The sequence below is a fragment of the Neomonachus schauinslandi genome, chromosome 5, assembly GCF_002201575.2.
Source record: "Neomonachus schauinslandi chromosome 5, ASM220157v2, whole genome shotgun sequence".
NCBI classification, from domain to species: Eukaryota; Metazoa; Chordata; class Mammalia; order Carnivora; family Phocidae; genus Neomonachus; species Neomonachus schauinslandi.
Window position 1 is genome coordinate 131,639,668 of NC_058407.1, and position 288,358 is coordinate 131,928,025.

The 288,358-nt window shown below is 40.0% G+C and overlaps 1 protein-coding gene and 2 pseudogenes across 2 annotated transcripts; 2 read left to right on the top strand and 1 right to left on the bottom strand.

The window, feature by feature from the left end:
• Positions 1–11,998: 11,998 nt before the first annotated feature.
• Positions 11,999–134,405, top strand: PRKCQ (protein kinase C theta). Of its 2 annotated transcripts, XM_021696707.1 has the most exons (17): positions 11,999–12,121; positions 16,121–16,320; positions 19,889–19,949; positions 27,162–27,324; positions 28,478–28,509; positions 28,605–28,690; positions 33,211–33,340; positions 36,770–36,879; positions 37,621–37,738; positions 46,339–46,499; positions 50,487–50,660; positions 103,706–103,797; positions 105,536–105,598; positions 117,085–117,223; positions 123,891–124,079; positions 132,071–132,199; positions 134,250–134,405. In XM_021696707.1, the coding sequence occupies exons 1-17, from the start codon at positions 12,004–12,006 to the stop codon at positions 134,403–134,405; spliced, it is 2,121 nt and encodes a 706-aa protein (XP_021552382.1). In that variant the 5' UTR covers positions 11,999–12,003. The 2 variants fall into 2 exon arrangements, with proteins under 2 accessions (XP_021552382.1, XP_021552383.1); XM_021696708.2 differs by lacking the exon at positions 123,891–124,079.
• A 6,084-nt stretch (positions 134,406–140,489) lies between these two features.
• On the bottom strand, positions 140,490–140,914 carry LOC110586562 (annotated as a pseudogene).
• A 77,211-nt stretch (positions 140,915–218,125) lies between these two features.
• LOC110586504 lies at positions 218,126–218,674 on the top strand (annotated as a pseudogene).
• Positions 218,675–288,358: the final 69,684 nt, after the last annotated feature.

Genomic DNA, 288,358 nt, shown 5'->3' on the forward strand with positions numbered 1-288,358 from the left:
TGAGAAGGTGGAACCAAAATGGGCTAGTAAACCTATAATAAATTTGACACATCTCAGGAAGAAAAACCAAGTGGAGGATGTCATAACCTAGAACAATGACAAATGCAATTTTATAAATGAATTTTGACTTCATTCTGAATGAACAGATCAGTAGGTCAATTAATGGGCTAGTGTAGGAACCTAAATAGTATCTAATTTCAACTTCCATGGATTCTCAGCTCTAATTGCAAACATGCTTTTACACCCCACTCATTTCTAAGTTGGGGACATTTCTCTGTGCAACAAGATGTGGGTGACTCACCTAGCCCCACATGCACACAGATCCACCCAAGATCATCTGACCCCACTCTGCCTCTTTCTTGTCCTTCTCCTGGTCCCCATCCCTGGTCCATTCCATCCCCTTCTCAGCAACACGCTTCATGTGATGGGCAGTAGCTCAGAGCATCATTGCCTGTCGCGGCTAACATGTGGAGGATTCCTTGTATGTTATTCTGTACAAAACTCTTAGTTCATCTGTGGACTGAACATTGCTATTTCCGTTTGCTGTGGTGATACTACCAAATACTATATTTTCTTTGAAGAGCTTCACCCACCCTCAGGAGGAAGTGGGGTGTGGTGTCCGAGTAGCACTGGGAGGGTCGGGGTGCTTTGTAAATAGCAAGTAGGCTTAGCAGATGCTTAATGAGCAATGGCAAAAAATTGATGTACATGTTGCTTCTTTCCTTAGCTAGTAGTTTTGGTGTCTAATATAGTCCATTGAGCAAGTTACCATCATTGGCAACTAATTTTCATCAGGGAGAATTTTTTTTTTTTTTTTTTTTTTTAAAGTTATATTTATTTATTTATTTATTTATTTATTTATTTATTTATTTTTGTCTTTTTTTTATTCTTATGTTAATCCCCATACATTACATCATTAGTTTTAGATGAAGTGTTCCATGATTCATTGTTTGTGCATAACACCCAGTGCTCCATGCAGAATGTGCCCTCCTCAATACCCACCACCAGGCTAACCCCTGCTCCCACCCCCCTCCCCTCTAGAACCCTCAGTTTGTTTTTCAGAGTTCGGGGAGAATTTCTAAGGATACTCTGGGAAAGTCCTAAGGGATTCCACCAAAGACTGTTATAAGCATTTCCCATAAATTAATTCATTTAATCCCCATGACAACTCTAGGAAGTAGATCTATTATTTTCCCCATGTTACAGATACGGAAACATAGACACAAAGAAATGAGGTCATTTGTCTCAGACTATGTATGCAGTTGTAAAAGTTGGATTTTATTCCTTAGCAGTGTCATTTACACACCCGTGAGCTCATCCGTGTGTCTCCATCCTCTGTGTCTCCTGCCAAGTAAAGGCCAGAGGAAAGTGGACTGTGTGTCCGGGGACTTCAGCTTCACCTTCTCAGTCAAGGTGCTCATTGACCAGAGTGCCCAGGGCCCTGGCTCTGATTGGACACCTCTGGTTGAGGTGGTGTGCTTTTCGTCACTGAATACCTAACTTCCAGGAAGAAGACTCTTACTCTTGTGCATTAGAAAGATTACAAAGTATCCTGTTTACCGGGTTGACAAAAAGGTAGAATCACAGAGAAAATTGTCTCTTTCTCCCCCAATTTGACTGCAATATAACCGACAATTTAAACTTGGATATACTTAAGGTATACAGCTTGGTGATTTGATGTGCTTACACATTGTGAAATATCAGCGCTGTCAAGCTAATTAACATTTCCACGTCATAGTTACTTTGTGCTTGCATGTGTGTGTATGTGTGTGTGTGGTGAAGGTTATCTTTTAAGAGTAAATTTTAACATAAGGACAGAGCATAAATTAAATTTGCTTCTTTTACAAGGCAGCATCTTTGGGCTCTGTAAGTGATTACCCTAACTGTGGTTAGAGAAGTGTGCCAAGGAGACCAAGTCCCTCCCAACTTTATGTGAAGCGGTCAGCTTTGTTCTAGGCCCTGGCCGTGTAAATCCTCACTCGTCCCAACCCACCACCTCTAACAGCATGAATGGCAGAAGCAGGGAGGTGAGATAGTACACACTGGTGACATCCTGGGAATGTTTTGTTATCCAGTTCAGAAGCGTTGACCTCACTTCCAGATGAGAGCTTATGTTATTCCAGGAGACTTCAACTCCAATTATATTACCCACTTTTTCAAGACTATGGGGTAGAAAGATCATTAAACCACAGGGACTGACAAAGAGAAACATCAGATTAGTACCTAAGGTAATTAAGCAAGTAGGCAGCATGGAGGCTGCTGAGGAAGCCCATGGGGATTGTTGTGATAGTCCTTTCTAATTAGAGGCTGGTAGAGCAGATGGAAACCACTCTGTGGGGAAATCTCCATGCTTTCACTTCCTTCCCGAGCTAACCTTAAAAGGCATTTTCTAACAAGAAATAATGAACTAGTTTGGGTAGAGATGCTTAGCAACCAAGGCTGGAATCCAGGCTCTGCTCTTTAGTAGCTCTGTGACCCTCAGCAAGCTACTTACCCACTCAAGCCTCAGGCTTCTTATCTGTGGACTGGAGCTAATTATGCCCACTTCATGGATTTGCTGAGAAGACTGAATAATATAAACTATGTAGAGCTCTTTGCATACATGTGAGTTTACATGTGAATTGTAGGGGATCCATAAATAACCCCTCTAGCCTATGCTTGTGTTTGGAGCAAATAGAGAGATAGATCAGAAGTCAGAGAGATGGGAAAAAGAAGTCAACTTGAGGCTGGACTGGTGGATATGGCTAAAGTGTTCAAGCAAATAAGTTGGTCTTTATTCAGGGTGTGACAGGCAATGCTGGACAATGGCCGGCCTCCCAGGACTTAGGTGGGTGGGCCCTACCCTGCTTATGGCAGAGAAGAATGGAGAAACATGCTGAGAGTCAGCAAATTGCCTCCAAAAGAAAGGAGGGTCTGGGCTTGGCAGGTGCAGTTTGTTCTTCTAAAACTTACCCATCCGATAAATCACTCCTCTTTCTGTGGGGAGCAGAGAAGGATTTCTAAATGAGGCAGTATGTGAGTGAGGTCCCCCCAAAATGAGAAGGATTGGGGGATGACTGTTGTGCATGGGTGGAGAGAACAGAGCATTCCAAACAGAGAGATAGGTGTACACGGTCACCGAGATGGATGGTCGGTATATAGCCAGCAAAGAGAGAAGTTGAGATAACATTAGGAGGCGTGCTGTGTGGGGAGGGCAAGTGGCAACCAACATGTGGAGGCTCTGAAATAACAGGTTAAGAAGTCATGATTCAATTCAGCAAGGACTGGGACAGTTTTCTCGAGTATTGGTGTAATTTGATCAGAGCTATGCTTCAGTGGACTATCTGTTCATGTCACACATTAAAATCAGTGTCAGAATAGGAACAATGTCATCTGTTTTCTATGTTTCAATATTAGTTTTGTTTCTACATTGGTTTTGGTGATATTAGTTTTGTTCTGCTGGGGCTGGCATAACAATACCACAGCCTGGGAGGCTCTCATAGTACGAGAGGCTGGATGTCCAATATCAAGGTACCCTCAAAGTTGGTTTCTGGTGAGAGCTCTCTTCCCGCATGTTGATGGCACCTTCCCACTGTGTCCTCGCATCATGAAGAGAGAGGAATCTTTGGTGTCTCTTCCTCTTCTTATAAGGACACTCTCCTATCAGATTAGGGTCCCACCCTTATGACCTCATTGAACCTTAGTTACCTCCTTGAAGACCCTAACTCCAAATACAGTCACCTGGGGGCTTAGGGTCTCAGTGTGTGAATTTGTGGGGGACACAGTTCAGTCCCTAACAGTTGGTGGGGGGATGTTTGTTAGTGTTTTCAGTTAGGAGAGCAGTACTAACTTTGTCAACAAATCCACTTTTTACTATATCCAACAGCTGGTTGAATGTTAGGCTTACGTTCTTTGGTCGTTGCAACACATACCATAGGGGTTATTTTAAAATATTATCTTCAGGTCATGCTTATTATTTTAATTCTCTTTTGAGCCCATATTTGTGGGCAAGAGGCTAATATTTAGTCTGATTCTTTTTATTATACTACTTGGTAGAAGTCTTAGCAACAGGGTAAAACACTTTTTGTTCTATCGTTCACTATTTACCATCTTTCTTCTCTGCCCATTGCAAGGCAAGTTATTCTTAATTTATAGGTTATTTTCTACAACAGTCACCTTTACCCAAGAAACCGTTCTATCTGGGGGCACCTGGGTGGCTCAGTTGGTTAAGCAACTGCCTTCGGCTCAGGTCATGATCCTGGAGTCCCTGGATCGAGTCCCACATCGGGCTCCCTGCTCAGCAGGGAGTCTGCTTCTCCCTCTGACCCTCCCGACCCTCCCCCCTCTCATGCTCTCTCTCTCAGTCTCTCTCTCAAATAAATAAAATCTTTAAAAAAAAAAGAAAGAAAGAAACCGTTCTATCTGTAAAGAAATGTAAAAGCTACAGATGTTGCTTAATTTGCCTACATTTGCCTGATGTTTAATTTCTGAAACTTTGGCTGAGCTGACCCACTTGGATGCCATTGAATGCTTTTTGTCTCTCATTCCCAGGTTGACTGTTGATTCTTTTGTGTTCTCTCTTCTACCTGTTTGAGGTTTTGATATTTCTGTGAGACTCTCTCTGTGTCACTGAGACACCTCTTGCTAAATTATAGCAATACAAATGCTGTCCACACTTCTGTTTTAAATAAAGAAGTATGCTCATTCTCATTTCACTTGCTGCAGAGAAAGAGAAGTCTTCATATTTTTTTAGCTGATGAGAGCATATAGAAATTCTGTTGATTTCTGTTTCTATGGAACTTGTCTTCCTCAGCTTTTGTTATGTGGTGGCCATCCTTAACATTACTGTGAAAGCATTTGGCTGATTTAAATGGTGGTAGGTGAGTCAGTCTGGGTAAGTAGGTGGGTTAGCACCCAGGGAGTCAAGACCAGAATTCTCAGTTCAGCACTTAATGGTGTATGACCACAAGCATGCTGCTGAGCAGTTATACTTGGCCATCTCCCCGTGTCATAGCTACTTGCTAAAGACAAATGAGATCACGCTAAAAGGTGAAAACACTGAGTCATAAAAGTAAAGATTCTCTGCAAATTTAAAGTATGTATGAGGATGATATTTCACAGCTGAGATCGCAAAAGCACAGAAGATTGGATGGGCATACTGACAGTCCATCATGATAAGTGCCGGCATCAAGATGACTCTATCAGAGGGTAATAAGTGCTCTAGGAGAAATACATGTGGGGTTTTATGGGAGCTCAGTGGCAGAGCACAGAGGGAGGCCACATAATTCAGCCCAGATATGCTCCTAAAAGACTATTTCTACTCTCTTCCTGCCCTTTTTTGGTACAAACTAATAAAGTCAGTAAAGTCCAATGGAAAATATATCAGGGTTGCAGTAATACTAATAACAACTAACACTTTTGAGTTTATTCTGTGCCAGTCCCATTCTAAGCACCTCCATGTATTTGCCCATTCCATCCCCAGAGCCCTTTGAGACAAGTAATGGCACTATTATCACTTTCCAGATGAAAGAACAGGCTTAGGGAGGCTAAATAGGTCCTGCATTTGAGTTCACAATAGCATCAGTTGTTTGTCTGTAATAATGCCTGGGACATTTCCCTTGCAGTGACTTCCTCTACTACTGCCTGCTGCCTAATTGGACCAGAGTATACCCTTGCAGGTAAAAGAAATGCATGAAGATTAAGAGATTATTTCAAAAGCCTTGCTTTTGAAAATTAAGTTCCTTAGAAAAATGCACTGAGCATCTACTACATATCAGACAGAGGGATCAACCCTGGAGATGCGTGGATTATTAAGGCTTGGTGCCTTGGAGCTCACAGCCTTGTTTGGGAAGACCAATAAGAACCAATACAACTAATAAAGTATTATAGGGAAATCTGGCTGTGTGAGTACCAGCACTGGTTCTCCTCCACAACCCCACGAAGCTGACTGAAATGTCCAAAGGAATGTGTTAATAGAGAAAACCCTTTATCACAGCTCGGGTCTAGTAAGTAAGGCACCCACATGCACATACTCTGGAGGGGTTTTGCTAGATACATTGCAGATGAAACCAGAGGGACTTCTGTGGTTTGAGTCAGATCCCTCTTCTTTTTTTTTTTTTTTAATTTATTTTGACAGAGAGAGACACAGAGAGAGGGAACACAAGCAGGGGGAGTGGGAGAGGGAGAAGCAGGCTTCCCGCCGAGCAGGGAGCCCGATGCGGGACTCGATCCCAGGACCCTGGGATCATGACCTGAGCCGAAGGCAGACGCTTAACGACTGAGCCACCCAGGCGCCCCCAGATCCCTCTTCTGAGTATCTGTGGTACCTCAAGAATTAGGAGAAATCCTGGTGGGGCTCTGCTATGTCCCCCAAATTTAGTGGCTGAGAATAGGAGACAAAGAGAATGTGAGTGACAGGATCTACCCCACTCAGAAATGGGAAATGGCGAGCCATGGCAAATAAATATGGCAGGTGCTGTCTCACAGCCATGCCCTGAAACCTGTGGGGGACCTGGAGGGCTGAGTGGATTCCACCAAGATGTGCTGGAGAGAGGATGATGGAGGCGGAGGGAAGAAAGGCTTCGAAGAGGAGGTAGGGACAGAGCAGGAACTCGAAAGATGAGGAAGTGAGGGTGGGGTGCAGATAGAGGATGGAGTGAAATAGGACGGCGTTCCAGGGAGCAGGAAGAGCATTACTAAAAGCCCAGAGCTGTGAAACAGCTTGACACCTTGGAGAAACTGCAGTAGTTCTGCACGGTCCTAAGTAAGATCCTTTGGGCTGTAGCATGCGGATCTGACTAGGAGTGAGAGGTGCCAAGGCTGGGTAGAGTGACAGGTAAGGTGCTGCAGCGCAGAGTCCGGGGAAGGCGAGTGGACCAGGGAGGGGTGCAGGAAGGAACAGAGCAAACGGGCTCAGGCACGAGAGGGGAAAGGCAGCCTCGGAGTGCTGAGCTGAGAGCCATGGGACCAATCGCGGAGCTGGCAAAATAGGAGGTGCAGATTCGAAAGGCGGGACAATGAGTTCTGCTTGGACCTGGCAGGTTGACGGTCCTCAGGAGCTGTCCAGGAGAGAATGGAATGTGTGATTTGTGTGATTGTGTAGTTCAGAAGAGAGGTGGATAGAGGGACTGCTGCAGTGTCCAGAACAGCCTGGCCAGACAGGCCTATGCACACATTGTCTGTTGTAAAGGGTGAGACCTCCACGAATGGCCAGCAAAGAGGATGTTTATGAAATTTGCATTCCACAGAGACTGGGGGAAGGCATCTCTGATGGATGCTATTCCAGTACATGTGTTATTGTACACAGCAATTCCCCTTTCGAATTCAGCACCCAGGAAAATCCCCTTTCTCCCTTACCATCAAACTCTGAGCACAAGAGGCCAGCCCACAGAAGTCTTTCATGTTAATTTCACCCTTATATGCTTATTACAGATCTTCTAGGCTCTCAATATATGTATACATACATAGCCTGTACATACATACGTGTGTGTGTGTGTGTGTGTGTGTTCAACAGGATTGTGGAAATTTCCACTCACAACAGCATTATATCAAAGTGTATGATTCGAGTTGTCCTTGCCAGTGTGGGTAAGAGCATTTCAAAAATATTTGCTAATTGCATGGGTAAAAAATATTATTGTTTTGTATTTTTTATGTTCAGTATTTTAACTCATTATTATAGTTTAAGTCGAGTTGAGTATTAATGGATTCCCAAAGAAAATGCATTATCAAATTCTAATATTATTTTTTCTCAGCTATTTGCTCCAAAATGCAAAAGTTTTCAGAAGAGCTTAAATAGCAGAGTAAAAGCTATTTATTTTTCTTAAGGTTCTGACATCTTCCCTTTGGTAAATTGAAGCTACTCTTGATTACTTTAGATTTTAATTTAATATTTTATTATATGAATTTCCAGTTTCCTAATGTGTATTCTTTCATCTGTACCTAATGTGTATTTTTTTTTAAGATTTTTATTTATTTTTTGACAGAGAGTGAGGGAACACAAGCAGGGGGAGTGGGAGAGGGAGAAGTAAACTTCCCACTGAGCAGGGAGCCCGATGAGGGACTCGATCCCAGGACCCTGGGATCATGGCCTGAGCCGAAGGCAGACGCTTTACTGACTGAGCCACCCAGGTGCCCCCTAATGTGCGCTTTATCTATATAACCTCTGAATTTATTCCATGCCTTGAAATGCCAATGACATATCTTAAAATTTTGGTCTTTAAATGATCATATGACAAAATTGATGGTTATTCTTGCTGTATAATTCTGTGAATTTAAATCTAGATTTCTGTGATCACTACCACAGTCAGGCTATTGTATAGCTTCATCTTCTCTTCAAAATTTGTTCATGCTATATCTTTATAATACCCTGTCCCTCATCCAAACCACTGCTAACCACTGTTTTCTCCAAAGAGTTTTGTCTTCCAAGAATGTTATAAAATGCAATTATATAGTATCTTGTTTTATTTTATTATTTTTTAAGATTTTATTTATTTATTTGACAGAGAGAGAGAGTACAGGTAGGCAGAGAGGCAGGCAGAGGGAGAGGGAGAAGCAGGCTCTCCTCTGAGCAGGAAGCCTGACGTGGGGCTTGATCCCAGGACCCTGGGATCATGACCTGAGCCAAAGGCAGGCGCTTAACCAACTGAGCCACCCAGACGCCCCTTGTTTTATTTTTTTTTTTAAAGAATTATTTATGAGAGAGAAAAAGAGTGCAGGAAGGGGAGGGGTAGAGGGAGCAGGAGAGAGTCTCAAGCAGACTCCCCAATGAGCGCAAAGCCCCATGTAGGGCTCAACTCCATGACCCTGAGATCGTGACCTGAGTCAAAATTAAGAGTCAGACACTTAACTGACTGAGCCACTCAGATGCCCCATATCTTGTTTTATTTTATATTTCTTAAATTGCTCATAAGGCTGAACATTTTCCCATATACCTGGTTACAATCATGTTTTTTTTTTTTTTAATATTTGGTGTAGTTCATGTCATTGCCACTTAAGTACTTGGGTCATAGGCAGTTTTTGTTTTGTTTGCTTTTACAAATTTGTATACACTTATTATGTAAGAATGATGCTTAGTTATTGTCCATTGTACTTACCATAGATATTTTCCCTGTGAAGTCTTTGTCTTTAGGTTTTATTATTTTCTTTAAATGTGTAAGACTTACAAATAGTAATAGTACCTGATCTAGTAATATTGAATACTCTAGTGATCTAGTCTGACCTAAATTTAAAAAAAAAAAATTGTAAAAAGGTGCTTATCACAGCATTATTTCTATTGTGGAAAATCTGGAAACAGTCTAAACATGTAACTATAAGATTTTACTAAAGCAGATCATGGAGCTGCCCCTCATTAGGATATCGTGCAAGAATTAAAAGGATGCTTACAAAGATGACATACTAACTTGGACAATTTTTGTGGTAAAATGTTAAATTAAAAAGCCAAATATGGGGCACCTGGGTGGCTCAGTTGGTTAAGCGACTGCCTTCGGCTCAGGTCATGATCCTGGAGTCCCAGGATCGAGTCCCACATCGGGCTCCCTGCTCGGCAGGGAGTCTGCTTCTCCCTCTGACCCTGCCCCTCTCATGCTCTCTCTCTCTCTATCTCATTCTCTCTCAAATAAATAAAATCTTAAAAAAATAAATAAATAAAATAAAAAGCCAAATATAATCCCATAAGCACAGTATGAGCATAGCATGTAGAACAAAACCACAAAACCTGTTAATTAAAAAAGACTAAAGAAAATACATCAAAATAGTAATAATGATTTGCTTTTGCTGGTGGAACTATAAGGAGACTTTTTACCAATTTGCGTATTTTCTTTATTTTGCATAATGATCACATTGCTATTAATTTTAGGAGGGGGAAAAGTTTTGAGTAGCTCAGGATTAAAATGCTTCCTTTTGCATTAAAAACACACCCCTGAGTGAACAACATGTTAGGTTCAGCACACAGATGCCAGTTCTGTCTTCTAGATATCAGAATGTCAGATCACATCACAGTGACTAGACCTTTAAAAAGAGAGGCAATGGCTTGGCCATTGAACAGGTGCATGCATTGGGTAAACTGCCAAAATGCTCATGCGTGAGGGGCTATGGCAAGCGAATCTAGACTGCTAGGGGGGGTAGGAAGTCAGCTGATGTCTAAGCAAGGCATGCTGGAGGAGAGAGGCTTCCACTACGACTCTACCATACTGTACCAGAAACCCTGGTCACCCTAGAGGTTTCGCTCCGCTCCCCAGATAGGCTTTCCCAGGTGCATGTTGTGCTGCTGCTAATTCTGGACCCAGCCTGGAAATAGCAGAGTGACACAGCCATCACTAAAGGTCACCGTGGTTGTAACTCGGGCTTTATGAGTCAATGATCCCTCCAGATTCAAATCTGAATTAATTACTCACCTTTACTCGTGCTGAGGAAATCTTCAGAGTGTCCACACATAGTAAACACTCTCATAAATGAGGATAGTTCTTGGCGTTATTTCCTGATTAGTGCAGAAATAGAGACTTGTCCAGAAGACCTAGGTGACCCAGGGAAGGGGGGTTCTCAAGGAAGTTTTTTCCAGAGAGCTCTTAGTCATTAGCTTGGCTCTTGTCCAAGAATCCTAAATTTGGAGGGCCAAGGGGGCCCCTAAAGACACATCTAGAAGTCATCTAGCAACTGTTTCAACACTGTGATTTATACAGAATGTGTTTCAGAGGCTAAGAACACCTGACAAATATGATGATTCTACAACCATCTCCTTTAATTAAACCTGCTAAACTGTGGGAAATTGAGACTTCATTAGAATTCTTGAAGTTAATAACAGTTGTCAAGAGCCCCTAAGCTGTCTCTGTAGGTTCAAAAAATACCCAAAGACCACCAGCATTTCAGAGAACTAGCGGTCTTTAATGGCTCTGCCAGATTCAGGATTATGGGCCCCAGATTTCCAGTTATGCCGTTGATGCTCACATGTGGGCTCCTATTCTTCTGAGGAGTTGTCTTTCTTTATACAAAGGTTGAAAGACAGCTCATACTTTATTCTTCTTATCTTTGGCTTACTTAAGAGAGTGAGGGGAAATTAAGGAGGAGAAAACAGTTCAAGAAGAGAGAAGAAGCAAAGCAGTAACTTTTTCACTGAATACCAGAGGATAGTTTCAGATTAATGGGACCTCATAGAAAAGTAGGTTGAAAAAAAAAAAGCAGGGATTGGGGGGGTGGGGTGGTTAGTTGAGGTTAGTGGCCAAGCAAGGACAAGGAAGGACTGGCAGATGCAAAATCAGACTAGAATCCTAGAATTTGTTAGCCAACATTATGATGGTTTTCACCTATCTCTCTAGGTACGTGTAATTATTGGTAATTTGGCTTTTGTGAAGTACTTTGTTTATCCTTAGATGATAAAGCATGATTTTATGGTGGGCAATGATTTAGGGTTTTTTTAAGTGGTTTATAATGTTCGAAGGCTTATTACATATAAAGGTATATGTATGTGCATATATACATACATATATGCACGTGTACATGACTCTGAAGAAAGTAGACCCTTCTGAAATGTCTGAAGTAAACAGAGTTCAGCTGCTAAATGCCCAGAGCCAACTGCGTCACACACATAAATAGCCTGTATAAGAATTTTGTGGTGTCATATTTAACTGTTGTGACTAAAATAGACTCACCCTTTCTAAACTCATTTTCTTGTTATTGTGTATTGTTTCTTGGGTACCTACTTGAATAATAGAAGAAATAAAATGTTGGAAATTTTTTGCCTCTCTCTGCAATTATTAAACGTAACTCCATTAAATTAAGAGTGGAATTATAGTTCTAACTGATGAGGTCAAACAATGCAGACGTCCAGAAAGCCTCTTTCCTTGGCAAGTCAGTCTGTGGTTTGGGGTGATGTCCTTTGCAGAGGGGAAGTAAAAGCATTTGTTCAAATGGATAGTTGAACCATTTGAGCTTCTGGGCTGCTGGTGATAAAGCACTGGATAAGTGGGAATGGGACACCAGAAATAATTTATTTTATAGCATTTGTCTTTTGTCATTTTGCAGGGAGCAACCATGTCACCATTTCTTCGAATTGGTTTGTCCAACTTCGACTGTGGGTCCTGCCAGTCATGTCAGGGAGAGACTGTTAACCCTTACTGTGCTGTGCTTGTCAAAGAATACGTTGAATCGGGTAAGCTTGAGTGGGTATTCGAGGTGGGGGTGGGGGCGGGGAAGAAGGTCCTGCTGTGAACTATGAGGCAAGTCCTTCCAGGAACTTCAGGCATCTGATTCAACCTAATTTTACACTAGAGGCAATTGATGCCCAGCCAAGCCAAGTACTTCCTCAAGGGTGTAGGAGCTAGTGACAGACTCTGAAGGAGACCCAGATCTCCTACCTCATGTTCCATTTCCCTGTGCCATTTTTCCACATAAGCAAAAGGAACAAAGGAAAGGAGAAATGGGTTGAGGACATGATGTGAGGAGTTAATGGGGCCAATAAAATCTACTGGTAAGCTCAAGGAGAACATGGGACCCATATTGTTAACACTGGTTGTTTCGCTAGATTAAGTCTTCATAATCTTACAATTAACCCTAAAGATGGCTTATTTCTTCTTTGGGCTAAACTCAGATGAATGTTAAAAGAATATGTAATTAGCCATTAGAATCCAAATTTCAGAAAACTTAAGTATTTACAAAACCCTGGATGAGTGAAAAAATTGTCGCGTTTTGTCAAATGTAAATATTTCTAGGCAGTTCATGGTGAGGGGGAAAGTGTGACAGATCCCAAGATTCCTTTTGTGGGTTTAGATCATTCAATTAAAATAATCCTCTTCTGCCTGGAATCTCTCCATGGAAGTTTACATCCCATTTTCCCAGTTTTACTACTTTTCTCTAGTTCCCTCCATACCTTTCTTGTTTCAGTAGACACATTGTAGAGATGAGATTAACGCCGATGCAGGTTGTAGTAACTATAGGAGCCATTCCACTTGACTTACACAGAAAGTATTGATGGAGTGGGAGAGAAAAAGTGCCTTTTCCTTAGAGCTTCTATTCTAGCGGAGGAAGAGAGGCATGGGACAAACTGGAATATATGGAATAATGATAAGTGCTGGGCAGGAAATCCAAGCAGGGCAAAGCGGGGAGCAAAGGCTTGGGGACAGAGAGGCGTGTTTTATTTCATATAGGGTAGTCCTTAAAAGGCCTCTTACGGAGTGGCATTTACAGATGCAGGAAGAACCCGATTCAGCAGTTGAGAACCTCCAACGAGGTGTTTCCAGCTCAGAATCTTGGGTTTCCAAATCCTACCATGCTGCCTTTTTCCTCCCTTAGAAGACTTGTGCTTTGTGATTGACTCCATCCTTGTAGCCACTGTGAGTGCATCAAAGCTGAGGAGAATGTCTGAATCATCCTGATTTCCCTTCTGCCTGGATTTCTCTCCTGTTTAGTTAAAAGTGAGACTAGCACTTGCTCCCAATCTAAAACCTTTCAAATGTCACAGAAACCTTTGAAGTGTAGAATGTCTGAGTTTTTCAAAGCCGCTTTTGACTTAATGGGTCTCCTGGATCCCATTCTCTATAAGCACAGGGTCTCACTGACATTTGCCTCCTGAGAGCCTTTTTTAAATTTCTTCTTCTTTTGGCCTTGCCTTTGAACTTGGTCTGATCAGCCATGTGGATCAAGAGACCTTGTCAGAGAAGAAGACTTTGTTTTTCCAAAAGGTTAGCCTGCAGAGTTCGGAGATTTTGGTTTTTGATTTTGTTTTGGTTTTTGTTCTGAAAAGGAATCACTCTGCACATCACAATTCAAGTATTACTTCTATAGAATTTATGGGGTTTTTTATTTCTTAATTTGATTATAGTTGACACACAGTGTTATATTCATTTCAGGTGTGATTTGATAAGTCTGTACGCTATGCTCACCACAAGTGTACCTACCATCTATCACCATGCAGCACTATTACAATACCGATGGCTAGATTCCCTATGCCCCACCTTTCATCCCCATGACTTATTCACTCCAGAACTGGAAGCCTGGACCTCCCTCTCCCCTTCCCCCATTTTTCCCATTCCCCACCCCACCCCTCTAGAAACCATCAGTTTGTTCTCCATATTTATAGGTCTGATTCTGCTTTTTGTATATTTATTAATTTGGTTTTCTTAGATCCTACATATGAGTAAAAAATCATAGGGTATTTGTCTTTTTTATTTTGACTTATTTCACTTAGCATAATACCCTCTAGACCATCTATGTTGTTGCAGATGGCATGATCTCATCCTTTTTATGGCCATATAATAGTCCAGTGTGTGTGTGTGTGTGTGTGTGTGTGTGTACACACACCTTCCTTATACATTTGTGTATTGTTGGACACTTAGGTTGTTTCCATATCTTGGCTATTGTAAATAATGCTGCAATGAACATAGAGGCGCATGTTTCTTTTCAAATTGGTGGTTTTGTTCTCTCTGGGTAAATACCCAGCAGTGGAAGTACTGGATCGTATGGTAGTTCTATTTTTAAGTTTTGAGAATCCTCCATACTATTTTCCACAGTGGCTGCCCCAATTTTTAAAAATGTATCCATCTTGGAGATCTTAGATTGCATTTTCCATGATGAGTCAACAGAACAGGGACAAACAAGGCAGAGTGTTGTCAGTCTGAGAGCCTTTAGAAATGGTAAAACTCACTGTAAGTAGATAGGATCCTGAGTTCCGGTCCTCTTTTTGGGAGATTACAAACCAGTGAATGGAAAGGTGAGAAGAGCCTTATCGCAGGCATCTCTGTCCCTTGCAGGGGCGTGGAGAAAGGTTGCAGCTGAGGAGTTATGAGAAAGAGGGGCTTCCCATCTGTGGAAGTAAAATGTTACTGTGGTCATCAGAATTGCCACTGGTATTTTTAAAAAGTGCAATCTCCAGTTAATTTTTTTTTTTAAGCAAGCCATAAAAACCCTCCCCTTCCTCTTCCACCTTTGACAGTGTCAGAGTTTATCCCTTTAATAGCCAGGTTTATCTAAAATTAGAAGTTTCTGCTTATTCAAGTGCCTGTATACCTCCCAAATGACAATTTAGCAAATGCTAGGTGCATGTTCTGCTTTGGCATTGTGCATCAGAGAGAAGGGGCCATCAGGAGTCCAAACTGCTTTGTTTCCATGCTTAAATGGATCTTACTTTACCAACATCTCTGAATTGCTAAATCTGCCACTTAACGTGCTTATTATCACAAGAAACCAATACTCAAATATAGCTGCAGTTTGCTGTTCCTGAAATGATTATACTACAGAAAATCCAGTGGGGATGAAAGATACGCCAGTATCACTTAATTCCACTAGCAGACTCTTTCCCAATCACTTGGTGGTTCCAGAGAGGTTTTCCTTACACTTTATCACCCTGACCATAGTTCTCGTCATCAGCCACTTCCAGGTCTCCTGCCTGCCTGCCTATTCTCACGTGTAGGTCTGTAGTCTGCTTCCCTGATCCGAGGGATTGAGAACACTGCCTCTCTGAGTTACTTGTTAGTTTTTGCGTAGGGTGGATGGTGCATGTAAAATGTATCCTCACTTGAGAATTAGAGAAAGAAATGATGGCTCATTATGTTTTAGAGGTTTTTTTTACCTCACGGTGCATTTATGTCAAATGGAAAATTTTTAAATGTCTTTTTAAGAAGCATTCACTATAAGCCTTAAATTATGCCACAGAGTCTTTCAGATGAACACACAGTAGTTTTCTATCAACTCTTCTTAACCAGATGACAGTGAAATTAATTAGTTGTGTGTCCACCCTTTGTAGATCATCAAAGGAAGATACCAAAAGGCATGAAAGTGTATGACATGTAGAGAATGGGACCTAGGTCACTCTACCCTCCCAAATATAGCAGGCTTGGCCCCTGATGTCTATTTGCTCGAAGTAAAGCAACTAACTGTTGAATAGGAAAAGAACATTGCCAATCCAAGACTTTATCATATTTTTGTTGCTTAAATTACCAGATTGATTTTTAAGTTTCAATGTCTCACCTTGCAAATAGACCTTAGGACTGTCTCATCCTGTCCTATATTGTCTGTAATTGTTTTACGTGTTACTTTTGACTTCCCAATGGAATTATGTATCCTAGAGAACAGAGGGAGCAGGTGCCACTGCCAAGTTGAATTATTTCCCAGAGTTGGCTAAAGGAGTAATGAGAACGTATCTTTCTGTTCCTAGAGAATGGACAAATGTATATCCAGAAAAAGCCAACTATGTATCCGCCCTGGGACAGCACTTTTGATGCCCACATCAACAAGGGAAGAGTAATGCAGATCATTGTGAAGGGCAAGAACATGGACCTAATATCCGAAACTACCGTCGAGCTCTCCTCTCTGGCTGAGCGATGCAGGAAGAACAATGGGAAGGCAGAGATATGGGTAAATATCCAGGCTGTGAGCTTCTTTTAAAGTGTTCACACCACTAAGTGATAAGCACCACACTCGCTGAAGACTAGAGCAGAGTTTCAGTGTCATCCTGAAATTATGACACACTAGTCTTGGGTAAACAGATTCCCTACCACTTACTCACTGATGGCTTGATAATGAGAATGTTCGTTGTAGACTGCAAAACATACTGACATATTCAAATACCTTGACTCCTGTGTAAGATGAAGAAGGTCTCTTAGGCTATGAAGAATTGTTATTGATCTATAACATAAGCTCAGAAATATCACCAATTCCCCTTAATTTGGGAACCTAGCTGTGGACTATTTGTTGAGATATCATATCTATGTGATCTCTTGATAAGATATCTTAGATAAGGTGATAGATAAGGGAAAGGACCAGCAAAGATCCATGTGAAGTTTGGTCTTCCCTCTCCATACTTTGCCACTCCCTATCAATTTTTTTAGCCATAACTATTCACTTAGCTCACTTTGTACAAAACAGTACATCACACACAATCCATGTTGCTGTACTAAGTTTTTGAAAACTTAATAACTGTTTGGGTAGCGAATGTTTAGAAATGTTAAAGGAAAGAGTGAAATATAAAAGCATAAAAAATTCTCATGAAAATTTCTGAGGTCCACAAAATGAAAAAACAAAACAACCACAAACACCAGTTAAAAACTGTTTTTAAATGATCTGCAACCCAGAAAATGTTTTCAAATGCTTTATCATTTATTCAAAAGGAGAGAATCTTACCTTTTTCTTCTTATTTCCTATAACTCAGATTTTTAAGAACTCCACCCAGAACATTTTTTGAAGTTGCTGGTTTCAAAATGGGAATGATGGAAACCTAACAACTAGATTTTGGTGTCATTTTTAAATTTTTGACCTAAAAAAAAATCAGTACTCTTAAGGAGAGTATGTATTTATATACATCTTTGCTGGTGACACTAAAGTAATCTTTGAAGATAAACATATACCAAGATTTTTTTTTTTAAGTTCCCACACTTAAACATGTTTAGTAAATGTAGCCCAGTAGTATCTGTGGTGCACTTCTGTGTCTGGTTGGAGAAATGATCATGGAAACAGATCTTGGTTTTTTTTTGGGGGGGGGGGGTGCACTGCCTAGGCAGGTAGAAGAAGCTAAATAACTGATAACATCACAGATGCGACTTAAATGTGGAAAGGTTTACACAAACCGGGGAGTGGGAGACGCCAGCACTTAGCTCAGCTAGAAGAGATTAATTAGACCAAATGTTAACCTGGTTTTCCACTCGGCCCTACTTATTTTCGGCTTTCTGCCTCATTTTTTTAAAAAGAGTCACCAAATGCCTAATTTTTCAAAAGTAGCATGCTATTTGGGGCGCCTGGCTGGCTCAGTCTGTGGAGCGTGTGACTCTGGATCTCGGGGTTGTGAGTTCAAGCCCACATTGGGTGTAGAGATTACTTAAAAATAAAATCTTTAAAACAAACAAAAAAATAGCATGCTATTTGATTTCCTTCTCAGTTAAATGGATAACGAAATTTTAAATTATTTGTTTAGGCTTCACTGATGAGCAGATTGGTTTTCTATTTATATCTCTTTAAGTTGTATTTGATTTCTTGCTTAGGTGTTTTCTGATTTTATTTTTGTCAAAGTTTTTACTTTTTTTTTTTTTTTTTGTAATCTAGGGTTATTTAGCCATAAGCACTTGGTGGCCTTCAGATCCTCATTTTACTTAAGCAATCTTTTTACATTTTACAACTTTTTTTTCCCAAGAATATTCCTTAGTTTACTTTCATTTATAGTATTTTTAAGGGCCAACAGGATGCTCTGGACTTAGATTTCCCCTTGCTCTATTGAAATCCACTTTCTTAAAAATAATTTCTCTATCTGAAAAAATATCCACAGGGGAAGGGAGGGAAAACAGAATGGGAAGAAATCAGAGAGGGAGACAAACCATGAGAGACTCTGGACTCCAGGAAACAAACTGAGGGTTACAGAAGGGAGGTAGGTGAGGGGATGGGGTAACCTGGTGATGGTTATTAAGGAGGTCACGTGTTGTGATGAGCACTGGGTGTTATATGCAACTAATGAATCATTGAACACTACATCAAAAACTTAGGCTGGCTAACTGAACATAAAAAGAAAAAAAAGACGTACCCACAAAAAAATATATCTATTTTCTGAAATTTGCCCTTCATCTCCACAGACTCCATCCAGTTTCTACATACCACACTGAGACTTGCCTTCTGCTTTCCCAAGGATTTGATTGTTCATATGATTACCTCTTGTTCGCTCTCAAAAGCATGATGCAGTGTGATTTCCTATGGATACTGTTTTTCCAGCAGCTAACTGGTTCAATTTCGTCCATCACCACTAAGTCCCGAATACTGATAACTTTGTGGTCATCTAGTACCAATTTTCCCCACTTCACTTGGGAATGAGCCCCTTATTTCTTGCTCTTCTAGTTCCCTTTTTGTCCCTATCTTTATTACTTATTTCATAAACCAGAGAACAAGGTGTATATACTTGATGTTAAAAGCACTTCTCTTCTCATTGATCTGTTTAAGCTAGCATGAGGATTTATAGTTGACCAAACAGTAAATGCTTATGTTATCATAAAATTCTAATAGTTGTGATGCTTTGACGCTATTATGTCAGCTTTGCAGAGATCCTGAAAGGCTTAGTGACATGCACAATGTCATACAATCAGTAAATTATTTAACCACAATTCAAATTTGGTCCTGGGTTCAACCAGACATTTCTTACTATTTCTCAGTTATTCTCATTAACCCATGGGTGTAATGATCAATAATGACCTTCAGTTCACCTTCTGATTCTTTTGAGTATACTAGTGCTCTAGTGCTATGGTTTAATATGTTAGCAATAGTAGTCAAGTTATCTTGGATTTGTCATTTTACCCCATGTCACGTCACATGATATCCTTCATCATCCCTTCAGTGATACTGTTCTGGTCTCTTCTATGTAATGATACTGAAATATGTATTTTTATCCATTCTTGGACTAATCTAATCAAAATTTCCCTTGGTGGATTATCCAGCACTTTCCCAAGGAAACAGTCTCTCCTTATGAAAGGAAAACACTGCTCCCACTTCATACCCTGGTTAACCTAGAGGCATGTGGGTAGGCACCCTCAAAGCAGGATCCATCTTTCCTTTCAGAAGGCCTACTGTTCCCCACAGTTAGCTGGTCCCAGTGTCCGTGATTCTTTTGTCGTGGTGAAGATCAGAATCTGCCCTACTAACAACCATGTAGATGAGAAGCAGCAAGGATATCAAACAGAAACTATTTTAGGATTTTGTTTCTTCCTCACAGAAATTTTGATGTCCAAGTAAAATTAATGAGTTGCTGAGGTGTTTTAATAAAAGGAAGGTTGTATTCATGGATGTTCTGATGATAACCGTTATGAGTGAAATGTAAGGAGGCGGCAGTCTTGGGCTCTACGTTGGAAATCTGCTGTCACCATACTTGTCAGTTACTATGTCATTAAACTTAGCACTTGTTTCACGTTCTGCTGATATTTCTTTCTTTTTTTTTTTTTCTTCTCTCCATCAGTTAGAGCTGAAACCTCAAGGCCGAATGCTAATGAATGCAAGATACTTTCTGGAAATGAGTGGTAAGTAACATTTTGTCTTGTTTGGGAGTGAGGAGGGCATGTCCTTTCTCCTCGTGTACAATCTATTTGACTCTTGCAATAGCAGAGAAAATAATTAGGAGAAAAGGAAACACAGGAAGTTTTCTCAAAAGTTTTCAGTGGTGCTCAAATATTAGTTGAAAATGTACTATCTGGGCCAGATAAACGTAGAAATATACAACGTTTCCAGCATTAGTTTCTAAATAGTGTGAACTCACGTACCCAGGGCTTTCAGAGTCTGTCTGTATTTTAGTTTGGAAATGTAACGTAAATACAAAAGGCTCTGTTTATATGTCACTGTGAGTGATAAAACAAGCGACCACAGTATCAGTAAAATACAAAATGAATAGGAAACCAGTAAGTATTTTTCATAATGCTCGTAGCAAAATAATAATGCTGCAGGTTAGTCACCTCAAATCCTTTTAGGAACAGGCAGGAGAACATGCATCGCGAAAGAGTGTCATTTGCATGTCATGCACAGACATGGATCACAGAGGTGACACTTATGAGCAGGGCGCTTGGTGCCTGTGACAGCCTGTCCGTTCCTCCTATTGCATTTGTACTGTATCATCAGAGTGCTATGCAAACAAATCAAATGTTGCTGCTCCTAAAATCCTAAGCCTCGGGATGGATATGTGTACTTACTGATCACAAACTGATTTCATTTTTTCCTAAATTAGTTTTACTACCAAGAAACAAGTTTTAGTTTAGAGATTTATGGTGCTTTCTGGGTTTGGGATCAACATATCCAATGTCCTTGAGTCCAGATTCAAACAAGTACATTGAAAAAAAAAAACATTATGAGATTATCAGGGAAACTTGAACCCTCACCAGGTATTTGGTGATGTGGAGGCATTGTTACTAATTTTCTAGGTGTGATGATGGTACTGTGGTTCTATTTCCTAAAATGGGTCCTCATCTTTAAGACACATACTAAAATGTTTATAGATAACATAACACCAGGCATTTGCTTCAAAATAACCCATTGGTATGTGGGTGTGGGTAACAGATAACATGTATTGGAAAATAGTAGCCATGGACTGGTCATTATTGAAGCTGGATGATCGGTACTGGGAAATTGATTACAGTATTTGCTCAGCTTTTGTATGGATTTAAAAATTCCCATAATATTTTTTTAAGAAGAAGAGAAGGATCCCTAAAGAGGCAGCAGTACAATCTGAACTTTTCTTTTATCTCGTGGAGGCTCTAGATACATAGAACATGGCATTGTACCATTTTTTTAAGATTTTATTTATTTGTTTGAGAGAGAAAGTGCACAAGCAGGGGGAGCAGCAGAGGGAGAGGGAGAAGCAGGCTCCCCACTGAGCAGGGAGCCCAACAAGGGGTTCGATCCCCAGACCCTGGGATCATGACCTGAGCTGAAGGCAGACGCATAATCGACTGAGCCACCCAGGCACCCCAGCACTGTACTACTTCTGAGTTGGCCAAATGGTAGCATATGGTTGTAGGAGCTGGATAACCAGGCTTGCATAGTAAGTGAAAGTACTGTCCTAAATGATCATGTCAGTAGTGTTTAATTCCCTCAGGAAGAGGAATTATGTTCTTTTAGTTCAAAACATGATCTAATGTAAATTGAAGGAAATTGTCCATGAGAATGCCAAGTGTTTTGGGTAAATGGTTTAAAGACCACTGCTTTGAGAAACAATTTCATGGTTATTTATCCTATTGCTTCAAAACTTAAATTTTCTCTTAGAATGAGAGAGAACATTTAGGTGGCGCAAAAACAATGATATTTCACAGACAGAAATTACACAAATCCAGGAAAGTTTTTTTGTTTAAGGATAGAATTTTGTCATGTTTAAAATCTTTTGTATCTAGACGCAAATTGAGACTCCATTTCTAAGTTTTTATGTATCTAAAAGTTCTAATTTTTAACAAACAATATTGTGGACTAACCCAACTAGAAAATTCTTTATTGATGACAAGAAGTATAGGATATCATTCTATTTTAAGAATATTATTATATATAAGAAATAGTTTTCAGAAGGATTCAGAAAACCAAGACATGAGTTCTCATACTCAAGGAACTTAAGCCTAGATTGGAGAAGTAGTACAGACTAAACAATTGGAGAAGAATTTAGTTCCCAAGCACATAAATACTGATTAACCAAGAGAACAGTATGAGTTGCCTTCATTCCAGAAAATTCCATAGAGTGGACATTGAAGGATAGGCAGAGTTGAATTTGCAGACAAGAGGGATAGCTTTCTAGGAGGAAAACATGAAGATTTGAGCAAAAATATAAATGGATACAAAACTGTGAGAAGACCAGTCTAGGCAGATCAGAGGGCCCCTGCTAAAACCAGAATGAAGAATCTAAGACAGATCTTGGAGGACCTGGAAACCAGGCAAGAGGAGGGTGTAGACCTAGGAACAAGGAGTCACATTATGATGGATGGAAGTAGTCTTTGGGGGAAATTGCTTCTGAAGGAATGTGGGACAGATCTGGAAAGGGAAATAGACTGGATATAGAGAGAGCCTATAAAATTTCATATTTGCAATGGAGAAGTGATGAGAACCTGGTCTTGGGGCATGGTTATAGGAATGAAATAAAAGAAAGAGGCCAAAAGAAAATCAGATTTCATGGCAGTGTAGATGAAAGGGTATGCCCATTATGAGTACATAGTTGAAGTACTTTATATTTCTTTAAAAATGAAAGCTGAATGAAGGGAAAAAATGTTGATGATGTTCCTTAAAATAGTTGGACTAGGAAAATGATAATAGGAGTGGTAGGGTTGGGAGATATGGGAAGAGAAAGCAATTGGGGAAGATACAGGATTCAGTCTTGGATAACGTTTACAATAATGTCATGTCTCCTGTACCCTTCTTTTATGGAAACATCAATATTTTTCTACTCTACAGGGAAGCAAATGGCTATTGCTCTCCACACACAAATCACTCCATTCTCTCTCTTTCAAAATCCTCATTCTGTGATTTCTGTAGTAGATTAGTTTATCTTCTTCCCCTGCTCTCCTACCATCATTCTTGGTAGCTTTAGTGTTCACTCCCACCTCATATTTTGACACCTTCCTACACGTTTCCTTATCCATTCAAAAACCTGCAGTGACACCACAGGTTGTCACCTGGAATTCTCTACTGTTGAGGACTCAGAGTCAGACCTTTCTCTCTCAGAGCTCATCCTCCTCCCCGTCAATTCTGTCCTCTCCCTCACCCACTAGCTACAGGAATCTACCCTAATCTGGTTTCTCTCTTTATACCTTTTGTTAGCCCACATCTGGCCTTGACTCCCTACTTTGCCTGAAGTCCATAGCCCTTTCCAGCACTCTGCTATCATGAGTGCCCTCTTCTGCCAAAAAATGTTCTGATCTCCAAACCTTGCATTCTTCCCTCTCCTTCTCCAAGGCTTTCCTAGAAAAAGCCATGCAGCTGAGTCCATTACAAACTGTTGCTGGTAGATAATAATGTTCTGATGTTTTAGACTCATATACTTAACCCCTTAGTGGATTTCTCCAAGTAGATTTCCTGCATTACTTTAAATTCAATATGTCCAAGGTTACACTCACCATTTTCACCAGTAATCTATTCCTTTTGTACTCACTATCTCAGTTAATTATTACTCCATCCACCCAGAAACCTGGAATTAACTTTCATAGCCTCCCTTTTCTTGACCTCCCACATTAATCCAACAGTTTCTGCCCATGTTGTCTCCTTAGGATTTTTCAGTTTTCCCCCTGCTTTTCATCATCATTGCCTCTTGCCAAATCCCAATGATTCTCCTACATGACTGCCAGAATAAACTATATAAACTCCGCTCTGAATATGCCATGCTTCTGTTCCTCCCTTTGCCCCTGCCTACAGCCTTTCAGTGTTTGCGAATTTTCTACAGGAAATATTCAGGCTGAACTGATACCTACACATCTTCTGTGTGTGACCACTGATGTTTTCTGCTTCATATTCCACACTCCGGCAGTACGTACATTCTCAGAGACCTTGTCTGAATGTACCCTTGTACATTCTCTTCATCTAGAGAGAACATCATTTGTTTTCCCCACCGTACCTTCTCCCATACATTGGTAGAAGTTATTTATTCTTCAGAACCCAGCCCAGAAATCACCTTTTAGTACCTTTCTTGTCCAACTTTTCTCTTTTTCTTGCCTCCACCTATCTATACCTGCCTTAACTGGTGTAGTTTCCTTACCTCTGTCACATAGCATCCTGTGAATATTTCTGTTCTGACTTTTACTACAATAATTTCTTGCTGGAAAGCAATGGCTGAACCACATCTTATTTGTCTCTTTAACTCCAGCACCAGGTTGCATGCTAGGTACACAGGAGGTACTTAATAAATGTTCATTGAACTATTTAGTTAGACTCACCCTGGTATTTAGAAATTCCTTTTATTTTCTTTTGATGCCCATACAATGGCTATTCCAGAAATTCCCATACTACTCAGTCTCTAAGGGTATCTCATTCTTCTCTCACTTCTGGAGTTTGGCCTTGCCCCCGGTTTAACTGGGAACAACTCTGTCTTCTGTCTGTCTCTGTACTTTAGAGATAACTGCTGCTCCCTACACTTGCTTCCTGCTCTTTTGCCTCGAGACAGTCCCTCCCTTTCTTGGTCTCCTGCCTCAGATTCCTAGCAGCTACGTACCGTAAGCTCTGTAGCATCTTCAATGTTTCCTTCTCTCTTTGGTTTCATTGCCAAGACATACTGAATTAAGCCATCTTGTCCAGTCTGGAAACTTTTTTTTTTTTACCCTAAGAGTCTGGCTTATATTTTGACCAATCCGCTAAGTTGCTTTCTTCAAGAGTATTATTCCTCAAAACAGATTTCTCTTTCTTAGCCTCCAGTTCCCTTGACATCTCTATACCAATGCTGAAAAACCCATTCTTTCTTGGCTTACCCGATGTGATACTATTTAAGTTTTTCTCTTAATTTTTTAGCTGCTTCTTCATGGTCTCTTTTGTAATTCCTTTTACTACCTCCTAAAAAATATGGGTGTACATATCACCATGTCTATTCCAAACCATCACATACTGTTCTTTGTGTGAGTGCCATGTCTCCCTGACTTGACTGTTAGCCACTCAGAAGTTAGGGATAACATCTCATATTTCTTTAGAACATTCAGCATAGCAGTTTGCTCAGAGCTGCCCAGGAAACATCTGTGGTTGACTGATTACAAACAAGTGATAGGTTAGGCTAAATAAATAGATTAGGAGCCATTACTATAAAAGAAATAACCAAACATACAAAAACCAATAAACCTATTCAAGCCAATAAACATAGGAGCAAATTACTTCAGAAAAAAAAAAAACATAATAAATACCAGAAGAATTCAAGAAATTCTGAGTTTTTATATAGTTGCTCTCCTGTAATGATCAAAGTAGTTAGAGGATAAAGAAAAATCAAAGGAAGACCCAAGGGGATAAATGTATTTCTAGCACTTTCTAACATTTTTAAAAATTTACAGTATTATAATTTAATGCTCAGACGATATATATATATTTTTTACAGTAATATGATTAGGGTTCCCAGAATAATTCACTTCTATTGCCTGAATTTAGAAGTAATTTTATATATCATTTCATATGGACCAAAATAGAAATGAGTCAAATCTTACTGACAAACCACCTACTACACCAGTCACAAGTTGTAAATAGATCTGCTTATACCAGAACTTGCAGAAAACAGCAATTGCCTCAGTGACCCTGAATTTAACCCCTCATTCACTAACCCTAATTTATTTCTAGCTTAGTTCTATATAAAAAGACCTACATTACCTAGCCTTAAAGTATTAGGCAAAGTATTATGTCTCATCTGTGGAACTTTTTAGAGTTATTCGGAAGGCTCTCTATCTAAGAGTTTGGAGTTGCCATAGAACAGACCTGTGGACCACTGTAGAGAAAACATTAGTCATAAAATGAGGCCTGGGACTTGGATGAGTTCCTGGGGGAACAATGTGTTTCTAGTCTGGCCACTACTAAGGGTATGGAAAATAAAGTACCTTGGCAGGGACATTTGTCTCAAGTGTGTTGTCATACCACTGCCACTGCTTATCCAAAATGGAAGTAATTTAGTTTAAATATTGCTAGCTCTTTATATTTGTGAAATATGAGCCTCTTATTCTTGCTGAATCTCCATTTTTTTATGCTTGTAAAAATATAAGAAATATAAATAATCTAAGATACTTTCAAGCTATTTAAAAAATTATATTAGAAGTTACAATCACTAAATTATCCTTATTTTAGTAATGATAATTATTTTTTATGTTTATTTCTTGTTTACCATTTTATTCTCTCTTGCATGCTGGAGTTGTCATCACGCTTTTGAACCATGACTGCCTTGCTTTTGTGTGTTTTCTTTGGGTCTGGTCTTCAGCCAGGGAATCATTAGTATTCTCAGAATTCTACCAGCCTTTTAGAAAGATGTTATCTGGGCATGGGGTACCATGGACAGTGACTATCACAGTACCTTCACCAATATCCTGAGCCCAGAGTGAACTGAAGAAATGTGAATGTGATGATTTAATGTAGATGACTAGATAACATCCAGGATTACCTAGACATTAAAAAACAATTGCAGTCATCTATTAATTTCTGGCTTTTTCCACACTGACTGGTGTAGTCTATAAGTCTATAGCTGGTGCACCTGATTACTATGGACATCAGGAACCAGAGCATAAACAACTTTCCAAAGTTCTTTCACCCTCACACAGTCTGGTCAGCTCCCCTCAGTCTACTGGACGCTGCCCATAAACAACTAGACATAAAGCATCCTGGGAAATTTTTAAAAATGCTGTTTCTAAATTGCTGTCAGTAACCACATTATTCTCTAGAATTACAGGCAGAAAAGTATTTACCACTTCCTGCTTTTTCTGGCTGACTCATCATTGACAGTGAATAGGAGAGGTTGATAAATACTTTGAAAGTTCTGACCTCTGGTTTTAAAAACTGAAAGAGAATAGTTCAGCATAGTCAAAGAGGAGTGAGGGATTGAGCCAGTAATCCAATCTCATTGTTTCAACCGTATAGTAATACACCCTATGATAATTCTGTATTACAGAATTAAAGAAAGAAACTTAGTGCTATACCAACCTTAATAAGTACTTGGGGTTTTACTGGTTTCAATGCTTGCCTAATTACTTGTCTGTCTCCATCCTTTCCCCATTTCCCCACCCCGTCCACCCACTTTGTCCCTTGTCCTGTTCCTGCAGACACAAAGGACATGAGTGAATTTGAGACTGAAGGCTTCTTTGCTTTGCATCACCGCCGAGGAGCCATCAAACAGGCCAAAGTCCACCATGTCAAGTGCCATGAGTTCACCGCCACCTTTTTCCCACAACCCACATTTTGCTCTGTCTGCCATGAGTTTGTCTGGTACGGTAACTTGGCATTTCACTCCAAGCTTCAGCTTATGCATTTTGTCAGATCCTCTCAACCTGTCAGGCCTGGCATGCTCCACCTCAGGAGAGTGTGCTGGAATAAGCACTGCATGGAAGGATGAGGCTTAAAGAGTGTGATTCCATACAATATTTTCCTAATGTGACTCCTATAGAGCAAGGAAGCCAGTTCTAGCAAAAAAAGTTTTCAAGAACTTTAGCTTCTGATTAAATGGGGGCCACTGGGGGTAAGAGGGAAGGACAGAAGAGGGAAACATCTTTACTACTGGCACAGTTTTGCAGTTGAAACTTCTACCACCTTGATAGCCCAACTGTGCTGGTACTAATGTGTGCAAAAGGCAACACTTTTGCATTGGAGTTAATGGGTTTAGATGTTTACAGGGCTCTTGGGCATCTTAGCAGCCCTTAGCAGCCCGACAGAAATCGGTTCAAGCCTCAGTAAGCACATAGCAAAGGAGATGGGACCGCAGAGACTTGAAATGACTCCTGTCCCCATTCTCAGCCTCCTTGCCTCTTGATGGGGGTGTTCTTTTCTTTGGGCTACTTCAGAATCCATCAACTCACAACCCCAGTCTAACTAGGGTATCTAAAGGTCAAATAGACTTTTGATGGATTTCCACCAACTGTTTTCATTGACTGATTAGAATTGCCTTCCTTACTAATAGTGAGTGTTACTCAGGAATGGGTCTTAAGCTTCAGAATTTAGTAGTTGCAAATATTCTCAGATACTCAGAAAAAGGAAACAACGCATTGTACAGATGTCTTTGCTCATCTATATTGAGCTTAGAGAGACAATGAATTTTTAAGTGTAGGACATGGAAATTTGCTGCTAGGAGCCTGTGACGCATTTTCAGTCAGGTATTTTCATCTCTACATGCTTGTTTGGAAAAGACACAAATGAGAGGAGAAACAACAGTTCCTCATTTATTTATCAGACTTTTAACAAAACAGTTTAAAATAAAAAAACAAAGAACAACAATACGTGTTAACACTTTTGTTCAGTGACAGACCAGAGCCGCTGATCAGTGAATGCCCTGTGATAGTAGGAAGCTATGAGATTGTGTTTTAATGTTTATGGTGCTGCTGTTGACTCAAACATCCAAGTAAGTCAGACATGTGCTTTATTGCAGGGGTCTGAACAAACAAGGCTACCAGTGTCGACGTAAGTAAGAAGGATTTCTGTTGTATTATTGTCATTCTTCTTATTTCATTGTTCCTTAACTTCTGAAAATCTTAACTGCAATAATTTCTTTTCAGAGTGTAATGCGGCAATTCACAAGAAGTGTATCGATAAAGTTATAGCTAAGTGCACAGGATCAGCTATCAATAGCCGAGAAACCATGGTATGTGTTCAGGTTCCTCTTTCTGTCTGGAGTATGATAATTTTATCCTAACATTAAATTTGGAAGCCCACTAATTCTTTTTAGTATTGCTTGAGCTTGAATCCTTAAGCTGATCAATGAACATCAATCTCCCTGAAAACCCTTTTCTCTTCAATAATGATTATTACTGAGATCCAAAACTAGGGGATAAATATGAAAAGCAAAATAAGACTATCGATGACTCTACCTTTTCCAGAAAGGCATGATAGGAAGTGCCCAGAAATCATAGTTTTGGTCAATTATATGAAAACAACTCTTGTGGCATCTATAGCTAGAAGAGACAGTTAAGGAATAGAGGCAAATGGTGACAAAATGCAGATGTAAGCATTTACAAGGTTAGTATGAGATGTAACAGAAGTATAATTCTTATGCTGGGAGGCAAGTGTTTCTTTCATAATGAACTTTAAGGTACATGGCATGGGGACAGGTTAGATGTTACCCCATATTTAGTGTGTATCTAATACATGGAAGATACTATACTATGTACAATGCACAGCGGAGCACAATATAGACCTGGTTTTGCCTTTATAGACCTTACTGTAAAATTAGGGAAACACATAATTAACAAACAACAATGTATTGTTTCCATTTATATTAAATAACCAACAAGGTGTGATGATGGAGAAAAACTGAGTGACCTACTTAAACCGAAGATCAGGCCATCTCCCAGGAGAGCATTTAAGCTGAGAGCTAAGGGTGAAAGGAGCCAGCTGTATGAACAGCAAGAGGAAGCAGCCTCCAGACAGAAAAGGCCCCAAGGGGGAAAGACCATGTTCTAGGAACTGAAATGAGACCAGGCAGCTGGAACAGCAAGGGCAAGAGAGTGAACAGAATACGAAGTCGGGGGACTTGATAGGACCTAGATTAGATGGGTTTTTTTTTTTTTTTTTTAGACCCTGGAGAAGTGGTTGGGTTTTATTTGACCTATAGTGGGAAGCCCACTTGGTGACTGCTGTAGGGGAAATTGTGGGTTGAGGTATGAACATAAAAACCAGAGGTGACTGCAGAAGTCCCCCCAAGGGGGAAGGTTGATGGCTTGTACCAATATGGTAACAATGGAGATGGAACAAAGTGAGCAGATTTTCAGGTGATTTTCTTGTTAGAAATGACTGGATTTGTCAATGGATTGGAAGTGGAAAAGAAAAGAGAGGGAAATAAAGATGATGCCTAAGTTTCTGTCTTGAGCAGTGGGGAAGTGGCAGAAACATAACAATGAAAGACTGGAGGAGAAATTAATATTTCAGTTTTTGATAAGTCCAGCCAGAGATGCCTGTAGACATCCAAGTGGGAGGTATCAAGTGGACAATTTTACATGCAGTTGGAATTCACAGAAGCCAATAGACCAAATATATAAATTCCCCAAAGGAATCTAAAGTTACATGTTAGGTAGAAGAGAAGGAGTTTGTGATAAAGACTGACAATAAGAGTTCAGAGAGGGCTTTTCATATATTAAGAGTACATGAAGTTACAGAAACCAGAAAACAAAGGGGTCAATTGCGTTCAGTGTAGCTAAGATGTTGAGAAAAATGAGAACCACATGGAGATCTCCAGAGCCCTTGATCCAAGAAATTTCAGAGAATTGTAGAAGTGTTTGCTTCATTGACCAACACTGAGGGTTACTGAGAGTTGATAACATGAAAACAATTTATGTGCTAGTATTATCAAGCTCACTGAAGTAGAACAGTTGCTGAAAGGAGGTGAAACCCAAGGGATGGAAATACTCCCATAGCTAGAGAGAGAGGAGGGATGGATGAAGCTGGAGAGAAAGCGACAACCAAAACAGTCAAGGGGGAATAAGTTCACCCTTGGCAAGAGGGAAAGATGTCTAAAGCAGATGTGAAGATGGGTCTCTAATGGAAAGATGGATGGATCATCAATTGTAACAGAAAGGGAGGAGAAGATGGTTGCAGATGATCGCAGATTGTAGATTTGGGGGCAGGCAGTTGAGAGAGCTTCCCTTAGACAGCTTACCTTTGGTGTCATCTGAAGATTTGTGGGAAGGAAGAAGAGAAGGCAGCAAGTGGCTTTGAGGAGAAAGGATCTGTGAGAGAATTATCTCGGGATGGAAAAGCAAGGTGGTTAGAAAAGAGCAGTAGGATTGCTGAGGACAGTGGAAAGTCCACCTGAGTTTGAGGGGCCAGCCTGCCCAGGTGTGTGATTTTCTCCAGCCGAGGGGTAGGCACAGAGAAGGCAAATTGGTTGGGTTTTGTAGAGCAGAATTCTTTTAAAATTTAGAGTCGGAATGGGACAATCTCCTATTAAAAGTGACTCTGCTAAGGCTCAAAGAATTTATAGTTTGTCTGCAGTCAATCACCTATGATATAAGTAGCTGGGCTGGGACAAAATTTCAGATCTCAATCTCCCAGAGCAGTGTGATAGACTTTCCCCCCACCCCCAGTTTTATTAAGCAATAATTAGCATATATCACTGTATAAGTTTAAGGCATACAGCATGATGATTTGACTTACATATACTATGCAATGATCACCACGATCCATCATCTTATATAGATGCAATAAAAAGAGAAAACAAGATTTCTCCTTGTGATGAGAACTCTTAAGATCTACTCTCTTAACACCTTCCTTGTATATCACACAGCAGTGTTAGCTGTGGTCACTGTGTTGTACATTCTATCCCTAGGACTTATTTATCTTACAGCCAGAAGTACCTTTTGACCACCTTCCTCTACTTTCTCCTTCCTCCTAACCCCCCACCTCTGCAAACCACAAGTCTGATCCTTTTCTATGAGTGTGATTTGTTTTGTTTTGTTTTTTGGATTCCACATATAAGTGAGATCGTATAATATGTCTTTCTCTGACAAGTGTTGTGTTTGTTTAAATCCAATTGCCACCTCCCAGCCTGCCTCCCTGCTCTCTCTACTTGATGCCTTCAGTTTTCCTGGGAAAATCACTAATTACAAGAATGACAGTTAACCTCAATGGCTAATGTTCCCTGGAAATAGAATGAGAGCCACAAGTGCAATTTTAAATTTTCAGATATCCTCATATAAAAATTAAGGAGATAGTTTACATTATTTTTCTCATAAAAAGTCTTCAGAATCCAGTATGTACTTTATACTGATAGCATATTGTTTTACCACCTTGCAGGTACTCATTTGGCCCATGTGGCTAAGTGAATATCATATTGGAAAGTACAAATCCATAGTCTTTTCCAGACATATCTTGAACTATTTTGAGCTAGGTGTCAAGATTTGAGGTAGACGTCTTCCAGCCTGGACCTTGAACATAAATTGTTCATATTTGTATGGAAATGTTTACACAAAATGAGATCTGAAAATTATTTTTTCTTGGTTGAAAATGGCTAAAGTAAGTTCTGAGTAACGTTTAAACAATTCTAAACAGCTATTCTAATGACCCAATGCTGGCCAACGTGCTCGGTGGAAATATTAGATATATCACTGTTAATGAAAAAGGCTTCTTTGCTGTGCGCATTCCCAAAGAAACTGTTTAATAAAAAACTTCTGTGGAGATTATAAGTCTTAAGGAAAACTTTCTATGTTACACAAGAATATTGGTATCCTTACCAGGAATCAAACTTCATGATTTTGTTACTGTTGTTGCTCATGTGATATGTTTGGCTAAAGGAGAGAATTTCAACTCTGGAAAACAAAACAAAACAAAAAATCCTGTAATATATCAACCACCAGCATCCCTCTCTCATCTCCCTTCTCCCCATCCCCTAACTCATCACATTGACTTTGAGAGAAGAAAGGGGAATGACGGAAAGAGGATAGGCTGATTCTGACTTCAGGCTTATAGATGTCCCAGCTCACTTGCTAGCTGTGTGACCTAAACAAGTGTCTTGCCCTCTCTGTGCTTAACTTCCTCATTTAGCAAATGGGGATTCTAATAAATGCTCCTTTAAGGAGGTATTTGCAATATCACATGTGTAAAAAAGATAGTACATGTGACATACTTATCCATAGCACCTGGCAGGACCTGTTACCTGCTGCTCATCCCCTCCAGTCCATGTGTAATAGCTATGAAATGCTTCATACTTAGGCTTTTATACTAATAAACCCACAGTAGTGTTTCCTCTAGAGGAGGAATTATATAACATCTTCCAAAGGTTAGAGTCCTAGTTCTAGGTTGAAAAAGAAAAGGCAATATGTATACTAAATTAGGAAGGGCAGTGCAATGTTCACCCAGATCCCATTTAGATAATCCCAGTCCCATCTTCCTGAAGACGTTAGCCTCCCTGTGGGAATGCCTCAATACCTCAGCGTAGTCCTGGTTACTTGATATGTGTATAGCTCAAACATGCCCCTTGCCTGGAAGAGCTAATGGCTGCCTGCCTTCTTTAGCCATGGCTGTAAGGCTTGACAAGTAAAGCTTATGGCTTAAAGCACACATCATTCCAGTGTTTGTAGTGCTCTGTTAGTTATACTGGAGTAGCTGCTAAGATACCAGAGGTTGAGAACCAGGGACATGCGTATGGTCACACGTTCTCCCTTCTTTCAGTTCCACAAGGAGAGGTTCAAAATTGACATGCCGCATAGATTTAAAGTCTACAATTACAAAAGCCCGACCTTCTGTGAGCACTGTGGGACCCTGCTGTGGGGCCTGGCCAGGCAAGGACTCAAGTGTGATGGTGAGTCCAGTGGGAAATGAGCATGGGCCCTGGTACGGAACCCCTACAGGGTGGCTTTGCAGTTTTAATGGAGAGCACGAGGGGAAGAGGGAGCACAGAGGGTTGACTTCTCCAGCTAGCCCGGATGACCCTGAGATCATGAATGTGAAGTTCTCAGGACAACAGACCACTTTCTGCTCTTTTCCTCCCATTCCCAACACCATCATCCCGGGATCCCAGAGAAGTGCAAACCTGTTCAGTCTCAATGTCAAGTCTCCCAGCCTGTCATTGTACCTCACGCTGGGGAGAAAGGAAGATGGCACTTTTCCCGACTGGCCTCCCTCCCTGGGGCCTCCCTTTGTCTCCTGGTGTTCTGGGACTGCCCCTTCTGACCCTAGCAGTTCAAGCTATGCCCCCACTGTCGCTCTCCCTTACACCTTAAGATTCCCCCTGTAGCCCATCGAGGAGTAAGCCCGGCACATCTACTTGGCTGATGGATGGTCCTGCACATAGGCATTTGTGACTTAGACTGGAAGGTCAATGCCCAAAGTGTGCCAAGGAAGAAGCCCAGCCCTGCACTGACCATCATGTTCCCTCCTCTGATCTCTCCTTAAAGGCTGGCATTACAACAGAGCCTCATCGAGGTTTTCAGCTCTGGAAAGAGCAAAAAGCACTTTCTTACTCTAAAAGTTCAAACTGCTAAGGCAATAACCTTTAGAAACTGAGATGCTGTTATGCCAGGATTAGGCAGTAGGGAGGGAAGATTCCAGCAAGGCATTTCTGCCTTCTGAGTGGGGGTGAGGGTGGGGCAGGGCCAGACAGACATGCAAAAAGGAAGGCATCCTGCTGCAGCAGAGGCCTTTCTATTTCGAATTATTAAATATGGAAGCCACTTTGTTTTTTTCTTGGCCGCTCCATTTTGTTTTATGCCACTGGCTTAATCTTTGGCAGTTCTTATCTTTTAAGTGATAAAGGTGAAGGTCACCTTCAACAGCCTTCTCTTCCTCATCGCCATTGTGCTCATGTGTCTCGTGAAGTCTGGAGTGGCATCTTAGTGGAGACGGGGAGGGTTAGGTTTTCAAACCATTGCTGAAGGCAAAACCCACATGCAGTGAAAATTCACCTTAATAATCCCTCTAGGAAGACCACTGTGCACCTTGCTCTCTACACCTGTTCAAGAGCTCACAGGTGGGCCTGGTACTCTATGGAGTATCTTTATCTTTAGGAGTTCATAGGTAAGAAGTTATTTCAGAATTGAACGAGCAGGCATGAATAATCAGAGCCCCTCTAATGGTTCCCCGAATCCTCTGATGGTCTTCCTCAGAGTGCAAATTCCTTTTCCCCAGAGCCTGAGCGCCCCACCTGCCCAGTGGTGCCAACAGCCCAACGATGCCTCTGAGCTTAGAACCTCCACAAGGGTTCCTTGCCATTGTTTCACGGCCCACACACCTGCTCTGTTCCATCCCCCCTAACATTCTTTCTCCCCGGTCCCTTCTCTTTCCCTCTCTCCCCTTGCCTCCTGCACGCCAGGCAGCCCTTCTCCTCTCACCCCTCCTCTCCTCTCCCCTTTCCTCCCCTCCCTTTCCTCCCCAACACCCTCTGCTCTTGAGGCTGACACCTGCAGACATCACTGTGTCCTTGCCCCACCCCATGCCCTTGACTTTACCTCCCCTTCCAATCTACTCTTTGGGTTCTGTTCCTCTGCCTTGGCCCTGCTCTTTCTGTCTTGTTCTCTTCTAAGCCACCTTCCTAAATAGGGCCTCCCTTCATTTTAACTCTGTCCTTTTCTCTCTCCACTTGAATTCCCATGAAAATCATCATCCAAAGGGACTGTTTGCACTCACAGAGATCAAGTTATCACCTAATAGGTTAGTAACAGAGACATATGACATTATCATAGTGGGAATGGGGCCTGCCTTCACGCGAGTGTGTCCGAGACAAGCTTATCCAGCTACCATGTTAAAAAAACAAAGTGAAACTCTCCAACGCCTCACACTCAGTCCTTGCTCATTGCTTCCCTTTGGCTTGTGGTAGTGAGTAAAGAAATGCAACTGAGGGCTTCCCAATGTGCAACTTGCATCAACAAGTCCAGTATGACTTGCATCAACAAGTCATGCTAAATTCAGATGAGCAGAGAGCCCTCATCAGCAGCATCGTTACTATATTAAAGACTTTAGATATACGTAGAAGATTTCACTTAGAATGGATTTGGGTTATATCATTGCATTTATGCTGGGACAAGTACTGGTCTCTACTTACACAGAAAATGCTGTTTTATTTTGTTTTATTATGAATTCTCTGAGAAGAGTAAGCTAGTTAAAACTAAAGGCTGAAGCCTGATAAAATTTCACTTAAATATTTTAAAACATATCTCATTCGAATAAATGATGAAGATGAAATAGAAGCTGTATTTGTTGAGTACCTATTTGATGCCTATCACTGTGCTAAGTTCTTTGCACACAAATGGGCTAATAAACAGGTTGAGGGTAAAAGTGCATTATTTTATAGCCTTTCCTGCCTAATGCCTTATAATAATCCCTATGAATAGACCTTGATATAATGAAATAGGACTTGAGAATACAATTCTATCAGCCAGAGTTTGGAAATCTTAAGTTAGATTTTTTTTTTATTGTAATGGCAATGTTTCATAAGCAGAATTTTAATATTCTAAACTAACAACATGAAGTAGTAGTTGTCTTTATACAGATGAACATGTGCACACACATCCCAATCCAAGAAAGCTCACGGGATCACAGTAAGTGGAGGGTGGACCTTTACTGTGCTATTTTCAGAACTAATGAATCAGAATATTCCCCCAGAATCACAGGTCTGTGTAGATCATTTGGTTGAACTAGCCCTGCCATAGGGTGAGGATGAGGTCTCCAGGATACTTTCTGTCCTCCCACTCCTGCCCCTAAGCACAGACCACCCCCACCATTTCCATTTCAGTTCTGCAGGCTGAGGTTGCTCCCTGGGCTTCAACTCAGAGGGGAGAGAAGCTCCTTGCAGTCCATGTGAGGAAGGGGATGCTTGGACTCCAGTCCAGAGTGAGAGTAAATCACCTCGCATCCAGGCATTGCACCTTCCCTCCAGAGAGGGCCTGAATCATGTTTTTCTCTCAGCAGGGGCACAGTGTAAATGCATACTGACAGCAGCCTTCCTCCCCTATCAGCAAGGCTCTGGTTCTTACTCAAGTGGGCGTCATTCCCCAGCATCACATCGAGGAATGTCTGGCCTGTGTATGTAGTCTTGGGAAGAGGAGGTAGATGCATAGTGGCATCATAAAAGTGCTGCCCTCATTTATTTGAATGCAGTGTCTCCTCCTGCTGGGAAGATGGCTCCAGGGATTTGCCAGTTGTCCCTCAACATATGCGTACCTAAAACAGTCCTGTGCAAAGTCCACTCAGTGAGTTCTGTTGCTCTTGCTCAGCATGTCTTTCTCCTTTTCAGCATGTGGCATGAACGTACATCACAGATGCCAGACAAAGGTGGCCAACCTTTGTGGCATAAACCAGAAGCTAATGGCTGAAGCGCTGGCAATGATTGAGAGCACTCAACAGGTAGGAAAGGGGTTTAGGTTGAGTTCCTGCAATTTCAGCTCAGCAAGGACTACTCCAGTCCTTTTGCCCTTTGAGCTGTGGGACAATGTGGAGCCTGTTCCTGAGCACTTGTCTTGACTCTGACTTTCATCCTCATACGCATATCCCCACTTTGAGATATTTATTTATTTAATGCATTTGAACTGCATAGATCTTTATAAGATCTTAAATTCTTTGTGGAAGGAGCAGGGGCAGAAACAAATTCATTAAAATTATTGAGGATTCATTACCAGCTTTATACCTATATACTTGCTAGAATCATCCCTAAAATGTGCACAGAACACGGAGTCCAGGGCAACTTTTGCCTTGCCATTTACTCACGTGCACAGCACTAGCATGTTGAACTTACATATCCAAGAACAAACCCTCTTCAAGTCCTGGTGTTGGTTATGTAAGTCTTTTTCCATCCATTGACCCTCCATTCTTATTTGTGACTGAATGATGTAGAGACCATAGGAGAAACCAGTTAGCCCCCTGGAAAAATATGAAGGAAGTGAATATGTTCTGCTGGTGCATAAAATACAGTAGATAGACTCCTACAGCGTATGGGATCCTAAAAGAGTGCTAAAGGAAAGAAGAATGTTTGTTATCTAATGCATTTAGGAATCTTAAATGGATCTCATCCCCAAGGGCAGTAGGCTGAGCTGTCCTAGCAGGAGTGGGTGGGTGGGTGAGTGGTCTGACTCTTTGTTTATAATCTAGGCTCGCTGCTTAAGAGACACTGAACACATCTTCAGGGAAGGTCCAGTTGAAATTGGTCTCCCATGCTCCATAAAAGGTGAAGCAGGGCTGCCATGTGTACCAGCACCTGGGAAAAAAGGTAGCTATCCTGATCCTCAGTAGAATCATGGTCCATAATTAATCTTGGTCAACCTTAACCTGAGTCCTCTGCCTTTAAATTCTCCATTTACCTGGTCTGATAGGTAAGAGGCTCCTACTTCTTGGAAGTGACACCAAAATGTGCCCCGTTGGGAAACCTTTGTAAGAGGGTGGGAAGTGGGGGCAGGGAGAAAATGGGATAGGTCTGTAGTAAAGAACTGCAAATGTTTCCTTAGAATTTTAGAATGTTACTTCCTGTCACTGTAAAAGGTTTTGCAAAAATAAATCTACCATAAATCTCAATGCCACAGGAGAAAAGGAAATTTAAGAGTAGAAAGGGGAAGAATAGTGGGGCCTCAACATTTATCATTATGGAAATTTATCCAGCCTACTTTCTGAAAGTAGTTCATGAGAGGATATGCCTACATGAATCTGGGAACTGAATAATTTCAGCATACATTATAAAATACAGGTTTTCCCCACTATCCTAAAGTATAGTATTTCTGTGAAAACTTTCTTTTAATTGAAGTATAATTAATATACAGTATTGCTTAGTTTCAGGTGTACAACATATTGATTCAACAGTTCTGTATATTACTCAATGCTCATCTGTCACCATACAATGTTACTACAGTATTATTGACTATATTCCCTATGCCGTACTTTTTATCTCTGTGACTTATTTATTTTGTAACTGGAAGTTTATACCTCTTAATCCCCTTTATTTCACCTGCTTCCCCACCCACTCTTTTGGCAAGCACCAGTTCTCTATATTTAAGAATGTTTGGTTTGGTTTTGTTTTTTAGATTCCACATATAAGTGAAATTGTATGATATTTGTCTTTCTCTGTCTGACTTATTTCATTTACCATAATATCCTCCACATCCATTGTTGTCATAATGACAAGATCTCATTCCTTTTTATGGCTGAGTAATATTCCATTGTATATATACCACATCTTCTTTATGCATTCATCTGTTGATGGGCACTTGGACTGCTTCCATACTTTGGCTATTGTAAATAATACTGCAGTAAACATAGGAATGCATATATCTTTTTGAGTTAGTGTGTTCATTTTCTTTAGGTATATACCCAGTAGTGGAATTACCAGATCATATGGTAGTTCTATTTTTAATTTTTTGAGGAACCTCCATACTGTTTTCCACAGTGGCTATACCTGTTTGCATTCCCACCACCAATGCATGTGGGTTCCTTTTTCTCTGCCTCCTTGCCAACACTTGCTATTTCTTGTCTTTTTGATACTAGCCATTCTGATACCTCATTGTGGTTTTGATTTGCATTTCCCTGACGATTGATGATGTTCAGCATCTTTTCATGTGTCTGTTGGTCATCAATATGTCTTCTTTGGAAAAATGTCTGTTCAGGTCCTCTGCCCATTTTTTAATAGATTTTTTTTTTTGGTGCTGAGTTATGTAAGTTCTTTATATATTTTGGATATTAACCCCTTATCAGATATATCTTTTGCAAACACCTTCTTCCATTTACTAGGTTGTCTTTTTGTTTTGTTTATGGTTTCCTTTGCTGTGCAGAAGTTTTTTTATTTTGATGTAGTCCCGATACATTATTTTTGCTTTTGTTTTCCTTGCCCAGGAGACATATCCATAAACATGTTGCTAAGACTGATGTCCAAGAGATTACTGTCTGTGTCTTCTTTTAGGAGTTTTATGGTTTCAGGTCTCACACTTAGGTCTTAATCCATTGTGAGTTTTTTTTGTGTCTGGTGTAAGAAAGGGGTGCAGTTTTGTTCTTTTGCATGTAGCTGTCCAGTTTTCCCAGCAGCATTTGTTGAAAGGACTGTTTAAAAAAAAAGAAAGAAAAGACTGTTTTTTCCCCATTGATTATTCTTGCCTCTTTTGTCATAAATTAATTGACCATATAGGTATAGGTTTATTTCTGGACCCTCTATTCTGTTTTATTGATCTACATGTCTGTTTTGGTGTGAGTACCAAACTTTTGATTATTCTAGCTTTGTAGTGTATCTTGAAGTCTGGGATTGTGATCTCCAGCTTTGTTCTTCCTCAAGATTGCCTTGGCTATTCTAGGTCTTTTGTGATTCCATACAGATTTTAATATTATTTGTCCTAGGTCTGTGAAAAATGCTGTTCGTGTATTGATTGGGATTACACTGAATCTGTAGATTGCTTTGGGTAGTATGGATATTTTAACGATGTTAATTGTTCCAATCCATCAGCACAGAACATCTTTCCATTTGTTTTTGTCATCTTCAATTTCTTCAATCAGTGTTTTATAGTTTTCAGAGTAAATGTTTCACCTCCGTGGTTAAGTTTATTCGTAAGTATTTTATTCTTTTTGATGCAATTGTAAATGGGATTGTTTTCTTAATTTCTCTTTCCACTACTTTGTTATTAGTGTATAGAAATGCAACAGATTTCTGTATATTAATTTTGCATTTTTTGACTTTCCTTTCATTAGTTCTAATAATATTTGGGGGCCGTCTTTAGGGTTTTCTAAATATAATATGTCATTTGCAAATAGTGACAGTTTTACTTCTTCCTTATCAATTTGGGTGGTGTTTATTCCTTTTTCTTTTCTGATGGCTGCAGCTAGGACTTTCACTACTGTATGGAATTAAAGTGGCTTGAGTGGACATCCTTATCTTGTCCTGACCTCGAGAAAAAGTTTTTAGTTCTTCACCATTGAGTATGATGTTAGCTGTGGGTTTGTCATGTGTGGTCTTTATTACGTTGAGGTGTTCCCTCTAAGCCCACTTTGTTGAGAGTTTTTATCATGAATGAATGTTGTATTTTGTCAAATGCTTTTTCTGCATCTGTTGAGATGACCATGTGGTTTTTATCCTTCCTCTTGTTAATGCGGTATGTCCCATTGATTGGTTTGTAAATATTGAACTACTCTTGCATCCTTGGAATAAAAGCCACTTGATTGTGGTAAATGATTTTTTTAATGTATTGCTGAATTCAGTTTGCTAATATTTTTTGAAGATTTTTACATCTAAGTTAATCAGAGATATTGGCCTACAGTTTTCTTTTTTGGTAGCATCTTTGCCTGGTTTTGGTATCAGGGTAATCCTGGCCTCAATGAATGAATTGGGAAGTTTTCCTTCTTGTATTTTTGGAATAGTTTGAGATGAATAGGTATTAACTCTTATTTAAGTGTTTGGTAGAATTCCCCTGAAAGCCATCTGGTCCTGGTGTTTTGTTGAGAGTTTTTGATTACTGATTCAATATGATTGATTACTAGTAATCAATCAGTCTGTTCAGATTTTGTATATCCTCAAGATTCAATCTTAGAATAAATTTCTAGGAATTTATCCATTTCTTCTAGGTTGTCCAATTTGGTGGCACTCCATTTTTCATAATTTTTTTTTTATAATCCTTTGTATATCTGTGGTTAAGGTTGTTATTCTCCCCCTTCATTTGATTTTGAGTCTTCTTTTTTCCTGATGATTGTGACTAAAGGTTTTTCAATTTTGTTTACCTTTTCAAAGAACCATCTCTTGGTTTCATTGAATTTTTTATTGCTTTTTAGTTTCTATTTCATCTCTAATCTTTATTATTTCCTTCCTTCTACTATCTTTGGGCCATAGCAAAAGCACTTCTAAGAGGGAACTTTATAGCAATACAGGGCTACCTCAAGAAATAAGAAAAATCCCAAATAAACAACCCAACCTTACACCTAAAGGAGCTAGAAAAACAAAAACAAACAAAGCCCAAAGATTTTAGATCATTGTCTTTTTGTTTTTATTTGTCTCCATGTATTTTCTGATTTCCTCTTTGAGTTGTTGACCCATTTGTTGTTTATGAGCATGTCCTTTAGCTCTATGTGTATGTTTTTTCCAGATTATTTTCTTGTAATTGATTTCCAGTTTCATACCATTGTGGTTGGAATGGAGGCTTGATATGACTTCAGTATCCTTAAATTTATTGACATTTTTTTGTGGCCTAACATGTGACATATTCTAGAGAATGTCCCATGTGTGCTTGAAAAGAATGTGTATTCTGCTGTTTGGGGATGGAGTGTTCTGTATATATCTGTTAGGTCCATCTGCTCTAATATGTTGTTCAAAGCCACCATTTCCTTATTGACCTTCTGTGTGGATATTTATCCATTGATGTAAGTGGTGTATTAAAATCCCCTACTATTATTGTATTACTGTCCATTTCTCCCTTTACATATGTTAATATTTGCTTTATATAATTTGGTACTCCAATGTTGGGTGCATAAATATTCACAATTTTATGTCCTCTTGGATCGATTCCATTATCATTCTGTAGTACCATTCTTTGTCTCCTGATACAGTCTTTGTCTTAAAGGCTATTTTGTCTGATATAAGTATTGCTACCCCAGCCTTTTTTTTTTTTTCTTCTGTTTGCATGGCATATGTTTTCCCAGTCTTTCATTTTCAGTCTGTATGTGTCTTTAGGTCTGAAGTGAGTCTCTTGTAGGCAGCATATAGATGGGTCTTGTTTTTTTGTTTTTTTGGGTTTTTTTAAAGATTTTATTTATTTATTTGACAGAGAGAGAGACACAGCGAGAGAGGGAACACAAGCAGGGGGAGTGGGAGAGGGAGAAGCAGGCTTCCCGCCGAGCAGGGAGCCCGATGCGGGGCTCGATCCCAGGACCCTGGGATCATGACCTGAGCCGAAGGCAGACGCTTAACGACTGAGCCACCCAGGCGCCCCGGGTCTTGTTTTTTTATCCATTCAGGCATGCTATGACTTTTGATTGGAGCGTTTAATACATTTATCTTTAAGGTAATTATTGATAGGTTTGTACTTATAGCCATTTTGTTAATTGTTTTCTAGCTGTTTTTGTAGTTTTTCTCTATTTTCTTTTTTCTTTCCTCCATTACTCTCTTTCATTGTGATTTGATGCCTTTCTTTAGTGTTATGCGTGGATTCCTTTCTCTTTCTTTTTTGTGTATCTATTATAGGCTTTTGATTTGTGTTTACCATTGGGTTCCTATATAACCTCTTATGTGAACAGCAGTCTATATTATGTTGATGGTCACTTAAGTTCAAACACATTCTAAAAGTACTAAATTCTTACTCCTCCCCCACCTGTTATGTATATGATATCATATTTTACATCTTTTCATTTTGTGAATACCTTGACTCATTTTTGTAGATATAACTGATTTTACTACTTTTGTGTTCTAACCACCATACTGGCTTTATAGTAATTAATCTACTACCTTTAATATATGTTTGCTCTTACCAGTGAAATTTTTTCCTTTCATAGTTTTCTTCTAATTATGGCCTTTTCTTTTCACTTGAAGAATTCCCCTTAGCATTTGTTATAAAGCTGGTGTAGTGGTGATGAACTCCTTTAACTTTAGTTTGTCTGGGAAACTCTCTATCTCTCCTTCTATTCTGAATGATAGCCTTGCTGGATAGACTACTCTTGGTTGCAGGTTTTCTTCTTTCAACACTTTGAATATATCATGCCACTCTCTCTGGCCTGCAACATTTCTGCTGAAAAATCAGCTATAGCCTTATGGGATTTCCCTTGTTTGTAACTGTTTTCTTTTCTCTTGCTGCTTTTAAGATTTCTCTCTTTATCATTATTTTTTGCCATTTTAATCATTATGTGTCTTGTTGTGGACCTCCTTGGGTTCATCTTATTTGGGGCTCTCTGTGCCTCCTGGGCTTGAATGCCTATTTTTCCCCCAGATTAGGGAAGTTTTCAGCTATTATTTCTTCAAATAAATTTTCTGTCCCCCTTTCTCTCTCCTCTTTCTGGGATCCCTACAATGCGAATGTTATTATTCTTGATGGTGTTGCCGAGTTCCCTAACTTATTCTTATATTTTGTTATTCTTTTTTCTTTTTGCTGTTCAGCTTGGTTCCTTTCTATTACTCTCTTTTTTTCAGATTGCTGATCTGTTTTTCTGCATTCTCTAATCTGCTGTTGATTCCCTCTAGTGTATTTTTATTTTAGTTATTGTATTCTAAAGCTCTGACTGGTTCTTTATTTATATTTTTTATCTCTTTGATCAAGTTCTCACTGAGATCATGCACTGTTTTCTCAAGTCTGGGTGTATCTTTATGACTACTACTTTGAATTCTTTATCAAGAAAATTGGTTATCTCCATTTCATTTAACTCTTTCACTGTGATTTTGTCTTGTTCTTTCATTTGAGATAGCTCTCTGTCTCATTTTGTCTATCTGTGTTTGTTTCTGTGTATTAGGTAATTCAGCTACGTCTCCTGGTCTTGAAAGTAGTGACCTTGATGAGAAGAGGTCCTATGGTGTCATGAAGTGCAGTCCCCCTGGTCATCATAATTAGGAGCTCTAGAGGTGTCCCTGGCTGGACTGCATGTACCTTACTGGGGAGGCTGAGCCATAATTGCCTTCAGCCCAGCAGGCTGCACTGACCCACTTTGCCTGCTATGGGTGCACAGGGCAGGGTTTCTTCCCCAAGCTATTGAGGGGCCTGTCTAAAGCCACTGTGGGGCTGTTGGTGGGTGGGACCAGCAGCGAGCCTATCTAGAGTTAGCCTTTCTGCCACAGCTGCAGGTACACTGAGTGGCAGGGATTGCTCCCTGCACAGCCAGCTGAGACTGAGTTGTTGGAACAAGGGGTGCACTGGTGTGTGAAGTTATCTCCCCTGTGCCCCAGATGGGGAGAAACTTCGGAGTGGTACTGGTCCCTACTGGGGTTTCTTGTGGGGTGTGGTGGGGCAAGAACTGCTTTGGAGAGATGCCTGCTGAGGTGGGCAGATTGAATGGGGCAGGTCCACAGGTGATTGCTGGGGCAGAGCATGTGGTGCTAGCAAGGTAGATGGCTCTCACAACCATCTGGCTATCTTGGCTTGGGAAGGGAAAGAGAAACGGTGTCCGCCAACAGTTTTGTTCCCAGAGAAATCTCCTCAAGATCCCTGACCCTCCAGCACACATTCTGAGATTAATTCATAGATCTCCTTCATGTATACTGCAGACATTTTTTAAACTGCTGCTTCTGTGCTGTCTTGGGCCAAGTTATTATGATGGTTCTTTAAGTTCTATATGGTAGGGACTCAGCTTCCTGTCACCTTCCTACTCTCCTCAAAGTTAAGGTTGCTGATTTTTAAAGCTCCCAATTTTAAGCCCCACTGGTTTTCAGAGCCAAATGTCACTGAGATTTGTCTTCCCAGGGCAGGTCCCCATGCCACAGGTGCCTTCCGTGGCACCTGATCCTCCGGCTTCTCTGTGCTTGTGGTGTCCCTCCCATTTGTGGCTGGTCTCATGTGGGTTTGGTTCCCAACTGTATCTCTAGTCCTTCTATCTTTCTAAATGTTTCCTCTTGTCTATAATTAACTGTGGAAGGTCTGTTCTGCCAGTCTTCAGGTCGTTTTCAGTGATAGTTGTATAGATGTAGCTGTTATCTTGTGCTCATGGGATGACGTAAGCTCAGGATCCTCCTTCTCTGCCATCTTCCCCATGACTCCCCCATGAAATTTTTTATAAGCCAGAATAGCATAAAGCAAAGAAGCAATTACTGTTAATTTATATAGAACAATTTTTTAGTATTCCCAGACCCAAAAAATCACCTTAGGCTTTTCTAAAAGCTTAGAACACATGTTGCTAACTGAGGCACAGAATACTCGACATCAAGCACAGATGCTCACACAGTTCAAAACTCTGGATGCTGGATGCTGAGCTGCTGAGTGCAGTTACTGGGGAAGGGCCTGGGTGGCGCCACTCTTGATGCTCAGGTTCACTGCCTCTTGCTGGCTTGCTGCAAAACCAATGCTGAATCTCATCTGCACTTTTCTTTTTTCTGTAAAAGAGAAAATCCTCTCCAGATTTTTTTTTTTGGTTAGTGAAAACAGGTAATAATATAGATCTTTCATGAAAGCACAGTGACAAACGTGAACTTTCAAAACACGGGGCATGCCTGTATTTATTTTCCTTGGGTTTAGGGAGAAGATGAAAAGTAAATCTGGAGATTGAAAATAAAAGAAATGTCATTACTCCATCCACAAAAAAAGAAACAAAATCATGTGATGTGATAGAGGTTCTGTTGTAAAATGGCGGTCATATCACAATATATAAATGTATCAAGTCAACATGTTGTACACCTTAAATTAACATAATATGTGTCAAATATATTTCAATAAAAAGAAAATAAATGTTAAAAAGTATTCTGCACTTCCTCTGGCATTGGGTGAGGAAAAAATTGGCTGATTTTTTAATACAGCAAGGGATGAGGCAATTCAGATCTCCATCAGTCTGCTTTCCATTTCCTCATCCCTCACATGCAACATCACATGTTGCCACTGTACCTGTGAGCCATGCAAGTAGCTGAGAACCATTTTTCCTCAAGTTTGGTTAAAATCTCTATTTGTGCATGATTTGACATGATTTAAAGTGCTCCTTTGTTTTGCATCTATGGTCTTTTGCTAATTAGAATATGTTTCTTAACATGAAATTTCTCCCAGTTTGTCGGGTAGATAAGAGATACAGTCCATGCCCCAAATGCCGGGCTCACAGGGGGCCTTCTTCCCATTTTTGTGGATGGAGCCTCAGAGTGGGAAGTGGAAGAGAATGTGTTCTCAAAATAACCAGAATGATCCTCCATTGTTTCTTGTTTACTTTTAACCACTAGCTTGCTATTTTCAGAGCCTCAGGGAATCTCTTGGGAGTCTCCTTTGGATGGGATGGAGAAAATATGCCATCGTCCAGAGCCTGAACCGAACATAGAAAGACCATCTGTACATATGAAACTAAAAATCGAGGATTTTATCTTGCACAAAATGTTGGGGAAAGGAAGTTTTGGCAAGGTATGATAGTATACTATAGAATTCTGCAGACCAAATTATAGAAATTAAAAAGCAAAACTCCTAAACTCATGGGACGAGAACCAGTCATGGGTGTGGAAAGAACATTCTTGTGCATTTTTTGACAGGATAGAGAGGGGTCTGAATAAGTGTTTTAGAGGGGGCGGGGGATGGGTGAGCCTGGTGGTGAGTATTAAGAAGTGCACATATTGCATGGAGCACTGGGTGTTATATGCAAACAATGAATCATGGAACACTACATCAAAAACTAATGATGTGTACTGTATGGTGACTAACATAATAAATTATAATAAGAAATAATATGAATGAGTAAATAAATAAATAAATAAATAAGGAAACCCAGGCACTCTAGGAAGTAGTGGCCTCTGCTTCCCTGGGAATCATTGTTCCCAATCCATTTTGATTCAAATTGTGTGTACATCCACACAATTATGAGTTTGGTATATTTGGACATCAAAGAAATGAAAAGCTGCCTCAGCCAATTTCTATTTCTTATAGTTTTTTTTTTTTTTGGTTGTTGTTTTTCTTTTGCTCTCTTCTCAAACTTGGAGTGTTGTTTTACTTTGAATGCAATTTTTTTTTCTCTATCAAATGTCCTCAGTCTTGTATTAGTTTGCTAGGACAAATGTAGCAAAATATCACAGGCTGAGTGATTCGAACAACAGAAATTTATTTTCTTATCCTTCTGGAGGCTGGAAGTCTAAGACTTAAGTGTCAGTAGGGTTGTTTCTTCTTTTTTTTTTTTAATTTTTTATTATTATGTTAATCACCATACATTACATCATTAGTTTTTGATGCAGTGTTCCATGATTCATTGTTTGTGCATAACACCCAGTGCTCCATGCAGAACGTGCCCTCCACAATACCCATCACCAGGCTAACCCATCCCCCCACCCCCTCCCCTCTAGAACCCTCAGTTTGTTTTTCAGAGTCCATCGTCTCTCATGGTTCATCTCCCCCTCCGATTTCCCCCCCTTCCTTCTTCCCCTCCTGCTATCTTCTTCTTTTTTTTTTTTTCTTAACATATATTGCATTATTTGTTTCAGAGGTACAGATCTGTGATTCAGCAGTCTTGCACAATTCACAGTGCTCACCATAGCACATACCCTCCCCAGGGTCTATCACCCAGCCACTCCATCCCTCCCACCCCCCACCACTCCAGCAACCCTCAGTTTGTTTCCTGAGATTAAGAATTCCTTATATCAGTGAGGTCATATAATACATGTCTTTCTCTGATTGACTTATTTCGCTCAGTATAACAATAGGGTTGTTTCTTCTGAAGTCTCTCTTTGGCTTGTAAATAGTCACCTTCTCCCTGTGTCTTCACATCGTCCCTCTGTGTATCTCTGTGTCCTAATCTCTTCTTATAAGGATGCTAGTCATGCTGGATTAGAGCCCACCCTAATGAACTTACTTTAAATATTACCTCTGTAAAGACCCTGCCTCCAAATACAGTCACATTGTGAGGTCCTGGGGTTTAGGACTTCAGGAGGTAAATTTTTCAGAGGGGACACAATTCACTTCATAACAAAGCTGTAGCTTGAGAGTCATGAGAAAAGTTTCATGGGGAAAGTCCCTCCTCTAAATCCTTCCTGCCACACACTCAAGTTATGGGCTGCCTCTGTCAGTCACAAAGGACAAGAGGAAAAGGAGGAAGATGACACAATTTAACGATCAACTGTCAGTGATGGAAAAACATTTTCAAGCTAGCGAATGTAAAGAAAGATGCCTTGGAACATGAGCCTTGAGATTATTCTAGATATTAAGGTTATCTACTATATTAATGACACTCTCTGCTGTTTTATTCTTGGATGAAACTCCTAGGAAAATTTTAGCCAGAGACTACCATTCTATGAATTTGTACATCCAAAGCCAGCATTATGCTCCACACCTGCTCACCAGACTTTGGCTGGGAAACTCACCCAGTTTATTTAATAATAAACTAGAATGCAACTGAGCATCACCACAGCTGAATCACATTATGCTACAATTGGGTTTGGATTTAAACACCAGTGCATTGCTTTTGGCAAAATCTGTTCTGCCCTGCAAACTAGCTGATATCCATTAATTCTTTTAGTTCATTTCCACAATAATATGAAACACAGCAGGCTCATTTGGTGGTGTTAATCTGTGTAATAGGCAATTTTATAGCTAGTCCTCATTATAATTTAGCATCAATTAATGTGCAATTATAACCTGTTACCAAAAATTGAAAGCCCATTATAGAGATGGAAATTGCCTTTTCAGCTTCTTAGTTTATGGCTGGTTTGGGGATGTTTATTGAAAGAAACAATTATCAAAAGAGCACTTTTAATTGTTAATGAAATGTTTATCTTTCTTTGTTCCCATGTGGGTTTCTGTATTTGAACAAGGTTAATAAGAAAGACATTAAGTTAAACCTACAAGCCTTAGTAAAATATCCCAAGGGACAGCTGAGAGCCTCAGATATGCTCTGCCTATGTCCAAAGCAGTATGTCCCTCAGTCCCTACAGACCAAGAAGACTGAAGCAGGGACCCAAAGACAGGAGGACAAAGCACCAAAGCAAAATGGGACAGCCGTATTTCCCTTTCTTACAACACTGAGGATACTCCAAAACTTGTTTTTCTTATTTCTTTTGGCTCTGGATAGGAAGTATGGTTTCTCGCCAAAATGGTAGCCTCTATATATTCTTATTCTCAATTTACTTTGAAGGCCAGCAAAAAAAAAGCATTGTTTTCCAGGGATATGCATATCATCCATTTGCCTGCAATCTCATCTAAGTTCTATGCCCTCTATCAAGCCAGCTACCCCAAAGCTATATATCTGCACCATGTTATTTTAAATATAGACACATGCATTTTCAGTACTGGTTTGGTGTCATTGACTTTGACATTCCCTAAAAGTCAAGAAACAAACGACAAGTATTCTTAATAACTATCATTTAGAGAGTATTTTATAGTTTCCAAATCATTTTCCCATGTGGTAGTCATTTGATTTTCACAACGGTCCTGCAAGTTGGAGAATGTCATGACAATTATCTCTTTTACACATTAGGAAACCAGAGCCCAGAGAGGTTAATTGGTTTGCCCACATTCCCACAGCTAGTAAAAGAGACCCAAGCTGGAGTTTTCTGCTTCCAAATGCCATGTCCTCACAACTGTCAATCGTCTGTTGCTGCATCATTTGCAAAACCAAAGTTGTAGAAACTCTCCATTATAGGCCATCTGGTGTCCTTTCATATAAGATTCATGAAATCAAGTAGAAAAAGTAAATTTGGAATTATATTTTTTCCACTGAGTAGCTCCATGAATTTGAGCAAGTGAAGTTACTCTTTAAACCCAGTTTGTTTGTTTTTTTTATTACTGTCTGTCTTGTGGAGAGTCCTGAGCTAAGAATTAGATAGCACATATAAAGTATACCAGAGTGTGTGACACATAGTAGGTCCTAAACATGGCATTACTGCCTATGCTATTGGATGAAATGGTGTACACTCTTTAAGCATATAAAGACAGCTTTATTCCCTTGTATTCTTTTTTCACCTTGAAAAACTGGGTAAAACTCAGAACTAAGTTTTATGCTTATTTGCACTGATGTTTCAAGTGTAATCAAATCCTCCTCTCTGCTACTTATCTTGCTTCCTTCAGTATGCACTTAGTCTCTGGGAATTTATATTATAAATTTACTCAGGTCCCTGGGCAGACAGTTCATACTTTTTTAAACAGAATTTTTCAAGGACTGACAATAACCCATCCAATTGTACAGTAGTTTTGTGGAACCCTTTGAAAGGCACAAAGCAAGTATGAAACTACTAGGTAATATCCTAATATCAGTGAAGTACTCTATTTTGTCTCTATAAAGGGGATAGAAGGGGATTAGAGAAGAAATCCTCTTTTCTCATGCAAAACAGATCTCTCTCAGGATTTTGTCTCTTCTTTAATGAGTGTGAGATCAAATTCTAAAATAAAGTTACTTCTTACCCTTCCTTCTAGGTCTTCCTAGCAGAGTTCAAGAAAACCAATCAATTTTTCGCAATAAAAGCCTTAAAGAAAGACGTGGTTTTGATGGACGATGATGTTGAGTGCACGATGGTAGAGAAGAGAGTTCTCTCTTTGGCCTGGGAGCATCCGTTCTTAACGCACATGTTCTGTACATTCCAGACCAAGGTAAGGCTTCTACTTGGACAACTCTTCATCTACCTTTCACCCAGCAAACATGCAGGTCTAAGCAGGGTGCTCCTGTGGAGCCCTCATTGGGAGACATGGGGAATTGTTGCCATAATTTTCTTCTTTACCTTTCAGCTCACTTTCCATTTGTCCAAACGAGTTTCTTCTCCAAACACCACTGAGATATTATTTCGAATTTTTTAACATAGTCAGTTGGGAAAGGGCTTTACTTCTGGGTTTGTCTATTTGCTTGTGTTTTAGAATTTGGTTTAATTTATATAACAAGGATTCTAAGCAGCCTGTGACTTGCTTGATCAATCAGTGCTTTGTGAGGGAGAAAGAATATATCTACCAGACATATATTTGAAGAGACAAAAGTTGGACAGTAGATCAAAATGCATGTGCACTATTATTTTCCTACATATGGCCGGCAGAGAAGCAGCCTTTACAGTGGGCTTTATCAGTGAGTGAGGCCTGAACAGTGAGGTAAAAGGGTGAATTCTCTCTGAAGGTTCTATTATTCTGGGACGATTCTCTTCCTGATCTCCTTATTCCTTAAAAATTTCTTTTTAACTGCCTATCTTTTTGTGACTCAAAAGTTATTTAAGATCATTATAGATAATTTGGAAATGCTTTACACTCAAAGAAGAAAATCATTTATAATCTTACCATCTGGGTATACTCACCATTAATACTTTGAAGTTTAACCTTCTAGACTTTTCCCCCTACTGCATGTGTAAAATAAAAATAGAAACCCACTGTAAATACCTACTATTCTGTAACTGATGTTTTCAACACTCTCTTACGTGCATTTCCTCCCATCTGTGAATATTCTACATGATTTATCTAATTAGGACATTTCTAACTTTCTGTTCTGATTTAAATAACACTGAAATGAACATCCTTGTAGATTAGTCTTCATGCACAAGCATTATGATTTTCTCTTTTCATTTTTCTACTCTCCTTCACCCTCTCCACATTGTATGTGGCCTAAAATAATAAGCAGACCCATGTGGGACTGTGTGATTAAGATCCAAAGAGCACGAAGACTTTATTCTGTTGTTCTGTTTCAAGACTGTATTATAATGTTCTACCTTAATGTAAATATGAGTGACAGAGGGCTTCTAAGCTGCCCCAATCACAGAATGTAGTAGTGTTCAGGAAAATGTGGGAATCACTTAGAAAAGGTAGATGGCAACTAGGCCTTTCATCACTATTTCCCCAGCTCCCAATAGATTCTCAACATATGTTTAATGAAGGAATAAATGCATACATATACTTCGATAAAAGAAAGAGAAACCAGATGATTTTTTTTTAAAAAGCACTTAATAATCATATATAGTATCCAAAGCAACATGGAGGATATGGAAATATATAATAATAGTTACTTACCTCAAGAATTTCATGCTATAATACTAAAGGGGCAGGAGTGATTCTTCTAACAGTGGTGAGTGATACCAAGTTGCAGAATGCAGACTGTACATCCCAGAGCTGAGAGAAACTAGAAATTAGAGTATAAGTAGGTGGGAAGGGTCTTGGGCAGGAGAGGTGTGGGTGGCTAGAAGAGAAAGCAGGAAGGAATGAAGGGATAATAAGCTCTTTAAGAGAAGGTAGGCTCATTTTCTGCAGCAAGAAAGAGTTTGAAATTTCTTGTATGAGTTAGAGAGATTTCCTCCCGGAGATCATAAATGTCTGTCACTATGTTACTAAAAGGCAAAGTGAGGAGTTCTGTCACATGCTTATAGTCTGTGTCCGAATTGTCTGTGTATCCTGGGGTGCGCAATGTCACTTCTTCTCTTGAAGTATTGTGAGGCTTGTATCGAACTGCTAAATACACTTAAGACCAGGCCTCCAGGAGCATGATGTAATCAAACTTCATCTGGTACTTTCTCCCTGCTGTTTATGTATACATACAAATATATGTACACACACACACACACACACATATGTATATGTATAATATATGTGTTATATATGTAATATATAATACATATTGCATACACATACATATTGTATATGTATAATATATGTATTGTATATGTATAATATATAAATTTGTGTAATTCTATACATATATATTTGTATGTCTATTTTGTATATATTGTATATATACACATATATATCTGTATGTATGATTGTTTTTATATCTTATGGGAAAAGCTCTTATGAATTCCGCTTTGTAGAAAATATATTCCCTCTTATAGAGCTTCAGGCCAGTGTTTGCTACTTTTCTTCTCACAGGAGATGCTCTTAAGGTTCCATGCAGCTGTAATGTTTTAGCAAAACCAGAGAAGGAAACGCATGAGGCAAAGTGGCAGAGAATATGTACATCAGTGTAAAAATAACTGGCTCACTACTTAGATTTCAAGGAATTTAGTCCTTTTAGAAATAAGGGGTGGGGGGAAAATCTTGCATTATACTTTCCCAAGGACACTGAGTTGTTTTTGAGATGTCCTGACTTATTCAGATCTTGCATGTCATACTGAATAACCAATTAAATACCACAGGTGAGTGTAAAAAGCAACAAGTGAAATGAATGGTGATTTGCTGTGGGAACATTTTGCAAGTTGCCTTTCTTGAGGGAATGAGTTACCTTTGCACACTAATGAAGATATTAGATAACATAAATGACTATTTACTTTTCTGGGGAGTTGTTATTTTTATGAAAAGTTATTCCTTGGCTTTCTACCTCCAAAGAGCCCAGCTGTTGAATGCCAGGTTACTCAGGAGATTCTGAAGAACAGTTATTCGCCTGTTATTTATTATTATTTTTGTTGAAGTATAATAGACATACAATATTCTATTAGTTTCAAGTGTACATCATAGTGATTCAGTATTTTTATACATTACAAAATGATCCTCTTGATAAGTGTAGTTACCATCCATCACCATAAAGAGTTATTATAATATCATTAACTATATTTTCTGTGCTAAATATTATATCCTGTGACTTACTTATCTTATAACTGAAAGTTTGTATCTCTTAATACCCATCATCTATTTCAATCACCCTCCCCCAAACCCTCCCCATTCAGGTGACTCACAGTTTGTTTCCTGTATCTATAAGTCAGTTTCTGTTTTGTTTTGTTTGTTTTATTAGATTCTACATATAAGTGAGATCATACAGTATTTGTCTTTCTCCATCTGACTTATTTCACTTAGCATAATACCCTCTGGTTTCATTCATGTTGTCACAGATGGCAACATTTCATATGTTTTTACAGCTGAGCAATGTTCTATTGTATGTATGTGTATGTGATATATATATGCATATACACATATCTCACATATTCTCTATCCATTCATCTGTTGATGGACATTTAGGTGGCTTCCATATATTGGTTACTGTAAATAATGAATATAAGGGTGCATATGTTTCTTCAAATTGGTGTTTTTTTTTTCCTTTGGTTAAATACCCAGAAGTGGAGTTGCTGGATCATACGGTAGTTGTATTTTTAACTTTTTGAGGAACTCCACACTGTTTTCCACAGTGGCTGCACCTGTTTATATTCCCACCAACAGTGTATGAGTGTTCCCTTTTCTCCACATCCTCACTAATACTTGTGATTTTTTGTCTTTCTGTTAGCCAATCTGAGAAGTGTGAGGTGATTTTGATTTGTGATTTTGATTTGCATTTCCCTGATAATTAGTGATGTTGAGAATCTTTTCACATACCTATTGGCCATCTGTATGTCTTCTTCAGGAAAATGTTTATTCAAGTCATATGCCCATTTTTTAATCCAGTAGTTTGGGGTTTTTTTTATAATAAACTGTGTAAGTTCTTTATCTATTTTGGGTATAACACCTTATCAGATGTATAATTTGCAAATATCTTCTCCCATTCAGTAGGTTGCTATTTCATTTTGTTGATGGTGTCTTTCACTGTGCAAAATCTTTGTAGTTTGATGTAAACCCACTTGTTTACTTTAGCTTTTGTTGCCCTTGCTTAAGGATACTGGTCCAAAAAAATATTGCTAAGATAGATGTCAAAGAGCTTACTGCCTATGTTCTCTTCTAAGAGTTTTATGGTTGCAGGTCTTACGTTCAAGTCTTTAATCCATTTTGAATTTATTTTTCTATAGAATGTAAGATAGTGGCCCAGTTTTCCCAACACCATTTATTGAAGGCATAATCTAATGTCATAGATTAATTGACCATAAGTGTGTGAATTTATACCTGGGATCTCTGTTCTATTCTATTGATCTGTGTATCTGTTTTTTGGCCAGTACCATACAGTTTTGATTACTATAGCTTTGTAATATAGTTTGAAATCTGGGCTTGTGATACCTCCAGCTTTGTTCTTCTTTCTCAAGATTGCTTTGGATACTCAGGGTCTTTTGTGGTTCCATACAAATTTTAGAATCCTTTGTTCTAGTTCTGTGAAAATATACCATTGGTAGTTTGATTGGGATTGTATTGATTCTGTAGATACCTTTAGGTAGTACAGACATTTTAACAATATTAAATCTTCCAATCCATGAGCATGGTATATCTTCAATTTGTGTTGTCTTCAGTTTCTTTCACCAGTGCCTTAGAGTCTTCGGAGTACAGGTTTTTCACCTCCTTGATAAAATTTATTCCTAGGTACTTAGTTCTTTTTGATGCCTTGTAAATGGGATTGCTTTCTTAATTTCTCTCTCTGATAGTTCATTTTTAGTGTATAGTAACCAATGCAACCAATTTCTATATGTTAATTTTGTATCTTGCGACTTTACTGAATTCATTAATTAGATCTAGTAGTTTTTTGGTGGAGTCTTTAGAGTTTTGTGTATATAGTATCTCATCTGCAAATAATGACAGTTTTACTCTTTTCCGATTTGGATGCCTTTTATTTTTTTTCTTGACTAATTGCTCTGGCTAAGCGTTCCAATACTATGATGAATAAAAGAAGTGAAAATAGGCATCCTTGTCTTGTTCCTGATCTTAGAGGAAAAGCTTAGAGCTTTTTACTATTGAGTATGATGTTAGCTATGGGGTTTGTCATATATGGTCTTTATTATGTTGAGGTACATTACTGTTATACCCACTTTGTTGATAATTTTTATCCTAAATGGATGTTGAGTTTTGTCAAATACTTTTTCTGTGTTGAGATAATCATGTGATTTTTATCCTTTGTTTTGTTTGTGGTGTATCACATTGATTTCTGGATGCTGAACTATTCTTGCATCCCTGTAATAAATCCCAGTTGAGAGTGGTGAGTTACATTTTTAATGTGTTATTGAATTCAGTTTGCTAAAATCTTGTTGAGGATTTTTTAATCTATATTCATCAGGGATATTGGTCTGTAATTTTCTTTTTTTGTGTGTGGTGACTTTGGTTTGGTTTCAGTAATGCTGGCCTTGTAAAATGAAGTATTCCTTCCCCTTCAATTTGTTTGAATGATTTGAGAAGGATAGGTACTAACTGTTCTTTAATGTTTGGTAGAATTCACCAGTGAAGCCATCTGGTCCTGTACCGGTATTTGGGGGGAGTTTTTAATTACTGATTCATCATTAAAATCAGTCTATTTAGATTTTCTATATCTTATCTTATTATATTATTTTCTATATCTTCATGAATCAGTCTCAGAATGTTGTATGTTTGTAGGAATTTATCCACTTCTAGGTTTTTCATTTTTTTGGTGTATAATTCTTCATAGTATGCACTTATGATCCTTTGTATTTTTGTGGTCAGTTTGTAACTTCTCTCATTTCTGATTTTATTTTGGCCCCTCTCTTTTTTCTTGATGAGTTTATCTTTTCAAAGAACCAGATTTTAGTTTCTTTAATCTTTTTTTTTAAAAAGATTGATTGATTGATTGATTGAGAGACAGCACATGGGAGGAGAGAGAAGCAGAGGGAGAGGGAGAAGCAGAGGGAGAGGGAAAAGCAGGCTCCCTGGGAGCCTGATACAGGGCTTGATCACAGGGCCCCGAGATCATGACCTGAGCCGAAGGCAGATGCTTAACCAACTGAGCCACCCAGGTACCCCAGTTTCTTTAATCTTTTCTATAGTTTTCTTTTTTTTTTTTAGACTCTATTCCATTTATTTCCATTATGATCTTTATTATTTCCTTCCTTCTAACTTTCGATTTTGCTTTTTTCTAGTTCCTTTATTTATGAAGTTAAATTGTTTATTTCAGAATTTTTCTTGTTTCTTAAGGTAGATCTGTATTGCTATAAACTTTTCTCTTAGAACTTCTTTGGGGGAGAGTCTCATAGATTTTGGAAAGATGTGTCTCCATTTTCATTTGTTTCCAGGTATTTTTAAATTTCATCTTTAATTTCTTTGTTGACCCACTGGTTGTTTAATAGCATGTTGTTTAGCCTCCATGTTTTATGTGTCTTCACTTTTCTTCTGTAAATGCTTTCTAGTTTCATACTGTTGTGGTGGAAAAGATACTTGATATAATTTCATTGTTCTTGAATTTGTTGAGACTTCTTTTGTGGCCTAACATATGATTTACCCTGTAGAATTTTCCAAGTGCACGTGAAGAGAATGTATATTCTGTTGTTTTGGATTAAATTTTCTGTACTATCCAGTCCATCTGGTCTAATGTGTCATTTAATGTCAGTATTTTCTTACAGCTTTTCTGTCTGGATGATGTCTCCATTGATATAGGTGGTGTATTAAAGTGCCCTACTTTTATTGTATTATCAATTGTATTGCTATCAATTTCTCCCTTAGGTTTGTTAATATTTGCTTATTACATATAGGTGCTTCTATGTTGGGTGCATAAATACTTATGAACGTTATATCTTCTTCTTGGACTGATCCCTTGATTATTATTTAATCCCTTTTGTGTGTGTGTGCTTTCTAACAATCTTTGTTTAATGTCTATTTTGTCTGATAGAAGTATTGCTCCATCCCTTCACTTTCAATCTGTATGTCTTTAGATCTGAAGTGAGTTTCTTGTAGGCAGCACATAGGTGGGTCTTATTTTTTTATCCATTCGGCTATCCTATGTCCATTGATTGGAGCATTTAGTCCATTTACATTTAAATTAATTATTAATAGGTATGTACTTCTATCCTGTTGATTGGTTTCTGGTTGCCTTTGTAGTTCTTTTTTTTCTCTCTTCTTTTGATATCTTCTCTTGTGGTTTGATGGCTTTCTTTAGTGTTATATATGGGTTCCTTTCTCTTTACTTTGTGCATATCTATTGTAGGTTTTTGGTTTCTCAGTACCATGATATGTGTGTGTGTATACACTGTCAGCCTATATATATATATATGTGTGTGTGTGTTTATGTACTTGAAGCTGATAGTTGCTTAAGTTTGTACACATTCTGAAAATATAATATCCCCCATCTTGTTTTTGATGTCATATTTTATACCTTTATTTTGTGTATCCCTGAACTTCTTATTGTAGTTATAATTGATTTTACTATTTTGCCTGATCAACTTTCATACTAGCTTTTTAAATGGCTGATCCACTGCCTTTACTATATAATTGCCTTTGCCAGTGAGATTTATTCTTTAATATATTTTTTTTAATTTTTAAAAGTGTTTAATTGAAGTATATTTGACATACAATATTATATTAGATTCAAGTGTACAACATATTGATTTGGCAATTATATACATTATGAAATGCTTAAATGATAAGTGTAGTTAGCATTTGTCACCATACAAAGGTATTACAGTATTATTAACTGTATTCCGTACACTGAAATTTTCATCCCTGTGACTTATTTTATAACTGGAAATTTGTACTTCTTAATCTTCTTCACTTATTTTGCCCATCTATACAAGTCCTCACCTGAGACAACTACCAGTTTGTTCTCTGTATTTATGAGTCCTTTTCTGTTTTTGTTAGTTTATACATTTGTTTTCTCTTTAGTATTCCACATATAAGTGAAATCATACAGTATTTGTCTTTGTGTGACTCCTTTCACTTAGCCTAATACCCTATAGGTCTGTCCATGTTGTTGCAGATGGCAAGATCTAATTCTTTATTTGGCTAATATTCCATTTTAACACACACACACACACACCGCTTCTTTAGCATTTATCTATTGATAGACACTTAGGTGGCTTCCACATCTTTGCTATTATAAATAATACTACATTGAACATGGGGGTGCATATATCGTTTTGAATTAATGTTTTCTTTTTCTTTAGGTAAATACCCAGAAATAGAATTCCTAGATCATATGGTACTTCTAATTTTAATTTTTATATCCTTTATTTTTAATGGCTATCTCAATTTATATTCCCACCAACAGTGCATGATGGTTCCCTTTTCTCTACATCCTCTCCAACACTTGTTCTTTCTTTCTTTAAATTTGAGAATTGCTGACACACAAGGTTACATTAGTTTCAGTTGTTATTTCTTGTCTTTTTAATACTAGCAATTGTAACAGATGTGAGGTGATATCTCATTGTGGTTTTGATTTTCATTTCCCTGATAGCAACGTTGAGCATATTTTCATGTGTTTGTTGGCCAACTATATGTCTTCTTTGGAAAAATGTTTGTTCAAGTGCTCTGTCCATTTTTTAACCAGATTGTTCATTGCTGTTGTTGTTGTTGTTTTGGTGTTGAGTTTTTTCTGTATTTTGGATAATAACTCCTCAGTGAATAATCATTTGCAAATAACTTCTTTCATTCAGTAGGTTGCCTTTTTGTCTTGTTCATGGTTTCTTTCACTGTGCAAAAATTTTGTAATTTGATGTGGTCCAAATATTTACTTTTGCTTGTGTTTCCTTTGCCTTAGAAGACAGATCCAGAAAAATACTGCTAAGGCTGTTCTCCAAGATTTTACTGCCTATGTTTTTTCTGTAGGACTTCTTTGGCTTTGGGTTTTACAGTTAGATTTTAATCCATTTAAAATTTTTGTGTGTATGGTATAAAAAAGTGGTCTAGTTTCTTTTTTCTTTTTTGGCATATAATCATCCAGTTTTCCAAATACCATTTACTGAAGACAGTGTATTTTCCCCTTTGTATATTCATGCCACCTTTGTCACAGATAATTGACAATATAAGCATGAGTTTATTTCTGGTCTCTCTGTTCCATTGATGTATGTGTCCGGTTTTGTGCTGGTACCATACTGTTTTGATTACTTAGCTTTGTAGTATATTTTGAAATCTAGGATTGTGTTACCCTTAGCTTTATTCCTTTCTCAAGGTTGCATTGGCTGTTTGAAGTCTGTTGTGGTGCCATACAAATTTAGAACTATTTGTTGTAGTTCTGTGAAAACTGCCATTGATATTTTGATAGGGATTACATTGGAGTGTAGATTGATTTGGGTAGTACAGACATTGAGTCAATATTAATTCTTCCAACCCATGAACATGGAATATCTGTCCCTTCATTTATGTCATCTTCAATTTCTTTCATCAGTGTCTTACAAGTTTTCAGAATACAGGATATTCTCCTCTTTGGTTAAATTTAATCCTAAATATTTTAAGCTTTTTGATGCAATTTTATAAGTGCGATTGTTTTCTTAATTTTTTTTCTGTTCATTGTTAGTGTATAAAAATGCAACTGATTTCTGTATATTAATTTTGTATTTGGTAACTTCACTGAATTCATTTATCCTATAGTTTTTTAGTGGAGTAATCACAGTTTTGTATATATAGTATCATATATCTTCAAATACAGTTTTACTTCTTCCTTACAAATTTGGATGCCTTTTATTTTTCTTATCTGTTCCTGTGGCTAGGATTTCAAGTACTGTGTTGAATAAAAATGGCAAAAATGGATATCCTTGTCTTGTTTCTGGTCTTGCTTTAATCCTGATCACCACCGAGTGTGATGTTAGCTGTGTATCTGTCATAAACGGTTTTTATTATGTTGAGGTATGTTCCCATTTTGTTGTGTTTTTACCATGAACAGATGTTAAATTTTGTCAAATGCTTTTTCTGTGTCTATTGAGATGATCATATGACTTTTTTTTTAATTTTATTATGTTATGTTAGTCACCATACAATACATCATTGGTTTTTGATGTGGTGATCCACGATCCACTGTTTTCGTATAACACCCGGTGCTCCATGCAGTACGTGCCCTCCTTAATACCCATCACCGGGCTAACCAATCCCTCCTCCCCTCGCCCTCTAAAACCCTGTTTGTTTCTCAGGTCCATAGTCTCTCATGGTTCATCTCTCCCTCTGATTCCCCCCCTTCATTTTTCCCTTCCTTCTCCTAATGTCCTCCATGTTATTCCTTATGTTCCACAAATAAGTGAAACCATATGATAATTACTTTCTCTGCTTGACTTATTTCACTTAGCCTAATCTCCTCCAGTCCCATCCATGTTGATGTAAAAGTTGGGTATTCATCTTTTCTGATGGCTGAGTAATATTCCATTGTATATATGGACCACATCTTCTTTATCCATTCATCTGTTGAAGGGCATCTCGGCTCTTTCCACAGTTTGGCTATTGCGGACATTGCTGCTATGAACATTGGGGTGCATATGGCCCTTCTTTTCACTACATCTGTGTCTTTGGGGTAAATACCCAGTAGTGCAATTGCTGGGTCATAGGGTAGCTCTATTTTTAAATTTTTGAGGCACCTCCACACTGTTTACCAAAGTGGCTGTACCAACTTGCATTCCCACCAACAGTGTAAGAGGGTTCCCCTTTCTCCACAACCTCTCCAACATTTGTTGTTTCTTTCCCTGTCCATTTTGGCCATTCTAACTGGTGTAAGGTGGTATCTCAATGTGGTTTTGATTTGGATTTCCCTGATGGCTAATGATGATGAACATTTTTTCATGTGTCTGTTAGCCATTTGTATGTCTTCTTCAGAGAAGTGTCTTTTCATATTTCTGCCCACCTTTTGGCTTGATTATTTGTTTTTTGGGTGTTGAGTTTGAGAAGTTCTTTATAGATCTTGGATACCAGCCCTTTATCTGTAGTGTCATTTGCCAATATCTTCTCCCATTCTGTGGGCTGCCTCTTTGTTTTGTTGACTGTTTCCTTTGCTGTGCAGAAGCTTTTGATCTTGATGAAGTCCCAAAAGTTCATTTTTGCTTTTGTTTCACTAGCTTTTGGAGATGTATCTTGAAAGAAGTTGCTGTGGCCGATGTCAAAGAGGTTACTGCCTATGTTCTCCTCTAGGATTTTGATGGATTCCTGTCTCACATTGAGGTCTTTCATCCACTTTGAGATTATCTTTGTGAATGGTGTTAGAGAATGGTCGAGTTTCATTCTTCTGCATGTGGCTGTCCAATTTTCCCAGCACCATTTATTGAAGAGACTATCTTTTTTCCATTGCATGTTTTTTCCTGCTTTGTCAAATATTATTATTGCACATAGAGTTGAGGGTCCATATCTGGGTTCTCTACTCTGTTCCATTGGTCTATATGTCTGTTTCTGTGCCAGTACCATGCTGTCTTGGTGATCATAGCTTTGTAATAGAGCTTGAAATCGGGCAACGTGATGCCCCCAGCTTTGTTTTTCTTTTTCAACATTTCCTTGGTGATTTGGGGTCTTTTCTGATTCCATACAAATTTTAGGATTGTTTGTTCCAGCACTTTGAAAAATGTCATTGGAATTTTGATCGGGATGGCATTGAAGGTATAGATTGCTCTGGGTAGCATAGACATTTTAACAATGTTTATTCTTCCGATCCATGAGCATGGAATATTTTTCCATCTTTTTGTGTCTTCTTCAATTTCTTTCATGAGTGTTCTGTAGTTCCTAGAGTATAGATCCTTTACCTCTTTGGTTAGGTTTATTCTGAGGTATCTTATGGTTTTTGGTGCTATTGTAAATGGAATCATTTCTCTAATTTCTCTTTCTGCAGTTGCGTTGTTAGTGTATAAGAAAGCAACTGATTTCTGTGCATTGATTTTGTATCCTGCCACATTACTGAATTGCTGTATGAGTCTTGGTAATTTGGAGGTGGAGTCTTTTGGGTTTTCCACATAAAGTATCATGTCGTCTGCGAAAAGAGAGAGTTTGACTTCTTCTTTGCCAATTTGAATACCTTTTACTTCTTTTTGTTGTCTGATTGCTGTTGCTAGGACTTCTAGTACTATGTTGAACAATAGTGGTGAGAGGGCATCCTTGATGTGTTCCTGATCTTAAGGGAAAGGCTCTCAGCTTTTCCCCATTGAGGATGATATTCGCTGTGGGTTTTTCATAGATGGATTTTACGAACTTGAGGAATGTTCCCTCTATCCCTATACTCTGAAGAGTTTTAATCAGGAAAGGATGTTGTATTTTGTCAAATGCTTTTTCTGCATCAATTGAGAGGACCATGTGGTTCTTTTCCCTCCTCTTATTAATGTGTTCTGTCACATTGATTGATTTGCGAATGTTGAACCACCCTTGCATCCCGGGGATAAATCCCACTTGGTCGTGGTGGATGATCCTTTTAATGTATTGTTGGATCCTATTAGCTAGGATTATGTTGAGGATTTTGGAATCCATATTCATCAGGGATATCAGTCTGAAATTCTCCTTTTTGATGGGGTCTTTGCCTGGTTTGGGGATTAAGGTAATGCTGGCCTCATAGAATGAGTTTGGAAGTTTTCCTTCTGTTTCTATTTTCTGAAACAGCTTCAGTAGAATAGGTATTATTTCTTCTTTGAATGTTTGGTAGAATTCCCCAGGGAATCCATCAGGCCCTGGACTCTTGTTTTGGGGGAGGTTTTTGATCACTGCTTCAATCTCATTACTGGTTATTGGCCTATTCAGGTTGTCAATTTCTTCCTGTTTCAGTCTTGGCAGCTTATAGATTTCCAGGAAGGCCTCCATTTCATCCAGATTGCTCAGTTTATTGGCATATAGTTGTTGATAATAATTTCTAATAATTGTTTCTATTTTCTTGGTGTTAATCGTGATCTCTCCCCTTTCATTCATAATTTTATTAATTTGGGTCCTTTCTCTTTTCTTTTGGATAAGTCTGGCCAGTGGTTTATCGATCTTATTAATTCTTTCAAAGAACCAACTTCTAGTTTTGCTGATCTGATCTACTGTGTTTCTGGTTTCTAATTCATTGATTTCTGCTCTAATTTTAATTATTTCTCTTCTAATGCATGGCTCAGGCATCGTTTGTTGCTTTTTCTCTAGTCTTTAAGGTGTAGAGTTGGTGAATTCGGGATTTTTCTATTTTTTTTGAGTGAGGCTTGGATGGCTATGTATTTCCCCCTTAGGACCGCCTTTGCAGTATCCCAGAGGTTTTGGACCGATGTGTTTTCGTTCTCATTGATTTCCATGAATTGTTTTAAGTTCTTCTTTGATTTTCTGGTTGACCCAAACATTCTTGAGCAGAGTGGTCTTTGGCTTCCAAGTGTTTGAATTTCTGCCAAATTTTTTCTTGTGATTGAGTTCCAGTTTTAGAGCATTGTGGTCTGAGAATATGCAGGGAATAATCTCAATCTTTTGGTATCGGTTGAGACCTGATTTGTGACCCAGTATGTGGTCTGTTCTGGAGAAAGTTCCATGCGTGCTCGAGAAGAATGAGTATTCTGTTGTTTTAGGGTAGAATGTTCTGTAAATATCTATGAGGTCCATCTGGTCCAATGTATCATTCAAAGCTCTTGTTTCCTTGTTGATTTTCTGCTTAGATGATCTGTCCATTGCTGAGAGTGGAGTATTGAGGTCTCCTACAATTAATGTATTGTTATCAATATGACTCTTTATTTTGGTTAACAGTTGGCTTATGTAGATGGCTGCTCCCATGTTGGGGGCATAGATATTTACAATTGTTAGATATTCTTGTTGGATAGACCCTTTAAGAATGATATAGTGTCCTTCTGTGTCTCTAATTATAGACTTTAGTTTAAAATCTAATTTGTCTGATATAAGAATTGCTACCCTAGCTTTCTTTTGAGGTCCGCTGGCATGGAAGATGGATCTCCATCCCTTCACTTTCAGTCCGGATGTATCTTTAGGTTCAGAATGAGTCTCTTATAGGCAGAATATGGATGGGTCCTGTCTTTTTATCCAATCTGCAACCCTGTGCCATTTTATGGGAGCATTTAGGCCATTCACGTGGAGAGTGATTATTGAAAGATATGAATTAATTGTCATCATGTTGCCCGTGAAGACGTTGTTTTTATAGATTGTCCCTGTAAATTTCTGTTGTAGATCACTCTTGGGGTCTTTCTCCTTTTATAGAACCCCCCTGAATATTTCTTGCAGGGCCGGCTTAATGGTCACATATTCTTTCAGTTTCTGCCGGTTGTGGAAGCTCTGCATCTCTCCATCCATTCTAAATGACAGCCTTGCCGGATAAAGTTTTCTCGGCTGCATGTTCTTCTCATTTAGTACCCTGAATATGTCTTGCCAGGACTTTCTGGCTGGCCAGGTCTCTGTGGATAGGTCTGACGTTATTCTGGTGTTCCTCCCTCTGTACGTAAGGAATCTCTTCCCCCTAACTGCCTTTACGATGGTTCCTTGGTTCTAAGATTTGCAAGTTTTACTATTACATGCCGGGGTGTTGGCCTGTTTTCCTTGATCTTGGGAGGGGTCCTCTCTGCCTCTAGGACGCGAATGTTTGTTTCATTCCCCAGATTAGGGAAGTTCTCAGCTACTGTTTGCTCAAATACATCTTCTAGTCCTCTCTCTCTCTCTCCACTCCCTCCAGGATTCCAATTATTCTGACATAGGAACGCTTCATGGTGTCACTTATTTCTCTGATTCTGTTTTCATGGATTCTGAGTTGTTTTTCCCTGGCCTCCTCTTTTCCCTTTTTATCTATTATATTGTCTTCCAGGTGACTTATTCATTCTTCTGCCTCACTTACCCTAGCTGTTAGATTATCTAGATTGGATTGGATCTCATTGATAGCATTTTTAAGTTCTGCCAATTCAGCTTTCATTTCTGCCCTTAGAGACTCTATGTTGCCATTAATTGATTTCTCCATTCTAGCCATTGTCTTCACAATTGCTAGCCTGAATTCCATCTCCGACATCTTGGTTATATCTGCATCCATTTGTAAATCTGCAGCATAAGTCATAATCTCTGAGTGTTTTCTATTTTGGGGGCTCCTCCTCCTAGTCATTCTGTTGATGGGTGTTTGAGGGAATGTATAGAGTCCAAATTATTGACCAGAACCCAAGCAAGATGGACCTGTTTTCTTGGGACCTTAGGGTTGCTGGCCTCTTGTTTTCCCAGCCTGTCTTCTGGGGGAGGGGCCTGCCGCTCCGTTACTCAGGCAACCCTATTTGGGCAGAGTTGCCCTGCCCCCCTGTGGCGGGGGATGGGCTCAGTGGGAATCAGTCTTTGGGGCTTTTGTTCTCTGGTGGCTTTCCCTGGCGGCTTTCCACATCTCTTCCGCGAGTCAGAGCAGAACTTCCGCGAGTCAGAGCAGAAGAGACCGTTTCCAACCCTCTGCCTCAGAGTAGAGAGACCGCAGTCTGTTCTTCAGTGAGCTCTCCAGGCCACACTGTCTCCGTTTCTGTCCCTGCTGCTATAAACTGCAGCGTCCTGCGTTGTGCGCCCCTCCGCAGTGCTCCCAGTCCTGCCTCCAGGTCGGGGCACATCTCTGCCCTTCGTGCTTCTAAAGCCGCCAGCTGCTCCCAGTTCACCCGCCCGACCTCGCAGCTCCGGGTTCCCGCCCTGGGGGGCTGCCCTAAAGTCCTTTCCCTGCCCCTACCGGTCTGCAAGTCTGTGCCCGTCCCCAGCGAGCGAGGCTGTCGCTCACTGGTGGTGTAGGGTCCCCACGGCCAGACTCCCTCCCACTGCCGTTTATCCTCCGATATCTGCCCGCAGGATCACGGCTCTCCACTTCGTACCTCAAAACCAACCGCCTGCGATATTCTGTTTGTAGACATCCAGATCTTCTTACATCTCAGGCTGGTTTCGTGGGTGCTCAGGGTGGTCTGGTAGATATCCAGCTCAATTCTGGGGACCAGTTGAAATAGGGTCCCCTACTCCTCCGCCATCTTTCCTCCTGCCGATCATATGACTTTTATCTTTGATTTTATCATTGTGATGTCCCATTAATTGATTTGCCAGTGTCAAACTGTCTTGTACCTCTGGAATAGATCCACTTGATCTTGCTGAATAACTCTTTTATATATTGTTGAATTTCGTTTGCTAATATTTTGTTGAAGATTTTTGTATCTGTGTTCATCAGGGATATTGGCCTATATTGGTCTATAATTTCTTTTTTGTGGTTACTTTGTCTGGTTTTTGTGTAAGAGTAGTGCTGGCCTTGAAGAATAAATTTGGAAGCATTCCTCCCTCTTCTGTATTTTGGAATATTTTTAGAAAAATAGGTATTAACTCTTTAAATATTTGGCAGAACTCACAAGTGAAGCCATCTGTCTGATCCTGTACTTTTGTTTGTTGCAAGTTTTTTTTTGTTTTTTTTGTTTTGTTTTGTTTTTACTGATTCGATTTCATTACTAGTAACTTGTCTGTTCAGATGTTGTATATCTTCATGATTCAGTTTTATAGAATTGTATGTTTCTAGGAATTTTATCCATTTCTTCTAGGTCGTCCAATTTGTTGGCATATAATTTTGTGTAGTAATCTCATAATACTATCGATTTCTGTGGTGTTGGTTATACTTTTCTTTCATTTCTGATTTTATTTGAGTCCTTTCTCTTTTTTCTTGATGTGAGGGGCTAAAGGTTCATCAGTTTTGTTTATTTTTTCAAAGAACCATCACTTAGTTTCATTAATCTTTTCTATTGTGTTTTTAGTCTCTATTTCATTATTTCATTTATTGACAATCTGATCTTTATTATTTCCACCCTTCTAGTAACTTTTGGCTTTGTTGGTTCACCTTTTTCTTATTTCTTTAGGTGTAAAATTATAGTTTATTTGATTGTTTTTGTAGTTTCTTGAGGTATGTCTTTGTCACTATAAACTTCCCTCTTAGAACAGCTTTTGCTGTGTTCCAGAGATTTTGAACCATTGTGTTTCCATTTTCATTTGTCTCCATGTATTTTTTAATTTCCTCTAATTTATTCACTTACCCATTAGTTGTTTAGCAGCATGATGTCTAGTTTCCATGTGTTTGTGTTTTTTACAGTTTTTTGCTTTTAATTGATTTTTAGTTTCATACTGTTGTGGTCAGAAGAGATGTTTAATATAATTTCAGTATTCACAATTTATTGAGACTTGTTTAATGGCCTTTCATGTCATTTATCCTGGACAGTGTTCCATGTGCACTTGAAAAGACGGTCTATTCTGCTCTTTTGGATGAACTATTCTGTTTATATCTATTAAGTCAGTTTCATCAAATGTGTTGTTCAAAGCCATTGTTTCTTTATTGATATTGTCTGGATGATTTATCCATTTATGTAAGTGGGCATTAAAGTCCCTTATTATTATTGAATTACTTTTAATTTGTTCCTTTATGCCTGTTAATATTTACTTTTTGTATTTAGGTACTCCTATGTTGGGTGTATAAATAGTTAAAATTGTTATATCCTCTTGTGGATTGAAACCTGTTATCATTATGTAATGTCTTTCTTTGTCTCTTACTAGTATTTGATTTAAAATCTATTTTATCTGATATAAATATTGCTATTCCAGCTTTCTCTTCATTTACATATGCATAGAATATCTTTTTCCATCCCTTCACTTTCAGTCTCTATGTCTTTCTTTAGGTGGAAATAATGCTCTTGTAGGCAGCTAACAGATGGGTCTTGTTTTGTTTTGTTTTTTTAATTCATTCAGTCACCATGTCTTTTGATTGCTGCATTTAGTCCATTTAAAGTGTTTGTTGATATGTATACTTATTGCCATTTTCCTTATTGTTTTCTTGTTTTTTTGTAGTTCTCTTTCTTCTCTTGCTCTCAGTTTTTTATTTGTTGACTTTCTCTAGTATACTTGGATTTCTTTCTGTTTACTTTTTGTGTATCTATTATAGGTTTATCATTTGGGTATATCATGAGGTTTCTATACAGTATTCTGCATTATAACATAATATAGCAGTATATATGTTAAATTGATGATCACTTAACTTCAAACATATTTAAAAGCACTACCGTTTTGCTTCCCCCATCATGTTTTATGTATATGATGTCATGTTTTACATCTTTTCATTTTGTGAATTTCTTATCTAATTTCTGCAGATGTAGTTAATTTTACCTTTTAACGTTCACACTACATTTTGCTTTTATCATTGAAATTTTCCTTTCATAAATTTCTTACTTCTATTTGTGGCCTTTAGCTTTTTGCTTAATGAACAGCCTTTAACATTTCCTGTAAGGCTGGTTTAGTGGTGGGGAACTCCTTTAAATTTTGTTTGTCTGGAAAACTATCTCTCCTTCAATTCTGAATTTGCAAAGTATTCTTTTTTTTTTTTTTTACTTTTTAAATTATTTATTTATTTATTTATTTATTTTAAAGATTTTATTTATTTGACAGAGAGAAACCCAGCAAGAGAGGGAACACAAGCAAGGGGAGTGAGAGAGGGAGAACCTTTGGATCATGACCCGAGCTGAAGGCAGACGCCCAACGACTGAGCCACCCAGGCGCCCCATTTACTTTTTTTTAATACTTTAATAGTAATCTCTATGCCCAGTATGGGGCCTGAACTCATGAGCCTGAAATCAAGTTGCATGCTCTACTGATGGAGCCAGCCAAATGCCCCTCCATACAGAATTTTAAAAATCTAGTCACATAATTCATTCCTTCTAAGTACTCTTCATTTTGTTTTTTTTAACTCAGAAGGCAAAGGGATACTACACGATTAAAGGAAAAACCATGCTTTCTTATTGTACTTTCTAAATTTAATTCAGAGTCTATTTCTGGATTTCCTTTTATCTGTTCTATTCATTGAGTAAGCTAGTCAGGTGCCAGTATCAACATTTTACTCTTTTTGTAACATTTTAATATCTGGTAGGTCTAGTTATCCTGTATGATTCTAGTTTTTCACGTTATGGTTATTCTTATTTTTCCATATGAATGTTACAATCAACTTGTGTAGTTACAAAAACAATCCTGTTACTTTTATTGAAATTTTTATAAACTTACATTTTTCTTTAGGATTTATCTTTGGGGCACCTGGGCGGCTCAGTCGTCAAGCGTCTGCCTCTGGCTCGGGTCATGATCCCGGGGTCCCAGGATCAAGCCCCGCATTGGGCCCCCTGCTCGCAGGAAGCCCGCCTCCCCCCTCCCACTCCCCCTGCCTGTGTGTCCTCCCCTGCCGTCTCTCTGCCAAACAAATAAATAAATAAATAAATATGATCCAGCAATTGCACTACTGGGTATTTACCCCAAAGATACAAAAGTAGGGATCCGAAGGGGTACGTGCACCCCGATGTTTATAGCAGCAATGTCCACAATAGCCAAACTGTGGAAAGAGCCAAGATGTCCATCGACAGATGAATGGATAAAGAAGAGGTGGTATATATATACAATGGAATATTATGCAGCCATCAAAAGGAATGAGATCTTGCCATTTGCAACGACGTGGATGGAACTGGAGGGTGTGATGCTGAGCGAAATAAGTCAATCAGAGAAAGACATGTATCATATGACCTCACTGATATGAGGAATTCTTAATCGCAGGAAACAAACTGAGGGTTGCTGGAGTGGGGGGTGGGGTGGGAAGGATGGGGTGACTGGGTGATAGACACTGGGGAGGGTATGTGCTCTGGTAAGCGCTGTGAATTGTGCAAGACCGTTGAATCTCAGATCTGTACCTCTGAAACAAATAATGCAATATATGTTAAGAAAAAAAAAAAAGAAGAAGAAGGTAGCGGGAGGGGAAGAATGAAGCGGGGGAAATCGGAGGGGTAGACGAACCATGAGAGACGATGGACTCTGAAAAACAAACTGAGGGTTCTAGAGGGGAGGGGGGTGGGAGGATGGGTTAGCCTGGTGGTGGGTATTGAGGAGGGCACATTCTGCGTGGAGCACTGGGTGTTATGCACAAACAATGAATCATGGAACACTTCATCTAAAACTAATGATGTAATGTATGGGGATTAACATAAGAATAAAAAAAAATCTCAAAAAAGATTTATATTTATGTTGAAATTTCTTAGACATGGTATGATTTACCATTTAAGGTCTCATTTGTGTCTGTCAGTATTTTAATGTTTTCCTCATTTGTAACTTCTGTACATCTATCTAATTATTCCTGTATTTATTTTCCTTCCAATTTATCTTCAAACCTATTACTTGTTACTTCAATGAACCACTTTCGATGGACACCCATAGACATATTTCCAAGTAAACTTACCATCTATGAGTGATTTTTACTTCTTTCCCCATTTTTTTTCTAATTATGTTTTATAGTAACCTTGAAAAAAGCTCTTTTTTAAAAAAATAGGATCATTTCTAGGGTTTCCTCATTAAGCATCACACAGTGTTTTAGAGTAAGACACTTTTAACAGGTTAGGAATGTTGACCCTCAGCAGTTTTAGCAAATGCTGTTTTAGCATATAGGGAGATTATTCTCTTTTCTTTTTTTTAAAGATTTTATTCATTCACTTGACAGGGAGAGAGACAGCGAGAGAGGGAACACAAGCTGGGCGGTGGGGAGTGGGAGAGGGAGAAGCAAGCCCCCAGCCGAGCAGGAGCCCAATGCAGGGCTAGATCCCAGGACCCCGGGGTCATGACCTGAGCTGAAGGCAGAGGCTCAACAACTGAGCCACCCAGGCGCCCCTAGGGAGATTATTCTTGACATATTGTTGAAATAATCTCAGAATGACTTTTCTGTGTTGTATTATTATGTAACTGTTTATTACATGTATCTATAACATCTTTATATCCCTAATTTAGCAGTTGTACTACTATATATGTAAAACTAAAATGGGAACCCTACTCTACTCCATCCTTTAATAAAGTAAATCTTTGAGGCACCTGGTTGGATCAGTCAGTTGAGCGTCCGACTCTTGATTTTCACTGAAGTCATGATCTCAGGGTTGTGAGATGGGACCCAGCATCGGGCTCTGTAGGGGCCTAGAGCCTGCTTAAGATTCTCTCCCTCTCCGCCCTGCATTCTCTTTCTCTTGTAGGCCTGTTGAGAGGATTAAGATATGTAGAAGGAGTTTACCAATTCTGGCACATCAACATGCATAAATGTTGTCAGTGTTGTAGAGGGCCACACGTCCTGCAGTATATTTACAGGAATATCCTATCCTGATGTCACATAGGGCTGTCAGACATCTGAGGTCCTGATGGAGGCAGATTTCTCACTCAGGTAAAGGCATCTGAGAATGCCATACAGACTGTTCACCAGCCACTAATTTTCTCTCTTTAGGAGGACCCAGGATGCCCCACGTTCAAGTCATCCTGGGACTGCCTCTGTCCAAAGCCCTTGGCTGTCCCCTCCGCACGTGTCTGGAGCTCCGCCGGGGCGCTCCCACCGGAGCAGAGGCCACAGGGAAAAGCAAAGTAGAATATTCTTGATTGTAGGTTTTTTACCTTCAGAACTTTCAATACATCATGCCACTTTCTTCTGGTCTGCAAAGTTTCTATTGAAAAAATCAGCTGACAGTCTTATGGGGTTTCTCTTATATGTAACTATTTGCATTTCTCTAGCTGCTTTTAAAATCCTTTCTTTATCTTTAATCTTTGAAATTTTAATTATTAGGTGTCTTGGTGTGATCCTTCTTAAGTTCATCTTTTTGGGGCTTGCTGTGCTTCCTGGACATCTGTTTCCTTTCCCAGGTTATGGCACTTTTTAGCTATTATTTCTTCAAATACATTTTCTGCCTCTTTCTCTCATCTCCCTCTGGGACTCTTATAATATTATGATTGTTAGTACACTTTATGTTTTCCCATATGTCCCTTCACCTAAACTCATTTTTTAGAATTCTTTTTTCTTTTTGCTCTTCTGCTTGGGTGCTTTCCACTACCCTGTATTCCAGATCCTTGATTTGTTCTTCTATATTATCTAATTAGTGTTGATTCCCTCTAGTGTATTTTTTCATTCCAGTTATTCTTAATCTCTGATTGATTCTTTTTTTCATATTTTCTAATTCTGTTGAAGCTCTGAGTTCATCCACTCTTCTCTAGTCCAGTGAGCATCTTTGTGATATTTCGTTGAACCCTTTATCAGAAATATTTCTTATCTGTTCCATTTAGTTCTTTTTTTGAGCTTTTGCTTTGTTCTTTCACTTGCAATATATTCCTCTGTCTTCTCATTTTTTCTGACTCTGTGGGTTTGTTTCTATGTATTAGGTAAGTCAACTATGTCTCCTGATCTTAAAGGTGGTGGTCTTACATAGGTGTCCTGTGAAGCCCAGTAGCACAATTCTTCATTGTTCTCTAGAACCAGGGAGTCCGGGGTGTCCCCTTTGTGGACTGCATGCACCTTCCTTTTGTGACTGGTCCGAAATTGCTGCTGGCACCCTGTTTGATGGGGTTGGCCCTCAGCCCAGCTATCAGCAGTCACAGGCTATGACTAACGCAGGAGCACTGGTAGGTAAAGCTGACTCCTGGCATGGCAGGCTGGGAAACGCAGCTGGAGCTACTGCAGGTGTGTTTGTGAGTGTGGCTAGCCCTACCACATCTGGTTGCGAGGTCTACTGCAACTGCTAAGGGTGTACTGGTGGGCAGGGCTGCCCCCTGTCCCGGAGCAGTCACCTTGCATAGTCACCAGTCTCTGCTGGGGCTGTCTGCTAAGTGTGGTAGATGTAGTCATCTTGGGGGGTATGCCAGTGATGATCAGGGCTGCCCACCAAGTGTGGTTGGGGGGGTAGCTGCTTTGGAGGGATGTCTGCTAGAGCAGTTGTATGGGATGGGACAGATCTGCAGGGTGAGCAGGACTAGCAGGGTAGATGGGAAGTGTCAGAACTGGCTCCTACAAGTGTCTGGCTACCTAGGCTGAAGAAGAGCAAGAATAATGGTGCCTGCCAGGACTTCTCCTTCTGGAGAAAGCTCCCACAGATCCCTCACCCTCCGGCACATGTCCTAAAATTAGTCAATAAATCTCCTTCACATATGAGGAGGTTTTTAAATGCTCCCTCGCTGGTGCATCTCAAATCAAGCGCTATAGCACACTGGCCCTTTAAGAGTGGGGACTCAGTTTCCTATAGCCCTCTACCTCTCCCAGAATTAAGCCCCACTGATTTTCAAAGCTCCTGGAGTTAAGCCCTGCAGATTTTCAAAGCCAGACATTATGTGGGTTTGTCTTCCAGGTACAGGTACCCTGGGCTGGTGTGTGCCCAATGTGCGGCTTAATCCCTTCATTCCTCAGAGAGAACCTCAGCACTTGTGATATCCCTCCCACTTGTGGTTTGCCACGCTGAGGGTTTAGTTCCTGACCTCATCTCTGCCTCTTCTACCCTTCTCAATGTAGCTTCCTCTTTATGTCTTTAGCTGTAGAAGATCTGTACTATTAGACTTCAGGTCTTTCCAAGTGAGTTGCTTCACTTAAGTTGTTGGGCTCTGTGTGTCCATGTTGGGGGGATGGAGGTGAGCTCAGGATTTCTAGTTATGACCTCTTCTCTTCCACAAAATACAACCCTTTAACATTTCTTGTAAGGCCAGTGTAGTGATGAACTCCTTTAGTTTTTCTTGTCTGGGAACTTCTTTATCTCCCCTTCAGTCTGAATGATAATCTTGCTGGGTAGAGTATTCTTAGTTGAAAGTTTTTCCTTTTTAGCCCTTTAAATATATCCTGACATTCCCTTCTAGCCTGCAAAGCTTCTGCTGAAAAAAATCAGCATCCTTGTATACTGAATGTAACTGGCAATTTGGCAGGCCAGCTAAAGCTGGATCAGGTGCAGTCTTAAGGTCCCAGGGCATGCTGCATGGCGGTCACCTTGAGGGATGGCTGGATCTGGAGCTGGCATGGCCAGGAAGGTCCCAAGGCATGCTTCCCTTGGGCTGCCTTGGAAGGATGGCTGGAGCTGAAGTAGTGGGCTAGGTACACTGGGGTGAGCTTCACCATAGCCATCTTGATTAAACAGGTGGATTGGACACAGGCTGGGCAGTGGTCTTGAGATATACCATGCCCAGGCCACCTTTGCACAATAGCAGAGTTGTAGCACATACAGGCTGGGGGAATCCCAGTGTGAATTGCAGTCAGTCTGGAGGGATAGCTAGAGCTGGAGTAGGCAAAGGCTGAGGGCCCTGGAGCACACTTTGCTGGGGCTGCCTTGGTGAGATGGCTTGATCTGAGGCAGGTGAGGGCAGGGGTATTGGGGCATACTGTGTTAGTCCACCTTGGGGGGTACTGCTGGAGCCGGTGTGGGCAAGGGACCTACAGCTCATTGGGGTGGCCCTAGCAGGCTGGCTGGAGCACCTGGATCCTGCTCCTATCTGTGCTATCAAGACAGAGAGTGAACATAAAGAATGGCACTTGCTGGCATCTACAATCCTGGATAGAGATCCAATAGATCCCCGCCCATTGGCAGACACTCTAGGGTTTGTAAATGGATTTCTTTCACTTACAATCTAGTTGCCTTTAAAGGCAGATTTTTTTGCTGTGCCCCAGAGCAAGTGAATACGCACCAGCCTCTTAGTGATATCCTTAGGTACTGTAGGTCACTGTATCAGGAGTAGAGTTCCCATCATTATTGCATCTCCATCTCTCCTGCCCTTTTCTATGTGATCCCTCTTTTGTTTATTGAGCAAAAGCTGTTCAATTAGCATTCAGTTCCTTTTCTGGAGAGATTACTTTATATGTAGGTATAGATTCATTATGTCAAGGAAAGGTGAGTTCAGGGTCTTCCTGTGCCACCATCTTGGACTGACCTTATTCATTTATTATTTATCAGGGCAACTGGTTTAAATCATTAAAGGCCTTTAAAGTTCAGTATGAGGCATCTATGACATGTGAAGTGTACAAATATGGCAAAGCCATTTAGGAAGCTATAGAGAATGAAAATAGCTGTGGGCTTGGATTCTCAAGCAGTTTAGTCCCAGCTCAACCGTTTATCCTCAGGGCTCTCAGGCTTCCTTCCTCCCCTGCATGGGATAGAGAGTAAGAATGACCATGTACAAGGGTTTTGGGGTATAAACCAGGTACCATATGTGAAATCACAGTGCTTGGGACCTAGATGTGCAAAACAGTATTGGTTGAATCTAAACCTGAATCTGAGTGAGGCTCAAAAAGGTTTTTTTGAAAATTTTCTCTATGATACATCAAGATAATTTTGTACATCATTCAGGTTATGACATAAATTTTTGGTATCAGAGTCTAGTATAAATCAGTATTATGAGAAGTTGTCTTAGCAGGAGGGAATGGCTTTTTATTCTTTATTTTTACTAACATTTCTCCATTGTTAAAATATTTATATTTTCCATGTCTCACATGAAAGTCCACAGGGCTTAAAATTACCTGGTCCCTCTTAGTCTCAATTGCGGGATGTAGTGTGAAGCCAGCTTCACACTAGTGGATTTGAAGCCCATACATTCTGTACATATTTTCCATTACTTATATTCCCTCCCCCCCAAAAAAGCAAAAATAGTAAAATCCACAATAAAGTCTTATCTACAAGAATGATTGTCATAAATCTTTTCACTGTGCTAACAAGTAAATTAAAAATTATTAGAATCAAATTAATCATAAAACCTTGAAAAACATCCATTTCACAACCTACTTTCAAAGATTACTGTGTAATTCAGATTTTTTATTGTGGACCTACTATTTGTAAGTTCTCTAGGTTTCCCCAAAATAGGCAAGACTCTAAAACTGTATGGGGATTAAATCACAAAGCTATTTCCCTTTCCTACCTAATTCTAATTAGGAAATAGAAAACAAAGTCCTAACTTGGAAAAATATTCCACTTTATCTTAAGATATCATTAACAATTAGATGCACTATTAATTTTCTTGATAAAATGATTATTTTGAAATTGTATATATTAAAAACTATTTCCAAATTTTAAGATCGTCTAAATTTGAAATAATATGTCAATTAGAAATTGCCATGGGGGGGCATCTGGGTGGTACAGTCAGTTAAGGATCTGATTCTTGGTTTCAGCTCAGTTCTTGATCTCAGGGTCGTGAGATCGAGCCCTGTGTTGGGCTCCAGGCTCCACAGAGTCAACTTGAGACTCTCTCTCCCTCTGCCCACCCCCTACTCTAAAATAAATAAACCTTAAAAAAAAGGAAATTGCCACTGGCTGCTGGTAATAGGGACATGGCTTCAATGAGCTGCAAATGTTTCTCTCTTCATCTAAAAGGAGTGAGACGTGCAGTTCAGAGCATCTGTGACAGTTCCATCGTGTCATCAGAGATCCAGGCACCATCTGCTTCCTGTTCCATCATCCACAGCATTTTGCTTCCATCCTCAAGGGTACTCCTCAGTCCAACATGGTTGCTAGAGCCCAGCTCTCACAACCATAGTCTAGTTAGGAGGCTGGAGGAAGAGGGAAAGGATAGAACAACCTCATGCTAGCTCTTTCTTCTTTATTAATTTTTTCCATAAGACCATAAAAAATTGCTTACATTTTTCTGACTCTTCTATAGCTGCAAGGAAAGCTAGAAACCCTGTCTTTCAGTTGGACATACTGCCACCCAGAATAAATTTTTTTTAGTAGAGTAGGCAACAAGCCATCTCTGCTCCAACAAATATTTTAAAATAGAAAAATTGGATAGGAAAAAACTACCTTTACTGAGGGTCTGTTTGTTCTAGGTACCTTCCTAAGAACTTTAAATATATTATCTCATTGAATTCCATTAACTCTGATGAAGTGGATATTATTATAAACCTCACTTTACTTATCAGAACACTGAGGCTAAAAAAGATGAACTTTGCCAAAGACCGTTCAGCTGGGAACTGGGAACAATGTTCAATCTTACTTTTGTCCCTGTGCCCAGGTATTGGCCTCCTGTATATTCGTACAATGTCTTGGCAACATGTCCTCTCTGTAATAACTAAATGTGTACTTACAGGGTAGAAAAAACACTGAGAAAAATAATATTCTTCTCTAATTATGTTAGAGCAAAAAAAAAAAAAAAGGTCAGTAATTCAAGTATCCAAAATTTCTCTGATCTATCTCTGATAACACCATGGAAGAATAAAGGGGGTTAGTTACAAAATTAGTTTGGTAAGGAAAGACGCATCTAACAGTGTAAGAATGGTTTTGTTTTGCTTTTTTTTTTAATTGAAATATAGTTGATACACAATGTTACATTAGTTTGCAATGTACAACATACTGATTCAACAAGTCTATACATTGTGCTATGCTCACCACAAGTGTAGATTTTATCTGTCACCATATAACATTAACAAAACACAGACTATATTTTCCAATGCTGATCTTTCATCCCTGTGACTTATTCTTTCCATAACTGGAAGCCTGTACCTCCCACTCCTCTTCACCCATTTTGCCCATCCTTCCCCTCCCTTCTGGTAACCATCAGTTTATTCTCTGTATTTATGAGTCTGTTTCTGCTTTTGTTTGTTTTTTAGATTCCACATAAAGTGAAATCATACAGTATTTGTCTTATTTATTTCACTTAGCATTATATTTTTTGGATCCATCTGTGTGAATCCAAAAGATCCATCTCATTCTTTTTTACACCTGAATAATATTCCTGTGTGTGTGTGTGTGTGTGTACATCTTTTTTTAAGTTTTTATTTTAATTCCAATTAGTTAACATTACAATATTATATTAGTTACAGATGTACAATATAGTGATTCAACAATTCCATACATCACCCAGGGTTCATCATGACAGGGGCATTCCTTAATCCCCATCACCCATTTAACCAACCCCCCCTCCCCACCACCTCTCCTCTGGTAGCCATCAGTTTGTTCTCTATAGTTAAGAGTCTGTTTCTTGGTTTGTCTCTATCTCTCTTGTTTTTTCCCTTTGCTCATTTGTTTTGTTCCTTAAATTCCATATATGAGTGAAATCATATGGTATTTGTCTTTTTCCGACTGACTTAGTTCACTTAGCATTATATCCCCTAGCTCTATCCATGTCATTGAAAATGGCAAGATCTCATTATTTATCCACTCATCAGTCAATGGACACTTGGGCTGCTTCCATATCTTGACTATTGAAATAATGTTGCTATAAACACAGGGGTGCATGTATCCCTTTGGATGAGTGTTCTTGTTTTCTTTGGGTAAATACCTAGTAGTGTGAGTGCTGGATCATAAGGTCATTCTATTTTCAACTTTTTGAGGAACCTCCATACTGTTTTCCACAGTGACCACTCCAATTTACATTTCTACTGACAGTGCATGACAGTTCCTTTTATTCCGCATCCTTGCCAAAACTCAATATTGCCCATCTTTTTGATAATAGCCATTCTGATGAGCATAAGTTGATATCTTGCTGTGGTTTTGATTCTCATTTCCCTGATGATTAGTAATGTTGAGCATTTTTTCATGTGTATGTTGGCCACCTTTATGTCTTTTTGGGAAAATGTCTATTCAGGTTCTCTGCCCATTTTTAAATCAGATATGAAGTTTTGGTGTTGAGTTGTATAAATTCTTTATCTTGGATGTTAACCCCTTATATACGATATCATTTGCCCTCTAAACCCACTTTGTTGAGAGTTTTTATCAAGAATAGATGTTGAATTTTGTCACATGTTTTTTTTCTATATCTATTGAGATGATCATAGGATTTCTATCCTCTTTAGAGGATCATTTGCAAATATCTTCTCCCATTCAGGGTTGCCTTCTCATTTTGTTGATGGTTTCCTTCACTGTGCATAACCTTTTTTATTTTGGAGTAGGCCCAATTGTTTAATTTTGCTTTTGTTTCCCTTTCCTGTGGAGCCCTATCAATAAACATGTTGCTAAGGCCAATGTCAAAGAGAATATTGCCTAAGTTTTAGAGATTGTGAGTACAGGTCTCACACTAAAGTCTGTAGTCCATTGTGAGTTTACCTTTGTGTATGGTATAAGTGGTCTAGTTTCATTCTTTTGCATGTAGCCGTCCAGTTTTCCAAGAACCATTTATTGCAGAGACTAACTTTTCCCCATGGTATATTCTTGCCTCCTTTGTCATAGTTTGCTGGGAGTTTTTTGATTACTGATTCAATTCCCTTGCTGGTAATTGGTCTGTGTTCAAATTTCCTATTTCTTCCTGATTCAATTTTTTTTAAGATTTTATTTATTTATTTGACAGAGAAAGAGAGAGAGAGCACAAGCAGGGGATTGGCAGGCAAAGGGAGAGGGAGAAGCAGGCTCCCCACCCAGCAGAGAGCCAGATGCAGGGCTGGATCTCAGGACCCTGGGATCATGACCTGAGCTGAAGTTAGATGCTTAACCGACTGAGCCACCCAGGCATCCCTTGATACAGTTTTTGAAGGTTATATGTTTCTAGGAATTTATTCTTTTCTTCTAGGTTGTCCAATTGTTGGCATATAATTTTTCATAATATTCTCTTACAATTTAGGTGGTCCAGTTTTGTGTACATATATATTTACAATTCTTATATCCTCTTGTTGAATTGGTCCCTTTATCATTATCTAATACCCTTCTTTGTCTCTTATTACAGTCTTTGTTTTAAAGTCAATTTTGTCTGATATAAGTTTTGCTTCCCTGACTTTTAGTTTGCTTCATTTGCATGGAATATATTTTTCCATCCTTTCACTTTCATCTGTATCTGTCTTTATGTCTAAAGTGAGTATGATGTAGGCAGCATATATATATGGGTTTGGGGTTTTTATCCAATTTGCCATCCTGTATTTTTTGGTTCAAGCGTTTAGACCATTTAAAATAATTTTTCATAGGTATGTATTTCCCATTTTGTTAATTGTTTTCTGTTTTTTTTTTTCTCCTTATCTCTCCCTCAATTCTGAATGATAACCTTGACTGGTAGAGTATTCTTAGTAGTATGTTTTTATTTTTAGCAGTCTGAATGTATTATGCCACTCCTTTCTGGTCTGCAATGTTTCTGCTGAAAAATCAGTTGGTAGCTTTATGGGATTTTTCTTGTATGTAACTAATTGCTTCTCTTGCTGCTTTTAAAATTGTCTCCTTATGTTTAACATTTGGCATTTTAATTATTATGTCTCATGGGGTGGACCTCCTTGGCTTCATCTTGATTGGAACTCTCTGTGCTTCCTGAGCCTGCCCATTTATTTCTCTCTGTCTTCTCCTTCTAGGACCCTCATAATGTGAATGTTTGTTCATTTGAGGTTCAAGAGATTCCTTAACCTAGCCTTTTTTTTTTTGCTGGTCAACCTGAGTGCTTTCCATTCTTCTGGCTTCCAGATTGCTGATCCCTTCTTCGGCATCTGTTAATCTGTTCTTCATTCCCTCCAGTGTATTTTTTATTTCAGCTATTGCATTCTTTAGTCTGATTGGTTCCTTTTTTATATTTTCTAACTCTTTGTTGAAGATCTAAGTTGATCCACCCTTCTCTCTAGTCCAGTGAGGATCTTTATGATTATTACTTTAAACCCTTTATCATGCATATCATTTTCATTCCAATATCTTGTTTTGTTTGGAGCCTATTCCTTGGTCTTATAATTTTTTACTTTCTGTGTTTCTATGAATTATGCAGAAGAGCTACTTTTACTAAACTTAAAGGAATGGTCATATGTATGGTTCTCCCCTGTGTGGATTGTGCACCTGGTGACTTTGGCTGGCTGGAGCTGTAACTGGTGTGGGATGGATGGCCCTGGTGGGATGGCCACAGCTAAAGTGGGCATGGGCTGGAGTGGTCTCTGGGCTCTCTGTACAGAGAGCACCTTAGCAGGACAGCAGCAGTTGAAATAGGTGCAATCCAGGGGGTCATCAGAGTGCTCAGGGCTGGGGTAGTAGGCGATCTAGGACACCCAGACACTCCCTGCTCCTATCTGTGCTGTCAAGGTAGAGGGGGACTATATTTATCTGGAGAGAGTTCTAGTGCTAGATCTTTTATATTCTAGTTGTTCTTCTAAGCCATAGCTCCTTCCTGTGTCCTAGGGCATCCAGAGCTGGTATGGGCTAGGGACCTGGGGCTTACTGAGATGGCAGGCTGGTTAGGGCACCCAAACCCTGCTTTCATCTGTGCTATGGGTGAGGGGGACATAATCCATAGTGCTTGCCTGCTCCTCCAACCCAGAGAGTTCCAGCAGTTCTTTCTAGGGCTTGTTCCTTTATATTCTAGTTGCCCTGTTAGATCTCAGCTTTTTTCTGTGCTCCAGGACCCTCAGTACTATCTCTCCCCACTGTAGTTCCTAGCCTCAAGGGTGGGGGTTCCTTTCATTACTGTGTTTCCGTCTCTTGCTGTTTTCTATATGGTCTTTGTTTTGTTGTACAGAAGCTGTTTAGCCATCCCTCAGTTCTTTTTCAGGATGAACTGCTGTATAAATAGAAGTAGATTAGGCGTGTCCCTGGAGAAGGTGAGTTCAGGGTCTTCCTATGTCACCATCTTGAACTGGAAGCTCAGTTTTGTTTAAGGAAATAATTTTTCCTTAGAAATTAAAACTATGGGCTGCCTTCATTTTTGTCTCCTTTGAATTTGGAAAGGTCTGTCTTCAAGTAATTTGAGAAGTGTTTTAATTTCACACTATAAAAGAAGCTTTAGACTGTATATTTCTGGGCCCCTCAGGTTGAATGTAGTGAAAGCACTATGGTTTTACAGGTCTCTGTATACACTCTCTCCAACATGATGTCAGGAATGAAGATGCTAGTGTTACTTCATATATTTACACCACTTGACTTCCACACTCCCAGTCTGAACCAGTTGAGACTTTTGTGTCAGTATTACTTTGCACATTAGCTTTTAAAAAGAAAATGGAGTTTCACTTTCCATATATAGAATGCACAAAGCTTAACTTCCGGACCAACCTCACCATGGTCATCCCTCTGCTTATGATTTCAGGGTATGAGTTTATGCCTGACGCTTTGTGTGACTTTCAACAAGTCACCACTTGTTTATATCTTTGGCTTTCTCTTTTTTTCCTCCAAAAGGATTATGTTTTTAAAAATAGCATGTACGGAGAAGTTTGAATCCTTTGTGGATAAAGCACCATACTGACAAGATATTATTACTATTTGAAATAGAAGAAAAACCCCTTCAACATGCTAGGTCTTTAAAAGCATGTCATTCTGGTATTTCCATGGTTTGAAGGCAAAATCCATCCAAGACTGCCAGAAGGTTTTTAATTTCAAGCATTTTATTCAGGAACTGCCTCATTTGAAACTCTAACACTTTAATCCACAAGCCCTGCAGTTAAGGGTGCAAGTAATTATCACAATTTTAACAAGAAAAAAAACCACATAAAGCCACATAAACCACATCCTCAAAAACACTTATCCATGAAGTAAGACTTAACTTTGTGTTGTCCCATTTATAGTGACTGAGAAGTCTCTCTCCTTTAAAGTACTTTTGCAGTTTTCTGATACTAAGAATACTTGAAAATTGTTATTTCAGAAATTGCACATCACTTTGATATGCTTCAGATGCCCTTTTTGTGCAACCAAACTATGATTTGGCAGATGACAGAGTTATGGTAGATTGGTGTTGCACTTACAACATTTGTTTTAGATTCTGCCTTCCACAAAACACTGGATATAATCAGCAATTAATATAATAAATATTCAGGAAGTCTTTGACTATGAGCATTACCTGGTGAGTCTGAAATGTCATGTCCTTTCTGCACATCTGCTTTTTAAGCTCACAGATATTTTCTCACCTTTGTGCATGACTTTTTAATGTTTCTTCAGGGCTTATGTGCACACACTGTACTCCATTCCTCTGTCAGCTGTTCTCGCAAAGCCCCAAAAGTATTGTTACCAGCTTCCCTCAAGACATGAGCATTTTGCATCTCCTTCAAGAGTAGGAAAATGCCCCTCCTCTGTGGATCTACCTACCCTCCTTTGAAAGCTTGCTTGAAGACCATATCCTCCATGATGGCTTTCAGATTCACTAAATTCTACTTAAACACCACTATCTTTCACTCCCTCAGGTTGCTCAGCTTACAAGACCCAGAAAGGTGGTTTTGTTCCTGTATCACGTGGCCTTTTCTGTGACGGTTTTCATATGTACTTATTCTGTTTTGCCACTTAATACATTCCTTGTATCAAGAAAAATGGTTTGCTCTTTTCCTTTTTTAAATTTTCCCCGCAGACTGCTAATGTTCTGAGTGGGAGTAGTAAAAGAATAAGAAAAAGAAATGTCCTATAGTAAATTATATTGCCTGACTAGAACAGGTCTGCCGGAGTCCTCAGGTGCCAGATAGGCTGGTCCTGGACAAACCTACAGAGGAGAGGAGCATACTTTCTCCTTAGCATACTTTCTTCTACTTCTCTATGACCTTGACCCAGGTTCCCACGACCTTGTGCCCACTACAGCTCTCTAGACTCCCTGCCTTCATCTCCAAAGCATTCCTAGTCTCTCCACATTAAAACTTCTGTTGCTTCACTGTTCTTTTCTCAGCTAACAATCTTAAAGGAAATACATGATAAATAGCATATGGCTATTTATAAGATTCAAATGTATTGTTCTCAGCAATAATTTCTTAAAACAGAGTACTTGGAGATGCAGTGCTTTATTAATCTGTTTTTAAAAATTCAACAAAGTACAGGTAAAGATCAAATGGGCTTTATTCAATGATTCATGGATTGGGCAGCATCCCATCTAGCAAAGAGGAAGGAGCTCTAAAGAGCTGTATAAAATGGAAGGCTTTTTAGAGACAGAAAGTGGGCGAGACATAGAGTTTATTGCTTTAGGCATGGTCACTTTGGAGGAAGGTCAGGAGCCTGTCACACAGCTTACCATGCTAGTGCTCACCAGGTAATTCCAGGTTTACTGCTTAAAGGTCACATTCCTGGGAGAGGCTGAAATTGCAGTTAGGTTAGACATTAAGTCTTGATTTGCTGATGTGAGCTTCACACAAGTGACTCTTTTTAAACAACACCCCCTTTTGTGAACAGACTCTCAGTTTAACAGGGAAATGGACCCAGGGGGTCTCTGACATACAGATCAGAGTTTTTGACGCCAAGTCCTGTGGTCTGAAGGGTTACTCCCCTTAGCAAGGGCCTGGGAGATATGGATGATGCATTTTTCTTTCCAGGCCAGTGCTAGCATGAAGGAAAGAAAAAGAAGAAAGGATTTTACTTCAAGTATGAAGTCTTGGCCAGGCATCTTGGGGGGAAGTAGTCTACATCCATGCAAGCTACTCTTCCTCATCAATTTGATTTACATAGCACCAGATGTCCGGCAAAGCCTTCTTTAGCTGTGAAATAGGGGGAGGGAGGAGGACATTGTACAGTCCCTTCCATGGAGATTCAAGACCAGTCTTTGTTCTTAGTGATTCCAAATTCCTAAGAAGGGTGGGAGAAAACTGGAAATGTTAGTGTGGGAGAGTTGTAGCCAGATATTTAAGGAAGCTAGAATAATTTACATCCAGTCCAGTTTACAGGCACCTAACAAAATCTCAAATACAATTAACAAGACTAGAATCTAATATTTGCAAAGGTATAGACATAATTTCTCTAATTACCCCCATTTTTAAATCAAAGATAATCACGTAAAACAAATTTGTTTGCATTAAATTTGGCATGATTATTTATATAAGTGCAGCAAGAATGGTGATTCTTTTTTAAAGACTTTTTGCTGGAGCTTTTCACATGGAATGTGGAATTGATTGTTCAGAAGCCTCTGAGGCCAGGAAGCGAAACCAAGGGTTCACCATCAGATTTTACCTGCAGGACCATTCCAGTCAAAGCCATCATGACATAGCCAATGTTTTCAGTTGTGTCCTGTTATATAAATAACTATACTACCATGAAATGGATATTCAAGAGTTTCCCAACACTGGAAGGATCAGGTAGGAAGAAAAAAAATGTTACATCTCTATTTACAAAGATAACTTTACCAAATTGTAAGTCATAAATAGCTTAACAGAAAAAGTTCCTCAAATCTGGAAAAATAAGACATTAGTGAACCAGCAATTGTTCAAATAAGAAGTCGTAAAAACTCTAATCCTCCTCCTCAGTTAATTCAATCCCCTGTTATTAATTCTTGTTCTGTATGAATCTAGCTGTTTTCATTAATTCTGGAAATCCTTACCCAATTCAGTTTTATGATCTTAAAGTCCTTTCCATGAAGCTCCTCAAAGATGAAGAATTTTTGCAAGAACACATTTGCAAAAGCATCAGAGTAAAACAGTAACTCTGTGAATGACAAAAGACTTAATGTCCATGGTTAAAGATCTGATGAGGGTTCATTATAACAGAATTGACAAGGATATGTGGTTATTTTGTGCTCTATGAAATTATGACTAATCACATTATACCAGGACAGATCTGATTTTTAGGAATTTCATACAGTTTTTAGAACACTTATAACACTACAAATATAACAAAGCTGATTGCTATTTGACAATTCTTCCCATGTAATTTAACATATCAAATAAGCCTAATCCTTTTACTATCTCACTTTTTATAAAGAGAAAGTGAACCGATCTTTTGTGATTTTCTATGGACCTCCTTCAAAATTCCCCTTCAAAAGTTAGTTCGAGGTCAAAACTCATACAGTTTTTAAATTTGAATTCCAGTAAATGTATTCATAAGTTTGTTAATCGAAAGAATACTGAAGGGCGCCTGGGTGGCTCAGTCAGTTAAGCATTTGCCTTCGGCTCAGGTCACGATCACGGGGTCCTGGGATGGAGCCCTTCATCGGGCTCCCTGCTCTTGGGTAAACTGCTTCTCCCTCCCCTTCTGCCCCTGCGTGCTCTCGCTCTCTCAAATAAATAAAATCTTGAAAAAAAGAACACTGTTATAACAAAAGTTCACAATTGCTACTACTTAGTTTTCAGTAGAAACTAAAGATTCTAAGAGTCAAGAATTCTAATTAAGACTACTAGAAATAAGAAAAATAACTCTATATCCAAGAAAAGTAAGATCTGTGTTTTTGAAAAAACAATATGAGGAATGGGAATACATTTTTTGTTGAGGGAAAAGAAAGTAATTTTGTCCTAAAGTGAGACTGGTTATTTAAATAAGAAACACTTAGGACAAAATCTGAACGTACAGAGTGAAGTTGTAGAAGGTTTGCAGTGTGGTCAGTGCTGGCTAAGTTTGGAATCAATTTAAGTAAGTAAATGAGTTTTAGTATCAAAAATATACTGATACAAAGTTAAAATGTTTGTTTTCTCTGTGAAAAGTTTCTTAAACTTTTGATCTGCTCTTAATAAATTGATACTGTAAACTAAAAAAAGAAAATTTGTCAAAAATATCAAAAGTTTTTGGGGCACCTGGGTGGCTCAGTCATTAAGTGTCTGCCTTCGGCTCAGGTCATGATCCCAGGGTCCTGGGATCGAGCCCCACATGGGGCTCCCTGCTCTGCGGGAAGCCTGCCTCTCCCTCTCCCACTCCCCCTGCTTGTGTTCCCTTCTTGCTGTGTCTCTCTCTGGCAAATAAATAAAAATCTTTAAAATATATATATATATATATATATCAAAAGTTTTTAAAACATTTGGTCACAAAGGATCATAGATAACAAAAGAAATGGGATGCCTGGGTGGCTCAGTCGGTTAAGTATCTGCCTTCCGCTCAGGTCATGATCTCAGGGTGCTGGGACTAAGTCCTGCATGGGCTCCTTGCTCAACAGGGAGTCTGCTTCTCCCTCTGCCTGCCTGTGTGCTCTCTCTCTGACAAATAAATAAAATCTTAAAAAAAAAGATAACAAAAGAAATGGAGTCTACCCTATTAATAAAGCTAAGGTTATTGTTTAACTTTTATTTGCCTTCAAAGTTCTTTACTTGTCACTCTGGTTAGATGGATACCTAAGTATTGTTTTAAAGTAATCAAAGACCTGATAAAACAACATGAAACATAGGAATTTATTTTAAGATACAAAATCTTTGTTTTCTAGGCCTATTACTTAAAAAGGTAAAGAAAAATGTTTACAATCTCTTATCCAGAAAACTTTGTCCTTTAAAACAAAAAAACAAATTCTAATTTTGTACCAGCTTACTTCTGTTATTAAAATTCATTCACTTAAATTCATTTCAGTCTTGGGCGCCTGGGTGGCTCAGTTGGTTAAGCGACTGCCTTCGGCTCAGGTCACGATCCTGGAGTCCCGGGATCGAGTCCCGCGTCGGGCTCCCTGCTCGGCAGGGAGTCTGCTTCTCCCTCTGACCCTCCTCCCTCTCATGCTCTCTGTCTCTCATTGTCTCTCTCGCAAATAAATAAAATCTTAAAAAAAAAAAAATTTTTTTTTAATAAAAATAAAAAAAATTAAAAAATTCATTTCAGTCTTAGCCAGTCCTGACCACACCTATAATTCCTTTCCACAAACCCTGGAGGCTTTAATTACATATATTAGAATTTTTAACCCTAAACACCTTAATTTTTTAGTGAAAATAAGCAATTATGAATTGTCTCTTACACTAGCATTTAGTGGACTGCCAGATTTATACTCTTTATAATTTCTAGAAATGCATGCTTTCTCAAGCAAATATCTCAGCATGGCACAAAATGCATTGACTAATAAATCCAAGTATCTTTAGTTCCTCTGTAAAAGGACGACAAAAGTGGATAAGCCTATGTTCAATAATTAATGTTCTAGTATTTTATCTTATTTGGAAATGACCTATTGACTATTCATCATTTAATTTAACTTACTTAACTTTAAGGTTTCAGGTTACCAAAAAGATTAGGAAAACTATTTTTAAAATTCATCTAAAAACATTTCTTTTGCTTACATCTATTTAATTCACTTGTTCTCAACAATTAATTTAGGGATGAATTTCAAGAAAGAGAGGACCGTGTATTCAGAGGGGAGAAGGGGCTGACTGGACTGTTTAGGAGGAACAGAAAGAAGCATCTAGTGGGAGGATGAGGGACTAGGTCAGTCTTGAGTGACAGGTGGGTAGACTCAGTGGTTATACAGAAGTCTTTCAGAAAGCATGTGATCACAGGGCTCAAGGGTTAATGGAGAACTCTTGAAACAGAGGAAGAAGCCAGACAAAAGGCAGGAATTCATGGGGAAAGATTTTGGAAAATGAAGAGGTTAGGATAAAGCCTACAGCAAACTTTTGGTGAGGAGGGGGGCACTTCTAGCACATGAAGCAAAAGCTGGAGGCAGGAGAGAAAATTGGAGTGTGTGCGTCACGGTTGCAACCACTACGGGAAAGAAGGAAGCTTTCCCTGGCTGGAAATGACAGGGACAGGAATGGGAATGAGCACAAGGAGACATAGAAAAGGCTTGAAATGTCAGCAGCAGGGCACCAATAACAATTGCGTACAAGACAGAGCACAAACTGCAAGGTACCATGTAAGGGCCAGAGTTTGAAGAGAAACTGTGGGATGGGAATTTGCCAGGATAGAAACTGGCAAGTTTTTAGGCAAATAAACTGCAACAAAACTGATGGTGTACCTCCTCTACCCACTTTATAACGATTTGTATTTAGCTAGAATGTGAATGAGCTCTTAAATCCTGAATGTTTAATAGGTTAAAAGATAATAAAATATAAGCAATAATTCTCCAGGAAGCTCTATTTAAATTTTTTTTCCTAGAAGAGCAGTTACAAATATTTTGATTAAGTAGATGCTATCAATCAAGTAAATAAAAATGTTTCTGGAAGTCATATTTTCGAGCAGGATTTTACCTAGAACCTGCAATGCTACCTTCTTTATATAAATTCTACCTTTATAGGACATGTAAACATTATAAGAATTTAGGAGAGTTTTATTAGTCTCCATATTCTTCAGTCATTTTATTGATATTTGTATGAATTCCACATGAGCAAGAATCTTAAGCATGTTTTTCCTCTAGTCTTATATATTAGCATCACTTTGAATGTCCTGGCTAGCCTAGAGCTACTAGTTTTTTTTAAATTAATAGACTATATTTTTAGAGAAGATTTAGGTTTACAGAAAAACTGAGTGGAAAGTAGACAGTCCCTTTCCTCCCTGCCAGCCCCTGGAGTTTCTGTGTTTAATTCTTGCTTTAGTGTCGTACATTTGTTACAACCAAAGAGTCAATATTAATACATTATTATTAACTAAAGTCCATAGTTTACATCGGGGTTACTTTTTGTATTTAACATTATATAGGTTTTGATAAATGTATGACATGTATCCACTGTTACAGTATCATACAGAATCATTTCACTGCTCTAAAAATCCTCCCTCCCCTGGCAACAACTGATCTCTTTACTGTCTCTGTAGTTTTGCCTTTTCCAAAATGTCATATAGTTGGAATCATTCAGTATTGTAGCCTTTTCAGATTGGCTTCTGTCACTTAGTTATATGCATGTAAATTTCCTCCATGTTTTTTCATGGCTTACCAGCTCGTTTCATTGCTGAATTGTATTCCATTGTCTGGATGGACCACAGTGTTTATATATTCACCTATTGCGGAACATCTTGGTTGCTTATAGCTAATTTGATCTGCTATACTCATTTGTTTTTCTTATAATGACAGACTCAATAGATAAAGCATTATTAAAGTGGCTTTCAATTAACAAGGCATTGAAGAAGGGGTCTAAGATGGTATCATATGAAGATCTTGAATTCATGTCCTCCCACGGACAGACCAAATCTACAGCTGCATAGGGATCATTTCCCCCTAAAGAATATATGAAAACTAGATGAAGTGCTCTCCACAACAAAGGATAAAAGGACCATGTTGAGACCAATAGGAGACATAGAGACACAGTCTTACAAAAACCCACCCTTGGTGCCCAACATATAGTAGGGATCTCACCAGACAGCTACTTTTCACGAAAGAGCAAGGGGTGGGTGTCCCACATCACACACCTTGGTTCCTGGGATCTATACCAGAGAGAAGAGCCAACACTCAACAAAGTGGTAACAGAGGGAACATAACATAATAAAGGCTGTGTATGACAAACACACAGCTGTCATATTCAATAGCAAAATGTTAAATGTTTTTACTCTAAGACTGGGAAAAAGACAACAGTGTCGACTCTTACCATTTGTATTCAACCTAATATTGGAAGTCCTAGTCACAACAATCAGATAAGGAAAAGATGTAAAAGGCATTCAAATTGGAAAAGAAAATTATTTTCAGATAACATGATAATATGTATATATAAAACCCTAAAGACTCCACCAGAAAACTATTAGAATTTAGTGAAGTTGTAGACACAAACTTAGTATACAGAAATCTGTTGCATTTCTATACACCAATAATGAAGTAGCAGAAAGAGATTAAGACAATGATGCAATTATAAATGGAATTGTTAAGAATAAAATATCTAGGAATAAATTTAACCAAGAAAGTGAAAAACCTGTACTATGAAAAATCTAAGACTTTGATGAAAGAAATTGAAGAAGACACAAATAAATAGAAAGGTATTCAGTACTAATGGATTAGAAGAATTAATACTTTTAAAACGTACATACTACCCAAAGCAATCTACAGATTTGGTGCAATCCCTACTAAACTACCAATGGCATTTTTCACAGAACTAGAACAAAAAAAAATTAATTTGAATGGAATCACAGAAGAACTCAAATGGCCAAAACATTCTGGAGAAAGAACAACAAACCTGGTGGTATCATGCTTCTTAAATTCAAAGTAAACTACAAAGTCATAGCAATGAAACAGAATGATATTGACACAAAAACACATACATACACCCAATAGAACAGAATAAAAATAGAGAGTCCAAGAATAAACTCATGCTTTTACAGCCAATCTTTGACAAAGGGGGCTAGAACATACAATGGGGAAAAGAATCTCTTCATTAATTGGTGTTGGGAAAACTGGACAGCTACATGCAAAAGAATGAAACTGAACTACTTTCTTACACCATACATAAAAATAAAGTCAAAATGGATTAAAGACTTAAATATAAGCTCAGAAACTACAAAACTCCTAGAAGAAAACATAGGCAGTAAGCTCTTGGATATTAGTCCTAGTGACATTTTTTTGTCTCCTCAGACAAGGCAACAAGCACAAAAATAAATGAGACTTCATCAAACTAAAGAGCTTTTGTACGGAAAGGAAACCATGAACAGGAAGAAAAGGCAACCTACTGAAGGGGTTCTACTGATAGGAGAAGATGTTACAAATGTAATGGACAAAGAGTTAGTATCCAAAATATAAGAAGATACAATTCAATATCAAAAAAAAAAAAAACACCTAATTTAAAAATGGGCAGAGGACCTGAATAGACATTTTTTCAATTAAGACATACAGATGGCCAACAGACCCATGAAAAGATGTTCAACACTACTCATCAGGGAAATGCAAAACAAAACCACAATGAGATATCACCTGACACCTGCCAGAATGGCTATTATCAAAAAAATCAAGAAATAACAACAGTTGGTAAGGATGTGGAGAAAGGGAACCCTTGTGCACTGTTGGTGGGAATGTAAATGGTGCAGCCATTATGCAAAACAGTATAGTGGTTCCTCAAATCTAAAAATAGAACTGCCATATGATCCAGTAATTTCACTTCTGGCTGTTGATCCAAAGAAAATAAAAACACTAATTTGAAAAGTTATCGCTGCATTATTTATAATAGCCAAGACATGGAAATAACCTAAGTGACCCTCAATGGCTAAATGGATAAAGAAAATGTGTGTATGTATGTGTGTGTGTGTATGTGTGTGTATATATATACACACATACATATATATAATGGAATACTATTCAGCCACAAAAAAAAGAATAAAATCTTGACATTTACAACAACATGTATGGACCTTGAGTGTATTACGCTAAGTAAAATAAGTCAGAGAAAGACAAATACCACATGATTGCACTTTTACGTGGAATCTAAAAAACAAAACAAACAAAACAAAACCCAGACTCATGGATACAGAGAATGCGTTGGTGGTTGCCAGAGGAGTGGGGGATTTGTGGGGGTGAAATAGGTGAAGGGGATTAAGAACTACAATCTTCTAGCTATAAAATAATGGGGATGTAATGTACAGCATGAGGACTATGGTCTATAATAGTGTATTAACTTTGTAAAGTGACAAATGGTAATTATACTTAATGTGGTGACCATTTCACAACATACACAAATGTGGAATCACTATATTGTACACCTGAAACTAATATAATATTGTATGTTAATTATATCTTGATATATTTTTAGAAATTTTTTAAGCATAGGAGTTGTTGAGATTTGGGGGTCAGCAGCTTCCCTCATTTTGCAGCTAAAGAAATTGAGATCCAAGAATCAGCCTAGCTGATCACATGTCAGTGCTCTTTTCTAGATATCAATCCAAAATTAGAAAAATTGAGATTTCAAGGGGCCTAAACACCAAATCCAACTCACAACTCATTTTATTAGAGAATTATCCTTTTCATGATCTAAGCCTTAGACCCAAGCAACAGAAGGGAGCTCTCTAGCTTACTCTCTCTAGCACTCTCTGTATATATGTATAGAAATATAGAATATATTGAATGCAATAGTTGGTAAACTTGATTTGTAACACTTAAATTTTTATACATATGGTATTGGCATCCACTTGTACCCTCACTCCAGACCTTGCAAATGTTGGGGCCATCCTTGCTCTGACTATAATACAGATTAGTGTTTTCTTTCCCTGTGTCATAAATAATGACAATATACATAATATGTGATGAGTTCTTATACTATTCCAGGCACAGAGCTAAATACTTTAGGTGTATTATTTCATTTTAGTTTGGACAAGCTCTTCTTTGTTCTCCAGGATGCATCTCTCACTCCTTCCACTGGCTCTATCAGGGTATATCCCAAAGAGTTTAATTCTACACTTCAATTTCCATACTGTTACACTATAATCTTGAATATTACAGCATTTACTAAGTATACTTAACATATGATACTCTGGAAGAGGTACTGGTATACTCTGTAATAAATATTCCAGTTGTATTTCTTCAGACATTGCAAGTCTTCTCTTGTATACAATTTATGACATTAACTTACTGGCCTTTGAAGGAAAGAAAGCTAGGAAAAAGGACTGTGATAGTTCTTTTCCTCCTTTTCTTGGAGATGGAGTCTATATTCCTGACCTCATTTGCATGATATTTGCAAAGTTCTCCATTTATTTTCAGAATCGTTACTGGTGTGATAAGATTATTAATGTCTTTAATGCCATAAAGTCTGCATTCATCCAATAACATGTGCACATTTGGCAACTGTTCTCTTATTTATTCAGTACTTGGCTATATTGAATAATGGTCATCGCTAAATAATTTCCCATGCTTTTTATTTTCATTCTCTTCATAAAAAGAATTGCGGTCATTCTTAAGAGTAGGCAGTATAGAAGGCACATTATATTAACATAACTCTTGGAATTCCTCCTTCACTAATTCTAGAATATTCATTCACAAAATATCAATATTTAGAACACAAGATAATATTTTTAAAGGACATGTTTTGAAAGCCCTGGGACTCTTAACTTTGCTAAATGACATCTGTGTCTGCCAACAGTCCTGTGGGAATTACACAACTGGTTTTATGAAATCTGTCACTTTAATCTTGCATGTAATCAACTTTCTTTCATATTGTGAATATAGATTTCTGTTTTAATGATGCGTCCATTTTTAGATCTTTTCAGTTTTGAGTCCTTTTTGAGAGAATTATTCTATTTATATTATTCTGATTAGAAGCGATTTTAAAAATATTTAATCAGAAGACACTACTACCCTGTGCCTGGCCATACTTCCATCAGAATGTTTAAGCCTGCGAGTTTCGATTTAGGTGAGCTACAAAAAAAGATAGCATCTTGCTTTACATCAAACACTTAATCTAGATGTCCATGCCAGCATTTACAAGTAATACTCATTTTGATCTATCAGTGAATCAGACTTATTCCAGACCTCTTTGAAATTGATACACTGGCTAGAGTGCAAGGCCCCAGCTATTCCTTGTACTTTTGGGGATTCATTCTTCAGTAGCTTAAATCTGAACAAGATTAACAAGCTCCCTGGACAAATATTGAATATATACCATATAAATATAAGGTGATAGAAAAATCACTCACTTATAATTTTCAGTCACATTAATATTTCCCTAATTATAAAATTACACCTAAACATACATTAAAAATTGGAAAATACATAAAAGTACTAAAAAAGAAGAGTCATTCCAAGTTATATCACTCGAAGTCACTCAGAGATAGGATTTTTGAGTATTTCCTTTTATCTTCTTTTTACATCTTTTTTAGTAACTAATAATTTAGTGAGTAGTTTAATTAACTAAATCTAGTATTAATAACTTAGTGACTAAAATCTTCAGCAAAGGTCATTTTCATATCAAAACCATATATTCCTTAAAACTTTCCTTTTATGTTAACACTCTGTTCCTGAGGTCATTTTTTGCTTGTGAATATATGTCTCAACATGCCTATTCACATATATCACACATATACAGTAGCTATCTTAGTAAATGTACTAACAGCTGACATTTATAGAGCACTCACTATGTGCTAGTCCATGTTGTAGGCACCTTACATATTTTAACTCATTTACTCTTCATAACAACCCTATGAAGTAGATACTGTTATTATCCCCATTTTACAGATAAAGAAATTGAGGTGATCCTAAGGGGATAAACAACACATCAAAGATCAAACACCTGTTGAACAGGGTAGCCAGGATTCAAACTCAGGCAGTTCAAGGGGTAAAGTCCATAGGCCTAACTGCTATAGTACTTCTCAGTAGAGACCTAATCCTATCAGGGAAAACAGTTTTAAAATTCATGAAATGGAGTTCTGTTTGTACTTTGTTATGAAAGGAAATAATTTGTTAGTTAATGCAAAAAGACCCTGTGGGGCAATTAAGCCAGTAAATACCAACTGAGCTTGAGGTCCCATTGCAAGGTACAGACCTCTAGAAATTCAGGCACATTATTTCTGAAATGTACTAATAGGTCTATTAAAGGCAGTGAATTTTACTAATTAGAGTTTACAGTAGAAATAGAAACAAGCCCTAATGAATGAGTTTGCTGGTCTGCAGAGAGCAATTTCTTTCCCCTCACCCCCCCCCCCACACACACTCCCTATTTAGATATAAAGTGCACACATAAATGATTATCTGTTGGGTTTGAGGATGTGTCCTTAATGAAAAAGGAAATAAGCCTGTTGTTGTAGGATGTCTGAATATATAGCTCAGTATAGAAGAAAGCAATAGATACAATACTCCAGATTCATAATTCCTCCAGCCTGCTAAACTACATACATAACTAGGAAATTGAGTGTTGGTGTGACCAAATTGATAGTGTGTAAGTATACAGGTGAGCCCACCATCCAGTGTGCCCCATACCTGTGCCCCCGGATGCAAGCTCCACCCCCCACCTGGGGTGCTCCTTCTGAGCACACAGCTTAGGCAGCCCTGCCCCCAGCTCTGTGTTCTTCCAGACAGGAAACCCCTCCACTTCCGCATGATCGCAGAGCTGGGGATGTCAAAAAGGCAACTCTCACAGGTTGTAATTCTCAACTAAAAACCTTGCTTTTGTGGGAGGACAATAAGTAGAAGTAAAAACATGAGGTCACTCCCATTCTAAAGGGGACCCTATATCCACTTGTAATACTAGTTAAGACTCAGCACATCGAGGGTGTAACTAAAAATGATGGGAGGCACAAAGGAAGAGGTTCAAAGGCAAGGTCTTAAATTCAGACCAGAATGATTTAAAGGTTTTGGCCTTGAATACCATTGAAATTAGTACATGTTATCTGAAAAATGATTTTTTTCTAGATCCTGGATTAGCAAAGTACTTAAATATTTTTATTCTTATATAGAATGTTTACTTCCTTTCCTTCTTTTTACCAGTATAAATCACTTTTTACAGCTGAATTTTATATAGCTATTTCATAAAGAATATGAATACAAAGGTATTTAGATACTAGAGTCTCCCTACAGCAGTCTCATATTTTTGTAAGAACGTAAGAGAACCAACTATACTGTTCCATCAGCCAAGTAATAAAAGGTATTTGTGGGAACTGGAAAACCCAGTATGTTGTACATAAACATACAGAATTCTTTGCAAAAATGCTAGGCTATTTTGAATTTTTGAAAGTACTTGATATATGTTATTTAAGTGATCTTATAAGAATATACTAAATACCATTTTTTAAAGCACCAAAAAAAAAAAAAGCTACAGAACTTTGAATATCCATCCATCTAAGAGTATCAGCATCAATTACTGTGTTTCGTTGTCAGAAAATCACAGCAAAGCAATTCATAACTGTCACTCCCTTGTTTTTGTGGTCTGGCCTACAGAACAGCATGTATGCCATAGGTATATTTTACAAACGGAAATGTTGATAGATAAATGTTATTGAATGGTATATCAAATACTTTCTTGTTAGCCAGAGGTTCTTCAGGACTATTCAGTGAGGCTTTTCTTCCAGTGACTGTAATGTCGTTGTCCTGTCAAACCCCAGCTAAACTTACTTTACTGACAGGATGGAAAGATGCTCAGTGTTTTATTGTTTCGTTAATAAAATCAGTGGATGATGGAAGGACACTCGGAGAACTCACTCTAAAGACCACGAAGCCTTACTGAACGTTCATTTTACAAATCAGTCCGTTTGAGTTGATACCAACAGAGCTTGCAAGAACCTCAGCGTATTTCCTCCTGCAGGGAATGCAAGGCAACCTTTCTTTTATAAATTTCACTCTTCCAAGGAGAACTTGACAGAATGCTATGTTTTTGCCACCTACGTACGCAAAGTGAAAAAATCCACTGATTGAACTGGGGACAATAACCCTATAGGTAGCTCTACTCCTTTGTTTCTATTCTTTTCCAAAGGCAGAGATGTTCTTCTTTAAGCAGGCCTGCTTGAGTTCTAAGGGACTAAGATGTATGATTCAGAAACAAAACAGACCAATCAAAAGTTACTCTCTTGCCACTCAATGTCTGTTAAAACAGTGCTAAGGCACATTCTATTCTAACCCATTCTGATCTTCAGCCCTTGGTGGGATTAATCTGTTAAAGCAGTCACAGTCAGGACCCTTGGGACACAGAGGTATCCCCCCAACCAATAGCCATGTTCTATGAGCATAACCAGGAGACTACTTAAATGGGAAAAAGCCATCTGACCACTATTGTAGGGCCTTCTTTGGGGTGTCACGGTGGGCCATAATGCTTACTTCCTTTGAGGAGAGTTCCAAGGGAAACCTCGTCTCTGTTCTTTAATTTTACTTCAAATATGCATTGTTTCTAGACAAAGACTTCTCATAAGAATTTTGCAAGCCTCGTATCCTCTTATATGTATTTTATCATCTGGAAGGCAGTGCATGGATTTTATGTGCTCAACAGTTTGTTAATGTCATCTTTATCCCCAAAAGAAAAACAATAAAATGTATGGTGAAAATCAGGGGGTGCTGAGGCCACTAAAGGGGAGTTTAGTCAAAACCCCTCATTTCTCAGAGGTAGAGACTGTGGCCCAGGGATGGCATGATTTACTGATCACACAGTCAGTCAGTGATGGCAGAGACAAGAATTTGTACTCCCATGGATGCTGTGCTGGGAGCTGCTGACAAAGTCTAAGACCAGGCAGATTGGAGTACCCCATCCCCCAACACCCTCACAGCTTCAGTTCTCACTCTGCAAAAGAAACATGTGCATCAGTTAATGTATTACCCTGTATTAAGAGAGTTCCACACTAGTGTGTGTGATTCACAAGCCCACGTCCCTCCTCACTAGCTTGCTTTGCGTTTTTCTCTCAGCTCGTGACCAGAACACATAGGACACCATTGGATGAGACCTAGCCCTCTGCTTTCCTCTTTGTTTCAAGAGCCACAGGACTGTTCGGGTCCTTTTTCTGAGAAGTATCTGCTGTTGTTTGGTTATTGACATCATGTGAATTCTTCCTATAAGACATAATGGAAATTAATAATGTGGAATTTCTTATATAGATGTCCAACACTGTTTCTTGAAGAGACTGTCTTTGCTCCATTGTATTGCTTTTGCTTATTTTTCAAAGATCAGTTGACTATATTTGTGTGGGTCTATTTCTGGACTCTGTTCTGTTTCACTGACCTATTTGTCTATTCTTTTGCCAATACCACACTGTCTTGATTACTGTAGCTTTATGGTAAGTCTTGGAGATGAGTAGTGTCAGTTCTCCAACCTTGTTCTTCTCTTTCGAAAAGTTTTTGGCAATTTGGGGTCTTTTGCCTCTCTGTGTAAACTTTAGAATCAGTTTGTAGATATCCACAGAATAACGCACTGGGATTTTGATTGGGATTTCACTAAAACTATAGGTAAAGTTGGAAAGAACTGACATCTTGATAATCTTGTATTCCTATTTATGAACATGGAATCTCTCTCCATTTATTCAGTTCTTCTGATCTGCTGGGGTTTTTTGACTGGCTTTTACATTGTTTCCTATGACAACAGCTACCAATTATCAAGTCCTTGCTGAGTGCTAACCGTGAACCAGCTCTCTGCATGTATCATCTCATGTAATACTCATGACAACCCTATGAGGTGGGAATATTATTCCTCCATTTTGCAAATAAATAAAGAAGATGAGGCTTAGGAGAGGTTAACTTCTCCAAGGTCACAATAGAGGAAGTATGAACTCAGCTCTCAGTAAGGGCAAAGCCCCTGGTCTTGACCATTACACTGAGTCTTGTCCTTCTGGGTTTAGTTCTACCTGAGCCAATGTGGAGTCCTTTCAGTGGGCAGACTTTTCTTTTTGAGAGTGGTCCTGCAGGGTTCCAGGTCAGTGGCAGGTCACCTTCAGCTCTGAGCACTCCTATTTCAGCCAAGTCTGAGTCTATTATAGTTGCATTTACTTTTTATGACTGGGACTTGGGATTCAACTTTTAAAAGATTTATCCATCCTTCAAAATGTGATCCTTGGAACCCAAACCCTAGGACTGCATGGTGTGTATGTGTATATATTTATTCTTATTTCATCACAGAGCCATCTCATTGGGCCCAGAGTAGACCCAACAGTTCCCTGGATGAATAGATTCCTGAGACTTCCAGTTTCTAGAACCCTCTAGAAAAGAACAGCACCTTCTAACAGGATAACAGGTTTCTCCCATCCTGCCCACCCAAGCTGGACCTCCAGGCATGGACTTCCCTTATCCCCTATAAGCAGCCCACATTTTAGCTGGTAGTTACCCAAACCAAGCACTTCAACTGAAGCAAAATGCCATCATAAATAACCAAAGATGATCAATTGGCTTTTTTCAGTGCCCCTGGCTTAACATAAAGATGAGAATTAGAAGAGATTGTTTTTAACTTTTTGAGTTAAAACAGCCATACTGTTTTCCAGAGTGGCTGCACCAGCTTGCATTCCCACCAACAGTGTAGGAGGGTTCCCCTTTCTCCGCATCCTCGCCAACATCTGTCATTTCCTGACTTGTTAATTTTAGCCATTCTGACTGGTGTGAGATGGTATCTCATTGAGGTTTTGATTTGGATTTCCCTGATGCTGAGCAATATTGAGCACTTTTTCATGTGTCTGTTGGCCATTTGGAGGTCTTCTTTGCAGAAGTGTCTGTTCATGTCTTCTGCTCATTTCTTGAATGGATTCTTTGTTCTTTGGGTGTTGAGTTTGCTAAGTTTTTTATAGATTTTGGATACTAGCCCTTTATCTGATACGTCATTTGCAAGTATCTTCTCCCATTCTGTCAGTTGTCTTTTGGTTTTGTTGACTGTTTCCTTTGCTGTTCAAAAGCTTTTTATCTTGATGAAGTCCCAATAGTTCATTTTTGCCCTTGCTTCCCTTGCCTTTGGCGATGTTTCTAGGAAGAAGTTGCTGCGGCTGAGGTCGAAGAGGTTGCTGCCTGTGTTCTCCTTTAGGATTTTGATGGACTCCTGTCTCACATTTAGGTCTGTCAACCATTTGGAGTCTATTTTTGTGTGTGGTGTAAGGAAATGGTCCAGTTTCATTCTTCTGCATGTGGCTGTCCAATCTTCCCAACACCGTTTGTTGAAGAGACTGTCTTTTTTCCACTGGACATTCTTTCCTGCTTTGTCGAAGATTAGTTGACCATAGAGTTGAGGGTCCATTTCTGGGCTCTCTATTCTGTTCCATTGATCTGTGTGTCTGTTTTTGTGCCAGTACCATACTGTCTTGATGATGACAGCTTTGTAATAGAGCTGGAAGTCCGGAATTGTGATGCTGCCAGCTTTGCTTTTCTTTTTCAACATTCCTCTTGCTATTCGGGGTCTTTTCTGGTTCCATACAAATTTTAGGATTATTTGTTCCATTTCTTTGAAAAAAGTTGATGGTATTTTGATAGGGATTGCATTAAATGTGTAGATTGCTCTAGGTAGCATAAATATTTTCACAATATTTATTCTTCCAATCCACGAGCATGGAACATTTTTCCATTTCTTTATGTCTTCCTCAATTTCTTTCATGAGTATTCTATAGTTTTCTGAGTACAGATCCTTTACCTCTTTGGTTAGATTTATTCCTAGGTATCTTATTGTTTTGGATGCAATTGTAAATGGGATCGACTCCTTAATTTCTCTTTCTTCTGCCTTGTTGTTGGTGTATAGAGATGCAACAGATTTCTGTGCATTGATTTTATATCCTGCTACTTTACTGAATTCCTGTATGAGTTCTAGCAGTTTTGGGGTGGAGTCTTTTGGGTTTTCCACATAAAGTATCATATCATCTGCAGAAAGAGAGTTTCACTTCTTTTTTGCCAATTCGGATGCCTTTTATTTCTTTTTGTTGTCTGATTGCTGTGGCTAGGACTTCTAGTACTATGTTGAATAGCAGTGGTGATAGTGGACATCCCTGCCATGTTCCTGACCTTAGGAGAAAAGCTCAGTTTTTCCCCATTGAATATGATATTTACTGTGGGTTATTCATAGATAGCTTTTATGATATTGAGGTATGTACCCTCTATCCCTACACTGTGAAGAGTTTTAATCAAGAAAGGTTGCTGTACTTTGTCAAATGCTTTTTCTGCATCTATTGAGAGGATCATATGGTTCCTGTGCTTTCTTTTATTAATGTATGGTATCACATTGATTGATTTGAGGATGTTGAACCAACCTTGCAGCCCAGGAATAAACCCCACTTCTTATATATATACAATGGAATATTATGCACCATCAAAAAAATGAAATCTTGACATTTGCAATGACGTGGATGGAACTAGAGGGTATTATGCTAAGCGAAATAAGTCAGAGAAAGATAAGTATCAAATGATGTCACTGATATGAGGAATTTGAGATACAAGACAGAGGATCATAGGGGAAGGGAGGGGAAAATGAAACAAGATGAAACCAGAGAGGGAGACAAACCATAAGAGACTCTTAATCTCAGGAAACAAACTGAGGGTTGCTGGAGTGGAGGGGGTTGGGAGGGATGGGGTGGCTGGGTGATGGACACTGGGGAGGGTATGTACTGTGGTGAGTGCTGTGAATTATGTAAGACTGATGAATCAGACCTGTACCCCTGAAACAAATAATACATATGTTAATAAAAAAAATTTTTTAAATCCTGATTCTGAAATTCATAGGATTTAAATCTAAGCAACTTACAGAAATTGCTTAAAAGGAATACATGCTTACTTTATTAACTATATGTATAAATTTGGGATTTTTGCTAACTGGCCTCCCTCAAGGTTTTCACCTAAATAAATAAAGATTTACTGTTTATTAAAAAAAAGAATAGATGGTTTTAAAAGATTTATTGTAGAGATAAAATCTTTTAGTAGGATTAAGCGTGGCATCCAAGGTGCTATAAATCTCCATTACTATTTAATTAATAATCTCTATGGTAGTGTGGTCTTCTTGGAATGCCCAAGGGAGTAAACACAGATTTAAGCCCCAGTCCTTCACAGCTAGGTGCAGAACTGATTCAAGCCTAAGAACTGATGGGACCACTATGCCCACAGTTGTGTAGAAGTTAGGGTTGGCCTCTTGCCTCTAGTCCTAGCTGCCAATATACAAATTCCAAATTTTCAACTTTTATAAGAATTTGTAAGCTTCCTAACTCTTAAGAGGATCCTTTTGTCTGAGCACTGTTATAAATGGCCTTACTTTAAGTTTTTATATCTTTCATTCTTCTGAGCATTTAGGCGATTCCACCACCGTGTGCATACAGGCCATCATAGTTTTATGTTAAAAGGTAGTTAGAAGCTGTCCATACAGTACTTACAAGAATAAGAGGTAAAGGAAAGATGTGCTATTGACAAAGCAGATGTTTGCAGATTGGACAAATGATTAATCTCAAGTTACGTGTGAAATAGCAATGTTAAGGTAGGACTTCTATCAGCAGAGAATTTTGGCCTGTCCATAAGGGAAAGGGCTCCAGTTAAAGATATACGGAACCAGTAAATTAGATCAGGGGTCAACTTTAGAAAAAAACAGGACAACACTTACCTTTACCTGAACTATTGAGATAATAGCCACAATATTCGGTTTCCCAGTAGAAATGGCAGGCCGTGTATGTTACTGTCAGACCAGAACACCATCACCTTGTATGCCCCAGGGCCTTGGTTAGTCTCACATCAAAACTCAAAGGTTAATTCTGTTAAAAAATCACCCAAGTGAGGCTTTCAGGTGCAAATTCATGCACAGACATGTTAAATGTCTTCACACTTTAAGGATGACTAATTCTGTGGTTCATGAGGACTCTCAGAATCGAGATGCTCAAAATGCCATAAATGTACTTATTGAAGAAGTATGGTCTCACATAGGAGGAGGAATTCAGGCTCAATTGTAGCCACTTCTGATACTCTCACCACAACCTGAAGACCACTCAGCCTTGCGTTTGATGGCTGCCATTCAAGGGGGCCCGCTCTAGTAACATGCATGGGTCTTCTGTTATGAACAATGTGCTGGTTCATCACTTGTGGCTCAAAACGAGTGAAATCAGGACTGGAAAGAAATAAGACTATAAGGTTCCTGAAGGCAGGACTGTGTTTCATCATCTCTGATGGATGAGGCAGGAACGCACATCCCCACTGTCACTCCTGCCACAGTGCCATACCCATAGAGTATGTTCAGAACTGCTTACAAGTGTTGAATGCATGCTTCCAAGCCCTGCACCTGGAATTGGAGCCCCAAACTGTATTCTCTTTACCATCCTACACACTATCAATTTCAGTAGGTATACAATCAGCATCCACTAAGTGCCCAACACCATCCCACTGTTGGGTGGGCAAGTCCAGTTGGACACTTCCTCAGGCTGTGCCCCATCTGCTGAATCATACCCTGCAACTATCCCAGCAAACGTTACCCATACACCTCCCATATGCCCTAAGCTTCTTGGTGTTCAGAAATGCTATACATCAGCTAAATTATTGTGACAGTCTTTTTATAAGGGATCAAGACAGAATTGGTCCCCCTGAAATAAACTAAATCCATTTAAAAAGGAGTCCTTGTTTTCTTATTTTTTAAAAAAGCTGAAATTTGGAATTCTTTTGTTTTTCTCTAGGAAAACCTCTTTTTTGTGATGGAGTATCTCAACGGAGGAGACTTAATGTACCACATCCAAAGCTGCCACAAGTTTGACCTTTCCAGAGCAACGTAAGAGCTCTCTAATGGGTTTGGGGATTTTCCCCCCGTTTTTGTCAGGTACCGAGTACCTACGATACCGGCAGAATATTTCTCCCATGTGGCATTTTTCCCATTTCCTCAGCATGCCACAATCCCAGGTCAGGGTAACCCCTGAGGGACATATCAAACAAGGTAACTATGTTCCCAGTTTGTGAAGCTTAAACCAGAGTCCGTTTTATTTCATTTCTTTGTGTTTTGATATCAACAACTTAGTTTCTTAAGAAACTGCCCCGATTCATCACGCTTCTAAAGAATCTAAACACAGGAGCAAGTATTTGCACTTTGAAAAGAAGTAGTCAGATGAAACACAGATCTTAAAAGTGGTCATGGGGATGAAACTTTAACTTTTAACTAAGGCTTTAACCTAATGGGGAGCTCAATGTTGAAGGTATAAAGCATCTGGCTCCAGGGACATGAGTATTAGGAAACCAGAAGAGCATTTACTCCTTGAGAATAAATCTTCACCTTCTTTGGCATCAAGTGGAATCGGGCAGGCTGCATTTACCAGGTGGGAATGCTGCTGAGTCCCACAGAACCCCCTGGTACTCTTCCTCCCGTGGGCCCTGTCTCCTCAATAATAAAACAACTCTGACATTCAGAAAAAAAAGAAAACTGTGCCATAAGGCTCACTTAAAAATATGGGTACAGGGCACCTAGGTGGCTCAGTTGGTTAAGCGACTGCCTTCGGCTCAGGTCATCAGTCCCGGGATCGAGTCCCGCATCGGGCTCCCTGCTCGGCAGGGAGTCTGCTTCTCCCTCTGACCCTCCTCCCTCTCATGCTCTCTGTCTCTCATTCTCACTGTCTCAAATAAATAAATAAAATCTTTAAAATATATATATATGGGTACACACTAGCTTTCTTTGCCTGGTGCTCAGTAATCTTTCACTCACCCCTAATGAACAATTTGAGTGGTTTAGGCTGAGCTGGGCTGCAAGATGAACTGGTCCCACCAGCCTCTACAGAAACCTCTGGCTGAAATGGCTTTTTGTCAAAGCCAGTGGCTAGCATACCACTAAGCTCATCACCTCCAGGAACCATCAGCAAAGTGCCCAGAGATAATTTTATGGGATTTCTGCAGCAGAGAAATCATCAGGCAGTTTTCATGCTAAAGGATTCTAAGTCTGCCTTCCTCACTACCTCTGGAAGGCTTGAAAGCCATCACAGACACTGTCTGCCGTGCTCTCAAGGCCTCCCAGGTGCTTGTCGTCACTGGAGATGGAGAGCAGCATCTCACTCCCATCTTCCAGTAGCCTTTCCTCTGCCTCTCGGGCTGCATTTCTTGCCCATAAACAACTCAGGTCTATGTGGAATGACCCTGCATGCAGGTCTAAGGGCACCAAGCAGAGTTTAAAATAAAAGGGAAAATCATTTTCCTGTACTACTTACACTATTACATTTAATGTCCATGGGTGTTTTATTAGCAAAAAGAAATGACAGTTTGAACCTTATAGCTTAAGGTATAATAATTAGCGCTAGCGCAGCTAAGACTAACTTAAGGTACCTGCTTTGTTTCATCCTCTCAGGGCTGGGGCTGCACATATGGAATGGGTGATTTCTCCCTTTTGTTAGGACTAAACAAAATTATGTACAAAAGTAGTGTGTATACACTGAGGACAGTACTTGCACAGAATACTCACTATATAAAATGGGGCTTTTCTTTTGTTCCGTTAATGCATCCATATTCAACTTTGATTTTCCTTCCCTCAGGTTCTATGCTGCTGAAATCATTCTTGGTCTGCAGTTTCTTCATTCCAAAGGAATTGTGTACAGGTAAAGTTTACTCTTTGGAAACACCTACTGAGATATCTGGATTTCCCTGTCCAACTAATTGAATCACTGTAGTGATGTGAAATGGCCAGGGTACTTTTGTGGCAGGAAGTTCCATGCCCATGGTGATGATAATCAAGTCAGGAACTCCAGTCTCAAAAGCACTAAGGTTCTGACCTCATTTTGTTCTTTATTCTGGTCTTTACAGTTATTCTCCTTCTCACTTCCACTTTTCTCATCTCCTTCCATTACCCTGCTTTCTCTTTGGCATCTTATCATGGCTTTCACTCTCTGCCTCCTTCATATCTCTTGTTTTTGCATGGGCCAACTTGAAATGCTCATTGAATGTTCTCTTGGGTAGGGAAGGAGGGGGGCACTCTTCCTTGAACGCTCAAACGCAACTGTGGAAATCTATCTGCCTATACCTGATAGAAGTGCATAGAAAGCCACGTGTACCCTCCTTCATGAGTGCATGTCCATCCAAAATGTCTCTATCATACACCATCTTTTCACATCCTTCTTAGAGGAAAGCTATTACACTTTAATCTCCTTACCTCTTTTCTCAAAATATAGTTTGACACTTATTTAACATAGAAATCATCAAAAGCTTAGTTTTCTGGTTTCTGACTCACTGCAGATTAAGGGAGAAAATAAAACTTAAAAAACAAAGAGCTAGACAGGAGGCTGGCTGAGCCGCTGGAGGCTGGCCCAGCAAGCACAGTGAGAGGGGCGTGTTGAATCTGACATAAAGGGAAGATGTGAGACAACTAAAAGGCTCTGGGAGAGTGGGATTATGTGCTCTTCTGTGGCAAGTGTTCATAACACTGACCCGGAGTCATCAGTAAGGTTCAGTGGTAAGAGGGGGTCCAAGATGGCAGCATAGGAAAACCCTAAACTCACCTCCTCCCATGGACATACAAATCTACTCCAACATATAGAGGAGCAATTCCTCCTGAAGAACCAACAGCCAACTAGACAGCTTCTCAGCAAAGTATAGAGGCACAGTAATGATGGGAGCCCTGCCCCCAACACTACCAACTGCAGGGGGAGGGATGGCTCTGAGGAGACTTGCCCACCTGGAGGCACAGTGGCTTAAAGGGCAACTAGACTCTAAGTGAAGGAAACCCATTTGCTAATCCTAGAATGTCCACCAAACAGTGGGGGGAACTGCTGGAACTCTCCCTGAGATCAGAGGTGCTGGCTTTGATAGTGCAGGTAGGAGCAGAGTCTAGGCACTCTAGTCAAGTTGCTGCTTCCATGAGCCCCAGGGTGTCAGCCTACACCAGCTCCATCCATCCCCCTAAGGCAGCCCCCCACCCATGCCTGCCCCACCTCCAGCCATCTCACTAGGGCTGCTCTAGTACGGCACATATTAGGACACTTCGAAACAGCACCCACAATGGCTCCAGCCATTTAGCCAAGACAGCACAAATGTAAAGCACCCTAGGACACCCCTAGCCCATGCCCACCCCAGCTCCAGCCCTCCCACCAGAGCAAACTGATGTAAGTTGCCCTCGGACATACCAGCCTATGTTCACTTCAGCTCCAGCCATCCTCCCAGGACACTCCCTATGTGTAGCATGCTGTCCCCTCCCCAGCCAGCTCCAGCTACCCTACCAGGACAGCCTCAGTGTGGAGTGTCCCAGGAACCCCCAGGCTGCACCCACTTTAGCTCCAGCCATCCTGTTGGGGCAGCCCTAGTGCAGAATGCCCCAAGACCCCTTAGTCTGCACTTGCTTCAGCTCCAGCCATCCCTCCAAGAAGCCCCCTGCACAGAGCACCCCAGGCATACACAGTCTATAAAGAGGACATTCCTACACAAAGTCATTCCTTTAAGACTTGGGGAGATACCTTTTTCACCTAATTCATAGAAATAAACAGAAAAAGTCAAAGTGAGGAGACAGAAGAATATGCTCCAAGCTCAAAAACAAGACAAAACTTCAGAAAAAGAACTAAATAAAATAGAGATAGCAATTTACCTGACAAAGAGTTCAAAGAAATGGTCATAAAGATGCCCACCAGACTTGAGAGAAAAGTGGATGAACTCAGTGAGAATTCAACAAACAGAAAATACAAAAAAAGAATGAATCAAATAAAGAATGCAATAGCAGAAATGAAAATTACACTAGAGGGCATCAATACTAGATTAGAGGATGCAGAAGAACAGATCAGCATCTGGAAAACAGGGTATAGAAAGCACCGAAGCTGAACAGCAAAAAGAAAAGAGAATTTTAAAAATTAGCATGGGGGTCCCTGGGTGGCTCAGTCAGTTAAACATCCAACTCTGGTTTCAGCTCAGGTCATGATCTTATGGGTTGTGAGACCGAGCCCCACACTGGGCTCTGTGCTCAGCAGGTAGTCTGCTTGAAGATTCTCTCCCTCTGCCCCTTCCCCCACTTGCTCTCTCTCTAAAATAAATAAATAAATAAATCTTTTTTAAAAATTAGCATAGGTTAAGGGACCTCTGTGACAACATCAGGTATACTAACATTTGTATTAGAAGAGAAAGAAAAAGAGAAAAAGGGGCAGAAAACTATATTTGAAGAAATAATAGCTGAAAATTTCCCTAACCTAGGGAAGGAAATAGACATCCAGGTTCAGGAAGCACAGAGTCCAAAATAAAATGAACTCAAGAGGTCCACACCAAGACACAAAATAATTAAAGTGTAAGAAATTAAAGATAAAGAAAATCTTTAAAGAGGCAAGAGAAAAACAACTAGTTATGTTTAAGTGAAACCCCATAAGGCAGATACTCTGAAGGCAAGGAGGCATGATATATTCAAAGTACTGAAAGGAAGAAAATTATAATCAAGAATACTCTACCCAGCTAGGTTATCATTCAGAATTGAAGAAGACATAAAGAATTTCCCAGACAAAAGTTAAAAGAGTTCATCACCACCAAACCAGCCTTACAAGAAATGTTAAAGGGACTTCTTTAAGCAGAAAAGAAGGGCCTTGAAGAAAATTATGAAAGGAAAAAAAAAATCACTGGTAAAAGCAAACAGTGCAAATCACTTGTAAACCTAGTATGAAGGTTAAAATGTAAAATCAATCACATGTACAAAAATTAATGGATTCACTATATAAAAATGTATGTAAAATAGAACATGATAAATATAGAATGTGGAGGGGAGGACTAAGAATGTAGTATGTTTGAACTTAAGTGACCATCAACTTAATATACACTGCTCTGTACTTAGGATGGTATTATATAAACCTCATGGTAACCACATTTATAACAAAAAATAAAGAGAAAGGAACCCAAACATAACACTAAAGGAAGTCATCAATCATAAGGAAGGAGAGCAAGAAGAACAGAGAACTACAAAACAACCAGAAAACAATTAACAAAATAGCAATAAGTACATACCTATCAATAATTACATTAAATGTAGACAGACTAAATGCTCCGGTCAAAAGACATAGATGACTGAATAAAGAACAAGACCCAATTATATGCTGCCTACCAGAGACTCACTTCAGATATAAAGACACATAGAAAGTAAAGGTATGGAAAAAGATAATCCATGCGAATAGAAGAAAAAAAACCTGTAGTGATATTATATCAGACAAAATCAAGTTTAAAACAAAGCCTGTAACAAGAGAGAAAGGCAAGCATTACATAATCATAAAAGGATTGATCCAATAAAAGGACATAACAATTGTAAATATGTATCCAACACAGGAGCACCTAACATAGGAAGCAAATATTGACAGACATAAAGGGAGAAATTAACAATAATGCAATAATAGTAGGGGACTTTAATACCCTGCTTATATCAATGGACAGAACATCCAGGCAGAAAATCAATAAGGAAACAGTGGCTTTAAGTACATTAGACCACATGAACTGAGCAGATATATACAGAGTATTCTATCTGAAAACAGTATAAATGTTCTTTTCAAGTGCACATGGAACATTTTCCAGGATAGATCATGGGTTAGGCCACAAAACAAGTCTCAATAAATTTAAGAATAGTGAAATCATATCAAAGCATCTTTTCCAACCACAGCAATATGAAACTAGAACTCAGAAGAAAAGAAAATAACTGGAAAAACCACAGACAGGTAGAGGCTAAACAACATGCTACTAAACAGCCAATGGGTATATGAAGAAATCAAATATACCTAGAGACAAATGAACCTGGAAACACAGTGGTTCAAAATCTTTGGGACACAGGAAAAGCTGTTAGAGAAATTTATAAGGATACAGGCCTACCTCAAGAAATAAGAAAAGTCTCTCAAATAAACAATCTAAACTTAAACCAAACAGAACAAGAAAAAGAAGAATAAACAAAGCCCAAATTTATAGAAAAAAGGAAATAATAAAGTTCAGAGCAAAAATGAATGAAATAGAGACTAAAAAAAAAAAGATCAGTGAATCTGAGAGGTAGATCTTTGAAAAGATAAAATTGGCAAACCTTTTGTCATAGTAATCACAAAGAGAGCGAGGACCCCAAATAAATAATATCAGAAATGAAAGAGAAGTTACAATTGACACCACAGAAATATATAGGGTTATAAGGGACTACAAAAAAAAAATTATATGTCAACAAATTGGGACAACCTAGAATAAATGGATAAATTCCTACAAATATACAATCTTCTAAGACTGAATCAAGAAAGAGAAAATCTGAACTGATTACTAGTAACAAAATTGAATCAGTAATCAAAAAAAAAAAATCAAATTCAATACATTAAAAGGGTCATTCACCATGATCGAATAGGATTTATTCTAGGGATGCAAGGATGGTTAAATACCTGCTAATCAATGTGAATACACCATGTTAACAAAATGAAAAATAAAAATATGATCATCTCAACAGATGTAGTAAAAGCATTTGACTAAATTCAACATCCTTTCATGATAAAAACTCTCAAGATGGGTTTAGAGGGATCACCACACATCAACATAATGGAGGCCATATATGACAAACCCACAGGTAACCTTATATGCAGTGGTGAAAAACTGAGAGCCTTTCTTCTAAGATCAGGAACAAGACAAGAATGTCCATTCATGCCACTTTTATTCAACATAGTATTGGAATCAGACAGGAAAAAGAAACAGAAAGACATCCATATTGGTAAAAAAGGAAGTAAAACTCATTTGCAGAGGACATGATATTAAATATAGAAAACCCTGAAGATTCCAGAAAAAAAAACTATTAAAAAAAACTATTAGAATAAATGAATTCAGTAAAGTTGCAGGATACAATATATAGAACCTGCTGCATTTCTATATACTAGTAATGAAGTATCAGAAATGGATCCAGAGGGTATTATGCTAAGTGAAATGAGTCAGACATAAAAAGACAAATACCATATGAATTCACTTATATGTTGAATCTAAAAAAACAAACAGATTCATAAACACTAACAGATTCTTAAATACAGAGAACAAACTGCTGGTTGCCAGAGGATAGGGCAGTTGGGGGGGGTGGGGAGAGGCGAAATAAATGGAGATTGAGAGGTACAAAAGTAAATAAATCACCAGGGTTAAAAAAAATTACAGCATGGGGAATATAGTCAACAATCTTGTGAAAGTGGTGTATGGTGACATCATGACTACACTTGTGGTGAGCACAGCATAAGGTATATAATTGTTAAATCACTATGTTGTACACCTGGAAAATATAATATTGTATGTCAACTATACCTCAAGAAAAGAAAGGTTAAATGATGCTCCACACTGAGTGTTGAAGGCAGCAAACTGTGTATAATACAACGCAAAAGCATTCCATCAGAGATGGTCAATATTGAGATGCTGACAGGGTAGGCTTAAAATTCACTTTGAGAAACCCCTCCTTTCCCAGAGGGCACAGTCACAGGAGAGTTGCCCTATTTAGAGTCACAGAACAGAGTCTTAGAGGAAGTTTGCAAGTCATTCTTCTTAAGCAATCTCTCTGGCAGCCTTTGGATATATGGTGGATTTTTTTGGTCTATCTACAAAATAATATATTAAAAAGCTGTTTTATATAATTTCTTTATCTCCAGGAAATTGAAAAAAATACCCATCAGAACATTGAAAACCCTTACCAGAATCTATGGGTTGGTTTTTTTTTTTTCCTCTTTAAATCTGTAATGCCCGCAATATACATAAAATATACCTGCGCTGGGGCCCTCAGTAGCTTGTGTAGGATGGATGGATGGGAAGGAGGGAGAAAAAAAATAAGATTGGAAAGAGAGAGAGGTCCTAGAGCTCAAAGGAACCTCTTGAGAGAAAATCCCACATGCCCCAGTGCAGTCTGTTTCTCCACAGCACAATGCTTTTCTCTAGCATTTCATCATATATATTGACACTCAGAACAAAAAGACCCATAGTCCTTAATTGTCTTTAACATCACAAATTGTACCCAGTTGAGGGCCCTTCCTATGTCCATGTATGAGAAATGATGTTTTCTATGGCTTTTTATGCACCAATAAGAGAGAATACTGGGTTTATTTAGTATCATATTCACTGAAGTTATAGAGAATGTTTGAAAGACACCATCAAATAATTAAAGCTAAGGAAAGGTCATTTAGCAAGTACACAAGAATGAGACTGGCTTGCATTAAAAACCATTCAACTCCCCATGTGTAACTTTACTGACCTAAACTGTCCATTTGGCAACTGAATTATGGGGATTCTATTAATTTCCTTCTTCTGACCACCTGGGTTTATGATTTCTGGGTTTGTTCACAAAAGAGGTATATTAGTTTTGAAGTGTTGCTATAGAATTACCACAAACTTGATGGCTTAAACCAACAGAAGTTTATTCCTTCACAGTTCTGGAGTCCAGAGGTCCAAAATCAAGCTGATGGCAGGGCCATCCTATTTCCCAAGGCTCTCGAGGAGAATGCTTCCTTGCCCCTTCTGGGATCTGGTGGCTCAGGAGCTTCTTGGCTTTTAGGTGGCATCCTTCCTGTCCGCCTCTGTCTCCCCATAGCGTTCTTGTCTCCCTGCACCTCTTCTGTCTTCCCTGTATATCTCTTAGGAGGATACTTGGCCACCTGGATAATCCAAGATGATCTCATTCCAAGATCCTTAACTTAATTACATCTGCAAAGACCCTTTTCCCAAAGAAGGTCTCATTCACAAGGTTCTAGGGGTTAGGATATGAACTTATCTTTTGGGGGCCACCATTCAACCCACTACAGCTGGTGATGTAGACGGACCAACCCCAGAGTGTGCAGCCCTTCATTAAACATTGCAATGCATAAAAAACTACTCAAGTATCAATCCCTGGATACCTAATGAAGTTCACTTCCTGGGTTTTTATTTTATATTTTTTGGAGATAAAGTGTAAGTACACGAAAAGACAATCTAAAAAAAAAAAAAGTCCAAGTGAATAAGATTCTAATTAAAAGTATCAACAGGAAGAAAAATGGTGTCCTCAGAACTAGGGGAGGGTTTGCCAAAAAAAATTCCTATCAGAAAGGGGAGATATATACATATATATATATTTTTTTTTTTAGAGGAGGAGAGCCTTTGCAAATGGAAGAAGTGATTCCAGAAAAGGCACAGAAACAGAAGCAGGTCAAGCAAGGAACATGACACAAATGGGTCCCAGTTTTATTGGAAAGGCTGAGGCTAAGCAGTCCCAAGTATTGAGGCTGAGAGAAGTAGAGAAGCAGGTGCCAACATCATCCTTTACCATTTGCTGGTGTTACAAAAGTAGTGACATCTTAAAAGATGTCTCAGCCATGGTTTGGGTTAAATGTAAAAATGAGAAGCTGGAAAATATGCAGACACAGAAAGATAAGAATCTAGAATCTCCAAACTACTAGAACTGAAAGGCACCTTAAAATAATATCTTATCAGTGATAGCACTGGCCCAACCCCTGTATTTGAAGCCATTTACAAATGCTTTTTTTGTGTTTGGATGGATCACCTCCTTCAATGCTCACAAAGATCCTGTGGGATAAGCAAGGCAGGTATCATTGTACCCATTTTCCAGATAAGTCACTGGAGGCTTAGAAGGGATGTAGCTTGGCTGAGCTGGTGTTCTGTAAGGGATATGTGAGGAGTAAATAGCTGATGGACCTGTGAACACGCTGATCTTTGGGTACTGTGGCATTTCCAGTTAGCCCTCCTCTGCCCTCATTCCTTACCCTCATGGAGGTCTGACTCTGCATGGTAGACTTCTAGATCTTTCCCATTCTAACTTAATCTCTCAAAACATCAGTGACCTTTTCTCTCCCAACCCCTAACACCTGGTTCACCTTAGAGGGTGGAATGAAAATCAAACATGATGCTCGTTTTCCTAGCCTGAGGTCCAGAGAATATTTATTTTTAGGATTGATTAAAATGCACCCTTGTAATCACAGAAGACTGGATCTTAGCAAGTTCAGTTCAATGAGAAAGACTACATAAGTTTGGTTTAGAGGATATAGAAGAGAAGGCCTGGGTTTGCATCCTAGCCCACTGACTGTATGGTCTGGGATAAACTCTACAACGCTTAAGAGTCTTTCTTTCAATCAGAAAAATGTGAATAAAAATAGTAATTCCAGATCAAAGGGCTCTTGGGAGAATCAAATGATGAAATGCATCTGAGAGCAAGAAAATCCAAGAGGAATATTAGATACAATGTTCATTATCCTCAGGATCTATGGATAGCACTGCAGCTTGATATCTGGCTCTCTAGTGATGACCCCCAAACCATCCTTCAGCCAAATTTCTAGGAACATGTGTACACGGCTTTAAGTGATGCAAATATGTTCTGTATAGCAGAAACCCAAAATGATAGTAATATTGTGTAGAGTGCAGATTAGAAAATGAACCTCCAATTTTAGCATGAGGAGTAAAATATGAGCTGTACTTGGATTTATTGGAATTCATAAATCACAATGAAAGTGTACTTAATTAAAATTAAGGAATAGGAAGGCAGAAGACCTAAGGAAAGACAGCCATGTTGGACAGCCATATTAGTGAAAGTGTGACAGCATTTGAGTTAGGATGAGAGAGAAACAGAACCAATACAGGTATGAACGTGAGATACATATTTACATGTCCTGGAGATTCCCCAGGCACCCAGCCAGACAGGAACAGTCTGTGATGCCCTGGTTTATGGAGATTGTGGACCAAGCTGGCTCAGATGGAAGAGGTCAACTCTAGGGACATCTGCTAATAGGGTCACTCCACCAAAACACAGTTGCATTCCATGCTCACTCTCTCTGATATACTCTAGCAGAAGGTAGAGAAGGCAGTGGAAGGGAACAGTTACTCAGGACTTCATTGCAACTCATAATTGCTGGTGGTGAGCCAATCCCTGGTGGGTGACAGTTCATTCAGCAAAAATTTATTGAATGCTCCGTACAGTCTACCCTCCTGTCAGAGCTGTCACAGTAGAGCAAACAGCAAACAATACACATTTCCACCCTCATGAAGCTCACCGTTTAATGAGAAGCAAAGCAAGAGTGATGGGAACTTTAGGCTAATATGAATATTGAAGACCACTCAAACTTTTGCTTAAGTGAAGTATCAGCCTCCTTGAGAAACTGGAATTGAAAACACAGAACCGTCAGAAACCAAAGTAGCTTCTCTCTCATCACTGTCTCTCTTTGGGTTTACACAGGCTCTGTCTCTCTTCTTGACCTAGCCACTTCATTTTTCTCCTCTCACGAACTGGTCTTCTGTTCCTCTAAGGCCATGCTAGAGGACATCCATCAGCAGTCCTAAGTACCAGACACCTAACCGATACAGATTAGTGCTGCCTTCTCACAGCCCCAATATCCCCAAAGAGAAAACCTGAATGATCCAAGGGAGTCCAGTCACCTAAGGTGGAGGAAACAGGGCTACTTGCAGGGCCCTTTGGGAGCAGAATCTTTGAGAAGGGAATGCTGAGCGAATTGTCTATGAGGAGGTACAGAGAAGAGTAAACCGACAGTTGTTCCTATTTTCTCCCTAGTCACCTTTGCTAATAAGGAAGACCATGGTAGCCACCACCAGCCACACATTCTAAACTTAGGTTTCAGGAAGTTCAGAAATCCAAGGGCAGAAGATGTAAAGGAAAAGAAACCTAGATGTTCTATAACAAACTAGAATTCATAAGCTGCTAACAATTTAAAAAAAGTTTAAAGCAAGTGATGTCAAGTGTAGCACTTGGGTGATCTTTAAAACATCAATTTCACGGGTACAGAGTGAGAAGAAGCTGCCATAATGGAAAGACACCTGGAGGTTTTAGTTTACGGTAGGCTCACTGTTAACTGCTACTGTGACCGAGTGTCAGGACCTAGCGGGGCAACCGCTAGGCTGCAGCAGGGAAGGTGAAGGGGGTCAGGACAGAAGCTAGCAATGCCACCATCATTGACACAATGCGATTATACATTTGGAGGATACTGGTTCCAGTCTCAGCCCAAATTTTAAGAAGGAAATTGATAAATTCAAGCTATTTGGAGGACAGGGGCCAGAATGCTGAAGCATCTGAAAATCAGGCCATATGAGGAACAAAATTCTTGACCTCGGTGAAGGAAAGAAGACAAAACTTGAGGTCACTTTCCAAATATTCAGAGTATCATGCATAATAATAGCAATCTAATACAATCACAGGGAGGCATAATTTGATTTATATTTTTTTAATCTTATCAGTCACATTACCTAAAAAATTGGAATGGGTGCTCTACAAGGATACTGGTTCTCTAAGGAAAGAGGAAGTTATTGACATGGTTTTTGGCATCAGATGGATTCTGGTTCTAGAATTATTCTTAGTTAGGAGCAGCCTTCCTCAATCAGTCATGGAATTAGGTGCAGTATAATTCATCCACAAAGAAACAATACTTGGAAAATCACATAAAGCGAGTATGTTTTTCAGGCTTTTCTTCCCTTGCCATGGAAGAAAGATACTGGGATAAAGAACCTCAGGTCCATGTCTTTCCTATATTATTATATTGAGCTGCACTCCTTGGTCAATCAGAAAAAGGAATCAGAAACCAGTCATTCCCTTAAAAAGTCAGTGCTATCTACACCACTATCTTGTACACAAGTAGACATGTAGTATTAAATACCACCCTATGTCAGACACATCCCCAAGCACAAACCCCTGGTGGCATTTCATCGCTAGCTCACTCCTTACATCCCAGTATTGTTTCTTGAAGGCACCTTAAAACTGAAGGATGCTAACCTGGAGAGAGAACACATTACCCATCTCACCCCCCACGCAGCCATCCATACATAGCTCTGGAGACGCACCAAGTTCTTCCCTGGGCATGGGGGATACAAAAGTCTGTCAGAGTCAGGCCTGAGAAAGCTGACCTGGGCCAAGAAGGGCCAGGTGAAGTCCCAAACACGAGATGCTAGTCAAGGAGGAAACACCAAGGAGAAGGCAGTGAGCCCAAGAGCAGAGCCATAGATTGAAGAACGGGGTTGGAAGGGAAGAGGAGGACCAGCAAAGCATGCATGCACTCATGATGCTCTCAGGCTGTGATGGGACAAGTGACTCCCCCTCATGCGGCAATTCTATTTTAGCAAAAAATGTATTAAGGTGAGATTTTGCTTTGCTTTTGTGTTTCAGAGACCTGAAGCTAGATAATATCCTGTTAGACAAAGATGGACATATCAAAATAGCGGACTTTGGAATGTGCAAGGAGAACATGTTAGGAGATGCCAAGACAAACACTTTCTGCGGCACCCCCGACTATATCGCCCCGGAGGTAAGGGTGTGCCGCCCAAAGGGTGTGCATGGGCGCTTGCCCAACTCCACATGTCCCGGGCACCACTGTTCCTTCCTCCCCTGAAAAAAAAAAAAATCAAAAGATTTTAATAGTTTGTTTCAGGGTCTGTATTTGTGTTTCTGAGTAGTTCATAAATGCGGCTACACACGGGGGTTGTGTTGTTATTTAATGGGGGGTGGTGCTCATGCTGACTCGGTAGTCTCTCTAAGTCTTGAATGGCTCAGCATGTCCTCCTCAGTCATGGCTCCTCCCCACCACAGCCTTAAACTGCAGTCACTCCACTCAGATCAACCAGAGGAAACAACGGTGAAGAACCAGGTGGTCACTGAACAGGCTCATAAGTATCCACCTGAGTAAGTCCAGTGGTTTCATCTTGGGACCAAGATCCTCAAAATGAATCCCTTTGATTTGACCTGCTGCTGCCCTAATCCAGACCCTGAGCATCTCTTGTCTGGACCTTGGGGACACCCTCTGGCTTTTCTCTCCATCACCATCCAACTGCCAGGGCACCCTCTTTACATATTTTCAAACTTCTCTAAAAGATGCTCCCTTAACATTAAAAAGCATCCCCAGTATATTTTATAGGAATCTCATATTATTGCCAACTAATATGGTCTGTGTGTTATAAAACATGCACATAGAATATAATCAGGTTGAACTAAAAATGAAATATACAATTATTTTTTAAAAATTTTTTAAGCTTTCACTTTTGTTTTTAAATTTTATTTTATTATGTTATGTTAACCACCATACATTACATCATCAGTTTTTCACTTTTTAAGTAATCTCTATACCCAGTGTGGGGCTCAAACTCACAACTCTGACATTAAAAGTCACATGCTCTAACAACTGAGCCAGCCAGGCAACCCAATATACAATTATTTTAAGTAACTAAATTTTATTCTGTTTATAATGGTACATTTATGCTTCATTAAAATAATGGCATTAAATAACTTCTTAAAATTTTGGTTTAACATTTTAGGACTCTGAGATTCAAAGGTCTGATGAGTTTAATTCTTGGTTTCGTTGGCTAGCATACCTGGAAAAGATAGATAGCTCATACTAGGGTTCTAGAGGGGAGGGGGGATGGGGGGATGGGTTAGACTGGTGATGGGTATTAAAGAGGGCACGTATTGAATGGAGCACTGGGTGTTGTACACAAACAGTGAATCATGGAACACTACATCAAAAACTAATGATGTAATGTATGGTGATTAACATAATAAAATTAAATTTAAAAAAGCTCATGAAGGCACAGTATCACTTAGACTTTACAGTATGTATGGTAGGCAGGGTTCCTCATTGACAGTAGTGGTTGTAATTCAAATAATTCCATAATTCAAAACAATGTCTTTGATATATCTGGCTTTTTTAGCTAACTTCTTGTCATAATGAATGGCACTGTTTTTCGCCTCCTTATAATGTGGGTGACCAAAAGCTTATACTGAGAGTACGAGAGACCTCTCTGCTGCCATTTTCTTACATTCGGCATGTTTGTAATCTTTAGCATTATCTTCAAGCCTCTTTGCAGACAACTTGGTAAGGATTTGCCATTTTGTGAAAATGAGTTCTGTTAAGAGAGAACCCAGCAATCCACATAATTGGGCACACAACATAAATGGCCTACCTTGGGATAATAAGTAATAACAATGATGGTAACACACCTTACAACATGCTGAAAGCAAATGCACAAATGTAGCCGCCACACTCCCTCTAATAGGGGTATTCCTGTTCTTCCCTCAGGAGGCCTCGGTTACTATGTAAAGTTCCAAACAAGGGCACCAGGGTCATTCTTAATTTTTTAAAAATTAACATAAATACAAGTTCTAATATTTTCTTCCCCCATCTCACTGTTCCATCTGTTGACCCCTGGACCCATTCAGAAGGCCACTGTTCCACCAAGACACCAGATATGCACTTCTAATGCACAAGCCTGTCACTCCACTGTTTTAAAATCTTCAAGACATCCCCATTATCAACTGGGCACAAGCCAAAATCCTGGAAATAGGTCCTTAATAATATGTCCCTGGACTTGCATCTTGCATTCATCTCTCCTATTCCTTAACCATATACTCTGAGGCCTTGGTCTGTGGTTATCCCCAGGATGACCCCCAAAGTCATCTTCTCCCTAAAGATGCTTCTGGTTTCCTGAAATAATTGTTTCTCCCTGTGTTCTACCACAGCACATGTGTAATCCAAGTTACCAGTAAACCATTTCTCACAGTTAGAGCCCATGATTTATCTATCTTAATGTCTCCACCCCTCAGCTTGGAGTACCCATCAACCTTCTTCTAAATAAATGACCACACAGCACACACCCTCAACATCGGTCTGTGAACGTGTGCTAGATTTCCCCTCCACTGGCCCTTTTTTATACGATAAATCTCACTAGCCTCTTCCCTCTCTACCCATGAAGATACTACCCATTTTTCAACACTCCACTCACATGTATCTACTTTGTAAAGTTTGTTCTTTATCTGACTCACTGACCAATTGTCCCTCCTCAAAAAAAAAAAAAAAAAAAAAAAGCCATGCTCTTCTGCCTCTGAACCTTAATAAAAATTTAACTTTCTCTTCTTGTGGTTCTAAGTATATGCTGCCTAGTACTGTTTTTGTGTGTATTCAGTTATCTCCGGGGAAGGGCCCCTGTGGCAAACGAAAAGTTGGCTAGGCCAGGCACAGCATTAAAAACACACAGAATCACAGAGCAGGTGGGACAAGAGCCATGAAGCCCACCTGGCAGACACTGGTATCTCCTGACAGGAAAACCCAAATTACAGAAATAAATGCATTTCAGAGCAACATCAGGAATGATGCACAAAAAAAAAAAAAAAAAAAAAAACAACCCCACCAGACTGCCCTCCCTAAAGCTGGGGAGTATCCCCAGTCCATGTCTCCTGAGAGGTAAAACTCTATGGCTCTCTGCATCTTCCCGTTACAGGACTGAGGGTCGAACATAGAATTGGGGGTCCAAGCTCGTTTTGACAAAGACTAGGGAAAGAACACGGAAACACCCTCTCTTTAATCTATACTAGCCACTTACTAAATCCATGTGGGATTCCAATGCGCAGAAGCAGCCCCCTGGAGAGAGCAGGGGTCACCTGGAGACCAAAACTAGAGAGGCTCTGGGCGGTCACTTTGTAAACTCTGATAGCACATCAATGCAGACAGATACAGATGTAACTTATATAGATGTTGTAACTCACTAGCTCCACCAGGCACATGGAATTTGCAGATTGCTCTCTCTGTTGGAAAGGGAGACTCTGACCTCAAGTGGCAACGTCGTTACTATCTGAATTATTTGAGTAAAGTTGGGGGAGGAAACTGGACAAAAGATGATGAGGCCATAAGAAGGCAGCAGCGGCTGAGACAGAAACAGAAAAAAGGGCCACTCTCAAGCCACTGTTTCTCCACCAGTTTCTTTAAAAATATAGACAGTGTGAACATGGCCTTGTTAGGTTGAGGTTTAATCCAGGAGACATTAAATATGAAAAGAACATTATGTGGTAACCGCCCCCCAACAAGGACCAGCGTTCAGAATATCGCTTCAACTCACTAACTAGGACATCTTAAATAAATCAGGTAACCCCCTGAAGTTCAGTCACCATTTGTTAAATAGGGATCACAGGACCTACCTCAGGAGTTCTTATTTAAAAAAAAAACAAAAAAAAAAAACTTGTGGCAAACACCTAACTCAGGTCAGCATACTTCTGTTCTGGCAGGGTGATCTGCATTGTGCTTCTTCCTCCTGACTTAAGACAAATTCTTTAACATCACCGAGCTTAATTTCCACCACAGCTGTCTCCTGTCCTCCAAATTCCTTTTCATCTGTCCTTCCCGATGAAGTTGTTTACAAAGACGGGATGATGCTCAGAGCAGTTTCTGGTTGCTTTGGGCTCCCCCTCGTGACATGACCTGGGAATTGCATGTGAAGCAGCCCTCCCCCACCCCTCCCAATTTAAGGCAAATGCACCTGAACAAAGATTGTGTGCCTGTGCTCACACATGCACCCTTGTTTTCTTTATCGTTCTCCCTGGATCTACTTTTAAACTTTGCCTTAAGGAATACTCTATCTTCTCTAAACTTGAAAGTTAACTTTAGTATTTAAAAATCGAGTTAAGGATAGTGGCTAGCATTTCTATGCTGGAAGTCAGTGGCAGATTGCAAAAATCCATCAGCAACTTGATCTTTATTTTCACAAATGGGTACCAGTTGATCAAGATAGGTATTTATCCTAGAGCATAGAGTCATTTCCATAGGACACAGCACTCTGCCTTCCCTACTTTTCACTGGGTCCTCACAACAACCCAGTAATAAGTCAGCCAGATGTTATCACCACTTCTCACAAATGAGGCACAGAGGGGGTGAAGGAGTTGGCCCCAAACTACACAAGAAGGGACTGAGCCAGAGGTAGAACCCACAACATTTTGCATGGCCATCTCAGTTTCGTTGAGTTTATCAACTCTTGCATTGGAGACACTTCCACCATATCCCGGAGCCTCACTCCAGACGGATCTCATTCCCCAGGGACAGGCCGGGGGGGGGGGGGGGGGGGGGGGATAGCAGTCAGTGCACCTGGTTCTGCTGCATCAAAAGGTTCACCAGCATCAAGACACGGAATGTCTAGAATACAGCATCATTTTTCTTTCCTAAAGCCACCAGTGCTATAATTCTACCATTCATTCCCAGGGCCCACTTAAGAAGAAATTCCATTTCCAATGAGGAACTCTAAGATGACCTCCGTGTGTTTACGTGAATGTGCTCAGATGGGTGGGCACTGAGCTGGGCTTTAAATTGCAGGGTGGAAAGGACAGCCATCCCAAGAGGGTCCCGGTCTCGCTTTTTAATTTTGTGCTTCAATACTATTATCGCTTCTCCATTTTGGGTAATAAAGCAGCTTGTCCCCAACCCATCCTGGGAGCGGCAGTCACGAAAGACAAGGATTTTCTCCTCTTCTTCATTTAACAAACTATTACTGTGTTCCTACTATGTACTGGTTTTAATCGTAGTAAAACATACAAACTGTAAAATACACCATCTTACCATTCTTAAGAGTATTATTCAGTGAGTGTTAAGTATAGTCCCATTATTATACAACCAATCTCCAGAATTTTTTTAATCTGGCACAACTGAAACACTATTTCCCTTAAACAGCTCCCCATTTCCCCAAACCCCCAGCCACCATCATTTTACTTTCTGTCCCTATAAATCATCCTCTTCTAGGGACCTCATATAAGTGGAATCATACGATATTTGTCTTCTTGAGTCTGGCTTATTTCACTTAGCACAATGTTCTCGAGGTTTATCCAGGGGGTATCATGTGTCAGGATTTCCTTCTGTTTTAAGGCTGAATAAATATTCTATTGTATGTATGGATCGCATTGTTTGTCCATTCATCTGCTGACGGACACTACGCACAGTTTTTAGAGAAGGTCGGCGCTTGGTTTGTTAGGATGACAAGCACTGAGCAGAGTCACAGGTATGCTACCTCCCAACATTAAATAAGGAAGCGGCTGAATACAGAATACAAAAGCTTTTCTGCCAGGAGAGTGGATTGGTGAAAGGGTAGCAATCTTTTTAAAAGTTAGGTGGGATCCCAGACTTGAAACCCACTTCCCTAAAGGACAGACAAGACCTGGGGCGCCTGGGTGGCTCAGTCGTTAAGCGTCTGCCTTCAGCTCAGGTCATAATCCCAGGGTTCTGGGATCAAGCCCCGCATCGGGCTCCCTGCTCAGTGGGGAGCCTGCTTCTCCCTCTCCCACTCCCCCTGCTTGTGTTCCCTCTCTGTCTCTCTCTCTATCAAATAAATAAAATCTTAAAAAAAAAAAAAGACAAGACCAGTTCTACTCAAAGCACCGTTGTCAAGCTGCACACCACTCTCAGCAGATTTCTGGATCTGAAATCTGTTATCCTAGTCTCTTTTGGCATACTCCCTAAATCAGACTTTTTTTTGTGGGGGGGGGGGAGAGTGTTCAAGTGGGGTGGTGGGGGAGGGGCAGAGGAAGAGAGAGAATCCCAAGCAGTCTCCTTGCCCAGCGCAACATGGGCTCAATCTCATAACCCTGAGATCATGACCTGAGCCAAAAATCACGAGTCAGACGCTTAACCAACTGAGCCACCCAGGTGCCCCACTAAATCTGACTCTAATGGTGACCACAGATGGGACTCGTTAGTTATACAACTGTGGCTTTAAGGAATGTATTTGATCAGATGACTTCTTTAGACCTACTGAAAGTTTATGCGAAGTCTCAGGACAGTAGAAGTCAGTAAAACATGTGGGTTTGGTTTAGCTATTCACAGGAGAGAATAGATACATACCAGCTTCCTGAGGTCCGAGTCTACCACCCAAGTCTTCACATCACAGGTGGGAAAATGAAAGCTAAAGGCACAGGTCAGTTGTTATACATAAGGCCAGAGGAGAAGTAAAAATTAAAACCAAAAAATATTTGCTCAATTTGGCACTGCCCACTCATTTCTATTCAATCATCAGCTTCTCAAAAGATATAGTTTTTAGTGTGATCTGTGTTAAAACCACATACTGTCATCACCATCAACTACTTACTGAGTGGTATTGAAAAGTTCAAGCAGGGTTTTCACTCATCCACCTCATGTTTATTAATTACATCTCTGCGTCTTGGTCACACAGATCTTGCTGGGTCAGAAATACAACCATTCTGTTGACTGGTGGTCCTTTGGCGTTCTCCTCTATGAGATGCTAATTGGTCAGTCACCTTTCCACGGGCAAGATGAAGAAGAGCTTTTCCACTCCATCCGTATGGACAATCCCTTTTACCCTCGATGGCTTGAGAAGGAGGCAAAGGACCTTCTAGTGAAGGTAAGAAATGAAGTCAAGGAGACTCCATAGATTTAGTATTAGGTATTCTGACTGGTACTCCCATTCATTTCTAGGTTCCGATTTATATATGGTAAAAAATAGTCATCTCGAACTGGATTTAAATGGATGCTCACCATCTGTTTCAACTGAGGCACCAATAGGATGGACATTAGATACCAATTCCATGATGTTCCATCTTACTGAGACCCCCCCACTGTTCACTGCCTGCTGAATGAGCCTTTCAGGCAGTATTTAAAATGATGCAGACCAGCTCTCCTGCCACATTCCCTTCCTGCGTCCACTGGAAATATTGATGCATTTTCCCCCTATAGCTCAGAGTTCAGACTGTCACTACCTCTGCAGCAATCTCTAGAATTCACCATCAAAGCAGGAGTCAGACCCCTGATCATGATAGCCCAGAATCAATGCAGAACTGGTAATGCCATGGAGGCAAACTGGGCTCTGAGAATCGCTTGCCGTGAACCGGGAGCTTCCAGGCCAAACCAATGAAGAGCTATAAGAAACACCTGAGAGCCATCATTAAAGATTTGGATTTTAGAGTCCCAGTTTACCTTTGTAGAGGATACAGAATACAGTGTTTGAGTACAAAAAAAAATAAAATAAAATAAATCACGGTACTACAACATGCTATCACATATAACAACCACCTGCCCTCAGTGAGCTGTCCAGAAACTATTTGGACAAGGAGATGTACCGGTGTGATCAAGAAGCTAACAAATCTAAAAGAAGTGGACCAAGAATACAGGTGTTTTAAATTCTAGCATCTCTTATCTCAGCTGGCTTTTAAAGGCATCATTTAGGGAATTAATTTCCAGCCTTGGTGTCTTTATATTGAAAAGGGAGAATAGGGTAAGACCTTTCAACATTAGAACCTATCAGTGGATTTAAAATCTGAACTAAAAAAAGATGACCAGGCCCATCTTTTTTCACTAGTCTGCTTTTTTCTCATGAACTACTTGGACTTAAATGTAAAGGGCATCAGCTTTCTCCTGCTCTCATATACAACTGAAAACTTGTCCAGAGTCTTTGAGATGTTGAGGCAACTCTAGAGCTCTCCCCCAGGAATCAAGATATTGAATCTAAAGTGCTGACAAAGCCTTCCCAGGACACCTAGCCCAAGGCTAATGGCATTTGAAATCTGAGCCAGTTCAATGCATCTTTCCATTTCTGTTATCCAAACAAGCCATAAACCCAGGAAACTCTCGGAACGACCAATAGACTTTCAATAACTGAACAACACACATATAAAATGAAAGCTGATTTCCAAAATTAACCAATTAAAAAGACTATAGTAAAAATGAAGTTAGGATTGGAATGGAAGCAATTTTGCTTTACATAAAGGCAAGTTCAAACATTCTTAGAGTCGCTGCTTTTCTTTTACACATGACTTCAGGTGAGGCATGGTTGGCGCCAGCTGCTGTAACAAAATATCACCGACTGAGGGACTCACACATTTACTTAGAGTTCTGGAGGCTGGAAGTCCAAGAGCAGGGTCAGCAGGGTTGGTTTCTGGTGGAGGCTCTCTTCCCGGTTTGCAGGCAGGCATCGTCTTGCCTTGTCCTCACATAGCGAGTGAAGAGCTCTCTGCTGTTTCCTCTTAACTAATTCTATTGGACCAGGTTCCTGCCCATATGACCTCATTTAGCCTTAATTGCTCCAATCCTCCAGGTACACTCACATCGGGGGTTAGGGTTTCAACGTACAAATGTTGACAGGACACTGAGAAAGCCTGATCCAACAAAACCCACCAGAAGGAGGAAATAAGGAAACAGTTTGGGGTGCTGCCTGGAGGCGATCCACATTCACCTGTTGATGTTCCATAAAACTCAACAGCTGTGCTTCCCAAACCTAGCTCCGCCTCGGGATCTGGGAGAGCTCCTGCCTAGGAGTGAGGGTGAAGGAGTAACGGGGCCAGGTGGAGTTAATCAGAAATAAATGTTGGGAGGGATGGTTTCAAAGGACAGAAAGATTGAGTAGGAAGAAAGGATCGCTTCCAGTTGGAGGGGGAAAGATGAGGAGTTATGTGTATGAAATATTACTCAGCAGTAAAAAGAAATGAACTATTACTGATATACAAAACAACTTGGATGGACCGCAAGGGCATTAGGCTGAGTGACCAAAAAAAAAAAAGCCAGCCTCACAAGGTCACATTCTGTGAGTCCACTTGTGTAACATTCTGGAAAGGACATTGTGGAGACAGAAATCAGATTAGTGGCAGTGGGGGTTAGGGAGTATGACTGTAAAGGGGTATCCCAAGGGACAGCTTTGTGCTGACAGGACAGTACTGGGTCTTAATGTGTCATGGTAGTTACCCAGATCTACACGTGGGATAAAATGACAGAGAACTAGACATACACATTGTATTAATGCCCGTCTCCTGGTTTGGGTATCACACTGTAATTACATATGATATAAGCATTAGGGGAAGCTGCGTGAAGGGTAGACAGGACACCTTTAGTAGCTTTTTTTTAATATTTATTTATTGACAGAGAGGGAGAGGGAGAGCACAAGCAGGGGGAGCGGAAGGCAGAGGGAGAGGGAGAAACAGACTCCCCACTGAGCAGGGAGCCCAATGCGGGACTCGATCCCAGGACCCTAGGATGATGACCTGAGCCAAAGGCAGATGCTTAACCGACTGAGCCACCCAGGCGTCCCCACCTGTACTAGCTTTTAACATCCTGTGAATCTATATGTATGGACTGAATGTGCCCACCCCAAATTCTATATTGAAGCCCCAACCCCCAAAGTGATGATTATAGGAGGTGAAGCCTTTGGGACATAATTAGGCATAGATGACATAATGAGGGTGGGGCCACCATGATGACTAGTGCCCTTATACAAAGAAGAAGAGAGAGATTTCTCCCCCTCCAAGTGCACTCACCAAGGAAAGGCCATGTGAGGACACAGCAGGAAGGTGGCCATCTACAAGCCAAGAAGAGGGTCCTCACCAGGAACTGCCCAGGCTGGCACCTTGATCTTGGACTTCCAGCCTCCAGAACTGTAATAAGTAAGTGTTTATTGTTTAAGCCACCATGTAGTCTATGGCACTGTTACAGCAGGCCAAGCAGACTAAGACACTATATTACTTCAAAATAAAAAGTTTATAAACAAAATAAAATCTAAGGCAAAATGTTAGCAAATACCAAGACCAAACCATGCACAGTTTCAATAGCAGGAAAAAGATTTGCTGTGAGGGTGGAAAATAAATCAGGTTGAACAGAGCAGAAACCAAGACAAGTGAGGATAAAGAATGAGGGAGGGAGGGACTAGTTAGTGAAAATGGTTTTACAACCATGTGGAGGAGATGGGGCTTATTCTTTCCCCTGTGAGTTAGTAAAAATTCCCTGTCCTTGTTCCATGAGGAAGAAAGTCCTCTCCCGTGTTCCAGCCATTGGGCTGATAAAAATTAGTTTCCCTTGTGCAATTTGCTGACAATAAGACTGGCCTCTAGTTTCATCTCTGCTCCCCATTTGCTCTGTAACTTTGATCCAACAGTCCCCCACATCCTTGAGCTCCCTTTTCTGCAAAGATCAAAGGTAGTATCATTTCTGAGAAACTTCCTCTAGGGAATTATATGTATAATGTTGTAAAACCCAGAAGTAATTGGTCCTCTGAAAAAGCAGCATCTGTTACAGCAGCGGCATCCACATCAGACTCTATCCCCTTTAGCTGTCGTCGGGCAAGGATGCACGTCGTGTATGAACCAACTACATGGTGGAAGAGGTGGTACTCCATCACGAATCACAACTGGGACACTGCTGTTCAGTTGACTCTTGCCAAAGAAACACCCCTTTCTCCCTCACGTGTCCATCCAGGATGTCCTGCCCATTTATTTGGAAACTGCTGGGAGATGAGTGATCTCAAACAGAAACACCTCTCCCGTCTATAGAAAGATCTGAGGAGGGAATGAGGAGGGGAAATGACTCCAGGATGCTGTGCGCTGGGGGCCGTCCTCAGCAATCCAGCACTGCGTTCTAGCCCAGACAGTCAAATGAGTTTTAACAAACTCCAGCTGCATCCTGGCCATTCGTGCACAAGGTGTGCTGTTTCCTAGAAATGTAAACCACCCTCTGACAGCTTTTGTGAACAAAAGCAAGTCTTCATTTGTGAACATTGAGTCCCTCGGTGCAGCTTCCGTGGCACAGAGCCGATGGCCTCCCATGAGGTCACTGGTCATCTTCAGGACCTGGAAGGAGGAGGGGTGATTTGTGGCAGGACAGAGAAGACAATAACTTACTCTTGTGTAAGACTAGCAAGAAATTTGCGTCTCAAAGCTGGAGATCACATTATATTCTCATTACACATTTTATCTTTTAAAAGATATATTTTTTAATTTCACAGGTACATAGAACAGGCTCAGAAAGCTTTGTCATGATGCCCTAGGATCAAATGCCACATGGTCCTGGGAACATCTAATGGAAAACAGCATGGTGCACATGCAGCCTAGGGCAGTTGCTTCTAATTTAATTCACTGCAGTCTTTAATTATAACAACATGAGCTAGTTTTTGGCCCATTCTTGAGGCACTCACATCTTCCCTCTCGTCTTGTTTCATCAAAATGTGCTTAAGAAGTAGAGGTCTCCCATCCAAGTACTAACCAGGCCCGACCCTACTTAGCTTCCAAGAAGTAGAGGTCAATAGGGTATTATGATCATTTCAAGGGAAGAGATATGGGGTCAGTCACTCATTCCCTCTGCTTCTAAAAAATCCATCTGCTTTTCCATCTGTTGACTTACACTGGTGTCTGAGTCTACAGAAAAAAAAGGTTTCACTGTGAAGTTGGTGCCTTTTCTATATGCTGTTCTATATGCTAAAAACAAGAAGCTAACAAAGTGAGGACTGAAGACATGATCTGCAAGTAATAAAGTGGGACCACTCGCTCACTTATTCAACAAACATTTATTGAGCATCTACTTTGTGCGTGGCACTGTGTGAGGTTGGAAGAAGGAGAAATATAAATGGTGTCTGCCCTCCGAGCTTACACTCTAGTAAAAAAAATACTCTTAAAAAATATTTATATATAGTGATACTTCAGCTAATGAAGGGAAGATGTTCAGATTCACCACCAGAATCAAGAAGGGGCTGCTTATACTACTGGGTATTTACCCCAAAGATACAAATGTAGGGTTCTGAAGGGGTGCGTGCACCCCGATGTTTATAGCAGCAATGTCCACAATAGCCAAACTGTGGAAAGAGCCAAGATGTCCATCGACAGATGAATGGATAAAGAAGATGTGGTATATATATACAATGGAATATTATGCAGCCATCAAAAGGAATGAGATCTTGCCATTGGCAACGACGTGGATGGAACTGGAGGGTGTTATGCTGAGTGAAATAAGTCAATCAGAGAAGACATGTATCATATGACCTCACTGATATGAGGAATTCTTAATCTCAGGAAACAAACTGAGGGTTGCTGGAGTGGGGGTTGGGGTGGGAGGGATGGGATGGCTGGGTAATTGACACTGGGGAGGGTATGTGCTATGGTGAGCGCTGTGAATTTTGCAAGACTGTTGAATCACAGATCTGTACCTCTGAAACAATACATTATATGTTAAGAAAAAAAAAAAAGCTAGCAGGAGGGGAAGAATGAAGGGGGGGAAATCGGAGGGGGAGATGAACCATGAGAGACGATGGACTCTGAGAAACAAACTGAGGGTTCTAGAGGGGAGGGGGGTGGGAGGATGGGTTAGCCTGGTGATGGGTATTAAAGAGGGCACGTTCTGCATGGAGCACTAGGTGTTATGCACAAACAATGAATCATGGAACACTATATCAAAAACTAATGATGTAATGTATGGTGATTAACATAACAATAAAAAAATTTTTTTAAAAAAAGGGGCTGCTTACAATTCAGGCTCTACCCCTGACTATGGCTGTATCTGTGATCTTGAGCAAGTAACATGGCTACTCTCTGAACCTTATTTTCCCCAACTGACAATGGGACAGTGATATCTGCTTTTAGAATCTGTTTTTAAAATCAGGATGATACAGCTGAGACATCTAGCACCATGCCTGACTCCCCAAGAACATTGGTTGGAATGAGTCCCAGAATCAACCATATGACCATGAGCTTGACTTGAAGGGCAGGGAGAGTTCACCAGGTGTTAAGGGAATCAAAGAAAGCCTCACAAAGAGGGGGTATTTAAAGACTGGTGGGCTGGGATTTAAAGATGGGGAGAAGGAAATGGGAGCAGAATGTGGGGAGAGGTATCTCCTTGAAAGAAAGAAAGGTCACTAGCAAAGGACAGAGGTAGGAAAGACAGGTGGCACATTCCGTGAGTAGACATGTCTGGACAGAAGAGAGGGTTACAGTGGGAATGGAAGGATGTGTGTCAGCAGAGGCCACAGAGAGCCTGGGATGGCCACCTAGGCGCAGAGGACATTAGGACTCACCAGGGCATAGAGATGACCTTGCTCACCCTGCATTTTACAGGTGAGGAGATTGAGACAGAAAACTTGCCCGAGGCCACGTGGATAATAAGTCTCTTGGGTGACAGCCTCATGTTAGTGGTTTTCTAACAGAGCTTTAGAACCTTAAGTTCCATTAAGAGGCCTCAGCGGCCAGCATAGGGTAAGGGGGAGAGGGAGTTAGGACGACTAACCATGTGAATATACTAGGTGGTTGTATGAGCATTATAATTGGACTTTTTTTAAAAAAAAGATTATCATAATTACAAAAAAAGAAGGAAAAAAATCTACTTTGCTATAGCATGTTGTTTTTTGTTCTTTTAGTTTTGGGATTTTGTGGGGCAGGGGGTTTGGTAGAGCCTTTGAAGATTTTCAAGTAGGAAGGCAAGACAAGTAAAGGAGTGTTTAAAAACACAAAGACTGGATATTCTTAAAATAGGTAAAAGCAAGAGATCCCTGTAAATAAGTTGTTAATGGAAGTCAGGTCCTGCCACAGCCTCCTGGAAAATCACTGCATTTCACTGTGGTTCTTGTTTCAGAGACCCACGGTGTCCTTACGACATCCTATAGCTAGCACTTTCCAAAGAGACATCTAGCTGGGGTAAGAAAAAGTAGTAACCACTGCAGGCATTTGGGACCCGTTGCTTCCCCAGGTCTTGTGTTTAGACTCTATTCCGTACTGCTCTTGACTTGCTGTGTTTGAGTTTGAAGAGTTTCCAAGTTTCTTTCCTGTCTTGGCCAATGTTCAGTTTGACTTCATGGGGGAAAGTAACGGGAGAGGGGACAGCGCGCGCACACACACACACACACACACACACACACACATATATGTAACAAGTCAGAAAATATTAAAGATTATTTGAATTAAATATTATTTTACAAGCAGATTTGCAGATGCCTTGTCCAAAGCGGACTCTCGGTGACTGGTTTATATTATCCCTAAAGTGAGATTTTCTTCATAGCAGAACTGTTCTACTTAGAAGGTAGCTTTATCAGAAATCAAACTCGATTAATGGGCAGTCAACTAAGCAACAAATGATCCACTTATTCTATGTTGTTGGGTTTTACAGACCAGGAATCAGTGCATACGTGTGTCTGTGTGTGTGTGTGTGTGTGTGTGTAGTTATATTATCCCCCCCACAAAACAGCCCTGCACGAAGGACACTTCACTCACTTTACATGTGAGGACACTGTGAGTCACAGAGTCCTGTAACCTGACAGAAGTCCTACATAACACAGGGCAAGGCTGATTTCAAACCGGGTCTATACCCCTTGAAAGACAGCATTTCTAGGGCAAAGAGCAAGGAAGCAAAAGCCCAGATTCTGGAATATTCAGAAGGCTCATTTGAGGGAGAATGTTGTCACCAGTGTGACTTGAGGCAACAGTTGATACTGGTAAGTACAAAAATAAGGTTAGAGAAGCAAGTGTCAAATCACTGGGCCTTTAACTTTGTGGAGTCAAATTCCTTTGGCTCTAGGTTAAGAAATGCAACCTCGTCTGAGGCTGACCGGCTAGTCCCTTGAGAAGTAACTGCTCCCTTTCTGCTCTTGCTCAGCTCTTCGTGAGGGAACCTGAAAAGAGGCTGGGAGTGAGGGGAGACATCCGCCAGCACCCTTTGTTTCGGGAGATCAACTGGGAAGAGCTTGAACGAAAGGAGATTGACCCACCATTCCGGCCTAAAGTGGTAAGGACCCACCAGGACCATTTGCTCCCCACCATTCCCGCTTTGCTTCTCCCCCCACCCAGGGTTGCCTGCCTGCCCCTCACCCCTGCCTGAGCCCCAGCTTCCCTCCTGGGTTCAGTTCTTGGAGGAAAGTGCTTCCTTAATTATAATTCAGATTATCTGGCCGGTGGGGGGGTGGGGTGCAAGGGGATGTTACTCTGGTTTGCAATATCTAACCTCTGTGATGAAATCATGTGCCTGCATGAAAATGAATTGCTGGGCGTCCATGCATCAGACTTAACACGCATGTGCCAGGTGACTCTCAGATAAGATATGGAGCCTTTGCCCGGGGTACCTACCTGCTCCATGGTCACTCTCCATGTCAGGGGTTTTGGAGCCATCTTTTCCATGATATTAATTCGAGTTTGCCTGACATTTGTAATTCATTCACATAACTATATTCCCTAATGGTGATTGTTACATGTTCTTCTCTTTAAGGAAGAAGTCAGTTGGGGCCTTAGGAAAAGACAGGTCTCTAAATTCCCATGTGTATGCTCCCTAGCAAAAGTCACTAACCTCCATAAGGAAAGGCAGAACGACCTGGCCACATGCAGAACGGGCCACCATAAAGTGAAGACAAAAGTAAAGCATGGTTAGGATGAAAAAGCTCTGCAGGCAGATGTTGAGAATGGTGCATGCATGTAATGCCACTGAACCATACTCCTAAAAATGGTTCAAATGGTCACTTTTATGTTAGGTACATTTTTACTACAATTTTTATAAGAAATAATTTTTTTTGAAGTGGTAGGTTTGCCAGCTTTACCCATTCCTGGTGATTACTGGGAAAAAAAGTAGTAATGACCTAGGTAGATATAAACCATCTCTACTGTCTCTTTGCATGGAGATGGCACAGGCTCATGGATTCCAAGGCAGAGTGCTTCACTCTAGAAAAGAGCTACTCCTATTAGTCAGGATAGTAGATGGCCAGAAGCAGCAAGTATTTTCCCAGGGTTAGCAGAGTTAGTCCCAACATTTGTCCCAAGCTCTGGGGACGCTCTAAGGGTTCTACAGGCCGGCCTCTAGCACTATTATTTGTGACCGTGCCATGCCTAATTGATGAGTTAATAATTTGTGACAACATGCATTTTTACCTTGTTTTAGGCTCATCAGAACAATGTGACTTATGTCTCAACTTCCATGGTACATTACAATCAACTTGATACTGTCCACCTAAAAATCAGACTTTTGATCTACACGTTCCCTACAGGACAATTCTCGATTCTGCCAGTAGGAAGGAATTTTCCTCACGTGTTGTCTAAAGAGCTATTTGTAGGCAGAGGCCACAGGCCATTGGCCTCACCGGCCTAGGAGTCCCCTTGAGGATAGGAAGAGTCTGACTCTTAGTTATGCTCATATATACAAGGGTGACATTTGATAATCTTAAAAAAATCGAATTGTACACCATACAAAGCAGTATTTATAAATAGGTGTTTGTTTTTACATTGTTTTTTTCCTCATGGGCACCAATGGACCAGGTGGCTTGAGGGGAGCTAGTCCCAACCTGTCTGTGGAAGACAGTCCAAGGTGGCTAATAATAAAATTAACATGGGTAGAGGAACCAACAGTAGTGAAGGATATTGATATAAGAACAGGAACATATTATCTGCAGAACTCCTGACCTTGCCTCCTACCCTTCCTCCCTTCCCTCTCCCCTTCCCCACACTGTCCCCTGAAGACCGAAAGGCTACAGGTCAAATTTAGGCTCACCACTGTTTCAAAGGTTGCCAATCCTGTTTCATGTAAACTATTAACCAGAAGCAGGAGATCCTATCTGAATGTATATAGTGAAGTTCCTTTACATGAATTTAATTGTACTATTGCTAAGTGAATGCCTCAGGATCTTGGGAATGTTCCATAAATCCACATATGACCATCTCTAAGTATTACTTGTTTACCGGCAATGCCCACTTTGTCATACAACGACTGTAGCCTAGATAACAGAAATGAAGATATTAATTCAGTGGCTGATTTTCTTCCCTTTTTCCCTCTCCTCCCTTAAACTCTGATCAAGAAATCACCGTATGACTGTAGCAATTTCGACAAAGAATTCTTAAATGAGAAACCCCGGCTGTCGTTTGCAGACAGAGCCCTGATCAACAGTATGGACCAGAACATGTTCAGAAACTTTTCCTTCATTAACCCAGGGATGGAGAGGTTGATATCCTGAAGGAACCTCTCCTGACACACGAGGGAATTTGCCTTGTGTCTGTGAACTGGTCCAAGTGATGCTTCTTGGATTCCTTTTCACCTTGGGAAAGAAAAGAAACACTCAATAATACAGGCTGAGACCTTTTAGCTCCTCACTGACTTTGTATCTGCAGCAGAAGCCAACTCCACTTCACTAATAACCACGCCCTTCGGTGCCTCCTGTCCTCTCCTGGGGTCACTCTTGAAGCTGGGTCATTACTAACCATAGTTACTTACTGGCACGACGGTTCTCCTCTGCACTGTGAAAAGACCTGAAAAGTTAATACTGCCCTAAATCGTGGCTCTTCCCGTGGGCACCAACGGCTGATCAATGACCTGAGGGGCACAGAGAGCACAGACTTCTCAAGACTGAAACAGCACGACACCGGGTGCAGGAACGGACTTCATTCAGCCGCATATAAGTAACCACTAACCCGTTTTGTTCTGTTCACATCTGTGGAAGTGTAAATGGTGGCAGGGGCAGGCCTGGATAGGTTTTTGTGGGAATTCTTCACAATAAACATAGCTTGTAACTTGAGATTTACAAATCCATTCATTCTGATCAGCCATGAAATTCTCGGGAAAGAGAAAAACGGAAAGTAAGAGGAGCTCATGTCCTTGAGATGGAGGGTTTAATAAAACACCTACTGTGGCTATCATGTCAACATAGAATCATTTAGTCCTGCCAATAGAACCACCCCATCCACCCATTCTCAGTTAATTTCAGGATCAGTGGAAGTCACTCATTACCATCCTCTTCATACTGTAACAAGAAGTGCATAATTCTTCCAAGAGAAAAGAAAACCAATCTCTTAGTATGCCCTTAAATTTGATTTGATGACTCATTTGTCTCCCTTTAGGCATTATTCAAGATAAAAGACCCACGCATGCTACTTGTAGCAGTCAATCTTGTTTAACTAGGATTCTAGCTATACATTTTTAAGTATCTGTGCTGTTTGTATATTTTGATAAAATATTGTGACTTAATGACAAAGAGGTGGATATGTAAAAATGGAATAAAAGAAACAAAGAAAGATGTCTCCTATTAGTTTAATTCCCTACTTGTCCCCCCAAGATCTTGGGTTTTTGTCGTGGTTATCATCAAAATGTAGCTAGCATTGAGTTGGTTGTAAATTTTGGGAATCACTAAAAATCCCCAAATCAGTGAGAAACTCAGATAACATCTAAGTTACTGTTATGTTGCTCTTTCCCTTCACCATGAGATCTCTTGGGAGTGGTCCACGAGTGTTGCCTCTACTCCTCCAACACCCGAATTCAGCTCTGTCCTCTCACCTGTCCCCAGGTACTGCTTCCTCCCAGGACTACCTTCCAGCTAGTGCTTGTGGCATGCACGAGGTCCGCATCTACCTTTCTGCAGTTTTTTAGACGAGGAAAGACCCTCCCTTCGACCTCAGCCCCATTAGACACTGTGACACAGCACTTTCCCCTTTTGCTCCCTCTACCTTTGACTGCCCCCTTGGCCAGCCCCTTTCCTCCTATCCCAAATTACTTCCAAGGCCCCTCTCCCCATCTTGTTTTCACTTTCTCTTGGTTCCTTCCTGTCACCTCATGCCTTCAAAGATCACTCAGTGTACATCCTCTCCAATCCATATCTCCAGTTCTAATCTTGCCTCCAGGCTTCAGTCCCCATTGACTTGCTCTATTGTCTTACAACCTCAGTCTCTCTTGTGTTTCCTAACTCCGTTACTGTCACCATCGTAGGTCCAGTCATCCAGGCTCAGAAACTCAGAGTCATTGTCGACTATCCCCTCTCCCTATTCTTTTTTTAACCAAATCCCCATGACTCTGCCTTTGTAGTCTCTCCAAAAGACATACTCATCTCTACTTTGTCTCCTGCTAATCATGTCTGGATTAGTCTCCCCATCTTAAGTCTTTCTCCCCATTTTAATTCATGCATACAGCATACATTATAAACCATAGGGTGGAAATAACTTTTCCTCTGCCCTCTTATGTTAAGAACCTGGGGCCTGCTGATTAAATTGACAAAAGACATTAGCAAGAGAAGCATGCTTTTACTTACACATGCTATACACATATATGTAGGAGTGCCCAGTGATGAGTAATTCAAAGGAGTGGTTAGAATTTGGGATTTAAATACCTAGCTTAGCAGGATAAAGTAGGGCGGGGGAGAGAAAAGGCTCCTATGGGAAGAACAAATAGGTTTCTTTAGGGAATGTAAATGGGGTTTCAGGAGAATAAATAGAAGATAAGAAAGTTTGTAATAATGTTTGCCTATGGAGGTATGAGTGGTCTTCCATCTTCCTCAGGGCCATAACATTCCCCCAGAGAGAGGGATTTATGGTAAGTAGGTTTACTCTTGGTCTCACTCCTACAAATAGACCCACCCTGAAGAAGAAATTTTTGGCAGTTCTCATTTCTCTGAAATTTCTGTTTTCAGTCAAATAAGGAAAGCTCCAAGAAGGCCTCTTTCTGCATCTGTTGAATCTCAAGTGTCTTTAACTTAAAATATTTATTATTTATGAAACATAAAAATATTATCTTCACAAATCTGTTTTTAATCCCATTACACTCATGTTCAAAACTCTGTGTAATCTTCACTGGCTAAAAAGCATTCAGAGCCACCCATTCTGTCCCCAACCTCTCTACCTGACTTCCCATTTCCACCCTTCACTCACCTGTGCTCTAGTCAATCTGAATTTCTTAGCACTGCCTATAAATTCCCACCATTTCCCACCTCTGGGACTCCCTGATACTAGTTTCTCTGCCTAGAATGCCCATTTCCACACATTCAACATTTTTCTGTATCTCAAGATCCAGTTCAGTTGACGCGTCTGCCATAAAGTATCCCAATCCGGGGGTATCCCATGAGCTGGTGTATCTCCTGCCTCTCTAAGCTCCCATCAGATTGTATTCCTCTGTCCTCTCATGGCACTCTATCAAGCTATGAAAGTGCGTAGTTTGCCTCCCTTTCTAGGCTGTAAATCCCTAAAGGTAGGATCTCAGTCCAGTTTGTCTTTATGCTTCCCACAGTTCCTTTGTACAGTTGGCCCTTAAACAATATGGGAGTTAGGGGCACTGACCCTTGCATAGTCAAAAATCCACATATAACTTTTGACTCCCTCAAAAATTAACTACTAATGAAATCTTGCCATTTGCAACGACATGGATGGAACTGGAGGGTGTTATGCTGAGCAAAATAAGTCAATCAGAGAAAGACATGTATCATATGACCTCACTGATATGAGGAATTCTTAATCTCAGGAAACAAACTGAGGGTTGCTGGAGTGGGGGGTGGGGTGGGAGGGATGGGGTGCCTGGGTGATAGACACTGGGGAGGGTATGTGCTACGGTGAGTGCTGTGAATTGTGTAAGACTGTTGAATCACAGACCTGTACCTCTGAAACAAATAATACATTATATGTTAAAAAAAAGAAGATAGTAGGAAGGGAAAAATGAAGGGGGGGAATCGGAGGGGGAGACGAACCATGAGAGACTATGGACTCTGAGAAACAAACTGAGGGTTCTAGAGGGGAGGGGAGTGGGAGGATGGGTTAGCCTGGTGATGGGTATTAAAGAGGGCACGTACTGAATGGAGCACTGGGTGTTATATGCAAACAATGAATCATGGAACACTACATCAAAAACTAATGATGTAATGTATGGTGATTAACATAATAAAAAAAATTAACTACTAATAGCCTACTAGTAACCAGAAGGCTCACCCGTAACATGAGCAGTCGATTAACACATATTTGTATGGTGTGTGTATTATATACTATATTCTTACAAAGAGTAAGCTAGAGTACAGAATATGTTAAGAAAGTTATAAGGAAGGGAAAATACATTTACAGTACCATACTGTGAAAATCCATATATAAGTGGACACACACAGTTCAAACCTGTATTGTTCAGGAGTTAGCAGTGTATAAGTGCTTAAACAGAGTCATTGGACAAATGAGTAAATAAATGAATGCATGGAGAAGTGTTTGAATGGTGGCCCCTCAAAACATATATCCACCTGGAACCCTGGATTGTACAGATGGGCACTAAATCCCAATGTCAAGTGTCCTTACGAGAGACATACAGAGAAGAGAAGGCTGTGTGAAGAGGGAGACAGAGACTGGAGTGTTGTGGCTGCAAGCCAAGGAACACTGGGACCATCAGAAGCTGGAAGGGACCAAGAAGGACTGTCCCATAGAGCCTTCAGAGGGAGCATGGTCCCGCCAACACCTTGAGTTTGAACTCTTGGCCTCTAAAACTCTGAGGGAATGGATTTCTGTTGTTTTTAGGTCATCAGCTTGTGGTAACTTATTCTAGCAACCACAGGAAATACACACCATCAAAAGAAAGCAGCAGTTCACTAGGAGAAGATTAGAGGGAGCTCTGTGCATCCCTGCCCACCCCGGCCACCACATATGCAAACAGGGGCATCTCATTCTACTTCTCCTATGACATAATGTCCCACACCACTCAACTTTTGTCCATATGAATTCCCTGAAATGGTTCTCACTCTTCCTTGCATTTTTCTCCTCTTACCTCATTTCTCTTGCCTGCTTTTCCCCTCACCTGCCTTCCTTATTAAGGAAGACTTTATTCAAGAGGGGGGGCATCACAATGGGTGTAGGGACTCCTGCAATGGGGTCTTGCAGGGAGGAGAGAGAGATTGGACTCGACTCCAAATACAGCATGGCAAAATGGGAGTTTATAGACAGTAGGTCAGTGAATGAAGGGAGTAAGAGGGTGTAAGAAAGATTCTGATGAAACCAACCTAACAGGATTCTTGTTGAAGGCAGGCCAGATGATCAGACATTACCTGGAGATAGTGAAAAATCAGGAACTCAATCAGATTAAACTGGTTAAACTGACTTGCTAGGATTTGTGCTAAAATTGGACAATGCAGACAAACACAGAAGCCCAAAAGTTACACCTTGTTGAAAAAGAATTCAGGGAGCCTGAACAGAGTCTGGTCAAGGAGTGACCAGCAAAGATCACAGTCTTAGCATTTTGAGGGCTTTGGGATTACAATTAGTTTAGCTTTCCTCTTGGTGCCAGAACTGCCTCCATATAGTCCTGAAAGGCTGTTGTCCTCCCTGCTGTGAACACACTTGTTGAAAAGAAATGCATTCCTTTGATCTCATTTGTACCCTGAGATGTGCTGGGTCTGTGAGGCCATGAGGTGTTGTAGAAAGACGGGAGGTGTGGGAGCCAGACAGACCTCAGTCCAAGTCCTAGCTCAGTCATGATAATACAGCATTGCAGAAGTCACTGACTTTCCTGGATGGGATTTTCTCACCTATAAAATGGAGCTCATTATCCACAGTGTATTAGGTTGTTATGAGAATAAGGGATGTTCTGTCACAGTGTGGGGGACCTTAGTAGATGCTTCCTAAATGAGAGTTACTGTGATATTTTCAAGTTGATCATGAGCCTGCCAGAAGAATATCTATCTGTATGTATCTACCTACCTACCTATCTCTAGAGATAGACAGATATCTATAGGCCGCCACAGAGATACTGTGGGTTCCTATGAATCATGAATGTTCTTAATAGCATCTAGAATGGTGACTCCTTTCCAGTAGGTTTTCAATGTACTTTGCTCAGGTCCATCAGAGGAATCACTATCTATGGCAGCCATATCCTTATGAAATGTATTCCTTAAATAAGACTTGAAAGTCAAAAAGACTCTTTGATCCATGGGCTGCAGAATGGATATTGTGATAGCAGGCATGAACACAATATTAATTTCATTGCCTATCTCCATCAGTGCTCTTGGGTAACCAGGTGCATTATCAATAAGCAGTCATATTTTGAAAGGCATATTTTTTTCTGACCATGAGGTCTCAACAGTAGGCTTAAAATAGTCAGTAAACCATGTTGTAAACAGATGTGCTGTCATCCAGGTTTGGTTATTACATTTATAGAGCACAGTCAGAGTAGATGCAGCATAATTCTTTTTTTTTAATATAGGAAGACATTTTGTTATTTTGCTATATAACATATTAGTGAATACACTCAATTGCATTTTCTCAAATGGCAAATGAGACATAAGATAACATCCTGTTGATTCCTGAAAACCTCGGTATCATCTGTCTTTTGGAGGATCCAGTTTCCTACAACATCTATGATACTGTCCACGAGGATACCAACGGTGCTTAGTAGTAAAGAACATTTTGCTAAGTCATTCTATCATGGGTCCTTGCTCAAATTGCTCATTTTTTTCTTCTAATCTGGTTTTCAGAACTTGGTCATGTGTTTCTTCATTATTATGCACAGGATCTGGCCGAGGGATAGGTTTTGTATGTTCATATGGAATGTCCACAGAAGAGTGGTAGCATACTATTGTCCTGCCATCCGATGTCAAAGCAAGCTCTACTTTGCAATTATAGTCATCTGGTAGAGAAGAATACGTAGATTTATGACAAACACAATATAAAGCTCCGTTTTGAATTGGAAATGTTTCCAGATAGTTCTGTTTGATATCACCCATTTTACCCCTGCTAACGCCATGGTGAATCAAGATGCTTATTAGGTGGTGTGAAAGAAGATGATTTGAAGAGAAACTGATTTTAAAATCTTCTTCCAGGTATACCTATTTTCATCCCTGACAGCCGCTCACTGCGAGCCCACCATCTTACCTCAATCTAGATGTAGCATCATTCTTAAGGTTCCTGGGATTTTCAGAATGGTCAGTGAGCACTGGCTGCAACTTAAAGTCACCAGCTACATTAACCCCAAATAAGAGAATCAGCTTGTCCTTTGAAGCTTTGAAGCCAGGCATTGACTTCTCTAGCTATGAAAGTCCTAGACGGCATCCTCTTCCAATAGAAGGCTGTTTCATCTGTATTGCTAATCTGTTGTTTAGTATAGCTACCTTCATTATCTTAGCCAGATCTCTGGCATAACTTGCTGCTTCACCTTGCACCTTTATGTTATGGAGACGGCTTCTTTCCTTGAAGCACATGAACCAACCTCTGCTAGCTTCAAGCATTTCTTCTGCAGCTTCTTCACCTTTCTCAGCCTTCATGGAATTGAAGAGAGCCAGGGTCTTGCTCTGGATGAGGCTTTGGCTTACAGGAATGTTGTGGCTGGTTTGATCTTCTACCCAGGCCCCTAAAATTTTCTCATATCAGCAGTAAGTCTGTTTTGCTTTCTTATCACTAATGTATTCATTGAAGTAGCACTTTTAGTTTCCTTCAAGAATTTTCCTTTGCATTCACAATTTGGCTATCTGTTTGGTGCAACAGGCCTAGCTTTCAGCCTGTCTTGGCTTTCAACATGGCTTCCACACTAAGTTTACTCATATCTAGCTTTTGATTTAAATGAGAGACATGTGACTTCATTTCACTTGAAAAGTTAGAGGCCATTGTAGAGTTATTAACTGAACTAAATTCAACATTATTGTGTCTCATGGAATAGGAAGACCAGAGGGGAGGGAGAGAGAGATGGGAGAGTGGCCAGTCAGTGGAGCAATCAAAAACCAATACAACATTTATTAAGTTTGCCATCTTATACGGGTGCAGTTCATAGCTATAGTTATATCACAGATCACCATAACAAATAAAATGATAGTGAAAATTTTGTAATATTGCAAGAATTACCAAAATGTGACACAGAGACACAAAGTGAGCAAAGGCTGTTAGAAAATAGCACTGTGGATGCAAGGCTGCCACAAATCTTCAATTTGTTAAAAAAAAATGCATATCTGTGATACGCAATAAAGCAAAGCTCAATCAAACAAGATATGCTTGTATGAAGATGGATAGACAGGCAGACAGACAGATAGATATATCTATATCTTTAGATAGATGTCTAGGTAGATTTGAGATATAGCTAGTGTGTCTTATAAATCAAAGTGGCAACAAGAGAAATAATTATTGATTGTCTCCACTAAGTAGTGCAAAACAGCCTCTGTGACATTAACCGAGAGGCTGTTGCCAGCCACCTTTGCCTTGATAGTGTGAAGGGACCGGAAAAAAGAGAATCTAGCAACTTTAGTTAAAGTGAGGGAATTCTTTTTTTAATTGCCTGTCTCCTGGTTATTGGGTGGTCTTCAAGCTCAGAATGGCTTGCAAGTGGAGCCCCCTCAGTTAGTCTCCCATCCCACCACTTGCAGAGAGATTTCTGATAATTTGGACCACATCTGGTCCGCAATAATTCCAGCCCTAGCCAGGGTGAGGACAAATACAAATTAACAAGAAGAGGCTTAATTCTCCCTGTTGAAATGAAGGGGAGAGACATCGCCCCCTCCTCTCCCTTTTCTTTCAGAACCTTTGTCTGTCCTTCTCAAATGTATGTAAAACTTTATCATGGCTAAGTAACCTTTTGCAGGTCTCACTCGCGACCTGAGAGCCATCCTTTTGAAATGCAAACATCAAGGGAGATAGCTCCCCTGTATCCCAGTTCCCTTGGGAGGGTAAGAGCCTAACTTTATTGGGCACCTGGCTTCCATTTGCAAAACTACCTCCTGTCCTAAATATTTGAGGAGTCCGTTCCTCCCCTGGATAAAAGCACAGATGGTCTCCCCCAGTTACTATGAACTATTTGTGGCAAAAAGATGCTGTAACTTCCTGTTACTTGTTTATCTTGAGAACATGTATTTATGAGAGGTTGTATCTGTTTCAATGCATAAGGCGACCTCTGTCTCTACCATCTCTTAGATTACCTGTGATGCATTTTACAATCTGGTTTAATACCTACTCAGCAACAAAACTGTTTTCTTTCTCTACCAATCTTGTGGAGAGGTTTTCGGAATTGAGAGAAGATTTGGGGTTTTAAAATTATACTTCCCCAACACCAGCTTCTCCTAGCTCTCAAAATAAGGAGGGGATTTGGGAAGACACAAGGAGCATTTTTTTCACTCCTGCCTTGGTCAGTCCAGTTTACCCTAAAGATAGCCTGGCATGGAAACAATTCTAGTATTCTATTTAAAGGCACACTCTTGTGCTTCCTCTTAAAACACTAATAACAGATTAGAAAACCATTTGGTCAGTCTGTTATTTCTCAGACATTTTTTTTTTTGCTCCCCAATCAAAAAAATCATTCAACAAATATTTATTGTGCACCTACTATGTACCTAGAAGTACCTCATTTGTCTCCAAGACCCTCCCAAAGAACTCTGTGAATTTTCCTTTCTACTTCCTATTCCATCCACATGTGTGCTACTCAAAAATTTTTAGCTGAAATTTGGTAACTGCAGCTATCAGAGACATGATTCTTTTTATCTACGTATTTTCCTCCTGCAGACTAAAAACTTTTTTCCTTAAATGCTGATACAATTCCTTAAGCAATTCTCTGAAGCTGTCTTCAGGGCTAGTCTTGCTGCTTCCTTGCAGAGAGCACCCTTCGCTCTGAGTTGTGAGGAAGGTGGATGAACTTCTGCTACCTTCAAGGCAAGGTAGTGGATTAGTTTGTCGTCAGACTCAGCCGTTCTTGTACCGGTGCCAACTTCCACACTACCGCAAAGACAGCCCACATGGGGCTTGGCCTTCAGGGGACAGTCGGCACACCAACAGACTAGCGGAAGCATGTGGAGTAACAGAAGATTAAAGACAGAAAAGCACATTACAGCCAGATTTCCAGTGCTGCAAATATTCGGATAAAGAGTGTGGATGTCATTCCGTGAGCAAGGTGGAGTCCCTGAAATTATGCCAACAAAGCACAATGAAATCCTCAAGGCTTAAGCACCAGAAGCACAAGTGAAAAAAATTTTTAATTAAAAGAAAAGAGTTTTCTGCCAACCTGGAAGCAAATTTTCTGAAGTGAAGACCCACTCAGTTTCCTACACATAAGATCATATCATCTGAGTAGGAGGTCCTAGCCCTCATACCTCCACAAAAACAATGAGTGAACAACCACTCACAGAGGCAAATAGCTGGAGGTGGGGGAAGCTCCTGAGTAAATTGAGAAGAAGCAGCAACCCAGTGGAGGACAAAAAACCAAAGATGGTCACATAGAAAAGTAGAGTTGACCCACTTCAACAGTGTGGGGGATATTAGGGGCACCAACTTCTGAGCAGTCAAAAATCCATGAGAAACTATTAACTCTCCCAAAACTTAACTATTAATAGCCTACTGTTGACCAGAAGCCTTACTGATAACATGAATGGTTGATTAACCCTTGTTTTGTATATGTCTTATATGCTGTATTCTTACAATAAAGTAAGCTAGAAAAAAAGAAAGTGTTAAGAAAATCATGAAGAAGAGAAAATACATTTACAGTACTGTATTTATAAAAAAAAAAAAAAACAAAAAAAACACATTGCTGTGGGCCCATGCAGTTTAAACCCATGTTGTTCAAGGGTCAGTTGTAGTGGTGTGTTTTACCTGCATCACGGTTCCTCATCCTGGCACCACTCAGCAGCAAGGAATCCCCTGTGCACAGCTTCTCCCTGAGGAGGAAAAGGAGAGCAGGAGACTCCAAAAGCCTGCACACCAATGACCCCAGCAGCCCTTCACTGATGCAGACACCCCTGCTAAGGGGCTAATACCCAAACTATATAAGGAACTCATACTACTCAATAGAAAAAAATTTTTTAATCGTCAAAGGACATATATAGACATTTATCAAAAGAAGACATACAGATGGCCGAAAGGTAGATGAAAAGGTGCTCAACATCATTCATCATCAGGGAAATGCAAATCAAAACTACAACGAGATCCCACTGCATGCCTGTCTCAGAATGGCTAGTATTAAAAAGTCAAGAAATAAGTGTTAGCAAGGATGTGGAGAAAAGGGAATAATATATCATATGTGCACTGTTGATGGGAATGTAAATTGGGTGTAACCACTGTGGAAAACAGTATGGAGGTTCCTCAGAAAGTTGAAAACAGAGCTACCATACGACCCAGCAATTGCACTACTGGGTATTTACCCCAAAGATACAAATGTAGGGATCCGAAGGGGTACGTGCACCCCGATGTTTATAGCAGCAATGTCCACAATAGCCAAACTGTGGAAAGAGCCAAGATGTCCATCGACAGATGAATGGATAAAGAAGATGTATATATATACAATGGAATATTATGCAGCCATCAAAAGGAATGAGATCTTGCCATTTGCAACGACGTGGATGGAACTGGAGGGTGTGATGCTGAGCGAAATAAGTCAATCAGAGAAAGACATGTATCATATGACCTCACTGATATGAGGAATTCTTAATCTCAGGAAACAAACTGAAGGTTGCTGGAGTGGTAGGGGGTGGGAGGGATGGGGTGGCTGGGTGATAGACATTGGGAGGGTATGTGCTACAGTGAGCGCTGTGAATTGTGTAAGACTGTTGAATCACAGACCTGTACCTCTGAAACAAATAATACATTATATGTTAAAAAAAAAAAAAGAAGATAGTAGGAAAGGAAAAATGAAGGGGAGGAAATCGGAGGGGGAGACGAACCATGAGAGACTATGCACTGTGAGAAACAAACTGAGGGTTCTAGAGGGGAGGGGGGTGGGGGGATGGGTTAGCCTGGTGATGGGTATTAGGGAGGGTGCGGATTGAATGGAGCACTGGGTGTTATACGCAAACAACGAATCATGGAACACTACAACAACAACAACAAAAGAAAATGAAATCAGTACCTCAGAGAGATCAGCACTCCTATGTTCACTGCAGCATTATTCATATTGGCCTAGATATAGAAACAACCTAAATGCCTATTAATGGATGAATGGATGAAGAAAGTATGGTGCATATATATAACGAATGTTATTCAGCCTTAGAAAAGAACATTCTGCTATTTGCAACCACATGGGTGAATCTGGAGGATATTATACTAAGTGAAATAACCCAGAAAATACTATATGACCTCACTTACATATGGAATTTAAAATAATTACACTCAGAGAAGCAGAGAGTAGAATGATGGCCATGAGGGGCTGGGACAAGGAGAAAACAGGGAGATTCTGGTCAAGGGATACAAAGTTGCAGTTCTGCAAAATGAGTAAGTTCTGGAGTTCTAACCTAGAACAATGTGACTATAGTTACAGTGCTGTGTTGTGTACTTGAAATTTGCTAAGAGAGTAGATCTTAAGCGTTCTCACTACACACACACACACACACACACAAAGGTAAGTATGTGAGGAAATACATATGTTAATTAGTTTGTGGTGAAAATTTCACAATGTATACGCGTCTCAAAACATCAAGTTGTACACCTTACATATATACAAGTTTTGTCAATTACACCTCAGTATCACTGGGGAAAATTTCTTTTTAATTTTAAAAAAGAACCTCAAACATAAATATGATGAGATAAATAATCTCTCTATATTAAACTGGCCTTATATATGTTTTATCAGCTGCTTATTTTGTGTGAGTGAGGTTCTACTTAATGAATGAAGAAGCACATGCAAGTAGGTCCCTGAGGCATCAATGCCAGAAAAACTGATTCGGATTTTACAGAAGGAAGATGCTAAGAGGAGAAAAGCATTGACCAGGAAGATGGAGTGACAGAGTAGCTGAGCCAGAATTAGAGTTCAAGCACTTGGCACCCCCATACCTTGGCCTCCCCATCCCCATGTCTGGTGGCAGATTGTTCACAAAGAGCTTTCTCCTGTTCCTTGGTGAGAAGCCTGGACACCTGCATGCAGAGAATGCGGATACCTATCCCTGCCCCAGAAGAGGCCCCCACTTAGGCTGCTAGGGGAAGAGGAAGGGCAAGTACCCATTTCTCCCATCAGAACAAAAATATGTTGTGGCTGCATCCAGGTAATTCTGCCCGGGCTGACGAATCAGCCCAACGGGGCCCTCCAACAAGTTCTCGGTATTTTAATGTACTTGTTACACTGATTTTTAGAATGAATGAGACTAGTTTTATTTTTGGCCAATACGGTATTCTTGGCCTTTTCAGAAGAAGTGAGGTTCCTTCTGATGCAGGAAAGTGATTAAGACCTCTAATTTCATGCTCACAAACTCATAGTCTCTGGGTCACAAGCCTACCATTTCTTTTAAAGTAAGCTCTGTTTTTTTCCAGACATCCTCGCCTTATGTTACTGTAAATCTTACACACATTCCCTCCAGATGTGTGTGGGAACTCTGAGAATAAATCTGTGTCCATTTTGGTTTCTTTGTTCCTATCATGTCACAGCTTCTGTGACAAAAGCATATTTAAAACATTCATATATACTTATGTAGTCTATTTATAGCCATGTGTGATGGTCTGACTTTTTTAAATGGGATGAAAGAGTTTTGTAAATTTAATACAGATTCTGATTTCCAGAGAACAAACTTCTAGCCTTGATCGCTGAGCTTTACCTCTTCTCTCGATCGTCATCATCTTCCTTCCCAGGAAGGGGGCATGGAGGCAGAGGGCCACGGCCTCCTAAGATTATAAAGGACTTCATTACATTTCAGAACTGCAGATACTCACCTATCCAAACCCCTCTGTTTGCATTTAAGGAAACAAAAGCTTCTGGAAGACAAGTGCCCCAAAGTGACAGCTGGAGAGTAATGGAGGGAGAATGCCATTTCTGAGCTCCTTCTGGGTCTTTATGACCCAGTCCATTGCCCCTCAACCATGCAGAGCAAGATGAAGATTCCAAACTTTCCATACCAGAGCTTTGGCTTAGAAAAGGGAAGTTGGGTAAAGAAACAATATGTATTAAGCATCTTATGTATCAGGGAGAAAGAAGATACACACAGAAGCCCATGAGTCAATACCCATTTCACTGCCCCATTTTACAGCTAATTAGCCAAGGCAAAAGTGGGACCCCGGTCTCTCTAATTTCAAAGGTCCAACTTTTATTGGGACAGCATGTTTTTCCTAATTCTCTCCCTCTTCAGACTAAACTGTACATACCCTTTCCATGTGGGGCCATTCCCTCCCTGTTAATGCGACCAACCATTCCCTTATTGAACCTACATCCCACCTTGTCAGGACAGAAGAGCCATTGTCTCTGGCCTCAGGGGACAGTCTAGCAAGTTCTCTCTCTCCGGCACCTTCTTTCATTTTTCATCATGGCCCAGTAACAAAAACAGGGGTGGGCAGGTGCATGAGTATAGCTGCCATGTTACTCTCACTCCTCCCTCAGAGATGCTCTACCCGTCATTTAGGCAAGCCAGTCTATTCACAGAGGATGCGGCAGTGAGAAAATATCCAGACCACTACACCTCTCCCTCCCTTCCAGGCCAGCAGAGAGAAGCGCAAGCAATTCCGTCAAAGGCAGAGCAAGTTGCAAAATGGAGATGATGTAGCATCATGTTAGAGACGTGGCTTCCCCACGCTGTGTCACAGAATTACAGCACCTGTGCCCCTGATGCTGGTGATCAGTATAAAATCATACTGATCATGAGAATTCTCTTCCCTATAATTGTCTTCCTGAGCCATGTTGCCAAATCCCATAAAGGGGGTGTTCAAATTCTGTCCACCCCTCTGCTACAGACTTTGTCCCCCCAAAATTCATATGTTGAAACCTAACTCCTAATGTGATGGTTTTAGGACAGTGTTAGGACGTTACCTTTGGCAGGTAATTAGGCCATGAAGGTGGAGCCCTAATGAATGGGATTAGTGTAGTTGTATAAGAGACTCCAAAGAGTTCTTTTGCTCTTTGTACCATGTGAGTACACAGCAAGAAGATGGCCATCTGCAACCCAAAAGAGAGCCTTCAGCAGAACTCGACCCTACTAGCACCCTAATCTCAGACTTTCGATCTCCAGAACTGTGAAAAACACATTTCTGTTGTGTATGAGCTACCCAGTCTGGTATTTTGCTATAGCAGTCCACACAGACCAAGACACTCTCCAAAGCTGATTGTCTCTGGTACTTTACATAGCCTGGCAAAATATGTCTCTCCCTCAGGCTTCAGGGAGAGATGTTAAGTGACCAAAGGATAAGATGGGAGCCCTCTGATCACACAAGCGACTGGTACTAGGGCTGGAAATGGTGCCTAGGCAAGGATGCCCCAACTGTATGTCATTACCCATGGAGCGTGACCCTGGGGCTGCCTGAAAACACTTACAGTTCAAAACACTCCTACCAAAAATAAGATCCCACAGACTGATGCCTGGTTAGAGTTGCTAAGAACTTGGAATGAGCCAGCCCATCTTCTTCTGTGACCAGAAACATCTGATCACCCAAGATCACTGAAAGGGAGGAAAAGGCACAAAAGAGGAGGCAGGGAGGAGGAAAACTACCTTTTTAGATGTTGCAATTTTGCTGATCTTCAGAAGTACTAGATATGCAAGCTTTTGTGAAGTATTTTCACCCATAGCAGTGTGAGGAAGGAAGAGAGAGACAGCCACTCTTTCCAGAAACTAGAGGCACAAGAGAATAGAAAGGAGTAGCTATCCTTTGTCTTCATATTCTCCTAGCTTGGAATGTGTGGAGAAAACCCTTGCCCACACCAGCTAACGACAGAGCCCTAGGACAGGAGGGGGTGGGGGCAGGAAATGGAAATGCAGTCTTAGCAAACTGGTACGTCCAAACACCTGACCTTGTGATTAGACTTCCATGGGAAGATCATCATGAGGCTCCAGACACCATGATGATATCCACACGTTATGACAATTCCTGCCATAGTACTCATAGGCTTCCCTTCCAACGGTGCCACAGGGACTAAGAACAAATTATTATCTGTTGATTAATGAAGCATAACATCCTATACCTCATCACCCTAAATGAGTGCTTGGCACCATTTCACTTACCCATTCATTCATTAATTCATTCATTCATTCAGAAAACCTGGAGCACATTCTCTGTCTTGAAGTTTAATTCCACAGCATTCAATGAATACAGAACGTAGGTCAAACATGGTGCTAGATATGAGGGAATGAATTACTGAGGAAGACACAATTTGTACCTTTGTGGCGTGTGCAGTAGTCAAAAACACAATTTTCATCATGATAAATATAAAGTATGAAACACAGGGTATGCTGGGAGTGCATGGGGGGTGGGGAGGGAGGGAGTTAAATAGTGAGTCAAGGAGGGCCTTCCTGGTGAAGAGGCATTTAAAGTGACATGAATGATGAGGTAGTTGGGGAACTAAGCAACTTCCGGAAAATCTGAAGTGAAGAGGAGGGGGCAATAGGCAGGCCTACCAGCATGTCATAGCCCAGGAGGCTAGACTTGATCCTACAGAAAACAGGAGGTGAGCAGTAGGGAAGCAACATGATCACATTTCAAGTTGGGGAAGACTGAGCTAGAAGAGGTCCTGAGAAGAAGGTGGCTGGGGGGAGTGGTGGGAAGGAGGCACTTTCCAGGTGCCTGGTATTGTGCCTACCCAAATTCTCATGTACAATTATTTTGTTTTGCTATTATCTGTGGCTTAAAATTATGTAAATGAAGTTCGTGATCCAAAGTCAAGCTATTACTAAAAACTTATTCAGAAAAGCATTTGCCTACTCTAATAAAGAAAGACCTCTAAGAATTGATAGGGAGTGCTTTCTAGGAGATAGTGGTAGGTGAAAAAAGAAAAGTGCAAGAATATACAGTTGACCCTTGAATAGCACCATGGTTGGGGCACCAACCACCCTCCCCTGCAGCTGAAGATCTGCATATAACTTTTGACTCCCCAAAAGCATTACAATAGCCTACTGTTGCCTGGAAGCCTTACCAATGACATTAACCAGTTGATTAGCACATATTTTGCATGTTACATGTATTATATACTGTATTCTTAGAGTAAAGTAAGCTAGAGAATAAAATGTCATTAAGAGAATGATAAGGAAGGGGTGCCTCTGGGTGGCTCAGTTGGTTAAGCATCTGCCTTCAGCTCAGGTCTTGATCCCAGGGTCCTGGGATCAAGTACCACGTTGGGCTCCCTGCTCAGTGGGGAGTCTGATTCTCCCTCTCCCTCTGCCTGCCGCTCCCCCTACTTGTGCTCCCCTCTTTCTCTGTCAAATAAATAAATAAAATCTTAAAAAAAAAAAAGGAATGATAAGGAAGAGAAAATACATTTACAGCACGTACTGTAAAAAAATCTGCATATAAGTGGACCCATGCAGTTCAAACCAATGTTGTTCAAGGATCAACTGTACATAGTTTGCTATATTTTTTTTTTTAAAGGGAAAAGCTCTACACATTCTCTTATCATTGCAGAAAGAATCACAGGAAGGATAAGCCAAAAAACACCAAAGGTAGTTACCTGCAAGGGTAAAAGTGACAGAAGAGATTTGGGAGACAGTAGCATTCTCTGAGAATACCTCTGATACAGTTTTGACTTTAGAAAGTATACTGAAGATAATTTTTTAAATGTAAAAAAAAAAAGAAGTGCAAAACAAAGTAACTATATATGTTTATATATATATAGTTATATAACCTATATTAATAACTGTTTTTAAACAATTAGCAAATATTTAAAAAAAATAAAACCCATGAGAGTTAAAAAAAAAAAAGTATGCTGATATTCTATATATTCAAAAACAAAAATTAAATCAGAGTAGAATAGGAAGGGGGATAAAGATCTATAACTGAAAGCGAACTAAAACAAATCAATCCAATTGTATTTCAAACCTCATGGAAGGAGAAGGAAAGAAAGGTAGTAAGGAGGGGAAAAAAGGGAAGAGAAAGAAAATTTAATCCAAGGAACTCATGAACACAGTATTTAAACAAATATCCTGAGTCCAGGAAGAATGGATTGAAGAATTGCAAATGAGTCCGGAACTCCTTTTCAGTATTTTAACTACAGTAGTATCAGCAAAGCAATTCTAACAGTGCTTTAGATGTAATACAGGGTTGAACAAAATGGTTGAATGTGTTGACACTGGAAGCCAAGGTTCTCACTGTGCAAGAAGGGACATGCAGAGATGGAAGGGGGAAAGATGAGAAAGAACCTGGCTGGTAAACTGGAATTGAAGGAATCAGTATGGGCTCATGATTTCTAACATATATACGTGTTTGGGTATAAGCTCGTTTCTGTGCTGATACATATGTGTGCATATGTGTGTATATAACTGCATATACATGAGTATTTATGTCTCTTATATGCAAATACTCTCAGCTCTTTCTGATGAAAAGGCCAAGGATTAAGGACATCCAGTGGCAGTGAGCACCCGGGTCTTAGTCTCCAATACCATTCCTCATTAAAGGAACCACAGTTCCTTAGAGAAATGGTTGATTAAACGGCTGGTGTGATGTGAGCCAGGACATCTTGTCATGCCACAAAGTAATGAAGTGCTCAAAAGAAATGATGGGAGTGTGTCACAGGGCACCAGATGGAAGGGGCTGCCACTGATCACATCAGGGACAGTTTGGGCATCAAAATAATTCAGTATAGCAATGAATTATAAATCCCCGAAAATGAGGAATGTGTTAGTTCATAAAACCAATAATAGATAAATAAGTGAAAAAGTAGAAGACTGAGGGCTGACTGGTAAATATGGAGACAGTACCAGAATTGGAAAGCAGTCATTTGGAGCAGGCAAGAACCATCTATGGATGCTAAATCTAGGGGTAAATTTTGATGAGGAGCAGAATATTTGCACCATCATAAAGTGTCTTTCCACAAATGGCTTCTTAGTTGCAAGGAAAGTTAAAAAAAAAAACTCCAGTTATTAGGTGGTATACAAATTGGACAGTACCTTGACCACATAACCAAAGGCAACATCACCAATGAGGGATAGGAGAATATCATGACCCTCCAGACCATCTATGCTAATACGAAGGACACATCACCTATGTGGTATTCCAGCCATGAATGCCTAATCTCAATATAATCCTTATGAGAAAACATCAGATGAGTATAAGATGTAAAATGTTTTACTTAAAAAAAAATTTGAGAAAGAGGAAAATATTGTTCAAAATTATCAATGTCATAAAAGACAAAGACTGGAAATGTTCAGATTAAAGGAAGCTAAAGAATCATGACAACTAAATGCAAAGCCTGCCCCTAGACTGGATCCTGTACTACAGAGAAAATATACCATTATTGTGTCAATTGGCAAAATTGAAATATGGAAGGTATATTAGCTAAAATATTGTCTCACTGTAAATTTATGAAGCTTATCACTGAACTATAATTTTGTAAGAGATTATCTTCATTCTTAGGAAAAAGACACTGAGGTGTTTGGGGATAAAGAGTCATAATGTATGTCACTTACTTTCAAATCATTTGTAAAAAATACTGGGAGAACAAATGATAAAGCCAATTGGGCAAAACATTAAAAATAGGTGAATCCAGTAATGGGTGTTTGGGTATTCTTTGTACTATTTTTGTTTTTGCAATTTTTGCAAATTTGAAATTATGTCCATAAAAAAACCATAGAATCATAGATCATTAGTAATAGTTGCAATTAGTCCTTTTTACTTTGCCCCAAATGCTGCCTTGACCTGGTGTGGCCATGGTGTGGTGGAAGGAACACTGAACTTAATGTCAGAAAACATGGTTTTGAGTGACTTTGGGAAGGCCATTTAAGGTCTTTATCACATGGTTTGCACATCTGCAATATGCAGAGAATAAGACACACTTCAGAAGCAAGGACTTTAAAATTAAAGATATTACAAAAAGATACTGCATAAACTCTACAATGTCATACTAATCTCAGGGAAGATCACCACGACCCATCTACACTAAAGTTCAAGGTAGAAACCGTGGGGTCCTCCTGCATGTTGCCTTCTCTTCCCCATATATATCAGACCCCAGATCTTGTCTTGTCTGCCTCTCCCCTCTGTCCTCTTCCCTCCACTTCCACTGACTAATCTTAGTTCCAGTTCTTATTTCCTCCTGCCTCAACCAGTCAAGAGTGCCCTAAGGGTCTCCCAGCCCCAGTGATAACCCCTCTAATGCATCCTCAGAGTGCCCAAGATCATTCTAAGAAGTTAATATGATTGTGTCATTCTTACTGCTCCTTCTTAGGTAGCTTTAAAGCAATGTTTTTGACCTTTTGTGAATGCAATTTGTCAAAAAAATTCAAAGGGGGTGTGGACCCCCTGAAGTCTCGCCGTTGAGCCTAAATTAACAACCCTGGGTGCTATAGTTCCTCATTTTGTTTCACACCTGGGTCCTGCCTCCCTCTCCATCCTCATTTTCCACACATTCGCCCACACCTACTTCCTAATTTCAGCACTTGCTGGCCATGGATAGGATAATAATTTGCTGGCTTAAGACCCACTGACTATATTAAAAATACCAACATAGGTCTGCCCAAGTCAGAATCTTCACTCTGAAATTCCAAATAAGATACTTAAAATGTCAATAGACTATAAATCCAAAGACATGTTCACTCATGGGAGGAATTAGCTTTTGTGAAGGAAATGCGGCAGTCTGTTCATTATTCATCCCTAGTAAAGATGATCTTAATGGAAATACTAAAGTGACCAAAGAGTAGGAAACATAAGGAAACTTGAAAGAAGAAGAGACAATAATTATTTACCTAAATCTATTAAAAATTAAAGGTGGAAAGTACACTAGGTTTAAATGTTTTCTTTTAATGTAAGGGAAAACACTAGAAGATTAGAAATAGGCTGTTTTCCTCACAAACAATTAGAAGGGCAATATAAGAACAAATAAAGTTTAAGAAAACAATTACAAAGAGGAATAGTAAAGGGGAAAAATAAATTCAAACATGACACTAATCATAATATATGCCAATGAGTTACATCTCAGGTTGATAAAGAAAAAAAGTCTGTCTTAAGAGGGGTAGACCTATAACAGATAACAAGAAATTTTGAAGGGAAAAAAAAAAAGATAAGAAAAGACAGATTCGTCAAATGTAAAAGAAAAGAAAGGTAAAGGAAGTAAGGAAAAAAGGAACAGTGGGAACAAAAGGAGGGAGGGAAGAAAAAAAAAAAACCTCAGGTATATGCTGATGCCACACAAAACAGAACTGAAACAAATACATTCTAGATGGAGGAAAAACATGAAAATACATGTAAAAAATAAGGATTTAAAAACAGAATAAAACACAAAACTGATAGAAATAAAGATAAATTCATTGTCACTATGGGAAGTATTAAAATACCCATGTCTTATAGTAAACAAGGACAGAGAATATTTCAACAACAGAATTAATAAGTTTGACCTAATATATAAAAAGAGAACTTTAAAGTCAATAAACATTGAATATACACTCTTTCCAAGGAAAAATGTACCCTACTTCAGAGTTAGTATGAGAATTAAATGAGTTAACATATGGAAAATACTTAGTGTGGGGCACATAGTAAATACTCAATAGGTATATGCTATTGTTATTCTTAAAATCTGCCAGTGAAAATGTCAACAAATTCTACAAAACAAAAGTGATAGGGCTGTGGCCACTGACCACAACTAGAAAGTAGCAGTAGGAAGATAGCAACAATATTCTATCTACATGAGGAGTTTAAAACAAACTTGCTAAAGACCTCTAGATTAAAGAGAAAATCAAAATAAAATTTAAAAATTATTTAGAAATGAATGACAATAAGACTATATAGGTTAGTATCTGTGGGATATGCCATAAAAGTACTCAAAGAAAGATGTGTAACTTAAGTTCATATATTATAAAACAGGGACAATAAATAAATGAAACTTGTGGTTTTATTAAACAAACCAGCAAAAGAAAAAAGTCCTTATCTGCCAGAAATACAAACTAAAGTATTCAAGTGAAAAATATGACATCCGGGATTTGCTTTAAAATATTCCCAAAAGAAAAATTTTAAATGTAGAAGAAAGAAGATGAAACACATCCAGCAGAAACTTGATGTCTATTGAAACTAGGTGACTGATGTCCAGGGATTTTTTTTGTAGCATTGTCTCTACTTCTATGTACGTGAAAATTTCCACATTAAAAGTATTTTTAGTTTCAGGTGTTAAAAAAAAAAAAGTACTTAAAAATGAACTACCCTAAGAAGAAGTCATATAAATAATAGCAAAGAAACCTTAAAAGTTGAAAAAGAGAAAATTATACTGATAAAAAAGCAGAAATTAAGAAAAATTATGTAGTATACTTCATGAATAAATCCAATTTTTGATTTTTTAAGTAAACAATTACTTGACTACTTGTTAATAATTGAGATGCCATTGATTATAATTATAAAAACAAAAGGAAATTATAGATATTAAAATTATAAAAATATGTATAATTACAATTTGGAAATCTAAACAAAATGGATCATTTCTTAGAAAAAAAAACATAAATCATTAAAATTGGGTTCAAGAAATGGTTTTTTTTTTTTAAATCTAATAATCCTGGCCAGATGGGATTTATTTATTTTATTATGCGAGGATGGTTCAACATATAAAACTCACTTAATGTGATACACCGTATTAACAGAATGAAAGGGGAAAAACACACAACAATATAGGACAATCATTTGATAAAATTCAACACCCTTTTGGGCGCCTGGGTGGCTCAGATGGTTAAGCATCTGCCTTCAGCTCAGGTCATGATCCCAGGGTCCTGGGATCGAGTCCCGCATTGGGCTCCCTGCTCAGCGGGAGCCTGCTTCTCCCCCTCTCTCTCTCTGTCTCTTATGAATAAATAAATAAAATCTTTAAAAAAAAAATTCAACACCCTTTTAAGATTAAAAAAAATACTAGACAAATAAGAAATAGAACAACAAACTAGAAATAGAAGAAAATTGTCTCAAGGTATAAAAGCCATATATGAAAAGCCCAAGGCCAATATCATATTCAATAGGGAAAGACTGAAAGCTTTTCCTCTAAGATCAGGAATAAGAGAGGGATGCCTGCTTTCACCACTTCTATTCAACACAATACTGGAAATCCTAGCCAGAGCAATCAGGCAAGAAAAGAAATAAAAGGCATCAAAATTGGAAATGAAGAAGTAAAATTATCTCTGCAGATAACATGATCTTATATGTAGAAACCCCCACACACACACACACAAACTATTATAATAATAAATAAATTAAGCAAAATTTCAGGATACAACATCAACACACAAAAAAGCCATTGTATTTCCATATATTGACTATAAACAATCTAAAAAAGAAATTAAGAAAACAATTCTACGTACAGTAGCATCAAAGAGAATATAATACTTAAGTATAAACTTCATTAATAAGATAAAAGGTATGTGCACAAAAAACTACAAAATATTGCTGAAAAAAATAAAGACATTAATAAATTAAACATCTCATGTTTATGAATTGGAAGGCTTAATATTGTTAAGATGTCAACATTCCTAAAATTATCTACAGATTTACTGCAACCCCTACTAGAGTCCCAAGAACAGTTTTTGCAGGGGCACCTAGGTGGTTCAGTTGGTTAAGCGTGTGCCTTCGGCTCAGGTCATGATCCCAGTGTCCTGGGATTGAGTTCCACATCGGGCTCCCTGCTCAGCCGGGAGTCTGCTTCTCCCTCTGCCTGCCACTCCCCCTGCTTGTGCTCTCTCTCTCTCTCTGTCATATAAATAAACAAAATCTTAAAAAAAGAAAAAAAAGAACAGTTTTTGAAGATATAGAAAAAAAAATCCTCTAAAACTGATATGGAATATCAAGGGACCCTGAATAGCCAAAAGAAAATCATGAACAAGAACAAAATTAAACATTTTACACACTTCATGGTTGAAAACTTATTTAAAAGCAACAGTAATCAAAACAGTGTGGTACTAGCTGAAACAGATATATACACCAATGGAATAGAACAGAGAGCCCCGAAAGAAACCCTCATATCTATGGCTAAATAGTTTTTTCAACAAAGATGCTAAGAGTATTCAAAGGAGGCGCACCTGCGTGGCTCAGTCAGTTAAGCGTCTGCCTTTGGCTCAAGTCATGATCCCAGGGTCCTGAGACTGAGCCCCACGTGGGGCTCTCTGCTCAGGGAGTCTGCTTCTCCCTCTCACTCTCACTCTGTTCTCTCTCTCAAATAAATCATAAAAATAAAACAAAACAAAATAAAAACACCATTCAATAGAGAAAGGACAGTCAATTCAAAAAAATGGCATTGGGAAACCTGGATACTCACATGCAAAAGGATAAAGTTAGACCCTTATCTTACACCATATACAAAAATTAAAATGGATCAAAGACCTAAACATAAGACCTAAAACAATAAAATTCTTAGAAGAAAACAGGGAGAAATCTTCGTCACATTAAATTTGACAGTGATACCTTGGATATGACACCAACGGAATAGGTAACAAAAGTAAAAATAGATAAATTGGATTAAATCAAGATTAATAACTTCTGTGCATCAAAATACACAATCAACAGAGTGAAAAGGCAACTTACATAATGGGAGAAAATATCTATAAATCACATATCCCATAAGGGATTAATATCCAGAATAATAAAGAACTCCTAACTCAATAGCAACAACAAAAAATAAGTAACCTGATTTAAAATAGGCAAAGAACTTAAATAGACTTTTTCCAAAGCATATACACAAATGGCTGGCAAGTACATGAAAAGATAGTTAGCATAATTGATCATTAGGGAAATACAAATCCAAACTACAATGAAGAGGAAGGTTCAAGGTGGCAGAAAGAAAAGAGAATTAAAAGAAATGAGAGTGTTTTTTTTTAAAAGATTTTATTTACTTGTCAGAGAAAGAGAGAGCACAAGCAGGGGGGCTGGCAGGCAGAGGGAGAGTCAGGCTCCCCACCCACCAAGCAGGGAGCCCAACACGGGATTTGATCCCAGGACTATGGGATCATGACCTAAGCTGAAGGTAGATGCTTAACCGACTGAGCCACCCAGGCGTCCAAAAATGAGGGTGGTTTAAGGGACCTCTGAGACATGAAGTATCCCAATATCCATATTATAAGTACCCGAGAAAGAAAAAAAAAAAGAGGCAGAAAAGTTATTTGAAGACAATAGCTGAAAACTTTTCTAATCTTTTAACAGACATCCAGGTCCAGGGAGCAAGAGTCCCAAACAAGATGAACCCAAAGAGATATACACCAAGATGCATCAGAATAAAAATGTCAAAAATTAAAGATAATGAGAGAATCATAAAAACAGCATGGGAAAAGCAATTAATTATGCAGAGGGAAACCCCCATGAAATTATCAGCTGATTTTTCAGCAAAAAATTAGCAGACCAGACGGGAATGGTAAGACATATTCAAAGTACTGAAAAGAAAAAACCTACAACCAGAAACACTCTACACAGCAAGATTACTGTTCAGAATTGAAGGAGAGATATATTCCAAACAAGCAAAGCTAAAGGAATTTATTATCAATAAACAGGCTTTACAAGAAATAGTAACAGACTTCTTTAAGCAGGAAAGGCCATAACTAGAAATACAAAAACAAACAAATGAAAAAAAAATCTTACTGGTAAAGGCAAACATATAAAAAGGGCAGTGAATCAACCACTTATAAAGCTAGTATGAGAATTAAAAGACAAAAGTAGTAAAGTCAATTAAATCTACAATAATTACTTAAGAAGTAAACTAATTAAAAAGATATAAAATATGACATCAAAAATATAAAACACGGTCAGGGAGGTAAAAATGTAGTGCTCTCAGAAATGCATTTGAACTTAAATGATCACTAACTTACAATAGACTATATATATATATATTTACCTCCTAGGGTACTGGGATCAAGCCCCATGTTGGGGGGTGGTCCCTGCTCAGCAGGAAGTCTGCTTCTCCCTCTACCCCTCCCCCTGCTTGTGCTCTCTCTGTTTCTCCCTTTCTCTCTCTCTCTCTCTCTACTAAATAAAATCTTTAAAAAAAAAAAAACCTATGATAGATGCACAAAAAATAAAGAGAAAGGAATGCCAAACATAACATTAAAGAAAGTCAATCACAAAGGAAGAGCAAGAGAAAAACAAAGAAGAACTATGAAAGCAACCAGAAAACAATTAGCAAAGTGGCAATAAATAAAAACCTATTAGTAATTACTTAAAATGTTAATGGAATAAGACTCCAACCAAAATGGATGGCCAAATGAATAAAAAAAAACAAACCTATCTGTATGCTGCCTACAGTGAAGAGACTCACTTCATACCTAAAGACACACACAGCCTGAAAGTAAAGGGATGGAACAAGATATTCCATTTAGGTGGAAATGAAAAGAGTGGGAGGTAACAATACTTACATCAGAAAAAAACAGGCTTTCATTTTTTAAAAAGATTTATTTATTTATTTGGCAGAGAAAGAGAGAACACAAGCAGGGGGAGCAGCAGAGGGAGAGGGAGAAGCAGGCTCCCCACTGAGCAGGGAGCCCCATGCTGGACTCAATCCCAGGACCCTGGGATCATGACCTGAGCTGAAGGCAGACGCTTAACCGACTGAGCAACCCAGGCGTCCCAGAAAAAAAACAGACTTAAAAAAAAAAGTTGTAACAAGAGACAAAGAAGGGCTTTGCATAAAGACAAAGGGATCGATCCAACAAGAAGATACAACACTTGTAAATACCTATGCACCCATTATAAAAGCACCTAAATTATAGGGCAAATATTAACAAATGCAAAGAAAGAAATTTACAGTAATAAAATAACAGTAGAGGAATTTGACATCCCACCTACATCTATGGATAGATCATCCAGACAAAAAATTAATCAGGAAAACAGTGGACTTGAATGACACATTAGACCAGATGAACTTAATAGATATATATGGGAACATTTCATCCAAAAACAGCAGAATCTCTCTCAACTGTACCTGGGACATTCTGCAGGACAAATCACATGTTAGGCCACAAAACAAATCTCAATAAATTTGAGAAGAGTGAAACCATATCAAGTTTCTTTTCAGACCATAACTGGAAAAAAAAAAAAAAAACACACCAAAATGTGGAGACTAAAGAACATGCTATTAAACAACTAATGAGTCAATGAAGAAATCAAGAGAGAATGAAAAAATACATGGAGACAAATGAAAATCAAAACACAATGCTACCAAATCATTGGGATGCTGTCAGAGCAATCTAAGAGGGAAGTTTCCAGTGATACAGGTCTACATCAAGAAATAGGAAAAGCCTCAAATAATCTAATCTTACACCTAAAGAAAAAAATCCCAACATTAGTAGAAGAAAGGAAATAAAAACCAGAGTGGAAATAAATGAAATAGAGACTTAAAAACAAACAAACAAAAACACAATAGAAAAGATTACTGAAACTAAGAACTAGTCCTTTGGAAAGATAAGCAAATGGAATCATCAAGAAAAAAAGAATGTACCCCAAGGTTTATAGCAGCATTATCTACAATAGCAAAAGTATGGAAGCAGCCCAAGTGTCCCTTGACTGATGAATGGATAATGAAGATGTGGTATATGTGTGTGTGTGTGTGTGTGTGTGATGGAATATTATTCAGCCATAAAAAATAATGAAATCCTGCCATTTGCAATGACATGGATGGAGCTAGAGAGTGTTATGTTAAGTGAAATAAGTCAGTCAGAGAAAGACAAATACCATATGATTTCACTTATATGTGGAATTTAAAGAACCTGAAGCTTACCTCATTAAAATTCCACTTTGTATAAATAAACCTTCTTTCAAGTGACATCTTCAATAAAATAAAATAAAATCATATGAGCCAGAATTTCCACTCTAGGTATATATTCAAAAAAATTGAAACAAGTTCTTCAAGAGATGTTTATACCCATGTTTGTAGCAGCATTTTTCACATTAGCCAAAAAAAAATGGAAGAAATCCAAATGTCCACTGATAGATTAATAAACAAAATGTATTATATACATGTAATGGAATATTATTCAGCCTTAAAAGGGAAGGAAAATCTAATACATGCTACAACATAGATAACTTAGAGGATTATGCTAAGTGAAATAAGCTCATTACAAAAATGACAATATGATATGAATAACATACATGAGTTACTTATAATAATCAAATCCATAGAAACAGAAAGTGGAATAGTGGTTGCCATGGGCTGAGGGGAGGGGAGAATAGGAAGTTCTTGTTTAACGGGTACAGATTTTCAATACTGCAAGATGAAAAGAGTTCCAGAGATGAATGGTGATAATAGTTACACAATGATGTGAATATACTTAATGCCACTGAACCATACACTTTAAAATGGTTAAGATGGTAAACTTTGTTACGTGTTTTTTTTACCACAATTAAAAACTAAAAAATCCTAATCTTAAAAAAAAAAAACTGAAAGAAAAATAGGGAAGGAAATCAAAGTTACCTGCCAATTACAAGAAATAATCTAGCCCTAATGTTTTTATGAATAAGTTTTACTAAATGTCTAACAAACATATAATATACACATTATAAAAATGATTTGAGTGGAGAAATATAGAAAGTTTTCAAGCTTAATTCTATGAAGTGATCAAAATCCTAATACCAAAAATCTACAGGTAGAGCACACCCATAAAAAAGAAAGAAAAGCTTATATCAATCTTCCTTATTTAGTTCACTTAAAGAATTTAAAATGAACAATCCTATTGGTAGATTTAAGAACTAAAATGGAAGATTTAAAAATTCAGGATAAGCTTCCTGCTGAGGATGCCTAGCATATTTTTTACCTATAAAAATAATCTGCTTGAAGACTGATGAACTAAAAAAGCAGTGAGGAGTTACAAGGCTACATTTAGGAAGATAGGAGAACAAGTATACTGTGCCACTTTTTTTTTCCTGGAGATAAATCCTGATTCTGGAAGAGATGGTTCAGAGGCTGAGCAATGTTTTTGACAGTTTCATGGTTCTAGAGGGACCAAAAAAAAGGGCGGGGGGAATCTAGTACTTGTTAAGATTGGAAATTCATAAATACTTGGAGTTGGGACCCCAAGATGAAAGCACCTCAGAATATGAGTGAATGAAGACTCTTTTTAGCAAAAAACCAAAGCCCAGCTTTAAATAATCTAAGTCACTGAAACTGAATGAAAATAATCCCAGATTACTAGCACTGCTACATGACTGCCAGAAGCAAACTTAAATCCTCTCTAGAGAAAGTCAGCATCATGGCAGGGTTCAAATTATTTCTGTAGTTCTCATGTACAATGTCCAGTGTTCAGCCAAAGAAAATAATAGGCATGTGGGGATATAAGATAACAAAAATAGAAACCACAATAAATAAGGGAAAATCAAAACAGACCAACGAGACATCCAGATAACAGGTGTTATCAGATACACCTTACAATAATTATACTAAATATTTTCAAAGATGTAAAAGATACAAATAAGAATTTTTAAAACTGTTAACTATAAAAGTATGAAAACTGTGTGAAAAATTAATCAAAATAAGACCACAATGGGTGATTTTAACAGTATATTAGATTCATATAAGAAGAGAATTAGTGAAGTAGAAGTCAGAAGAAACTATTGAAGTATGAAAAGACAAAAGTATAGAAAACAGAGAAGAGATAAAAAGAGACATAAGGTCTAGAAAATAAGGCATGTAATTAGAGTCAAAAAAAGAAAAAGAATATGCAAAAGCAATATTTGAAAAGATAATGGATGATAAATTTTGTAAATAATGAAAGACTTCAAGCTATAAATTCCTGACCTTTGAAATTCAAAGACTAGAAAGAAAATAACTAGGCATATTTTACAAAGATGACAAAAAAAACCTTAATCAGTCAAAGAAAAGAGAAAAAAAAAAGATAATCTACAAAGGAGCAAAAATTAGCTGATTTTTCAGAAGCAAAGCAAGAAGACAGTCGGATGATATCCTCAAGATGCTAAAAGAAAAATTCTTCCAATCTAGAATTCCATATCCAGCAAAAATATCCTTCAAGAGGACGCCTGGGTGGCTCAGTTGGTTAAGCATCTGCCTTCGGCTCAGGTCGTAATCCCAGGCTCCTGGGATTGAGTCCCACATTGGGCTCCTTGCTCAGCGAGGAGCCTGCTTCTCCCTCTGCCTGCCACTCCCCCTGTTGTGCTCTCGCTCTCTGACAAATAAATAAATAAAATCATAAAAAAATATATATCCTTCAACAATAAAAGCAAAATACAGACATTTCAAACAAAAATGAAGATAGCTTATCACCAGGGTACTCACACTAAAGGAAATATTAAATATAATTTATAAATATTATTAATACTAAATATTAAAGGAAATTTTAAGGAAATATTATTAGGCAAATGGAAAATGATCCAGCATTGGAGCTCACAGATACAAGAGGAAAAGAACAATGAAAAAGGTAAAATATTGTTCCACTTATACATGGATTTCTTTTTCAATAATATATTGGAAAACTTTATGGAGATTGGCAATACTTTTTTAAAAAACTTGCAGATGAACTGCATAGCCTAGAAATACCAAAAAAAAACTTTTTAAAGGTTAGGTATTATTGAAAGAATAAAGTATATAATACATATAACATACAAAATGTGTGTTAATCAACTATGTTATCAATAAGACTTCTAGTCAACAGTAGACTATAAGTAGTTAAATTTTGGGGCAGTCAAAACTTATGCATGGATTTTCAAATGTATAGAGGCTAGTGCTCCTAACCTCCATATTGTTCGAGTCAATTGTATATGTGTGTATGTATGTATATGACCATATAACATATATATGTATATATTTATTAAATACAAAAAAGTAGCATGTTGAGAAGTGGGAAACAAAATGCACAAAGGTCTTTGCATTGTCTAGAAAGCTGCAGAAAGTAAAAAATAATGTTAGATTTTGATAAGGCAAAAATACATGGCATAATTTGATACAGAGATCACTTAAAAATAGTATAAAATACATAACTACCAGATAGCAGAGGGCAATAATGGAATATTTTAAAGATATTTTTTAAAGACCCCAGTTAACTCAAAAGAAGTCATGAAAGGAGAAAAAAGGGTAAGTAGAAATTAAAAAAGACAAATAAATAGTAAACAGTACAATATATATTTAAACCCAAATGTATCAGATATTATATTAAATATGAATGTCCAAAATGCTTCAATTAAAAGAGAAAAACTTTAAGATAGAACTAATATATGTTAATTGTAAAAGAAAAATCTAAAATACATGCATGCAGAAATGTTGAAATTTAAAGAGTATAAAATAATTTTACTATGCACACATTGAAAACAATTTTTTAAAAGGTGGTATTGCTGTATTCATATCAGAAAAAGTACATTTTAAGGTAAAAAGCATTATTAGAAATGAAGAGAAATAATTCGCAATGACTAAAGTTTCAATTCAATACAATTCAATTCAATACAACAATAAAAAAATCTCTAGATCTGTATGCCTTTAATAACATTGCTTCAAGATATACAAAGCAAAAAATTGACAAATTGACCCTGGAGCACCTTAGGAACTCCCATCCTACACCCACTTCTGCTCCAGCACCCCTTGCATGGAAAACCCTAGAATGCCCCAACCCATGCCAGCTTCAGCTCCAGCCATCCTGCCAGGGTGTACACTGTACAGAGCATGCCAGGAATCCCCAGCCTATGCCTGATTCAGCTCCATCCATTCCAGCAGGGCAGCTCTGGTGCAGAGTGCCCCAGAACCACCACCCCATACCTGCTCAGATCCAGCTAGCTCACCAAAGCCACCAGGCACCAGGCATACGCAGTCTACACAGAGCACCTTCTCATACAAAGCCATACCTTCAAGACAAGGAAAGGTAGCTGTTCCACCTAATTAGTAAAAACATCACAGAAAGTCAAACAAAATAAGGACATAAAGGAAAATGTTCAAAGTGAAAGAACAAATCTCCAGGAAAAAAAGAACTAAATGAAACAGAGATAAGCAATATACCTAATAAAAAATTCAAAGTAATGGTCATAAAGATGCTTACCACTCATGAAATAAGAGTGAATAAACTCAGGGGGCCGAGCAAGATGGCGGAGGAGTAGGAGACCTGGATTTCATCTCCTCTCAGGAATTCAGCTGGATAGGGATCAAACCATTCTGAACACCTACAAACTCAACAGGAGATCGAAGAAAAGAATAGCAACAACTCTCTGAACAGAAAAGCGACCACTTTCTGCAAGGTAGGACATGCAGAGAAGTGAATCCGAGGCGATATTCGGGAGGATAGACGGCGGGGGAGGGGCCTCCGACAGCCACTTCTGGCAAGTGATAGAGCCCCGGAGAACAAAATCGGAACTTTTAGAAGTCAGCTCCGCTGAGGGACGTCACGCCAGTGGCTAAGCGGGGGGTGGAACCCTCATGAGACAGTGTGGTCTCAGGACGGGGTCACAGAAAGAACAGGAGTGCCTGAGTGCGGCAGAGCTCCCAGGTATCGGAGCGGGGAAGCCGGCTGCAGAGACGGAGCCCAGGCGTGGGCTCTCAGGTCGTGGTTGCCATAAACCGTGATCCGCAGCACAGTTGGGCCACTGCTCCTCCAGCAGGGACCCAACAAGCAGCAGATCTGGGGAGACTCACCTTCTTCCCCGGGGAGGAGAGGTGTGGGAGCACACCACAGGAATCTGCTGGGTTTGGAGACTCCATACTGAGTCGGGTGCCAGAGATAGAAACGCTCGGTCACAGGCCGGGTGAGCACGGAGTGCAGCCGGAGACCAGGGAGACGGGAGTGACTGACGGCTTTTCTCTGGGGACGCACTGAGGAGCAGAGCCCCGAGTTCTCGGTTCCTCGGGGGTGGAGATTGGGGGACTGTCATTTTCACTCTCCGCCTCCAAAGCTGTACAGAAAGCTTGCAGGGAACAAAAGCTCTGGAGAGCAAACCCCAGCAGATTACTTAGCCCGGACTGGGCAAGGGCGGGGCAATTCCGCCTCTGGCAAAGACATTTGGAAACCACAGCAACAGGCCCCTCCCCCAGAAGATCAGCGAGAACAGCCAGCCAAGACCAAGTTTACCGATCAATGAGAATGGCAGAACTCCAGCGCTAGGGGAATAACGCACATAGAATTCATGGCTTTTTTGCCATGATTCTTTAGTCTTTCAAAGTTATTATTTTTTTTAACTTTTTTTTTTTAATTTTTCTTTTTCCCTTTTTCAACCAACATCTTATCAATCCCTTTTTTAAAAAACATTTTTATTTTTCATTTTTAGAGTCATATTCTATCCCTTCAGAGTAGTTACCTGTATTTTTGGCATATATCTATAAGTTGTTCCCTCTTTAAAATTTTGAGATAGTTTCTTCTAACAGATCAAAATATACCCCAAATCTCTAGTGTATGGTATTTTTCCTACTCCCCTGCCTGATCACATTCTCTCCCTTTTTTTTTCTTTTTTTTTTTAAATCCTCTTCTTTCTTTTTTCAAACAACTTATCAATTCCTTTTATAAAATTTTTTATAATGCCATCTTTACAGTCATATTCCATCCCTTCATCATATTAACCCTTATTTTTGTACATATATAAGTTTTTCTTTCTTTAAAATTTTGGGAGGCACTTTCTTCTAACAGACCAAAATACACCCAAAATCTAGTGTGTGGCACTGATCAATATACCAGCCTGATCATATTTGATCACATTCTGTTTTGTTTTGTTTTGTTCTGTTTTTACCTTTTTCTTTTTTTCTTTCTTTTTCTTTTTTCTCTCTTTCCCTTTCTTTTCCCACTGCTTCAGGTCTTTTCTGATTTGTTTAGAGTATATTTTCTGGGAACGTTGTTACCCATTTTGTTCTCTCATTAATCTATTCTCCTCTGGACAAAGTGACAAGACGGAAAAAATCACCTCAACAAAAAGAACAAGAAGTAGTACCGACTGCCAGGGACCTACTCAATACGGACATTAGTACGATGTCAGATCTAGAGTTCAGAATCATCGCTTTAAAGATACTAGCTGGGCTTGAAAAAAGCATGGAAGTTATTAGAGAAACCCTTTCTGGAGAAGTAAAAGAACTAAAATTAATAACAAAAGCAAAGAAACACATCGACAACAATACAATAATAGTGGGGGACTTTAACACCCCCCTCACTGAAATGGACAGATCGTCTAAGCTAAAGATCAACAAGGAAATAAAGACTTTAAATGACACACTGGACCAAATGGACTTTACAGACATATTCAGAACATTCCATCCCAAAGCAATGGAATACACATTCTTCTCTAGTGCCCATGGAACATTCTCCAGAATCGATCACATCCTAGGTCATAAATCAGGTCTCAACTGGTACCAAAAGATTGGGATCATTCCCTGCCTATTTTCAGACCACAATGCTTTGAAACTAGAACTCAATCACAAGAGGAAAGTCGGAAAGAACTCAAATACATGGAGGCTAAAGAGCATCCTACTGAAGAATGAATGGGTCAACCAGGAAATTAAAGAAGAATTAAAAAAATTCATGGAAACCAATGAAAATGAAAACACAACTATTCAAAATCTTTGGGATGCAGCAAAGGCAGTCCTAAGAGGAAAGTATAGAGCAATACTAGCCTTTCTCAAGAAACAAGAAAGGTCTCAAGTACACAACCTAACCCTACACCTAAAGGAGCTGGAGAAAGAACAGCAAATAAAGCCTAAACCCAGCAGGAGAAGAGAAATAATAAAGATCAGAGCAGAAATCAATGAACTAGAAACTAAAAGAACAGTAGAACAGATCAACGAAACTAGGAGCTGGTTCTTTGAAAGAATTAACAAGATTGATAAACCCCTGGCCAGACTTATCAAAAAGAGAAGAGAAATGACCCAAGTCAACAAAATCATGAATGAAAGACGAGAGATCACAACCAACACCAAAGAAATACAAACAATTCTAAGAACATATTATGAGCAACTCTATGCCAGCAAATTAGATAACCTGGAAGAAATGGATGCATTCCTAGAGATGTATCAACTACCAAAACTGAACCAGGAAGAAATCGAAAACCTGAACAGACCTATAACCACTAAGGAAATTGAAGCAGTCATCAAAAATCTCCCAACAAACAAAAGCCCAGGGCCAGATGGCTTCCCAGGGGAATTCTACCAAACATTTCAAGAAGAATTAATACCTATTCTTCTGAAACTGTTCCAAAAAATAGAAATGGAAGGAAAACTTCCAAACTCATTTTATGAGGCCACCATTACCTTGATCCCAAAACCAGACAAAGACCCCATCAAAAAGGAGAATTACAGACCAATATCCCTGATGAACATGGATGCAAAAATTCTCACCAAAATACTAGCCAGTAGGATCCAACAGTACATTAAAAGGACTATTCACCACAACCAAGTGGGATTTATCCCTGGGCTGCAAGGTTGGTTCAACATCCACAAATCAATCAACCTGATATAATACATTAACAAAAGAAAGAACAAGAATCATATGATCCTCTCAATAGATGCAGAAAAAGCTTTTGACAAAGTACAGCATCCTTTCTTGATCAAAACTCTTCAGAGTATAGGGATAGAGGGTACATACCTCAATATCATAAAAGCCATCTATGAAAAACCTACAGCGAATATCATTCTAAATGGGGAAAAACTGAGAGCGTTCCCCCTAAGGTCAGGAACGTGGCAGGGATATCCACTATCACCACTGCTATTCAACATAGTATTAGAAGTCCTAGCCACAGCAATCAGACAACAAAAAGAAATAAAAGGCATCCAAATCCGCAAAGAAGAAGTCAGACTCTCACTCTTTGCAGATGATATGATACTTTATGTGGAAAACCCCAAAGACTCCACCCCAAAACTGCTAGAACTCATATAGGAATTCAGTAAAGTGGCAGGATATAAAATCAGTGCACAGAAGTCAGTGGCATTCCTATACACCAACAACTAGACAGAAGAAAGAGAAATTAAGGAGTCGATCCCATTTACAATTGCACCCAAAACCATAAGATACCTAGGAATAAATCTAACCAAAGAGGCAAAGGATCTGTGTTCAGAAAACTATAAAATACTCATGAAAGAAATTGAGGAAGACACAAAGAAATGGAAAAACGTTCCATGCTCATGGATTGGAAGAACAAATATTGTGAAGATGTCAATGCTACCTAGAGCAATCTACACATTCAATGCAATCCCCATCAAAATACCATCCACTTTTTTCAAAGAAATGGAACAAATAATCCTAAAATTTGTATGGAACCAGGAAAGACCCCGCATAGCCAGAGGAATGTTGAAAAAGAAAAGCAAAGCTGGTGGCATCACAATTCCGGACTTCCAGCTCTATTACAAAGCTGTCATCATCAAGACAGTATGGTACTGGCACAAAAACAGACACATAGATCAATGGAACAGAATAGAGAGCCCAGAAATGGACCCTCAACTCTATGGCCAACTAATCTTTGACAAAGCAGGAAAGAATGTCCAGTGGAAAAAAGACAGTCTCTTCAACAAATGGTGTTGGGAAAATTGGATAGCCACATGCAGAAGAATGAAACTGGACCATTTCCTTACACCACACACAAAAATAGACTCCAAATGGTTGAAAGACCTCAATGTGAGACAAGAGTCCATCCAAATCCTAAAGGAGAACACAGGCAGCAACCTCTTTGACCTCAGCCGAAGCAACTTCTTCCTAGAAACATCACCAAAGGCAAGGGAAGCAAGGGCAAAAATGAACTATTGGGACTTCATCAAGATAAAAAGCTTTTGCAAAGCAAAGGAAAGAGTCAACAAAACCAAAAGACAACCGACAGAATGGGAGAAGATATTTGCAAATGACATATCAGATAAAGGGCTAGTATCCAAAATCTATAAAGAACTCATCAAACTCAACACCCAAAGAACAAAGAATCCAATCAAGAAATGGGCAGAAGACATGAACAGACATTTTTCCAAAGAAGACATCCAAATGGCCAACAGACACATGAAAAAGTGCTCAATATTGCTCGGCATCAGGGAAATCCAAATCAAAACCTCAATGAGATACCACCTCACACCAGTCAGAATGGCTAAAATTAACAAGTCAGGAAACGACAGATGTTGGCGGGGATGCGGAGAAAGGGGAACCCTCCTACACTGTTGGTGGGAATGCAAGCTGGTGCAGCCACTCTGGAAAACTGTATGGAGGTTCCACAAAAAGTTGAAAATAGAGCTACCCTATGATCCAGCAATTGCACTACTGGGTATTTACCCCAAAGATACAAAAGTAGGGATCCGAAGGGGTACATGCACCCCGATGTTTATAGCAGCAATGTCCACAATAGCCAAACTGTGGAAAGAGCCAAGATGTCCATCAACAGATGAATGGATAAAGAAGATGTGGTATATATATACAATGGAATATTATGCAGCCATCAAAAGGAATGAGATCTTGCCATTTGCAACGACGTGGATGGAACTGGAGGGTATTATGTTGAGTGAAATAAGTCAGAGAAAGACATGTATCATATGATCTCACTGATATGAGGAATTCTTAATTGCAGGAAACAAACTGAGGATTGCTGGAGTGGGGGGTGGGGTGGGAGGGATGGGGTGACTGGGTGATAGACACTGGGGAGGGTATGTGCTCTGGTGAGCGCTGTGAATTGTGCAAGACTGTTGAATCTCAGATCTGTACCTCTGAAACAAATAATGCAATATATGTTAAGAAAAAGAAGAAGGTAGCGGGAGGGGAAGAATGAAGCGGGGGAAGTCAGAGGGGTAGACGAACCATGAGAGATGATGGACTCTGAAAAACAAACAGGGTTCTAGAGGGGAGGGGGTTGGGAGGATGGGTTAGCCTGGTGGTGGGTATTGAGGAGGGCATATTCTGCATGGAGCACTGGGTGTTACGCACAAACAATGAATCATGGAACACTTCATCTAAAACTAATGATGTAATGTATGGGGATTAACATAAGAATAAAAAAAAATAGAAGCAGAGGGAATACTTCCTGATTCAATTTATGAACCCAGTATTACCCTAATACCAAAACCAGACAAAAGCATTTCAAGAAAACTCCAGACCAAGGTCTCTCTCATGGACACAGATGCAAAAACCTCAGCCGAAGCAACTTCAACAGTAGCAAATCAAATCCAACAATGTGTTAAAAAAAAAAAAAAAGTATACACCATGACCAAATGGGGTTTATTCCAGGTATACAAAGCAAATTCAACATTCAATTACTATAATCCATCATATCAACAGGCTAAAAAAGAAACATCACATGATCATATCAATACATGCAGAAGAAGCAGTTGAGAAAATTCAACATCCATTCATGATAAAAATGCTCAGTAAACTAGGAATAGAGGGGGGACTTCCCCAACTTGATAGAGGATGTCTACCAAAAACCTACAGCTAACATACTTATTAGTAAGAAACTAGAAGCTTTCCTAAGATCAGGAAAAAAGCAAGGACATCCCCTCTCACCACTTTCAACATCAAATTGGGAATCCTAGCTAATGCAATAAAACAAGAAAAGGAAGATTGAGAAGGAAGAAATACCATTGTGTTTGTTTGCAGATGGCATGATTATCTATGTAGAAAATGCAAAAAATTCAAAAACAAAAAAACTCCTGGAAGCAATAAGCAATTATAGCAAGGTTGCAGGATATGAGGTTATTGCACAGAAGTCAACTGTTTTCCTAAAAACCAACAATTAACAAATGGGATTTGAAATTTAAAACACAATACCATTTACATTAGCACCCCCGCAAAATGAAATGCTTAGGTATAAATCTAACAAAATATGTACAAGATCTGTATGAGGAAAACTACTAAACTCTAATGAAAGAAATCAAAGAACTAAATAAGTGGAGGGATATTCCATGTTCATCAACAGAAAGACTCAATATTGTCAAAATGTCAGTTCTTACTAACTTGATCTGTAGATACGAATCAAAATCCCAGCAAGTTATTCTGTGGCTACCGACAAACTGATTCTAGAGTTTATATGGAGAACAAAACACCAGACAAGCCAAATAATATTGTTAAGAGGAAAACAAAGTTATGGGACTGATACTACCCAAGACTTCAAGACTTTCTATAAAGCAACAGTAATCAAGACAGTTTGGTACTGAAGAATAGAAAAATAGATCAGTAGAAGAGAACAGAGAGAGAGCCTAAAAATAAACCAGATAAACATAAGTTATCTGATCTTTGAGAGCAGAGGAAAGGCAATGCAATGAAGAAGATAGTCTTTTCAACACATGGTACTGGAACAACTAGACATCCATTCCAAAGAAATCAGCCTAGACTCAGACCTTACACTCCTCAAAATAATAAACTTGAAAAGGGTCACAGACCTAAATGTGAAATGCAAAAGTATAAAACTCCTAGCAGAAAATGTAGGAGAAAATCTAGATGATGTTGGGTATGGTGATGACTTTTTAGGTAAAACACCAAAGGCATAATGCATGAAAGAAAGAATTGATAAGCTGGACTTCATTAAATTAAAACTTCAGCTTTGAAAACTACAATTTCAAGATAATGAAAAGATAAGCCATAGACTGTGAGAAAATATTTGCAAAAGACACCTCTGAGAAAGGACTGTTACCCAAAATATACAAAGAACTCTTAAAATTTAACAACAAAAACAACAACAAAAACCCAGTTAAAAACTGGCCCAAAGGCCTTAACAGAGACTCATCAAAGAATATATATAATATATATGCAAATAAGCATATGAAAAGCTTCTCTACTTCATTTCATCAGGGAAGTGCAAATTAAAACAACAATGAAATGTCACTACATGCCTATTAGATTGGCCAAAATCTGGAACACTGACAACACCAAAGGCTGACAAGGATGTGGAGCAACAGAAACTCTCACTTGTTGCTGGTGGGATTACAAAATGGTACAGCCGCTTTGGAAGACAGTCTGGCATTTCCTACAAAATTAAATATACTCTTACCATACAATCCAGCAATTGCACTCCCTGATATTTACCCAAAGGAGTACAGAACTTATACCCACATAAAAACCTTCACAGGGATGTTTATTTCTAATAGTTCTATTCATAATGGCCAACACCTGGGAGCAACCAAGATGTCTTCAGTAGGTGAATGGATAAACTGTGGAGCATCCAGACACAGAATATTATCCAGTACTATAAATAAATGAGCTCTCAAGCCATGAAAAAGCATGAGGAAGCTTAACTGCATATTACTAAGTGAAAGAAGCTCATCTGAAAAGGATACTTGACTCCAACTCTATGACATTCTTGGAAAAGGCAAAACTATGGAGACAATATAGAGATCAGTGTTGCCAGACATTTGGGGTGTGGGTGGGGGGGCTGGATAAATCACTTGAAAAGGTGATTACAATGAAAGAACAATCAGGTAAAGTTAGCATCTCAAGCTTTGACTTAAAAACAAGTATAAAGCTAAGACCATTTTGGAGCTGCTCTGTTTGCTTGCCTTTTTTTCTCCCCATTTTTGGCACCATGATGACCCTTATGAAGAGTAATCTACAAATGCTTGTGAAACTGAATTGTTCCAGACATAAAAAGCCTGTTGAGGAAAATAAACCATCATAGCAGGCCAAAGGGCTAGGGAATTCATGTTACCTTAAGGCGATAATAAAAGTGAATTGACAGTCTGACAGGTGTGCTGTGAAATTATCATGACTATCTTGAAGCTATTATGGCATTTTGGAGAATTTTAAGACATTCTGCTGACATGAACCTTGAGAACCTCATCTAATGAGATGAAAATAGGTGGCTATCTTCAGAAGTACCGATTCAGTGTTTCGGTCCTTTATTTCAAAAATACTATTAATACCACAGCTCTCTAGTTATATAGAAAATCAATACTTCTCTTCCCTTTGCTCCAGATGAAAATGCTCACAGATGTTTACCAAATGCTCCTACTTGAAGGAGGAAGAGAATGGACAAGGGAAGCAAGGAGTGATGGGAAAGGCCATGGGCAGAGGTTCAGAAATGTCCGGGTATTTGTTCTGAAACATCTGTGCTTCTCACTCACTCTGAAACCCTGAACAAGTCATTTAATCTCCTGAGGCCTCAAAATAAGGGGTCAGCGGAGATGATATCTACGATCCCTTCTAGCTTGAACATTTTCTGGTTTTAATCTGAATCAAAATCCTGAGGTCTACAAAGGTCGATGAGCAATACTTTCCACACATACAGAAACTCACTGATTCTGCACTTTGCAGACCTGAGGGAAGCCTCAGGCCCCTCTTTCCCTCAGCACGCCTCTCCCTCAGTCTGGGTCCCTACACACCCCCTTTCCAGGCATCCAGGGTTCTCACACTGCCCAGAGAACCCCCACCCAGACCCCCAGCAGGAGACATTTTAAGAGTTGGCTCTTAGAAATAATCACATTCAGATTTTTATCCACTCCACGGTACCCAAAACAATGTTTAACCCATAATTGGCTTTTGATAAATGTTGCTGGTATGAATTTGTTGGATGACTGACAATATTAATATTTGCTTCATATTTTAGAGTATACAGAGTGTTTACACATCTCATTCTACTCTTTTGGGAGCCCTCTGAAATTGCTGAGACTCAGGGACATAGAAAGTTGTCAAGTGGGAACGTGAACCCAGATCTTCTAACATCAGATCCTGCTTTATTCCTGCATCTATCCATAAGTGTGATATCCCTGTAATTTACTGGACAGAGTTTTAAATTGACTTGCCTGAGTCAGGTTCACACCTGGCCTTACCTGTTCTATTTCTAGGGAAATCAGCATGGGGAGACCGCTTCATGGAAGCCTGGCCCTCACCACCTGCCCCAGTGCTCTCACATCATACTTCTGCCTAGACTCGGTCTTGCCAGTAAAAATGGGAACTCTTCTTTGGAGCCCAATCAAAGGTACTGAAAAAAAGAGAGATCAGTGTTTCTTTTGGGGAAGATACAGACTGAGAATTTGGCTATTCTAATGGAACCTTTACTGCACATGCAAACAAATAAAGAGGCATGAGTACTGCCTGTGTAGAAGACACAGGCCATAGAGAGTACCTCCCCAGGTGTTTCTCAGAGCCCGTTAGCAAGACCACCTGGAGCAGCCACTTTGCTGGGGTGTTTCCCACCAATGCGTAAGTGTGCAGGAAGAAGTAATACACCACTAGCCAGACGAGAGCTACCTTTGTACATGTCCAAATGTGCAGGTGGACTTCTCAGTATTCAGAGTATCTGTCTTGGACAGACTCACCAAGGACCCCCGTGAGAGGAACCATCAGCTTTAATCACCTACCAGGCCCAGAAGAGGCAGGAATCCACTCACAACTGTCCAAATCAACAAAGATGTCTCCTTCCGCCCTTCTTTTTTTTTATTATGTTATGTTAATCACCATACATCATTAGGTTTTTTTAGTCATTAGCCAATTATTTAATTGAACCTATAAAAAAAAGAGGGAATATAATTGATAAAATAATTAGGAAAGAATATTTAGCATGTTTCCAAAGATTTAAAACAGGAGCAGGACACTTTACAAAAAGTTGTGTGGGAAATAAAATTCTTAAACTGTAAGTAGAAATGTAATGTAACATTACATCATTAGTTTTTGATGTAGTGTTCCATGATTCATTGTTTGCATATAACACCCAGTGCTCCATGCAGAACATGCCCTCTTTAATACCCATCACCAGGCTAACCTATCCTCCCACTCCCTCCCCTCTAGAACCCTCAGTTTGTTTCTCAGAGTCCATAGTCTCTCGTGATTCGTCTCCCCCTCCAATTTCCCCCCTTCATTTTTCCCTTCCTACTATCTTCTTTTTTTAACATATAATGTATTATTTGCTTCAGAGGTACAGATATGTGATTCAACAGTCTTGCACACTTTACAGCGCTCACCATAGCACATACCCTCCCCAATGTCTATCTCCCAGCCACCCCATCCCTCCCACCCCCCCCCACTCCAGCAACCTTCAGTTTGTTTCCTGAGATTAAGAATTCCTCATACCAGTGAGGTCATATGATACATGTCTTGCTCTGATTGACTTATTTCACTCAGCATAATACCCTCCAGTTCCATCCACGTCATTGCAAATGGCAAGATTTCATTCCTTTTGATGGCTTCATAATATTCCATTGTATATATATACCACATCTTCTTTATCCACTCATCTGTCGATGGACATCTTGGCTCTTTCCACAGTTTGGCTATTGTGGACATTGCTGCCATAAACATCGGGGTGCACATACCCCTTCGGATCCCTACATTTGTATCTTTGGGGTAAATACCCAGTAGTGCAATTGCTGGGTCATATGGTAGCTCTATTTTCAACTTTTTGAGGAACCTCCATACTGTTTTCCAGAGTCCGCCCCTCCTTCTTAATGTACCCTCTCCCCACCTGGAAGAAGGCAGGGGGGCAGAAATCATAGTTGTAGAGCCAGAAAAGGACAAGACTGATGCATGGGGAGATGAGAAGTCTTAATGAAGCTGTATGCCTCTTTCTGCCCACCCCAAGTGGCCAGCATGCAGCCCATTTGAACTAGAGGAGGGGAGAAGACCTACATTAAATAAATTGCAGATTTTGTCATGGCATTGCACATTTAAATCACTGAAGTGAGACTTGAGCTTAAGAGGACCAGAAGGGGGTGGGCGACATTTTCAATCACCTAAAAAACAGCGAACCTTTAAGATTCCAAAGGCTGAAGAATTAGCCTCACAGAGCAGGCTTGGATGGACAGTAGGCAAAAATAATAAAGATTTTTTTTATTTTATTTTGTTATCTTTTACCCTAAGAGTTCCGTTTGTTTATACACAAACATGTATTACAGCCAACACTATGTTGCTCTTGGCACCACAGCATTCATGAGAGATTTTGGATGCAGAGGTCACCTGCCCTTTTGTCACCAATCCTACAACCCTGGCAGGTGCTCAATATGTTGAATGAATGAATGAATGAATGAATGAATGAATGAATGAATGAATGAAGTGAGTGAATGGGACTGTGGGTGAGTACCTAACTATGATCATCTATCTGTGTAGGGGGCTAGTTGATGGAAGGCCTGGTGGTAAGTGCTTTGTAAGAATTTTGGTATCAGATTCTCTCGGGGTATTTTAGGAAAGGCAGAAACCAGCTGACTAAGAGAGAAGGCGTCAAAACAGAAGCTGCCAGGCAGCAAAAAGGATGAACAGCAGAAGTCAGGAGGTAGAGAGCAATCACTGAAGGTGATAGGGAGAGTAGTCTGTCACTGTAATGGGGAACCACCAAGTAGTGACCAAGAACTAACCAATTCTGGGGGCACCTGGAGTTGTTCTGACATCCTGGAGTTACTGGGGGGTCCACAAGGTCACTGGGGCATTTCATAGGTAACCCTCAAGTCAATCCTGTGTTGGTTCTCTGACTCACTGAATTGACTCTAATTCACTCAGGGAACCATCCTGACAAATGTGGGAGCACCCTCCAATCCGAAGGCAAGCTAGAAAACCGAAGGGATGCATGCATTCCCTCAATGATACCCATCCCATGTCTGTGCAGGTTAGCAACAAGATGGAGTCCTGCCTGTCTTTTTTCTCTGTGTACCCTCAGAAGCCCTGAGCCCAGAGAGTCCTGAGTGTATCTCTGATTCACTATTACAAAATACACCATACAGATAATAGTATCAGACTGGTTGACTCATTGTTCCCTACATACCTGATGTATATTCCTGTCCCAGAACTTTGACTCATTTTCTCCTACCAGCCTGAAAGTTCCTTCCATATCTTGTAAACAACCTCAAAGCCAACTCACTCCCCAAGGCCAAGCTGAGGCTCCAAGCTCCTGTATGAGGCCTGTGCTGAGCATGTCAATAGACACTGGTCAGGGATTCTTCCCCTCATTTTGTCTTTTAAAAGTACATGAAAGCAGGCCCAAACAACCAGAGCCCAAAGATCCTGGGGGACAGAGGAGGTGGTTTTTGTATAGCTCGCAACTCACAGTCAGGGAAGCACCTTGAAGTATGGGAGTAACTCACACCCAGAGGGGCTCCCTCTGGGAGACAGAGTGATATCCTACCAGGGAGACAGGAAAGGAACCTATTTTCTGTCTCTTGGTCCTCTACCTTCTGTATTACTTTGGTTGCTGATTAATAGAATGCATTCACTGCATTAATAAAATGCTTATTGTTATTGGGCCAGCTCCTAGATGGCAAGAGGGGAGTAAGAGATTTCCTTATGGACAAATCTTGCCAAGTACCAGGCACTGGGCTAGAGACTTTATGTATATTATTTCACTTCTACCTCAAAAAAAATCCTATAAGGACAGCATAATTGCCCCCACTTTATAAAGAAGGACACTGAGATTTGGAAAGGTTAGGTATCTTGCCCGGAGTCTTAAAAAAAAAGAAGTCTGATGACAATCCCTGTGCTTTCCATCACTATAAGGGGATGCACACTGGCATCATGGCTGAGTGAGTGGTTCTGGAGTCAGGCTGCCTGATTCATACCCCAGTTTCACTACTATATGATGTGTAACCTTGGACAAACCACTTAAACACTACATGCCTCAGTCCCTTCCTTTCCAGAAAGAGGACAATAACAATGCCAACCTCATAGAGGCATTATGAGAAGTGAATGAGATAATATGTACAAAGTACCTAGAAGACCTCCTACTGTGTAATGAGCACCCACTAACACATCAGCATTATTATTATACTAACATGACTCAACAAATAATTTAGAGATCTCTTTTACAGGAAAAATAATTCTATCTGATCACCAAAGGAGGATCAAGCTTTAATATGAACCAGGAAAAAAATAAATACACACACACACACACACACACACACACACTACCTTAATTGCTCTTATAAAGTTATAGAACTAAAGTGAGATAATAGTTTGTAAAAGTTGAAGACAAAACTGTGAAAGTAACAATGGTGAAATTAACAATATTAATTTTTTGTGTTGATGCCATTGAGGCTGAAATGAAACCACCACTCCCAGTATAAATGTGTCCCGACTACACAGTATAAACTCTTTTGACTTTGGTACAGTTAGATGACCATGTATGGTGTGATGACTCAGTCCATCCACTGCTTTTCTCTATAGAAATATCAAAGAGGAATCAACTACATATCTGGATGTATTTAACCTTCATTTGTTGCAAATGTTGAAGTACACCTCAGCTCTTTCCTTATAGCACATGACAAAGTAATTCCATTGTTGCCAACAGTTCTGAATGAAATGTACCATGAGCTCTGGATTTCAACACTATCTGATAAAACTTCATGCAGTGATAGAAATGTACTATATCTTTGCTGCACAGAATGGTAACCAATAGCAACACATGGCTATTGCTTGAAATGTGGCTTAGACCAAGAAACTGAATTTTTTTTATTTTAATAACTTAATTTTAAACAGTCACATGTGTCTAGTAGCACCATACAAGAGCACATTTCAGAGCATCTGAAATCTCATGATGGAACTTGGTATGATCCATAATTTACATAAATAAAAAACCTATGTGTGTGTGTATATATATAAACAAAATAATATACATGTGTGTAGGTACACACAAATTTCAAATGTGTAGTGAAATCCTTCAGACAACTGATAATGTCCCAATTTGAGGAATGCTCTACTATAGAATACTGTGTTCTATTTGGGAAGATTTACTCAGTTCCAACCTTGAACGCCAAGGTTTCTACTCCCCCAGAACAGAGCTGGTAGTGGCTTAAATGTAGAGAATCTTGGAACAACAGTAGCATATTCTGAAATTATCAGGCCATGTCAAGAACTTGGGTGTGACGTTCTAAGAGGGACCTCGAAGAACTGAAGTTCATCGAGAGGGGGGTTATCAGAAAGACAAAGGGAAACCAAGTTATGTCACCCCAGAAGAGTCAAAAGAACTGGAGGTAGCTGGCTTGGAGAAGAGAAGGTAGAAGGAAGAGAGAAGCTATGGTTCTAGGACAAATGCTTGAAGGCCACAGTTATGTGAGAGACTACACTTGTTTCAGTTAGAAGCTAGAGAAAATACAACACTGGCACAAGTGAAAATGGGATCAACTATAACTAATAGCTTTGCTACTGTGTAGCCCTAGAGGGCAACCAGGTCAGACTACAGCGGCTACAAGAAGTTTCACCCTGAGGGGAAATGAACCAAACACAGAGAAGAGAGTATGGTGGGTTTAAGTGCACTAAAAAGAGCCTTCATTTCTATCAGAGATTTGAGGGTAAGTTAGTGATAGATACACAGAAAACCAAACTCATTAATAAACGAGGTAGTTATTCATTCTAGATGAAATAAAAATGTATAATCACGGGCGCCTGGGTGGCTCAGTTGGTTAAGCGACTGCCTTCAGCTCAGGTCATGATCCTGGAGTCCCTGGACCGAGTCCCGCATCGGGCTCCCTGCTCGGCAGTGAGTCTGTTTCTCCCTCTGACCCTCCTCCCTCTCATGTGCGCTTTCTCATTCTCTCTCTCTCAAATAAATAAATAAAATCTTTTAAAAAAAATGTATAATCACAATATATTAAATCCACTGTGAATAAGAGTCACATGCCAATAATTATGTAAATTCAAAATCAATCAAGCTGAGAGTTATAACCTAACTGGGAGACTAGTGGAAGAGTGGAGGACAAGCGCAGAAGGGAACAGGTGAAATAAATGCTCATCTTTATTGTCAGGATGACAAAAGATAATCTCAACATTTACATATCATGGAAAAGCAATACGCAAATCTACTTGACATATATTAAGGAAAATATATGTGCATTTACTACTTTGAACAGACACATCTACCTAGGTGGAGGGAAAGAGAGGTGATGATAGATAATAGACAGATAGATGGAAAGATGATAGACAGATAGATAGATAGACGATAGAAGACAGAGAGCTGATGGAGAATAGCTGTTGGATGAATAGATGTTAGATAAATGCTAGGTGATAAGCTAAGCTAAGCTAAACTAAGCTAAACTAAGCTAAGCTAAGCTAAGCTAAGCTAACTCCTTGGTCAAGAAGGAACCAGGCTTAGCTTTGCTTCCTGTCTCTTTGGGGAAGTCAGAGGAGGCCCAGACTGGCCTCTCACAGGAAGGAGTACATGGGGATTTACAACAGACCATACTCTAACATTCCTACTGGGTCTTAGTTCATCAGTGTCCTCTGGGAAGAGTCAGATACCAAGAAATGTTATCAATCTAAAAACTGTTCATACTCAAAGACTGATTCTGCCTCACATATTTTAGAGAGAATCTTTTCCTTTTCTTTTTAACAAATGCAAGAGTTCTCCGAATTCACATGTGGTACTTTAAAATGCAAACAGCAGCATGTAATTAATTTTAAAACAGAGATGTTGTTATTTAGAAAAAGTCAGCTTAAATCTAAAGGGAAAGAAGATATCTCTGCAAGTGCTTGTAGTAATGACCACGCGGTATTTGTTTTTTTCCAGTGCTTCAGGCTTTAAGAGCTCTGGGTGTCCAATTAAAGATATAAATCTGAAAAACAAGTGGAAAATCTAAGTCCAACAAAGCCTACTCACATTTCAGTCAGTATTTCAAAACACCACCCAAGAGAAACTAGAAACTACCCATTTTGAACTGTCCTCCTGGTAACACAGATTTCTCTGTCTTCAACCCCCTCCCCTCCTACCATCCTCCACGGGACACCCACTCATTGTTGCCATGGAAATTGTGCTTTTAAGGTTTCCCTCTGAGATGTTACTTGTTGTATGGTAAGGTGGAGACCTCTAGTGTCCTAAAATTGTATGTCCTCCAAGTATAAGTTATGATATTGGTATTTATGATGAAGAATTTATCAAGAGGAAAGTTGATCCTACTAGCCAAGCTTGGTCCTAAAATAGCTGAACCCCAGAGCGAAATAAAAATAAGAATCTTTTGTATTTTGCGCTCTTTATATGTCTGCTCAACCATAACAATTATCCAAATTATTTTATTGCGGTGAATATTTGACTCCCTGAGGAGGTATGTTTCACAAGCAGCCTATAAACTGGCCCAATCCTTTTTCAAAAGGAAAAAAATAGAAGCAATTGCCCTACTCTGGAAAACAGTATGGAGGTTTCTCAAAAAGTTAAAAATAGAACTACCCTACAATCCAGCATTTGCACTACTAGGTATTTATCCAAAGGATACAAAAATACTGATTCAAAAGGACACATGCACCCTGATGTTTATAGCAGTGTTATCAACAATAGCCAAATTATGGAAAGAGCCCAAATGTCCGTCAACTGATGAATGGATAAAGAAAATATGGCATATATATACAATGGAATGTTACTCAGCCATCAAAAAGAATGAAATCTTGCCATTTGCAATAACATGGGTGGAGCTAGGAAGTATTAGGCTAAGTGAAATAAGTCAGAGAAAGACAAATATCATATGTTTTCACTCGTGGCATTTAAGAAGCAAAACAGATGAACATAGGGGAAGGAAGAAAAAAAGGAGAGGGAAGCAAACCATAAGAGACTATTAACTACAGAAAACAAACTGAGGGTTACTAGAGGACAGGTGGGTGGGGGATAGACTATATGGGGAATGGGTATTAAGGAGGGCACTTGTGATAAACACTGGGTGTTACATGTAAGTGATGAATCACTAAGTTCTACTCCTGAAACTAATATTACACTCTATATTAACTGGAATTTAAATAAAAACTTGAAACAAACAAAAAAGAAACAATTGCCAACAATAGAGTTCCATATGTACCTTGACCTCACCAATCCCAGAACAACCCATAGAAATATACACTCTCTGGATTCTAACATAAATGGAATTTTATGGATGGTGGTAACCAAACTTTACCATTGGTTTTCAGTATGATTTATTACCTCTCCCCAACCATGAGCTTGTCTTCACGCCTTCACCCTCTTGATCTAAACTAGGGAGTTCTTAACCTGGGGTTTGTGAATGAGCCAAAATTTCCTGATTTTGCGTATGTGTATAAATATGTATTTTCTTGGGTTTAAGTTAATTTTCTCTTTATTGCTGGTTTTAAGAAATTTGATTATGATATGCTTGATGTAGTTTTCTTCATGTTTTTTGTTTCATATGATTGGATCTACTGGTTTAACATTTTCATATTTGGAAAAAGGGGTATTTCTTTAAATATTTTTCCTGTTTCTTCCTTCTTTTGGGAACTGCAACTGCATATATATTTGACCATCTGAGGTTTATCCCACAGCTCATCAGCGTTGTTGTTTTTGGGGGAGGAGGGTCATTTTTCTCCCTGGGTTTTATCTTGGATGTTTCCTACTTCTACATCTTCAAGTTTACAAATTTCTTTTTCTACAGTATCTAATCAGTACATTGTTCATCTCAGACACTGTAGTCTTTACCTCTAGAAGATTGCTTTTTAAAATGCCTTTCATGTCTAAACTAACATGCTCAATATTTCTGCTTTTTGAACTTATAAATACAGTTAGAATAACATATTTAATGCCCTTGACTATTAACTTTATTATCTGGGTCACTTCTGGGTCAGTTTTAATTGCTTTTTTCCCTCCTTATTATGGGATTTATTTCCCAATTCCTTTGTATGCCTGGTAGTCTTTTTTTTTAAGTTTTTATTTAAATTCCAGTTAAATAATATACAGTGTTATATTAGTTTTGGGTGTACAATATAGTGATTCAAAAATCCTATACATCACCCGGTGCTCATCACAACAAAGGCACTCCTTAATCTCCATCACCTATTTAACCCATCCCCCCACTTACCTCCCCTCTGGTAACCATCAGTTTATTCTCATAATTAAGGGTCTGTTTCTTGATTTCTCTCTCTCTCTCCCTTTTTCCCTTTGCTCGTTTATTTCTTAAATTCCTCATATGAGTGAAACCATATGGTATTTTTCTTTCTCTGACTTATTTTGCTTAACATCTAGTTCCATCCACATCATTGTAAATGGCAACATTTCATTCTTTTTGATGGTTGAGTAACATTCCATTGTATGTCCTATACCACATCATCTTTATCCATTCATCAGTTGATGGACACTTGGGGCTGTTTCCATAGTTTGGATATTGTAGATAATGCTGCTATAAACATTGGGGTGCATGTATCCCTTTGAATTAGTATTTCTGTATTCTTTGGGTAAATACCTAGTACTGCAATTGCTGGATCATAAGTTAGTTCTATTTTTAACTTTCCAAGGAACTGTTCCATACTGTTTTCCATAGTGGTTGCACCAGTTTGTATTCCCATCAACAGTGCAAGAGGGTTCCCCTTTCTCCACATCCTCGCCAACACCTATTGTTTCCTGTATTGTTAATTTTAGCAATTCTGACAGGTGTGAAGTGATAATCTCATTGTAGTTTTGATTTGCATTTCCCTGATCATCAGTGATATTGAGCATCTTTTCATGTGTCTGTTGGCCATCTGCATGTCTTCTTTGGAAAAATACCAATTCATGTCTTCTGCCCATTTTTAAATTGGATTATTTTTGGGGTGTTGAGTTTTATAAGTTCTTTATATTTTTTGGATATTAACCCTTTATCAGATATGTCATTTGCAAATATCTTCTCCCATTCCATTGGTAGGTTCCTTTTTAGTTTTGATGATTGTTTCCTTCACTGTGCAGAAGCTTTTTAGTTTGGTGTAGTCCCAATAGTTTATTTTTGCTTTTGTTTCCCTTGCTTCAGAGACATATCTAGAAAGAAGTTGCTATGGCCTATGTCAGAGAGGTTACTGCCTGTGTTCTCTTCTAGGATTTTTATGGTTTCAGGTTTCACATTCAGGTCTTTAATCCATTTTGAGTTTATTTTTGTGTATGGTGTAAGAAAGTGGTCCAGTTTCATTCTTCCACATGTAGCTGTTCAGTTTTCCCAACACCATTTGTGGAAGAAATTGTCTTTTTCCCATTGGATATTCTTTCCTGCTTTGTCATAGATTAATTGATCATATAGGTGTGGGTTCATTTCTGGGTTTTCTATTCCATTCTATTGATCCATGTGTCTATTATTTTGTGGCAGTACCACATTGTTTTGATCACCTCAGCTTTGTAATAGAACTTGAAGTCCAGAATTGTGATGACTCTAGCTTTGCTTTGTTTTTTCAAAGTTGCTTTGGCTATTCGGCGTCTTTTGTGGTTCCATACAAATTATAAGATTATTTGTTACTAGCTCTGTGAAAAATGCTATTGGTGTTTTGATAGGAATTGCGTTAAATGTGTAGATTGTTTTGGGTAGTATGGACATTTTAACAATATTTTTTATTCCAGTCCATGAGCACAGAATGTCTTTCCATTTCTTTGTGTCCTCTTCTGACTGGTAGTCTTTTGAATGGATGTCAGACATGGCAAATTTTCTTTTTGGTTACTGGATATGTTTGTACCCCTAAAAATATTTTTGAGCTTTGTTCTGTGATGTGATAAAGTTACTTGGAAACTCTTTGCTCCTTTCAGATCTTGTTTTGAGTTCTCATAGGAAGGGCCAGAAAAAAACATTTCATTTTTCTGCCCTACTGAGGCAAGATCCTTCTCTGTATTTCAGCCACTGCTCTCACTGCCCTGTAGTGTAAGAGGAGTTGCACTCTGGCTGTTGGAAACAGGCAATATCTTGGGCTCTTTGTGAGCTCTGGGCACTCTTCTCTCTAGTCCTTTCTGATAGTTTTGTCTCCAGCCATGGGCAGTTTCCTCGTGCACATGCGGAACACTGCAGTGGTACCCTCTACGGATCTTAGGATTCTCGTTGCCCCCATCTCTCTGATGCACTGTCCTGTGAACTCTGGCTGCCTTAGATTCTCTGGACTACCTGCTTCTATCAGCTCAACTCAAGGAAATTGCCAGAGTCTCCCTGGATTCCCCCTCCATGACCCTGAACCAGCTGGTACAGACTAAGGCTCACCTCATTTGTTTCCCATCTCTTAGAGATCACTGTCCTTTCTTACCTGATATCCAATGACTTAAGTGTTGTTATTTCTTTTTTTTTTTTTAAGATTTTGTTTATTTATTTGACAGAGAAAGACAGATACAGAGAGAGCACAAGCAGGGGGAGCAGCAGAGGGAGAAGCTGGCTCTCCACTGAGCAGGGAGCCCGATGTGGGGCTCGATCCCAGGACCCTGAGATCATGACCTGAGCTGAAGGCAGACGCTTAACAACTGAGCCACCCAGGTGCCCCTTAAGTGTTGTTATTTCATTTATTTTGTTGCTTTTTAGTTATTTCAGGCAGGAGGGTAAATCCAGTCCCTGCTACTCCATTTTGGCCAGAAGTAGAATGCTCAAACATTTTTCCTAACCGTGTGTCTATGCGTGCGTGCACGCATGCGTGTGCACATGCACATGGGTGTGCAAGAGAGAGAGCATGAAAGAGCATCTTTGATCTTCTCATGTCCATATCTACACTAGAATTAAAAATATTTAGGCTGACATCAAAAAAAAAAATGAAATCTTGCCATTTGCAATGACGGGGATGGAACTTGAGAGTATTATGCTAAGCAAAATAAGTCAATCAGAGAAAGACAAGTATCATACGATCTCACTGATATGAGGAATTTGAGAAACAAGACAGAGGATCATAGGGGAAGGGAGGGAAAAATGAAACAAGATGAAACCAGAGAGGGAGACAAACCATAAGAGACTGTTAATCTCAGGAAACAAACTGAGGCTTGCTGGAGTGGTGGGGGGTGGGAGGGATGGGGTGGCTGGGTGATGGATGTTGGGGAGGGTATGTGCTATGCTGAGCGCTGTGAATTGTGTAAGACTGATGAATCACAGACCTGTACCCCTGAAACAAATACTACATTACATGTTAATAAAAAAATAATAATAAAAATATATATATTTAGGCTGATTATAGAGGGCTTAAGGAATGCAAGGGAGGTCATTTTCTTATTGGTGACACTGATGGCAAGTTTTAATATTTAGAGTTTATTTGTTTTTAAGTAAGCCTAACCTTTATAGAGTTGTGGAAACACACAGAAAATTATAATCTTTGTACATAAAACGATAGCACATGAGCAATTGTACTCATGAATGGGACAGCAACAAACCTAGGAATTCTGACAGTATCAGTTGTGCCTAGCAGCCCTAAGTGTTGCAGGAATTATTAACTCAAGCCACTTGTTATCCACTTATACTCTACCAGTGTGCAGAGGCACAGTGGTCAGGATGTTCTTATCTGATCAATCAGGAATTTATTTAATATATAGTGTGAGGCAGGGATGTAACGTTATTGATTTTTCCAATGGATAACCAACTGACTCAATACTATTTACTGATTGGATAATGTGTTCTTTCCCCACTGATTTAAAATTCTATCCTTGTCATGTATTATTTTACCACACACACCTTTGAGTATTCCCTATTATGATCTACTAAGCTATTTATTCTTCCACCAACAACCAACTATTCCAATTACTATCACTTTATGATATGCTTTGGTATCTTGTAAGGCAATTGTTCTTTTTCAAAAACTTTTTCTTGTCTAGTCTTAGATATTTACCATTACAAATTAACTTTAAAATCAGCTTAAATTTTACTTTTGAAACTCCCACTTAAAATTTTTATTGGGATTGCATTGAATTTATAAACTAATTTTAGGATAGTGGATTTCTTTCACATCTTTAAGCAAATTCTAAGATAACTAAATCCTCTGCCTAAATATGGCTTCCTAGATTTTTCTTACTGTAAATTTATCACATTTAAAAGCCCCTCCTCAAGGGTAGACGAACCATGAGAGACGATGGACTCTGAAAAACAAACTGAGGGTTCTAGAGGGGAGGGGGGTGGGACGATGGGTTAGCCTGGTGATGGGTATTGAGGAGGGCACGTTCTGCATGGAGCACTGGGTGTTATGCACAAACAATGAATCATGGAACACTACATCTAAAACTAATGATGTAATGTATGGGGATTAACATAAGAATAAAAAAAAAGTTTTTAAAAAAAGCCCCTCCTCAACATCCAGCTATTGCCTGGGTTCATAAGCAGATTTTGCCACTTACTAATTAAACTTGAGGAACATACTAAGGTGCCAGGCATTGTCATAAGTGCTCATTTAAAAGGGTTAATACCTCTAACATACTTAGAAGCATGTCTGGCCATAGTAGGCAAACACATGCTAGCTATTATCACCAGTATTATTATCGATATAGAAACCCTTTGTTTTTCTCTTCTTGAGCTATGTTAATAAATGGCCCCTGGGTAACAGTGATAAGTAGCCATATCATAAGGTAAATTATGTGCTAAACCAGAGGTCAGCAAACTTTATCTGTAAAGGACTAGACAGTAAACATTTTAGGCTTTGCAGGCCAGTCTCTGTTGCAGCTACTCAACCCTCTGTACAAAAGCAATGACAGCAAATATGGAAACAAACGGGTGTACTGATACAACCTTACTCACAAAACAGAGTTTTGTCTAAGGACTCAGAATTTGCTAATCCCTAGAAAAAGTCAAGAAGTCATTTATATCTGATCATGATGCCCCACATCTTAGAATGATCTCTCTGTCTTTCTGAAGTGATTTGGCATCATAGGAAACAGGAAATAATAATGTTAGATCCTTGGAGATTTTCCAAATCAGAGTGAAGTTTCTGAAAATGTGTTAACTGTGTATTTTCCTACACAGTTAATGAGCATACTGCCAGACTTCTTCTGATGGAGGGCAGTCCAAAGTTAAAAACGTCTCTTAAATGTGCTTGTCATGGCATTAACCAACCTTTTAACACATTTCACCAAAGGCATAATGAACTAACCTTTCTACCTTACAAGACTTGTAATTTTGCCATTGGGAGTAAATGCATGAACAAAGAAACTTCCTCTTGGTTTGCTACCTTAATCCTAGCTAATTTTTCCTTTCCATGAAAAATAGCTTTTCATTAGGTTGACATTCCTGCTATAATATCTCCTCCAAGCTACAAAGTGAAAGATATCCTACTGTAGGTTTACTCACTTGAACCTAAGTGGAGGAGATTATCTTACTGTTATCAGACTGAGGTGTTTGGAAATCCTTTCAGGAATAACTGAAATGGAATTCCAATTGGAAACTCTAGAAAGCATATGTAAAATGAAACAGAAAGAAACACTCCAACTGGGGACCAGGGGAGGAACACTGGTATTAAGTCTTGTATAATGAGGTTACAAGGAATAGCAAACATCTGGATTCAGTTCTTTCTTCCATAAATCCTCTGAGGCAGCTCAGATTGGATGGTGAAAAGTGTCCTTGGTCACATAAAACCTTTACACTAAACACCCTTTTAGTCCTCTCTATGACTGTGAAAATGAAAATCACAGTGAAATACCATCACACATCTACCAGATGACAAAACTTAAGTTGGACAAAGAAGTAAAGCTGCAAGAACCCTCACCCACTGCTGGTAGAGACATAAATTAGGATAATTGCTTTGGAAAACAGTTTGGCATTGACTAGTGAATTTAAACCTAAATATGTCCTAAACTCAGCCATTTCATTTATGGAGAAATTACTGTTAAAGCTACTAACTAGAAGACAGTAGGAGAATATGTATAGCAACATTGTTTATAATAGCAAAAACCTGGAGCTGTTCCAAATGCCCAGCAACATATGAATGGATCACTAGTAACACCTAAAGAATTAATAGATCTAGGTGCTAAACATCCACAGCTTCTAATATCTCCAAAAAAAAAGGCAACCCGATTTTGTCTCATGAAAGAACAGAACACTATTATCCTTGCCAAAAAATAAAAAATAAATCAAGCCTGAGTCTAGCCAAAATTTTATATCCATCCAAGTATTAATTTATAGGAAATAGAGAAAGAACACAGAATAATATGTCAAAGTACACCTAGGGAATGGAATCAACCTGGGCAATTCCATAAGACAAAGGTTTTCCAATAAATAAATTTCAAGGAAAAAGGGGGAAGAAGTAAAACTATAGGTTTAAGAGGACTTAAAAGACATCAGTTCATCACAGTGTGTGAGCCTTACCTGAATCCTGATTCAAAAAAGCTGCAAAAAAAAAAACATGACATGAAGCCTTTGGAAATTTGAACACTGAAGAAATAGTGATATTAAAATTATTGCTAATCTTCTTGGTATAATAATGGTATTGTGGTTATGTCTTAAAAACTTCTTTAAAGAAGTTTAGAAATACATGTACAATATTTTATGTATTTAGAGATACAGTGAAATGATTTGATATATGTAATTTGCTTCAAGAATGGCAAGAATGAATTCAATGGGAACATGGATGAAACAAGAATTGGTAATTGCCAAATCTAGGTAATGGGTACATGAAGATTTATTATACTATTCTGTGTTTGTATCTGGTTGGAATTCTTCATGTAATAAAAAGTTCTTTAAAAGAAGATAGTTATGTACAGTATATTCATTCAATGACATGTAACAATTAACAATGTACAGTTTATGCATTAGCAAGTTTGAATCACAAAGACACAAAGTTGAGTAAAAGAATCAGGTCAAAGGTGAATACATATACTTTGATTCCATATATGTAAAGTTCATAAACAGAAGTAAAAAGAAGCAAAAAAATTTATTTAAAAAACATAAAGTGGGGTGCTCAGTCAGTTAAGCATCTGCCTTTGGCTCAGGTCATGATCCTGGGGTCCTGGGATGGAGCCCACATCTGGCTCCCTGCTCAGTGGGGAGCCTGTTTCTCCCTCTCCCTCTGCCACTCCCCCTGTTTGAGCTCGTGTGTGCACTCTCTCTCCTTGTCAAATAAATAAAATCTTTAAAAATGAAATAAAAAATAAAAATTAAAAAACAAAAAACATAAAGCAAAGGAAAGAAATTAAAGCAAAAAACATATAGTGGTCATCTCTGAGACATTAGGGAGGGACACAGAAAACTCCTGACATTTGGTTATATTCTATTTATTGGCCTTTTTGGTTAATATATGGATATTTATTGTTTTTTAAACTGTACTTTTGCCTTTTCCTATACTCTGTTATATATACTCTATTTAAAAAAATTTAAAAATCAAAATAAGTCACCACCAACACAATATCGATCTTAGGAACTTTATAACACCCTGTGTCAACTGGAAATTAGATGTATAGCTTACTAAATTTAAGTAAAGCCTCCCAAAGATTAGCATGCCTATATATATATATTTTAAAGTTGTACAACTCATATGTTATTCAGAACCTTCAGGGAATGATTCCGTTCAGAAAACAGTCCTACTGATAATTGAGAGTTAATTATTCAAGAACCAGGAGGTTTTATAATTATTTTTAATAGAAATATCTATAAGCTGTACTGTGCAGTTCACTGAACTACAGTTCAGTTTGTCCTACTGACTTAGGGCAAGCATTAAAGATAGTTCCAAGGGAATCATAAGTTGTGTCTACACTGAGGATCACTGGCTGAAAGGTTACTGCCTCTAACAATAGGTTCTCAGATTCATTTAAAACCCAAAAGAAGGGGCGCCTGGGTGGCTCAGTTGGTTGGGCGACTGCCTTCGGCTCAGGTCATGATCCTGGAGTCCCTGGATCGAGTCCCGCGTCGGGCTCCCTGCTTGGCAGGGAGTCTGCTCCGTCCTCTGACCCTATCCCCTCTCATGTGTTCTCTCTCTCTCAAATAAATAAATAAAATCTTTAAAAAAAAAAAAAAAAAAAACCCAAAAGAAGTAGAGAAAAGAAATCCCTTGTTTGTGTGTTTTGATTACTAATTTACTCAATAAAAGCATAGTGAGTACAATGGCAGAGACTGCCCTCTGTTCTCCAACATCCTTTTCCTTCTTATTCCTGAACACACAGCTCAACTAGATTTCACAGTCAACCTTGCAGTTAGTCAAAGCCCCGAGTCTAAGTTCTAGCCAATAAAATGTGGGAGGACATAATGTAAGCTACTTCCAGGCTTAGCCCACAGAAACCCTCCATGATGCTCTGTATTCTCTCTTTACTATCTGCCAAGAGCACATTTACATCTAGGGATACTGTAGAAGCCACATGTTGAATAAGGCAGTGCCTTTATCAGCCTGGTTCCTCGAAGACTGCAAGGAACAGAATCCTCCATCCACCCACCTATCCATCACGAACATCCATCTGGAACTTAACATGAGCCAAAAAGGAAGTTTTACTGCGCGGGCACTAATAGTCCAGAGTTATCTTACAACAGCCAGCATTGATCTAACCAACACACAGTCCTATGCTCCGAACAGACCTTAACACAGACACTGGTCTCTGTCCTCATGGAGCTTACAGTCTGATTAAGTAAACAGATGAAGGTATGGTTAGTAATGATGTGAAGTGCTTTATAAAGAAGGGAAGAGGAAAAGAAGAAAGAGGGATTTGTAAGAAAGAATAAAAAAGAAGCAAAAAACCCAGATTTTTAGATAGAAGATCAGGGAAAGTTGCTCCAAGGAAATGACATTTAAACAGAGACTTGATGAATAAGCAGGCATTCATCAGATTAAAAAAAGAAAGAAAGAAAAAAGGAAAGTCGTTTTTCCTGCAGAAGAAATCAGATTTTTAAGGTACCACAGTAGAAAGAGGTTGGTACATCCAAGACTCTGGAAGAAGGGTGGGTGTGGCTAGAGCCTGAGTTAGAGACATGGACAAGGCATATCAGGTAGATACGTGTAGGCAGTATTCAGCTAATAATACTGTTTCTCACCACAATAGCAAACTACTGAAATTTTTAAACATGGGAGTACCATGATCAGATTTAATATACAGAAGATCACTCCATGGGATTATATGAACAGTTTGGAGTGGAGAGGGCTAAAACTCACGGTATTGGACAGGAAGCTGCCACAAGTGTCCACACAAGAGGGGAGGCAACTATATAGGTAGAGGAAAAGAAACAATTTTGGGTTATATTTTAGATCTAGAATCTGTGGAGTTTGGTTATAGATTACATATGAAGGCAACAAGGGGAAGTCTCAAGGATGATTCCCAAGTTTCTGGCATAAGCCATGGTTTGGGTGGTCTTTACTTAAATAAGGAGAAAAGCAAGATGACCAAGTGGTGATGTTAAGAGATAGTTAGCATATGATCCTGAAGATCAAAGTTTTGGGTGGAAATCTAAAAATTGGGAGTCTTAGCATATGGAAACTGTTTAAAGTCATCAGGAAGGATTATATTACCCAAGGAGAAAGTGTTGGCGAGAGGAGAACTCAAGACTAAGTGCGAGTACCTAAAAACCAAAACATGACAATTAGACTTGGCATCTTTCAGATCACTGTAGACTGGCCAAGAGCAGTTTTTATGGAGTGCTGGAGCTACACACCACACTGGATGAGGTAGAAGATAAACAGGGACACAGGAGAATAAAACTTATACAGACAGAAGCTTCAAAGTGCTTGGGGTTTTCCTTTGTTTTATAAAAATGAAATGATCATATATGTTTTAATGCATGTATTTCTCACTCAATAGTTCCTCATGGAAACCCTCCACATCATCCAGTAAATTTCTAATTCATTCATTTTAATGGCTGCATCATAGTCTATAGTAAATATTTGCAATTTTGTCAACCATTTCCCCATTAATAAACATTCAGCTTGTTTCCAGTTAGTGGATGCTACTAGCAAAATAGTAATAAATAGTTGTATATTTGTATATTTGCTTTTATTTGCTTTTATTTCCATGAGACAGATATTCAGGGGAGTAAGTGCCACCAGGCTGAATGTCTATTGCCACTTGGTTTTCCAAAAAGGCACTTTACAATTCCAACAATGATGACTGAGAACATGTTCCCTCACGTTCCCACAAGCAACATAGTTCTTTTTAACTTTGCCAGTCTGATGGGTATAAAGTGATATCTCACTGTTGCTAGTATAGTTTGTATTCCCCTAATTACATGTAAACTGCAACATCTTCCTATATTTCCTGCCCATTTAGGTTTGATCTTGTATAACATTTTCTATTCATATCATTGATTCATTTTTCCATTTATTCATTTATTTTTTAATAAGTTCTAGTTCCCAGTTTGGATTAGAAAAACTACAATACACTTAGATTCATTTATAGGTTCGTTTAGGATGCTGTATGAGGAAAGTAGGAAAGGATACATATTAAATTGATAACACAGGTTATTAGGGGTGCTGATATGAGGAGGAAAAGGATAGCCAAGAAAATAAAGTTCTACAATGAGAAAAAATGTATATGACCACTTTGATGTATCCATATCTACTTCGTGTGTGTGTGTGTGTGTGTGTGTGTGTGTGTGTGTGTAAAGAGAGAAAGAGGGGAATCAAAAGTGATTACAAGAAAGAGGGAAGATGGCAGCGTAATAGGATCCTGAGCTCACCGCTTCCCATGGACACACCAAGACAACAACTATATGTACTTCAACTCCCTCTGAAAACAACCTAAACACTGGCAGAACAGACGTGCCAGAGCAAAAATCATAAACAGAAGGCCACATCAAAAACAGTAGGAGGGGCAGAGCTGTGGTCAAGAACTAAACCACCTGTGTGGCTCCCCACAAACAGGAGGGACATCACAAGCATGGGGGAGCAAGGGGATCAAGACCCACACCAGACACCCCTGTCCCTGGGGACCTGCGCTGAGAGGGTGAGACCACATAATGTCTGGCTTTGATAATCAGCAGGACTTAACTCCAAGAGAGCTCGGGAGCTGTAGGAAACCAGTCTCTACTCTTTAAGAGTCAGAGTGCTGCATCACTTGGCAGGGGACCCAGCACAGAAATAGCAGTTTGAAAAGTGCCTGGGTTATAAGTGAAGAAGATTTACTGACTAATTTAGGACATGTGCCAGAGGAGCAAAGATCTGCAGGAGCTTTCTTGGGAAACAGAACTGCTAGTGGCACCATGTTTCTTTCCCTCCTTCAGCCTAGATAGCCAGAGGCTTGAGGCAGTGGATTCTGACACTCTACCTTGCTAGCACAGCTTGCCTGCCCTGGCATTCCCCAACAGAGCCACTCCACCCAATCGGCAACCCCAGCAGGCATCCCCTCCAAAGTGGCTCCCATGTCATCCCACCCAGCAGGCAGCCTCAGTCAGGACCAGTGTCCCGCCACCCCTTGCCAAAGAAACTACCATACCACAACACTGAGGCAATCCCAGCTGGCACAATGCCCCTCCAAAGAGACTCCAGACCTGGAATGGGGGCAAACTCCACACACCAATGCACCCACAGTAGTCAAAACCATGGCTCTTAGCCAGCTGCACTGGGAGCAGGGCCGGCCCACCATTACACTTGTAGCTGTGTGGCCAATCATTGCAGACAGGAAGGCTGAGGGCCAGCCCTGCCCACCAGGATGTCCACAGTGGCTACAGCAGGGCTTCTCAGGCAGCCATGTAAAGAACCACGCCTGCCCACAGTGCACCTGCAATAGTCACAATCCAGCCAAAACAGGAGGGCACATGCATACCACACAGGGGACACCCCTGGAGTGCCTGGTTCTGGTTACCAGGGAGGATTGTGCTACAGGACACCACAGGACACCTTCTACACAAGGCCTCTATTTTCAAGACCTGGAGATGTAGCTGATCTACCTAATACACAGAAATAAACAGAATCAGACAAAAAGAGGGGACAGAGGAATATGTTCCAAATAAAATAAGACAAAGCCACACACAAAAAAGAGCTAAAGAAAATGGAGACAAGCAGTCTACCTAATAGAGTTTGGAATAATGGTCATAAAGATACCCAACAGACCCCCCCCCCAAAAAAAGTGGATGAACTCAGTGAACACTTCAACAAAGAGAGAGAAAAAATATGGAAAAAAAAAAAACAGAACTAAAGAATACAATAACTGAAATAAAAAACGCTACAGGGAATCAACAGCAAATAGAGAACGGAGAAAAATGGATCAGTGAGCTAGAAGACAGGGCAGTGAAAAGCACTCAGGCTGAACAGCAATGAGAAAAAAAAATTTTTTAAGTGAGGATAAGTTAAGAGACCTCTGTGACAATATCAAGAATACTAAAATTCACAGTATAGGGGTCCAGGAAGGAGAAGAAAGAGGGAAAGGGGCAAAAACCTATAATCATTACACAAAAATAAAGAGAAAGCATTCCAAGCATAACACTAAACAAAGTCATCAAACCATTAGGAAAAAGAATAAGAGAACAGAAGAACTATAAAAACAACCAGAAAACAATTAACAAAATTGGTAATAAATACATACCTATCAATAATTACTTTAAATGTATATAGATGAATTGCTCCAATCAAAACACATTGGGTGGCAGATTAAAAAAACAAAAAACAAGACCCATCTATATGTACCTACAACAGACTCACTTCAGACCTAAAGACACATACAGACTGAAAATGAAGGGATGGAAAAAGTTACTCCATGCAAATGGAAGTGGAAAAAAAAAAAAAGAGTTGGGGTAGCAATAATTATACCAGACAAAATAGATTTTAAACAAAGACTGTAACAAGAGATGACTGTAACAAGAGGGACAGATGACAAAATATATTTTAAACAAAGAGATGACAGGGCATTACAAAATGATAAAGGGAGGGGCGCCTGGGTGGCTCAGTCAGTTAAGCGGCTGCCTTCGGCTCAGGTCATGATCTCAGGGTCCGCGGATCAAGCCCTGCATCGGGCTCCCTGCTCAGCAGGGAGTCTGCTTCTCCCTATCCATCTGCTTCTCCACCTGCTCATGCTCTCTCTCACTCTCTCAAATAAAATAAATAAATAAAAATAAAATAAAATCTTTTAAAAAAACAAAATGATAAAGGGATCAAGAGGATATAACAACTGGAAATATCTAAGCAGCCAAATATTAAGTATTAAGCAAGTATTAAGAGATGCAAAGGGAAATTCTGACGGCAATACAATAATTAATAGTAGAGGACTTTAATACCCCAATTACATCAATGATTAGTTCATCTAGATAGAAAATTAATAAGGAAGGAGTGGCTTTGAATGACATATTAGACCAGATAAGCTTAATAGATATATACAGAACATTCTATCCAAAAACAGCAGAAGACACATTCTTTCCAAGTACACATGGAACATTCTCCAGAATAGATCACATGTTAGGCCACGAAATAAGACCCAATAAATTTAAATTAAAGTCAAATCAAGCATCTTTTCTGACCACAATGGTATGACTCTAGAAATCAATTACAAGGAAAGAACTGGAAGAAACACAAACATGTGGAGGCAAAACAACATGCTACTAAACAACCAGTATATAGTGAAGAAATCAAAGAGGAAATTAAAAAATACCAGGAGACAAATTAAAATGGAAACTGTACAATTCAAACTCTTTGGAATGAAACAAAAGCAGTACTTACCTGAGGGAAAGGGGGAGTTTATAGCAATACAAGCCCATCACAAGAAACAAGAAAAATCTCAAACATTCTAATCTTATATCTAAAGGAACTAGAAAAGGAAGCCCAAAAAATCCCAAAGTAGAAAGAAATAACAAACATCAGAGTGGAAATAAATGAAATAGACACTAAAAAAAGGAAGTTCAATAAAGCTAAGAGCTGGTTCCTTGAAAAGATAAAATTTATATAGCCAGATTCATCAAGTTAAACAGAGGACTTAAATAAATAAAATCAGAAACAAAAGAGAAGTTGCAATTTAAAACACAGAAATACAAAGGATTAAAAGAGACTACTATAAAAAATTATATGCCAACAAACTGGACTGCCTAGAAGAAATAAATTCCTAGAATCATGTAATCTTCCAAAACTGAATCAGAGAGAAATAGAAAATCTGAAGAGACCAATTACTAAGTAAAAAAAAATTGAGTCAGTAACCAAAAGATCTTAACAACGAAAGTCCAGGACCAGATGGCTTCAGGGAGAATTCCACCAAACATTTTTTAAGAAGTTAATACCTATCCTTCTCAAACTGTTCCCCAAAAAATAGAAGGAAAGATAATGCTTCCAAATTCATTCTATGAGTCCAAAATTACCCTGATTCCAAAATCAGAAGATGCTACAAAAAAAAATAAAATTATAGGCCATTATCCCTGCTGAACATAGATGCAAAAATCCTCAACAAAATATTAGCAAACTACATTCAACAACACATTACCAGCACCATTTACCACAATCAAGTGGGATTATTCCAGGGATGTAAAAATGGTCCAATATATGCAAATCAATCAATGTGATGTACCACATTAACAAATGAAGGATAAAAAAATCATATGATCATCTCAGTAGATACAAAAAAAGTATTTGACAAAATTCCATATCCACTTATAATAAAAAGTCTCAACAAAGTGGGCATAGAGGGACATATTCATATAATAAAGGCCATAAATCACAAAACCACAGCTAACACTGTACTCAGTGCTGAAAAACTAAAAGCTTTTCCTCTAAGATCAAAACTATAAGACACTGATGAAAGAAAATGAAGATGATACAAATGGAAAGATACACCATGCCCACAGATTGGAAGTAATAATAGTGTTAAAATGTCCATACTACAGAAATCAATCTATACATTCAATGCAATCTCTAACAAAATAGCAATTTTATTTTCCACAGAACAAGAACAAAAAATTCTAAAATTTGTACAAAACCAAAGACCCTGAACAACCAAATCTCTCTTGAGAAAGAGGAACAAAGCTGGAGGTAAAACAATCCAAGATTTCAAGATATACTACAAAGCTATAGTAATCAAAACAGTATGATTCTGGCACAAAAATAGACATAGAGATCAACAGAACAGGATAGGAAATTTATATGGTCAATTAATCTATGACAAAGGAGGAAAGAATACACAATGGGGAAAAGACAGACTCTTTAACAAATGGTTTTGGGAAAACTGGACAGCTACATGCAAAAGAATGAAACTGGATCACTATCCTACATCACACCATACACAAAAATAAACTCAAAATGTAATAAAGACCTAAATGTGAGACTGAAACCATAAAACTCATAGAAGAAAACATAGGCAGTAAACTCATAGATACTGGCCCTAGCAGTATTTTTATGGATCTATCTCCTGAGGCAGGAGAAACAAAAGCAAAATTAAACTATTAGGACTACACAAAATAAAAAGCTTTTTCACAGTGAAGGAAATCATCAACAAAACAAAAAGACAACCTACTGAATGGGAAAAGATATTTCAAATGATAAATGCGATAAGGGTTAATATTCAAAATATATAAAGAACTTATAATAAGACATACTAATGGCTAAGAGACACATGAAAAGATGCTCAACATCACACCTCATCAGGGAAATGCAAATCAAACTCATATCAGTCAAGATGGCTAAAATTAAAAACACAAGAAATAACAAGTGTTGTCAAGGATGTGGAAAAGAGAACCCTCATACACTGTTGTTGGTAATAGAAGTTGGTGCAGCCCCTGTGGGAAGACAGTATGAAGGTTCCTCAAAAAATTAAAAATAGAATCACCACTACTGGTATTTACCCAAAGAAAATGAAAATATTAATTCAAAAGGATATATGCACCCCTATGTTTATTATAGCATTATTTACAATAGCCAAAATATAGAAGCAATGTGAGGACTGATAGATGAACGGATGAAGATGTGGTATAAATATACAATGGAATATTACTCAGCCATAAAACGTAAGGAATCTTGCCTTTTGCAAGAGGACCTAGAGGCATTATGCCAAGTAAGATAAGTCACACAGGAAAGACAAATACCATATGATTTCACTTATATGTGGAATCTAAAAAACAGAACAAATGAGCAAACTACAACAAAAAATAAAAACAGACTCATAAAGATCAAACTGGGGGTTTCCAGAGGGATGGGGGTGGGAGTATGAGATAAATAGGTAGTACAACCTTCCTGTTATAAAATAAATTAGTCATAAGAATGAAAAGCACAGCATAAGCAACATAGTCAATAATATAGTAGTAAGTTTGTATGGCAGCAGATGATAACTACACTTATCATGGTGAGCATTGTATAATGTTTATAATTGTCAAATCACTATGTCGTCACTGTGAAACTAATGTATTATATGTCAACTGTACTCAATTAAAAAAATTTAAGTAAATACCGAAATAAACCAAACATACCAAAAAAACCCAAAAGTAAAAGTTTAGTCAATGCTTTGTCAGGCAGTTTCTATCAAAACTAGAGTAGAACTTAACTTTTTAGTGCATGACATATTTTTTCCCTCTTCGTGGTGATGTTAACTGTCGTCATTTGACTAAGCTGGTAATCTACAATGTTTCGCCACTCTAAATTTACTTTACTTTCTCCTTTATTTTTTAAAAGATTTTATTTATTTATTGAGAACAAGCAAAAGCACGAGCGGGGGGAGGGGCAGAGAATTGAGAGAGAGAGAGAGAATCTCAAGCAGACTCCACACTGAGCATGGAGCCCAATACAGGGCTCAAACTCATGACCCTGAGATCACAACCTGAGCCAAAATCAAGAGTTTGATGCTTAGCCAACTGAGCCACCCAGGAGCCCCTCTCCTTTATTTATTATATCTATCTTTATTTGTTGATGCATTTATTTTTATCACTATATGCTTCCTAGATTCTTATTTCATTTTAGGGATTACAAACCTTTAGTGTAATTATTTATTTATTCAAATTTTCCCAGATTTGTTCAGTGGGGGCTTCTTTAGGCTGGTTTCTGTTTTCTTTTGACATGTCCACATCATTCTGAGTCCTTCTCTACTTTCTGGTAAACAAGATGTTTCAGGTTCATCATATACTCTCCCTATTCTAGACCAAGAATCAACCATTTCTCCAAAGAGCCCTGGTTTTTTAGTGAAAAGCAGCTCCCAGAAACCAAGAACTATGTACATTGTTACTGTGGTGTCATTGTTTTTACAATTTCTCAGAGGACAGACCCAGGAAATAGGTACTATAAATAAATGTGTGTGCAAATAAAAATTTAATATCTACCTATTTATATATTTATGTCTACATCTATATATTAAAAACCATGAATTTATAATACTTCCAATTTCGGCCCAACACCATAGCATTCATTCTGCCCCTCCCCCTTTTCATATTTGTAACTACTGTATCCAACAGTGAAAAATATTATTCCTGTTATCTACAACATAGGTATTTATACCAGAATATATAGAAAGTGGTTTTATCTTGTGTCAGTGTTAAAAAGACTACTAATTATAATCCATTATTTAGAGTTCTCTGTATCTCTTTAGCCTGAGAGCATACAGTTCAGGCAATTGATTTTTAACTTTATTTTCCATCTGTTTGGCACGAGTATATTTAGGATATAACTGATTTTTTTATATTGACTGTATCCTGCTACTTAATTTACATCTAGTTTCAATAGTTTTTTGTAGATTCCTCAGAGTTTTCTGTTTAAACAGCATGTTACATGCTAATGAAAACAATTTTACTTCTTTCTCTACAACCTGTATGCTCTTGTTTCCTTTTGCTCAACCGCACACAGGCTGTGGTATCTAGGATGATGTCAAATAGAAGTGGTAAACCCAAGCATTCCTTTCTTGTTCCCAGTTTTAGTGGGACAAAGATTAATATTTTGCAATTAAGTATGATGTCAGTAATAGAATTTTTGTAGACGCCCTTTATCAGGATGATGAATTTTCCTTCTATTCCTGGTTTTTGAGATTGTTTTTTCATAAACTGGATTTTAATTTTGTCTGATGCTTTTACTGCATCTGATGACATGACTGTGTACTTTTCTTCTCCTTTATTCTTAATGTGGTGAGTAACACTGATCGATTTTCAAACGTTAAACCAACTTCATACTCCTTGAATAAAACCCACTTGGTCGTGACAGATTCTCTATATACTGCTGAAGATATTTGTATAAATTCTTACACAAAGGGTCCAAGATTTTCATGTACTTCTCCACTCTATCCCTGTGCATCAGCTTTCTGTGACTATAAGTAACAAATTACCACAAACTGGATGGCTTAAAACAGCAGGTAGTTCTTCTCTAACAATTCTGGAGGCCAAGTCTGAAGTCAGTATCATTGAGTCAAAGTCAAGGTGTCAGCAGGGCCATATTCCCTCTGGAGACTCTAGCGAAGGATCTGCTTCTTGCCTCTGCCAGCTTCTGTGGAGGCATCACCGCAATCTCTCCCTCCATGCGCATACTGCTTTCTCCCCTTCTGTGTGTGTATGATGTCCCTCTGCCTCCCTCTTACAAGGATACATGAGATTGTTTCAGGACCACTTGGATAACCGAGGATAAATCCTCCATCCCAAGATCCTTAAATTCATCACATCTGCAAAGGCTCTTTTTATGCCATATCAGGTCACGTTCACCACTCCAGGGATAAGGTTCTGATGTCCCTTGGGGCCCATTATTAGCCTACCACATCTACTTTGTTTCCCTTAGCATTTTAAAGATGTCATTCTATTGTCTTCTAGCTTACATTATTTCCGATGAGAAGTCAGCTGCTATTATTATTGTTTTTCCCATACATAGTCTGTTTGGGGTTGGGTTTTGTGTGTGTGTTTGTTCGTTTTGTTTGGCTACATTTATGACATTCTCTTTATCTTTGGCATTCAGCTATATTACCTGTGCTTTCATGTGGTTTCCTTTGTATTTATCCTGCTTGGGGTTTGTTGAGTTTCTTCAATCTGTAATTTGATATTTTTTACCATTTGGAGAAACTTATTCAGTACTTCTTCAATTATTGTTTGGCCTCCTTTGCAGATGGTTTCCTCATTATAATACTATTACCATGAAAGTCTTGTTACATGGGCAGTGGGCAAAGACAACTTTGAAAGATACCTTTGATCAGATTCCCTGTGTTCTTGTTTATTTCATTCTTGTGCTTGGAAGTAAATAAGCCATTCCACACTTCTGCCTATTTTCCATCATTGCTTTGTACCTCTCCTTGACTTCTGGTATTAGCATTTTGGTGCCTTTCCTTATTCCCATGCAATTCCCCATCTGAACTCCCCCTCAGAGCCATACTGCCGATGCAATCCCTATGTCAAGTATGCATGTTACAAACATTATGTACTACCTTATAGCTTACCCTTTAAATTTAATCCCTTTTGTTCAGAAAAATCTTTTAGTGTAGTCAAATTTACCAGTCTTTTCCTGATTCTTATGGCTGGTGATATAATGATTTGCTACTATATTTTAAGGATTCAAAATGTTTATCCAACTGGCATTTACTTTGTCATATAAATAGGGATATAATTTTCTTTTTTTTTAATTCAGAGAACCAACTGAACCAGAATGCACTGAATAAATGATCCTTTACCTACTGCTTTATAATACCATTCTATCATTTACCAAGTTTCCATACATACATGGGTCTGTCCTAGATCTCTACTTTGTACCCTTCTCTCTCTCTGATCTGAACCAACACCACACTTTTGTAAATGTGTCTCAATGTCTAGCTTCACAAATATCATCCCCTTCCCTACTCTGTTCCTTTAAAAAAAATTTTTTCATATCCATGGTCAGAATATGTATAAGCATTTGGGGATACATTTGTCAAAGATCATTTTTTAAAAATATCCTGCAGTTTTTACTGTAATGGAATTTATGGATTATATGGAAAGAAGCACCATCTTTATGAGTTGCCCATCCACAATTATCATTATGTTTCATTTGTCAAGGTCTTTTTCTTGGCCACCAATAACATTTTATATTTTTTTCCATAAAGATATCCTATATCTTTTGTTAAATTTATTATTGGCACATTTCAATTATTATAAATGGTGTTTTTTCTTTCTCATACATTATATAAATGATCACAGCTAACCTATAGAAAAGCTATTGATATTTCAATATTAAGCTTGGGTCCAGAAATATTACTAAAGTTTCTTATTAGTTTTGTTTTCTTGAATTTCCTATGTAGGTAACCCTAGTATCTCAAAATAATGACTTCTTGACTCTCTTTTTTTTTCTAACTCCTGTACCTTTTCTTCCTTTCCTTATTTTTCAGCATAGGTTAGCACCTCTGGAACAATATTTAATAATGGTATGTTAAAGGCTTTTGTTTCTAAATTTAATACAAATTATTTTAGAATTTCATCATCAAATGTGATGTTTGCTGTAAATTTTTATTAGGTTAAAGAAATTCCTTTCTACTTGTTTGCAGAGAATTTTTGTTTTATCATGAATGCTGAATTTCATTGAAAACTTTCTTTGCATGCATTATGTTGATCATATGCTTTTTCTCCTTTAATCTGTAAGTGAGGAAGAGAAGAACACTGATAAATTTTTCTGAAGTGGAACCATCCTCACATTTCTTAGTAAGATATGGATTGGTCATAGTGCATAATTTAATACAATGCAAACTTGATTTGCTAAATTTTTTGTCTCTAAATTCATCAATAAGATTATTGTGTAATTTTCTTTTCTCATATTTTGTATGTCTGGTTTTAAATAAATGTTACACTAGTCTCATAAAATGAGAATCATTTGTTTCTTCTAGTCTCTGAAAAAAAAATAAGACAGATTTTCTGTTTCTTGAAGGCTTGGAAACCATCTAGACATTTGTCTAATAGGTCAAATTCCCTAATGGTATTGACTAATACGTAATTGCTATTTCTAGGAAAGTTAATTTCATTAACATATTTTTTAGAAAACATTTTATTTAACTTGTGTTTTTAAAGTCACAGTTATAAAATTTTCAAAGCACTGTGAATTCTGTTCCTTCAGGATATTTGGGACTAAAGTCCCTCCATGTGAGACAGAGGACAATAGCCTGTTTCCCTGCCTGAACCAGGGTCTGAATGAGGTTCTTGGCTCATGAAAACAAACTGAAATCATGGAAGTATCTATCTCATGGGGGAAATAATTTTCCCATGGCACAGGATGCTCTACTGGACTAATGAGGGACAGACCCCCACATGGTAAAGTTCTCTACAATCAGAGAACGTGTTTTCTACCACTCTCCATCCTACCATCACTTCTCTCTGCTCTCACTGTTGCTGCCCCTGCTAATGTCTCCAGCATCTTTTCTATTTTATCATCCATTTTCTTTTTTACTTCTTTATTTGGTTATGATCTTTCTAGGGAAAGACTGGCCTTTCAGAGTATCAGTTATCAACAAACACATGTCTTTCTTCCTCAACAATGAACCAACTAATCTCAGCATATGGAGAATACTTTTTAGTAATTGACTATTTTCCCAATATATTAATTTTTCCTAGATCTTTAGATACTTTCCCATATTGAAAAAAAAGGAGGAGATTTGGGGATTTTTATTTTTTTATTTCTCTCCTTTTTTATCTTTCTTCTTCTTGAGGGAACAGATGCAGAATGCTTGAAACTGAAAGGCATGTGGAGAAGTAAGGATAGTAGTGCTGAGTTAGTTCATTTAAAAATCTGAAATATCCAGAGGAATTTTAGAAAGCCAAGATTTAACTGTAAGTTAACTGTTTCGTGTTTGTTTTGTTGGAGATTTGTAAATCTTGTTGATTAACTTGGACAAAGAAATCTTATTAAAGAAAGATTAATTTGTTTACAAAGAAATGGATACTATTTGGTTTTCCAAATTGACAGTCCTTCACAAATCCATCCAGAGAGATGACTCAACTTCTTTACCATGGTGAATTACTTGGTAACTACAATTTATTTCAGAACTGGAATCATGGGAATGCCAGAAGGTGTTCTTGGGCATATGTACAGAAAACAATTTCTTTTACCATATTAAAACAAAATGCTGGAACAAACAATCCTAAAATATGTATGGAATCAGAAAAGACCCTGAATTGCCAAGGAAATGTTGAGAAAGAAAAACAAAGTTGGGGGCATCATGTTACCCGATTTCAAGCTATATTACAAAGCAGTGATCACCAAGACAGCATGGTACTGGCACAAAAACAGACATATGGACCAAAGGAACAGAATAGAGAGCCCAGATATGGACCCTCAACTCTATGGTCAAATAATCCTCGACAAAGCAGGAAAAAATATGCAATGGAAAAAAGACAGTCTCTTCAATAAATGGTGCTGGGAAAATTGGACAGCCACATGCAGAAGAATGAAACTTGACCATTCTCTAACACCATTCACAAAGATAAACTCAAAGTGGATGAAAGACCTCAATGTGAGACAGGAATCCATCAAAATCCTAGGGGAGAACTTAGGCAGTAACCTCTTTGACATCGGCCACAGCAACTTCTTTCAAGATACATCTCCAAAAGCTAGTGAAACAAAAGCAAAAATGAACTTTTGGGACTTCATCAAGATAAAAAGCTTCTGCACAGCAAGAAACAGTCAACAAAACAAAGAGGCAACCCACAGAATGGGAGAAGATATTTGCAAATGACACTACAGATAAAGGGCTGGTATCCAAGATCTATAAAGAACTTCTCAAACTCAACACCCAAAAAACAAATAATCAAGTCAAAAAATGGGCAGAAGACATGAACAGACACTTCTCCAAAGAAGACATACAAATGGCTAACAGACACATGAAACAATGTTCATCATCATTAGCCATCAGGGAAATTCAAATCAAAACCACACTGAGATACCACCTACACCAGTTAGAATGGCAAAAATGGACAAGGCAAGAAACAACAAATGTTGGAGAGGTTGTGGAGAAAGGGGAACCCTCTTACACTGCTGGTGGGAATGCAAGTTGGTACAGCCACTTTGGAAAACAGTGTGGAGGTGCTTCAGAAAATTAAAAATAGAGCTATCCTATGACCCAGCAATTGCACTACTGGGTATTTACCCCAAAGACACAGATGTGGTGAAAAGAAGGGCCATGTGCACCCCAATGTTCATAGCAGCAATGTCCGCAATAGTCAAACTGTGGGAAGAGCCAAGATACCCTTCAACAGATGAATGGATAAAGAAGATGTGGTCCATATATACAATGGAATATTACTCAGCCATCAGAAAGGATGAATACCCAACTTTTACATCAACATGGATGGGACTGGAGGAGATTATGCTAAGTGAAATAAGTCAAGCAGCGAAAGTCAGTTATCATATGGTTTCACTTATTTGTAGAACGTAAGGAATAGCACGGAGGACATTAGGAGAAGGAAGGGAAAAATGAAGGGGGGGATATCAGAGGGGGAGACGAACCATGAGAGACTATGGACTCTGAGAAACAAACTGAGGGTTCTAGAGGGGAAGGGGGTGGGGGGATGGGTTAGCCTGGTGATGGGTATTAAAGAGGGCATGTTTTGAATGGAGCACTGGGTGTTATATGCAAACAATGAATCATGGAACACTTCATCAAAAACTAATGATGTAATGTATGGTGATTAACATAACATAATAAAAAAAAAGAAAAAATAATAAATTAGGGCTACCAATCCAAAAAAAAAAAGAAAGAAAGAAAATACAGCAGAGGAATATAGACAATAATACTGTAATAACACATGGTGATAGCTAGTAACTACACTTATTGTGGTGAGCACTGAGTAATGTATGGAATTGTTGAATCCACTATATTGTACACCTGAAACTAATATAATATTGCAGGTCAACTATACTTTAATAGTAATAAAAAAAAGTTACAACATACTTTACAGGTTCAACATGTATTAGTTCATTTCGACTTTATTACTCATCTCATCAAACAACTATTCCAGTGTCTTGTTCATTCCAATTTTTAATTGTGTCAGAGTTTTACATGTTAATTATGTAACTAGCTATTATTAAACCATGAAACGTACTGGTTAAAGGTGTCACAGAGTTTGAGTGGTCCCCTCTGAGCAGCAACTTGGGGGCTGGGGAGGGTGGAAGAAGTAGGAAAGGCTGAGAGAGGAAATTGTCTTCCTATTGAGTAGCTTCTGGGAGCACCTGGGTGAGCTGCTGATGTTCACCCTCCTGGGAGTTTCTCCAGGACTGTAGTGAGCATGTTCCTTTGGATCATCACTGACATGTCACCGCTGCTGCAGATATCTCTGTCAAGCTGTAAGGCACTCTCCAAAGACCACATCTGGCCCACACCCTCTACAAGCTTTTTCACCAGCAGCCTGCACATGCACCTGGGGCAACCACACCCTCTGCCACTAGCTCTCAGCCTCAGCTTTGGGAGGTGCCTTCCAAGTTCTTGGTTCCTTCCTCATCTGCACTCCCTCTTGCTACTGAGGTCATAGCTGCATCCTGCGCTTCATATTGCTACACTACTGCGAGCCCAGTTTTACCCCTTCATAACATTCTTTTACTAATTAATGACTTTCTTATATTAAATTTTCCTGTTTGCGTATAGGGGAAAAATCAATATCATAAAGATGGCAAACCTCGACAAATTAATCAGATTAAATGCATATTTCATTCCAACTCCCAGCAGAATTGATGTGTGTGTGTTGGGGAAGGGTGGGGAGAGATTTTTGCTTGGGGAACTAGATTTATCTTTTTTTTAAAAAATTATTTATTTATTTATTTATTTGAGAGACAGAGAGAACAAGCATGAGTGGGGGGCAGAGGGAGAGGAAGAAACAGACCCCCTGCTTAGCAGGGAGCCAGACATGGGGCTCGATCCCAGGACCCTGAGATCATGACCTGAGCTGAAGGCAGACTCTTAACCTACTGAGCCACCCAGGAACTAGAATTACTGATCTTAAAGTCTATATGGAAAGAGTAAAGGACAAAAAGCAGCCAAGATAATTTTGAAGAATATGGTGGAGAGACTTGCCCTATTAGATAAGGTAGTCATTATGCAGCTATATATATATAATGCAGCTATATAATTTATATCATGTGGCATTGGGGCAAAGACAGAAAATTAGACAAATAGAAACAGAATAGAGAATCCAGATCTAGACCTAGACACAAGTGAAAAGTTGATATATGACAGAGACAGCACAAGAAATTTGCAATAAAAATAATAGCTAACATGTACTGAGTCTTTTTTGTTTCCCATTTCTATTTAAATTCCAGTTAACAGATAGTGTAATATTGGTATCAGGAGTAGAATTCAGTGATTCATCAATTACATACAACACCCAGTGCCCATCACAAGTGCACTCCTTAACTTTGTGCCAGGCACTAAATGTTTCAGATTTAACTCATTTAATCTCCCCAACCAACCTATAACTATTATTATTATTCTCATTTTCTAGATGGAGAAATTGAAACCCTTAGAAATTGAGTAGCATTTTCAAGATCATAGCCCTAATTCAAAGTGAAGCTGGAGTTTGGACCCAGGCAATTTAATCCCACAGCCCACTGCCTTAGGAGGGTAAAAATTTGTTCAATAAATGGTGACAAGACCATTGATTATATAAAATTTAATTAGTTCCCTACCTCACACCATACACAAAATCAAATACAGGACAATGAAAGACTTGGATGAAAAAAAAATTGTTTTAAACTTTCAAAAGACCATATAATGGAGTACTTGTAAGACTTAAGAGTGGCAAAGGACTGCATAAACACAACACACACAAAACAAAACAAGCCACAAAGAAAAAAGTTATAGATGTGACTTCCTTAAAATATAAAACTTTTGTATAACAAAAAGGCATAATTGTGAAAGTGAAAAAACAAGCCATATACTGGAAGAAAGTGTGCACTGACTGAAAAGTTCTCATCTATATGTGAAGAGCTCATACAAATAAATAAGAAAAAGACTCTCAAATCAGTAGAAAAATGAAACAAAGATTGGGTAGAACTATCTGGATGAGTAATTTGAATTAAAGGGGCATTTATGTGGAGATCTCACATTTCCATTCCTACACTGATACATGTCATTCTAGATAATTTTTACTCTTGTAGAGTATTCATTGGGCAAACATGCTACTATTCCACTGATAGACATTTGGGCTATTTCTAATTGTTTGCCATTATGATACATAAAATCACAATACACAGTTGTCAAGGTTTTTTTTTTTACATTTATGTGAAAGTTCCTCCAGAGTACTATGAGGACAAGCTGTATGTGGAAATAACTTCCACCACTTACTGATGCCTTGCCTGCCAATTGTGGTATCTGCATTATTCTGATTTAAAAGTGTAATCACTGTGGTTTTATAGAAGATAAGTTTCTTACTGCAATCAGAAAGTCTGTATTGGTATAATACACATGTGAATATCTTTCTGGAAAGAATAGAACAAAGAACTGAATCACCTCCCAGGAGTAGTCTGGAAGATGCCAGGAAGTTCACTCTTCCAAAACGTCTGTCTTCCCACCCACCCAGCTTAACATTTTACTATTTAAAATCTTATTCCTTTTTTAATTAAGATATAGTTAAGAAAACAAAGAAATGGAAAAAACATTAAATGCTCATGGATCAGAAGAACAAATATGGTTAAAATGTCCATACTACCCAAAGCAATCAATACATTTAAAGTAATCCTTATCAAAATACCAACAGCATTTTTCACAGAACTAGAACAAACAACCCTAAAATTTGTATGGAACCACAAAAGACCCAGAATAGCCAAAGTAATATTGAAAAAGAAAACCAAAGCTGGAGGCATCATGATTCCGGACTTCAAGCTCTATTACAAAGCTGTGATCATCAAGACAGTATGGTGCTGGCACAAAAGCAGACACATAGATCAATGGAACAGAATAGTGAACCCAGAAATGGACCCTCAACTATATGATCATCACTCTTATATATATATAAGAATATCCAATGGAAAAAATACAGTCTCTTCAACAAATGGTGTCAGGAAAACTGAACAGCCACATGCAGAAGAATGAAACTGGACCACTTTCTTACACCATATGCCAAAATAAATTCAAAATAGATGAAAGACCTAAATGTGAGACAGGAAACCATCAAAATGCTAGAAGAGAACACAGGCAGCAACCTCTTTGACCTTGGCTTCAGCAACTTCTCACTGAACACGTCGCCAAAGGAAAGGGAAACAAAAACAAAAATGAAGGATTGGGACCTCATCAAGATAAAAGGCTTCTGCACAGCAAAGGAAACAGTCAACAGAACTAAAAGGCAGCCTATGGACTGGGAGAAGATATTTGTAAATGACATATCTGATAAAGGGTTGGTATCCAAAATCTATAAAGAATTTATCAAACTCAACACCCAAAAAACAAATAATCCAGTAAAGAAATGGACAGATGTCCAAAGAAGTCTTCCAAAGACATCCAGATGGCTAACATGAAAAGATGCTCAACATCACTCATCATCAGGGAACTACAAATCAAAACCACAATGAGATATCACCTCACACCTGTCAGAATGACTAAAATCAACAACACAAGAAACATCAGGTCTTGGCAAGAATGTGGAGAAAGGAGAACACTCTTGCACTGTTGGTGGGAATGCACACTGGTGCAGCCACTCTGGAAAACAATATGGAGGTTCTTCAAAAAGTTAAAAATAGAACTACCCTACAATCCAGCAATTGCACTATTAGGTATTTACCCAAAGGATACAAAAATACAGATTTGAAGGGGTACATGCACCCTGATGTTTATAGCAGCATTATCAACAATAGCCAACCTATGGAAAGAGCCCAAATGTCCATCGACTGATGAATAAAGAAGATGTGATGTGTACACACACACACACACACACACACACAATGAAATATTACTCGGCCATCAAAAAGAATGAAACCTTGCTATTTGCAATAACGTGGATAGGGCTAGAGTATATTATGCTAAGCAAAATAAGTCAGTCAGAGAAAGACAAATACCATATGATTTCACTCGTATGTGGAATTTAAGAAACATATGGGAGGAGAGGAAAAAAGAGAAAATGAAAAAAGAGAGAGGGAAACAAAACATAAGTGACTCTTAAAGATAGAGAACAAACTGGGGCACCTAGGTAGCTCAGTTAAGCTGCCTTCAGCTCAGGTCATAATCTCAGGGTCCTAGGATCAAGTCCCATGTCAGGCTCCCTGCTCAGTGGGGAGCCTGCTTCTCCCTCTCCTCTGTCCCTCCACCCTGCTTGTGCTCTCTCTTGCTCTATCTCAAATAAATAAATAAAATCTTTCAAAAAAGAGAGAGAGAACTGAGGGTTGATGGAGGAAGGTGGGTGGGGGATGGGCTAGACGAGTGATGGGCATTAAGGAGGGCACTTGCTGGGATAAGCCCTGGGTGTTGTATGTAGGTGATGAATCACTGAATTCTACTCTGAAACCAATACTGCACTGTATATTAGAATTTAAATAAAAATTTGAAAAGAAAAAAAAGATATAATTGACATACAACACCGTATTAGTTTCAAGGCGTACACCATGATTTCATATATGTATACATTATGATACAGTGTATGTGTGATAGGTGACATATATATATGTATATGTATGTATCACTATAGTAAGTTAAATTAATATCCTAAATCAGAAAGATTTTCAGGGCGTGGGAGTTCCCAGATTAAAATGTCAATTGCACAGGGAAATTAACACTTCAGTTATTATCCGTATGTAATTCGAAGACCTGCCAGAAATAAGGCAGGCAAAGCCCTGGGGCGGTGGGGAGGGGCACAAACAAGGAGAACAGCTCATGAACATGGAGGTGAGTAAAAGGCAACTCCATTAGGAGTTGCCTAATGCACAGATTTGCTAGAAGGAAAACTACTGCCCAGAACAAGCAAATCCGGTTAATATGGAAAACAGAACCCACCATCAAAGAGACTGGCACTGAAGAGAATTTTTTATCTAAACTTTATGTGAGATTTGAGTATGTCCTCTGGCTATTACCTGCCTCAGTTTCCATAAAATACCACACTCTCTCTCTTTAATGATGTTAATGATTTTGCCTTTAAGTAACCTTGGGAAGGAAAATGTTGAATTCTGTGTCTCATGTAATACCTTTCCCAAGTCCCCTTAAGTCACTAGCATGGTATGAAGCACAGTTTCTGTGTCTATCAAAGGTCCCATCAGAGTGATCCAGTAATTCATGGTCCAGAGACACTGGGCAGCAGGGCAGTGATGGGGACCTGCATGCTATGCTAGACTGCTCGGGTATTGATGGGGCAATCAAGCCCCTTGAACCTGTAGGGGACAAGGGCAGGGCACCACAAAATGTGCCACTTTGGCATATTGATTATTTTAAATAAAAGTTACCCAAGAGACAGCTTGTGCAAGAACAACACTCAAACCCTCTTCTGTCCCCCTGAAAGCAGGAAATAAATCTCCCCTGTGAAAAGAGACATCCTGCTCACCAGAGATAGGATATTTGAGCCCAGAAGGCTATATGAAGAAACCTTATTACTTTGTATTGATTTACTACCAAAGCCCAAAGTCTGTTTACAGTTTCTCACTAATGGGAGCTCTCAAAGTTACGTTTTCTTTGTCTTGTCAATTCCTGACAGATTTCTTGTCTCTTTGTCTGAAAAGTATAAAAACCACATGCCTTGGTCATTCTTTAGGTCTCAGTTTCATTACTGGGTCTTTGTGTGCATGTAATAAAGCTTTGGGGTTTTTTTTCTCCTGTTCATCTGTCTCATGTAAATTTTATTCTCAGTCCAGCTGGAAGACCTTTAGGGGTAGAGGAAGAATTTTTTCTTCCCTTCAGATCCTTCTGTACAGAGAACATGCTAGAACCCTTCCCTCCTTTCCTGATTTCCAACTAGAAGGGACTGCCCAGACTAGACTATGGTCTTGCCTTGTTTTGACTAAGTGGCTAGTGGCAAATTCGTGTGTTTCTGTGATTACGGTGTCATTGAGAAGCCTGGTTCCTGCCCCACCCTACCTCTGAGTGTTTACTGCCTACAAGTTGCTGGAAACTAAATGTTCTAGCACAGAGGAGAGCGATCTCTTTAGGCATGAGAGCAGCCAGCCGGGCTGAGCGGTGCCCAAGGCTGTCCCTGGCTCCCTCGCCTAGACTACTGATTGGCAGAGGAGATAAAACAAAAAAACAAAAAAAGCAGTGGTGAAAGAATGGAAGAACAGGGAGAGGAAAACAAGAAGGCATGAAGAAGGACAAAAAGTGGTCAGAATAGAGCCTGCAGATGCTGAATTAAAAAGTGGTCGTAGTTTCTGAATGGAAATGTGTCTCAAGCGCCACACCAGCTTAACTGGTATAAGAAAGACTGGAGACAGAAATACTTACTTCCACTCTTCTCTGAAATTTTAAGTCCTCTGTTTCTTTAGGTACAAAGAGGGCTTGCCAAAGAATTCTAAGTGGGGAAATGCCAAGTCAGGCTTTTATCTTTGTGTCCTTGGTATTCACTACAGTGTTTCAGACATATTAGGTCTAAGGGAGGTGTGGGAGGAGTAAATAAGGCTTGGCTTTTTTTTGGTAGCTTCTATGTCCTTGCAATAACTCCCTAACTCCCTACTGCAAAATGTGTGTGTGTGTGTGTGTGTGTGTGTGTGTAAAATACATTTATATAAAATACATATACATAATGTGTGGTAGTAATTCTGGGCTGGAGTCACTAGAGGGAGGCAGAGGAATGTGAGAAAAGCCACCAGGAGCCTGGACTATCCTAGACTTAACGCATGTACTGCATTGACCACGCAAAATTAGAAATCAGAAGAATTAGATTCTTCTGCCTTGCCCTTAATTCAAAATGTGTGTCTACATTTAATCAGTGTAATCGACCCATTTCCTAAGAATAAGAAGAAAAAAACCTGCTTAATGTAGAGCCACAAAGAATTAGTGGGTCCAAGTCAGAACAGGCTATCAGGTCATCAGGTCAGTGCTCTTACTCAGCAGGAAAACATGTGAGCACCAGAGCCTTGAGCCACGTACTCTCTAGCTATGCAACTTTCACCAAGTCATTGGTCCTCTCTGAACCCGTTTTTCATCAGTAAAAGAGTGATGATAATCGTTTCTACTTTGTTAGGTTGCTATATAAACTAATTAATGGAAAGACTTCTTCATAAAACAGCAAAGAACTACATGGATGTAAATCCAGTTATTAACCATGAGTTCAAGATTTGAAGTTTTTCTACTTAATCGTGTTCTGAAAGTTCTCCAGGGAGAGAGTCCACAAACCATAAGTTGTGGAAAGGAAGGAGTTATGGCCTTCGCTCTTAGCATCTAATATAGTATCTGGTGAACAGTAGGTAATTTTTTAAAGTTTCTTAAATGAATGAGTAAAAACACTTCCATGTAGGGAAACCATAAAATTTAATATCTAAAATAAACTTTTTTTTTTTTAACTGAAAGGAGGCACTATTAGTAAGTACTCCAGGAAATGGGTCAAAAGCAGGACTGTGCCAGGCCAGCCAGGACATAAGACACATGGTCACTCTACTTATATAGCACTTAGTATGCCGTAGTCACTACCCCAAACATATTATATAATAACTCATTTAACCTCCATAATAATACAGTGAGGTTGGTACTATTATTAACCGTATTTGACAAATATTTATTGACTATGACATGTCTCAAGTCTTCTAGATTCTTGGAACACATCAAAACCAACAACCACAAAAACAATGATTTCTGTCATTTAAGGGGAGGGGATGAGAAAGTCAGACAGTAAACTATAAACATGAGAAATAAACTGCAGAGCATATGAAAACTGCAGATAAAAGCAAGAGACACTGGCGTGTTGAGTGAGTAAATGTGAGTGCAGAAATATCATGTAGGTTGCCTACCATCTCCAACCGAGATGCTGGAGTGACTGAGCCTCCATCCCAACTGAGGTGATCTGTCTCCAGTCCCTGCTTTCAGCCTCAACACTGTTTTTATTTCAATTTTTTTGTTTGTTTAAAGATTTATTTATTTATTTATTTATTTGACAGAGAGAGACACAGCAAGAGAGGGAACACAAGCAGGGGGAGTGGGAGAGGGAGAAGCAGGCTTCCCGCCAAGCAGGGAGCCCGATGTGGGGCTCGATGCCAGGACCCTGGGATCATGACCTGAGCTGAAGGCAGACGCTTAACGACTAAGCCACCCCAGAGCCCCTTTATTTCAGTTCTGACATGCACCTAATCTTGCTCCACATGCAAATTCATTTCCTCCATAAGTGGCAGAGAGAAGCACATAAAGTCTGGTGAGCCTTTCTTAAACTCAACTCAGTATCCTTCTTCTATGCCAGACATTTGCCACAACAGATGACGTGATTAGGGTTACAGCTGAGCTCACGCTGGGTGTTGGGCACCTGGAGCTGCTTGCCTGCCCCACAGGAATGAAGGCTCTGTCTGGAGAACTCTGTGTTCGTGAATTTGGGGCAATGGCTAGACAAGTCCATCACATAGTAATAAACAAATGACTCGGAGGGGAAGGGACAGGCTCTCAGGAAGCCTCCATTGCTTGAACGAATACTGGCCCTTAAGCATGCTTGAGCCAGTGAAACCATATGATGTTGAACTTCCTCTGCATCCCCCCACCACCATGCTCTCCATCTCTTGTGTGTGCTTCTTGCCCTTCCTCATCTTGTGACTCTGGCAGAACTCCAGGGTGGTTATTCAACCTGTCTCTAGACGCTCTGGGCCAAAAAAGGAAGAAAGGGCAAGTGCAGGCTCCAGGGCAAAGCTGACTGCCAAAAATCACTGTCAATGGCCTGAGGCTGGCCAGTGAGCACAAAAGGATCTTTAAATGGGAAAGTCAGCCTGCAGAAAAAGATGAAGCATATTCCCATGCAAAGGATATCCACATGCAAAGGGATGAATACACATACTGTATACAAAAATTAACTCAACAAATCATACACCTAAATGAAAAAAATAAATAAAACTACAAAATTCAGACGAAAAAATAGGGGAGTAAATCTTCATGACCTTGGGTTAGGCAAGGATTTCTTAGACATGACAACAAAAACACAGAAGAGAAAAAATTGATAAATTGGGCTTTGTCAAAAATAAAAGTGTTTGTGCTTCAAGCAACATTAAGAAAGTGGAAAGACAGTTAACAGACTTGCAAAAAAATATTTGCAAATCATATATCCAATAAGGGCCTAGCATACAAAATATATAAATAATTCTTACAACTTAACAAGAGAAAGACAACCTAGTTTCAAAATGGGCAAAGGATATAAATGGACAGTTGTCTAAAGAAGATATACAAATAGCCTACAAGCACATGAAAAGATGCTCAATCACTAGGGAAATGCAAATAAAACCACAATGAGATGCTACTTCGCACCCACTGGGATGGCTGAAATTAAAAACATGGACAATCACAAGTGCTGACAAGGACGTGGAGAAACTAGGACCACCATACACTGCCGATAGGAGTGTAAGATGGTGCAATGACTGTGAAAAACAGTTTGGCAGTTAAATGTTAAACAAATAGTTCCCAGATGATTTAGTAGCTCCTCTCTAGGTATCTACCCAAAAGAAATGAAAACATACGTCCACACAAAGATTTATACACAAAGCTTCATTACAACATTATTCATAATAGCCTAAAAGTGTAAAAAATCGGGGCACCTGGGTGGCTCAGTCGTTAAGTGTCTGCCTTCTGCTCAGGTCATGGTCCCCGGGTCCTAGGATTGAGCCCCACATCGGGCTCCCTGCTCCTCGGGAAGCCTGCTTCTCCCTCTCCCACTCCCCCTGCTTGTGTTCCCTCTCTCACTGTGTCTCTCTCTGTCAAATAAATAAATAAAATCTTTAAAAAAAAAAAAGTGTAAACAATCCAAATGCTCATCAAATGATGAATGGATATACAAATGTGGTATATCCATACAACAGAATACTATTCAGCAATAAACAGGAATGATATATGCTACCATATGGATGAAATTCAAAAATACTATGCTAAGGGCCGTGTCTCCCCTACCCTCAGCCTCCTGAGCTATGACCATTTGCATGGAGCCGCTGGGGAGGCACATGTAGTTGGGGTAGGAGCAGTGGTAACTAGCTGCAGGCATCCTCACGGTGTCCTCCTGGGGAAGAGATAAGAGTCAAATGGAGTTGGCAGGTTCCAACTTCCCTGGGGGCCATTTGAGTCCAGTAACCGGGGAAGAATGCACTCAGTGCTCAAAGGAGAACCAGGGAAGAAGTAGCTCTTCACCTGAAAAATGTTCGCTTTGCCTCTGTTGTGAATTATTTTGTGGAGAAGGAGAATTACCATCATGTCAGTAATATTAATGAAAGGAGAGGTGGATGTGACTCCAGAACCACAGAATGGAGAGCCTGAAAAAAAATGAAAGCTGGAAGTGGGAAGAGTATCCTCACTGGACCAGCCTTTCTGGGCACCACGTTGCTTACGGGAACAAGGCTCTGACACATTTAAAGAAGATGTGGACCATCTGGTAGGATACAAAGGACATCATCTCTAGGGGAACAAGAAGGTAACCTGATTTATTTAAAGAAGACAAAATAAGGTCCAGTTAGAGAATGAAAAGAATCTACATTTCAGAACAACTCCACTGTATGTAAAAAGTTCCATAGGATTGTCAGCTTATTTGCTACCTCTTACTATTCCCACCACCCTTTCAGTCAGTACTTGTGAAACATTTTCTGGCACGGTGTCAATGAGATGCATTTCAGACTCAGAAAATGTGATAAATGGTGACCTTGTGGTGATTCTGCTTTCCATACTTCTCTCCGATCCTGACTATGCAGCTTGTTGCTCCAGCTTGCATGGAGTGGAATGCAATAGAACTTGCCTTGCTGTTTCGGTTCAAATAGGGATCCTAATTCAGATGCTAACGCCGTATGCCAGTTGCAGAATTTACCGTGGTTGTTGATTTTCATCTTATTTAAAACAAGACAGTTTTGCAGCTGTACTGGGACAGCCCTTACAACGACTGTGAACAGGACAGGTCATTAGGGTACTTGCCAGGTTTCTGATTGGGAACCTAAGCCAAGAGAAGTGAAACAACCCCTCTGGGGTTTTATCCTATGGTTAACATAATCTCTGTGAGATCCAGCTTCCTTGTATGTAAAATGAGATTGGACTAGGGCTGTGGTTCTCAAAGTGTGGCCTGGGGAGATCCTTGAGACTCTTTCAAGGGCACTCAAGGTCGAAGCTGTTTTTGTAATGCTAAGACATCAGAGGAGTTTTCCGGAAGCTACATGATGTGTGATATTGTAACAGACTGAATGCAAGAAGAAACCAGGCAAGCCTAGGGCTAAAACTCTCTTTGAAGTTTATCTCAAATACACTTGATAAGGAATTCATTGAGGTATCTCTTTAGTCTAGTACTTATCCAAGCAGATATTTTATAGCTTCAAAAACTTAACCACAGACCTGTAGAGCTTTTCCATATCTGCTACATTTTTAGTAGACAAACTCATTAGGAGCCTGTGAGGTTTATTGTTTTAGATTCACCCAATTAGACAGGAAGGTTTATTTCAATGGAAAGTAAAAATTACCTGGGCTCTTATGCATAGGAAAAGGTAAAACAAAAAGTTTCATATTAGAAGGAGAATGCATTTACCTACTCCAGCACCTAGTATGCTCAGTTGGCATACAGTAATCACTCAGTAAATATTTCTCCAAATGAGCAGGATTTACTCTTAAGTAGACAGTTAATTCTTAGATGGTTTGAAAATTACCATTAATAGAAAAAAAAAAAAAACTAATGCTGACTACTAGCAATATTCTCATAAAATTAAATGTCAATTTAAGTTCCTGAAATACACCTCCCTCTGCCAGGATGCTGGGGAGTCTGAAATATCTCTTCTTCTATTTGATACATCAAGCCCTAAGGTGTCCTTTATCCTAAGATAACCAAGTGCAACATCCTACCAAAGGTCTTTCCAGTGGAGTTTGATGTGAACTCGGCCTCCCTTGGAAGAATGGTTCCTTGACCTTCGCTGTCAGCTTTCCAAATAAGACAAATGCTTTCAGATGAAAAATTCTCTTCTTTGGGGCACCAAGGATGATGTTAACTGGACACTGTGGAGAAGGAAAGTTCAGGTAGTCATCTGTCCGAGGGGGGAAACAGTGTTCTTCCAACATAAAACCAATCACATACTGATGCTTCCTTTATGTTTTTTTTAAATGAGATTATTTGTGTTGTACTTAGAAGTTAGTGCTGCACTCAAGTAGCATTTGCAAAAATGCAAATTAAAGATAATAATATGAGCTGAGAGGTGTGTGCCAAACCTTCCATTTTATGGACTTCAAGAAATTGAACATACAAGTCCATACATAAAATTCTCCACAAACATTTAATTTGCATCTACTATGTGCCAAGTACTGTGACAGGTGCTTAATAATATTTATACTATAAATTAAATCTATCACACATTTACTTAATCTCAAATTCCCATTCTTGATTCTGTCACATTTTTATGTTTAAATGTTTAAGTACTTGGTTTTTTGCCTAACAATATTGCTTAATAGCTTTATATGCAACAATGTATCATTCCTCATTTTATTTATGAGAACAATTCCTGGGCAAAAGGAACAAAGCAGCAAGCAAGGAAGCCAAGCTGTTCAACAGCTTCAGTTTGACTTCATACCCCTGTTCTTTTTTTTTATTCTTTTCAGATTCACTTTCTACCTATTGTTTGATATTTCCCCAACAATACTATCTACAGCTCAGACTGTTGCTCTAAGCTCCAGATCCAATCACACGAGTCATTGCTACCTGAGATTTTCCACATCCTTCTACCGGACATGTTCCCCATTGCATTTGCTCTTGTGTTCCTCTCAGCGAATGACTCTGCCCAGCTAATGAACTGCCCAAATTAGACTCCCTTTCCCCACATAAAGCAGCCACTTGTTTTTGTCCATTCTGTTTCTCTCATGCCTTTGTTTGTTTGTATGACTTAAGGTTAAAATGGCAAATGTTATGTTATATATATTTTACAATTTTAAAAGATTAATAGTGTTATATACCAAAAAGCATTAAATTGTGCACCTTTTTTCCAGTGTAATTAACATACAGCGTTATATTAGCTTCAGGTGTACAATATGGTGATTCAACAATTCTGTACATTTCTCAGTGCTCATCACAAGTGCACTCTTAATCCCCATCACCTATTTCCCCCATCCCCCACCCACCTCCCCTCTGATAACCATCAGTTTGTTCTCTGTAGTTGAATATGTTTCTTGGTTTGTCTATTTTTTTCTTTGTTCATTTGTTTTGTTGCTTAATTTCCACATATGAGTGAAATCATATGGTATTTGTTCTTCTATAACTTATTTCACTTAGCATAATAATCCCTAGATCCATCCATGTTGTTACAAATGGCAAGATTTCATTCTTTTTATGGCTGAGTAATATTCCATTGTACATATATACCACATCTTCTTTATCTATTCATCAGTTGATGAATACTTGGGCTGCTTCCATAATTTGGCTATTGTAAATAATGCTTCAATAAACACAGGAGTGCATATATCTTTTTGAATTGGTGTTTTCATTTTCTTTGGGTAAATACCCAATAGAGGAATTACTGGCTCATTTGGCAATTCTATTTTTAATTTTTTGAGGAACCTCCATACTGTTCTCCATAGCAACTGCACAAGTGTGCATTCCCACCAACAGTGCACAACGGTTCCTTTTTCTCCACATCCTCGCCAACACTTGTTGTTTCTTGTGTTTTTTAGTTTAGCCATTCTGACAGGTGTGAGGGGATATCTCATTATAGTTTGGATTTGTATTTCCCTGATGATTAGTGATGCTAGATAAATTCCTAGAAACATATAACCTCCCAAAACTGAATCAGGAAGAAATAGAAAATTTCAACCGACTGAATATCAGCAATTAAATTGAAGCAGAAATCAAACAACTCCCAAAAAACAAAAGTCCAAGACCAGAGAGCTTCACAGGCAAATTCTACCAAACATTGAAAGAAGAATTAATACCTATTCTTCTCAAACTATTCCAAAAAATAGAAGAGGAAAGAAAGCTTCCATATTTATTCTATGAGGCTAGCATTACCCTGATACCAAAACCGGATAAAGATACTACAAAAAAAAGAGAACTACAGCCAAAATTACTGATGAACATACATGCACAAATCATCAACAAAATATTAGCAAACCAAATCCAACAATATATTTTAAAAAATCATTCACCATGATCAAGTGGGATTTATTCCTGAGTTGCAAGTGTGGTTCAATATTCACAAATCAATCAGTATGATACACCACATCCGTAAAAGAAAGGATAAGAACCATATGATTCTTTCAAGAGATGCAGAAAAAGCATTTGACAAAGTACAACATCCATTCATGATTAAAAAAAAAACACAACCTCAACAAAGTAGGTTTAGAGGGAATATACCTCAACATAATAAAGGCCATTTATAAAAACCCCACAGCTAATATCATCCTCAATGGGGAAAATCTGAGAGCTTTCCCTCTATGGTCAGGAACAAGACAGGGATGTCCACTCTTACCACTGTTGTTCAACACAGTACTGGAAGTCTTAGCCCTCAGTAACCAGACAACAAAAAGAAATAAAAGGCATCCAAATTGGCAAGCAAGAAGTCAAACTTTCACTATTTGCAGATGAGATGATACTGTATAGAAAACCCTCAAGACTCCACCAAAAACCTCTCAAGCCTCTGAATTCCTTTTTTTTTTAAGTAGGCTCCATGTGGGCGTGGAGCCCAATGTGGGGCTTGAACCCATGACCCTGAGATCAAGACCTGAGCTAAGATCAAGAGTTGGAGCTTAACCAACTGAGCCACCCAGGTGCCCCTAAGCCTCTGAATTCTTCACCACATTGTCCCCACTGCCTCTCCCCTGGTCCAGGTCTTCAACACCTTTTCCCAAGACTATGCCTGCACTTTCACCCCTTTTACTGATTAAGGTATACATGACATGAAATTTACCATCTTAACTCTCTAACTTTTGACAGTACTCCTAGAGTGAGTTTTCAAAAACATAAATCTGACGATCACTTGGCTTCTTCTCAGTTTGGGGTCATGACAAACAAAGCTGCTATGAGCATGAGTACATGCTAGTTTGGGGGTTCACATGTGTACTTATTTCTGTTGGAGAGAACAAACCTAGAAGTGAAAAGCCTGGGTGATAAAGTATACGTGACCTTACTAGAGAAATTTTAGTGTGTGTAATTTATAAAAGGCCTCTTCGGATCTTGCTGGGGGATCTATAAGTCCTATTAACATTCCAGAATATTTTTAAAACTCCAAATTTTGAAATGCATTTAGACCCAAGAGTTTGGGATGAGGGGTTGCACAGTTGTACATAAAATGCAAAGTGAGCATGTACACAGCAATTTGATATGAGATACATGTGAAATTCACATTTGTTTTCCAATCCACTGCCCCATCAATGCTCATAAGGAATCTGTATTTCTCAGTCCTCTCCATTTTTCTGTTTGGGTTTATTTATTGCCATGTTCTTTGTCTGTGTTGGTTTGTAAGTGCAAAACTCCAGAGGGGTTAAGATTCTTGGATTGTGGATGGCAGTGACTGAGAAGGGTCCTCAAAGGCTTTAGACTTGGTGTTCAAACTCGGATGGGAAAGCCTCACACAATTCACATTCCGTAGGTATGGAGCAAGTTATTCAATGTGTCCTTTAGTGGCCACCCTGTGATTCTCATATGCTTGGCTATGGCCATACTTGGAGAAATACCACTTCTAAGGCAGTTTGCAGTCTAACCAATATGGCCCATAGTGCTTTGCCCAAGCCTAACATCCTTGATACGGGGTGTGCTTTTCCTAAAGGCAGCCGTGGGGTACTAAAGCATATTATTTTAAACATTGGACACTTTGAATGGAATCCTATTATAATATAGGATTGTATATTACATTGTAATGTTGACCAAATATCAACATTATTATTTACAGTTCATTAAAATGAAACTGTCGTTATACAGCAGATAGGAACACAAGTGCTCTCTTTGTGTACACAAAGTCTACGTAAGTTAGAAAAAAAAACCGAGCAGAGGGAATTTTGAAAAAGCCCACTCTTATAGCACTAAAGAGTGATGCCTGAAGATGTTTTCATACCAAACCTACAGCAACTGTGTTTTCAATGACAGAGAAATGAGTGATGTTTGATGAAGGGGAATAGAATATGTCACCCTAAAATATGCCATTTTGGCATACTGATTATTTTAAATTAAAGTTACTTAAGAAACAGCCAGTGCAAGAAGGATACTCTGACCCTCTTCCGTTCTCCTGGAACCTCAGGAAATAAACCTCCCATATGAAAGGTACCCTCCCTGTACCAGGAGGAAGAGAGATAGCCTTACTCCCAGAGACAGGGAATTTGGGTCCAAGAAGGTTATACACACAAATTCTGTTACTTCTTCATTAGTTTACTACCAAGTCTAAACCCCTTTGTCTTGTCGATTCTTCACAGATTTATTGTTTCTTTTTCTAAAAGGTATAAAAACAAACACCGTCTGGTTTAATCACTTCTTGGGGTCTCATATTTTTATGGGCTCCTGTATGTACAAAATTTGTTTTTCTCCTGTTAAACTGTCTTATGTCAATTTAATTATTAGCCAGCCAAAGAACCTAGAAGGGGAAAAGGGAAAAAATTTCCTTCTATACATGGGTCATTGACTTTATAGATAATTTTGTTGTGAGAAATAAAGGCGCTTTGTCTGTGAACCATTAAAAACACATGCACAGGGCGCCTGGGTGGCTCAGTTGGTTAAGCGACTGCCTTCGGCTCAGGTCATGATCCCAGGGTCCTGGGATCGAGTCCCGCATCGGGCTCCCTGCTCAGCAGGGAGTCTGCTTCTCCCTCTGACCCTCCCCCCTCTCATGCTCTCTATCTCATTCTCTCTCAAATAAATAAATAAAATCTTAAAAAAAAATGCACAAAAAAACCCACTGTGCAACAAAAGACCACTTATTATATGATTCCATTCTTACAAAATGTCCAGCTAAGCAAATCTAGAGACAGATAGTAGATTAGTGGTTACCTAGGGGATTAGGGGAATGGAGGAGTTGCTTTTGAGGTGATGCAAATGTCCTAAAATTAGATTCTGGTGGTAGTTGCACAACGCTGTAAATATACAAAAAGCATCAAATTGTATATTTTACAAGGGTAAATTTTGTGGTATGTGAATTATATCTCAATAAAGCTTGTTTTAAAAAATCAACTTTTTAGGAAAAAAGACTTGTTTTTAACTAATGAATTAAAATCTAGCAAATGATAATGGGAATTAATTGTTGGGCTCTAGTACTTACAGGTGATTTTTTTTTAAATTATGACTCATTTAAGTGTGATAATATTAGCATTTACCTTCCCAGAACAGAAATGATATCACTATCAATAGCTATTTGATATTGGGCAATTTTAATATCTACTCATTTTCTTTCCCCTTGAGCTGGAAGGTCTAACTACTTGCGGATTCTGTTAAGTCTGCATACATCTTACTGATAGAGAAAACTAGGGTAATATTACAGTGGTTCATTCACAGCGGTCATGACAGCTAAGAAAAGTGGAGAAACAAAAGGGTAGCTTCTGAGAGATGTACTTAGTATAATGTCCTGACAGACAGGACCTCAGCAGTGTTGATAATAATGGTTGCAGCACTGCCCTGGCATGTGGAGGTCCTTCAGGAAATATTCATAAAAAGAAGGAATGAAAGATGTGTTTCTAGAGAAGAACATTCTCAGGTTTTGTTTTGTTTTGTTTTTTTGTTTTTGAGAGAGAGAGAATGAGAGAGAGCAAGCACATGAGAGGGGGGAGGGTCAGAGGGAGAAGCAGACTCCCCGCCGAGCAGGGAGCCCGATGCGGGACTCGATCCAGGGACTCCAGGATCATGACCTGAGCCGAAGGCAGTCGCTTAACCAACTGAGCCACCCAGGCGCCCCATTCTCAGGTATTTAATTACTCTTATTCTGGCATACTCATCATTTATTTTTGAGAAAACAGACTATAAACTTGTCCACATTCTTGGAAGCAACATGGGTTTTCTTTCTCCTCCTGGATTTTCCTTTTTTTTTTTTAAGATTTTATTTATTTAGAGAGAGTGAGCAAGAGAGCACAAACAGGGGGAGGGGCAGAGGGAAAGGGAGAAACAGATGCCCCACTGAGCAGGGAGCCTGACATGGGGCTCAATCCCACGACTCGGATCATGACCTGAGCCAAAAGCAGACACTTAACTGACTGAGCTAACCAGGCACCCCTCTCCTCCTGGATTTTCAACTGTCACTTCCTCTTTTCTCAATCAGTTGTTGAGCTAAATTCATTTACTTTAACAGACTGTCCAGTATGTATTCCAGTTGCAATAATTTGGCACACATATTGACAAGGAGTGTCTGAGAAAGCAAGTTCCCCTGGAACATAACACAACCAGTCCCCAAGCTGTGCTCATAGTCAGGAACAGGGATGGTGTTGCTCACTGAAGCTGATACCAATAAGCTGATTACTCCTGCATTTTCAGATATTTTTAGATAGATATTTTAATTCTTCCCCCTCTACTCCGGGAAATAAATGGCAAATTAGAAAAATGTTCAAGGCCCCAGGCCATCAGTGGTTTGTTGTTTGCCCTATGAATCAGCAACAAGACTGTGGAGACACAACACTTCTCCAGAAACCAGGCCTCCAAATATAAGACAATGAGGCAGAGAAGGAAGGCCTAGAGTATGTCAAAGTCAAAATCACTCAGGTCTCTGCTAAACACCCACCTACCACCAAAGATAAGGAATACACTGAAAGGCACCTGTGCATATAAATTAAGCAGATTTTAACAGTCCTACATAAATGGCAGTAACAACTTCCTTTTCACATGTATTCTACGAAATCATTTCTCCCTGCACATTAGTACCTGGGGGATACTAGAGGCAGCATGAAAGGGATTAAGTGGATATATACATATGCTGAGACTTCTCCATCCCCACCCTAGCACTCTTTCCCTCTCTGATTCTCAGAACTCAGAGTTAGGGCTTTATCTCAGACAAGAGATCCACTGAGTTTTCTGTAGAATCTGCTCTAGCCAAGAGAGGACAGAAGAGCAGGACTGCCAAGGAAGTTCCCAAACTCAACAACTCAGCTGGATGGTCCTTCTCTAAAGCTCAATCAGCATGCTCCATCCACATGCACATATCTCTATCAATGTTACAGTTGATATATAGTTGTCAGGAAATAATCACAGATTACCAGACAGCTGAAGAACACCTCTAAAAAGAAAGACAGAGGCCAAATCAAAAAAGAGGAAAAAAAGCACCATGAGAGACTCTTAACTATAGGAAACAAACTGAGGGTTGCTGGAGGCACGGTGAGTGGGAAGATGGAGAAACTGGGTGATGGGCATTAAGGAGGGCACATGATGTGATGAGCACTGGGTGTTATACACAACTGATGAATTATTGAACACTGCATCTGAAACTAATGATGTACTATATGTTGGCTAATTGAATTTAAAGAAAAAAAGCAATTTAGAGAAAAAAGAGCTTATGTATAAAGGGAAAAATAAACTTCCAAAAGAGAAGTTATCACTAATAACTTTAGAGAGCTATACAAGAAACAAGAAAATACACTCTGTAAAAGTAACACTCAAAGGACAACAACAACAACAAGGAATTCTTGAAAATTAAAAATATGAGTGCAGATATGAAAAACAATAGGAGAACTGAAATATAAAATTGGGCAAATATCCTCTAAGGGAGAGCAAGTAAAATAAAGAGATGTATAATATGAAATAGAAGATAAAAAAATTAGAGAGTCAGGCCAGTGGATCCAATCCCTGAATACTAGGAATACAGAAAGCAACTGAGAAAGAGAGAGAATATTCAGGGAACTCATTCTGGGAAATTTATCAGAATCAAAGGGCATGCATGTGAAGATTAAAGGTATTACAGAATATCCAGGAAGATGAAAGAACATTGCTCCAAGGAATATTATCACATAATTTCAGAACACCAGAAACAAGAGAAGATCCTACAATCTTCCAAGAGGAATGGAGCACAGAGCACAGGCTTGGGAATCAGAATAACATCACATCTCTCAATAACACCACTGGGAGATAGAGCAATGTCTTCAAAATCCTGATGGAAAAAGGATTCCCAACCCACACTAGTATAACCAGATAAAACATCATTCAAGTGTCAGGAGGGGGTATAGACATTTTTGGACATTCGAAGTAACAGGAAGGAAAAAAAATCACCTCCCATGCACCATTTTCAAGAAGGTATCAGAGGATGCTCCACCAAATTGAGAGAATAAGCTGAGAAAGAGGAAATCAGGAAAAATAAGAAACAGATGATTTACAACAGAGTGAATAAGGGAATCCCTGAGACATTGGTGAAGAGAAATCCCAAGATGACAGCAATCCCCCTAGCACAGAGTTCAGGTGGTCAGGGAGTAGAGTTGGAAGGTTCCAGGAGGACCTCTTCAAGAAGATGACATAAAACAACTGAAGTCTCTAAATGTCTTAAGGGGAGATTTAATGGAAAAACTTGGGGTTTTATTAGTGACAGGTGCATTAAAAAACCAAGAAAATGAAACACGAGTTTGGTTTAACTTTATAGAAAACAAAAAGCTGTGTCAAAAAAGAAAAACACATAAGGTTTAACACTAGGAAAAGAATATATATGAACCCTGTACTATTTTTTACAACTTTTCTATATCTCTAAAATCATTTCAAAAGGAAAAGTAATGAAAAAAAAAAAAAGAAAAGTAATGATAGTACATGTAGCAGACGGTCTAAAATGGCCCCTGTGTTTTTCTGCTCAGGCTACCAGAACAAAATATCAGAGACTGCATGGCTTCAACAACAGAGATTTATCTCTCACAGTTCTGGAGGCCAGAAGTCCAAGATCAAGGTGCTATCAGGGTTGGTTTCTGGGGAAGGCTCTCTTCCTGGCTTGTGAGAGCACCCTCTTGCTGAGTCCTCACATGGTAGAGAGAGGGAAATCTCTGGTACCTGTTCCTCTTCTTATAAAAGTCCTATCACATTACATCCCCAGCCTCATGATTTCATTTCACCTTAGTTACCTCCCGAAAGGTACCCCCTCTCCAAATACAGTCACATGGGTAATTAGGGCCTCAACATATGAACAGGTTGGGGGAGAGGACAGAATTCAGTCCATCACAGCCCACAGCTATCCCACCCTGTGTGGTCCTATGGCAGACAGAGTCAACACGTGGCCCCACCTCCTGGTGTCCACACCCTCTGTGATCCCCCAACGCCCAAGTGTGGGTGGGACCTGTGACTTGCTTCTAGCCAACAGAACACAACAAAGATGATGGAATGAGTGTGATTACATCACGTTAAGATTGTAGCACCCATCCTGCTGGAATCTCTGTCTCTGGCTTTAAAGGAGCAAGCAACCATGTTGGGAAGCCCCACATGACAAGGCTCTATTGGTGTTCTGGAGGAGCTAAGGGTGGCCTCCAGCCGGGAGCCAGCAAGAAACCATGGCCTTCGGTCCTGCAACCACAGATCAACAACCTGGGTGAGCTTGGAAGTGGATCCCTTCCTGGTCAAGTGTCAGAGGAGATGGCAGCTCTGGCTGATTCCTTTCTTGCAGCTTTGAGACCCTCACCAGAGGGCCCAGCTCAGCCATGGCTAGACACCTGACCCACAGGAACCCTGAGATAATAAATAAGCTACTAACAGTGTGGTGATACTGTTATCAGCAGTAGATAACTAACACAAACACTTCCTCTTAAACGTGGATGGACCCACCGACTCTAATGACAAAATGGATGCAGTATCACTCCTCAGATCAGGTGAAAAACAGACTGACTTCTTTCCTGCTCTCGCCTCCTCTCTCTGAGGAGAGGCACCTGCCATGTCGTGAGCTGCCTCTGGAAAGGCCCAGGTGGCAAGGAGTTGACACGTCCTGCCCATAGCCATGTGAGTGAGCTTGTAAACAAATGCCCCCTGGATTGGCCCCCGAGGTGACCCCAGCCCCAGCCAGCAGCCTTCATGGCAGCGTGGGAGAGACCAGAGACCCCAGTGAGCCACAGCTGGGCTCTGACCACAGACACAGTGAGATGATAAACGTGTACAGTTTTAAGCCTCTAAGATTTGAGGTAATTGGTTATGCAGAAATCGACAATGAGTACAGTATCCTATAGGGCTAGGCATGTAGACAGTTCTGGTAAGGCAAACACTAAAAACAAATCTGCTGGCATTCTGAACCCTGGATAACTATCTGACTCTTGAAATCTGGTGAATGGATAACTTCGATAAAAACTGAAGCTTAAAGAGATTTCCTCACTGTATAATCTAAATGTGATTTTTTTTTTTTTCTTTTTGTCTCATCTAAATTCCTTCTTCTGTCTTCCGGAATAGAGATTTGGGTGGCTTTCCTCTAATAAATACTCCTTTATATTATGTTCTGACCCTGAGTCCTCGTTCAATCTTTTCTAGTTTTTACAACCTCAAACTTTTTCACTCTGTATCAAAGCTTCTGTTTCCTTAAATCCCATATTCTTTCATCCTTGTTTCCTTTTCTTTGGCTCTGCGTTTGTGTGCACATGTGTGCCTGTGTGTGTGCATGTGTGTTCCACACTTGATCCTTTCCACTCTTTCCTTTTTCCCCTAATGAAATAGGAAGTCCCACCACTGGATTTATTGAATCTCAACATCTAGCCAGGGCTTGGCATATAGAAGGTACTCGATATCCATTCTGCGCCTCCAAACTGAGCATATAATCCACCAAAGAGGCCTGGAAAGTTCAAGAACTGGTGACGCTGAAAGCCAAGGGGTGAGGGGAGGCCCTTGGCTAAGAAACCTGCTTAAGCCCTCAAGAGTGCCTACAGCTGTTTGGCTCAGAGGCAAGCCCCATGACACAGACCAGGTAGCAACAAACTAATGGCCAAAAGAGCAGAAAAGAAGCTAGGACTGCAGCCAAAGAGATGTCATGCTCAACCCAGCCAGTAATTGGCTCTGCAGTGTCAGTGCTCATCACCAAAGATGGAATCCACTCTACCAAAACAAACAAATAACACGCCAGGACAGGCAAGTGAAGTGGAGTTAGGAGCCTCCAGAATGACAGGACTTGACTTCTGCTTCGCGTGGTACTGTTGACCAAAGCCAAGTCAAGGAAATTCTCCCTGGCCAAGCCAGGCGAGTTCCTGTTAATTTGGGCCCTTGGACTGCCAGGAATTGGTGACTCTCTTTTTTATGAGTTATGAGGTTCAGAGACTGAAGAGAGCCATTTAATTTCAGAGAGCTGCAAGGGACCTCAGAAATCTGCTCTCTAGTCCAGAGCCTTTCAGATTATTTGATTAGTCTCTGCCCATCCCTCTAAGCACCAGATCCAGGGATGCAGAGGTCTTATCTGTTCTTGCTCCTCATTGATTCCCCAGCATCACACTCAGTGCCAGGAACATAACAGGTGCCCAGTAAATGTTGAACAAACAAATGAATAAGTGAATGAATGAATGAATGAATGAATGAGATCCCTGGGAGCTTGGGATGGTTAATTTTATATATCTAGTTTGGCCACAGGGAACCCAGATTAAACATTATTTCAGGGTGTGTTTCTAGACGAAATTAGCATTTGAATCCATGGACTCAGTAAACATTTCTGCCCCATGTGCGTGGGCATCATCCAATCTGTTGAGAGCCTGAATAGAACAAGAGGGAGAGAAAGGAGAAATTGACCCCTTTTATCCTGCCTCATTGTTTGAGCTGGACCATCTCATCTTCTGTGGCCCTCGGACTGGGAGTTATATATGTTTCCCTGGTTGTCAGACCTTCAGGCTCAGACTGAATCCCATCACTGGCTTTCCTGGGCCTCCAGCTTACAGAAGGCAGACTGTGGGCCTTCCCAGCCTCTAGAATTGCAGGAGCCAATCCTCGTAATAAATCTCTCTAATATACATATCGATGATAGATATAAGGGTGTGTGTGTGTCATGTTTGTGTGTATAGCTACGGGTTCTCTTTCTCTAGAGAACCAAGAGAAATTACTCCAATACAAAACCAACCCATCTGTATTCATTAGCAGGAATCCTGGCTGGATATTTTGAGTTTTGGAGAAGACCGTCTTCTTAACAAATGTTGATGGGAAGAGAGTAACTCAAGACTTCCATTGCTCCATCTCCATAGGATCAGATGTTGGGGGATGGCACAGGCTGGAAGGTGATCACCCCCTACCATGAATTACCTCCAACTGAAGCCTCAGGGTCTCCTGGGGAATGGCAGACATGGTCGTGCCTCCACACCCCTGGACGAATCTCTCTCTGTTTGCTCTCTACTGGCTGAAATGGCACTCCACTTGTTAGGATCAATTATGTTTGTCACCAGCTTGAAATGACCTCCCCAAAGAAAAATAATCCAACTCCTGTGATGCCAGACCCCAATGGAGAGTTTTCAGGAAAGAAAAAAGTTGGCAAAGGAATAGCGGATTGCCCTCTGAGACAGTACGGCAGGTTCACATTCAATGCACTTTTAGGACTGAGCATGAAGTAGATGTGTCCCCGCCTTTCCCCATTGTGCCATGAGTGATAAAGAGGCTCAGCAAGCTACCCAGATAACTCGTCTGGGTTTATAAAAATAGGAGATTTTAATGTAACAATTCCCTCTCATGGGAGGCTCTAAATAGGACAATAATAGCTACAGTTGACTGAGCACATATGAAATGCCAGGTACCGTGCTGGGTATGTTTATCAGGTAGGGTTATCTTCAAATCTCACTACAAGAAATGTATCCCCTTGGCTAATCAAAGATGGAACTGAGGTTTCAGTGGGGGTGAGTGTTTTACCCAGATCTCAGTGCCTGTATGTGGCAGAACCGGAATTCAAACCCAGGGGAGAGATGGGACCCTAGAGACAGATTACCTGGGTATGGGTCCCAGATTGGCCACATACTGGCGATACTCCCGAAGCCAGACCCTGGACCCCCCAACTCCCACCCTGCATTCATAAGGAGGAGACAGCAATACCCTCTCAGAAGGCTGTCCGGGGATGAGGGAGATAATATAAAAATAGCACTTAGAAGACTATCTCAGGTACAAAGCAAATTCTCCATAAATGGTAACTATCATAATTAAAACACAGTGCTGTCCTTTAACACACACACACACACACACACACACACTTAGCACCATTCACAGCTTATCTGCAAAATGCAGTCAGGCCTTCATTAACACAAGGGCTGAGCTAATCTAATCATTATCCATGACCAAGTCTAGCAGTGAAACAAATGAATGCTTTATGCCTTAAAATAGCTGCACGGTTAAGATTGCTGCTCTTAGAAATAACATGAAGGATAACAAAATCTACCATTTATGGGAGGCATAAGCTTCTTTGCACACACCCTTCCTTGGCTTCTCAGAGGAGACACATTACGTGCCAACAGCTTCTGCCTCAGGAGCACGTTTTGTGCTCTGATTATTTGCTCAGGATCTAATTAGTTCTCTCCAGACCAATGTTGTTCCACAGAAATATAACATAAGCCAGATATGTAATCTTAAATTTCCTAGTAGCTGTGTTTAAAAAAGTAAAAATAACAAGTGATATCAATTTCAATAAAGCATTCTATTTAGTCCATTATGTCCAATATATTATTGGTCCAACATGCAATCAATATAAAAAATGATTAATGACATCTTTTACCTTTTGTTATGTACTAAGTCTTTGAAATCAGCCGACATTTTACGCTTGCAGGACATCTCAACAAGGCCCAACCACGTATCAAATGCTCACTGGTCAGAAGTGGCTGGTGGCTACCAGGGCCCACGAGGGCAGGCAGGGACCTCGTCTGTCCTGTTCACTGTTCCAAACACAGTGCCCAACACAAGGTCATTACGGAGCGCAGTATGCAGAAGGAGCTCAATAATTACAAGCCAGGTAACTGCATGGATGAACGAATGGATGGGATTCTAATTGCATGGTTGACATGAAATCTTAAACAATCGGTCACACCTGTGCCACAGACTCTCGTGGATCAGCAGTCTCACCATGATCTGGAGCATGCGCAATGCCATTCTGTTGTCACTGTGACTTGTGCTTCCAAACAGAAAGGTCACAGGCTTCAACCTATACAATAAAACTGTTCACCAAAAACATGTTCTGTAGTGACCTGGGAGTGCTTTCCCACGTCTGTCACATCTTCCCGGCTTGGACGGTCTGGGAGGGACGAAGGAGGCATGCAGGGGAAGGACTGCATCCTGGCCCTGCCTCCCTCCAGCTGCGGGGACCTTAGGCAAATCACTGCTCCTTTTTATGTCTCAGCTTCCCCATCTGTGAAATCTCATTAGGTTGCTCCCATGGTTCAGTAAAAGAATCCAAATAAAGCCCTTGGAGCAAGGTCTGATGGAGAGGGGTGCTCCATAACTAAGTGGGAGCCGCTTGTATTCTTCATCCCCCCCCACATCTTCCAAGGCCCCGCACCTGTTCTTCCTCTCCCTCTGCTGCAAAGAAGGTAGGGCCCGTGCAGCCCCTATAGCCTCTCAGCAAATAAGTTTCCTCTGAGCTCACCCCACTCTTTTCTTCGTCCTCCCTTCCTGTTCAACCTGCCAATTCTCAAAGTTTTCCACTGTGTCTTTTCTACATTGCTTCCTAGCTCTGGGACAAAATATTTGCCCAGGAAGTGTGACAGTCATCAGTTAAACCAATTTGTTTGGTTCTTTATGAAATTTGGTGTAAATAACATGGAAATAATTGGCTCATTGGGAAGGAGAGGCCACAGCAAATACATATAGAGAAGCAGACGCACCATGACAAAAAGAAAACCAGGGTGTTCGCTCCCTAGGGCCATTTCGGGCGATCCCAGGCCAACTGAGTTAGAAGGAGAACTAGCGTGTGGTATGTTCCTAGCTTCCTGGTTATACTCTCAAGCAAACCTCACCTGCTGATGCTTTACAGAGAGGTGGGAGCAGTCCCCAGGGCAGCCAGAGTGAGGGGAGAAGGGAAGGGAAGTGAGAACATGAGAAAAGCAAATACAAGGTGCGTGCTACCCAGCTGTCATCACCTCAAAAGAAAACACAGCTGTCTGTTCTGTCATGTGGAACATTTCGGGGAAGGTCAAATGGCATCACTGCACTAGAAGAGTTCATGCGTGGGGGCAGGAGGGAGGTGGGGAGGGGAGGGGGGAGGAATTTATGAGCCAATTCCTTCCCCTCTGCTGTCTCGTTGGTCAGAGCTCGCTGCATGGGGCATTGAGCATCGCCGCTCCCCACCCCGCACCTTCAGGCTATTTTCATCCCATGTTATGTGAACTCACCTGCATCTCCAGGTTGAGTTTCTCCAGTTAGCACCAGGGAACCCAGATCCTGCACGCATCGTGCAGCACCACACCTGAGTCTGGATGTGGTGGGAGCAGCCAAGACCACCATGAGACCCTGAGGTCAGGGGGGTGGGGTTAGTGCCAGGGCTGTCATAGCTCCCACCATGGAGCAAGCAGCTGAGGGCCCTGGTGAAGGCAGGTAGGACCGGGGTAACTGGAAAGATGCGTGTATACATTTGGCCCAATGTGCCCCTTTTCAGTAAGGTGAGGTGAGTTTTACTTTCTTACAGTTAAAAAAGCCTAACTCAAAATCTACACTGTGTTGTTATCACCCTCCTCGTGCCTCCTCGCTTCGGGTACCAGGTATCATCACTCCCAAAATCAGATCAGGTGAAAGCGCTTCATAGCTTCACGCATTCCTGATCCATCTTATTATAGCCCCCCCCCCCAAAAAAACCATCAAAACTTCCCTTACTCTAACATTTCCATATCCAAAGACTAAATATTCCAACCAGAGGCAATGCATTCTTAGTCAGACTATGTGCCCTGATAATTTAATTCAGAAAATATGATGTCTATCATCACAGCTCTATGGTATGCCAAAGGTAAGAATTCCTCATTCACAAAGTCTTTACATTCCTGTTGGGGGATGTTCACAAAAACTTCATTATGATTTTTTTTTTTTTTACTACTACTTCAAAGCACCTGGCCTGAGCAATGATATATAAAACTCAATATGCTTCATTACATCAAGTTGCATGAGGACGTGGATATAAGGCTATGTGATATTGTGGGGCAAGTTGATAGAAGTCAGGAAAACTGGCTTCTAGTCCCCGCTCAGGCACTAACAGCCGTGTGTGGGGGATGTACTAGTCCACCTCCAGAAGTTCTCAACGTCCTCCTCCATAAAAGGAGGGAGTTAGAACAGATCCCCACAGTGCTAGCATCCTGTGATTCTATATTACCATGACTAAGCAAAAGAAGCTCTTTACTTTCAAAGATTTTTACCTCAACTTTCAAAAATCTAGACTTCCTCACGTTCAAAATGGAGAAGCATAGTACTTACCACTTCCCTTCTTTCCAACGGAGTATAAAACATTCCAACCAGGCCATAGATGGCTTGGCACTCATATTAGTTTACTGAGTTTCCTTTGATTCTTATGACTTGTACAGCCATGGGATTAGAATCTCAAAGTCTGCTTAGCTGGACTGGCTCCTTCGACAGTAACACGGGAAGCCTCCCTTCTGGATGTCAGGTTGTCTGTCCATAAAACAGCCAAGTAGTGCCTACAGAAACCCTACAGGAGGACTCTCTGGTGCTTAGATAGGCTAACACTCATAAGTGTATCCACAAACGGTTCATCTTAAAATACCTGGAATTCTGCTACTCCTGCACATCAGCTTACCCTAAGAAAAACATAACAATCAAAAAGGAAAAAAATCAAAGATTGAATAAGACAAGAAAGAGAAGACGAGGCTACATGAACCAGAGGCACCAAAGTAGGCTTGTGAGCCATGCGGAAGGGACAGGATAGGACTTGAGACACACTATACAAATTCCTGAAGTGAAGCTCAGCAGTTGTCCATGAGGGTCACAGTGCTGAATCTGAGAGAGGCAAGCCCATCAGCATCTTTCTGAAATCCCATTTGGGGAATGCAGACTTGGAGGGTTGGTCACTAAAATGTCACTCTCTTCCATGTAAGGTTGTGTCAACTTTAGCAAGCATTACATATAGAACCAGCCATGGATGGCTTACTCAAACTTGAAGAAAAGGGACACTAAACCTGGAAAGAACTTAAATTTTCCCACAGGTAAACATGAAAAGCTTGATCATTGTTCTCTAGAGTTCTCCAAATCAAAAGAACACTCATCAGTCTCTATAGATGAACTAAGACCTAAGAATTTGTGTTATAAACTAATATGAGACATGGCAAGGCTTTGGATCTCATTAAATAATGTTAGATTCTCAATAATGCACAGATATGCCAAGGATGTGTGTATGTGTGTGTGACTCTACAGAAAATAACTTGCATGTGGTTCTGCTTTTCTTAACTACAGCACATGTGTTCTATTAAGAGCCTCTTAAGCATGATGGATAATTGCTTAATTGTGTCCATATTTTAGGCACTTCCTTACATTTTTCTTATAATGGGTACAATTCTCGGCAAGAAATATTTCCTAAATAACTTGTAGTTATTAGTGCAAAGGAAGAGAGCAAGAGTACAGGCCAGAGATTATGTGCCTTTGGGGCCAGGAATAATGTGCAGATTAGCCAGGTATCAAAATGGCCCTGTGCCAAAGGTGCACTGAGGGATGATGGTTGACAACTAAGAAGCGGTAAGAGACAGACTGTAGGGGAAACGCCACTGGACCGGAAGTCAGATGATATGAATTGGAATCTTGTCTCTACCACTTCTCTGCGTATGACCTTAGTTACTGATTCACTTCTGCAGACTTCAGTTTCTTTACATACAAAATAAGGGCAGTAGATCCTATGACCTCCACACTCCCTTTCAGCTCTGAATTTCTATTCTGTAGAACAACTGGGCCTTCCCTGGACATAAACTAACACATTTTCAGATCACCAAAGGACATGTTTAGCAAAAATGACTCATAGGGCCTAATGTAATCCTAGAAGTAGGGCAATGTGCCTTCTAGAATCAATATGTACTAACTCAGGTAACCCATTCATCAATAGGCTCTGTAAACATCCAAGCTTTTTTGAAATGGATTAATGATGTCATGAGAAAACACTGTGTGTGACTCAGTGGTAAACAAGTTGCCGTGACTATATCAGGGGCAAAGTCCATGATTCAGGTGAGGAAACCTTCCTGTTAGACTCTACGATGGACAGCCTCCTGAATGGCTGTCTCCTTTTTCCCACAACTTGAGAGGGACACGGACAGTCTGGAGTTCAGAGGACTAGGGCACGCAGATGCCAAGCATGGCAAAGGAGACCCGAAATGAATAGTACCATTTGAGGAGGAAGAAGTTGCCTTAGTAACAGTCTCTAAGGGTATAAAGAGTTAACAGCCCTGAAGGCTACTGCCCTGCTGCTCTCCTGTCTACAAAACAGGAGGACTTGCTGTAGCTCTCATCAGTCTCCAGGCTGGCCTCAGCCAGAGACGTAATGCTGGCCATAAACTGAAATCTCCAGAACTTTCAAATACACGTGCCTGGACCCTTGAAACTCTGACTTGGTCAGTCTGACGAGGTGACAGCCTTGTGGACGAGGAAGTAGCTGTGGTTGGTCAGTCGGGGCACTTGGTGGTCCAGATTTCCCATCCGTCACTCACACGTAGCCCCATCTGAAACAACATTCTCTGAGATGACCTCAGGTGTTCTGGAAGGCAAGAGCTTCTCAGGGATCTGAAGATCTCAGAGGTTCTTGGGGCGGCTTCTAGGGCAAAAAAGAAGCCTCGTGCCATTGCTGGGAGGTTGGACACCCCATATTCTCTAAGAAAACTGTGAGCAAGAGGTCTACCTCACTTTTCCTTTCTGTTTTCTCGACTCTTCCTTGGTTTTCCTGTCTCAGGCAAGTCTGTATTTCAGAGTTTTTCCTGCATCCTTCTAAATCCCTGAATGGAAGGGCAGTGTTCCCACCCTCCTTCTGTTATGCATGTCCAGCACAGTGCTGGGCCGTCTGCTCACTCCCTGGTGGCAAAGCACAGTGCCCAGGCGGGCGGCGGGCAGGGACCAAAGACAACAAAGCTATGGCTGTCTCCATCCCCGCAGCCAGAGGACCAGCACTGGGAATGAAACAGAGGCAGTCTCCATTCCTTTTGGTGGAAAGTTTCCACCTTAGGAAAACACATCTCCCCTCCCTGCATTCTTAACATACCAGGCCCCCATGTGCCCCCACCCGTAAACCCGGGTGCTATGGTAACCACTTCACCCTCAGTCTCCTACAATCTCCATCAGAACCCCCTAGGCTCTTCACATTCCAACAAGTCTTCAGCTTGTCTTGCAATGAAGCAGCAATATGATAAACCAGTTTCTACGAAGGCACTAGTTTAGAGACAGCAGATTGCTTCCTCTCGTGCCCTGGAACAATTAGGGGTCTTGGGAAAAGGAGAAGAGCTTGCCCATGGGCTCCATCGCGTAATTCTGTTGGTAAAGAAGGCAGCTGGCTAGCAACTAGTGTGACTGGAGAGAGCTCCAAAGACTCCACTTGGCCAAAGACATCTTCCTTCCCATCAGGCTCATCATTCCTAATATGAGGGCCAATTCTGTCACTGTGTAAGCAGCTGGGCACTGGTTTGAGCTAAAATGTTGTGACTTCGTTAAGGTGCTCTATTTGGTTAGCTCTCGATGGCAAGGATCCATTAAAGACAACACATGGCAAGTGCAACCTGGAGGCCACAGGACAGAGAAATGGGAAGTTTGACAAGGGAAGCTAGTTGGGGCCATTGGAGGTGGTCTGCCTGGTAGGGGTGTGGGGCCATAGATACAAGTAGGAAGGCACTGGGCATCTGAAAGGGACCAGAAGGCCCTGGAAGCAGGCCTCGAGGATCACAAGAAAAATCCTTGTAAACTCTTACAACGGTGCCGCCGGGAAGGCTCTGTCCCATGGTGACATTCCAACTCCCCCCTCCCCCCCAACAGCGAATGCAAAGCCCTGGAGAATGAATGGGTTTTGTTTGGCTTTTCTGAGATGCATCTTAATTCAAGTGCCTTCGCCTGAATGAGTCAGAGAAAAGTCTCCAGCTTCACACTAGCTGGTACTTTTCCATCCCTTTCCCTGGGTTATGTAACATGGCACATTTTTAGAAACTTGGTTCTAGCTACAGAGACTCCTGTGCTAAAATTTTAGTTTCCCCATCCTCATACTCTCAAACTTTCAAGAAAGGAGACACTAGTGTTTTTAAGCTATGAGGAGTAGGAGCTGGAGAACAATGTATCTTCCCATATGTGTAAGGAATAAGAAGTTTCGTGCAGTCATCTCAAAATAGCCCCTTCCTATCCCTGTGTTTATAGAGGAACAGGGAAAGGGAACCTGCGAAAGGCTGGGTTTTATCTTGTTACTCCTAGAGAAGTACCTGGAGAAGTGCCCAGCTTGGAGGTTTCAAATGTAGTGTCACATATGGAGGTAGAACATTAGCTTAAATTTATACTAATGTGTAGATGACTGATAGAGCATCCAGAATAGTTTTCCAGAGCAAGGAAGTTTCATGGGGATATCTTGAGAGAACTGGGCTCCTGAAATAAAGAGGCTTAAAGCCAGAGGAGAGAGATGTGTTGACAGAGATGGAGAGAAAGGGGCTCGGGTAGAAAGGAAAACTAAGGCAGACTGCTTCAGTGACTGTCAAGTTCATACTGCAAGGTGACAAGTCCCAAGGTCCCTTGTTTCTCAGCTCACTTGTTAGAACGTCCAGCCTCATCCTCCCTGAGCCATTGTCCAAAGCAGACTCTTGTTCCAAATCCCCTCTGAGCAAGTCCCCTGCAATCTAAGTGCCCAGGAAGGAGAAAAGCAAGAGTCCGATGCCAACTTGTCCTCCCCAGTGGCGCTTCAGGCAGAGCCATTGCACTGGGAGAACTGACCTCTTGCTTAATGTCTGCTTAGCTACCAAAGATCATGAAAACTTAGTCATAGCCCAAAACATTGAGCCAACACCAAGCAGGAATGGAAAGAAACAAAGGAGGGGGCAGAGCAAAATGGGTAGCAGCTGCAGACGTCCTCCACTGGCCCATGTCTACTCTATTCCTTCCCATGCCCATAAGTGCTGACATCTGCACACATGCCACTCCCTGCAAATCTGAAAACCATCATTTTCAGCTGCATTGCAGGGTAATAATGTCACATCAACTACGTGGAGAGCTGAAGCTTAGTTCTGGCCTAGTATTTTTTAGGAAACTCATTTTTGCAGCAAGTGGCCCTGCCCTCCTGCCCCTCCTCCTGGACAACCTTTCCCAGTGCCAACGGGACATCCCTGCAACCACCGCTTCAGTTGTAGTGACATTTTAGATTAACGTTTAGTCCTAGAGCTTGCGAGGCACACTACTGGAAAAACGTAAAGGTCTTGATAGAGAAGTCTTTGGATCACTGTCCCTGTTTCCAGAATAAAGATGGCCACATATGTAATACTTGTCCTGCATCTCATTGGATAAAGTGGCTTTCTTTAGGGTGCCCCATGTAAGGACAGTCACAGTTACCCCCATCCACAGATTCATCCAGCCTGCCGGTCCATGGGGAGCTTTGGTGACCAGCTAGCCATTCATATAATAAATACCTAGCAACAGCTATACACAGAGCTCTTGCTATATGCCAAATACAAGACCAGGTCCCAGTCCCCAAAGATGAGCAAGACATGCTCCCACTCTCCGTGTCCTCAAAACTTGGGCAGTCTACATGAACACTGCACGCATCTCTCCCCAACTCCACATCAGAAATGTCACAGGGGCTTGGAATCAACTGTGGTAGGAATATTTACACTGTAGAAACTGGTAACCACTACAGACCAGGGTTTTTACTATTGTTGTTTTGGTCTCTGTTGTGTGGTTTTTATCTTTTGGTGGGTTTTTTTGGTTTTTGTTTGGTTTTGTTTTTGAGGTGGTTGACCAGCACACCATTGTCTGTAATGATGTGTCATTGAAATGCAACAGCAGATAGAGCACATTTTTCTTCTTTTAAGGGATAGGGTGAGGCTTTACATAAGAGATGATATACTGGTTGTACATTTAAAGCTGAGTAAGATCTCACCAGACAGCAAAAGAGGAACAAAGAATTTCAGAAAAAAATAACATATAAGTAGAGGCACAGACATTTCTAATTTTAAAAGCGCTAGGGATTCAGAAAAAGAAACCAATACAAGCTGTTGTCCTGCCCAGGGAAGGCTACTGGCCCTTGAGGACTGACAGGTCTCTGGCAGATGGGCTTGGGGGCAGGCAGGAAGGGACATGAGAGGGCGGAGCTGATGTGGCCACCAGCAGGAAGGGCACAGAGCTAAGCTATTCAACTTAGCTGGGGCAGAAAAGATTGATGGAACCAAAGGCACCATCCTCTCTCCTCCCATCTTAGGAGAGTTCAGCCCTATGAGGACTTGGAGCCCCCAGAGTAGATTTTACATGTCAAAAAGAACACTGAATAAATTGGCACAGAAACATCAAGGTTTCCATGTGTCTGTAAGTTGCAAAGATGGAGGGGGACTCTGTCTTCACTTCAGATGCTAAGCAGAATTCCAATTTCCCCAAGTTTGGCAAAAGGTATCAGTGTCCCCTCCAGGTGAGAAATTCCTTCCTTGAAAAATCCCTATTCCCTTCCTCCTCCCCAGTAACATAAACAGTGAGTGAAGAACTTCTGTGTTTTTATGGTTTAAAAAATGATGGCTTAAAGGGCGCCTGGGTGGCTCAGATGGTTAAGCATCTGCCTTCAGCTCAGCTCATGATCCCAGGGTCCTGGGATCGAGTCCCACATCGGGCTCCCTGCTCAGCGGGGAGCCTGCTTCTCCCTCTGCCCCCCCCCCCCGTCTCTTATGAATAAATAAATAAAATCTAAAAAAAAAAATGATGGCTTAAAAATTAGCACAAAAACTACTACACACCTATTAGAATGGCCAAAATCCACAGCAATGACAACACCAAACGCTCCTGAGGATGTGGAGCAAAAGGAACTCTCCTTCACTGCTGGTGGGAATGCAAAATGGTGCAGCCACTGTGGAAGCCAGTTTGGCAGTTTCTTGCAAAACTAAACATACTCTTACCATAGGATCCAGCAATCACACTCCTTGATATTTACCCAAAAGAGCTGAAAACTTACATTCACACAAAGAAACTGCACATGGATGTTTACAGAAGCTTTATTCATAACTGCCAAACTTGGAAGCAACCAAGATATCCTTCAGGAGAAGAATAAACAAACCATGGTATATCCAGAAAATGAAATATTAATCATTACTAAAAAGAAATGAGTAATCAAGCCATGAAAAGACACAGAGGAAACTTAAGGAGTCAGTCTGAAGAGGCTCTGTACTGTAGGATTCCAGCTATGTGACATTCTGGGAAAGGCAACACTGTGGAGACAGTAAAAGGATCAGTGGTCATTGTGGGTTAGGGAAGAGATGAACAGGCAGAGCACAGGGGATTTTTAGGGCAGTGAACCTACTCTGTATGACCCTATAATGGTGGATACCGGTCATGACACATTTATCCAAACTTTGGATGTACAAAGAATGTACAACACCAAGAGGGACCCCTAATGTAAACCATGGACTGTGGGTGATGTTGGGCTGGAGGGGGGAATGTGTAAATGGGAAATCTCTGTACTTTCCCCTCACGCTTGCTATGAACCTAAACTGATCTAAAAAATAAAATGTATTTTTTTAAAGACAAAAAAATTGGGGCACCTGGGTGGCACAGTCGGTTAAGTATCTGACTCTTGGTTTCAGCTCAGGTCATGATCCTGGGGTCATGAGATCGAGCCCCACATTGGGCTCTGAGCTGAGCATGGAGTCTGCTTCAGATTCTCTCTCCCTTCCCCCTCCCGCTCATGCTCTCTCTCTAAAATAAATAGATACATCTTTAAAATAAAAGACCAACAAATTAGCACAAGGGAATAAACCTGAGCTTTTAAGGGGTCCCTACTTCTCCGGGGCATGCACTCTATGCCCCCAAGAATGTTCACCCCCTCTGCAGGACCTGGAAGCCACCAGGTGGCACTGTTGTAGCCATAAGCGCTCCCTTGGCTTGGATATATCATGTTGGTGATGCTGTTGAGTCAATCATTAATTTTGGAGCTCCAAGTATATGCAAAGCTCCGCCCAGATAATTAAACATGTATCAAGTTAAGGAAACTAGTGTTGGCCCTCAAAAGGTTAAAACTCTAGCAAGCCTGTGAGACCTAGAAGAAAGGAAAAACCTAAGTTGAGAGTCAGGAGACCCAGCAGCGAATCCTGACTTTGCCACTGTTCCAATCAGCCTCTGCTGGTTGCAAGGAGGAGATGCCAAGATTATCTTTAATGTAATAAAACAGAGGGGGAAGTGGTCATCGCTGGATACAAATGCATCATGGACTACCAGCCTGTCTGTTGTCTAAGCTCCCCCAAACTCAGGGGACTTGCTATGGGACTAATACAGCATCTTAACCCTGTTTAAATGTACAGTTCAGTGGCATTAAGTACATTTGTACTATTGTGCAAAATTGGGGGGTTTTTTAATGCTATTTAATTAGCAGTGAGACAATTATAAAAAAAAAAATTAGGGATGAAATCATAAAAGTGTAGAACTCTGCATTCAGATTGCTTTTAGGGCATCTTACAGTCTCATTTTTTAAAGTGCCAAACTAGAAAACAAAACTTTCTGACTATGGTTTATGAAGAAAGTCAATGGAGAATTTTAATCGGTGAAAACATATTCAAAAAGCCTTACACCAAAGAGTTAATAAATGAATGTTCTCGATATAAGTGAGGATGTTTAAGTAGGTTGGTTTTATTTTTTTAAATTTTCTTCCTTACCTGACTCTTTTGCTTCAGCCATTGGTGGTGTCAGTCATGTCAGATAAGGCAATTTGTACAAATTCCATTCCATTTGGCTGTGCCTTAATGGATGAATGGGTGTACACCAGGCAAAGGAGGAAGAGAAGAATAATCCAGGTGGAGGAAACAGGTGGAACAAAGTCACAGAAGCATGAACGCACTTGACCTACTAGGGAATTGGTGAGATGTTGAGCTCGACTGGGACTCTGGATCACAAGGGCAGCCCAGGAGGAACAGTCGGAAAGGCATGCTGGTCCCAGATAGCTCAAGACTTGGAAAATCAGGTTGAGAGAGTTGGACTTGATCTTAAGGACAGTCACTGAAAGTTCTCCTTGGGGCTGTGTTCAGGTGCAAGCTATGGTTAAACACAGCACATACACGGAAGGAGGGGTGACGGGCATCAGGCACTTTCTGCAAAAGTCCATAAGAGATAAAGATCCGAAATAAATAGTAGTGGCAAAAATAGAAATGTGGAAACAGACATGGCGGGCATTTTCTCAAATAAATTTGACACTTCATAAAGGGAAAAAATGGAAGGCATTTTCAAGGCCGGTGCAGAGGTGTCTAGTTTGTGTCAACAGTGATCACAAATGGAGCTAGCAGGAGACTGGACTATAACTTTCTCCCAAGCCAATATCTTTTTAACACAGGTAAATTAATTTTAACTGACTGGTGCACATTCCTGAGATACTGTCATGATGAGCAAAAAGTGAGAACAAGGCTTGAAGTGTGAGAGAGAACCCAACATCCTTCTGGTCCCAGTGACCTGAAACATCAGGCAGAGTAGCCAAGACTGTGGACCCTCCTGGAATTGGCTGCGGAGCCAGATGAGGGTGGAGGTGCTGCCTCTGCTGGAAGAGAGAAAACGTGCCAAAATAACATGCATAGAGGGATCTGACAGAGCTGGACAAAAATACCATCTTCCCTTGTGCATAACATGGTTGGTAAATTGAAACTGAACGAATTGCATTGGTCATGGACTCCCAGATAAGCCTCATCCACTTGGATTCCTCTCCCATACAGGAGTCCTTTGAGACATTTCCAACGGAGTTTGAGCCTTAAGCCCTTTTATACAACTCAGAGTATTTGGTGGTAGTTACTCAACCATGAATATTAACAGATAGACCTTTTGGCTACCTCTTTTGTGTATGTTTAATAATTGGCAGCATAAATGGCCACATAAATTTGAGTTAACACTATGATTATGTTCATCTTGCCTGTGAGATGCTCATAATCTAATGAGACAGACTAATATATTTTGGCTAATATCAAGTGTAGTATCTGTTCTTATCAGTGTAATACAATTAAAGTAAAAAAATATATAGCATTCTCTGTAAAAAAAATTATATATATATATATATATATATATATATATATATATATATATATATAGCATAAAGAGGGAAGAGGTAAAGTGCTCCTGTAGTTAAGAAAAGCAGAAATTTCATCAGCTTAACCTTGTAAAAATATTAGCCATGCACCCACTACATCAGTGTCCCCCTCTTTGATTTCAATCCTCTGATTTCTACTCTCTGGGCCACTCCAAATGCTATTTCCTAAAGCGGCCTTTATGTCTTGTATGAAGTTCTTCCATTCTCTCTTATCCCACGGCACAGTTTGAGATGTGCAACTTGAAGGTCTGGCATGGATGTGTATGTTAGGAATGGTTTAGCCCAGTAAGGGAGATCAAGCCTTATCCAAGTCATGGTCCAGACTGGATTGTATTGGAACTGGTATGTATTCTCTTGAGTACTAACTTCCTGAAGGGTGGTGGAAAGAATACATGCTATGGGGAAAATCTAAGAATGTGTAGATGTGGTAAAAATACTAATGTTCCTCTGGTATGCACATCCAGACTCTGGTCCTAGAATAAGATGTTGATCTGTTTACTTGAAGGCAATTAAGCATTAGTTCCTCCGGAACATCAACTTCACATTCCTTATGTCCTTCCTGAAAGCCACCATTAGAAATATCTTTGTTAAATTTTTATGATAGCTTCTCAGTCTGCCAGCAGTAAATTGAACGGAAGTAAGAGCAGTTAACTTAAATTCTAGATCAAGATGCTAAGTCTTCTAAAATTGGGCCTACAACAGCATGCTCTAAGTTAGTTTAGAGGCAATTTCTGTCTGAGACCAGGCACCGGTGATTTCTTCTAATCCTAGAATTTGTAATCCTAAACTTATTGGGGAAAAAATTAAATATCAATAAAAAGACTACCATCTATTAAATCTTAATATATGCCAAGTTCTTTACAGATATCTTTTATTTAATCCCCACAATACCCCTATGAGTAGGTATGAATCACCCCATTTTAGAAATAGAGAATCTAAGACTCAGAGAAGTAAACTGGCTCTGAAAGTCACACAGCTAGAAAGTATCAGATCAAAAATCAGAACCCAGATCTATGTGATGCCAAAATCTTTACACTTCTGTTAGAGACAAGACCGGTTCTTGGTGTGATGCCAGCAAACTGAATTGTATGAACAGCAACTGATAAAAATCTAGGATTGCAATAAAACCAATGTTACAGAAGGCACTTTGTATAATAAAATAAAAAGGATCCCCATTGCCTGAGAATTTATAGCCTATGAAGCAACATAGGGCATGCCACACAGTGAGAAGGAGCTAAAAATGAATGATCTTTTTCATCTCCTTCTTCCCATCCTGAGGTATGGAAGTTAGGAGGTCATGAGCTTCTGGGATCCTCTCAACTTCTTTCCCACTACAGTTGTCCCAAAGAAACTCATGTAAAGAGGTGACACACTTCCAATTTTCAGCTGCATGGCACACTAAATGTCCTCATCAATTCTTCCACTGAAGATACGTAAAAGTGCTGGCAAAACATCTCTTTAAAAGGAGCAATAAGACGGCCAAAAAGGAAAGAGCACTTAAATGCCAAATTACAAGACACTCAAGGAGGTAAATCTGCTCTCATCTTTTTTTTTTAAAAGATTTTATTTATTTATTTGAGAGAGAGAGAATGAGAGAGAGAGAACACATGAGAGGGGATAGGGTCAGAGGACGAAGCAGACTCCATGCCGAGCAGGGAGCCCGATGCGGGACTCAATTCAGGGACTCCAGGATCATGACCTGAGCCGAAGGCAGTCGCTTAACCAACTGAGCCACCTAGGCGCCCTAAATCTGCTCTCATCTTGATGGTATTTTCTATACCAGGTGGATTTGAGCTTGGGCATTCAGAGGTTCCCATGGTACAGTAGATGGAAATAAAGCCCAGAGCCAGCTCAAGGTGACAAGAAGTCTACTAGAAAACAGCCCCAACCACATTCACAGTAAGATGAAAAAGAAATAAGTTCACACTTAGAAGACTGTGAGGAAAGTTGCTTATTTCAAACCAAGGTACTAGCTGGAAAAAATACTTCTCTGAGAGTTTATGGCCATAGGCCAGTGCCCATGTGAGTCTGCAATCCAAATTCACACCATTGTGCTGGTCTTGAAAGTCTCAAGTTGAAAATTTTGTATAAAGAGGTCCCAGGTTGGTGATGGCCCCAGGCACCTGGCAGAAGCAAATGCTAGTCATCCCCTCAATGCAGACCTGAGAGCACTCCCAGAATGAATTTTAGAAACATGAGATCCCAGTCAAAAATATTACATGTTCGTACACACATACATGAAAAAAGGAACCATTTATGAGAGCCCATAGAACATGTGGGAAAGAAACAGACCAAAGGCATAAGATATGGATTTTATGAAGAAGGCAAAGCATTAATCTAATTAAGTTCCAAAAGTAAGGAGAATGGAGTAGAGGCGATAGGAGAATAAGAGAGAATCATACAGAGGCACTTTAGGAGCCAGTGGCTATGAATGTATCTGTCACGATGAAGGGCATAAGTCCACAGATTCAACCTGTCTAACAAATCCCCAAGCACACTGAAAAGGAATATTGTATTTGTATTAGTCAGGGTTCTCCCAAGAAAGGGAACTAGGAAATTATTAATAGAATTATGCATATATAGAGAGAGAAGGAGGCTTATTATAAGGAATTGACTAATGTAATCATGGGAGTTGACAAACCCCAAGATCTACCAGTGAGTCAGTGAGCTGGAGACCCAGGAGAGTTGATGGTATAGTTCTCATCCAAAGGCCAGGAGGCTCAAGATTCAAGAAGGGTCAGTGTTTTGGTTCAAGTAAGAAAACAAGAAAAAGCCAATGTTCTGGTTCAAAGGTAGTCAGGCAGGAGGAATTCCCCCTTCCTTGTGGAAGGATCACTCTTTTTATTTAATTCAGGCCTTCCACTGATTGGAGGAAGCCCACCCACATGAGGGAAGGTAATCTGTTTTACTCAGTCTATTGATTTAAATGTTAATCTCCTTTGCAAACACCCTCAAAGAAATACCCCAAATAATGTTTGACCGGATATCTGGGCACCCCATGGCCCAGTCAAGCTGACCCATGAAATTAACCATCACAAATATCAGGTGTGGCATTTCCTCAACTCCTCTGACCAGAGGCTCCTTCTCTGAGAGATGTGCTGTTGTAACAGATAGCACAGTAAGCCTTGAGAGCCTGGTACACTAATCCCCATCATGAGAGGAAGGTATAGCCTCCAGTCAAGGTATATCTTCACAGTGACAGAGTAGATCAACACAGTCCCCACTCTTGGGCCACACAGACCACTGCTCTTCAGTAGCACATCCCTTCTAACACATGGTCAGACTAGAGCAGTGCTTCTAAAACTAGAAAGTGCATAGAAATCACCTGGAGCTCTTATTAAGGTGCAGATTCTGGTTCAGTAGGTCTGGGGGACGGGGGGCGCGCTGAGGTTCAGCATTTCTCATAAAGTCCCAGGAACTGCTGATGCTGCTGGTCCACAGACCACAGTTTCAGCAGCAAGGTGATCTCTGGGGACAGAAAAAGTCCACTTTTCCTTTTACTTCCCCTTCCTTTATGACTAGGGCTTCACCTACATCATACCTTCTTCTTCCCAACTCCAGCCCCATGGCTTAGCCTTAATAACAAGAATCAGGTGGAGAAATTGGCTTATCCTTATGGAATTGGAAGGCCTGTCAGGATATTATATTCCATTATACCCAGTCAATGTTCGGGAAATGTCTGTTGTTCCTCTCATATCCCCCTAGCCCTCAGGTGCATAGCCCTAAACAGCTTGGATTTGTTTGCTGCTGTTGTTCATGTGGTATTTTCCAGGTTTAATTAGAACATTTATCCCAAAATACCACCAGCTTTCAAAGGCAAGAACATCACCAATACCAGCAGCAATAATAAAATACTGCAGAATGGTTTTGTAACTTGTAAGTATACCTACATTCACACCTCCACCTGACACCCATCCTTTAAGAATCAGCTCAGTCTTCACCTGCTCTGAAAACTCTTTTCTAGGCTTATGAGGACAGTGCTTATCCCACTTTGATGTTTTGCTTATTTAAGATCTTATTTCCCACTATAAACTCCTTGACTGTGTCTCAGGCACCTATAGGTTTGTGCTGTTCAGAACATCATCTAGAATGAATAAGCAGATTGATTTACACTTATAATGCTCACAACCATCCTGTCTTATCTCCATTTTGAGGGGCAGAACCCAAGGCTGAGAAGATAAGCAACCTGCCCAAGGTCACACTGGTTGTTGCCAAAACTCCAGCTCTTCCCACTCTCCCATATCACCACCACCCCGCCCAATCACCACCACCAACTGCCTGTATCTTTAAGTCTCCCAAGAAAGGTTTTGCTGAATTTTCTCCTCAAATGAAGCCATTTGACATGTCCTACTCTGTAAGTGGTGACTTGGTCACACACAGAAGTGTCATGATTCACCTGAGCTCCCAGATCTAGCCACTGGCAGACAAAGAATCAAATCCCAGTCTGACTTCCCATATATCACGAGCACTCACTTCACATCTCCACCCATTTTGGGGACCAGTTTATGTACGTGGTCCAGTCCTAGGTGCAGTTACAATGCTCAACCCCCATGATGACTACCCAGGGTCAACTGTCAATTTTAGAATTGAATTTTCTAAAAGTGACTTTTCCTAGTTTTCAAGTGGTTTGACGTTAGCAGAAAAACACTTTATTTTTTTTATTTTTTTTAAAGATTTTATTTATTTATTTGAGAGAGAGAGAATGAGAGAGCACATGAGAGGGGGGAGGGTCAGAGGGAGAAGCAGGCTCCCTGCTGAGCAGGGAGCCCAATGCGGGACTCGAGCCCGGGACTCCAGGATCATGACCTGAGCCGAAGGCAGTCGCTTAACCAACTGAGCCACCCAGGCACCCCAGCAGAAAAACACCTTAAAATAGTATTTTTGCCTTCTTTGACATTTAGAATCTCCATGGATTTAAGTAAAATTCAATATGGAATAAATACAAATTAACTCATCAAAATGAAAGCAGTAAGAGGAGTCAGTTATTTCCAATATTTCCTGCCAAAGCATCACTTTACTCTCTCCAAAGAGGCAGAACCAGATTGTCTATTGATATTTACAAACCCAGCATCCATTTTAAATGAACTATTGCACATAAAAACCCAAAAAGAGAACTTATAGAATATAGCTCTATCCAACAAATAAAGAACACTTAATAAATACACATAATGTTTAATTAATAGAAATAGGAATTGGGCTAGAGAGAGACTTTATATTCTTCTTCAAGAAGAATTAAAATCAAAAAATTTATGACTAAAACATGTATTTGTTTTGTAAGTTTTTTAAAAATTCAAGTGGATGAAGGAGCATGCCAAGTGACCTGACTTCCATCGTTCCAAATTATCAGACTCTGCACATCCAATAACTAAACATAAGAACTACAGATTTCATCATCCATAACTGAGCTTCTAGATGTCTGATTCAAACAGCAAGTCCCAGACCAAATTCTAACACATGTAGAAATATTCATTAGCAAGTAAGCACAAAAACAGCCATTCCTATCAGCTCAATGAATAAAAGCTCTGACCTTCCCATGAAATGTTAACTCAAAACAGATGTAACAATATTCTAGCACTAGTATTCAGCTACCACGTTTAGTGGGATTGAGTTGCTAGAGCCCTCTGTTAATACTTAGACACAGGACAACTTGGTGTGTCTGGCTTATACGGCACTGCAAAGTTTATAATTTGCTAGCATTACCAGATTCCTAAACCCTATTCATGCAAAGACATCTTTAAATAGTTCTAGCCAACTCATGTATCATGAACACCACTCAACTCTCCAATGAAAAATAGCTTCCCATATTTATTAGGCTCATTAGGGAACCCTCTAGGACTTACCAGAGATAAAGATCACTAAAGCCTTAGAGAAACCCCTCAATACTCCTAAAGAATATGTTCAGTTAGGGGGCGCCTGGGTGGCTCAGTTTGTTAAGCATCTGAATCTTGATTTCAGCTCAGGTCATGATTTTGGGGTCTTGAGATCAAGCCCCGTGTAGGTTCCACTCAGTGTGATACCTGCTTAAGATTCTCCCTCTCCCTCTGCCCTTCCCCCCTACTGCCCCCCGCTTGCACTCTCTCTCACTCTCTCTCTAAAAAAAAAAAAAAAAAAAGAATATATCCAGTTAGGTATTTCAAATATTAACTGACAACTCCATATAGGATTTACAATGAAACACACACATACATACACACACACACACACACACACCACTATCTATGCTGAAATACTTAAAAAGTAAATCTGAAAAGTAAAATATTTAAAGGTAAATTTTGCAGACAATATAACAGCTGGATACAATTAAAGAATAAAACTGTGACAGATGGATTTCATAAAGACACACAAGAGTATAATGATGGAGTCTCTGAGCTCCTTCCATAAAAATAAGCACATTTATTTAGCCTTAGTTTGGATCTTAATGACACAAAAAAATCACAGCTTAGTCTCTTCATTTTAAATCCAACCAACTGAAGCCCAGACAAGTGACATGACTGGCTCAAGGTTGTCCTGAGAATTAATGGCAGAGCCAAAACTAGCACCAATCTTTAGAATTTCCATGGCTACTGTGGAGCTTCTAAAAAAGTTTTTCCAAATATAAAAATAATCCACAACTTTTTTTTTTAAGATTTACCTATCCATTTGAGAGAGAGAGAGAGAGAGAGAAATAGCATGAGTGAGGGGAAGAGCAGAGGGAGATACAGAGGGAGAAAGAGAATCCTCCAGCTGACTCCCTGCTGAGAACAGAGCCCCACGCCAGGCCGATCTCACAACCCCGAAATCATGACCCAAGCCGGAACCAAGAGTTGACTGCCCAACCAACCTAGCCACCCAGGCACCCCCACAACTTTTTGTAGAAAATGTATAAGAAAAAATAAAAATATGAAGATTTAATAAAAGATTATCCATAATTCCTACACTCACATATAACCACTATCGGTGCATCTCCTTACAGACACTGACACAATATACATCCATACCTGATAATTTTAATTTACACGATACCTTATGGTTTTGTGGACTGCTTTTATTTAATTTGCTTTTATTGTGGAAACAATCCCCCATGACATATAATAACCTTCAAAAACATGATTTCTGTAATGATTGCATGACAGTTCATCATTTATTTATCCGTTCCTCTATTGTTGGACATAAATGTTATCTCTAAGGGTTTGTTATAATCACTCTAAGATGAACATTTTGCTCCTAGAATGTAAACATTATGAAGGTAGGCAGTTTGTCTTATGGATCACAGTACCCTCAGCCCCCAAAGAGTGTCCAGCACATAGCAGAAGCTCAGTAAGGATGGATGGATGGATAGATGGATGGATGGATGGATGGATGGACGGATAGGAATGACTGGATAGATATTGATGGATGATTGATATGGATGGATTTGTATGCATGTCTGATAACTTCTCAAAAACTCTTTTCAGTTTGAGCACTAACATAGATATCTGGTTAAGTTGCCACATAAAAAATAGGGCATCGATTTATTTGAAATGATTCACTGTCCCATATATTAAAAGCCTATTCATTCTTCAACTGACATTTAAATGAAATTATTTATTTACCTGAAATTCAAATTAACTTGGCATGCCATAGTGAGATTTGCTAAATCTGATAAACATAATTTTAATGTACCACCTTCATAGCACAGGCTGCCCAGAACACCCACACCGATCCCTAAGCAAAATCTCAATCCTCTTAAGGAGTTTAAACCCATTGGCCTGTGGCAACCAGTGAACGCTTTAACAGCCACTATCTTTTGAGCGCCGATCTTCTTCATGAGTCAAGACAAATGAGAAAAACAATAGCAAAGACAACACCCAGCAATGGTGATGAATGAAGCCCAGCAGGATCTTTTCAAACACAAATTACAGCACAGGAGTGTCTTCTCCGCACTGCTCTCTCCTCTATCCCCACCTCTCCTCTTCTACCTCTGATGTGAGTCACTCCTGTGCCTCCCCACTACTCCTGTCATGACCTGTAAGGAACTGCATGATCTGGCCCCTGCCTACATAGGCATGTTCAACCATGTGCCTCTCCCTTCCCCTCACTCTGTGCACTACAGACACCCTGGCCTTTTTCAGTTCCTCCCATCTACAGGGCTCCTTTCTACCACAAGATCTTCACACATTTGCTCTTGCATCTGCCTGGAAAGCCCTCCCTTTCTCCTCCTCCTCCTCCTCCCATTATCTAGTTCACTCTTATTCATTCTGCATCTCAGCTCACAGTCACTTCCTCAAGAAGCTGTCCCTAACTCATTTTGCAGACTAGGTCACGTTCCTTTGTTCTAAGCTGTTAAAAGCCCTGTATACTCTTCCTTCCCTGTATTTATCATAGTTGACATTTTAATTTTGTTTTTGTGATTGTTTGTTTAATATGTATATCTACTAGGAGGGCTAGAACACCATGTCTCTTTTTGTAATCAGTCTGTTCTCAGCACCTAGCAGAGTTTCTGCCAAAATGAAAACAAATGGACACTCAAATATTTATTGAGCAGGGAAGAGAAGCCTACAAACTTGCTAACATCTTACCCTTCCCAAAGTAAATAGCCACTCCTGACTTGGAAGACTCACTCACTCTAGGTGGGCAAAAGGAGGGAGATCAAAATTCAATTTGTTCTTTGACCAAACATCTACAGAACTACATATAATCCCCATGTTACACATAGGACATGACATACGACCGCAAACAATTACAATGTTTGTGTGGTACAATGTGATATTTTCAGAGGCATACAGGGGTATAATTTAGGAAATGTAGGCAAATATGGAGTGAAAATTAAGATCTCTGTCCTGTCATTCAAGCTAACTTTTCTTCCAGCTGAAAATTTCCAAATTTACAGGTCCAGGGGGATTTTTACTCCTTCACAGGCTTCCATAGCACCATTTTATCCTGGTTCTTGTCAGCTTATCCCCTACATTGGATCCTCTATCAGACCTAGGCCTCCTTCCTCCTCAATATAAATTATTAGAGACACGTTCAAACATATGCAAAAGTAAAAAGACCAACAGTACTCATCATCCAGCTTCAACAAATATCAACAGATGGCCAATTTTGTTTCATTTTATAACCCACCCGCTTTCCTTCCCAACATTATTTTGCAGCAAATCTCAAATATCACATTATTTCATCTATCAATGTTTCAGTATGTATCAATATTTCAGTATGAAAGATAAGGACTTCCATAAATGTCATAAATTTTTATCAATAATTGGCTTGTTCAAATTAAGATCCAAGTAAGGGCTACACATCAGTTCGACTGTTGTGTCTCTTAAATCCCTAATCTATAGGTTCATTCTCCCTATTCTCCTTGCATTTTATTTATTGAAGTAACAAGGTTACTTGCCCTATAGAGTTTCCCACACCCTAGATTTTATTAATTACATCCCCAAGGTGTCCTTCACCATGTTCCCCTGCCCTCTGTAGTTTCTTTCTGTAAACTGGCAGACCTAAAAGCAGAACAAATGCTTGATCTTTCCTCCTTTATTTGGTTAGTTTTCAGAATAATCACAGGTGACAGACTTCCCCAAAAGAAACAAATGAATTGTTTGTTGTTTTGAAGATCAATATGAATTCATGGATTTATACATGTTTATGTGTTTTAATCCCTTGTAGTCATTATAGTTTGTGGTGCTCAGATTGTCCTGTCTTTGGCCAGTGGGAGCTTCTGTGCCCTCCCTTTTGATCTGACCCCAGTTGTTTTTAATGGTTTCCATGCTGATTTGATAAGATGTTCTTGGCTCCTCTTCTACAGTTCCTGACCTAAATCTGGATCAGCTATTTCTCCCAAGGATGTTTGGTCACTTATACATTGTATTTCACCTATGGTTTCAATTTTCCCATTCAGTGATCTGAAACATTCCTATTAAGGGGTTCAGAATAAAAATGGCATAAAAATTATTTTGAGCTAAGGTAACTGAATTCCTGAAATGGCTTATCTGTCTAAACACTGAGCCTCCTAAAAGAAGGTATAAAGCCCCTGGCATAAACCTCCTCTTTGAGAGCAACTGTAACCCTCTTGGAGACAATTCAGCACCACTCTCAGACATTGTCACAAAATTGTTTTATCTCCCTTCCATTTCCTATGGGACCATTTGTGTTTCCAAAAAGAAAGATAACCATTTTATGTTTAAATGTTTAAACTGTTTCCCATAAGTGCCCTTCTTCCCATCCCCTTCACATAATAAGATGGTATATAAGTCCCAAATTCTTTTTTGTTTTTTTAGATTTTATTTATTTATTTGACAGAGAGAGACACAGCGAGAGAGGGAACACAAGCAGGGGGAGTGGGAGAAGGAGAAGCAGGCCTCCCGCTGAGCAGGGAGCCCGATGCAGGGCTCGATCCCAGGACCCTGGGATCATGACCTGAGCTGAAGGCAGACACTTAATGACTGAGCCACCCAGGTGCCCCTTAAGTCCCAAATTCTAACTTCCCTTTGAGCCCCATGTCTTTGTAAACTCCTATATGTACAGATGTGATTAAAGTCTGTCTTTTCTCTTGCTAATCTGTCAGTCTGAGTTTAATTTGCAGGCCTCCAAACAAGGAACATAAGAGAGGAGAGGAAAAGTTTTTCTTCTCCAACACTGTTTTGATTTTCCTTCTGTTATAAGATGTACATACTCAACAGGTGACTGGACATTGACTTCTCTGCATCCACAAGACACATCTCAAATTCAACTGTTCAGATATGAACTATCCTCTTTCCCTCACACTTACTCTTTATTATGGCCTTTGTCGGTACTTGGGTATCTGTGTTTGCAGTCAGGTCAGACTAAGACTCTGTTAGAAACATGGATTCCACCCACACCCTCATGAAGCAGCCCTCTGTGCTGTTCTGGCTAGACCAAACGTCTAACAGTACAGCATGATCCTGGGCTTTGCAACATTCATGAGGCTCTGAAACATGTTGAAGACTCTCAGCCAGCCACAACCCTTAATTTGCATGAAGGACTTTGAAGAAGTCTGGCTGCCTGAGCAGGCCTGTGCAGAAGATGAAGAGAACAGCTCTTACAGCATGAAGCTGCATCTGATCTTACTTTGACACCATGTTGGCAAACAGAGCCTGAGGTATAAACGCTGGGTCAGCTCTCCAGAGCCCCTCTGAATAAGCTGGTGTACAAAGGGGAAAACACTGGAAGATATAGGGCTTTTCAGGTGGGCTTCCCATGGACAGCTGCAATGGACGTTAACCTAGGGGCAGGAAAGGTATGGAGGGAAGAGGGCCAAGGCTGTGGGCAACAGAGCAGAAGGACAGCAACAGCTCTGATTGGACGAAGCCAAGGGGTGACTGAGGGCAGGGCGGAGGGTTCCAGGAATAGACTGGACATGTTGCCAGACAATCAGACGGGGCCTCAGGGCACTGAGACTGCAGTGAATGTAAACTTGTCCCAGTCGTGGCTGAGTCCTGAGACAAAGTAAGCACACAAGAGAAACATTCCCTCACTGGCCTAACCAAACCCCTGCCTCAGCACCTCCACTCCCAGACCCGTGGCCCCTGCAGGAACCAGCTCCTCTGATTCTAGCTCCCTCTCCTCTGGAACAGAGGGCTTCCTTAGGTAACAGTCTCCTCCTGGATCACTGACTGCTTCCAGCAGCTCCTTCTCCTTCGGTCTCCCTCCCCTGCAGGCCCTCCTGTACTGCAGGGTACACCCAGCATGTCTTCATTTTGCCCCCTCAAAACATAAAGTGCAAGACTTCGAGCCCACCCCAGATATATTTATATTTATGCACAAACCAAAAATGCTCCACTGAACCAAAATTTAGGCATATTTTAGAATATTCACAAAAGAGAAATTAAAAGAGAATCAGAAAAACAAACAGGTACATGTGCTGGTACTGTCTTCCATTTGCCCCTGATTAACTGTCTCACCAACCTCACCTGAAAAGTCCCTGCAACGTTACTGAAGGAGTTTTGGATTGGATATGCGGCTGATGTCTTGTTTAGACTGGACAGGATTCGTGAACCCTGAAAGTGAGTCTTCAAGATCTAAAAAGAGACTATGCTTTGAGCTGAAGGTGACAGGCAAGGGGCAAATTAAGGAATCTGTCCAAGACTGCTCCTTTGACAGAAGAGACAGAAGATAAATAAATCCATTTCCTGGTCCCACCTCCACTAAATTCAGTCTATTTAATATACTCTTTGCCCACAGCCTAAACTACATCTTTCTGGCTGGACTTAAATTTCTTACCTGGTCCTGGAATAAAACATACAAGTGGTGGCTACATAATCATCAGGTGTTGCTTAGGTGGTGAGTCTTCAAATCAAACATGGGTATTAGAAGTCCAAAAGCAAAGGACAGAGGTACTTCTCCTTGTGACGAGGACCCTGCAGCCTGACAGTGGTCCCACCAGACTACAGCTGTTAAAAGGCAAAGACAGTTCTTGCAAGATCAAAAACCAATTTAGGTGACCTCAAGTCCGACTCTAAAATAGATCTGTAGGCATCGTTTAAGATTTAGGTTTGCTTTTCCTGTTTTCCCATCAAAGAAAATTAGTCTTAAAAAAAAAATAGCATTCCAAGTGACCTAAGGTTAGAAAAATTGTCCTGCAAGTGTTTTGAATTCTTTGTCACCCCCGATTTCTTTCACAACTGAGTATGGTTCATCAAGGAGGTTATTGGCATGGGGACTGACAGCTTCAACATCAAAACAGGATGTGTCCCCACCAAGGCCCCCGTTTTGCTGCAATCTACTGGAATTAATTGGTCTTGGGGTTTTTTTGTTGGTGGTGATGGTGGTTTTCTTCTTTTCTTTCTTTCTTTTTTACTTAAGAGCCTCAGATGGGCAGACATGGAAACAGCTTCTCATTTGCATAGAGCCTGGCCCCGCAAGGGTGAGCTGAGGACACGCTGAGTTGCCTTCTTGGCAAAGGCAGGAAGTCAGCTGCAAGAAGCTACCACTTTTCAACCCTGGGTGGCTTCTCCTTTTCTCTCTCTCTGTCATTCATTTTGGAAGAAAACATACATTTAATTTCAAACAGAGCACAAGAACTTGGAAGGGGAGGGGAAAGAAGGCAGCCAAATGCTCGAGGCTGGCCCAATAATTCCTGCCCCCACATTTTTCCTTACTTAATTAGAGATGCCAAGCCAGCAAACTGAAAGGGGCTAGTGGTCCCCAGCCATACCAGAGGATGGCTTGTGATGACTCACATGACAGTGCCCCGAGCGCCCCTTTCCACATGGTGGGGAGCTGACCCCGAGGGGCGCGGCACCCTCTCCAACCACGTGGGCAAGCCCAAACCTGAGATCGTCGTTCCACCTGAGAGAAGCCCCTGTTCAAGGAACACTTCTGCATGAATGGGTGAGAGATTATAGCAGAAGGAGCCAACACTGAGAGCAATGACTGCATCACTTCAAAGCAAATTACTTCCTTCTTACTGATGTGCAGATGCAATTCAATTCTCCCCAAAGCTTTTCTCTTGATTTGAATCTCTTTCTCAGATAACTGCTGTCTGGTACCTGAGCTCCAACCAACATGTGCCCAGGGACACAAATGAGCAACCTTGCTCTGATATGGGTGGCCAAAATGCAGGCAGGCACATTCCAAAGGAAACTATATATGTATTATTTTTTCTATCACACATATAGACATTTATTGGGCAAGCAGTAGAAACCAGTTCATACCACCCTGTCCTGTGGGCCCAACAAAGGCCTTTAGGAGCCTGTATCACTGCCTCACATATAAGGTTCCTTCCGGGGATAAGACATTATGCAGAGGGGGATTCTGAGCTAATTGGCATCAGGCAACCAGAAATTCTCCAGCCCTGTGGCCGAATGCAGGGCCTTTGGGTCCAGCCTCAGAGTCATCACCAAGGATATGTGTTCTTAACATGTCTGGACTCTCAACCCCTGATCATACAGGGAAGTGTCTTTAAATTGAAAGAAAACTATATTTCTGTGGGTGGTATCTGGTCAAGATTCATGTCACGTCTGTCAGATAAAACAATGAATTCTTCCCCAACAGAAGCAGCATAATAAAGTGTATTTATATGTTGGTTTGTTACAAGGAACAAAAAATAGTGGGGGGGGGGGCACCTGGGTGGCTCGGTTGTTAGGCATCTGCCTTCGGCTCAGGTCATGATCTCAGGGTCCTGGGATCGAGTCCCACATCGGGCTCCTTGCTCAGCGGGGAGCCTGCTTCTCCCTCTCCCACTCCCCCTGCTTGTGTTCCCTCTCTCGCTGTCTCTCTCTCTGTCAAATAGATGAATAAAATCTTTAAAAAAAAATAGTGGGAAACTAAATGCAGTAATAAGGTACATGGTAATATTCAGACATGCATATGAATTTCACTTTCATGAGTGTTTCACCAATTTTATAGCGATCCCAAATTACCTCGATCCCCCGTCAGAGTGCAGCAGATCTTATACACTCATAAAGTGTATTTCCAGACCGTTAGACAGCACCAAATTATTGAACCGAATGTCTCTACAGGTTCCTGACTTTCTGGAGTCATGTGCCCACCGAGTCACAGTTCTAGAAATATCCTCATCCCACAGGTTGTCTTTTCAACTTGCATTAATATTTTCTCTCATACCAAATTACTAGAAATCTATATTTCTAACAAGAAAGGGATATTTCATCACTTGAAAAGCTTTACAGGGCTTGCTAGTCCCCTCACCCCTCACAAACTATGTAATCCCAGATATCAGTTGCACAGAGCACATACCATATCACAAAGTGTGTAAAACTACACCTCCACAAAATTAAAATAACTACATATTAGGGACTGTTGGGGTTGGTTTGGATATCAACACCAAAATACTATGTCCTTTGAAGGGCCAAGAGTACATGCTAAGCTATGAAGTAGAACAAATGTATAATTCAGGTATCCAGCAAAAAAAAAAAAAAAGGCATTTAAGACCGGGGTTTGCCTGACTTTCTTCTACGTGGCTATATCTGAGGAAGGCATGATATGAAAGGTGGATATATTCGAATTGAGGGAATAAGTCATAATCTAGCAGGGTTCCTTTTCTATTGACCATGGAGATGTGCATTTCGTTAGTCTTTGTCATTAAATTGATTTCCTCTTATCCAACTTATCTGATGACTTTTTTTAAAAAAAGATTTATTTATTTTAGAGAAGAGAGAGAGAGGGAGCATGGGGCAGGGGGGAAGAAGGGGAGAGGGAGAGAGAGAATTTCAAGCAGACCCCTCACTGAGCACAGAGGCCAACATGGGGCTCAATTTCATGACCCCAAGATCGTGACCTGAACCGAAATTAAAAGTCAGATGCTTAACCAACTGAGCCACTCAGGCACCCCATCTGATGACTTTTAGTATCATACCTTCTTACTGGGCCTTTTAAGGAAGATTTTAGAGCATAGGGTAGACAAGGATAGGTTGTACAGAGAGTCTTATATCAAAGACCATCAAACAAATGTTTTTAATACTATCTGCCCAGGGTCTGTGCAATCAATATGCACTGGCGGGGATGAATCCTCTGTCTGCTTGTCATGTAGACATATAAACCATTGCAAGTTAACCTAGAAAAGTGGTTCAGTGTGTAGGGTTTAGAACCAGATAGACACATCCAAATATTCTGCATTTTAGCTCTTCAACCTCAAGCAAATCACTTAACTATTTTTAATATTTTTGACCTCATTTCCTAATTTACGTACCTCACGGGTTTCTTATGGGTACTGTGTGTGTATAAAGTGTTTAGCAGAGTGCCTAAAACACTTGTAGGTAGGTAGATATTCAAATATTGTGGAGGAAAAGGTGAGTTTATTTCTCAGAAACTCTTCCTGGGGCAAACCATCCAACTACCCAAATAATAAAAGAAATGGTCCTCGATGTTTCACACTGTGAAGTATTACGATTTTCAGCTCCAACCTGAAATCTCTATTTCTTTTTAGGAATTCCACTCATAATTTTTCTTCATGATTCTTGATCCTATCCTTCCCTGTCCACAATTCAGCTCTGTTTGGGGAACTAACACTCGAAGGAGACAGCAGGAGGGCCTAAATTATACTCCTCTTTGTGAGCCAGTTTCATGGGGGCATCAGATATATTCAGCCAACCTGATATAGTCACCGTCTGTGAAAAAGACATTATTTTTCTAATTCGTTGGGGCGGTTGTAGGATAAATTAGATCATTTTTCCACAGAGCTACTGGTTCCTTAAAATAAAAGAATATAATCACTTTCTGGCCTAGTTATCAATGACCCCTCACAGCACTATGCTGCTTGCACTGGTCTGCCCTCCCCCAGGTTCCCCCCCACCAACCCTCCCTTACACTTGTCCTTAAGCCAGACTCACCCTGCGTGTGCTTTCCTTGGCATCAGGGATCCCACCATTGGCGTCTGATGCTAAATGATTTGGGACAAATCTGTTGATCTCCTGCCACTTTCAAAGGGTCCTAGGATGTAATGACTAAGACCAAGAGGGGAGCAGAGACAAAAGGAAGTAGGGGACGGTTAAGGTCATTTTCAACGGCCTGATTCTGGGATGAGAATGGATACTGAATAAGCAGGTCACGGTCTCAGACACGGGTCCTTGCCCCAGAGCCCTTAGAGGGAAGGTCTCCAGGCGCCTCCCATCCTGCGCACCTTCACTTCTCTGTTCTTCCCTTCTCCGTACTAATGAGCATCCTAGCTCCTCCGACGCAGCTCTCTAGCAGCTTCCCTTCCCAATCCCGACTTCAGATTCGGCCAAGCTCTGCTTGACGGGAGAGAGGCATCATCTCGAACCTCCCTAAGTTCGTCTTGCCACTCCCATGGGGACGAACTCATGGAATGGGAGACGGGAACCGAGGCAAGGAGAAGGAGAAAGGCAGTCTCAGAGCTTGCTCCCAGGTTGGCATTTCTACCAATGAATTTTAATCAAAACAGACTTCTGGTGGCAATTTCCTTTGCTTAGACCGACCTCAGAGCATGGCATGCCCTTCCTGCCTGTTTTATAATTAACAACAACAACAAAAAAAAACCAATATGGAGCTCGCATGAGGAAGAAAGGCACCCCGCTCAGAACACCACCTCCCCGGCGCAGCCAGGATCACGGTGAGATGGGGAGAGAGAGCACAGACACACCTGCCAGGCCACAGGCAGACCTGTCAAACCGGCGCTCCTCCCCGCCCCCTGTGAACCATGCCCCCGCCCTACCTGAGGCGGCGGTCACTTCGCCCCCAGAGCGCTCTCTGCACAGTCAGAGTCTCATTATGAGAAAAGCACACTGGCACCAACCGACCTCCCGGCTCGCTCCGGCCTCCTGGTGAATCTGCGCCCAGTGCAAAGGCCAGACTGGCCAACATCTCTGAAGGCAACAAGCATGCGCGCGCATGCTCAGAGGAGCGCACGTGCGCAAACGCAGGTGCACAGGCTTTGCTCTCCCCGAGGGTCCCATGCATCCTCGCGCTGTTTAGGTCTTCGGCTTAGGACCTTGCACCCTGGCCTCTGACGCACTGCCCGGCAGGAAGCGAAAGGGATGGGGCCAGCATCGAAACAGCCTGCTTCCACCCTGCTTCTGCACCCAGAAGGCCCTCAGGATGCAGTACCCCAGCATCTGGGACCTCCCTCCATCATAGGCCTCCAGTACCCCGCCTACCTCCAGAGACCTCCATAACGCAGAGTCGGCTCCAGCACCTGCACCTGTCCACCTCTCCCCCCACACTGCCAGTCTTCTTCCTACTCCGTTCTTTTAACTTGTATCCTAGGACCTTCTCTGCCCTCCAGCCTGCACCGGAACCAAATACCAAAGCCTGGTCTAAATCCCTGAGTTTTACAGCTTGTCTGCCTGGTCACAACATGGCAAGCCTCGCCCACACCTGCAGCTGAGTTCTCTCAATCGCGTGTCCCCGCGTCCATCATTCCCACCTGCAGACACCCACTCTTCAGTGTAGACACTGGCATGGATCATTTCTAGCCCTTAGCCTAATCCAAATTTGTGAGTGGTAAATTCTCCCCAATTGAAATACCAATTCTTAGTAGCATTTGCTCTTAGGAAGTTCTTACATATTCAAAAAATCATGATTATTCCCCAAGGAGGTCCTCGCTGATACTCATTCCCCGGGCCAACTGGAGTACGTCCAGGAAATACAAACTAATTGTAAGCTCCAAAATAAGTCTCCTGTAAGAGGGGGAGAGGAGGATGAATTCCCATTAAATAAGGCTCATAGTAAAGTAACTGACATTTTTATGACCATTTTAATCTGACACTGGTATTACATCTCACTTAAAGATGCCACCTGGATTAGTTCACTCTTTTGTCTGCTGATATCAAAGCTTCAGTCAGACTAGGTGAAGGAAATGTGAGGGGGGAACCATTCAAACACAAGTAGAGATTGGAACAGGAAAAGCCTTCATTTTTTAGGTAGATTGTGAATCTAGCTATTCTACACCCCTCTCCTTAGCCATCATGGTTAGTCTTATCTCTCTTTCTCATGTTCAGCCTCCTCAAGCAGAGAGGGATTGCTAAGGTTGGTTTAGTAAGACATGATACTCAGAGACCACTTGGGCTCATGCTCCGACCCCTTCTCCCACTTGGGCAGCCAATAGTCTCCATTTTGCATCTGGGAGAATCAGGGTGACTACCAGGCTTCAAAGTCCACCCTAGGCACTTGATTTCCATGCATATTTTTAATTATCTAGACACTGGTAATTCTCATTGAAGTGCTCATATCTCTGGTTTAAAGAGAAAACAAGCAGACGCACTGGGAATTAATGTCAACTTATCAGACCTGGGCTCAATGCTTTAGGACTGCATTTTTTACTCACTGGTCTACACTCTTTGTTTACACAATCTTATCTGATCCTGCAGTTCATACCTTCTGTCCCTTCCCAGTTCCTACCCTTTTGAGCTCCTGGCCTGTATATCCGATCCCTATTTGATGGCTGCAGTTGGATCCTTCACAGACATGTCAATTGCAGCGTATCCAAAACTGAGCATTGGAACCCAACTCCCAACCTCCCTCCACCTCCGGTATGTTCCTCCTCCAGTGTTTGCCACTTCAGTAAGTGGTGTTTTTAGTCTTTCATTGCTTGTGCTGAAGCTGGGGTGACATCCACCGTCTCCGACACCCACCCCCCACCAACACCTCCCTCCCTACCTCCCTTGCCACCATCCCCAGTGGTCCACACCTAGCCCAGTGCAGAAAACCTCAAAAATGAATTGAGAATCTATCCACTTCTCATCTCCACCTGCTCCATCCTGCTCTCTTATCAGGGCTACGAAAGAGCCTTCGGGGGGGGGGGGTGCCTGGGCGGCTCAGTTAAGCATCTGCCTTCACCTCAGGTCGTGATCCCAGGGTCCTGGGATCAAGCCCTGCATCAGGCTCCCTGCTTAGCGGGAAGCCTGCTTCTCCCTCTCCCACTCCCCCTGCTTGTGTTCCCTCTCTCGCTTCTCTCTCTCTCTCTGTCAAATAAATAAATAAAATCTTTAACAAAAGCAAAAATGAACTTTTGGGACTTCATCAAGATAAAACTTCTGCACAGCAAAGGAAACAGTCAACAAAACAAAGAGGCAACCCACAGAATGGGAGAAGATATTTGCAAATGACACTACAGATAAAGGGCTGGTATCCAAGATCTATAAAGAACTTCTCAAACTCAACACCCAAAAAACAAATAATCAAGTCAAAAAATGGGCAGAAGACATTAACAGACACTTCTCCAAAGAAGACATACAAATGGCTAACAGACACATGAAACAATGTTCATCATCATTAGCCATCAGGGAAATTCAAATCAAAACCACACTGAGATACCACCTTACACCAGTTAGAATGGCAAATATTGACAAGGCAAGAAACAACAAATGTTGGAGAGGTTGTGGAGAAAGGGGAACCCTCTTACACTGTTGGTGGGAATGCAAGTTGGTACAGCCACTTTGGTAAACAGTGTGGAGGTGCCTCAGAAAATTAAAAATAGAGCTACCCTATGACTCAGCAATTGCACTACTGGGTATTTACCCCAAAGACACAGATGTAGTGAAAAGAAGAGCTATGTGCACCCCAATGTTCATAGCAGCAGTGTCCACAATAGCCAAACTGTGGGAAGAGCTGAGATGCCCTTCAACAGATGAATGGATAAAGAAGATGTGGTCCATATATACAATGGAATATTACTCGGCCATCAGAAAAGATGAATACTCAACTTTTACATCAACATGGATGGGACTGGAGGAGATTATGCTAAGTAAAATAAGTCAAGCATCGAAAGTCAATTATCATATGGTTTCACTTATTTTTGGAATATAAGGAATAGCATGGAGGATATTAGGAGAAGGAAAGGAAAAATGAAGGGGGGGGAAATCGGAGGGAGAGATGAACCGTGAGAGACTATGGACTCTGAGAAACAAACTAAGGGATTTAGAGGGGAGGGGGGTGGGGGGATGGGTTAGCCCAGTGATGGGTATTAGGGAGGGCACGCACTGCATGGAGCCCTGGGTGTTATATGAAAACAATGAATCGTGGATCACTACATCAAAAACTAATGATGTATTGTTGTTGTTTTTTTTTTAAAGATTTTATTTATTTATTTGACAGAGAGAGAGACAGCGAGAGCAGGAACACAAGCAGGGGGAGTGGGAGAGGGAGAAGCAGGCTTCCCGCCGAGCAGGGAGCCCGATGTGGGACTCCATCCCAGGACCCTGGGATCATGACCTGAGCCGAAGGCAGACACTTAACGACTGAGCCACCCAGGCGCCCCACTAATGATGTATTGTATGGTGACTAACATAACAGAATAAAATAAAATTTAAAAAGAAAAGAAAAAAGAAAAAGAAAGAAAGAGAAAAGAAAAAGAAAGAAAGAGAAAAAGAGCCTTCGGGTTGGTCTCTCTACTTTGTTTCCCACCCCCATCTCCCTATGCAGCAACTGTAGCAAACTTTTTTTTTAATTGTGGTAAAATATACGTAACATTTACCATTTTAACCATTTTTAAGAGTATAATTCAGTGGCATAAGTACGTTGTGTACAACCATCACCACCATCCACTCCCAGAACTTTTTTATCTTTCCCAACTGAAACTCTGTACCTATTAAATAATTACACCCATTCTGTCCACCCATCCACCACCTAGCCCCTGGTAACAACCATACTAATTTTCTGTCTGTGAATTTGACTATTCTGGGTACCTCATAACAATGGAATCATACAGTATTTATCCCTTTGTATCTGGCTTATTTTTTTTAACATAATGTTTTCAACGTTCATCCATGTGGTAGCAGGTGTCCGAATTTCCTTCCTTGTTAAGTCTGAATAATATCCCTGTGTGTGTGTGTGTGTGTGTGTGTATCATACCACATTTTGTTTATCCTTTCATTTTGTTTTCTACCTTTGGGCTATTAAGAATAATGGTGCCAAGAGCATAAGTGTACAAACATCTGTTTGAGTCCCTGCTGTAGATTCTTTGGGGTATACTCCCAGGAGTAGAATTGCAGGATCAAATAGTAATTCTGTTTAATTTCTTGAGCAACCATAACAAACTTTTAAAAACATTAGTCAGATTATGTCTTTCCTCTCCTTAAAGTCCTTTGACGACCTCCCATTGCACCTGGTAAGCAAGGAAACAGTGTCCCAGTTTTGCCTGATCTGCCCTGACCTTTCCAACCTCACCCATTCACTCAGCCCCTTCCGTGGCTTGTTCCAGCCTCACTAGTCTTCCTCCCATCACTCAGCCGCATGAAGCACTTCCCTGTTGCCCACCCTCAGGCAGACTTTCCCTGTGCCTGGAATTTCCTTTCTTCTGCTCTTCCCCTCTCCTGCATTTGAAACGTCACGTACTCAGGAAACTCCTCCCTGAGCTAGTCCTAGACGTCCCCACCATCTAGACCTGATGCTCCCATGGAACCTCTGACCTAACCGCCAGCTGGCTGGTGGAGAGACCATGAGGTCCAGCGTCCCAACTCTCCCATTCCCACTCTTACCCACAGCATCCAATCATGTGGTCAAATGAATGAAAACCCCTGTTCCATTATGGGGTTTTGTGGTCATTGTCATTTTCCTGGCTGTTGTCTTGAAGCAGAGCTAAAGCTTACCATAGTGACAACAAGACAGTGTTTGTCTTCATGAAGTGATGGTTGAGCCTCTACTACGGGTATTGAGAACTTTTGTATGCCACGCCATCTGTTATGGACGGAATATGGTGGCCCGGCTGAAATTCACTTGTTGAAGCCTTTATTCTCCGTGTGATGGTATTTGGAGGTGGGCCTCTGAGAGGTGATTCGATCATGAGGGCCAAGCCCTGGTCTGATGGGATTAGTGCCCTTAGAAGAGACAGCAGAGAGCGTGCTCTCTCTCCTTCCCTCTTCCCTCCATCCCTCGCTCCCTCCCTGCACTAAGGAAAGGCCATGTGAGGACAGAGCCGGAAAGGCAGCCATCTACAAACCAGGAAGAGGGCTTGCACCAGAACCTGACCATGCTGGCCCCGGATCTCAGACTTCCAGCCTCCCAGAACTGTGAGAAAATAACTGTCTATTGTTGAAGCCTCCAGTCTATGGTATTTTTTTTTTTTTTAAAGATTTTATTTATTTATTTGAGACAGAGAGAATGAGAGAGACAGAGAGTACATGAGAGGGGGGAGGGTCCGAGGGAGAAGCAGGCTCCCCGCCCAGCAGGGAGCCCGATGCGGGACTCGATCCCGGGACTCCAGGATCATGACCTGAGCCGAAGGCAGTCGCTTAACCAACTGAGCCACCCAGGCGCCCCAGTCTATGGTATTTTTTATGGCAACTGGAGCAGACTGAAATACCACCCCTCAAAGCCATCATGTGACATGTGACTGGTACAACTTGGGCTTGTTACTACTCCAGCTTCCCTTCCACACTGCTGTCGTTCCATCTCATGATACCGTGTGACCCTTTCTATCACCAACCTTGAACTCCTTGGGGTACAAACCACACATGACGTATTTTGTTGATCTCGCCTGCTGTTAACCCAATCCAGAGCCATTCCCTCAGCAGGCATGTTTGTTCAAGTTGGCAGAAATGATTCGGTGGCTCAAATATGCCTCCAGAACTTTCGCAATTTATGAACATTTCCTCTTTCCAAAAACAGTTTCAAATCAACTTCATTTCTCAAATGTTAGATAATCATTAAATTATCACTATCGCATTTAAATCGCTATCTAGACATATTGCAATTAGAACAAACATATGATACATCAGTTACGCTAACAAAGGAGTAATTTATCATTTTTCTCTGTATTTGTGAATGTTTTATCAGCGGTCAGACTGTGCACGTAAGTTATTTAAATGCCTCTATATGTATATACATGAATGTTAATAATGACAACCCTTTGTTGAGCTCTTACATCTTATAAACTCACAGTGTTGGGTTCTTACACTATGCTAAGTGCTTTCTATATATGATATAATTTTAATCTTCATATAATCCTAGAATATGGGTATTTTTATGCCAGGTTTATGGAAAGGAGAATGGACTCTGACAAAGACTGGGTAAGTGCCTAAGCCTATGCAGCAGATGAGTGGTAGTACCAGGATTGGAACTCAAGACTGTCTGATTCCAAATCCTATGCCCTCACATATTTTCTGTGAGTCAGCCTTATCCTCACTGAAGTTCCAGCAAAGCCCATTTCTTTCTTTGATGCATCCTCAGTGCAATGGAAAGCAACCATATCCCTTGAGTGAACCTTATTTCTCAAGCAGGGGAGGCCTTCCTGAGAACGGAAGTTACAGTGTAGGGAAAATATCAAGTCACATAACAGTCAAGACAGACTAGGTCCTGCTACAATAAGAAACAACTTCAAAATCCCAAAAGCCTACAACAACAAACCATTTATTTCTAGCTGACAGTGTGTCCACTGCAGGTCAGTTAAAGCTCAGCTCCAGGTCTGGAATCAAAGCTGGGCGCAGCCTCTTTCTGAAACACTGCCTATCTTCAGACAGAAGGCAAAGGGGCGGGGACAGTGAAAACCCACAATGATCTTGTTGGCCAAAGACACAAGGCCAAGCCTCATCTCTTGGGGTGGAGATTATAATCCTTGCCCAGAAAGGAGCAGTTACTACTTTTGACAATATTACAGTCTATCATAAAACTCTTTTTCACTGTGGAAGAAACAGATTATTTCAATCTGATGAGAACATTTTTGTTCTTTATTCTACAAATCCATAGCACTGTGCTCTTTTTGCCAGAACACTATGGTAATTCCTTTTTTTTTTTTTAATTTAAAAAGGCAACATTTCATCTAAGAATTTAGAATCCAGGAATATACATATTTTAAATAAACACAACCATAGGGGCGCCTGGGTGGCTCAGTCGGTTAAGCAACTGCCTTCGGCTCAGGTCATGATCCTGGAGTCCTGGGATCGAGTCCCGCATCGGGCTCCCTGCTCGGCGGGGAGTCTGCTTCTCCCTTGGACCCTCCCTGCTCTCGTGCTCTCTCTCTCGCTCTCTCTTTCAAATAAAAAAATCTTAAAAAAATAAATAAATAAAAATAAACACAACCACATGAGTATAATAAAACCGATTTTCCAAAATTCAAAATATAGATCCTTCTCTATATGTGTACATCATATTTTCTGAATAAGAGTCATAGGTGCAAAACTTAGAAATATTTTTACCACTAAATTTTGGTCTTGTATCTTCACTATAACTCTCTACTTGAGTTTTTGGAGTTTTGTCTTTTTTTTTTTTTTCTCATAGTTCTGGAGGGTAGAAGTCCAAGATGAGGGAGCCAGTAGACTATGTCTGGTGAGGGCCAATTTCTGGCTCAGAGACAGATGTCTTTTTGATGTAACCTCACATGGCAGAAGGGGAAAGGGAGCTTGGGGTGTCTTTTATAAGGGCACTAATCCCATTCGTGAGGGGTCCACTTAAATGACCTCATCACCTCCCAAAGGCCCCACCTCCTCCTAATACCATGACACTGGGCATTAGCTTTCAACATATGAATCTTGGTGGGGGACACAAATATTCAGCTATAGTACTGTATGAGATTCACATTTGAATTGACAGGCTGAGTAAAGCAGCCTGTCACTCATTCTCCCCACTGTGGGTGGGCTTCATTCAATCCATGGCAGGCCTGACTACCTTCATGCTGAGATGTGGATCTTCTCCTGCCTTAGGACTCAGACACATATTGGAACTACATCAGCTCTTGGGTCTCCAGCTTGCCCACTGCAGATCTTGAGACTTCTCAGCCTCCATAATTGACATGAGCCAATTCCTTATCATTTATATATATAATATTCCTCATATATAGATATAGATATATAATTCCTTATAAGTAGTAAGTATATTCCCTATCATTTATATGGATTCATATATGAGTATATGTGTATATCTCCTATTGGTTCTTGCTTCTCTAGAGAACCATGACTAATACAAACAGATTAGAAAATTTTCCTTCTATACAGAAGGGAAAACTGGTTTAAGGAAATGGGACTTTTCTTGGGTCATACCACAAGCAAGTTTTCTGCACTCTAGACTCTAAATTCCCAGCTTGGACCAAGCCAAAAGTGGCGCAGAAGGACTAAAATTGGCCAGCACCCCCTTCCAACTCCAAGGCCAGGGTGGCACAGACCAGTGTGGGCTCTGTTGCTTGTGGTTGCTTCCATGAACCTGGTGCCGGGAAATCTCTCAGAGGCCTGCCTTGCCCACACCAAGCACAGGGGAGAGGCTCTGCCGTCTTCCAATTGGGCTGTGGCAAGCGGGAGGCATTGAGCTTTCAGATAGTTTGGCTCCTAGTTGGGGATTTTCAAGGACAAGGTCAGACATTAGTCCAGTTGGCTCTCCTTGTGCCAGCCAAAATATTCTTAACTATAATTAAAACTGAAATAAAAAGTGCCAAATAAAATGTGCAAAGGCCAAATTTCCATTCCTTAAACCTGATAACCAGCTGTAAGACCAAGGAATCAGACAAAGTCAACAGAATTATTTTGTTCAGCTGAAGTGACCCCACAGAACTCTCTGCTCCACGGAGGGTGTCGTGTCTAAGCAGAAGCACGTGGTAAATCTCCTCGTGGCCCTTACCACAGTGGCTGTACATGAAGCTAGCCTGCAGCTAAACAGGCTTAGCATGGCATACAAATGGCCAGCAGGTACATGAAAAGGTGCCCAGCATCACTACTCATCAGGAAAATGCAAATCAAAACCATTATGGTTGGTCATACTTTTCAAATACGAAGAATTTACATGTCCACATACACATTGTAGTCCACTTCAATTTGTTTCTGAAAGCGTTATATAGTCATATATCAGCAAACATATATGGATGTATTTATATAAATTTGTCATTAAAAACATATAATAATATCACCTCACTTGTTAGGATGGCTTTTGTCAAAAAGACAAGAGATAACAAGAATTGGTGAGGTTGTGGGGAAAAGGTAACCTTATGCACAGTTGGTGGGAATGTAAATTGGTGCAGCCACTGTGGAAAACAGTACAGAGGTTCCTCAAAAAATTTTAAATGGAGCTATCTTATGATCCAGCAATCCCATGTCTGGGTATTTATGTAAAGGAAATGAAATCAGTATCTTGATGAGATATCTGCACTCCTATATTCACTGAGCACTTTTCACAATAATCAAGACATGGAAGCAACCAAAGTGTCCATTGACAGATGACTGGGTGAAGAAAACATGATACACACACACACACACATACACGCACACACACAGGAATATTATTCAGCCATAAAAAAGAAGGAAATCCTACCATTTGCAACAACATAGATGAATCTGGAGGACATTTGCTAATTGAAATAAACCAGACACATGCAAATAAGCCAGACAAATACTGTACTATCTCACTCATACATGAAACCTAAAAAAGTCAAACTCATAGAAGCAGAAAGTAAGCATGGTGGTGGTTGCCAGGGGCGGGCAAGGCAAATCAGAAGGTGTTGGTCAGAGGACACAAAGTTTCAGTTATGCAGAATGAAAAATTCTGGAGAGTTAACCTAGAGCATAGTGAGGATAGTCAACAATACTGTATTGGATACTCGAAATTTGCTGAGAGAGTAGATCTTAACTGTTCTCACCACAAAACAAAACAAAAAAAGATTAAGGTAACTATGTGAGGTGATGGACATGTTAATGAGCTTGATTTTGGTAACAATATATGCATATATCAAAACATCACATGGTACACATTAAATATATACAATGTTTATTTGTCAATTATACCTCAGTAAAGCTGGGTGAAGCAAAACAAACAAATAAAACAACCTTAGCATGGGATCCCTGGCTTCTTGCGATTTACAATCTTGAATGAATAACTCATCATCCCTGGCCCTGGGGGTCCTTCTTGTAATGATATTCAACTCATGGAGTCATTGCAAAGATTAAAGAGATCCTATGTGTCAGGGTTTCTCAACCTCGGCATTATAGACATTTAGGCCAGATAATCCTTTGTTGTGGGGCTGTCCTGTGCATAATAGGATATTTAGCAGCAACCCTGGCCTCTACCTATTAGAGTAACACTCTCACCAGTTGGGACAACCAATGCCAAATGTACCCTTGGGGGTAGGAAGGAGGTCACCCCTGGTTGAGAGCCGCTGCTTGACATGGAGGTATTTTGTAGAAACATAACGCATTGCCCAATTGTTGATTATTATTAATACACAATGATTTTAAACTAACCACTTTCAAATCTTGACTGGTTATATTACTGTGTACAGAAAAGCAGTGGCACAAAAATGGAAAAGCCACTGAGATTCTCTATTGAAATGTTCAATGGTTACTGGGTGGCAAGCTGAAGTCCTGGGTGTTTGATGTTTCTAACAAAGTTTGAGCACACAGCAACTTTTGGAAGAGGAAGCAGTCACATGGTCCCCAAGCATGTGAGCAGCAGGGGAGAGCCCGTGACCAAACGCATGGGGCTCCCTTCCATCTTTGGCTGTGTAGCCCCCAGACTGTGTCCCCTTCAAGTACTGGCACCATATCTTCACCTTTGCGAAGTCAGCTTCTGTCTTAGTCCATTTGGGCTGCTATACCAAAATTACCACAGACTGGGTGGTTTAGATAAGAGACACTTAATTCTCTCAGCTCTGGAGGCTGGATGTCCAAGATGAAGGTGTTGGCAGATCCAGGGTCTGGTGAGAGTCCTTATCCTGGTCTGTAGATGACATTCATCTCACTCTCCCCCCCAATATGGCAGAGAGCAGAGAGAGAAAGCAAGCTTTCTAGTATCTCTTCTTGTAAGGGCGCTAATCCCATTAGGAGGGCTCCGCCCCTTGAAAAGGGAACCCTCTTACACTGTTGGCAGGAATGCAAACTGGTGCAGCCACTCTGGAAAACAGTATGGAGGGTCCTTAAAAAGTTAAATATAGAGCTACCCTATGATCCAGCCATTGCACTACTAGGTATTTACCCAAAGGATACAAAAAATACTTATTCAAAAGGGTACATGCACCCTGATGTTTATAGCAGCATTATCAACAATAGCCAAATTATGGAAAAAGCCCAAATGTCCATCAACTGATGAATGGATATAGAAGATGTGGTACATATATACAATGGAATATTACTCAGCCATCAAAAAGAATGAAATCTCATTATTTGCAGTGATGTGGATGAAGCTAGAGAGTATTATGCTAAGCGAAATAAGTCAGTCAGAGAAAGACAAATATCATATGATTTCACTCATATGTAGAATTTAAGAAACAAAACAGATGGACATAGGGATAGGGGGAAAAAAGGGAGAGAGGGAAACCATAAGAGACTTTTAACTATAGGGAACAAACTGCAATTGCTGGAGGGGAGGGTGGTGGGGGATGGGCTAGATGGGGGTTGGGTACTAACTAAGGAGGGCACTTGTTGTGATGAGCACTGGGTGATATAAGTAAGTGATGAATTACTAAATTCTATACCTGAAGCCAATATTACACTATATGTTAACTAACTAGAATTTAAATAAAAACTTCAAAAAGAAACAAAAAGGTGGGCTCCACCCTCATGACCCCATCACCACCCATAGCCCCCACCTCCAAATAGCATCGCACTGGGGTTAGGATATCAACATATAAATTTGGGGGGCAGGGAGACACAAACCTTCAGTCCATAAGAGCATCTGACACAGTGCCTGACACATTAAATCATAAATTTGCATCACATAACTCTCAACCTGGTTGGGATACCAGAATTACCCGGACAGCTTAAACTATATACTGTGTCCCGATACATGGGCCTGATGATGTTAATATGTGATCAAGGTGAGAACCACCGGCATAGAAAGAACATCATAGAGCTAGTGCCCTTTGCTGCACAGGTAAGCAGAATGCATGGAGGATTCCCATCCAGGCAGCGGCTTTGCACTTGACCAGTGTCCAAGCCGTCTGTGGTACATTCCAACCACACCATCTCCCAGGAGATGTCTCCGGCGCACACTTTTCTCCTTTTCTGCTTTAAAGTCGTCTGAATGCATTTCTGTGTCTTTGGCTTCCTCTCAAGAGTCAGAGGCCACTCAGCCTCACATCAAATGTACTTCCTGGAGAAGTTCCAGAACCCTCACATAAAGATTACATAACAGAGAGGAAAAGGGAAGGCCAACGTGCTGGTAATGAGGGGGAGGGGGAAGGAGGCTAAGCTCAGAGGCTTGGTGAGAGCGCCAAATCCTAACCACTAGACTACCAGGGAGCGTCCAGCTCAGAGGCTTGGTAAAAGGTAAATAATTAACTCACAAGTATTTCCATCCCTGTTAACAACTGCATGTGGGACTCTTCTGGAGAACAGATTTCAGAAATTTCAATCAATTCAGCAGAAGGGAATTTTGGCCTTGGAGAATTTTCTCATATCCTTCAGAGCACACCGGTGATCAGCTTTCTCCTCTACCTGTGTGTACAGCTCTCCCCAACTGTCTTGGGGGTGAGAGAAGGATTAGGGAGAGAAAATAGATGGTTTCATTCCCTGGCTTTGGTTCTATTGCGATACAATGTATCACCATGCACGAGCAGGAGGAGCAAGCTGGCGGTCGGACTGCCTGTCCTAGACCTTCACTTAGTCCTGCATTTCGGGCAATTGCCACTTCTAGAGCATGTGGACCCAGCACACAGGCTGGCTTATGATTTTGAAGGTGCTGGTTTTGTTTCTTTTCCGGTTGCGGAGCCCAGATAAAGGCAACCTTCCATGACAGTGCCCTTAAAGAAAAAGTTGAAGGCAAAACTAAGATCGTCCCAGTTTCTTATATGCTTCTTTGGAGACAAGAGGCAATTCATATTAATGCTCTTAATTTTTTGAAAGCTCTTGGCACATAGAAGTTTATGTGCTTTTATAAGATTAAGCAAGCTTTTTAAACTTCAGATGATTTAATCACTATTTAACGTTGGGTGAGAACCTGAATGGATGCATTCACTTATACTTTTCACATATGTAGGTGTAGGACCTGCTCTGCATGCATCTATCCGAATTCGTGCATTCCAGAAAAAGCTGGAAGCAAAGTAGACATAATTTAATAACACGATGTCAAAGTCATTTCTCAATTTACTTTGGGGAAGGATTTTTTCATCCCTTGGTTTCAGCCAAGTACAAGAAAAGCAGGCGTGTATGAATGCGTCTGTAAGAGTTTTACCCAGCATGGAGATCTTTGTTTAACCCATTGGCAAGATAGCGATCAGACACCACATTCTTGGTGAAAAGCCTCTTTCACAGAGAGAGTGCATTCAAGAAGAAAATAAAACTTGAATTGCTATTTATAAGGCAGAGTTTGAAAGACAGATGGAAGGAGCAGGTTCCATGGGAAAGGAAAGAGGGAAAGAAAGGGAAAGTAGTGACTTGCCAAAGTAAAGCTGGCTTCGAGCTCTTTCCAAAATGCCAGGAACCTCGGGAGGCAAACAGTCCTCTCCTGGGAGGAGACCCAGGGCAAAATGGCAGTTCTGTAACTGCAAACGCACTACTCCCAGGCAGAGCCCCACTTGGAAAGCATTAAAAGAGTTCGCAAAAGGCCTTCTCTCCTCTAGTGAATCAATTGTGGAAACAGTAAGAAGCACATAAAATTCTCGACAAGTAGAGGTGTTCTTCATGTGGACTCTGAACCTCTGAAAGGTTCATGAATGAGCTCTAGGGGTCTGTGAAAACCCCAAAATGTAGGCGACGGCTGAGTTCAGGCAGAGTTCAGAAGAAGAGTTCTAGGCCAGATTGGGCATATTTATAAGACATTTTCCTATTATAACCATTGTTCTGTGTGTGCATTTTATTCTTCAGTTATGCACATACAGTTGACCGCAAGTACCTTTTTGAGATATCTCACCTTTCTTGATGTTCTAAAGTTCCTGATCAGAACTTGTTCATCAGGAGGTGGCGGGGGGGGGGGGCGTGGAGGGACAGAAGGAAGTTCAGGGAAGGGATTACACGGATGTGTTTTTATTTCCATCTTGATGGACCACTGCTGAGTGTGTGCATCTCTGGGCTGTGCTGTATGAAGACACTGTTCAAGAAGTCAATGGAAACCTACCCTCTTGCTACTATTTTAATCAGCTGATCTGTTCATTTCCTTAGAAGCACTATACTTCTATTATACTGTGTTCTATTGTTTATATCTCACTTTAAATTGATCATTAAGGGGAGGCTGCATTTTAATTAAATTCTGAAAACATCTTTATTCAGAATGCTGCTGCCATTTTTGTCTTTTAAGAAATTTTTGTCTCCATGAAAGGCAAGATTATATTTATTTTCCTGATTAAGTTGGTGTAGTGTATTTTTGGTTATTGAAATACTCATGGTTTTTCCTGGGCTCCTACTCCTCTTTCTGGGAGGTCTACCCCCCAAGGTACCCCTTCTATTCACTGTGCTATCCTTACACAGGGTTTTCTTCCCTTCTCTGGCAAACGTCAGAACTTTCCCTGGATTTTCCGGAAGGATTTATGATCCTGCAGGTCATAGGGTAACTGGAAATCTTATTTAATGGTTCCAAGAAGAGTGACCTTCCAGGTGAGTCACACTGAGGTCACTGGTGCCACACCCTGAAGCACTAGAAATCCTTCTGGGTCTCTTTCTCTCTCTCTCTCTCTCATACACACACACACACACACACACACACACTTTCATGACTTTGGGACTTTGTTAAATAGCCATGATGTATGATCTTAACTCCAGAACAATATGAAGGGCAACTTAGAAGGTCAAAAAATAAAAAATCCAATTAAAAATGGGCAGAGGACCTGAATAGACATTTTTCCAAAGAAGACATACAGATGGCCAACAGACACATGAAAAGATGCTCAACATCACTCATCATCAGGGAAATGCAAATCAAAACCACAATGAGATCACCTTACACCTGTCAGAATGACTTAAATCAGCAACACAAGAAACAACAGCGTTGGTGAGGATGTGGAGAAAGGGGAATCCTCAGGACTGCACTGTTGGTGGGAATGTAAACTGGTGCAGCCACTGTGGAAAATAGTATGGAAGTTTTTCAAAAAGTTAAAAACAGAAAAACCTGATCCAATAATTCCACTACTGGGTGTTTACCCAAAGAATACAGAAATACTAATCTGAAAAAGCATGTGCACTCCTATGTTCACTGCAGCATTATTTACAATAACCAAGACATGAGAGCAACCTCAATGTGCATTGATAGATGAATGGATAAGGAAGAATATTACTCAGCCATGAAAAAGAATGAGCTCTTGCCATTTGCAATGACATGGATTCTCCCTGAGGGTATTATGCTAGGTGAAATAAGTCAGATAGGAAAGACAAATATGATTTCACTTATATGTGTAATCTAAACAAATGAACAAACAAACAAAAAAACAGAAACAGATTCATAGATACAGAGAACAAATTGGGGGTTGCCAGAGGGGAGAGGGGTTGGGGGCTGGGCAAAATCAGTGAAGGGGATTAAAAGGTACACACTTCCAGTTACCAAATAAATAAGTCACAAAGATGAAAAGTACAGCATAGGGAATATAGTCAGTAATATTGTAATAATGTTGCATGGTGACAGATGGAAACCATACTTATGGTGATGAGCCATGCATAATGTATGCAACTGTCAAATCACTGTGTTGAACACCTGAAACTAATATAATATTGTATGTCAACTATACTTTGATATCAAAAAGTGTTTTAAAAGTCACTGTTAAAAAAACCAGTAAAGTCTTTTGGGGGTTATTAAAAGTTAAGCTAATGTTAAGGAAGAAAAAACTGGCAAAGTGTAAGATAAATTGAGAAGACAGCATGTTTTTATAGCCTTAAGCAAAAGACAGACTAGAGGAAAACAGAATCAAACAGGATTAAATGTTAGTGTCTGCAAGACTCTTCTTGTTGCATTATTAGAATTGATCATATGTCCTTAAAAACCATAATATAATTATCTGGGGGCAGGGGAGGGGAGTCAGGAAAAGAAAGAATAGTCAGCAAAACAAAATGAGAAGGAGAAAGGTACAGACATGTCAGATGGTGAAAAACCTGGTAGAGAAAGCAAAACAGAATTTCCATGTGGAGTTGAGCTTTCACTTAAGTGCAGGGTATGAGTTTCTCCAACAATATTCAGTAGTTCAGTTCAAGTACAAAGGAAGTAGATTGTTAGATTCAACCAAGGTTGGAATTTTGCCAGGAGAATTTTGCAAAGGAGAGATTATAGACTCCTAATATATATTTTTATCTGCACAAGAGTGGTCTCTCTACAGGGTGATTTTTTTTTTTTTCTTTCAGGGGAAAGAAAGCCAAATAAATTGATGTAAATACAGAAAGATTATAGAATATACCAAAGAGGAAGAAAATGTGTCAAGGGAGGTCACTTATCAGGGATCATCACAATGAGTAATTCTCATCAAATTTATTGACTACTGAATCTCCAGCATCTAGACCATATAAGGGACTCAATAAATACTTGTTGAAAGGCTTCCTCTCATGAAATCAAGCACCTAGTCTCAGGCACTGTGCCAGACACCATGCTAGGATGTGGGAAAATGCAGGTCTCCAATGGCAAAAGGGCACACTATGGACCAGGACTGCAGCAGGATGATGATGAAGCACATGGATAAAGGCAGCCTTGAAAAATCTCCATTGGCCTCCAAACCTTTGCCAAGCCTATTCACCTTTGTGCGTGACACATTCCCATTTCGCTGCAAAGCTGGAGCTCTATGCAATGGCTTCAGTCCACAGCCCCATGGAGGGATTGCCTGCTAGGAATAATATTTTTCCCCTTTATACAAATTGTCAGTGCCTCCCACATGCTTTCCTTCAGGCCCTTGATCTGTGAGGCTCCACAGTGGAGTAAGTGACATAAATCACTACAGAGCCACAGGAGACAAATCATAGCGGTCAGGTTTAAACATGGGATGAGCATCTGTTTCAAGTCCAAACATCGCAGTGATTGTTGGCAGGAATGTGGCCAGCCGCAGTCTGCTGGCAGAAACAGAAGCACAGCTCTGGAGATGGGCAGGAGACCTCACATCCTTCTGACTTTCCATCCACATCTGAGTTTCCAAGAGATAAAGTTGTTAGCCATTTGGGTTGTCCTCAAACCTCAAGGCCATCATTGTACCCCTACCCAAAAAAGAAAGCAGGTGACGTGTCCTCAAAACTCCCTACTCTGCCAGTATGGTCTCCATCAAAGAGGAGCCATTTGGGGCACTGCCAGATACACCTGCCCCCAGGGCCAGTCTCTGGAAGGGACAGGTGGCCTAATGAGAACACTGGATGGGATTCTCCAGTCATCCTTAGTGAGTCTTCCCCATTGCAGGAGCCCTGCACCCATCCCTTCCCCCAGAATGAGGAGCACAGAGAAATTCCAGAAGGACATGTTCCTGGCAACAGTAGTTATTCCCTGGGAAGTGGATTCAGGATGGAGGGACCATGGTGCAGTGAAAAGGGACTTTCGTGCCTTTATTTTATATATGCCTATTATCTGAATTGTTACCATGAGTACACATTGCTTCTGTCATAATTCATTTTTTAAAAAATCGTTGGTCACGCTGAGAATCACTGAGATGCTTCCAAAGATTCTGTACATATCACACCAAACTAAAGCCACTATCCCCTGAGAACATGCAGTCCTTGCTCAGTTTCCCCTCTCTGCAACACCCTTTCCCTGACCTGCCCATTCTGCACAGTCCACACCCAAACTTCTTCATGGTTTTTCACCCATTCCCATCCTCAGCCTCCATCCTCCAAATTATACACATTTTACATAAGCACTCAGAAATGCATTTCACCTGGTATCTGCTATCATCACTCTTAATGGAAAAAGATAAGATAGAAACCAGTGTGAATGAGGTATTGGTGTATGTAATTTGCTGAATCCTAGACCTCAGGGTTTTGAAGCGCTTCATTTTCCTGCTGCAATATCACCATCCAGCTCTCTTTTACTCCACAGTCCTGTCTGAGAACACAGCACCAACCCTCCATAAATGCATACTCTTTATTAATAAACATGACAATTTTCCAGACTCTCTACCATCTCCCTTGCCCTGGTTGGGTTGGACAATCTAGGAAGAACCTGAAAATGGACTTTTTCCTCAACCTTGAGCCTAAGATACCAGCTTTCCTAGATCCAATATCTGCTGCCCTGGAGCCAAACACAGAAATCCCCCCTGGATACCATAAGGTTTTGAGACAATTTGTTACCTCCTCTTCACAAAGGCTCACTACCAAAAATTCAATGAGAGGGGTAAGGGGAGGGGATGCCTGCCACCCATGGAGTTCCATCACTCTACTGCCTCTCAAGGCTTTCCCACCCATATTGCAGCCATTGCTCCCCATTAGACTTGTGTGCTCTTGAAAGTACCCTAAGCATATCCCTGTCAGGGTACCAAGTGCAGGTGGAGAGTCAAATCTCAAGGTTTTCCAGGTGGGGTCTATGGGCTTTGAGGCATCCACAAATACCCTGAATTCAGAATTTTGGGCTTCCAGGCATAGTTGGAATTTTCTGGGCAAATGAGCCATAATTTTAATTCAATTCCCAGAAATGTCTGTGTGACATTTGAGTTCTCCAGGAAGCAGATGCTGAGGTAAGAGTTCAAAGTGCAAAAAGTTGACTGGGGAGTAATACCTTTGAAAGAAAATTAGACAAGGGGAGCTGTCATACCCTAATGCAGACCTGATAAAGTATCTTCCCACCAAATGGGAGCTCCAGAGCAGAGGCTGCCTATACCTAGGAGGTAAAAGGTGGGGAAATATGTTGCTACCACCCTAGAATAAGACAAAGCTTGAATGAATTTTAAAATCATAACAGTTCCTGAACCCATTATGTCTCATGATGGGCAGGCTCTTGTGCCACTGCCTTTCTAAGTCATTGGCCAGGACGTCCACCCTGAGAAAAACATGACCTGGGCGACCACCATCTCACTCAGTCACTGACAGAGGATTCGCCAGGAGGAGTGTGGTCTCGGGAACCACTGAGGTGGATCCTGAAGGAGCTAACAGATACTGCTGGTCAACCACAGTCCTCATAGCTGGGGGTGAATTCTTTCCTAAAGGGGGATTGAAAGATGGATCTACCACAGTCTGCCTCTTGCTTCTCACAGATCCACTTCTTCATACACATTGCAGGATCAGCCCCCAAGGTTTCAGCGGGCTGCTCTTCCTAAGGGCAAATTTACCTCCCAAGAGGGAGGTTAAGTGGGAAGACATAAAGTTCCCATCACTGCAGTTAGTCTTAGCATTACAACCTGTTACTCATTGCCTCCCTCCTCCACCACCTACTCTAAGTTCATCTTGCTCTCAGCTACTACCTCTGCAAGCCTTGGGAACTTAACTGGTGATACAACACCAGTATTTATTCCTGAGGATTTAAGCCCTTGGTAACCATATCTCTTTCTCTGGCAGTGTTGCTACCCTCGTCCATTCAGTCATTAGGGGTACCCAAGTAGGTGACCTAAGGTGCACACATACTCTTCCCCTCCCCCACAGTATTACAACAACCCCACCTACTCCTGCTGATTAGGGTCAGCTACCCCTGCCAAGATGGTGACTCCTCTCTTTGCCTGCAGGTCTCAGGACACCAGGAGCCCACAGTGCCTGTTCAAGCCATGGATTATAATTTAGTGGGACACTTACTTATCTGCTGGTGAGAGAACACTCTTTTTGCAGAGCTCAGAGCCATGGGGACAGAAAACACAAAGTTTCTTAGTGGGTCACTGGGAACTAATGATAAGTGGGAGCATTCCTGCTTCTACTCTTAGTTCCCGGATCCATGTATTTTTCCCGGTGGGCATTTAGAACCATATACAGTTCTCTAATTCAATGCAGATATTGCTGCTTGGAAACGGTGTACTATCCACACAGGGCACTGCCTCTGAACTTCAGTGGCACCTTAGCAGTCCATCCCAACAATCTGTCAAGCTGACAGCTTCTGGATGGTGTGGAATGTATACAGCCAGCAATCCCATGTCATGGAGCCCATCCATACCTCCTCTGAGGAAAGTGGGGCTCTGGTCTGACACAGTGTTACATGGGATCCCATGACAGTGACTCAAATACTCTATAAGGAGGTTCCACTCCCACAAAACTAGAAAAAAATATTGCTGTCACTCTGACAAGAGAAAGCTGAATAAAATTTAAAAGCATAACTTTTCCTGAACCCATAGAGTGATTACATTGTAGGCCAAAGAAATAGCCTAAAATCCAAGGAAAGACAGTTGCCTCCAACAGGAAATGGATCTCAGTCACCACACCAGCAAGTAGGAAGAATTTTAGATTTTTAACAAAATGCTAAAATAAAATGAATATGGGCTACCATGGGGATATAGAATACCAGGTGTTGGAGACCCAAAGAGTTTGCACCTACCCACAGTATCCTCCATGGATCTCTATGGTGTATTCATGAGAGAGACTGGAGGCAGGAAAGAAGACCAGAGTAAATGTCCCCTCAGTGTCACAGGCTTGGGGGAGAAAAGTAGCCATCTCTGTGAGAAAGGCACAGAGTCTCCCTGAAACCTCCCTGCCTACATAACAAAAATCTTAAGCCACTTGGAAAGGGACAGAAGTCCCTGGTCCAGGTATATAGGGAAAGCTGAAATCTGAGGGTAGAATAAAGTCATTGAGGAAAAACCCTCCAGCACCTCAGATAAAAGCACAAGAAAATTCTAGAGAAACTTGGAATTAGTGATGCACTGAAGGTAATCATAACCATAACAAAACCCAGCTCCATCTCAACTTCTAACTATATTCTGATTCTGATACCAGTTCTAATGTATGTGGTGGTGGTGGTCATTGTGGTGGTGAAGGTTCCACACAAACAATTCCCCAATACCAGCTCGGTGTCCTACAATTCAACTCAATCCTGACACTGTCTGCCTGAAGATAGGTCAGATCCCAAGGGTTAAGGGCTAAGTCCTACAAGATTGTCCTCCTACCACTTCAGGCACCAATTACAAGTCCAGGTTGTTACCTGTGCTTCTGACTGACCAGCTATAGATTGGAAACTCCAACAAACCTCCCCCCAAGGACACACCCACCTTGAGTTCAATTAATTTGCTTGAGTGGCTCAAGGAACTCAGAGAAATATTTTGCTTACTAGATTACTGGTTTATCATAAAATGAAATTTCCTAATTAATGTAAACTCAGTTGTTGTTGAAAGGGGCTTATTTCCCAGAAATAATGAAATACACAAACCATAGATGTAAGAATCCTCAAAAGCCCCAAACAAGATTAAAAAAATAAATAAAATAAAATAATAAAACAAACATAATGCAAGCCAGAAACAATGGATTGACATTTTTAAGTGCTGAAAGAAAAAAACTGTAAATCAAGAATTCTGTAGCCAGGAAAAATATATTTCACTTACCATACCACCCGGAAATTGCATTCCTGGTCATTTATTCCAGAGAAATAAAAATTTATGTCTATACATTCCCCTGAAGTATCATTTGTGAACCTACAACACCCTGACTTCTGTCTCTCTTCCTTGATTGTAAGAATAACCCTGAGATCACCTCTTAGAAGTGGTTTTAACCTTTACTACATTGGCTGTGCTGCTACGTGTGTATATATGTGATGTTGTACAATGCACGTATCCTTGGATCCTCATAGCTTGATCCCCCTCCCAACTACCCCTTTATAGTATGACGAGTTAACAGGTTGGTGACCTTTACAAAGTGAGACACAGCTATTTAATTTCTTGCCAGACACCACAACTCTTGACACAATGGGGAAAAATGTTATGTCCACACAAAAAAGTGTACCCAAATGTTCAGAGGAATAGCCATATACTTTAGAACCCTCAAATAGTGGTGCTACTTGAAGCCCTGCAGGAACAAAGGGCAAACCCATTCCTGGAATATGTGTCTACTTCTATTATAACAAACCTCTGGCCCTTCCATAATGGAAGGGGCCCAATGTAGTAAACTGGCCACCCAGTTGGTCTCCTCAAAGTAGAATCCTAATCAAGAGCTCAGCATTGGTTTCTGTTGCTGGCAGATTGAATATTAGGGAGTTGCAATAACTACATCAGCCTTGGTAAAAGGAGTCCATAATCATGAGCCCATGCATAGCTTTCATCTCTCCCACCATGGACTCCCTGTTCATGTGCCACCAGCACTGACATCAGACCAATGTCAACTGGCCAAAGCATCGATGCTTCTTCTAGGGTGGATGTTCCCCGGTGGGTGTTAACATGTGATGAAACTATCTCCACACTTCATTCCACTCCTCCCCCAAAATCTCTCCTTTCAGGCTTCCATGACTGAGTAAGCTAGCCATGCCATTATCCACTCTGAGTCAACAAATATTTTAACCTCAGAATGCTTCTCCTTAGCACAAAGTAGGCAACCAGCTTCAACACCCAAAGCTCTGCCCGCTGGGAGACTTTTCCTTCACTATTGTCTTTCAAGGCTACCTTCTAACCAGCTGTATAATAGCTGCAGGTCATTTTTGGCTTGCACCACCTACAGAGATGATATGTCCATAAACCAAGCTCAGAGACTGTCCTACTCTATTTTGCTACTAATTTCATGGATTTCTGTCAAATCCTGTTAATCAACACATGAGGCTTTCAACTTTTCTATTCCAGAAGGCCACGTCTCTGTCAGCATCCCACCTTCATCATCAAAACTGTCAAAATCTGTGATGGATCTGAGATTTTACCCTTGAAAGCTATCAAGTCAGCCTGGCACAGCATAGATGCTGACGCAAAACTCCTGGGTCAGAGATGAATGATAGTTTGCTACTCACAACAATAGCAGCTTCCAGAGTAGCAGCATTTCCATTCATTCCCCAAACCTTAGATCCCATGAGGCTATAAATGTCAGGTAACGTATGCATGTGCCTGGGGTTGCATTACAGAAAATAAATCCCGAGCTAAAGGAACCTTTTGGAATAGGCAGTAAGAGCACCTGACCATTGCTCCAGAAGGAGACACTAACTTTATCACAGTGGACAGTAAACAATCTTGTCTTTGCTCCAGAAGGAGACACTATCTCTGTCTCCTAAGGCTGCTTACCATACAAATATCTTTGAAAAGGTAATCTGAAACAAAAGCCATGAGTGCCTCTACTCACAAGACATGTAGAAACATGAGAGACCCACAGAGAATTGTCTCCCAACATAATTTGGCAATACCATTTTTAGGATTTATCCTACAGATACAATTGTACCAATACAAAAAGATGTATGTACAGAGATATTCATTAAAGCACTGTTTGTAACAACAAAAGATCACAAATAACATAAATGGTAATCAATAGAGAACTTATTAGATAATACATCCAAACAATGGAATGAAATACTACACAGTCACTAAAAAGAAAACCTGCTCTATTTGCATAAATGGAGCAATCCATGATATATTAAGTTAAAATGGAATAACACAAAACAAAATAGAGAGAATGATACATACATAGTAAACTATGTTTTTTTTTTTGAAGTCTGAAGATTTTTTTTTTTAATTTAAAGATTTTATTTATTTATTTGAGAGAGAGAGAGAAACAGCATGGGAGGGGATAGGGTCAGAGGGAGAAGCAGGCTCCCCGCTGAGCCAGGAGCCCGATGTGGGACTCAATCCCAGGACTCCGGGATCATGACCTGAGCCGAAGGCAGTCGCTTAACCAACTGAGCCACCCAGGCGCCCGTAAACTATGTTTATATATAAAAATTAAGAACGCATTTTGTAGATATTTGCCTGTTTATAAATATCTCTGAAAAGATATATAAAAAGCTAACAACTGTAGTTGAATCTAGGGCAAGAAGTTGAAAGACAGGAGTTAGAGAAAGTTTTATTTTATATTGTAAGCTCTTTCGTACATTTAAAAGTTTTAAACATATGCCTATGTTAATTATTCAAGTTGATCAAATATTTTTAAAGAAAACTGCAATTTCAAATCTTTTGATGGCTCTTCCTGTTTCTATGGATAGAGCATTGGAATTAATGGCTTTTTTTTTTAAGATTTTATTTATTTATTTGACAGAGACAGAGATAGCGAGAGCAGGAGCACAAGCAAGCAGGAGTGGGAGAGGGAGAAGCAGGCTTCCCGCCAAGCAGGGAGCCTGATGTGGGACTTGATCCCAGGACCTTGGGATCATGACCTGAGCCGAAGGCAGCCGCTTAACCGACTGAGCCACCCAGACGTCCCTGGAATTAATGGCTTTTTGTTTAAGGCGATACCTTGATGGGCTATTTTGACTGAAAAAGTAAAAATCCCCTGATGATGACCTAGAAAGAAAATATGGCTTTGCATAATAAAGCAACATGAATTTGTTATTTTCCTAGTGAGAATTTCAAAGGTTTGAGGAAGGGAGGTGGGGGAGGGCTTGTAGACCTGAGAAAAAAAATAGAGTTCATGGTTGTGAAATACAGCAATAAGGATAACTAAGTAAAAGATTGCTGCTGAGGATATCCCTGTGACATATAGAAGCTGTCCAGTACTGAGACTTAAGCTATTTCTTTTTTTCTGTGTTCTGCTAAAATCCATTCTATTATTCCCAAATATTAGCATCATAGTCTAATATATATAATTATATATATAGTCCATTATTTATATACATGTAAATTCTGTCATATATGCACAAATTTGTATCGATGGTCCTTTGTTGAGTAGAAAAGAAGAAAACCACTCTGGACCCTATTCTTGGAGTATGAAATTTAACAAATCTATCATTGCTAATAGTAGGAGAACCTGACATTATAAGCCAATGGGTATGACACAATATGAACACAGCATCACCTATTCTTGCCAAAAATGTTTTACCTGAACCTAATCAGTATACCAAAAAATACTGGGGATAGAGAAACAAGT

What these genes read in the sequence shown, in the direction of transcription:
- PRKCQ (XM_021696707.1), top strand. Translation starts at nt 12,004, where the DNA reads ATGTCACCATTTCTTCGAATTGGTTTGTCCAACTTCGACTGTGGGTCC. An exon ending in ATGGGAAGGCAGAGATATGG is followed by an intron (nt 16,321 to 19,888) that starts GTAAATATCCAG and finishes TCTCTCCATCAG; the next exon opens with TTAGAGCTGAAACCTCAAGG. An exon ending in ATACTTTCTGGAAATGAGTG is followed by an intron (nt 19,950 to 27,161) that starts GTAAGTAACATT and finishes CTGTTCCTGCAG; the next exon opens with ACACAAAGGACATGAGTGAA.